Raw genomic sequence first — 205,243 nt, forward strand, 5'->3', positions numbered from 1 at the left:
GGATGTGGTTCACAACTACTGCTCTATTGCACTGCCACGAGGAGTGTGGGAGGGGTAGTTCTAAGTGCCCCTCTTATGAAGATAATTTTATATTTTGGAAACTAAGTCGATATAAAGTGACCATACGATCGTTCCATAAATTTATGACGGGAGTACAAATCTACCAGCGAGTTCTGGGCTCTGCCTCTATGTCTCGCTTATGGCTATCTACCGGTAAAAAGAGTTATAGATCTGTCGTGTCGCTGTATTGAGCTCCCTCTAAATCAGTTTTTTATGCTTAGAAACTTAGCCATATCAGTGACGAGTGTCATTTAGGTGCGATGAAGGGACCAATGACTTATTATATGTCATTGAGAAGAGGGTAATCATCGAGCCACAACGACAGAATCACCTTGACACATCTCGAAGCGTTCTTTATCTAAAACACAAAAGTGTTTGCAGCAACTTAGTTCCGCACCACTATGCTTCCTTCTCCCTTATCCATTTCTCGAAATTTACATGGAGGTTTCTCAAGAGTAGAGTAAGCACTCACTCGCCTAATTTTGCGTTCACTACTCTAAAGATGACAAGTGATCTTTATATTTACACTTTTCAAATTTTGAATCAGGTGTCAATAAATGAATAAAGAATCAGTTTCGAGAGGTTTTATTTCAGTAAGTGCACTGGATATAAAAAGTGTCACTGAAAGTAAACCTATAATTTTAGATTACTGGGCACCGCTTCCGTTTCGTTGAATAAATTCGTAGATTACCTCTAAAAGCAAGCTACTTATTCAAGAAAGCAACCGGAAATTGCCTGTAAGACGGAAGAAAGTAATGGCTAGTAGGAACAATATTTTAATCAAAATTATTGTACTAGCTTTCTCCGATATTTGTAAATGCTTAGAGTAAAGAGCACTCATAAAGGCACATGAGCTCCGAGGTTTCATCATTTACTCCTAAACGCTACCTTGGACTTTCAAAACCTGTTCAAATGAATGCGCCTCAACTTATATTGGATTTGCGTTTGACTTGTTCACGTGTTGAGTGCAGCCATTTGGCCTTACGCATCTTTACATACAAGTACATATGTATGTGTGTATTCCCTAATTACTATTTAAGTGCAACAAATAAAAATTTCAGCTTTTATCAACCAATAAGGGCGTCTTTAAAGCGTTGAGGGGCGGAGTGAGTAGGCATATCCTCCTCGATTTTTCAACTTCAAGCAAGACTGTAATTTATGCTGACAACTGAGTGATTTTAGAAATGCATTTAACCTGACCATTACTTTATTAAGCGGTTTTTGCTTACTTTATTTTATAATTACTAGCTTTGTTTTATAATTTTGACAGATTGCCTAGGTACAGTCGAGTTTTACGATCTTATTTGATGAGATATGGCGCTGATTATGCTTTTTTTCAGCTTTAGGTACTTTTTATTTCTTCATCAAATAATTTGCTATCTAATGAATTATCAATCTTATGACATGCCTTATTTGTAGAGCGTCTTTAGATTTCACTTTATGAAGCAGTCTTGTGTCTAGTGTCTATTGCTTGCCCAAACACGACATTCGTAGATGCAGTAAAAACTGTTTTCTTACAGCCTCCCAGTTTGCAGCTACGACACCGTCTATTGTACAGTACACATAGCCATTTTAGCGACATATTCACTACGTGGCCCATAATTTAATCTGATTTTATTTTGTTTAATTTTTCTTTTATTTCATTCAAATTTTTTAATATAATTATCTATAATTAATATATGGTAACACAATTTAATTTAGGTTTATTTGAATTAGTTTTATTTTATATTTTTTATTTATTGCATCCCAAAAAAGGAGTGATTTACATTAATTGGTGATAGCGTATCTATCGACAATTTTTGGTCGACATATGAGCTCAGCAAACCTTTTGGTAGTATTTTTATTTAACATAATTTATATCACTTAATTTTATTGTAGTTTATTGTAGTTTATTTTAATTTATTGTATTTAATTTTCTAGTAAATTTTTAATTTTTTTTTATATATTACAATTTATTTTACTTTTCTGTTTGATTTAATATATTATTCCTTAATCTATTTCATTTTATTTAAATTAATTTATTTTTTCTTATTTGATTTATTTTACAATTTTTGAATCAATTTATTTTATTTGATTTGTTATTTATATTACTTTATTTAATTTTTTTTTCTTTGTTCACTCCTCTCGTGAGCATAGGGCCTCGACAAGACTCTTAAATCGTGCACGATTCTATGCTGTTGTCCGTCCCCAGCATCGACCTTCTCCACGTGTTTCTTGGTCGACCGCGACCTCTGCTCCCTTCCGGTCCGGTAGCATTCTCATGATGCTATCTGGTGGTTTTCTCAATGTGTGACCTACATTGCCACTTCTGCGTTTGATTTGCCTTATGATGGGTTCCTCGTTCGTTAATCTCCACCGTGCCTCGTTACTTGGCCAGAATATTCTGGAGATGATGCGGAGGCATTTGTTGACGAATGATTGTAGCCTCTGTGTAATGGTGTTAGAGACCAGCTATGTTTCATTTCCGTACATCAATACGGACTTCACGCATGAGCGAATATTCGTAGGTTAGTGCGCCTGGAGATTTGCGAACTCCCCCATACTGTACGCATTCGCCTGAATGCCGCCCTTGCTTTGTTTAGCCCGCAGTTGACATCTTCGTCTGCTCCATCATCTGCCGTGATGATGCAGCCGAGGTAGCAGAAGCTTTCGACAAATTCCACCGGGCATCCGTCAACCAATATTATCTTGGTGATACCGACACCTCCAGTTCGACAGTGTCCGTCTTCGCTTGCATGTTAGAGAGTTTGTGAGAGAGGAAGCAGGTGTCATCGCCGAAGTCCAGGCCCTCAAGATGTCTGATGAAACTCCATACAATGCCATTTTTGTGCCTGGTCAGTTGGCTCATGAAGTCATCAAGGACGATGGCGAAGAGAAGGGGCGACAGGGGACAACCTTGCCTTACGCCTGCGTTGGTAGTGAACGGATCGCTGATATCGTCTTTGTGAAGCACTGTCAGTTCGGAGTTCTCGTAGAGGGCTTTAGTAAGGCGGAATATCTTGGCGGGAACTCCCTTTCTACTCAGTACCTTATTTAAATAACTATATCTTATTGTGTTTTATTTTAATGAAGTTAATATAATTAATTATATATTTTACATAGTTAATGTGCGGGGTCGATTTGAGGGGAGGCAAAAAAATCGCCCATTGCTCTGTGAAAATCATATTCTAGGGATCAAAATAAGAAACTTTTGCCGAAGGAACCATACCTCTAAAACGAATTCTGATGTCCCCCAATTTGGGTCGAACTTTTAGTGTCTTTTGTGGGGAGGCAAAAAAATCGCCCATAGCTCTGTGAAAATCATATTCTAGGAATTAAAATAAGAAACTTTGCCGAAGGAACCATACCTCTAAAACGAATTCTGATGTCCCCCAATTTGGGTCGAACTTTTTATTTTCATCCCTAGAGTACGATTTTCACAGAGCAATGAGCGATTTTTAAATCGACCCGCCCTAATAGTTAATGTATTTGAGTTTTACTTGAGGTCATTTATTTTATTTAGTTCTTTTCTTTATTTTAATTTACGAGGTGTGTTCAAAAAATAAGGTAATTTTTTTAAATTTCGCGTGCTACGTACATTCGACTTTTGATTATTATTTTTTTATGTTGGTACACTGGTAACTGTTTTAGCAATATAGCATCTTTAGTTTGTTTGTGAGAGGCATAAATGTGTGATTTTCTGCTATCGAAAAAAATGGCTCAAATGGAATTAAGTGCTCAAAACCACTTGAAATGTCGACGGTGACATACGGTGAGAGTACTCTGAGTCAAAAAAATGTTTACACATGGTACTGGCTTTTCACAGAAGATCGAGCAGATGTGAATGACGACGCTCGCTCTGGATGCCCCAGCACATCAGAAACCGTTGAAAATGTTGAAAATTGAAGAAAATTGTTATGGAGAATCGTTGAATCACAATTAGAGAAGTTGCTGAGGATGTCGGCATATCGCCATATCAGTTGGCTCATGGCATGTAATCTTTTCGGAAATTTTGGGCATGAAGCGCGTAGCAGAGAAGTTCGTTCCAAAATTGCTGATTTTTGACTAAAAAACAAAGTCGCATAAGCATCGCTCAGGAATCGTTGAATGACGTCAACGACGTTCCAGATTTGCTTATGTGGTTATGACATCGAAACCAAAGCCCAATCGTGCCTTGGACAGGAGTCCAGGAGAGCCAAGACCAAAAACAAGCACGCAAAGTCAGATCAAATTTCAAGGTTTTGCTCACTGTTTTGTTCGATTATCACGGTGTAGTGAATTAGGTGTTCCTACCACAAAGGCCTACGGTAAATAAGGATTATTACCTTGCGCCGTTTGCATGAAGCAATAGGGAAAAATGCTCGGAATTGTGGGGGAAAAATCATGGCTTTTGCATCATGATATTGCACCTGCTCACTCATCTTTGCTTGTGAGAGATCATTTGGGCAAAAACAACATCGTTATAATGTCCCAGTCACCGTATTCACCAGATTTGCCCCCCTGCAACTTTTTCCTGTTCCCTAGATTGAAGACACCCGTGAAAGGACGGCGTTTTGCGACGATTGAGGCGATAACACATGGGCTGACCATAATTTTATTGCATTCACTTTCTTTTTCAGTTAGTACTAAGCTTAAAAATACAGCTGTAAAAATGTCATGATATCCTATTTATTAGTTCGTGAGTTATTGTGGTAAGAGTGACGCTACTTTGTTTATTTTCCAAGACCTAAAAAGTGCTTGCTGGTACGATAAATCGTTCTACAAATTTGAAATGTTAGAGCGGCGCTGGAATGATTGCGTTGTTCTTGATGGGAATTACGTTGATGAATAAAGCTAATTTGGAAAATAAAACCTGTTTGTTTTTTTTTTTGTTAGGCTCGAGACTTTTCAGCCCATATGTTATGTTATTGCATTTTATTTTGTTTTACTGAAGTTTTGTATAACTTTTTTCATATTACTTTATTTTGGTTTATTTTACTTGATTTTAATAGTTAAGTTTTTTCAATATACATGTTTTTTCTCATTGTTTTTACATAAGTACATATTGTGTTTATTTTATTTGCAATAATTGCGTTTCTGTCTATATATTCTTTATATTGTATTTTGTTTATTTTATGTGATTTCGTGATTTATTTTGTCTTATTTTAATTTTTTTTGTTTGTTTTATTTTCTTCCGCTTCTTTTATTTCTACTTTTTTCCTTTTACTTTTCCAAGACTTGTTTTTATACCCGAACTTCAAGCGATGCCCAACATTTGTTTTATGAATATATATATATACACCCGTTTTGGGTGTTTGGCCTTGGGTGTGGTGTGTGTCAGTTTTAAGCTAACTCCGAACGGCAGATATTTTTTATGAGCAGCTCTTTCATAGCAGAAATATACTCGTAGGTTTGCCATTACCTGCCGAGTGGCGACCGCTATTAGAAAAAACTTTTTCTTCATTTTGGTGTTTCACGGAGATTCGAACCTACGTTCTCTCCGAATTCCGAATAGTAGTGACGCACCAACCAATTAGGATACGCCGGCCGAATATTTGTTTCTTATTTTATTAATACTTCCGTAAATTTCAGTTGCAGTTCAATTAAACTGGTGTACGTTGCAAGTGCTCACTTAAAAATGATTCCTGGAGATTACACAGCGGACATGTCAGTGACACCGTCCTACTGTCCAACCGCTGAAAATAATAAAACCGCAAATAGTTCCGTTAGTAAACGCCTAAATCGGCTTAGAACAACGGAGGTGGTAGTAGTTATAGTAGACAGCAAAATATATTTTATAAAAAGGTAAATAAATAAACAATCATATCAAAAATATTCGTGTAAGCCGAAGAAATGAAGAAACGGCGTGAAGAATATCTGTAAACGCGTTCACTACAATTTGTGTTAGCTCATCGTTTAGCTTCTGCGCACTTATATTAGTGCGTATATATGTACATAAGTAAATGTATGTGTGTGTAGCTGGAAGATTACCGTAATGGTCATAACGATGTTACAGCGTAAACCAAAGTTGTGTGTATGCATGTAGTTGTGTGTAGTTGAGGTGTAAACATGCGAAGAACTATTGGATGTAGTCGTGAACGACAGGTTGCTCGCTTATAATTCCCATATGAACTCGTAACATTGCATTTGCTCTGCCCCGCCGTACAACGGTGACAAAGCGTAAACTAGTATAGCAATAAAAATGAAAAAAAAAAACATTTTTTGAAGTATTTTCTTTCTTTTTCTTCTTTCCTTTTTTAATTAACCATAACTGTGGGGTCATTCATTTTTTTACTGTTATCAATGTTTTCATTACCTCATGCCGCTTTATTTAATCGCCGTGACTATTAATGTTGTTGGTGGTGTCATTTTATGTCATTCTTGTTGTTATAATTGTTGCGCTTTTATTTTTACATTCTAGTTATGTGACTTCGAAATATGATTGCTTGATTGCTTGTGCATGGCTTTTTGTTTTTTGGTTTTTTCTTACTACTATTTCCAGCTTGACAGGGCACGGTGCGATTTTTCTTTCTTGTTTTCACTGGGCAACTTAAAAAGAAAGAAAAAACAATAATATGCAACAGAAAATTTTTATTTTTCAGCATTTCTGTTAGTCATGTATTTGTGCCATAATCAAGCAATTTTGAATTGAAGAAGATTATAAATGTTTTTTTGTTGTTCTATTTCAAAATATGTACTCGACTAATGAAGTTCCACACAATTCAGTTAATTATGACCTCATCATTTCCAATCAGAATTCATGCCACTTTAAATACTATTTATTCCTCGAAATACTTCCCATGTTCAGCTACACAACCAGATGCTCCCCTAGCAGCTGCTATTTGCCTTCTAGGCTTTGGTATGCCGTAGGCTGAAATTTATACTTTGAGAAAAGTAAACCACAACCACAGCTTGGAAATAATCATCTCCGTATTACTATCATTTGTTTTTGTTTTACTTGTTGCAGCGCAATCATTGATATATCTGCATTTATATGTGTGCGTTTTTAGTGTAGATTTTGCATCTCACCCGTTGGTAAGTAGGTCAATGGTAGCTTAATTGGCAGGCTGTGAATGTCTGTACCACGGGCCTTTTTCGCCTCTTATTTGATCTGGCTGTATTCTTTAACTGTTATTGCCTGTATACGAAATTGCGTTGCTTATATGTATTTTTGTTCTTCTTCTGTTTGACTTTGATGTTAGAAGTCTGCATTAAACTTGACATTTGATCACAGTGGTAATGGCGCCGGTTAACATATTCCTCGCTTATTAATTTTCAGCTATGACTTACACACATTGTATATGCATATGCGTGTGCACATTCGTGGCGCTTATACTGCGTGAGTTATATACATACATGGCAGCGCAAAATGAATCATCCAAGTTTTGTTTTGAATAACTTTTTGACTAAATAAAGAAAAGATGTTTTTGATCGATGGAAATCTTTACTTTGACCTTTTCGCGTTCCACGCTCGTCTGTTTATAAAATACAGTTGTCTAGTTCAAAAGTTTCAAATATGATTGATGTACTACTGCTACTTGCCAGGCAGTGTTAGGAACTGGAAGTCCTTCTAAATCCTTAGCGGAATTGAAAAAAATATGATTGCAGAGAATGTAAATAATTTAATGAGCAATGCAAGTATTTTTTGGGGTTTTAATTTGAAACTGCAGCTGCCGTAGCCCAATGACAGGGTGACTGCCATTCGGAAGTGCACAGGTTCGACTCTCCGTGCATGAAACACCAAATGTCAGAAAAAGATGTTTCTAATATCAATCACCCTTCGTAGACAATGGAAAACCTCCGAGCTTATTTCTGCCATGAAAAAGTTGCTCTTAGAAAACCTTTTCCAGCTCAGAGATGGTCTAAAACTGTAGGCCTAACTATTTGTGGAACAACATCAAGGCGCACACTACAAATCGGAGGAGGAGCTCGGCCACAGATTTCACCAATATTATAATGCATTTACTTCCTACTGATCTTGATATATAAGTGCTATAATGCCGACCGCATCAGCAAATGCTATGAGACGCCGAAAACGGTGTTTATGGGAGGCAAGCATGAAGGGGCATCACTTTTACCCACCAGAATCAGACAGAGCACTGATAATGCCATGCGACAAAATTCAGTTTTTTATCCAGGAAAGATTTCGTATGTCACATGCAATTATAGATTTCATAAAGTAATGCTGCATACTCAGTTTTTAATTTTCATATCAATTTAATTTTTTAAAGGACCTTAAAATTTAAACAGACTAAATTTTGAAAAACTACTGTAATTTTAAATACTTGTACTCATTCTAGGATATTTATATGGATATTGAAAATTTTGTTTACTTTTCGCCAGGACAAATACAGATTTTTCATACTATCCATGGCGTATACTTTTTCATAAGTAGGAGGAAAATTCAACTCTTTACGTGTTTATAAAACTCTAAAACGAACGAAGTTGAAAAGTAAACAAAAAAATTCTTTTATAGGTGGATATATCCCCTTTATTTTGATATCCATACAAGTTTTTAAAACGATTTATTTAAAATGAAAACTTTGAAACTTACGTCCTTTAAATTTACGAACTCGGTCGAGATCAGAATGAGGCAGGTAGTTTTACATGCCATCAAAATAACCTTAAAAACGAGAATGTTGCTGCAATAGCAAGCGGTGGTTCCTTGATGACCCCAAGTTAGAATCTGATTCTAGATTAAGATTTATAAAATATCCCATTTACCTCCATAATCCTGGCCTGTAATTTACCTATCGGACTTCACGTCAGCAATCTTAGTGTAGCTTACAATGACTACTAGAGAAGGGCTTTGGAGAGAACAAGAAAACTAAGAATCGGTTTCGTAAGGTGTTAGCTTTGCAGATCTTACCTTCACACTAAAACGATTCGAGTTGCACTTCCACTGGTATAAGAAATAAATTCGTAAACACGTATCGGTTTCTTCAGGAGAATTTCACTAAAATGCATATATGATTTTTTTAATTTATATACCTGCCACTCTAACTGTGTTCCGTTTGTTTGCTTGTTAAATTTTTTTAACTTCCTGGGGGCATCTTGAAATTTCTTTCTATGCAAAATGCCTTCGACCACCAGTTCAAAACTGATTATTTCTTTCTTAGAGTTCTTTAGCGAATCATTTTCTTTACTTCTCGGGGATTTGTGTGTTTGGCTGCATTCAACTTTGATTAATAAAGTACTGATCCTGATATCTCATCTCATCAATACAACAACCGCAAATCTAGCAATCAACCATTAAACCATCAAACCATAACCCATTTACTACTGTATACATACATTTTGAATCATTCGCTTTGACTTTATTGAGACGTTCAATGCGGCGTCAACATAACATCCGGCAGCTCATTTTCTGCCTCATCAGCGTATTAGTGATGGCGACGATGTCTATTTGTCTGATGTGCTACTTTTCTAAAACCAAAAATGTCAATAATGTCATTATAACCATCATCTACCTACCCGCCATGATGTGACTTAGTCGGCTTTGCAGCGTGAAATGCAAGGTATTATTTATGTCATTTGCGGTTTAAAAATTTTCCTACACATCTCGACTGGCACCTATACATTTTATTCTTTACAATAAATAAATAGAAAATGTAAAAATATGCTCTTTTACGCACTTGGCTGCTGTAAATTTTAGTATATATTAATTAATGACTATTTGTTACTGGATTTCGGAGAGTAAGTTCCTTCCGGCATGATTAGCAAATGCAAAACTTCGAAGTAGTGCTGGAAGGTCATCATGTATGGCAAAATAGCTGTGCCGGGTTCTTTGTGAACCCAGAATCGTAGAATCAGAAGTTTTGTTTACATCTATGTTTTCTGCGATCACCAATTTTGTGTTCATCCAGCCATCAAACAAAGGGCTAGCGCATTCAGTTTTCACATCACTGTTTCTAGCAAAAATTCAAAAATTGGTAGTAGCGGTCTTCGTTTACTTGGCAAACAATAGTAACAATGTTAACACGGCTAACCTTAAAATCCAGCCTTGCAAGAATTTAACAGTCAAACCTTCTTCCGAACTAATATATTAGAAGGTGAAGACGATTAGACCATGACAACAACCGGCCATTCAGACCAGCCGTTCTCAAACTCTTTTTTTCTCGGTTACCATCTGTGGGCGATATGCATCGAAGGATGACCGGAGTTTGTAAATACTCATTAATGTTAATTGCTTTCATTTCAATCTTTCTACGGATGTAATAAACAAAAATTGTACATCATATTTTTCAGTTTTTAGTTGAATAAGATGTATTAAATATATTTTTTTACACCAGTTCGTCTAAGAAGTACTGAACGAGACGCTACCGATAAAGGATGACATGAAATTGCACGGAATTCTTCTTCTCCTTCTTTTTCTTTATCTTTTATTATAGGCTTTGCCTGTTTTTCTTTACACATACATTAAAGTTTACATATTATATATACATTGATACATCAGTAAATTTTAATATTTAGGGATATTACACATACATTTTTGTACATTCCTGTACAATATAATGCATAAATCTCATATAATTGTTGTGATTGATTTTCTGCTGAGGTAGATATCAAACTTTCTGCCATCGTTTTGGTGGTCTTCCTGGTCGTCTTCTTCCTTCTGGTATCCTATCTCGTGCTATTTTTATCAACCGATTGCTAGGGACTCTTGTCACATGTTCGTTCCATGCTCGTCTTCTGGCTCTTATGAATTTTACAATGTCGGTCACCCCTGTCTGTGTTCTTATCTCCTCGTTTCTTATATGGTCTAGTCTAGTTTTCCCAGCTATGACCCTAAAGGCATGCATTTCAGTAGTCCGCAGCAGTTGCTTCGTTTTCATGTTTTCTGCACGAGCTTCTGCTGCATCAGTCATGTACTTGTTTTTCCACACGATTTCTCGCAGGCACCCTGATATCCGTGCACCGTTTGCGCATCTCTCTCGATTGCTAGATATGTACATCTACACCCAAATATTTAAATTGCATTACTTATTCTATCATATGGCGGTCAATCTCCAACTTGCATCTTTTAGGTTCTTTAGGTGATATTACTAAAGATTTAGTTTTTCAGTTGAAACTTCCATATTGTATTCTTAGCAAGTTATAACAAAGCGATTGAACATTATCCTCGCAATCAGCTACCAAAACAGCGTCGTCTGCATAACATTATGTGTAACATCTGCGTTACATACGTATGCAAGTGAGATTTTATGTGTATGCACAATAATTAAACAAAAATAATGAATGAATTAAATAAATGAATTTCCAGCCTCCTCATTTTATCTCCGTCTTGTTGCAAACTATTGGTTATAGTTTTTTTAGAAGTACTGTTATATTTTTTTTAAATTTATGAGTTATTGATTAAAACTTCAGAACAAAAAAATTAATATGCGTAAGAAAGCCGTAAAGAACTAAAAAAGAAAGAGTTATAAAAACTGAAACGCAGGTACTAAAAGAGCAAATAGAGTCAGCAGTATAAAAGGTACAGCAATTTAGAGATGTGTTAATCGAAATGGGAAATAAAAGGCAAATACAATAAATAAAAACAAAAGAAACCCATCGAATGCTTTGATGTATGTTTGAGCTGTCGCACTTTTGAAATATTCAAATTCATTTTATGACTAAATTGAATGTAAAAGCTCTGGCAATGCACGCGTGACAAGTGCATAACCGTACATTTCTCTACATGCACCTACATACATACCCCCACATAACCTCCACACATGAACATAGAAGTAAATATGTATATACGTATGCGGTTAATAAAAACGTGAATGAAAAAAAAATGTTGACGTATAAATGTGAGCTTTCGAAGGAAATTGAAAGCATAAATTCAATGAGATTGCATACGAGCATTTACTCTAAGGCTAGCAAATCTACCTATAAATACATATGTACGTATGGCGTACAGCTAGAGATGGCAAACAAATGAAAAGAATCGATTAATTAATCATATGATTAATTGCAGAAGTAAAATAATTGATTTGCGATTAATTGCAATTAATAATAATTAATCGATTAATTGCCGATTTATAAAATATAATAATAAAACAATTGAGACCCCTGTTTCAAAAAGCTACGATAATGCATTAAAATAATTAAAAACAATTTACTTGAAAAAATTCTTTTATTAATTCATTTAAACATATAATTTTATAAAGGAAATTTATATGCGTTTACATACACAGTTATATGAATATTTTTTTCAAAAAGTTTAAAAAAATATTTGACAAAAATTGAAAATACTGTTGTGATTATTTTTTTACACATTTTACAAATTATTAATTCATCCCCTTATTTTTTATTTAGCCAAGTTTGTAGAAATAATAATTTTGACAGCCGTTTAGTTGTCAGTCGGTTTCTTTTTAATGTTGCGGTGGATCCGGCCTTGGAGAACAACCGTTCCGCAGGCACTGATGTGCCAATCAAATGGCAATAATTTTTAGAGACTTCATAGAGCTTCGGATAAACTGTTTTCATGTCATCCCAAGCATCTACTACGTTCGATTTAAGTGGCAAAACTTGGGAGTTTAAATAAAAAGAGAGCTCGTCTTGAGGTTGCACATCGTCACAATTTTGCCAATTAATCGATTAAAATTGCAATTAATTGAAAGTAAGTCTACGATACAATTAAATCATTAATTGCTCAAAATTAATCGATTATTTCAATCTTTGCGATTAATCTTGCCATCACTACGTACAGCACACTTTTTAGTCTACTTCCCAAATCCCACTCATTCAAGATCGCGACCAAGTTTGAATGTAAGGAAACGTTGAATTAGGTTAAATTGAACTGGCTGTAGGGAACTGAAGTAGGGATAAGAAACAACTGCTCTCGGGAGAGAAGATTCTGTGATCAACTGATTTCCACCCATTGTAGTGAATATGAATTTAGATTGGTCAAAGATACATCCATATGTCAGTAAGCTTCGGAAAATCTGTTCGCCAAACAAACACAATTTTGACTATAAAATAGTGCAATATAAATGTATGTGTATAAGTGAAAGGGGCCAAAACGATATTTTTATGTGGAAATTGTGTCTGACTCCACAATACTAAAGTGGGGCGCATTGATGCGGTGTGTTGAAGTGTCATGCATTTCAGTGGCATTTGAAGTGTTTAGCGCTTAGTTGAAGTGTTGGCTGTTCAATGACGCTAAGAAAAAATTCATACAAAAGTTGAATAAAAGCGAAATTGAAAAGTGAAAATAAATATTAAAATTAAATTGTTAACAAATATGCGAACAAAGAATGGAAAAGTGCATAATCATTGAACATTTAATTTATCTATATACAAGGGAGGGATGAAAAGTTTCCAAACTGATCTATAAGTCGCACAAGCAGTTGTGGCTTTTTTTGCTGATATCCTCTAACAAGTGAAATTGGAATTACCAGGGAATGATCAAACACCACTTCAAATCAAAATAGAAATGTATTCAAGAATGAAAGTCTTTTCTATCATATTCAATAGTCAAAAAGTGGATTTCTGGAAGATTGCACAAGCACGTATTGGATGTGTCGTTAAGATCACAGTGACCAAGATTATTAGAAATATTGGAAAAACTGGAAGAAGCCGACCTAAAGATCAAAAAAAGGAAAGTGAGTGAGATGGCTAAGATAATAAGGATATTAACTGAACGTACAGAAACGATGTCTTAGGTTGTGTCACAATCAAAAATTTTACCAAAAAATCCGGCCGCATGTAATTGTAGCGATGGTTCATCTAACGCGTGCACTAGATTGGATCTAAATCAGCGGATTTCAGTTGCTTCTTAATATTATTTTTGAGGAACTTGACACTTTGCACCATAAAATTTGTGTTCTTGTACCGCTATGAAAAATATATTAGTGTTGATGGAGACTATGTTAGCAAAAAATTAAAAAAAAAAACAAAAAAAAAATACAAACAAATGTGAACTTTACCAGGTCTAAAACTTTTTACCCCACCCTCGTATACTCAACATTCATACGCACTTATGCGCGTACTGTTGCTGATGTGTCTGTATGCAGATAAATACTCAAAAATATGTTGGCATAATTACAAGAGATGTAAATCAGAAGAAATCGAGTGAAATTCAGTTACAAAAAACACATAATTAAATTAATTAAATAGCGTTATTTTAATCTGAAGGGAAAACGGCTAAATATAAGTAATGCCTTTGCTAGTTTTATTCGAATTTCCTCATAGTTTTAGCTTCATTAAGTTTTGTATTTTATGTGCCGGTAAATATTTTAGCTCATTTTGTTAATAAATCTATAGAGAACCAAAGTGTTGGAAAATGGAAAACTGTGGAGACTTTCTCTGATGATAACTGTTGCAATGCAATAAATCCAACATAAAAACGAATATTTCTTTCAAATACCCTACGATACATTTCACTGCTGACTTTAATAACTCTTCCACTGGAACTTTATGACGGTCAGCTGCGTTGGCAAATATCATTCAAAAGAAAAAAAAGCAGAGTCAAATGGCATCATTTAGGTAAATACCACGCATTTGTTGAAGTAAAACTCGTAATTCATTCAAAGAACTGGATGTTCAGTCAAGTGTTTATTTAATTTTCCAAATAGTTATACGGGGCCGAGTAAGTCTGCGCGTAAGTACCATTAGGTTGGGGCGGTTTCAAAGCCCGCTGTAGACATAAAAGAGGAAAAATAGGAAACGTTTTTCTTATAGCAGTTGCTCCCCGCCCAGTTTTTTGTTTGTTGTAAAAGCTTCTCATAGGAAATCATTTGGAAATCGACGGCGGATAAAAATACAAAACCTTTTGTACGACAACATCAGAAAGTGCACCCTAAATTAATAGAGAAGCGTAGTCAAATTACAATATGAAAGAAAATTGTTAATAAATTAAAGTAAGTCCAATGAATTCTGATCTGGATTTCCAGACGGCAAATCTTCTGCGGCTATGAACTCAAGAATATGATTTTTTACCCACTGCTGGGGGGCTTTTGCCTTATGAGCTGGAGCGGAATCTCGCTGGAAGATCCAATGCTCTCCATTGAAGAGAGTACTGCTCAACTGCTCAACTGCTTCACTACGCCTTCTAAGACATCCTCTTGGTGCACTTTGCTATTTTTCGCAGAAATTAAGAAATCTAAAATACTCCCCACCAAATCATTACGGAGGCTACGCTGCAGTTTTAGCATAGATTTTGTCATTTTGCTTATTAACCCCTTAGCCTACACGATATCTACCAATTGCGCGAGCTATAATACGCAAGAAATTCGTTCGCGCGCCGTGCCATTCAACTGTTCAGCCGTGTACCCGAACTGGCGCAAAGTGTATACTTTTCGTAACATATATATTTCAATGCAACGAAAGGAATTGTGAAATAATAAACAATGTTTAGGTACAAATAGTAATTTTAAGATGTCTAGGAAGTAATCATAATCAATTGATCACAAAGTCTTTACCACGAGTCAGACTCGTTGTTTTCGCTTATGGCACAAATTCTTTACCACGAGTCAGACTCGTGGCTATAGGCTAAAGGGTTAAAAACTGCTTAGACAGTGAACAAAATATTTTCATGGCCGACAAAAATCCAATTTTTTTTAAATTCTGACTACCCTACCCCTGGAAATATAAACATCAAATAAAAGAGAGGAGAGCATACCATCCTAAGATTTTTCTTAATAGTTAGCCTGTGGTGAAACATTCTAAAAATGGTAAAATTTCCTTTAAAGCTTTAACAAAAATGTATTTAATGTACAGATACGGCCATTAAAATAGAGACGCCAAAGAGTTTTCGAAATAGCACATGAAGAAATGGAGCTCCATCTTTTCTGCGCTGTCCTGAGAATTAATTTGTGCAATTCCCCTTTAGCGACTGTCACGTGGATGCCAATGAACGGGTAGGAGGTTCCTGTGCCCAATTCAGTCCCATTCCTGGCAAGCTCCTCAGCAATTTCATTTCCCTCTATATTCCTATGCCCTGGAACCCAGATCAGATAAATGTTACCTGCCCACCCAAGATATTTGATCTCCCCCTTGCACTAGCAGTATTCGACAGTTTAAAGAAGATAGATAAATTGGCTGATTTAGAGAAAACCTGCTCCGACTCCCGATTCCATTTTGGAGCTCGAGTGCCCATTTTTTGCCGAACATAAATTTGCAGAAACAAAAAGCTATAGTGGACCTCTTTACCCGATTTTCAACGTGTGGCTTCCAATGGAGTATGGAGTCAAGTATCACTCCAAGAACCTAACTTCCGATGAAAGCGGGAGAACGTGGTTGTTTAATTAAGCCCCAAAAATCCACAGAACGTGGTGGCAAAAATAAAACAACTAGCACTGCTGATAATTTAATGGTGATTCTTGCCAAGAGGGATCCGTTTAAGTCATCAAAAGCCATTGGAGCTGAAATCAAAAACTTAGGATCAGCGAGAGCTGTACGGGGTAGAACATAAAAAAAGCCAGTCAGAATAGCTCGTAATGCTCCTCTGTTGAAAGAAGCAAGTTTAAGGAAGTGGAAAAGTTTTGCTCAAGAGCACAAGTCATGGTGTAGACCAGAGGGTATGAAAGAATGGTATAACATATTTGGAGTGATGAAAAAAAAATTAATTTATTCGGAAATGTTGCTGGGCGAATTGTTAGAGTTCTCATTGCGGTTCACAAAAAAAAAGTGATTTAAGTCGCTTCTTGGTATGGGATAGGGCCTATTCACCTCATAACAAATAAAATGGCCAAATTTATTCACAAAGACATACTTGAAGAAGTAAGGCTACCATTTACTGAATGTAAAACGTAGCGCACACAGTGGTTATTGATTAATCTTTATAGTTTAAACAGCATTTTAGTAAAATCACTGAGTTGCTTTTTGCATCGTATCTATTTCATACATATTTTAATGACCACATGAATATTTCCTGGTTGTTCCTGTTAGCACTAATTTACGTTTTAAAACATCCTTAAATTATTATTTATATTTTGTTATATAAATCTATGAAATAAAAACCGCATAAAATTCAATATCTGTTATGATTAAATAATTTAAAGAACTTGTATTTTCCATATGAACGGGGGGCGTATATGTATATGTAAATATATTATATCAGCAGCCCAAATATCCTCCCTATATTGCTCATTGCTCCAGGACATTTAGGGATTAAAGATCTCCCCTACAAGTACTCGATATACTCGTATGCGCGAAGCTATAGGCCAAAATAGCAAATTTACTCTTATAAGTTTTTCACAGGATTTCACCATTTTTTAAGTCCTTAAAGCTTCAATAAAGACAGAGGTTTAAAAAAAATGGCACAAAGTGCAGAAATATGGATATTAGAGAAAATAACAAAATGGTTTCGTAGTCATTCTTTTGTAAACCACCACAAAAATATCCTTTAGAATTATTATGCTTAAATATCCCATATTTCTGTGCCTCATCCACATTTTCTTGAAGGAAGTTCTCATCCGAGTCTTTTTATTTATTTTATTTATTTATTTATTTATATAAATAGTACATAGTAATACTAAGGTCTTTTAATATGATAGTACTTCAACAATATTATATCATAGACAACTGGAATATTTTTGACATGAAAGTTTCTTAATCTAAATTTTTACACCAGTTCATTAACAAATCAATCCAATTTATTTAACTTAACTATAATAACAAAAAGAAAAGAAGTAGTAAGAAAAGAAGGATTTAGAAAAAAAAGAACAATAGTAATTACAGAATGTAGAGAGAAATTTAGTGCCCTAATTTAATGCAATCAAACACTTTTAAAGTAATTATAGACTTGTGAGATGAAGTTAAATCTGTTAAGTCCAGCCTTCGCAGTATCAGGTAATGAGTTCCACACTCTAACAGCGTTAATGAAGAATAATCTAGATGATGATAGATAATTAAATGATGGAACGATGAATTTGTTGTGTCTGCGAGACCTTACTGGTATCAACTTCTGTCAGGTAGAGAGGTGATTTGAATAATGTAAGTTTGCACATAAATATGCAATTTCTAGCAGATAAATAACTGTTAAGGCAACAACCCAGTAACCTTGATCGCCAGGCAGAGATATGATCATATCTTTCAATCCCATATATGTACATACCGCTTGGCGTTATTAAATACCGCCACAGAGTAGGTAATGAGAGGCATAATTAGCTGGAGAACTAATTTACGCCTGGTTTTCTCTGGCGTGAATGTTGCAGAGACTCTCAACTTACGCAATGTAGCATAAATATTCCCCACAACCCTATTTATATGGTCAGCACAGGTAAGTTTTGTGCTAAGAATAAACCCCAGATTTTTTACCTTATCCATAAAGGTATTTACACACTATTACATATAGGTAAGGCATATAACTTTGACGCGTTCAAACATAAAGAGTTTTCATTAGTCCATTCAGAAATAACAGACAAATCACTGTTTATTTTGAAACATAAATCTTCAACGAGACCAATACGACTGGACAAATACAATTTCATATCATCAGCATACGCATGGACATTCACATACTGACAAACGGTAAAAACATCATTGACAAAAAGACTAAATAGAAGTGGAGCAAGGATAGACCCTTGCGGAACACCGGTGTGCATATGTTATCTATGCTCAGATGTTACTTTTCTAGTATTAACCTTCTGCGTTCTATATATTATTATTATAAAAACAATAATATAACTAAGTAATTTAGAAAATCTTAAGTAAAGTCAATTTTAAATTTAGTTCTAATTTCACTCTTCATAAAAATAAAGGGAATAAAAATTGTTTTAGCAGTTGCTGTCTCTTATGTTGTTTTAAAATTTTTCGATTCAAATATCCATTTGTAGCTTCCCATTTGGTGCCAGCACGAATTGAATAGCAACCATTGCTAATTTTTTACAGTTTTTTTTCTATTTGTAGTCTTGTAAGTAAACATTTGAACTTTCTCCTCTTCACCAAGTACATGAATGAATAGCTGAATGCCTATCTGACTGACCGGCCAATCTGTCGTTACTTTGACCGCGGCTTGTTTGACTCAAAGCTGTTGATTTTTAGTCTCGGCATAGCTGTAGTTTGTATTATTGTTGCCATTCTTAGCCTCATACCCGCCTGCTTTCAAGCTGATTGGAATTTTTCCGGACCAACTCAACTAACGTACGCTTTTGGCAAAACACCGTGACGGTAAGTGAGTCTTCTGAGATTTGGCGCACGCTTCACCGGTCAAAAGGGGGAGAAAAAAAGTGGTGGAAAAAATGCTTGAAAATGAAAACAAACAAGAGTAGCAAAAACAATAACTAAAGGCAGAAGGTTAGGAAAATTTACTTTTCCCTGCTTGTCTGATTTTATTTTCGTTATTTTTTTTTTTTTTTGTTTTCTTTTTTATTCGTTTTATTGCTTACAAGAGCCTTAATTATTTATTTATTTATTTATTATCGTCATTGTGCGCATTGTGATTAGCTTTCTTTGGTATTTCGATTCTTTTGTTTCCGTTTTTGCCCCTTTCTATGTTTCACTTTTGCATTTTTGTTGTTTTTTCTCGAGATTAAATTTTCCACAAAGAGTCGCGAAAGCGTCCCAACGCCATTGGCATATGCCTAGTAACAGCTTCAGTGATTAACCAGTTGGCTGGCAATAACAATAAAGAAATTCAACAATGTACACAAAAACAAATAATATGAGGTGAGGTTTAACAAATGAGTTTCGCTGCTGCCCCTCCATTTGCCCTGCTATACTGGAATACCAACACCATACCTTTCCTGCACAGCTGGGACCTTAATGCTTTTGATTCCCCCTTAACAAACAATCAACCACAAAACAACAACAATACATGCTATTTTATTAAGCATTAAGAATAGATAGTGGTATAAAATGTCTAAGACTGCAGGTATCAAGTCATGATTGCTTGCATTATTTTATGTATGTATTTATGTATGTACGAGTTTATGTATACTGCATTCATTGCACCTATCCCTCCTTGTAGCCTTAGTTAGGCCTATTAGTAGCTGTCATGCTGGCTTAATTGTGTTATTAGTAGATCTGTAGTGCTAGATTAGACCACAAAATGGCAATCAGCAAGCAACAAATGTTGATTGGTCGGGCAGCCACTGGCCAGCCACCCGTCGTCCACAACTCAGTAGCCTACTATATTTCCGTAGAGTTTACTTTCCATACTGTGTGGTATACCTTTAAGTAAAATTATCCATTTTTATGTGGCTGCTGTTAGCGAAGCATTTAACCGGGCCCCAATTATTCTGGTGGCGCACGGCGCGCATACGTTATGACGCATTTCTTTCATGTGTATTAGATATATTTTATTATACAATACATACAAATGTACTATATATATAATATAATATGTACACCTCTACTATATATATACACTGTCATGCGATGTTAGAAATGCAAGGATCTACAGTTTTGTGTTGGTTCCTAGAAGAAAGAAAGAATGAATTTTATTTTTTTTTTAATTATTGGGCATGGGAATAAGTTTCCGCTCTCGTAAAGAGGTGTCGCTGGTGATACTATTTTTGTGTTCGCTGTAGAAACTTCAAAATGCGATATCTCAGTGAAAAATTAAGGCATTTAAGCAAACTCAACGGCATTTAAAAGAGGAAGACTTGTACTTTATGTTTACTTTTTTATGAAGAGCAAAATCTGCGTAGCTACATAACCTCAAAAATGGGCAAAAACAGCGTTTTTTGCACTTTTAGGTTAGGATATCTCAAAATCCTGACGTGATAGAGCAATTTAAATCCCGGATTCGGATTCTACGCAAAAAATTACTTCGAAAATGACCCTACACTTTCCTAGAACAAAACGTTGTTGACCTGTGTTATTATTATTTAATATTTTATAGCAGAACCAATATTTTTAATGAGATAACTCCAACTCCATAGAAGTTTATAATCATGGACGCTATAAGGTTGTAAATGATTTATGAAGGAATATTTAAATAAGACTGTTTTGTTCATATTGACACCCTCTCTATCTTTCCTTCCTACCTATTTACTATTTCCCAAAAATTAGTTATTGCATTGGCCGGCCATTTGTAGACATTAACTTATTCAGTTGCGATCCGATTTCTTACAAGTTTAGGGCCTGGTTCGGTCGTTATAATGTTGGAACGACCTTTAGTGGCTTATCGTCTGCACATTTCAAATGAAATTCGGATTCATAAGAAAATGGTACAGTTGTCCAGCGCTTCACTGATCAAATGATGTGTTCTGGAAAAATTAAAATCATTTAAACTCAGTTTTTCATGAAATAAATAGCTTTTAGCTGCTCTATTTATTTTCGGTCCATCTGGGCATTCTCCTCTCTGCACAGTCCTGCTGCTTACTTTTAATCTTCGATCCCATTTATTTGGATGATTCTATAATTCTATAAGTACCTGTGAGTCTACTTGTCGTACTGTAGCTTTAGTTTTTTTTTATTGGTTGGCTGTTTGTGCACTGCGACCTAAAGAGATCTATTGTGCAGCCATGTAGCCTACTCAAACAGTTTTAGGCTGTTAATAAGTTCTAAAACTGCTGTAGGCTTAATTTCTACCAGGAGGTTTGGATATATAGCCCCATTTCCCAGGTAATTTACTCTGCGTCGTGCCACTGCTGGGCAGCCGCATAGAATATGTTCTGTTGTTTCGTGTGTCTCTTTGCAGGGTCTACAGGAATCGTTTTCTATCACACATACTTATCTTCTTCACCTATCTTCTTCTATCACACATACTTATCTTCTTCACCTATCTTCTTCTATCACACATACTTATCTTCTTCACCTATCTTCTTCTACCGCACAGTTCTGGATCTATAAGTCTTTGCGACTGCCGCATGTCCTATTGGGCTCTCCAATAGCCGATTAGGCCTCATTGTTCCTACACATGTAGAAAGGCACTTTTGAAGCTGTTATTTACCCCGCAGAAAGGTTCAGAACCTATGAAGGGAGTGTTTGCCCCCTTTTTCGCTAAAGTGTCCGCAATTTCATTCCCTTCGTGTCCCTCATGTTCCGGAACCCACATCAAGGTAACAGAGGTCCTTGATGCTAAGATGTTGAGGATTTTAAAACATTCCCAGACTAACCTTGAGTGGAATGAGAAGCTATCCAGCGATTTTAGAGCTGCTTGACTGTCAGAGAGAATGTTAATATTGGCACCGCGCGTGCCTCTCCATAAACATTATCTGGCACACAGCTCTAAGGCGTGGAGCTCCGTCTGGAAAATGGAAGTGGTTTTTCCCATTGCAATTGCTTTTTTGAAATGTGGTCTGACAATTCTAGCCCCGGCACTACCGTCCTCCATTTTGGACCCATCAGTAAACCACACCTGTGCGCCCTGTCTTAAGGATAAATTGTAGCTTTAAGACGTCCTCCTAGATAATGAGGTTCCATCTACCCTGAACTTGATTTCTGTGAAATCTTCAGCTGAATGTTTTGATAATGTTTTTCTGAAATAACTTGAATTGCATATTTGTTTGTTCATAGCCATATCCACTTTTTCACTGGATTTTTAAGAAAATATTAAACAATTTAAGTACCTCACAACTTTAACACTCACTCGATTTCATTAAATAAAATCTTTCGAAGAATACTGGAAGCATTAGACACAAAATCGTTTACAAACGACGGTATTTTCGTCGCTTACTATGATAAACTTTGACGAGTCCAATAGTCCAATTTGTTTTAAATTTGTAAAAAACATGTTTGATAATTATTCAAATCGTACTCTAATATGAAGAACAATTATTAAACTTATTCTGAAAGGGCTTTGTATAATTTGCTATATTTTCAAGTTATATGATAATGGTAATAAGCTTATCTTAATATTTTAGTTCAACATATTTTGCTGTACCTATTTCGGGACTTTATTTTACATATATGATGTATAAATGCACAGTGCACGTTTTCAAGTTAAACAAAAGTCTTCTCAAAAACCTTTGTCCTCAAAACCTCACTAAGATTTAGCAATAAGTAACAGGAAAAAAATGTGCACAATTTGTTTTTGCCCGCTTCGAAATTTCTGCTGATAGTCTGCACATACCACATACCACATTTATTGATTATTCTTTTTATTTTTTCAGGTATGTACCAGATGTCTACAAAATAAGACTTAAATATCTCCAACGTTTTCTCAAAACTTTTCGAACTGATACTTTAAAAATATGTAAGTAAGGCCATCAAATACTTAACTTTATTTACCTTAGCGTAGAGATCTGGACCTATTGATACAGATTCTGACAAACAATTGATCGTGTTTTTATAGCGTAGATAAATTACCGCAAAAGCAAATAATATTAATGAATACAAGCTATTACAAATTTTTAATAGGATATATGTATTTTAGCAAATATATTTTCCGTATCAATTTAGTGCCACCACTTTCTTCTGGTACAGACATGGTATCGTTTTTTGCTATAGCAAAGACATACACCGTTGATCGCGTTGCAGAAAACGATACGATCGAATTTTTTTATTGCATACTGCTAGGCACTTAAAGAATCACTCGAGTTTAGCAGAGACGCACTTAACTATTCGATTTCGAAAAATAACTTAAATAGTTGAAAAAATTTAATTAATGTGGAAGTTTTAGCTGGCAAATTAGGGGATATGCCCAAATTCGGAAGTCCTTGAGGATTTTTGTTTGATCAGTGTTCGCACGTTAAAGTCAGGGAAAACTTCGAAACTGCGAGCAATTCGAAGAAACGATTCGATCATAATTACGCCTTATTCAAAGTGTGCGTCAGCGCTCTTTCTTCGTACTAATTTAAATAAAAAAAGAAAATAAGCATGGTAAATACTTAATACATTTTTCATATTGCTTAATGAACGTTCAACGCTATGGAATAAGTCCATCTTACAAATTTCAAGAGCTAAAACACTGGGCAAATAAGTGCGTTTTTTACTATCACTTAGTTCGGTATACTAACATCTTGTTTGAACTACTGTTATACCCAAAGGCTTAATGGAACTGTGTTGGAGCCAGAGCGCGTAAGGATGATTGATTACCTGAAAAAGAAATAGCGAAAGGAAAAATGTAACATTGTAAAACTCACTAAAACTCTCGGCGGCTGCCGTAGCCGAATGGGTTGGTGCGTGACTACCATTCGGAACTCACAGAGAGGAAGTATTTTTTAATCTCGGTGAAATACCAAAAATTAAAAAAAAAACATTTTTCTAATAGCGGTCGCCCCTCGGCTGCCAATGGCAAACCTCTGCCATGAAACAGCTCCTCATAAAAATATCTGCCGTTCGGAGTCGGCTTAAAACTGTAGGCCCCTCCATTTGTGGAACAACATCAAGACGCACGCCACAAATAAGAGGAGGAGCTTGGCCAAACAATATATATATAAAACTCTCATCTCGAAACAGCTCATTTTAAAATCAGCTGAATTGACCCCACACACCTACTTCCCACCCTATTTAAAATCGGTTATTTAAGGTTGTAGACGCATTGAATGATTGTGAAATGCAATGCTTATGTCACTGCCCTCGCCAGAACTTTCAGCGTTAACATGAAAAGTGAAAGAGGGTGAGTTTGCTCCGTATTTGCCTATTAGCCTTGACTTCCTTTCAACAGCATTCCACATGTTTGCCAAAGTCGTAGGCACCAGCTAGCCATACGACTCTGAATCTTTCTTCATCTTCATAAATAAAACAACGAAAGGGCCAACCAATCCCTTTTTTTTGTGACAACTACTGAACCAGGCAGTATGCAGACAAATACTAAAGGACATTTATCGGGAGACACTTACCACCTTCCTAAACTCCCGACCTCTGATAGCGTCATCGGCATCTAGAATCGACCCCGACACACCCAATATACAAGGTGAAATCCAAAATAAACAAGACTGAACTAAAATAAAAGCGACAGGAGCTTTGTTCTAATAACTTCGAGTTTATTTAATCCAAATAGTCCCCTCTGGCATCGATACACTGTTTTGAGTGATTGAAAAGCTTTTCGAAAGAGTGCTTTAGGCCATTGACTGGAATGCCCTTCAGGATGTCGATGGATAGATGCCCTCTACGTGCGAAAAACGTTTTCCTTTCATCGCCAAATGCAATTTTCCGAATAGAGAGAAGTCACAGGGAGCCATATCAGGCAAATACGGTGAGTGATTGATGATTGAAATGCGATTTCTAGTGAAAAAATCAATCACAAGAGTGAATCGATGAGATGGTGCATTATCATGCAATAAGCGCCAGCTTCCTCCTTCGCGGTATTCAGGGCGAATTTGACCAATGCGATGCACCAAACGCTTCAAAATACCAAAGTAGAATATTGCATTGATGTTTTGGCCCATTGGTACTAGCTCGTTGTGGACAATTCCCTTGTGAGAGAAAATGAGCATCGATTTGATTTTCGACTTCTCCAAGCGCGATTTTTTGGGTGGTAGCTCGACTGGGGCCTTCCATTCGGAACTTTGGCGCTTAGTTTCAGCTTCATGTTGGAAACACGTTTCATCATCACTTACCATGTTATAAATTAAGTTCTCGTCTTTCATATGTTGAATTCTGATCAATTTCTAGTCCTCAGTTAACTTGTGCGGGATGAAACGTACACAGACCTTTCGTAAGCCCAAAAAGTAATTAAAATCGATAAATCGATGTTTTGGAGATATTCAACTCTGATTTCATGAATTTACACGATGATTTCGGTTCATTTCTGATAAATTTACGAACTATCATATTTCGATGGAGTTTTCGGTGGTTACTAATTTGTCCATTTGTGTCCTCACAACCAACTCTGAAACGTATAAACCACTCATGAACTCTGGCACGAAATAGAAAATCATCGTCATAAACTTTTTTCATCAATTCAAATGTTGCGATAAATGTTTTACCGATTTTGAAACAAAATTTGATATTAACGCTTTGTTCGAAACTCATTTTTGTACCTATGACACAAACATACTGACACTTTAGACGCAATAACTTTGCTTCCACCGAACCGAATGTCACCAAGCTTTCACTGGAAGAAGTCAGCTATGGATGTAACTTCCAACGCACTGACTCATTAAAAAGATGGCGCCATTAAAAATATTTTTATGTCGCCAATCTTGTTTATTTTGGACTTCACCTTACCGAAGACGACGGTAATTATATCGCACTGACAGGGTTTTGTAAGCTGTTACAACAATAACAATAACAACAACAACCAACCAAGCAATTCCCATTGTGCACTGCCTACCTCTGCCGTTCAACGAATGGATTTATTGAATGGTCGATACCACCTGGACATTATATTTCTCTAACACTCCGAAGGTGCACCCATGGCTGTTCTTCACGTTATTTCTTACCTTCCGCGATACTCTACTTTAAATGCATTGCAAATTGCTACACCAAATATTGTCCTTATAAGAACTAATTGTTCTTAAATAATTTTTATTCTTCGATGCATTTTTCTTTTATTTATATTTATTTAATAATAAAATGTATAAGTTAATCATCATGTGGTATATATTTATAAAAAGTAAAATAATTATATAAATAGGTTTTTATACAAAAACAAAAATAGAATGTACACATACTTGTAGTGCATATAAGGGCATTTTAAAGGAAACTCGATCACGCCATAACTTAAAGTGAAGCCTAAAATTATGCTAAATTTAGCTACTAGGTTATCTATGTTTATATCTGTATGCAAAATATAATATTTAAATATTTTAAATTTTACAAATTATTTTCGATTTGACAAAAAACATAATTTTTCATCACTAACTAATTTTGGTGCCAATTGGTGTATTTGTGTGCATGTGAGTATGTTTGTATAGCTTGTGGCATTTAAGCCTTGCGGAAGCAGTTTGTGGCTACGTCAGCGCAGTTTGTGGCTACGTCAGCGCAGTTCGTTCGATTGCTTTTTTAAATATGCACCTACATGTGTATGTGTGTGTTTTTCTGCTTGATAATAATTTACATTTACAAATAGTTGTATGTTTAATAAAAACTAATCAAATAAATTATTATGTGCTAAAGTATATTTATGTAGTAAATTTTGTAGGCTCGTTAGGTGTATTTATATAATAATAATGATTTTTTGTTTTTTTTGATAGCTGAGTGGACAATTTCATGTATCTCGTAATTGCACAGTTCTTTTGCTGTTTTATTAATTTTATTTTTTATACTCATTAGTGTTTTTTTTATTAAGTTTGTTGTTGTTTTTTTTTTTTAATTTAAATTTTTGTTTTTTACAATTCATGCCCAAATAAAAATAAAATAGTTTTGTTGTTGGTTTTTTTATGTTGTTTGCTTGCTAAAATTAGAAAAAAGATTACAATTTTACTTTGACAATCTTTATTTCTGTTTCTATTTTGGTATTTTTAAGATTTTATTGTTCTTTTTCGTAAATAAAAAATATTTTTTGCCTTTTTGCTTTGTATATTTTTTGTCAGTAACAACTTTGCATTTACTTGTTTTTCATCATGTAATGAAATTTTTAATTTTATTGCCGATTTCTGAATAAAAGTAACTAAGAATTTTTACCATTTCTGTATAAAAAATCTATTTTGCTTCTTTGCTTATCGATGTGTGAAATGCAAATATTTAAAAAAATTTTTTTTCAATTAACAATTATTTGTTTATGTATTTTTTATTGTGCTGCATATTTTGATTCATAATAATTACCAATTTGCGTGTTGTTGATAAGTGGTGCAATTTTATTAAAACAAAAAAAAAAAAAATGTTTTCTGTTTTTAATTTTTTATCATTATATGAACTAAATTTATTTTAGTAAATTTTTTGTTTTGATGGTTTTAGCACACGAATTTGAAGATGAGAAGCAAGTGCAGAGTATTCCTAAATAAATGAAGCTGTAATATAAAAAAAAAATATTTTTTTAATAAAATTTTCAATTACGTGCTTTGGGCAATTTTGTAAAAAAAAATTTTTTTTTTTAATAAAACCTTAAATTATGTGCTTTGGGCAATTTTCTAAAAACAGAAAAGAAGAAGTTTTTATTTCTGTTTTGCCACCAAAATTGTTGTATTCCTAACCTGTTTAGTCAAAAGCATGTGCTGGGTTATTTGTTATATTACCAGAAACTATATAAAAATATTTTTGTGCTTGTTGCTATTTTTATTAAATCCTTTTTATCGATAACAGCAAAACTTTGCTTTCTTTTGTCAATAAAAATTAAGCCTGTTTTTTTATTTCACTTTAGTGTAGTTCTAATATATATTGATTTTCATTTCAAAATGAAATTTGTTCAGCTTTAATTTTTCCAAACAAAATTTAATTTTGTATTTTTTTTTATTCATAAAAATGTTCAATGTTTGCGCAATTTTGGAAACAAAAAAACTATTTCTTACTTCTTTGAAATTGTTCTGTCAGAAAAATTGTTGTAATCTTTATCTGCTTAGTCAGAAACATATGCTGGGTTGTTTGTTATAGTACCGAAAACTATATAAACATTTTGCTTGCTTCCTTTACTTTTATTAAATCCTTTTTATCAATAACAATAAAAATTTGGTTTATGAGTCGTTTTTTTGCTCATTAAAAATAATGCCTGCTTTTTAATTTCCCTTCAGTGTAGTTCTAATATTTTTTTTATTTTCTTTAAACCTGTAAACAAAACTATTTCTGCTGTTTTATTATTTTACTTTATACAGTTCTAATATTTTTTTTATTTTCTTTAAAAATGTTAACAAAACTATTTCTGCTGTTTTATTTCACTTTGGTGTTCGGAATATTTCTTTCGCCTTCTAGACTTTTTCACTAGAAATTACTGCTGCTATATTATTTCACTTTAATGTATGATAGTTCTTCATATATGGTATCTGTCGCTATTTGTATTATTTTTTTTGCTCAAAACTAATTCTGCTCTTTTATTTCACTTTAGTGTAATTCGTAATATTTTTTCATCTCCCTAGACTTTTTTACTTGAAATTACTTCTGCTGTATTATTTCACTTTAGTGGAGTTCTTCATAAATGGTATCTTGGTATCTTTCACTACTTGCCCTTTTTTGCTCAAAACTACACTTTACAAACTGCTTTTACTACACTTTAGTGCAGTTCGAAATATTCCTCTCGCTTCTCAGGGTTGAAGGTCGAAGTGAAAACCTCATTAAGTATCTACTTGAAGTTACTTCTGCTATAATATTTCACTTTAGTGTAATTCTTCACATATCTTTCGGCGCTTGACCTTTTTTGCTCAAAACTTTTTCTGCTCCTTTAAATCAGTTTAGTGTAATTCTTAATATTTTTTTCTACGCTTAGACTTCTTTATAACTGCTTTCAGGTACAATTCAGTTTGTCTTTATATGTTGATTATATAGATTGATTGCTTAATATGTTACTGCGTACCTGATTTTCATAACTTATTTAATTAAGACCGCACCTAATAATTGGCACTCTTGGATTATGCTCCAGCTACAAGCAGAGCAACTGGAATAAATATTCTTATATATTGTGTAATATTTTTGTTTTATTTGTATAAAAATATGTTTTCTTTAGCCTTCTATTTGTCGTTTTTCTTTTTTTTTTTAGTTTTTTTTTGAAATTTTATGCTTAATAAAAGTAAAAATATTTACAATTTACAATAGTCCACCTTCGTCATTATCATTATCATACACACTCACTAGACAATATTTAATACACTCTATTAAGTTGCTGGTATGTATCTACCCTATAGAGACTCGCCATTAATATTTCAGCAGACTGCTGCCATTACATTACCAATAAAATAACTTATTTTAATAAAATATAAATACATATTTATATTTGTATGTAAAGATTAGTTACAGTATATCCTAGTCATGTTAAGCAAGCAACAAAAACATTATTTTCGTATGTCTAATTTTCATTTACTTAGTCCGTTACATAAAGTTATTAAAAAGACGAGACTCAATTGGCTCAGTCAACTATGTATTTTTTTTTTTGTTTTTTTACATGTCTCCGTTTTGACTAAATGTCTTGTAGCTGCTGTCAACGCGCTAACTTTTTTTAATATTTATTTTTTAGTTTTTTTTTTTTATCAGCTATGTTTCTTTTGTACCCGTTCCACTGTTGCTTCCACCAAATAATCCACACTTAGCTGTAGTTGGAATGTGGTCAGCTGCCCAGTTTTTCGCCTACCCTGCTGCAGCGGCCTTGCCTGTTTTTGCTTTTCCTTTTTGTGCTTTTTAAATTTTCTATTTCTTTGATGGCGTCTTTTCCCCGTTATGTGCAGCTCAGACCATCAATCGTTGGCCATGCAGTAGCCTGAATAGGTTTGTATATTATCCTCCAAGAAGCTCTCGCCAGGGATGACACCCGATTGGGTATGATGGCTGGGGCAGAGATGTCCTTTCGGGCACTGACAAAGCGCATTGATGTTGACTTCGTCGAGAAATTCTTGTCGTTTACGTACAGTAAATAGCTTACAGGGCTGTTTGCGTTGACATCGAATGCGCTGAAAGAGATGAATTTACTTTAAAATTATTTGATGTTTACTAAGTAATATCATATAAAATAAGGTAAAAAAAAAATAAATTTTGCTAGCTATCTTGAGCAAGAATCTGTTGCATCTGATTTTCAAAGCTTCTGTTCTGGTAAAAAAGCTACATTTAAGTAGAGGGAACCAAACCTTAGCATTTTGAATCTTTACAGAGTTAGTAAGATCTGTTACTGAGTTATTGAACAATTTAACTATTATTAAAGATGAAAATAAATTTATAAGAAAGTTTAGCTTTCTCCTGAGTCATTACGATCGTAGCGATTTTATATAGGCTTTTTGGGTTTTTGCTACCTCAAATTTTCATGGCAGGATTAGATGTTATGTAATCGAAGTATATGAATAATTAGACTATCTCTTTGGGTATGCAAAGCGACGCTGATGAAAGCATTATGGAGTGAACGGAATTCTTCCTCAGATACTTTGGAAGGAATGCCGTATACCAAACAAATACTTTGAAATTTCCTACACACAAAACGACAAATTATAGGTCTTTTGAGTAAATCACATCTCCTGAATTATCAAACAATATTCGCAAAACATAGGAAAAAAGAGAAATGAGGCTCAATACTCATTAGGGGAAGGCCCCAGATCCGCGTCACATTGTTTTTATGAAATTCCGCAAAGGGAAGGTAACTATAAGAAATTAACTAAATGATATGTAACAAGCCCTAATTAAGTGAAACGAAACAAAACGCATCGATATAAACTTCTGCGGACACAAACAATAAGCAAATTAAACGAATAGTTTCATAATAATATAGTTTCGAGAATGCTTTACACCTACAATACTTTTATCTACCTGAAGTACTTGTGTTTGAGTTTCGAATAATTTGTTATAACATAAATTGTTTAGAGAAAAACCTGCGTACCTCATAGGTAAAATGAAATGGTAACAGGTAAAAGCGGACGGCATAGCCGAATGGTTTCATGCGTGACTATTCTTCGAAAGTATAGAGGTTCGAAACCCCGCGCACGAAACACCAATTGATAGAAAAAGTTGTTTCTAATAGCGGTCGCTGCTAGGCAGTGGCAAATCTCCGAGTGTATTTCTGCTATGAAAAAACCATTTTTCCTCAATTCATTAAAAATAGGAGGGCGAAGAACCCGGCCAAATATATATATGTACATATATAAATATGTATTTATGTTATGTATAAGTTACAATATGATAAATGAATTGAAATTAGAAAAAATAAATTTAAACGGAAGGTGGTAAAATATTTTCTGATGTAAAGTGAAACCAATTAAAATGGAGCTAAATTAAATGAAATTAATATAATATAATTTAATTTACATAAAATAAAGTGACATGCAATTTGATGAATAAATATTCATACTCACTGTTATGGGTGAACAAGCAAAGAGGTAGGTGTACCCGCTCGCGCCATCTATAGCGGGCTCCCGTTTTGTCAAATACGTCACCGAATTCTTGGGGCAACGGCAATGAACTATTTGCTCGGTCACATTTAGCTCAGCTGAAGTGGTAAGCGTCCATGTATAGTCGCGAAAATGTCTACAAAATAAACAAATAAAAAATATAACAACACTATTCAACCTCGAAGAATTTCACTCGCATACTCACTTGCACACAGGCAACTTGTGCACCGGCTGGCACATTTTATAGTGACGCGTCTTATCGACAATCGTATGACCATCGTCCACATGCAATCCGCTCGGACAGCCCCCAATGAAGGTGATCATGGACTCCTTAGCATGATGCCCATTATGACCCGAGTGCCGCATATGAGCCGTAGTCGGCTCCACCGAGTAATAATTGCGATGCGATAGTGTATGTGGAAATTCATTATCGCTAAGCTCACTGAGCTCTTCGTCTTCCTGTGAATTGAGTAAGGCGTCATTGGCCTCACTATGCGATGAGGATGCCGCATAGTCAGTTGGTTGCAAGTGTAAATCCTCTTCGTAGACAGCTCCCAAACGTTGCATCAACTTCTTCAAATGTAGCTGTTCGAATTTCTTATCATTGAAGTCGCCTGCTAGCAGTCGCTTGTGTTGCAACATACGCTCTCTTTCATAGTAGCTACGGTATTTGTCGTGTGTGACTTCACCCGAGGAGACGCTGCTGTGTTGGGGATGATGGTGTAGTATAACATGTGGCTGGCGATTCAATTCCGGACAGCGACACTGTCGCTCGATCCAAGGTGTGTCATACAAATCGACTTTCGAGCAAACAGCATTCGGTGCACAAATCGGTAAATCGTCCTCAGAATTCTGTTATGAAAAGAGCAAATAAGAGTGAAGATAAAATAAGAGCTGGTTTCAAAGTGTACAGACTTGATGGTTAGATGTATACATTATTTGCATTTCAGATTTATTTGTGTGCAATAGTTTATAATTAATAGAATGCAGCTACAATACGAGGGCTGTTGAAAGCTATTTATATTTAAACGAGTCAATCCTACACTAACCATTTGCCCTCATATTTTATATAATTTCCTGTACACACTGCTGTCATAAGTTTTAAATATAACTTAGAAAATGCCTCTTTTGGCTATCTAAAATGATTTCCCATTTGAAAATATATGTTGCACTCATTAAAAATGCCAAGTATGAATCTACATATAAGTCCCACGTAAAATTATGAATTAAACAAAAAAGTATTCGGTTACGCAAATGCAAATTATTTCACAGCTTTTTTCTAAAATAAGATTTACATATGTACACGTACTGATGTATACACCTAGAGAAAAACAATTTTGACGCGATTCACTAATACAAAAATCATTGTAAGGCTTAAAATGAGGCATTCGTTTTTAGATAAGTCGAAGCGTTTGTTCTAGCGCCATATGGTTTCTCTTTACTTTTATTTTTAGTCCAATTATAATTTACAAAAGTCATTAGCAACAACTACACTCACTAGCAAGAAATTATAAGCAGTTCAGAAATTTTTAAGCCCAGCACCCTTCTTTGGACTATCATAGAGCGCCGTTAGTAGAAACTATTGCAGGTATATGTATTAGGTGTTTTTAAGAGCTTCAGAACTCAAACCAGAAATATTGATAGAATGAGTTTTTATTTGTATAACGAAAGTACTCGTATTTGAAAAAAAAAAAAAAAAATTGAAACTTATGACTTATTTACAAATGTATTGATTATTTGTGAGTTCCTATGCGTGCTAAATCTTCGTTGAAAAAGGAATTTTAGGCTAGCATATTTGCAATAAGAAAAATAGAAAAAAATGTAAGGGGAAAGGGAAATAGTACTAGGGCGCGCACACCATTTTAATCAGACGATTTCGTTTCGCAGATATTAGCAAAGGTACCTAAAATACACCTCAATCCTACCCGATGACATGTCAAAGTACAATTTACAGTATTAAAGCGCGTGACAAATTTAGTCGCAGATCAGAAGAGTAGAAACTTACAGAACACATAAAGGTTCACAGTGAAGTTTAATCCAGGTTTCCTAGATTCATGGTACCTACAAGCAGGTGATCTTAATGGCATCTCACAAACAAAAACATATCTTGATCAGTGCAAAACTTCAACAAAATGAAGGTTTGTTAGAGCCGATAAATTCCGTTCGCAGTGACTAGATGGTTTGTTTTTTCCTATAAGATTAATCTAATTTTATCTCTACCAAATTACCCCAGCTGTCACAGCTATTTCAGCATCCAAAATAGCATCATTTTATCTCCAAAAGCGGTTTCAGTTACAGTATTCGATTTAAAAGTAGTAGGTTGTTAACCAAGAATGCCTATTCATCTTTGGTATAGTTGATGGGACAAGATATTTGTTTTTAAGCCGCTATTTGTTTTTAAGCCGCTATTTGTTTTGCAACCACCCACTATAGGTCAGAATTTTCTGGTATTCCAGTTTTTGGTCCAGTTAATTTTCCACCTACCCTGCATATCTGCCCAGAATTCCACTATCCGCCACCCGAGGGTACATCCGGGGAACTCCACACGGTACTAGCCGTCCACCAGACAGCTTTATAACAACCAATTATTAATTAATATCTCCAAAGAAGACCTCTTCAACCGCATGGTTACGAAATAGAATAGGGAGTAAGAATAATTTAAGAATAACTCTCCTATACTCACATTTACATATGTGTCCTAAAACTCTACAACTGCTAAGTTTCAGTACCCGTCAAAGTTACGTCCAGTTCATTCAATCTGGTTTGCCATTTTATCATGTATCTTTTCACGCGTGGAAGTCATTCAAAAATATTATAGAAATTCGTCCCAGTTGAATATAACTAACATCGGCCCTTATGACTTCTGAAATAAGAAAATACACCGCTATCGTCAACTTTCTGGATGTAGAGTGACGTTAACCGGCTTTCATTGGCCAGAGCTGTGGTTGAAGTTGTGAAGGAGAGATTTGACAACTGGGTTATATAAAGCACTGTCAGAGAAACAGGGGCGGTAACTTGAAAGGTTGCGCTATTCCATACATAATGGCTTGGCTTTACATATCAAAGTAAAGTTAGAGTGAAATTAATATTTTACTCCCTTATCATGTCGGTCTCCTTGCCGCGGGGATGAGGCTTAAGTGGCGAGTTAACCCCATCCTATGGAGATTAACCTACCACGAACTAAAAGGGCAGCTTCATATAGGAATTGGGTATCCACTCATCCGCGGAACGGCGGAATTGGTGGCCACCCAAGTACTATGTGGAGAGTACCGTACCGACAACCTGGCAGGAGGGATAAAATGCATTTCTTTTATTTAATGTGGAGGCTAAACATGGATATTTCTGCACGAGGTAACCCACTTTTGGGAAATCCTCCCGTCGAGCAATCGACGGCTCGGGCATCGGATGTGCAGGCCCGAACCCCACAGTCCCCTATGACCGGAACTGACACCCAGGGTTCCGGAGGAAGCGCACTACTAGTGGTGAAACATGGCACATTGGCTATGCCAATGGAGAGCCGAGCGAGTGTGAGCGATACACCGCCGTCGAAACGATCGGAAGCAACTGAACAAGTTGCGGAGGATGTGGAGATGGCGGACAATCTCTCAGTAGACTCAGACGGATCTCTGGTACCGAGTAAGTCATTGACAACGGTTAAACCTGGTGCGAATCAGGTAAGTACCGGTAAAAAGACCGAAGTTATTGGAGATTCGAACGCAGGTGTTGGTCTAACCGCAAGGCAGATCAAACGAAGAAGACAGAAGGCGAGGCAAGCCGAAGCACTAGCTAAGGCAAAGACTCAAGCTCCGTCAACTTCGACACCTGTAACGGAAACGGGAAAGCGTGGCAGAACAGAGGACTCCTCTGTAGCGCTGCGCTCTTCCGGAAACGAAACGAGGTCTGTGCCAACGACCGGGAAGAGGAGAAAGGCAAAGAAGAGGAAAGTCGAGAGACGGAATTCGGAAATGCCTGCATCCTCGACCCAATCCAAGGCAGACAAACCTTTGCCTGACAAGGCAGAGGCTAAGGGACCTCAAATGTCGAATGACACTCTTCCGTCAACGTCTGGCGAAACATTCGCGAGAATGGCAGCAAAGGCAATGACGGTGGAGATACACACCGACAAACAAGATGGTCTACTGTCCAAAGGGCAACAAGACTATCTTGACAGCTATCTTTGGAAAGCTATCGGTGAGTCGAAAGACGCGCCGACGTTCGAGGGGAAAAGCGTGGTGGACGGCATCGTAAAGGTGCACTGTTCCAATGCTTTTTCCCGAGAATGGCTAGAAAAAGCTATAGCAAAGATTCCAGCCTGCGAAAACAGCAAGTTTATTCTTGTTGAGAGTAGCAAAGAAAGGCTGGTACGAGCGAGTGTCTGGATTCCGGGTCCTTCCTGTAATTCAGCAGAACTCCTCAAACGCATCCGTGTTCAGAATAAGGATCTTGACACGACTCTCTGGAGAGTATACTCGTGCACCAGGCAGAAATCCGCTACCACTTCGGAGGCGGGTTCCCACCTGGTACTGGGTATCGATCTTGGGTCCCTCAAGGTGCTTAAGTCGAAGTACGGGTGCCGTCCTCACCTACATCTGGGGCGGATCCAGTTCCGCGTCCAGGATAAGGTGGAGGACAAAGCGTAAATATACTCAGTCTCATGACTGAAGTAATATTTACACAGATTAATCTGCAGCATAGCAAAGTGTCTACGGCTCTCTTGTGCCGTAGGCATGCAAAACTGCAAACAAACCCACACATAATACTTATACAAGAACCATGGGTATGTCACAAGCGTATCTGTGGTCTAAGTGCTATGTCGTGGGGACAAATACTTCATTGTGAAGGGAATGTGAGACCGCGAGCATGTATTATCATGCCGAGGTTGATCGAACACACGATGTTAAAAGAGCTATGCTCTGGAGATATCGTTGCTGCAAAAATAAAGTACTTGAAAAGTGGGAACAGTGTCGAAGCTATCATAGTTTCGGCCTACCTACCCTACGACTCTTTACAGCCACCTCCTTCGAGGGAGCTAAGAGAAGTGGTCAAGTACGCAGAATCCAATAATCTGGGGCTAATAGTGGGCTGTGACGCAAATTCACAGAACATTGTGTGGGGAAGCAGCAAATGCAACCCCAGAGGTCTCAAGTTACTGGATTTTATCCTGTCATCCGATTTGGTCATCCAAAACACTGGTAACAAACCAACTTTTGTGACCAGAAGGAGACAAGAGGTGATTGATTTAACACTTACCAATAGGTCAGTTGGAAATCAAATCAACCGATGGCGAGTTTTGGAAGAGGACTCTCTTTCTGATCATCGTCTTATCGAATTCCGACTGGGAATTGACACAATATCAATACCTTCCGGTAGGAATCCTCGAAATGTGGACTGGGACAGGTATGGTGAGCTTGTAACAGAGCGGTTACCAAACCTGAAAAAACTCAAATCAGCAGAAATGATTGAAGATGCTACTAAGAAATTAGAAGGTACTTTAATCAATTGCTTTGAGGAACTGTGTCCACTCAGGCAAAGCAGACAGGGGAAAGCGGTTCCTTGGTGGAACCCTGAACTGTCGAAGCTTCGTGTACGGTCCAGGAAACTTCTTAATAAGGCCTTGAAGACCAAAACAGAAGAGGACTGGGCCAATCATCGACTTACACAGAGAGAATATAAGAAAAAAGTACGGCAAGCCAAACTTGAATCCTATAGAAATTTCTGCAGTAACGTCGAAGAAATGAGGGAAACAGCGAGACTTTGTAAGGTCCTTCATTTAGACCGCTCAGTAAGGCTGGATTCCATTCGAAAACCTGATGGTTCATACACCATTTCCAAATCGGAAACGTTTAATGCCCTACTCGAAACCCATTTTCCGGGTAGCAGAACTCTCTCTGAAGCTGAGAGTGGCATGAACAATGACGGTGGCAACGGTGGAACCTCTAGGTACAGCTGGTATATTGCTAGTCGGATAGTGACAAGGGAATCGATAAGGTTTTCCTTATCTTCCTTTGAGAACTTTAAGTCCCCTGGACCTGACGGAATATATCCAGTAATGCTTAAAAAAGGAGGAGACAGGCTGATTGAGGCCCTGAAAAGGATCTTCACAGCCTGTCTTGCATTTGGTTATATACCATCCCAATGGCGACGCGTAAGAGTAGTATTTATTCCAAAACCAGGAAAAGATGACTATTCCCTAGCAAAAAGTTTCAGACCAATCAGTTTGACATCGTTCATGTTGAAAAGTCTGGAACGAGTGGTGGAGAAACATATTCGAGTGGGGGTATTGCCGAGAAGTCCACTTAGTAGAAACCAACACGCTTACCAGAGTGGAAAATCATGTGAATCAGCCTTACACGATCTTGTTAGCAAGATTGAAGCTGGGCTGGAAGCTGACGAATACACAATGGGCGTGTTCGTGGACATTGAGGGGGCTTTTGATAATGCCACTTTCGGCTCGATATGTTCTTCTGCCGAACGACATGGAGTTAATCAAGCCATTATAAAATGGATATACTCCATGCTCTCTGAGAGGCTGTTAACCGCTGGTGGGAGCGGCGACGAGCAAATCACAGTCAGGGCCAAGCAAGGATGTCCCCAAGGGGGTGTTCTTTCTCCGCTGCTGTGGTGCTTCGTCGTAGACTCCCTATTAGCGGAGATGCAGGAACTCGGATTTCACGTCCAAGCATATGCGGACGACGTCTGTGCGCTAACATCGGATAAATCCTTAAGGAGGCTTTGCACGAAAGTGCAGAGGATCCTTGACAAAATCGATGATTGGTGCATGAGACAAGGTCTTTCCGTTAATCCGAACAAAACAACCATAGTCTTGTTTACGAGAAAACGGAAATTGGATGGACTCAGTCTTCCAACACTGAAAGGTGTGACACTTGGTCTCTCCAACGAAGTTAAATATCTAGGAGTAATCTTGGATAAGAAGCTGACCTGGGAGACACACGTTTCACTGAAGGTGAATCGTGCATTGAAGATTTTTCAGCAATGCCGTAGAGCCTTTGGCAAAACTTGGGGCCTGAAACCTGCTGTGGTCCTATGGATATACACGGCACTTATCAGACCAATCATCACTTACGCTTCTGTGGTCTGGTGGCGACGGAGCATGGTTAAGTCCACAATCCGGGAACTATACAGGCTGCAAAGAAGTGTATGTTTATGCATCACGGGTGCCATGAGTACAACCTCTGGTGATGCCCTAAATGCTATGCTTAATTTGCTCCCCCTGGATCTTAAGATACAACAGGAAGCAATAAAAGCAATGTGTAGACTCCAAAAATATGGTTTCTGGCACGAAGATGGAACTACGGGACACAGAGAAATCTTTAAGTTGCTGTCGGAGCAGTATCCACTGTTTTTGGCACCTAAAGATGACCTGATACCCACAGTTTCATTCGGAAGGAAATTTGATGTCAGATTTCCATTGCGTGAGCAATGGAGCAATCCAGAATGCATGCAGGGAGGTTTGACGGATATTTTCTTTACCGATGGGTCCAAGACTGAAATAGGGTCTGGAGCCGGATGGTACTTAGACGATAGTTATAAGTATCACTATGCTATGGGGGGAATGGCAACTGTTTTTCAAACAGAAGTTTTTGCCATCCTAAAAGTAGCCGAATGGATAATCGAGAGGAGATGGAGCGGGAAACAGATTGGAGTCTCCAGTGACAGTCAGGCTGCATTGAAGGCCCTGGAGAACGCGAAGCAAACCTCAAAGATTGTTCAAGAATGTAAGAAGAAGCTTAATTCTGTCGCAAGACAAAACAGGCTTGTACTTATATGGGTTCCAGGACACTCCGGTGTTCAAGGAAACGAAATCGCCGACGAATTGGCCAACCGTGGATCAGCGGTGCCCCCACAGGGGCCAGAGCCAATAATCGGAATCAGTCCCGCAGGAATCAAGAATTGGATCAACGATTATGTAGGCAATCTACATAAAGAGCGATGGTCCGGTCTAGAACGCTGCAGAACTGCAAAGTGTTTTGTGACAAGTCCGAACAGAAAACTGTCAAACTTTCTACTAAAACTTAGAAGGAAAGACATTCGGTTGATGGTCGGCATCATTACGGGACACAACCCATGGGGTCAGCATATGACCACCATTGGAATCATCGAGGACCCGGTATGCCTGTCCTGCTTGGAGGAGGCGGATAGCACTGAGCACTTTCTCTGTGAGTGTCCTGCCTTTGCTAGAGCGCGACTACGGGTATTGGGTTCAGATGTCATGGGAATGAGTGATATTCGTTCTCTAAAACTGGAGGATATTTACAGATTCGCCAAAGAATCTGGAAAATTCTCACAGGACTAACTATCTCTATCTCTGTCTCTATTCTTTCCTATCTCTTTCTCTGATACTTTTCTCCCTCCCTCCTTGACTATCTACCCCCTTTCCAGAGCTTTAAATACAATGGGCTTTTTAGCCTGAGTGTTTTAGGAGCCACCAAATCTCCTGGTGCTCCTTGGCTCGACCTTTTCAAATTCAAAAAAAAAAAATATTTTACTCTGTTGTTGTTGTATTTAAAATTCTTTTTCTGTTGTTTCTATCTGGTCACCCTAAACAATAACTAACACACTAAGAAAAATTGATAAGTTTAATTTTATTTCATTTTTGTTTGCTTATCTGTTTTTAATTAAATTTGTGTTTTTTTTAATATTAATATATTTTAGCTATCTTTTGTTTTATCAAATTTGTTTTTTTTTTTCTTTTGTTTTTATTTAATTTTATTTATGCTTGTCTGTTTTTGTTTTTACTTATTTTCTTTGATTTTTTTTATTTTTATTTAATTGTTGGCCGATATTTTTATGAACGTTGACGAGCCCACATTGTTTACTTTATGGTTGAGATCATTGAAAATATGTATATGTATAAATTTATAGCACGCATTTTGAAAATCATAACAACAACGTTAGTCATCTGAGCAATTGCCTCACTGCGCACAGAGACAGCGAATGTTGAAGCCAGCCATACAGCCCGCGGCAAATGAAAGCATATCAATATCTTTACCAGTTTTGGCTATTTTTATTTTTGGTTTTGAACCTTCTTTATTTTGTACTAAAGTATGGCTTATTGCCTGACAAAAACTGCATAAATTTAAGTTTCAAATCTTATACAAAATTTTAGAAAAATCCCCCAAATTTATCGCAATTCCAATTTGTATTATACATAATATCTATCTAGAAAGACTTTGGCTAAAGTAAGTATTTTGATAAAGTAAAAATTAATATATAAATTTTGGGTAAATTTTTTAGAAGGTATGCGACAATTTTTTAAATAGTAATTGATGATTGAAATGCTGTAACTGTTATTTTCTCTAACAGCACAGTGCCAATTTGTGGATGACAGCTAGATGTATAAAAAAATTGAAAAAAAGGTTTGTATTTTTTTTTTTAAATTTGAGTATTTCATTAAAATAAATCGATACAATTGTGCTGGTTTTCGTTAGAATTTGAGCACATTGCGAGGCAAATCATACATATCGCTCAATCCTTAATCATTCAAACGATTTCATTTTCAACTCGACGTATGCACATATATATGTGCCACATACATAAGTACATACATACACTGGTATTTCATTCATATAAATATCCGTTCATTCATTCATAGATTCAATTGGCGCAAACACATTCTTGTATTTCTCTCTCTCCTTTACCCTTTCTCATGCGCTGTGGCACCGTATTCAGTCATACAGCAATCAGCGCGCATCCACAACCATTTAAGTCCGTCCACGTTAGTTCCACTTGCCGCTACCCGTCAACACTATCCAGCATTGCAATGATCTGTGATGCTTGGCATTTGCTTCTTTATTACTTTTTATGTTGCTGAGTTGTTGTTGATATTTTCTTACAGCTTGTGTTGTCTTGTCCATTTTATGCTTTGAGTTGCTTTTCCGTTTTACAGCCTTTTTCATTGATGCTTTTTTATGATATTTATTTTATATTGTTGTCGCAATTGTCATTTGTTAAACGAGAAAATGATTTTGTAGTTTTTTTTTCTTCCTCTTAAACCGGAACCAAATCTTAGCGGCTCTTAAACACCAACGCTTCTTCCGTTCTTTCAAAAGTTATCTGTGTTTTATTTATTAATTTCGTTTTAGCTTGTTTTGTGGGTTTTGCTTAATTTATACGGTTGTTATTGTAGGGTTTTTGGTCATTACTTTGCTTGTTAGTTTGCTGCAACGGAAATGGTTTGTCTTGTCTAAGAGTGTCAATCGATTATGGGCGAGTAGTTGGTATAGACAGGTGCGGTCCAAATACGCGCATCTTCATGAAAATATAACAAAATGAACGAAGCTAAACTTCTTTTTATATTTTATGGTTTTACTAGAAATAAGAAAATGCCCTTTCTTTATGGAATAGGAGTTTATGCGCGGCTATGTTTAAATTAGCACATCGTATGACCTCTATTAAGCAAAACTTCCAGCTCTATGTACATCTTTGTTAGCGCGGGCGGTGAATTCTAACTGGATTATGCGCATGATAGAGATCCTCGTTCATTCCACCAGATTTTGTTTTGTTTTGAAAAAATTTGCCTCTTGATGCGATCACTAAGTGCCCATTAAAATGTCGCTCTCTTTATATGCATTATTTTCTCCGGGGGCTTATTTTTGTGTGGGCTTCCCAATCTCCAGACGCGGGTTGTTTCCTCATTATGAAATTTTTGAAATTATAACATTTCTGGATTTCAATATTTTATCTCAACTTACGGATACTTATATAGCTTTTAGAGGACCTCTTAAACTGGTTGAAAGAAGAGTGGATAAAATGTTTAAGAAATGAGGCTGTATTTGTAAGGCTTTTTTGATTTTGTAGTACCTCAACTGGTTGCAAGTTACGAAACTCATAATCATTTATCGTTGATGTTATGAAAACTTAAAACTAACAGTTTAAAAAATAATAACTGTAAATTTTCTTACAAGGTGCAACTCCTTTTTTATACAGGCTGGAAGATTATAATTTTTGGTGTGATACGTTAATCATACTTGACACTTGTGAACTAGACGGCTGCAGTACACAAACAGACAAGCAATAGAGCACGTAAAAGTCCGTCACTCAAAATATTTTTGTATTTTTCATTTAAAAAATAGATAAGTTATTCAAAAACAAAATTGAAAGATTAATTCTGCGCCATCTTATATGTATATGCATAGTTAAAACTAAAATTCAACAATGTGGATAATCAGACACATTAATAAATAGGAAGAATGTAGTTGAAATAAGAGTGAGAGAGGAATGGTAACACTTTAATCAGAACCACATTTATTATACGGAATTCAAGTTATCGTGTATTACCCCTATTGAGTTACTCCTACCCATCACAACCTTGATAGATTCAGGAATTGAACTTCAGAGCTTCACAGCATTAATGCTGAATCTGAATGAAGGCAAGCAGGAATATTTGGGGACAATTTTTGATGAATATTAGGACAAACATTTTTATACTAAGTTTCAAGGGTTAACATTTCCGCCGTTATACGTCTGTTTTGTGTGCGTTTTTCTCTGTTCCATTTCAAAAAATATCCACGGTATGTAGAAAAAAAATTAGCTTCCTCGTAGAATCCCTTTTAATAAATGTTATGACAGAATTTCGAATTTTTATACCAATCGAAAAGTGGTTTGATCGTCCCTACATCAATTTATATGTAAACTTTAAAAATGCTGAATGGCAGATGCTATTCCTTGGCCTCCTTTACCATAAAATGTTGTTAGAACTACAATATTTTGTTGTAGTTTATTGTAATGTAATTCTGGTATGTGGAAACTAGTAAAATTTATTGTACTTTAAGTCAGTCAGTCATCACTGAGCCCTGTAAACCAAGTATATAAAAAAACAACAACACAAAAAGATGAATGGCAAAAATTTTAAAATTATGTCGTTCAACTCGCTCCTCAAGGTACGGTGAATCTAAGCCAGAATAATTTTCACAATGTCAATTACTTGAAAATGCGAATTGGCAGATCGTAAGTTTGTCATTGCCTGTCGAAGGCGACCGCGAGCTAGTAAAAGTCTTTCCTCTCATTTGGTCTTTTATGCCTGGGGTTTTGAACCGGGTCACTACCGAATAATAGTCACGTACAAACTCATTCGGCTACGTCAACCACTTCACATATAATTATATTCATTATTACTACCGAAACAAAAGTTTTATATCAGTGCTGCCAATACAAATGATCTGGATCGTTCTTGGGGGCAATTTATCTTAATACTGGGTTAGATATCCAAAAAAAAAAACAACGTCAATTGCTTTGTTTAGAAAGTTCTGAGCGGGAAAGTGATGAAAATAACCAATGAATTGTTATATTACGGCGAAGGGTTAAGAGTGGTTACCCTTTCTTTGCTTAACCCGCTTTCACATTACAAATTAAAATAACTACCCAGGTAAATGCATCAAAAGGTTTCAGCTCAATAAAACTGAATTTGAGTATGCACTTTGGAACATAAAAGTCCATTGCAATTTAAATGATATTTATTAACATTGTTTTTTGCGTTCGTTAATTTGTGTATGCGAATGGCGGTTTGCAATCGAATGGCATTTACGTCACGAGTGTTGTTATAACGAAACCATTTTTACATGACAAATAACCCGTTAACAGATCACTTAATTCGGCCACAGATTTCGTTTAAAAGAAAGACAGTGAACATAGGTTACAAAGTAATTGAAAAAAAAAAAATCAACACATGTCTGCTGACATCACAAAATCGAAGAATAATTTCAACTCACTCAATCTTAATAACTTCCGGAACGCACTTCCGTTCCACGCACGACCACAATCACTTTTGTATGTATGCATATATAAGAGCATTCACATACATGCATACATATATATGTACACTGGTACGCATCTGGAAGATATTTATTGAATTTAGTTTACATGGTAGTTAGTTAACCAGCGATTGTAATCTGGCATTGTGCTGACCAACATTTTCTAGATACGAATTTGTGATTCAACTATGCATACATACATAAGTAAATACTATACTTGTGTGTATGTGCATGTGCTGTGTTTTCGCTGCAATACTACCAGTTCACTTTTCAACTCAACCAATTCTTATTCTATCTTTTCTCCATGCTACTAAGTGGTATTTATGACAGGGCGCGGCTCTATGAAATGTCAATTGTCCGGCCATGCATCAGCAAAATGCAAGTTCATACTAGCCAAAAAAAAATCCTAGTCCAAGAAGTTTCGAAAAAACGGCCATTCAATTCGATTCTAATGTTCTGAAATATTTGCTGAAACGTGAAGCCTTCTCAACGATTTTGCTAACTTTATTGAGCTCCGATTTTTGCTAATTTGATTGAGCTATTTGTGGTGTTTACATCCTTTTTTGGGTGTTTGGCCGAGCTCCACCTCATTCATAGCGTACGCTTTGAGGTTGTTCCACAAATGGAGGGACCTACACTTTTAAGTCGACTCCGAACAGCAAATATTTTTTGAGGTGTAGAAATGCACTCGGAGAGAAATAACTTTTTCTTTATTTTAGTGTTTCACCGAGGTACGAACGTATTATATATTCTCCCTGAACTCCATTCGTCTACGGCAGCCGTCCCAACCAATAAAGAAATAAAATTTAATGCTAAAAAATTTAATGCACATATTGATTTCTGCCTTTATTTGACAGACTTGAATAGAGTATTGTTCAAGTATTCCGAACTTGCTTAAATATCAGATAAAATCATGATGATTCATGCATTGGCGCGTCAAAAAAAATGTCTTAAATTTTCATATTTAAGAAATCAATTAATAACCAGACTATTTGATTATTTTGGTACTGGTATTTACTAGTCAATGACGAACTAGGACGATAATAGCTTATACTACAACAAAAACCACACAATTCAATGTTTTAAACTTTGTGAAACTCTGAGTATGCAGTTTTCTAGCCAATCCAATTCTGGTGTCAAAATGAGCCAATTTTAAATGGTTTAAGATTCGCGTTGATTTTTTACAATTTTTTTGCTGGCGATCTTGTGGAAATTTTTTTTTGTAGTCATACGATTTGAGAGCCAGTTTAAGTTTGTAATTTATTATATATATATATAATTGGCGCGTACACTCTTTTTGGGTGTTTGACCGATCTCCTATTCCTATTTGTGGTGTGAGTCTTGATGTTGTTCCACAAATGGAGGGACCTACAGTTTTAAGCCGACTCCGAACGACAGATATTTTTATGAGGAGCAATTATTTGTAATTTATTATACTATGTATTATAAAAAACAATTCATTTACTTGAAGTGTTACACCTGACTACCCACATATGTTTTCGTCCATCTCTTATGTAATGATGATGATCTCACATTTCAGGCTTTTCACATTTGTGTTGGCAATGCAATTGAGAGATCTAGTCTAAATCTAAGCTAGCGTTTAGTTTTTTGAACTAAATAAGAAAAAGTATAATTGGTTATCTAAATACAAGGTGGCGCCAAATTAATCATCCAAATGTGTTTGAATAACTTTTTTATTGATTAAAGAAGAAAATGATTTTGCGTTATGGATATTTTTATTTAGATTTTCAAGCGCTTCATGGATTGTCTGTTTGTACACAACAGCTGTCTAGTTCACAAGTGTCAAATATAATTGACGTACGACGCCATTCGCAAAAATTATAAATCTTTGGATAGGATGATTAACTTTGCGCCACCGTGTATGTGTTAAACTCGCGTCATTACGGCCTCACATGCACAATTTAAACCTCCTCTTTCGGATGATATCGTATAGTAACGAAGTTATCTTAGTCCTTAGTCCCTGGCCATAATCGTTGATAGTAACTATTAGTCTCTTTTCTCTCTCATTCAGCAAAATGCTGTACTTCAATTTTATCCTGGACCATAAATGTTTCATCCTGCACACATTCCTCACCACTCTCTCCATTACTCTTCTATGACTCAAATGCATTAAATCTGTTGCGAGCAGTGCAGTTACTACGATTTAAGTAAAAACACCTGTTGCTGTCATAGCATTTCTTAACAAAAGCTATCAATAACAATCGCTGACCTGCTGCTGAATATGAACCTTTATATTTATACGTACATATGTATGCGTGTGTAACAATATACAAATTTCCAACAACAGACATAATGCATCACTATAAAAATCTTACAATTGCAGTGTATCTGAATGCACATACATTTTGTAGATGCATATGCACTTGGGTATGTGTATGTGTGTGTGAGTGCCCGCAAAACAAATGTTGCAGAGCAGAACAGCAACAAACAAACTGATGTATAACACAACAGGAACTGTCAGAACAGCTGTGTACCAGGCAACAAACAGAATGAGGCAAATACAAAAACATAATAATAAGAATAAAAAAATAAAACAATATCGAAAACAAATAAATGCTCGTATACTCGTAGTCAAAGAAAATCGAAAACGAATGGGATTTGTATATATGTATGTACGCATGTAGATGGAGGAGTAGAAGTTATAGGAATGCACTTCCACCAACAGCGATGATAATCTCACAAAATACTTGTACAAAATATAATATTTCTGCTTTCTTTTAAAATAATTAAAAAAATGTTTTAATGCGGAATAAGATTTTTTGTTAAAAAAATGAAAACTTTCCCACGCTTCTTCGCCAACTGGCATAAGAGAATTGATAGCAGATGATTTACTGCGCATGCCTGGCGCACTTTGCTGCTGCGCCCACATGCCATAATTAATATCTTGAGTGCACATTCACGGGTTGGTGCGTGATTACTATTCGGAATTCACAGAGAGGACATAGGTTCGAATCTCGGTGAAACACCAAAATTAAGAAAAACATTTTTCTAATAGCGGTCGTCCCTCGGCAAGCATTGGCAATCCTCCGAGTGTATTTCTGCCATTCAAAAGCCCCTCACAAAAAATATCTGCCGTTCGGAGTCGGCTTGAAACTGTAGGCTCCTCCATTTGTAGAACAACATCAAAACGCACGCCACATATAGGAGGAGGAGCTCGGCCAAATACCCAAAAAGGGTGTGCGTGCCACTTATATATGTATACATATATGTTTACACATTCGAGCACATACATATTTACAGAAATGTACAAATGTTCATGGGTACTTTACAATTCGAATACACGGCTGTTAGAAAACACCTGATTCGTGAGGAGAAATAATTGAAGTGAGATTTTTGGGTAATTTTTCTTTACAAGAACGGAATAAAAAAATCGAGTCAAACTGAATTAAGCTGTGTTGGAATTTATTCCGCCATATATTCAAGTATTTACATGAGGTTGGCCGAAAAACAATTTTTTCTTACCCCTCTTTGTGCTACCCACTAAATTTGTTCTATGGTATAAAAACTCCGACACCTATTTTTTGTTATTTTATATTTACCCATGCCGAATAATGCTAGTGTTTTTCAGTGTAAAATGCTAAGTGAACGAGACAACGGGGGAGAAATTAACATTTTTTCCTATATTCAAGCCGCGATCAAGGCTCTGGCGACGCAATGGTGCAGATCCATACTGGTCAACTTCTGTAAAGAGGAGTTCAGACCTCTTGGGTGTGCAGCTAGCATATCTCTGATCTGGATTCCAGAACATAGGAACATAGAGGGAAATGAAATTGCTGGTAAGCTTGCCAGGAAAGGGTCGGATGAATTCGTCTCACAGGGAAATTGCATAACTTAGTTCTGAGGGAAGCATAGAACATTTCGATTTTTTCATGTACTTCTTCGCAACCCTTTGACCCCAATACAATGGACTGATGATTCAGAAAGTCCTGGGAACTCCAGTCATTCGACGATCGGCACACACCAAACAAATCTAGGTTTACCATTTAATCCCCATTACAAAAGCTGTAGGGACCTTTCAGAGAAGAAGACTCTTGAACACTTTCTCTGTAAATGTCCGAGTAGCTAGACGATTAAGTTCACAGGGTGCCTTTTTTTCGGCAGACTGGAGTAGTGCGCCAACCTAAATTCCATCAACCTTCATCCGTTAGATCAACAGCTCTTGTTGGTTATAGATATCTGCCCGTTCGAGGTCTCATAATGGTATCAGTACGGCGCGTTTATTACCAGAGCGCCAGAGTGACACTTGAACGATTCACCCTACCTACATACCCATACCGGCAACGCTTTGAAAATCACCATTTAATTTTTATGAGAAAAATGCAGTTTGGTAAATTTGGTATACAATTCTGACAGGTCAATACTATTAAATTTCTCCTCTAATTACTCTTTACTTAATGCTACTCATAAGAAAAATAGTTACATTATGTACATACGTACATGTTATGAGATCCGCTTATGCCCCAAGATAAATATGGTTTGAAGTTTTCTTCAAATCTTCAATATTTTTTTCCTGTTAAGGGGTCCTGGTGGAAAGGTCTTAAAAGTCAGATAACATTGTAAAGGGTTTTCTAGGAAGAGGTGTTATTTTGATATTCAAAGAAAAATGCTATTTTTTAATATAAATGATCCGCTGTTTATTTCATTATAAAGAGGAAGGTATGCCGTTAATAGTGGAAAATAACATCAGGCAAATGGCCACCACAACCACGCTTACCGGACAATATCCTTTTCATGAAATTTTCCATAACCGAATAGTAAAGTGGCTGTCCTATGTCCTCGATGGTCTCACGCATTCTTGAATCGACCTTGGGCTGTTGGTGTAGACCATCTCTTTCACGTGGCTGCAAAGAAAAAAGTCACAAGGTGTTCAATCACAAGATCTCGGTGGCCAATTGTGATCACCTCTTCGAGAGATAACACAGTCCGCAAACTTTTCCCACAAAAGATCAATGGTTTCGTTGCTTAGCGCCGTCTTGTTAAAAATAAACGTTGTCCAGATCAATACCATTAAATTCCAGCCATAAAAAATCATTAATCATCTCTCAATAGCGCAATGCATTCACCAATAACACCTGTTGAGCTCATTCGATAACCACACAGGCCCACTGGGACGCACAAAAAATGTGTCTCCAGACTTATCCTCACATATACATATGTGAATAACGAGGATAAGTAGTAGAACGATCAAAGCTAGAATTGTTATATATATAAACTTGTATATAATGGTGCTTACATCTTTTTGGGTGTTTGGCGGAGCTCTTTTTCTTACAGTTTTAAACCGACTCCGAACGGCAATTTCCGAATCACGATAGTCACGCACCTATGCAAATGTCCTATTTAAAGGGACAAAGGGACTTTTCCTAAAAAAGTGTCAAAGTAATCCATAAAAAGGGATCACCACAATTTATCCTCGTGAACCTCTGCTATAGAACACTGCAGTTTGTATAAAAAAATGTAATTATAACACATTTTACATAAGGTATAAACATTTTAATGAACAAAATTTGGAAACTATGGTCTGTTATAAAGAAAGGCCTGCCAGACTATAACTTTGCTTACAATACAAAAATTGTTTGCTCATTTCAGGCTTATATGAATAGTCGTTTTTCTGTTCCAATCAAACAATCTCAATTTGTTGCAGTTTGTTTATATGATACGTTGTACAAAAAAAAATAAATTTCAAACTTTCTGTTTATATCGACGTAAAAATGCCAATGAAAAAAAATTCACTTCCGGCACAGTACATTCCATTCAAATTCCGTATTTCCTCATCAATTAGCATTTCTTTTCTTACACCAACAACAATAGAAATAACTAACAAAAATGAAGATAAAATAAAAATAAAATAAAAACTCAATTACAGCAGCGTTTTCCATATGTAAATAAAAGTTCAGTATGGGTGGAAAGAGCAGCGTGTGTGTAAACAAGCGAAGTTGAAAAAAGTGGAGCAGAACTAAGAAGTTGAAGACGTACTAAATACAGACTGAGCGCTTTTGTGCACACATATACACACACACACATGCGCACCTACGCGAGCCGACCAATAACAAAAAGGCGTCATAGAAGGCGCGTGATAGGTCATTAAAAGAGCGCATACAAAAGCATTCATAGTATTATATATATATATATACATATTTACATTTGTAAATAATTATCTTTAAGTTTGTATGCTTATGCCTCTATGCTTCTTGCATGTTTGTAAGTTTACGTTGTAAGGAAACAATCCACTCGTAAATACACACATCAACTCAACAAAATATACGAATATGCCAACAAGAGCAGTCGCAGACACAGCATTAAACTGCAGCATCAGCAGCGCAGTGGCAGCGGCATCAAATCTTTCTCCATATCATTGCCATACGGCTCGTAAAAACTACCTCTTAATGAATGAGTGAATGCATGAATGAAAGATGGGAACAATAAAGAAGCTCTAATGTGCGGCCTAGTCACTTCACACCACGCACATTCCAGTGAAATTCCGAAGTTGAAGCAACCCAAAGTGGCTGAAGCACAACAAAAAAAAGGAAAAACAAAAAATTTGAAGGGTGTGGAGCTTAGAGCTCGTAAATATTTACTTAGCAAAAAATAATAAAAAAATTTATATTTTAAAACAGCTGCAATGGTAGCTACAACGAAATAATTATACTAATTATGCAGCCTAGAATCTACATACATATGCAGCAGGATAGCCGGTTATGTTGGAATGGGACCAAAAAATACATTGTTTCTTAGCTGTTTGCCGAATTTCCTTTGACGCATTCACGTTTTGGTTGAAGTTCTTAGTTTTCCATTGAAGATGTATGCATATGGGAATATTTTGAAAAGCTCTAACAAGTTTCAAAAAATTCAATAATTTACACATAGAATTGGCTTAAACTGTTAAATTTTGGTAACATTTGAGATTTGCTGTATTTTTACGTAAAAGGGGTCGTGAGCAAGTTTCGGGTGTTTGTTTTGCTATTTAAGTATTTGGTATACACAACAATTTGAAACAAAGGAGATAAAATACAAGGTGGTACAAAATTAATAACCCTTTCGGAATATTTATAATTTTTGCAAATGAGATCGTACGTCAAACATATTTGACACTTGTGAACTATACAGCTGCCATATATAATATAAACAGTCAAGGAGAATGGAGCGCATAAAGGGCAAAGTAAAGATTTCCATCACTTAAAATCTTTGGTTTTATATAATAAAACAGTTATTCAAAAAGTGGGAAATAATGTGTTTCTACGATATGTCATTCGTTCTCTCATTCGTAATTTACTTAGAATTTACGCTTCGATTTGCGTATATAATCCGCCACACAAAATTTTGAAAGTGAGTTAGATAATTTGCAAGTAATTCAGTCTAAATTAACAAACAAGTCGTGGTATCTCCTAATTTTTATCGGTGAGCTGTGGAAATTAGCTGTTAACCGAAAACGTAAGAGTAAATCAAACAAAATCAACAAATGTTGAGTGATGATCACAGAAAAATAGCAGAAGCATATTTTGAAAAAAATAAAAAAATAAATATTATGTCGAGAAGGTGGCTAAACACGTAAAGAATTATGGAGAAAGGCAAATTGTTTTCTAGTTTTTGTAAATTATTTACTATTTCTATAGTATATGGTTGTTTTTTCCGGCAGCCAATAACTCATTTATCTTCTCGTCTCATATTTCTATTAGAACGCTTTCGCCGAACAGTTGCTGGCACTTTTTCTTATAGTTGGGAAATGGCAGCCATAATACAATCTTCGCTATAAAATAAAGTTTGAACTTAGTTGTGAACTACGTCTTTTCTTGATCATCAATATATTAATCTTTTTTTATTGCAATATGTTTTAAATTTAAACATTAATCAATGTATATAACTTAGGCTAATGGTACGGTCTTCAAGAGCGCGAAATATAGTGGGTGAAGTTCAAGTTGACCTAAAGAATTTTCTCACCACATGCTCTTGATAGAAATAACTTACTGAACATGAAGTGAGAGCCCTAACATTTTGAGGCTGGTTTCATAATTTTTTTTATTTTGCTATTATTTATTATTGTAATTCAATTTTTAAAAATTTTTTTTTTTAATACTTTTTATTTTTTATTTTATATTTTTGTTTGTTTTATTTGTTTCATATGGTTTGAAGAGTTTTACCCTGGATTATGCCCATTATATGCAAAGCATAATAATAATAAAAGAAAAATAACAGGAGCAAAGAGAAGAGCTGTCAAAGTGCATTGCGAATGCGTCGTGGAAACAGGATAATACGTGAATTACTTAGAGAGCAAATTACGTGCCGGGAAAACATAGCATAAAGTTTAATTATGTAACTCGATTCTAATAGCGAGTTTACAAACTTTGATATTTGCCATTCAAATGTGGTAGCTATCTGTAGTTTAGAAAATGCTGTATTTAAGGCTCTGTGGAAAAAGGCTTTAAGCAAGAATAAAGAAGAGCATCGCTACCTCCGGTTGCGCTACAAACCAAACATCTATCATTACAACCGTAGTAATGCATTACTACGAACCGAGAAGAGCACTTTTAGTGTTTTGATCGAGCTAATGGCCCTCCGCAACCCCTTTTTCAAGAATATCTTAATGCATCGGCAGATAAGCATATCGGAAGAGGGTTTAAAGTTAATAAAAAGGTTTTAAAGTTGATAAAAGGTTTCCAGGGCTTTTTTGAATATTTATGGCATCCCGGAAATCTGACCAATGATAGATTTGAAAAGTCTGAAGCCACTCTTACAAAATTGAATTCTTTAACAAAAAGAAAAAAATAAACAAAAATAAATTGTCACATGAAAATATATCTATTTCTTTCAACGAGCGATAAGCTGTTGCCATACTAAGATCCTAAAGTTCGTTTATAAAGTCAATTCAGGTGGCGAGCATCTAATAAAAATTTAAAGATAAAATTACTTATTGTGCCCGAACATGAAGTACTTACACCAAACAATCAGTTAATTAGGACAGGAATTTTTTTAATGAAAATTTCAGCGAAAACTTTTTTTCAAGGAAGTTGTAAAATTACCTTTAAGTGAATAACTTTTATCAACCGCCTTTATTGAGTCTCAAGAAAAGTAGCCTTATATGTAAGACAAAATCAGGACACCACAAATTAGAAGGAAATATATGTATACAGGGTGTACCATATAACGTTTTAAATTTGTGATAGTTTCAAGTAAGAAACGAATGATTTTAAGAGTGAAAAAGACGCAATGCCAGAAATACACCATTTTCATGTGGCGCCATCTATATCTGAAATTGTATGCCCAGAAAGGGCATTCCTTTCCGATTTGCAGTAAAAGTTGCATGGCGTTGTGCGACTTAAAGAAGAGTTATTACATTTAAAGTGAAAGCATGAGTGTGTCATCGGTCATCAGTTTTCGTAAATTTTTTTCATTTATTTTTTTTAACTGTTCTAGTAAACGAATAACGAGAGCGAGGCTTATCATTAGCATCGAAATTTTCAGAACTCAAACTAGCGAACCATTACGAGCGTACGAACGCATTATGGCAATAAACTTCAGCCAAAAGTAAATTTCGGTTTTTTAACAGCTAAAATATTAAATAAACAAAAAATTATAAAAAAAATATGTACTCATCTTCAATTCAAATAAATATAAAATATTATTGTAAAAATTATTAAAAAATATCTACTCATCTTCAAATCAAATAATTCTTCACTAAATAATGCGATTATCCAATTTTTTGTTAAATTTATTTAAATTAATAAAAATTAAGTTTTTTTAAATTTAAATCTACTAAATAACACTTTTCTTTAGTGTTGGCAGAAGTTGCCAGAAGAAGAAGTCTTAATTCTCTACAGTGCAATGTACCTTACAGACTAGAAAAAGTAGGAGATAAAGAAATTAACAATGCCATTTAAAATTAAACTAACCAATTAAATTAAGAGTCTTAAGAAAAACCGATGTAGGCAAAGAAAAGTCTAGCTCATATAAAACATATTTGATACATATTTAAAAATATTTAACGCCGATATTCGACCTTATACCCATTAGTAGCAATTTACTCAACATTTTTTGGTATCCAATACCAAACATACCCAATAGAAGCATACTTGCCCTTAACAAGTATCAGCAGCTTCCGCAAGTTGCTGTACTGATAAAAATGTTTCGCTGGTAGAAAACAAAAAAAAACCTTTCTTAAAGCCGGAAGCTAAGCTCGCTTTGTTAATATTTACGCTATAAAAAAGCGCAGCGTATTAGCAACAATGCGAGTGTGTGAATGCAAAAGAAGCGAAACGTGCCACCACAAAAGATTTTCAACTCAACTTTTAACTTTTACCCAGCCAAGCATAGAAACGTGTGAAAAAAATTACTTTACGTAAAGGGGCGGCTGTGGCATAATTGCATAACTGCGTGTGTTTTGTGAGTGTATGTGTGTGTTTTAAGGATTGTTGCTAGAACGGAAGTTGCAAAGCTTCCCAGCACACACACATACCTATGTATATGTATATCCGACTTACATTTTCCAACTGATTGACTGTGTGAACGCTTAACAACAAAGCAATACTGACAATGAAAAGCCGCTCTCTTGAATGTACTTGTGTGCTTTTTGCTTTTTTGACCATTGAAAATAATTATGCTAATTTAACCCCACAACCACATTACACAGATAGGATAGTCCCTTTTGCCGCTGACTCTTATTGTCATAGAACGCACAGTGCTTGTATTTACGTACATATATATATAAGCATGTATATATGAGTATATGTATGTAGGCTCATATGTTTGTAGTAGCTTAAAAAAGCAGAGATAACAGGCAGTTGAAGAGTGAAGGAATTTTTTGTCAGCCAACCACACATGCACACACATTCACGGCCAGCTACAACAACACCCAACAAAAACACTCCATTCAAGCATCATAAAATTCCACTTTTGCTACTTGCAATACACACCGGAAGTGTTCATCGTACATGCATACATATGTATCTTGAAAAGTGTAAGGAAAACCACGTACCTACATACCAACATTTGTATGTGTGCTTCTCTTAGCCCGCATTTTGCGGTTAATTTTAGTGACACAACTAACTAAGCTTGCGCTTAACTAAACACTTTCAGACACACATACCTTTACTTACATACTACATACACACATAGTTACGTGTATTGCCAACAGCAATGCTTTTAACCTCTCTAAATATGTCACAAATGCAGATTACACATATACTTACATACTCGTACATGAATGAACATCCCAGCTGGAAGTTGTATTCTCTAGTCGGGACGCTTAATTGTCACACAGGAAGCCAAAAAGCGGCCAGAAAAGTTAGCTTTAGGTTCGCTTTTAGGAGCAGAAAATTAGTCTTAGGCTTAGTTTTCTAGTCCTTGGCCAATATCCAATACCTAGTTTGCCTAGAAATTGCATATTATTTATCGTTCATATCGTTTGAAATTGATAGCTCGACCCCTGTCGGCGTCACGTTACGAGCTTGTAGAAGTAGTGAATACTGATCAGATTCCTAAGTACTCTCAATTCCATAGCATATTATAATAGCAAACCATTGGGATGAGCAAACCCATATCCTTGTTAGAAGATTCATAAATCTGTTAAGGTTTGCGAAAATTCGTAGTATATTTTTTACGTTAAATAAAAAAATATTGTTTAAAGGAACTCCCTTGATTTTAAAAATGTCATATATTTAAATTATAAGTACCTTCTTAACAATAATAGCGCTGCTAATAAATAATTAATATTTTTCATCGAAAAGTGGGTGTCAACTCTGTGAGTATTAGTAATATTTGAGAATTTTTTACTTAAGCTTTTTGTACGAAAAAGTATTCATAAATTAGATTTTATATTAGAAATGGACTGCCAACCATTAGAAAAAGTAAAGAGTTTATATCAACATTACTGAATGATTTAAAAAGTTTTACGAACATTTTAATTAACACTTATGAAACATATATGGCAACCATGTTTCAGAATTAAAACATTTTTATTTTGATATTTTTAACTGAATGCACAATTGTTAAAATATTATGTTCTCATCCACTTATTCTTTATTTTATTTATTTATTCTAAGGATTCTGTGACTACACTGTTCACCTTCAGTAATCAGCAAGCATAAAAAGGCGTTCCAATCTTATGAAAAATCAAATTAGCACTTTTTCAGTTTCTCTTATCACAACTTCGAGGTCGTTATTTACATTGCGCCTGAAATAGCTTACACTTTATATGCCTCTGGAGTATAATGATAACAATAATAAGGCCAATGGCTACCCTACTTCCACCTAACACCGTGAATAGCAGCGAGGACCACAGTCTGCAATCCACATTATGCGCGGCATTTTTTTTTTTCACTGAGTCATGAAGCGAAATTTAAGCTTAAACGTTGAATTGAGTCCTGAGTTAAAGGCAGTCATTTATTGAGAAAAGACTGTATAGTAAGCTTAGCTTTGTAGAGCGAGTACGATATAGCATAGATGCTGAGTTATCAAGCAAGATACGAGTTTATCAATGAGCAGAGATGAACGTTGGGGAAATTTTCAAATTATTATTTGACTTCTCTACAAAAATTGCGTAGCGCCCACATGAATACAAACCACGTCAGGATACACTCTGTCTGATATGTAACATCGTTAGCTGAGATATTTAGCTGCGCTCTAATTTTCTCATATTAGCAGTTGGTGCAGTGCTGTCATAGCCAAAACCACAGTCTAAACTTTATAATATCATAAATTGCTCCTGCTGCCACTGCTGTTACTCGTACTTCTTCTCTCACGCGTTAGTGTCAAACTTAACTAAGATATGTCAGTGATTCACTTACCAGCAGGAACTCGGCTAACAAGCAGCTAAAGCGATCGACTCAGTAGCTAAGTGACTGACTGGCTGACTAGCAGGCATGTATTCCATTCATTTTACTCAACTCCACTGTTGGTTAATTTGAGGCACTTACACACAGACATACGATTACTTAGTTCTAGACACTGTCAGTTTGTTGGAAGTGCTGGTTTTAGTGGGAAATTGTAATATGAGCTTCATTATGGATAAACATTCCAACAAACAAAGGTTTGTACTTAAAATACCATATATAGATGCAAACCCTTACGTATATATTTGTGCATGTTTGTTGGCTTATAGGAAGAAGTTTAACCAACTTAACCAAAACCAATATCAGCCTCAGCGTCACTTTGTTGCCCTCTAGTACATAATTGTACTGTGTTTCTCTACCGGCATAGCCGCAAACTTGAAGCAGTGCTTCCTTCCATTCTACATACGTCACTTTTTCTTCTGTGTGATGTACTTGCACATGTGGGGAGTTCAAGGCATTCTTGGAATGTCGCCGAGATTATAAAACTTCTGTAGATAAATTTTGCGAATAAGAGTTTGACACTTCAATTGAAATCGTTACTTCCTTTGGGCATATTAATGCTATAACATAAAGTAAAGTTAGTAATGCTAAAAACCAATTAGAGCTGCTCTCATGTTGCGATGGTACTTCTACTAGGTGCTCCCTCGCTAGACTGAGCGTATCCAAGATTTATATAAATACAAGATAAATTAGATCGAAGTGGAATTTCAGGCGTGACATTATCTTAGATGAGTTATGCCAAAATAGTAAGCTTTGGTAAGCAAAAATTGAAAAATGGAAAGTTAGGTTAAGTTAAGAGAAACATGTGAAATAAAAGAAGGGAGACGTTTGTAAACAAAAAAGGCCAATAAACTTCTAAATTACTCCAGTTTAGCAGCAGATTCTGTCAAATTTACTGAGAATCGAATAGGCGGTACCAAGGTATGTGCAACGTTCTTGAAGGCAAATTGAGTTGACTTACTCACAAAAAAAAATCGGAAAGTACTTTAGTCTTCTCCTTCTCTCTACGTTCTCCCACCTCCTACCTAATGCTCTTTTTTCTTGGCCCCTGCTTTACTTCAGCTAATAGTAAGTGGCTTTGATCACATCCCACAATTTTCTCTCCTCAACGCGCAACATTAAAAATGTGTGTGCACTTTTTGAACTCCCCTTGCAGGTACGGTACATGTATATGTGCCTTATTTAAAGTCACAGTGACATGCTAGTTAATTATTCATTTAAAACTCCCCAAGTATCTACTACATATTTTATACATACATACATGCATAAGTATTTGCATATATAGGTGGTTTCGTATGAATGAATTAACCAGTTAGTTAGCATATCAAATTCCTTTTTACGGTCTCGGTCAGACCAAAAGAATGCAACTAAAATTCCACAAGAATTTTGCTTTCAATTGCAATGAGCATCACAAGTTGTGTTCATTTTCACACACACATAAACACATACAATTGTAGACACTTTTATACCACATAAGTAAATATTTGTGGCGGATTAAAGTGATTTCTTTAGTGCGACAGGCGAGGATAAATATATAAAAATAAACGGAATTTCTACAATTTCTTTATTTTTTTCCTACATCGCATGTCATCAAAGTGACTAATGGAATGCCATCATTTAGTTAATTTATGCTTGGAAATATTTATAGTATTTGTTAGGGATATTTTTTTTTGAAATGTAATAAGTGATTGTTTTCTAATACTTGTCTTCTTTGGATGTACAAGGTGGCACAAAATTAATCACCTTATTTATAACTTTTGCAAAAAGCGTCACACGTCGATCATATTTGACACTTCTAAAGAGACCTGCAATATTGAAACAGACACGCAATGGAGGGCGTATGGGTCAAAATAAAGTTGATGACTTTTTTGCATATTTTCGGTAATACATAGAAAGAATATGAAAGTTTATAGTCAAAAGTAAACTGTTAAGTTAAATAACCGTACCAAAATAGCACGTACTTTTATTTTAACCCCGTTTGATACCACAGCGTATATACAAATTCTTTATTTCCTTTTAGCCTGTATACATTTCGTCAGTTCTTAATTTCCATCCAGCTCGGTCCAACAAGCTTTCTAAAAAAATCCCGCAAGTTCTCGTGCTCTTTATTTAAAAAGTGTCGGCGGTGATAGAAAAAGTTGTTCTATAGAATGCAGGACTTTGATGAAACAACAGGCTTGTTCTGGTTTCAAACGGCCACTTGAGGATAGTGGGTTATCACAACGTCCATGAAAAAATATTCAATTAAAAGCGAACTCTCACACACAAATTTTCACATTCGAAATTCAAAATTCGATTATTTTTCTAAAGCGAGGCGGCTGTGGTCTACAGCTTTACGTTTGTCCATGCAAAAGGACAAGCCAACGTAACTTTTGCTCAAATTTTAAATGTCTGAATGATCAATAATTATTTGGCGAAAGCAATTCTGAACTCTTGCGAATCCGAGCAATTTCAATACCACATCGAATAATGTATAGGGGTTGCAATAGGAACATTACTTAACTTTTGGGGAGGCAATTTAAAGAAGCTTCGGCACTTCAAATGATCTAAAGACTTCGCAGGAGGACGGAAATCGCTACAATGTGGACTGTGAGTTTATCAATTCATTTGGATATTATGCAATATGAATAAAAGAATTTAGCTAATTTTCAAACGAAACTAAATTATATTTTTATTATTTCGAGCAGTGGGACAAATGACTTACAGTTGTTACAACCGTTTGCATTTAAATACAAAGTGGTTCTTCTGCTCCTATTTATAAACTCGTTGATTTTTTTTTGTCAAGTAAAAGTTTGCTAAAGAAAATTTTGATAATTCATTAATTAATTAATTAATTATTTTAAAATATTATTTTTTTGATTTTTTTAACGAAATACTCTATTAGGTATCTTCCAGGTGTATATGTATGTGCGCATGAATATTTTACAAACATCCTTCAGCTCACCGCCTTACCCACTTGAGTATTTCTGAAATTTTAAATCTAATTTGTGGACTCACTTCCTGTCAGGAATTCTCATTAAATATAATTCCCAGTAACATAAATCCTGCACCCTCGATGGCAGTGCACAATTAGAAAATCACACACAAACAGGTCTATGCGCAAGTATTTCTGTTTTTGTTTGGTATGTAAATGGGAATACGGAAAACTTTACACATCTTCTTCTTCTTCTTCTTGAAGAAAATACTAGACATATATTCTCACGCTTCTTGAGTGCACAACATACACCCCTTAAGTTTTTTGATAAATAGTGCTTGCTTTAATACTTCGCTGCGTTGTGAAGTTTTAAATTCATGCGAATAACCCTTACATGCGTATGCTTTTTGGGTTGAAAGCAAAAAAAAAATCCAAATCACAATCTTTCTCTCCTTCTGTTAGTTACTTACATATATTGTTATATATTACGTATGTACCAATGTTATTCAAGGAATTCTTTATCGACATACTTATATCTACATAAGGGGTGCTCACGTTTGCATAAATTTTCATATATATTTATGGGTTTCTTCTTATTTTTATTTTAATTTTTCTGGTTTTATTCTTTCTGATATTTTTTTATAAAATTACGTCGAAAGCCACACAACAAAATAACAATCTTGAATTGATATAATCGATAAGGTTAATAGTGCTGTGAAAGTGGGACTATTGGACCTCTGAAAAGTACTAAATTTTTGAATAAACGTCGAACTGCTGGACACATAAATAAACGAAAGAAAAAGCAATAACTAAGTAACATCGCGTTGCTAAGTTTTTTTTATAATAATATCGAATAGAATATGATCTAATATAAATAAATATAAATATATAATTAATATATTGACCAAAGACATTCCGGAATTACTTATTTCGTTTTATTTTGAACAGATAACACCATATAGCGGCTTTGGTTCGAATGCAAAGAATACGCCTGCTATCCCTACAACTAAACCTGTACAAAATACATGGAACGTTAATCATTTAATTTTGATTTTGAAAGACTTTTATACTATATAAATAAATAAAAAACACGGAAATCTTTATTTTGACTTCCATACGACTGAGGCTCGGATATTCTAAACTAGCACACGAACATCTTTTCCTCAACTTCCTCGCCCGACTTATCAGTTTTGTGGAGAGGATCCCTCAACCCAACACATCCTAGGACTCTGGCTAACCCTAACCATTAAACAGACTACCGGATTTGAAACTACGGTAGCATCCACGCAGTTAAATAATGTTACCTATGGCAAGTTGATTAACGTATGCAATTATATGCTATGTTAATATATCATAGCATATTTAAAAATGTACAGTTAGAAATAAGTCATTTTGAAATAAGAACAATTAGCACCGAAGGACCCAGTAGCCATTGTGCTAATTAAGTTGATGTACGACTGACGTACGACGCCATTTGCAATAGATATAAATCTTCCGATAGGGAGATTACTTTTGCGCCACCTTGTACAGCACATATCAAAATAAGTATATACATATATGTACATATGTTTAATCGAATCTTCCGCGTAAGTTGGAAGAAAACCACGCCATTGAAAACTTGTCAAATACTTGCGGAAAAGGGAGTGTAAAAAGTTCTTAAACTGTTGTCATGATTCAATTCGTATTCTTCAACGAATCTGTGGTAACTATAGAGTACAGGGAATACTATATAATAGCTTATTCAAAAGAGGTTGATGGCAGGTGTTCACTACTACATACAAACACATATGTGCACCCCATTTATGTATGTATGTAGGTCAGAAAATTTTAAATGCGAGAATATAAGCAACAAGGGTTAATTGGGATTGCAGGTTAGGGATGCTGTGGAGATACACACTATAAAATATACGAATGTAAATTTGTATACATAAGTATGTACGCGTGTATATAGATATGTACACTGCTGTTTGTTTATTCCGATACATAACTTTCCTATAGCTAAAATCAAAAATTGCATTTGCTGTCGTGCCAAGCGGAAAATTATTCATTAATATAATGAAAGAGCTACATATATTATTTATGTATGTAAATGTATGTAGGTATGGATGAACATAAAGTATGCGCGAGACAATATATATACATACAAAAAGCCACTTGGAAAATTGGCCGATGTTGAACTTGTAAAGTTTGCTTGATATAGTAAATATTACAATCATTCTATTGGCAACTACCTATGTACAGAAGGTTATGAAAGTGAAGCAAAATGCATCCCACGCTTTTAACTCTAATTTGAATTACTCTATTTGTATCTTAATTTTTGTTATAATTCTGTTCTGAGGTAGTTGACTATCACTGATCGTTCGATTTGCTATTACTTCATTATAGGTCTCTTTGTCATTAAAATTTATTTTCTACTTTTTAGTTCGATTAGCAAAAAAGCGTGTTTTTTAGTTTCTTTAAACTATTTTTTATTTTCTACTTTTTAGTTCGATTAGCAATAAAAGCGTGTTTTTCAGTTTTTTTTTAACTATTTTTTATTTTTAGTATATGTAGGTGTTTACGAGTAATACAGTAGGTTCTGTTTTTATGCGGTAGATACGTTCCGCAAGAAACAGCATAAAAAAAAACAGCATAAAAAAAGCTACTAGTTCTATAGTAAAACTATAGATACGTTTCAAATGCTAAAACCGCATAAATCTGAAATAATATAATAAAATCGCATAAAAAAGGGCACTAGTCCCATATTATAACTATAGATACGTTCCATAGACCGCATGAATCTGAAATAATTAAATAAAATCGCATAAACAAAATATTGTATTTTTGAAAATTATATCTTTATTTAAGAAACGTCAGAATCGAAAAATAAATTTAAGTCAGAAATAGAATCAGACAATACCCACATGTTGCGCGTTCGTTTAAGATTTGGCTAAAATCACTTTCGTCACTTTAGGAAATGTACACGTCTGATCTAGATAGTTATGCAGGCGGTTCCACACTTGTAGGGTTAGCATTTCTGATGTAATCTGTGATGAGTTTTTGCTTAGCTGGTTTAGAATCTTGTTTATATGTACAATTCTCGATAGGTCGACATGCATTTTGTAATTTAAAAAAAAAACCGCACTATTTCAAAACCGCATAAAAAAAAGCCGCATAAAAACAGAACCTACTGTATACTATTACACAACCGCACACTAAATATTATACTAACCTCAATGGTGGTGTGGAAACTAAAAATTCCCAACTTTTGTTTAAAAAAATACTCAATGCATGGTTCTACCGGTGTGGCAATATTGGCAAATGTTATAAAAAATGCACATTTTTCAGCGCTCTCACGAAAAAAAGAGTTTCCCATCTAGTCATCTATGTTGTGTGTTCCGAGTCGATCAGATTTTTAGAACCCAGTAAAAATTAAGCTCAAAGATTCCGTTACATTCATTCATACATACAACCCGAGCTAATAAAAGTGGTTTAAAAAAAGAAAATATTAATCCTGGCAATCCTAATAAGGATAATGGAAAACTTTTATCAAATTATTGCATTGTCATCGGTCCTTGATAGGTGTGCAAAATTTCAAGTCGATCAGATTCTTAGAAGCCAGTGAAAATTAAGCTCAAAGATTCCGTTACATACATACATACATACAACCCGACCTAATAAAAGTGTGTTAAAAACGCACGAACTTATGGACTGACCTGATAATAAAAATATTATATAATAGTAATAATACCAGATATAAAGCGGTGAACTTAGTGAACAAGTCTAAGTCCACTTTGCGCTAAGGGATTTAAGTTTCGACGAAACACCCAAGAAAGAGCTGCCTAACACTGTCTGTCGCCATGTGCCACATATCTTTAGAGCCGTAAGAAAATCAGAGCATCAGCTTTGATTGACCTTTGATATACACTTGGGCTCACATAATTCAGTCACTTAAGTTTTTTTACAATATCCGCAATATTTTCCATGCCAAATTTGTAGCCTTAAATTTTTTATAAAAGTCTTATACAAAATCTTCTAAATAAAAATTCCAAACTATGTAAAAATTCACAAATTTAAAAAATTGTCATCAACATTTTCAACTTTTTAATGAAAATCTTTAGAAATCTGGGAAAACGGTGTATGCTTGTATATGTGCTGTTATTTGTCTATTCAAATTTAGTATGAAAAGAGTAAAAATTTGAATTCGCTCCAAAATCGTGTTGGTTTTCGGAAGTCTTTTATATGGAATAAAATTGTAAAGGTCCATGTAACACCTTATAACGCAGTATCAGGCATATTATGCTGCCAGTAATGTTGGCAACTAATTATTCCGAGACTTTTTGTGAAATTTTATCACTATTTTTAAATGCATTTTTCCTCATGCACGCACAACTTTGTATTTTTTTGAAAATTTAAGGCTCTGCTCTAATAATGTCATTTGGCGCTATATTTTCCCAGCTTTCGGGTAGTACACGAATCTCGCATCATCGATTATCATCATCTATTGCGGCGATCCATGAATCCGATTAATTTGATGACTTCTTTATTAGCGTGAAAGTGTCAGATCATTTGCAATCGAGCGAAACTAATGGTAAGCGGAAGTAGTAACGTCTTCGGTTACAATGAGACAATTTTGCGACATAAGGCCGAGTGGTGTCCTGCTGTGTTATCATGCTTCTCTTGATACTGTGAACATTTTTCCTTCAGTTGGACTCAAATGTATTAATTGAGATCGAATCCAGTATCCTGTAATGATTTCACAAGGTTATAGTTCATAATAATACATCACAGCTTGTTGGTCCCACCAAATATGGGTCATAACCTTGGCGCCCTGAACATGTAGTTTGTCCGTCGATGTCCGGGCTTTCCGCATACTTATCTGCATTTCGAATTATCGTAGTTACCCCATTTTTCTTTGCCAGTAACGAAGCGATACAGAAATCTTTTCGTTTTTGCAGCAACTTTTACATCACTGTTAACTAGCAAAGTATCGTCTTACTATATATGTATGTGCATACACTCATATGCATTTCGGCTTAAAATCTTTGCCTTTACTTCTGAATCGTTCACTTTTTTTACTTATTTTTTACTTTTTTTCTGCTGAAAATTGACCTTTCCCGCATCTCACTGCGCAACTTAAGTGGAGATTCATGAATATCAATCGATGTTTGCTTAAAATTAAAAAAAAAAAATTGTAATTATTTTCTGGAAAACATTTCACAACCATTTTACCAAACTAAAAACATGTTTATAATTCACAAAGTTATTAATCAATTCATTGACATTTACACTAATCAACGTAATAAAACTAGTAATAGAAGCAAAGCTTCTTTTACAACCAAATTTTTCCGCAGGGTGCATAAAAATGTACTAATGTATGCCGGTATATATGTTTTTATGCAAATAAATAAATCTTGTACTTTTACCGGCTGTTGTTTGCTTAGCAATTCCTGTAGCTAAAGAGCATAAATCCGGAAGTAATCGTCAAAGGTGAATATCAAAAACTAAATTCAAGAGTACAAAAAACAAAGAACCAAACATAGAAGAAAATAGCACACAAGAAAAGCAATTAAAACCGGAACTACAGTTGTGGCTGCTTCTGAAAATCCCAACAACAATAAACGGTCATAAAATCTTTAAGGTGAAGCCAAGAGCATTTGACATTAAGATCGGAAGTGAATAAAAACTAATGCATGTTAAACCAAAATTAAATGGAAAAAAGGAGCAGTGCAAGCGGAAGTAAGAAGAAGCAGCAGCAGCAGCAGGTCGGAATCTACAGGTTACATGCGAACATATTCACATACTCGTACAACCATTTGAAATGCCATAGAATGTGAGCTAAGCACTTTCGTGCTGTAAATGATGCTCGCTTATGCCACGCAATCCGCAAGTGTGACGCTGCTAAGTAGAGAAAGACCAACAATAGCCAACAATAGAGAACAGCTAGCAGCATTACGGCAACAGCATATACACATACATACCTACATTTGGATGCACATTTAACAAAAATCTCATAGCAGCAGACCCGAATATGGAAGTAAAGAAGATAAAGTATGCTTGCCCATGTACAAAAAAAGCAATAACAACAAATACATAACGATATATAAACAAGCAGAGTTTACCAACCGGACGGACGGACGGACGTACGCAGTTCAATCCACTTCCGCACTTCCGGATTCCCGTTCCGTTGTAAGTTGTTTGCTGTTGTTGTTGTCTTCTTATTTTTCTGACACATTCCCGGCATACTTATTTGTTCTATTTGTTCCACCTTTTTTGGTCGCGTTGATTTTTTTGTTTTTGTTTTAAAGAAACCTGTTTGGTACAGTAAAATACACGCATTTGCTAATCGTCTCTGTTGTTGCTGTTGTTGTTGTTTCATATGTTCTTCCTACTCCGTCTTGTTGTCCTTCCGGATACTGTTGATTTGTTTTATTTTCATTTGTTTCTTGTTGTTGTACATCGTTGTTCCGGATGCCTTTGTTGTAAGCAAGTGTTCTAAGTTGTTGTTGTTGTTGGTGTGTCGTTTTGTTGCTTTGCCCTCCACTGAGGAATGCATTAAATCACTTCCGGACTTCCGGTTTAACCCAGAAAACCTTTCACTTTGCCAACAAGGATATGTGTGTGTACATCCATATGTACACACGTATGTATGTGTGCACGCGCGTATGTACTTATGTATATATGTATGTAATTACTGGCACTGAGTATGACGCCGTCTGCCACAGCCAATTCGGTAAGTGGCAGGTGGCTGCAGATTTATAGAGACAAGCGCGCACACATGCATACGTACATACATACACATATGTACATACATAGATACTAGTTCTAAACCATATTAACGCGATGACAAAAATAGGTATAACTCGCTGCAGTGAAAATAAAAATGCTGTCGGGAGAAACAATACTCGTAAAAAGTAACAAACATTTTGTTAATTAAAATATTTTGCCTCAGATGCACATGAGATTTTTAGACTTTTATGGCGTTCACACTACTTTAAATTATTTTTTAATACGCGGAACTCATTTTTAAAAACAACGTACACTTTCTAAACTTCTCACAAGACTAACAAATTACACAACGCGTATTGTGAAAAGGATATGCCTATTTAGCAGCATTTAAAGGGTGGTTAAATTTCAAGGGCCGATGTTGAATGTGAACCACACCTCAACGTCAACGACACCGTTGGACTTCTTTCTTTGAGGTTATTTGAAAGAAAAGGTGTACGTCGATAAGCCAGCAACAATTCAATAGCTAAAGGATGAGATAATTCGGCACATTAACGGCATAGAACGTTATTATGTCTTAGCGTCATCGAAAATGTGGACCATCGGAAGGAGGTGTGCCACCGAGGCCGCGGCGGCCATTTGACCGATATTTTGTTCCATGCGTAATTGAGCCATACCAATATTATAATAATAAAGAGAATCGACAATAATTTCCTAAAAAAAATGTATTTTATTAAAAATCAACACCGGCCCTTAAAACTTAACCACCCTTTACATTTGTTTTATAACGGAGCTCTAAGTGTGATTTTTTTTCGCTTCCATTACACGACTGTACTTTCATTCCAGAAGTTTTAAATTTGTTTTAATTCTTGGTTTAAGCCCTGGTATAGAATCCTCTATTCTATTTTTCTTTTGTCTTTTTTCCCAGATGTAATCAAACCCCATATTTTCTACTCAATTTACTCTGTTCCCTGCTCTTCCCTTTTGTCGCATTAAATACTTATGAATTCATAAAACCCATGCGTTTTTATTGCTACTAAATATTTATTATAAAATTACAATAACACTTTACATAAATACCAATAACAGCAGGATACCTGCTATTAAGTGCCCTTTTTCTCATAAAACTTAAGTGGTCACAATGAAAGTGTATGACTTTAGAAATGAGACAAGAGGTAATGCGATATTCGAAGCATTTTAATCTTTTAAAAACAGGTGAAGGAAGCAAAACGATTTTACACATTTTAAATTGAATTCTACAAAAATAATTTTTAGAGAGTTTGTATGAATTCTGAAAATACATTTGCTTTATGCCACGTATACATACACATATGTAAGTCTTTTCATATATTTTCATGTCTTTAGTAGTCAACAAAACCATAACAAAAAACTGATAAATTCGGTCAGAGTTTTTGGAATAAAACAAACTCATTGACAATGACAGTTAAACATAGCTTGTAACATCAGAGGCACGGGTAGAGGGACGAGCGGAAATTTAGTTTTAGTATAAAAAAGTGGGCGTGATTTTTATCTTTTATGTCGGAACTAAATGAGTTTATTAACTCATTTCGACTAGTAATCAAAGGACATTAGATAAAATAATATTTTGAGGGGCTTTTTCCGACATTCTTAGGTTTCTATAAACATTAAGTAAGGTAGAGCTTATACAGTCCTGACTCAAGAGCCGCATCTAAGCAGTAATGGCATTTCGGTAATTAGGACGAAAATCCATAAACTGATGCTGTATGGCGGTGTTTACCTGCTTCCCAAGATTCTGCATACTCATTAAGAATGAGCTATAAGTATTTATTTTAATTAATTTCAACTATGACGATTTTGCTACTGTGAGCCTGGAAGGTCTTTTTAGGAAAATGCTGACTGGTGTCGGCGCACGAAGGTGAGGCGACGGCACCTGCTTTCTTGCTAAGGGGAGCCGTGACTGAAGCGAGACGCAAGAAACCCGGTGTATTCATTTGCACCAAGTCTTATCACATTTGCTGTGGAAGTACAACCATAAATGCATGAGGAGAGTCACTTCTTGATTTCATTGTAATCGAATACATGATTATCTGTAGAAGGGGTAAGGAACCCACTTTATTACTGCGGTCAGGAAAAAAAAACGTTTGACCTTACTCCTGCCTCTTTTTCACTGTTGAAGTGAATCTCCGATCTGGGGTTACTAACCGCATTTCGGGCTACAGTTATATTCAGATCTCTTTGCCTTAAAGTACGTACCGGGATCTATACTGTAGAAATCTGTAAGATCTGCTCCTGGATGCACAGGTTAGATAATTTCAGGGATCCATCGACGAGTTGAAGGTAGAGTTACTCACCACTCCGTGTAACAACACTTTTGACAGCTCTTTTCCGTTAAGACCGCCCCCTAAGAAGGAAAAATCGCCTTGATGGATAAGGAAATTCTCTGAATAAATAGAGAAAAGAGTGTTAAGTCGCCCCAGGATGGGAGCTTCACAAGTTAAGTTTAGGAATAAGTCGGAAATTAGGAAAACTAAACGGGACTCATGGAGAGGATTATGTGAAAGTGTAGTAGGTTGCTATGAGTTCGCAAAAGGCAGACACATTATTTGTAGTAATCCCACGCCCATAGGGTACTTGGGCGAATCGGCAACTGGGTTCCTGGGTCCGATGTTGGTGCTCTCGAAACTAGTCGAGGAAAATGCCTGGTTTCCATTTCGACAACATCTAAATACTTCGATGGTAGGCTCATTTGGGTACCTGATCACAAGGGCAATGCGGAAAACAGCTAGGTGAATGAGATAGTTAGTCAAGGTACCTTGCGAAACGAGATGATTAGGGCTTACAAGAAAACCCTGGCCTGCTACTGAAGAGGTGAGATTCGCGTTAACTCAGCGAGCACTGGGCAAGTACATCAACATGCAAAGCAGCGAGATCAATGGCCACGGGTGGAATTTAGCTGCCGAAGGGAACTTCTAAGACTGCCCGTAGGCAACAACGCGGTTAGACGTTGACTCCTTCCTATACCAGCTTTTTGAAAAGGAATCACATCAGCACCTTCACCCTCACTCTCTGCACCTGCGGATGTAGCAGGTTTTGATAAGATAGATTTCATCAATGATACATATGTATTTATGAAGCCATTAACGCAACCGTAAGTAGTCCCCGCTCGGTGTTCTTGAGGTCGATCAAAAATAGTCCCCAACTTCCCTTATATAGGGTGGGCCATGTAAAATTTGCTTTTTGAATCGGCTATAAAAAAAACTAATCAATATTTTTTCAAACTTTGTTTTTTATTTTGAAGATTGAACATTGTCATTTATGAATGAAAAATAATATCGTTCAAATGACTGCTACGACTGGCTTTACAGTAGACCATTCGATCAACCCAATTTTTAAGCACATTTTCGATTGTTTGGGCTCCAATTTCATGAATGGCAACTTCGATTTCGTGTTTTAAAGCATCAATCGTCTCTGGATGGTTCGCATAGCATTTTTCCTTAACGGCTCCCCACAAAAAATAGTACAACGAGCTTAAATCACAGCTCCGAGGTGGCCAATTGATATCGGAATTCAAAAACGGTAGCCAGAAGTTCGAGTGTAACTTTGGCAGTGTGACAAGTTGCAACATCCTGTTGAAACCAAATGTCGTCCATGTTATCCTCTTCAATTTTTGGAAAGAAAAACTCGATGAGCATGTCACGGTAATGCTCGCCATCTACTGTAACTGCGACTCCTCGCTCATTTTCGAAAAAAAAGGCCCGATGATGCCGCCAGACCAAAAACCGCACCAAACAGTGACTAGTTGTGGCTGCATTTGCTTCTCTGCAGTAACGTGTGGATTTTCTGAGCCCCAAATCCGACAATTTCGCTTATTGACGTAGCCACCGATGTGAAAATCAGAAAAGAAGAAGAAGACTCACCATTTTGGAAATAGGTTTTCAATATTTCCCAATTTTGTTCAAGCGTATAGCGTCCCATTTCGTAAATGTCAAACCTTTAAGTAAATTATGAACACATTTGACATGTCAATTGTGTTACCATTCTCGAAAGAATAGGTGGTTCAAAAAGCAAACGCTATATGGCCCACCCTGCACTATCTTGTCTGTCTTTCTTCCTTTTATACCTGCAATGGAATCACAAGGAACATATTTTGATTTCTTGTCCAAATGGGCACTCTTATGTGCACGCCTAAGCTAGGTTCGATATGTTTTTAATACTTTTGTTTTTGATTTTTTTCTTTGAAACTTTGGTATTCGGTATTTTTAGGTATCGATGTTTCAGTTTTCAAATTAACTTAGCAGAAGACAAATTATAACAATTTAGTATTTTGCGTGGTGAAATTTCATACCCGAATAACGGACGAGTTTACAGCATTTGCTTTTTTATATTATTCGACCAAATACCTAATCATAACCTAACCTAACCAAAATTTCCAGGCCATGAACCGAAGAAAGGTAGATGCCATTGTATGGAGCCGGAATGATATCTCGATTGAAAAGAATATGCAAAGAAAATGTTTGATAATTAAATATCAAGATGTTATTTCGATTCGCTATTAAAAAGAAGAAATAAATCAAAATGGTGTGTGATAAGAGTTCATGTGACCCTGAGCGGAACTTGGTGAATAATTATCCGAATCCGAACGAAATATTCACCCTGGACTTTGTGCACTTAAACTGAGCTCACGCTCGTTTGTGTCTCGCTGATGCGGATAGAGCCCACCTCCTTCGTCCCATATAGTCATTGAATAACACTACGTTCAGAGTTCTCAAAATATTGTAGTATCTTAATAGAGGTGAAATCTCAAATGTTCTCAAAAATTCTCTGATTTTTACATAAAAGAATAACACGAAATTTGCAGGCGCTTTAAGAGAATTTCGAGTATTTTCTTAGCCTCCATTCGTTGCCTAACAGTACAATGAATGAAAGAACAAACTAAATGACCGGCTAATGTTTGCAGCCAAGCCAACCGGCCTTCATGTAGTAACAGTCACAGAATAGCTTCTAGCAACCACACGTGCACATGTAACCACACTTGGCCTTAAAACTAAATCAGAAACGGCTGTTGCTGCATTTGAATGGGTCTCGTTTGTTTATTTGACGCTGTTCATTTGTTCGTTGATTTTAGCCATCGTTCCAACTGAAGCGAATTTCGTTTGCTTTTGATATTTTCTTCTGTTTGTTGGATTTATTTTTTTCATTTGGCCACAATGATGCTGTGGCGAACGCTGCTGAGTAGTATGGTGGACGGGAAGAGATTTTTCGTATGGCTTGTTTTGTTTTTTGTAAACTTTTTCATTCAATTTTTTCATTGACTCGCATATTTATCAGTTTTTGGTACCCCTTTTTCTTTATTTTTTTTTTTTTTGATGAATAGCGTTTGTTGTTATTGTTACTCTTACTGCGTTTGTCCGGCATATGTTAATGATCGTAATTAAATTGAGAGCCCGTAACACCGGTAGCTGTTTTTCTTTGAAACTTCAAGTATCTCTCGAATAGTATACATGTATGTGTGTGTGTGAGCAGTTAGCCACGAATTCATTGGTAAATATTTGATTTTGGCTGTATGTACAGAGGATGTGCATACATAGAACTGGTTAAATATACCTTCATGCAAATACATGTACCTACGCCTCTACGAAAATACGCATGCATACTATACTTACATGTACGAGCACTGCATGCGTGTGTGTTTGCTTGGGAGCGCTTTTAGCCATGTGGCTCTGTTTACTTAAATTCCATGAATGGCTCATAAGTGTCTCGAGTTTCTTAACACACACACACACATACATGCAAACCGTAGAACTGGCAGTCAGGCACCTGGTATGTGTGTATTTACATAAAAGGTAAATACATGACTATATATAAGTATGTATACATATGTTTGTGGGCTTAGGAGTAAGCACGGCGGTCAAGAATTTCATTCAAATTAAATTATTTCATTTCTACTACAGAAGAAGATTCCATTTGCCGTGACAAGTACCCACATTCTTTCTTATTTTTATAATAGCTTCTTTAATGGCGATGCTTTTTTTATTGTTAACCCTGTTAGCCTTTGAGGAACACATAAATGTGCACTTTAGGAGCAGATTTATTTGTGTAGTAGTTGTTGGTAAACTGAATATTTTTTAACTGCTTAATTTCACCTATTTTGAAAAAGATCTCTTTCTTTTGCTGCTGTAATTAAATATATTAATGTTTCTTTTTGAGGTATTAAGTTGCAACTGCCGAACCTGCGTGGGAGGAAGCTGATAGTGCTTTGCGCAGCTAAATGTAAAAATTAAATTTTTTTATTGAGTAAAACTATAATATTATTTTCAATTTGGCACAAAATAAACAGAAGGAACAAAAGAAAACTCCCACTAACAATGATAATAAGGATTCTTGATAACGATACGGATACTTGAGCACCTCCCATTACCCTCTCTCATGCAGCATCAACATTCTCCAGTATGGCAAAGCCGACACTGTAGTACCACCGTAGTCAAAGCCAAAACACACAGCCAAATTTTGACCTAAATCAATCCCGTTTTTTTAAAAGCTCAGTAATGCAGGAGTTGTTGAAAAGAAATTATAAACGAATTTTATGAAATAGTACAAGTTTTGAGCTCCAAGATTACTTAGCACAACTAATATGAAAGAAAAAGTTCGCCCGTTAAATTTCTACATATCAAATGATCCCAATGACGCATTATGATTATAAGAATATAATATAGTAAATCAATTGGTTAAAGATAGAAGTTCAGATTTAGTTATATGGTCAACAATGACGTAAACTTTTATACAAAAGAAACAGAACAGACCAGCTTTTACCGACAAATTGTTATGGCGGCGTTATCGTTTTGTCGCGAGCTATATGTATCGTTTTTTTTTTTACTCGATGGGAACTATCGATATCCATAACTATGGTTTGACAATTGAAAATGGCAAACTGTGTTGATATTTCTGTTCAGTAAGGTTTGGCATATCATTATGAATCGCTTAACGCCAGAAGAACGCCTCCAAATTGTGTAAATTTACTTCATAAAAATAATAATACATAAATCTGTTTGCGAAGTTCATAGATCACTATCGTCAAGCGGTTTACATGCTGGCGGCATCTTCGGTACTTATTTCTTTCGAAAGGAGGAAGGAACTGCCGTTACGGAACTGGAGTCCGCTATCGATGCATGCCTTCTGAATGTTTGTTTGCAAATATTAATCAACAAATCGGCGCAACTTGCGATTAATTGCCATATCTAACGATTGACGCCATACGGCCAAATTTATTGGAAATTGTAGTCAAAAATCGGGCTGATCGAATGTACCATTTAACTCGTAGCTCCGGCGGACATACGCCGGATATCATATTCAAAAAATAAATGCCTTGAAATTATCTACCAGATCATAATCCAAAAAAAAAAAAAAATAAAAAATTCAGTTTTGTATTATCATTTTAAGTTATCAAGCTCTTTAAAATCACCCGTTACAAGTAGCCATGACTTTGACCGAGATTCGAGGTACCTCGCTATTAGTGCTTTATAATATTTATAACCCTTTAATATTTGATCTTTCGCATTTCTAAAATGCGCTGTTAATATTAAAAGTTATTATTATTTTCACATTTAAAAAAATTCTATTGTTATATTCTAAAAAAAAAAATTCTAAGTCACAACAATAACTGGTCTTAAATGAGTTCATTTTACGTCTTGCACAAGAATTATTAGAAAAAAAACGAACTGTCACAATAATTCACTTTAGAAAATCGCAACTTCCGTAACAACTTTTTAAGTTTTCCGGCTCACTTTAGTACGCGAACCCATTGCAAGCGTTCCCAATAATTGGAGCATATGTATGGTATGTATGGTAAAAGACAAAAGGAAAGAAATAAAAGGAAAATAGAAAAAAAGCAAACAACATAACAGGCACGGCAATGCATTTATGAATGAAATATCAATGATCCATTTCTTTGTCGCCAATTGCCACATGAATTAACTGGCGACCGACCGCCACTGTGTACATACATACTATTGGACGTGCACATAGGTACAGTAAGGCAGTTGGGCCAGACTATGTTTTGTTGCATGATTGGAATTGGTGTTGGCGACACTAACCACCAGCGGCAGCGGCAACAGTTGTTGGACATCACCATGGTTTTGAACTGCTAAGCTGGCAAACTTTTGTTATTGTTTCATTGTATTGACGCTATTTGTTTTGCTTTTACATTTATGTTTGGCGTCGTCGTGCGTCACTTGACTTCCTTTACTTTTTTTCTTACTTCACTTACTATGTTGAATATTTTCCATTGCCGGAGTGGAAGTTGCAACAACGCAAAGCACTTTTGCAATTTTTCATATTACATTCATACTAACCATGTATTTGTGTGAAATAGTGGCAACAACAACAAAAATGCATTAGTATAATTTCCATTCATTTGACCACTTAAGTGGCGCATTCGTTTCCGCTCATTGATCGGTTAGTTGGTTGCGAAAAAATGTATAGAAAAACTCAAGAAAAGTGCATACTCATACTACACACGCATTGGAGTATAAGTATAGAAAATAACACAAGGATAATGATGATAGTCGCTAAAAATAACAATTGTATAAGAGTGATAAAAAAAAAAAGAAAACAACAGTCAGTGCCACTTACAAATATGAAGGAAAGATTTCTAACCATACTTATATGACATTCAAGTCTTTCGGATGGAGAAACACGTTGCCCGTTCGATTACATCGTGATAAAAGGGAGGGATGTTTATAGCTTTTTAAATCCGAACCTACTTGTCAGCAACTCCGATTACTGCTGTGTCGCTCGGATTTTGCCTCTATTCTATTCTACGCTCAGAGACAACTTTCAACATGATGATATATCTACGTGAGCAATGAAATAATTGGTACACCCTTTTCGTGTCGTGTTTAAAGGATTTTTTTTATTTTATCTAATTTTTTTTTTTGTCGCTCCTCGTCTGGCAATGGTAGACCTCTGAGTGTATTTCTACCATGAAAAAGCGCCTTTAAAAACCATTTGCCGTTCCGAGACGGCTTAAAACTATAGGTGCCTCCATTTGTGGAACAATACAACAAAGACGCACACCACAAATAGGAGGAGGAGCACGACCAAACACATAACAGAAGTGTACGCGCCAATTTTCTTTTTTTTTAACTTATCCAATGAAATAACTAGAACGTGAAAGTGTGAAGCGATGCTGAAGCAAAACATTATACTTTAGTTTCAAGGTCACTTGCTAAGAGCATTACAAAGGGTTTGCTCTTAGCTGCCAGAGGTGGCCGCTATTGGAAAATAATATTTTATTATCAGCTCTAAGTTTCCTTTAAAAACTACCTTCCACCAACTTTTCGATTACTTGTCACACAGGTGCACTTGACCACAACAAAGGGGATGATTTATTCTCAAGTGCCGCTTCTTCAATTAAGCTGAACTATGTTTAAAAGTCTGAACACTCAGAGGTAAACTTTGTTTAAATTTTCTGCTTACTCAAAGGCTTAACATCAATCAAACGCAGGCGTTTTTACTAATGGCAGCACACGAAAAATTCTTCAACAAAATAGTGGAAAATGAAAACAGTGCGAATCTTAAGATACACCTGCTTTCACGTACACATGCATAAATATATACATACACCAGTATATATGTAGGAGTCATATCGTCAATGCACCAGCAACAATTTTTGTATCTACATACATATGTACGAAGTTGGTTGGTTAACTTACTGGCTGATTGGTTGACTGCCTGACTGACTGAAAAAATCAAACGTGGTATCTTTGGGCTTGGCGGCGAAATTTATGTGTGTGTGCCTGTGTTTGTTTGTTTGTATTTTAGCCAGCATCAGCGGCAGAGACAACTTACTACATATTTCTGCGATATTACTACTACTGTTATTGGCTGTCGATTATTGGCTGTCTGCTGCTGGTAATTGTCCGTCGTCGGTCGTCGGCGTTGTGTCAGCCCACGCTCGCTGAGTGTTAAATACCGTAAACAGCTAGCAATGGAATGTTGTCTAAATAAATCATGAAATAAAACATGATATGGGCACATATTTATATTGTATGTAGATATTTTGTTCAAATGCAACATATATCTACTCATGTAAAATATGCACATATCCAGCTATTCACATACATGCATGTGTGTAAGTATATGATATTTATAAAGTATGAATACCTACATACATATATGAGTAGGTATTTGCATTTTTTTAAATATTTTGTAAATTTTGTTCGAGTTTTGGATGCTTTATAAATATAAATTATTACATAACATTCAAGTTTTTTTCGAAAGCTTATTGCAATATACGAGTATGTGCATAGTAGCTAACTAATTACACAACCAAATCACCAATTGAATTTTCTTCATTTACCATAATTTGCTTATTTTTTATTACAAACTAAAGCTTGCAAGCAGAAATTACAAGCCAAGTTAAAGCTATGGCTGCCACAGCATTCGGCGTGTTCTTAAGTTAAAAAGTTAATTACTTGCATACGTATGTATATTGATGTAACTAGTAATTGGGGTACAATAGATTTTTCAGGTCCCAATGCTAAATCCTCTCGTACTAAACTATTTTGTGTATATTACCGGTTTTAGGGTTGTGAATGCATTGAATAGGATTAGGGATTGAAACAGACTTGTAAAGATTAGTGGAGTTGCAGTCCATGAAGTGGGCATATGAGTACGTCCGTTCTGAGTGACCTAGAGGGACTCGTGTAATTTTAGCCACATCCAATCTAAATAGTGAAGTATCTGCCTACACTGGGCTTCAATAAATGGCTTAGTGGTAGTTTTTGTCAACTCAAAATGTGTTGTACCACATAAAACATTTTTCCCAAGTTACTTATTTATATCGCGTACCATTGTTTTCTTGTTTAGAAATTCGACCATGTAATTTACGGAGTCAGTAAGCTCCTTACCATTTTTGTGTGCATGACCCGCAGACGAAATAAGTAAAATTATACAAGGTGGCGCAAATTAATTAAAGCTAGAAGGTTACCTTCTCGTACTTATCAGATACAAGGGTGTGCAAAATAAAGATTTATAATTCTTGCTAAAAGCGTCGTACCTCAGTCATATTTAACTCTTGTTGACTAGACAGCTGCATTATTTAAACAGACAAGTAATGGAGCACTTAAAAGTCAATATAAAGATTTTCATCAGTAAAAATTATTATTTTTTATTTATTAGAAAAGTCATTCAAAAATTTGATGATTAATTTTGCGCCACCGTTTTTTACAATTAAGGTTTTTCGAATTGTACTCGGCTAATGGCCATTATTCTTAATTGGATCAACTGATGGCAACTAATTTCGCGAAGAAAACCGTGCCTATATAAAGGCAGGTTCAATATTTTTACATCTTCAATTTCGGTTGCCATGCTGAACCCAGTCATATTATCTATTTGGAAGCCGGCTATGAACAGGAAAGGGTATCCTCTGTGTTCATTTTTTATATGTTCATTTTTATGAACCAATTGCGGTTTGAGGCTGGGAATAGCGGTCTGTTTTAAAAGGGAAAATTGGCAATTGAATTTTGAAAATATTAGTGACAGCTTTGCTCAAGAATGATATATTACCCACTTACTGCACATCGGACTCGGCAGCAGAATTCTGCACGCCTATTTCACACGTATTCCCACACTCGTCCAAACTGTCGTTAGTCAGACGGCAACGAAGCAATATGAGCGGACACTGTGTTGAGTTTTTTCGTATATCACAAATACTATCTCACCGCTGGCATGACCCATGTGACGTCAGTCAATCAGCTGATTATTGCGAATACACTGCGAGGCGGTTAACGGTCTAATCTTTGCCACACCTGTATAAAGCTTCTCTCCATGGTTCTACTCACTACCGAAGATATTATTTTAACTAACTTTTTTAAGTGCATTATGACTATTGATAAATGGAAGTGATTTGAGGAACAGCATCAAGACGCACGCCACAGAGAGGAACAGGAGCTCGGCGAAACACTCAAAAAGGGTGTAAGCGCCAATTATACATATAAATAATAGAAGAGGTCCCTATGCTCCCGAGAGGGGAAACCATAGTAGCATCTATTTAATTCATTGGTAATTGACTATATGGACATATGTGTGCATATATGCATTTATGAATATACTTATATATAATATATATATATATATCTATATACCATATTTATATAGTCAGGGATATAGAGAGTGCAATATTTTAAATCGATTTAATTTGTATCTATATCTATGTATATATGTGTGTGTATTTTGTGCATGTAGGTCATTAAGCTACAAATTAAATCGATTTAAAATATTGCGATCTCTATATCCCTCTCCATATGTGCATATGTGTATGTCTTTATTTTCCTATCTTTCTTCAAGCCACGCTTTGGCCTTGAGTTCATTTCAACTGCGTCATCAGAAGGAATGTCACCCGAAAAGTTGAATACATACTTATGCATCTGTAATATTACTCACTGAATTACCGTAAATATTAATCCAACTCTGTCTCATATTGACCCTTCATTGACCTCACTCAATTTTCTTATGAACGTATAGTACATATGTACTTGCATCTATGTGTAAATTTGTACTTCCTAACACTCTCTTACATTTAGGCATGAATACAGTACACAGTTATTACTCTTGTTTTAGTGGCGCCTTAGTCCCTTGGCTCTAAAAGAAAAAATAATAAAATTATGTGTGTTCGTGAGTTTCTGCGTGCATATGTATGTATGTATGTAGATTTGTCTGTAGTACTTAACAAGTGTTTGTTATTATGCTCGCTTAATTGCTATAATTTTATTGTTAATGTTGCTGTTTTAATCGCTTTTCTTCTGTTGCCTAATAACTTGTTCCCAATTGTTGATCTTCAGAGTGTTCGAAGTGGGTGCCACAGTTCCTCGTTGCATTTGAACTCTCTATACATCCAAATAATCTACGCATTCAATGTAGACATTCGCCACCACTTAGCTTTAGCGAGAAAATGAATACTTAGTTATTTTTAGCCTCTGTCGATATAGGGTGTTTAATTTTTTAAATGAAAAAAAAAAAAATTAGCTTTAATTTTTTTTATTAATTTAAAATTTTTTTTATTAATTTTTAAATTTTTTGTTTTCATTTAACTAATTTAGGCTTATATTCAACCGCTAGTAATTTTTTTCCATCAATGTATTTTAGTTTTTTACACATACATAATGGATACATACATACATACACATCTACATGTGCTAAAGCATTCGCATGCATGTATAGTATATTTTTTGTCTTCTTATTCAATTAAATGCTGTCAATTAATATTATGACGATGTAGATAGAGCTTGGGCAACAACAACACAACTTATCATCGTAGGCACCTTTAGTCAATTATAGCAGGGGTTGAAAGTTCAAGTTTTACATATTTATTTCTATGCATTACACAATTCGTCTACGACTCTTTAATAATAATTCTATGATCCACATGCATGCTGCCGTGGGGTTTCTCGAAAATGCTCGCTGACGAATGCAATTACAGATGACACTGATATCGACTTACAACTGCTTTTGTTAGAAAATAAAAGGAGAAAAAACAACTGCAACAACATATGTACATATCTAAGAGTTTTATGTTGCTACTAAATATAAGGCACTAGCCAACTTTTCCAATGAAATGATACATATACTGTTTAAATCGTCGAAGCTCATTCTTGCACACATTTTTATATGTTCATAGGAATGCCGGATCTACACTCTGTTCCTCTTGTTATTATTCTTATTTCATGACCATTTGACCAAGGGCGCAGCCTCATTAGTTCTTCCTCGCCTCAATTGTACATTAAACTTCAGAAAATTCCCTTTTTTGTGTATCGCATCGCTGAACAAACTGAATGCATTACCCTGCAGGAATCAGGGTAAGCTTTTCTGCTGTTAGTACCTATTATTTATTATATTATGCGAGTACATTCCGTTGGAAAATTATAACATAAAACTTATTTATTACACTACATTGGGAAAAACTGCGTAGCTACGTAGCCACTTTTATACTGAATACTGAAAATTTGTAGAATTTTTATAAATCTTGTATAAAGTTTAAAACTTGGATGAATATGATATTTGTTACAAAATCAACACACATACCTAGAGAGTAGAAAACTTCTTGTGAAAATTAAGTTGTTTTTGAAGTTTTTGTTCATGAAATTGAAGCAGGCGTGCCTTGATAGTGTTCTTGGACTGGTCCTATACATCTATCCTTGGCAAAAAGTACACCCACAGCGACATATGCGGACTATATGGTTGTAATCGCCAAAAATGCTCTTGCCTCCACCGCTTCATCGCGACTGCAGCACAACCGTGACAAAGTCAATACCAGATTGAACAAGTGGCGTATAAAAGCCAACCAAACCAAATCAGTATAGATAACTTTCACAATCCACAAAGACGCCCTCCAGTAACTTAAAATCACTGCCAAATACCTAAATCTGATCAGGCAAAATACCTGGGTATTCAACTCGATAGAAGGCTAACATGGCTTCCACATATATTCTTGAAGCGTAAGCAACTGGATTTAAAACTTCGTGCACATTACTGGCTACTCAGTCGAAAATCTGCACAATATATTTACATATATATACATATTTTTTTAAGTTAAGATTAGTGAATAAATAAAATCGATGTTAAACCTTAATTTATTTCCTACAATTCTTGCTAACAAATTTGTTTTCTAGAATAAATAGTTTTCGAAATTAAAATCCCTGAAAAACATTACTCAAAAGGTTAATAAGCCATAACTGGCAAAAAAGTTACATTTTGTAAAACCACACACTTCAAATTCATCCTAAAAACAATCAAATTTCCAACTAGCAACAGAATCTGAAATTCAAAGATCACGGGCGTATGTAATGCCCCCAATGCGAAAAATCTAACAACTATTATCGGACTTAATTAATTAAAAAAAAAAGGTAAAATAATTGGCTCGTACACTTCTGTTAGGTGTTTGGCCGAGCTCCGCCTCCTATTTGTGGTGTGCGTCTTGGATATTGTTCCACAAAATGGAGGGACCTACAGTTTCAAGCCGACTCCGAACGGCAGATATTTTTATGAGAAGCTTTTTCATGGCAGAAATACACTCGGAGGTTTGCCATTGCCTGGCGAGGGGCGACCGCTATTAGAAAAATGTTTTTATTAATTTTGCTTTCACCGAGATTCGAACCAACGACCTCTCTGTGAATTCCGAATAGTAATCACGCACCAACCCATTCGGGTACGGCGGCCGCCGGCCTATATTTTATCCTCGAAAAAAAGCTATTGATCTCTAATGGAATGTTGAACAATAAAAATCCGTAACTGACAAAATGATCTGCGATCAGCAATTGAGATTCATTCACAACCTGATTTTTTATCAATATAACCTGTATTCTTTTTGCATGCGACCTCCAAAAGAAGATTGGGAATTTATCTGGTAAGCAACACCTCAAAATATCTTACTTGAGTTGATACAACGGATTTTAGTTGAAAGCGCTTAACTTTATGTGACTTGATTAAAAAAAAGATCCTATTGGGCATGAGCCACTGGGAAGTACTTGAGAAACGTCCAACTAAGGAATACACATATAAAACCGCGCCGCATTCATACTACCTAAATTTTTGTTGTTCTTTTGCTTGTTTGCTTATATTTTGATTGAGTTTTTGTGTACAGAAACCAACAAATTGCAAGAACAAAGTACGTGCAAACAAAAAAACAAAACTTGCAAATTTTGTTCTTGTACCACTGCTATCACCTTGTATGGATTCGCCTTGAGTAAAACGAAACTTTCAACTGCCGGATACACAAATAAAATGAAACAAAATGGAGCAACTGTGAGTAAATGCAAAATATAACCGATTTCGGGAATTCGTTTTGCAGGTTGGCTGCAGGAGAAAATTGTAAATATATAAAAATTTTCGTGGCGAATGAGCAACACACCTTTAAATGAATTTATTTACCTTTCAATTGTCACGCAATTACTCATCACCCAATAGATCAATCCAAGGACATTCAACGCGCGCATATTTCCTTGAAGATATGAGCGACAGAGCAAAGCGACAATTCAATTTTTTACTATGTATTCCAGCCTAAACAGTAAAGGCTAAAGATTTTTTTATTTTCAATAGCAAACCATGGGAATAGATTTTTGTTTATTATCCTGCTTAAACTTACCCCAACTTGATAGAGTATGCGGACGCTCTGAGCTGTAATATGTGCCCCACTATGTCGCTGCCTATTATAGCTGTTGTCGTCCTTCTCATATACTGCATAAGGGCTTGTGAATTTTGAAAGCTTTAACAGTTGTTGTTGCTGCAGCAGAGATTCCCGATGATATTTGTGTTGCTGGTGTTCACGTTGTTGTTGTTGCTGTTCGATAATCTGCAACATCTGGCGTGAACGGCGATGATCCGCATTATGTTCATGTTGTTGATGCTGTTGCGGCACACCTGCTGCCGTATAATGCAAATCTGTTGCAATCGGTTGTATAGTTGATGCGGTTTTTGTTGTTGCCGCTTGTTGCACATACGCTTTTGCATTCGCTGTGGAATATTCCAAGCTTCTAAGTCGGGTATTATTATTTATGCTGCTATCATCGGCCGCGCTGTTTGCTGCGGCTGCTGTTGCTGTTGCCGTCAGCTCGTACACTTCAAGCGGTAGACGTGTCGACCAAGCGGTACATAGTTGTTGGGAGCACAACAACACTGCCAGGATGGTGTGTGGCCACATTTTGTTTTTTTTCCCTTTATTTATTTAATATATTATATTTTTATTTTTATTTTTTAAGTTTCGGAACGAAAATTGATTTTATTCCAATATAGTTTTTTTATATTTTCTTATTTCATTCACTGGTTAGTGACTTATTGCTGATTTCTTATTTTATAATTATAGAAGTTGTTGTTGTTGCAGTATATTAGCTTTTTTTTTGGCGCAACTTTTGCAATTTTTGTTGTTAGTTTGTTTTATTTGTAATTTGTTTGTATGTGTGTTTTTGGTTGCTTGCAACTGCAGTGTTATTCGTTTCGTCAGCACAATTTTATATACAAATATAGGCACCTCTATGCAATCGCAAACTGCACTCGATTCGCATCAATACAATTTTTAAACGATTTTTGTTTGGCTGAAAACGGTTGGGTTTACTGTGTGGTTGTTGCTGCCTGCATACATAAATATATGTTTACAATGGAAGCTTATGATTGCATTCATTCAAATGTATGCATGTAGGTATGTATGTATAAATGAGCTATGTAAAAATGTGCTTATGTGAAACAACTTTTCAGCAAATCTGTAATTTTGCTTCTGCACAGTTTACAATTTCCTGAAAGTTTCCTCGGCAACGGGTTCGCCCATTATTAAATAATTTTTTTTTTATATAATATTCGTAAAATAAGTTTGTGCAAAATCTTTGACACTTCTAAAATTATTTTACTATCTAAATACATATACGAGTATGTGTATGCATACGTTTTTAAGTATTTGTTATAAAATTTTTTATAAAACTCAAATTAAATTTTTTTCTCCATTAAGAAAAAAAAAACGTTTAGAACTATTTTCTAAATTAGTTTTTACCATTAAAATTATAGTTATTGTATTTTCAATTTTGTTATTATTGTTTTTGGAATTTTTATTCCCAAATTTTATTCTCAAACGCTTTGTTTTTCGGCTTGAACTCCTATAGTAAACAATTTTGTTTATGATGTTTTTTTTCGAGTTTCCTTATTTTAAACTACACTTTTTTATATTATTACTTGCTTTCTTTGGTCTTCATTTTTGTTTTGTATGTGGATTGTTGAATTATTTACAAAGAAGTAAAATAATATCTGAGTTTCCTTTTCTTTATTAAGTAGTTTTCTTCCACAATTTCGTAAAAAGGAAAAATATTTTGTTCAAAAATTGTTTACTCCTGTTTCTGTTGACTTTTTTAATTACCTATAGATTTTAAGTCGCAATTTACTTTGTTTTTTCGTTTTGCAACGGTTATTATACCTATATACTTTTATGAAAATTTTTTGTTTTGATAATTTATTTGCAACTACTTTTATAATTTTTTCTTTATTTGTTTCTAAAGTATTCTCTGTAAACAGTTGTTAGTCTTTCGGCATTTTATTTGGGTTTTTTTTGTAAACAAAATTTATTGACTGTCTCTTACTAAAAACTATTATGCAGAACCCAAAGTTCTTTATTTGTTTTAATTATGTATTCTATTTTTAATAGTTTTGTGTTTTTCCGATATTTCTTGTTTTTGTTGTTGTTGCCTTTCTTCTGTGTTTTTAGAGATTAAAATCTGCTGTGGTGTTTTGGTTTTTTTTTTTTGTTTTGTTTTCTGAGGCTTGATCGTTTAATTACCGCGCCAGTTAAATTATTTTCCGCCTGATTGCAATCGAAAATTAGTTAAACATTATGTCATTCAGTCAACCAGTGAATTGTTGTTGTCTCGATATTTCTTTAGTATGGCTGGTTTTTAGAATTTGAGTAAATACTCTATCAAAGTCGTTCAAAATCTATTTTTCTTGCGCACAAAAATGTCCTTTCTTCGAAAAGAAAAACCAAAAGTTTGTTCAAAAATTTTGCTTCGATTGTACATAAACACATCCATACATACACTTGTTCCTATTCACATACCCATGAATTCGATAGATCGAAATCACGTCCGTTGTCGTCGTCGTTGGCGCATTTGGTCGCGAGCCGCGTAACTCGAAAAACTAGTCGTTGAAAAAATAACTACTATAGATAGGTACTACATACATAGATACACACATATGTACACACAGGCATGCATTCAAACACATGTGTAGCATAGGTAGAGTCGTCACCAAGTATTTATTGAATGAAGTAGGTACGCGCGCACATTTACAACTTGTTTTCATTCATTCATGAAAAACTTCATTGATCGCACACGATAGCAGCAATAACAACTACTCATTCCAACAACGACGCTGGTAGAGCTTTGACTCCCTCGCCGGCGCGAAAATCAACTTCACTTCGCCACTGAGAATGTCGTTGAATGAGATTTTCGTGAAAAAAAAATCTCAATATCCAATTTTCTTTCAATAGAAGTCTTTGTTTTCAAAGTCCTTAGAAATTATGCGTGTATATACAGTTAGTTCCTTAATACCAATCGGATTTATATTTAATTTATTTCGTATTCGTTAGTGTTGTAATTTGTAACGTTTCATTAAAACACAAATATTTCGCTTGCCACTTCGACTTCACTTTTCGAACTGATCAAACAAACTGAAAGATACAAAAACCAGCAATGTTCGCATTTGCTTATCGTTCGTCGCAAAGTACGTACATACATGCATATGCTTATAGTGTCTTACGTCGATGATGACGTTGACAGCGACGACGACGCAACCAGCGCTTAAGCAACGAATGCCTTACTGTCGTCGTGGTAGTAGCCGTTGTCAATGGGCGATCATTCGTCGCAATGGTGGTCGTGCTGTTCGTGCTTGCGGTTAACGTATACACGACTATGAAAAACTTGAATGAAAACTAATACAAGCGCACAACGTGGCCACAGCCACACCAGCGCACTCTCGCATGCACACACATTTTGTTGCTGTTGTTTACCTGATCAATGCAATTCCAATTTATGTCTGCCATATACATATACCCTTCACCGTATTGCTTAAACGGGCAGCACTCGGAGCAGAGTCGTAGCCGCAGCTGCACGTCTGCCGTCTGTTCACTACTGCATACAAACACATGCATACGTTTCCGCTCCCCTCTGCCACTTGTTTAAGAAACATTTCATGAATGAGCGCTCGAATATATGAATGAATTGTAAGCAATTGGATGTTTGCATATATGTATATATGTATGAATATTACATTGGTGTAAGAGTCTGTCGTTGCTGCTGCTTCTGCTGTCGCCGCTGTTGGCTCACAGCATCCACCACAACATCAGTACCATTCTTATTCACTTCTGAACGAAGTAGAGGTAGAGCGTTTTATTTTTTTTTCTCCGCAGTGCTTGCGGTTAAATTATTTTTATTACTGTTTTTAGCTAGCTAGTGGCTGGTTGTTATAGCTCACTTTTGCGCAGCCGTAAAGTGTCCGTTTGTAGGGTTGCCAGTTGTTTATGGAAATCTGTTGGAAAAACGTATGAAGAAATTTTCATTCGAGGTCATCAAGTTCTTTATAGTAAACGCACAGTTTTAGATATGAATAAAACAGACTAAAACTAGGATGCCTTGGCACAAGTTTAACTGTCTAGAATACCTCCACAGAAATAAGTAGGATATACGTATGTATGAGTAGTAGTAGAATGGTTAATATACAGGATGGTATATATATATCCGCCATATAACTTTACGGAATTAAAAATGCTATAAAAAAGAAACTACTCAATAGTTTTCCAAACTGTTTTTTTTTAATTTGAAGTACAATCCTTCCGGTTAATGATGGAACACAACTTCATTCATATGGCTGCCTCGGCTAGCCATGCACCATCCCATACGATCGGTCCAATTTTTCAACACATTTTCGTCTCAATGATGTCTCCGAAATGTCCAATAGTTGAGAACGACGGTGAACTGATGTTCCTGGTGATTCACGAACACTCTCGGCCACAGCAGCAATATTTTCGGGTGTACGCACGGTTTTTCGTCGGTCACGCGTTGGTTTGTCAATAAGCAACCCAGTTTCTCTTACTTTTTTCGCAAAGTAACGCACCTACGCTTCATTCGGTGCTTTTCTTCTTCCCATTGCCGTACGTAATTTTCGTACACATTCTGCCATATTACCATGATTTTCAAAGTAATGTCGCAATATATTCCAGCATTCTTTGAGCGCATACACAAACAAATCAAATCAGATGACAGCTAAGTGTTACCATTCTTCAAATAACTAGGTATTATTTCAAATCCGTAACGATAGATGGCGGGCCCTTTACATATATGGTCGACCAAAGATTCGGGGACATAGGAACTCGGGATTAATGGAAATAACATTCACATTGGAATGATATAGAAATTTCGGTAACAGATTTAAAATCGTCGCTAAAAATTAGGCTATTGTGAGTTGTAATATTGGTTCCTATAGGTATTGTTACATTAGGATTCCACTAGGTCTATTGTTCTCCTAGTTTTCCTCAAGTAAACTATACCATCTAAATATATAAAAAAGGTGCTTGGGGAAAACATTAAATTATTCCACGTGATAATTGCTCATTTATAGCCTTGAAGTTTGCGCTAAACTGTAGTTAAACATTTCAATTATATATACTTATATATATATATAATATCGGGAATTGTTCATATGTCTTAATTTTTTTTTTTTGCTGGAATGTTGGTACAACTGTCCTCTATAGTGTCGCAGAGTTTGAGCGTGATCTGTCAACTAGCTTGTTTTTGGCATTTAATTATATCAGTCATCCGCAGGTGTACTCTGCGATTTTCACTATGGATAAAAATATCAAACAAAGAATTTGTGTTAAAATTTGTGTTTTGAATGGGATTTTGTGTGTCGCATCGTTGAAAATATTGCAGGAAGCGTATAGTGAGTGCGCTTTATCAAAAACACGGGTCTATGAGTGGTATAAGGCTTTTGCAGAGGGCCGAGAACTAGTTCATGATCTGGTGGCCCACCAACGTCTTCAACGGACGAAAACGTCGACAAAGTCAAGGAAATGGCTGGAAAACCATCATTTAAGTTTGGCTCGTTCCAAGAGAGTTGAATTTCTTTCAAAAAATTCAACGGAAGAAGGTGGCTAAAGACATGCTTGACCAAGTGAATCAGACCCAACGTTTATCCAGCGCATCATAACAGGTGATGAGACGTGGGTATATGAGTTTGACAGGCAAACCAGTCATCAGGCAACTCGATGGCGCTATCTACATGAGCCGAAACCCTAAAAACCACGTCAAAGTGGGTCAAAGTGAAAGTCATGCTACTCGTTTTTTGTGATTATCATGATGTTGTGCAATCGGAATTCGTTCCAAATGGTTCTACGGTAAATAAAGAATATTATTTGGAAGTAATACGACGTTTGAGAGAGAAGGTGCGAAGGAAACAGCTCAATTTGTGGAAAGAAAACTCACACAGGGCTCATATTATGAACACTTTTTTCACCAAAAACTCAAACAAATATTGTAATTTTTGGCTTAACCCTCTATCCAGTAAGACCGTCTACAGAAGGTCATCATAAAACCCTCCTTGGTTTTATATGGAATTTTCTTTTTCGTGTGAGACGGCATGGCTGCCTTGAAACGGCTATGACGGAACCATTCCAAATCATTTATACTGTTCATTTGTTTCATTTTGATGTTTATCGTCAGTTTAGTAATGGCCGTCGTTGAAATCAGTCGAAAAAAATATACTTGTACAAAATTTCATCTTTTAGTTTGTGAAAAAGTGACCAAACATTGCAGAAATTTCTTCAAAAATTTAAAACAGGTATGTTTCTTCATCACAGTGAAATAATCATTCACATTCAATTTTAGATGTTACCTAGCATTATACGGTGAAATGAACGATAAAAACTTCGTCTTATTGTATTGAATTTAAAATTTCTTTGCTTTAATTTTTACGCTTAATCCAGAAAGACCGTTTGTAGATGATCTATCTTTTTTGTTATCTGGCGAGTGGACAAACACAGGTAATGTAAAATAGACTAAAAATTCGTTTTTAGCGTACCAAAATTAACGTTATATGAATTAATATATATGATTACATGATTTTTTGACGATTATTTATAGTTTGCTCGATAGAGGGTTAATGACTACGTCATCAAACAAATTTACGTATTTGGGCTGTAGAGTAATCGGAAACCATTCAAGAACACCACTACATCCGTTGAAAACAGTGTAACGGTAAATGCTATCACACTATGATAAACAATGTTTGATGCTGGAAAATGAAACCCGTGCTGCGTCATCGTTCCGGTGAGCTATTTATCTTTCGTCTCGGATCAGTGGTTTGGCCAGCAAGATAGTGGGATATCACACCTTTGGTCTTTTATTTGTGAGTGTATGTAAACTCTAAATGCTTTGAGAATAAACCAACTTCGATTGAGGCATTGAAATCCAACTTTACTAAAGTTATTCACGAGATACCAACCGAAGTCCTCCAGCGAGTCACTCAAAATTGGTGTTTCCGGATGGTCGTACTACGGCGAAGTTGCGACTAACATAGGAAAGGGATTATAGATATATATTGGCACTTACACCCTTTTTGGGTGTTTGGCCAAGCTCCTCGTTCTTATTTGTGCCGTGCGTCTTGATATTCTTTCACAAATGGAAGGACCTACAGATTTAAACCGACTCCGAACGGCAAATGGCTTTTATGAGGAGCTTTTCATGGTAGAAATACATTCGGAGATTTGCCATTCTCTGCCGACGAGCGACGGCTATTAGAAAAAATCTACGGCAGCCGAAAAGGGATTATCTTTAAAAAATAAATGTCATGATTGGTTCTACACAAAAAAAAATAAAGATTACCCAATAAATTTGAATTTTGGTTGTTTTATTTCAATTAAAAATCCGATACCTCTAAATTGATCACCCTTTAGAAAGGGTTCTCCCATAAAAGGGGTTATCTATTGTTATCGAGAGATGATGAACGATTTTTTATGGCCGGAATTGGATGGTATTGATCTGGACAACATCTATTTTCAACAAGACGGCGCTGCGAGCCACACAAGCAAAAAACCGTGTTATCTCTCGAAGAGGTGATCACAATTGGCCAACGAGAACTTTTGATTTAACAACTTGTGACTTTTTTCTCGTGAAAGAGAACTTCTACGCCAACAGCCCAGTGTCGATTCAAGACCTCAAAGATGTAATTCGAGAAGCTATCGAGGGCATAGGGCAGCCACTTTGCTATTCGGTTATGGAAAATTTCATGAAAAGGATATTGTCCTGTAAGTGTGGTCGTGGTGCGTGATGTTATTTTCCACTATTAGCGGCATACCTTCCTCTTTATAATGAAATAAACATCCGATCATTTACATTAAAAGATAGCATTATTCTTTGAATATCAAAATAACACTTCTTATTGAAAAACCCTTTACGTCACTGCGTATGAACAACGACTGATTGGAAGAGCATAAGAATACGTATGAAGTGAGTTGGTACAATTTTGCTATCAAGTTGGTTGACACCAGATCTGCCTCTGGACTGATTTTTCTAATATTATATATATTTCATGGCTATACAAAGTTTTAGCCGATCTTCAAGTCAAGTTGGTTACGAAACAACATCCGTCATACAAATTATGTGTATTTTACGAGGCCATGCCTGATGAGTTGATCCAACTCATTCAAACTTGTTTAAGCTCAAAGCTCCTACCATACCGCCATAGCCTTAGCCATAGCAATATTTATGTCATCAATTATCGGTGCCATTGCCATGAACAGCTGATATTTAGATATAGTATCACATTTGTGCAGTTCGAAGTGCAGAGAAAATAACTTCAAGTCTCTATGGTTATGACGGAATTATAGTATGGCAACTCTAATCGATTACAGTGTTGCCCATATGTTGGTTCGATCAGCAAATTTATAGCGTACTGGTTCTGGCACCTCTACTTTGGGCTTTAATCAACGTCATCGTCAACGTCCATGCTTCGAGTAAAATAGGCTACACATTAGTGGGATACAGAGTCCTACTCATTTATGTTATTAGGTTGTGTCATTAATTCATTATCCGCTGGAACGGTCGCATTTAGATAAATATTCTTTAACCGACATTATCGACCGATCTCCGATAATCATTCGAGTATACTTGGGTCATTCTACGTCCGCAGTTCGATCGCGTGTACGTACCGAGCCAAATTTGGTAGTGCTGTTTTCTGTACACCCACTTTTCTACAGCGGATGTCCAACCAGCGAATTTGATGGCAATGCTTCTTCCATTGTGGCCGTTGCTGCTGCTATTGCTGTTGTTGATGATCTTTTGTTGCCTTTAGCTTCCACTTTATTGAATCGTCTTCTCTGTAATCTGCTAAAACTTCTACTTCAATGTTGTTCTTGTAGTTTTTGTGACTTGTTTATTTATCAGCCTGTCCATTCATGCGGCGAGTGTTTGTCCGTCCAACAACGTTCCGACCCGGTTCGCTTCGACCAGAGTGCGTTTGTCGCTTATTACTACGCGTTTCCCCGCCTTATTTGCTGATGCAACTGTTGTTGCTATTTTTCTTCCTTTACGGAGTGGCTTTCATTTTAGTTGTTGTTATTGTTTTTGCACATTCTTGGTTTGTCATTTTTACTACGACCGGAAACTAGTTCCTTTTGTTGTTGTTCATTTAGTTTCATCTTTGGCTGGTTTGGTCCGTTCGTCGTCATGTTATTTACGCGCTTTGTTTTTGTTGCCGATGTTTTGATTTTCTTCTTCTATCACTTTTTAACATACTTTTTTCGCTTCTCTTGCTGTTTCTGCGTCGCGTGGTCGTTGCCACAGTCACTGCCACCACTGTCCGTTCTGTACGCCGTGACGTGTTGTTATTTGGTATTCTCCATTTCAAATTATTTACCGTCGATTCGAATGGTCTGTTTACCTGCTGCGCCGCACTGCCGCTATCGTCGGCTTTACCCGTTTACCCAACCATGGCCAAGATGAGAGGAGTTAGCGCGTCTGCCAATCGACCAACGAACGTCCGGTCCAGCGCCGGTCAACTTGCTTCAACACTTTCAAGAATATTCTGGCCGCTGGCTCTTTCTCGAAGACTTCGTATATTGCTGTTTTTTGTTGCTTTATCATGCATACATAAGTATGTGTGTGCCCATGTGTCTACAGATATCATGACGAGCATCTATTGTTGTTGTTATTTTCAGCGCGCTCCATTAGCTCATTTGGAGCTTGGCAAAATAACCAAACCCCACGGCTGTGCCCATCACTGTGGATTGATTCTCTCCAGCTGCGACTGTTGGCTGGTTGTTTGTATCTGCGTTTGCATTTGTTTTAAATGTGCGCATGCCAAACCGGTCACAATAATAACAATAACCACATTGGATGCTGTATAATGAATGAATGAATGAAAAACAGGAATAGTTTGGTCGTCAAGAGCTTCCTGTCCGCGTGCTTAGACAGTCTCCGACGTTTTTGTCGGTTGCAACATATTTTTATTTGTAAGTAAAAAAAAAATACCGGCCTTGTTTTGTATTGTAACAGTATTCTTAGGTTTGTAAGTTTTTGTATAAATTAGCTTTAGCTCACTTCATTTCCAAGGCTCCTTAAAAAATTTTTATTGGTTTTAGTTATAAAATTCATGTGCAAGTGGGCAAATTCGTTACAAGCGTGGGTAGTTTATAAGGGCACGTTTTAATTGCTGACGGAGAAGAAACAGAGCTTTAAGCCTGACGATAATGACGAAATATTTTAAACCATGGAGCGAGAATTCTCCAATATAAAGAACCTGATCTCGAGGTCATGGATGTTGGATTACATTAATTATAATACGAAGAGCTGCATCACTTTTGTAGAGGCGAGGTTGGGATGCATTTTGTCTGAAGGACGTGGCAACACTGATTATAATTATAATAGAACAGCGAAGATGTTGTTGTTGTTGTAGCAGTCCGGTTGGGACCAGAGGGAGAGGGGTGTAAGATGAGTGAGTTTGATTGGGCATGTAAAAAGATGGTTGGTGTATTGCGGGGTACTTTCACATACCGGACATATGTATGTTTAGTATGTCGAGGTCAATTCTGGATAGGTAGGAGTTTAACCTACTACAGTATCCAGAACGTAATTGTGCCAAGGTTACGCAGGACTCTCGAGGACGCTGAAGCTCTTCGTCTGCAATGGGTGGTGCTTGGAAGAAGATGACCTTGAATGGTGTTTAAGCTGAACTTCTTCAATCTGAAGTTTAAGGTTTAAGTTTTTAGCCGCCTCTAAACACTCAGTGGGCTTTCGTTAGAAAGCCTTTACATCTTCAAAGCAAAAATATACCTAGAAATTTGCTATTCTTTACTGAGAAAACATGTTTTACTGACCGCTATTAAATTTCTTATAACAGGTCAAGCAAATATATCTGACAAGCTACCTTGGCAGTGCTATCTGAAGTGACTTTTGTTTGCTGATACTATAGTGCGCATGAGTTCCTTGACTATCTGCGGTCTGCTCTTAGATAGGTGGGCTGACATCGGAAACGAACGAAAAGAGATAACAGAACCACAACTACTAATAATGGGTTTCTTAGCCGGACCCATTTTGGATGGGCGTTTATGTGGTAAGATTCAAAATAACTTCGATCCTCTTTTGCTATTTGGATAATGATGAAGTGGAATCATCTCATCATCTTCTGCACAGTTTGGCTACTTCTTACTATATCTCAGGAGGTATGAGCCTTGTGGAATTTTTATTGATCTTCATCCTGAGTATGTACTCAGCACAATCCACTAGAAAATTGGTCCTTTAAATATGGGGACTGCGGAATTGATTATCTTAATATCAGACAAAGTTTTATCTAGTGTATTCTGTGAGGCACAGAAAATCATCTGTCACTGATATTAACATTAGCATCGACTGAAAATTTACAACTCTCGTTAAAGGAAAAACACGAAGCTCGATTAGTGAGGCTCGAAATGAAAAATAAACATATGACTTCTCATAAAAACTAACTTAATTAATTGTATTGACATAGCGATTTCTGTCGGAGCAGTAGGAATGAAGAAAATGCAGAATTCTAGTTCCTTTCTTCCAAATTTCTTCTTGCTCGGTGTTCCTGGAAACGCTGATTGAGATTTAGCATAAGATATGTAAGAATAGGGCTGGCCATCACAATGAATATCTGTACTGCTGAATGAACTTCATCACTGAGCATCTTGTCTATCCTCACCCAACCTACAAACGAATAGAATATAAGAGAACAGAAAAAGGAACTCTCAGAATCTTTTGTATTATAAATTTTATACGAAATGACTCCTTATTGTTATTTATATATTTTCTTTGATGCTGAAGAAGAAAGTTCGATCTTCAGAAATGGTTAAGTTGAACCACCTTTATAGAAGCATACAACTGCTGGCGATCTCAATAGCTGCGACAAATAACCGGGCCTTCTGATGTAATAATGTTGCATTTATTCCGCCCTGCACCAAGACTGTCAAATTTTCATGTTCTACCATTTGCAAAACGTGAGGATGAGCCTCGTCCAGCTGATTTTAATTTGTATATGTACACAAATTGATCAAAATCTTTATGCGAGAATTTTAATTTTTACAGAAAAATTTAATAAATAATACGAAAATTTCATTATTTCAATACATAATTCATGGAAGTGTTGTTATTGAAATCTGCAACGTTTGCAACTATTCGCCTAAAAGAAAGATTCAATTCAATTGTTCAATTCCCTTCTGAATTTGCCTTAGCGCATGGAAGCTTTTTTTCAATGTGCGATAATGGAAGCAAGGATTTGAGGTTTTCTATACGTAAACGACCTTGGCTTTGAATACATTTAACACCACCTCTCCTTAAAACTGCTTCAGCTTCGGCTTTGTCACCGAAAAATCATTGATCTTCTGATCTTACTCTGGAGAGATATTTTTTTGGCTTGTCCAGAGAATCCGTCAACGTTTTTAACTTCGGTATAAATTGCACCCATTTATTCATAAACGTCTTTGAGTTTTGAAAATAGTTTGCTGCAAATGTACGTTACATTTTAGGACCTTTAGGGTGTGTACATGGGAGGAGCACTGCTACAAATCGCATTCTAAATTTCTTACAAGACTAACAAATTGCATAACGCGAAAAACAGCAAGTACATTTTTTTATAACGGAACTCTTTTACCGATCTCGCTTCTTTAGAGAGATGTTAGGGGTAAGCTTATGTTTAAGCCTAAGAAAATTTGGTTTTTGGTTCAGATTTTGATAATCAGAATAATCAGCTTTTTTTACTTGACTAAACCTCAGAAAAAATACATAATTATATAGGTAGTGTAAGGTCTCGTTTTATGCGGATTATTTTTATGCGATTTTGAAGTTGTGCGGTTTGCATTTCATCCAAAAATTTATTGGAGCATTATCGCGAAGTTTAATTACTGATTACATTTTCAGAAAAGAAAGAGCTACACCGAACGAAAACGAAGTCTGTGAAAAACCATCACCTTTACCGCAAATCCTAATTCTCGTATATATTACAGAGTCATATGGATATTGATGTTCTTCATTTCTTTAGAAATAGTCAAAATTCAAAATATAGGGGCTCGAAATCCAGCTTTGCTTCCATGAAGTTTTTGTTTAGAATTGCCATTGGCATACTTCAATCACCAAAAAAAAAAAAAGTCGGTGAAAAACAAATTGACTCACCCCAATATCATTAATAGAAGTTATAGACTCGCTCTCTCTGCAGTTTTCAGCACTAATATCTTAGCAGAATTTGTTCATTTGTTTTTATTTGTTTTAATGTAAGCTTATTTCAAATACTTATGCATGTACTAATGCGTGTTTTATAATCGAATCTTGTTTTCTATTCGCAGGAAAAATGTACGCTGTAATTGGCCGACGCCATGGAAAAATTCTATCTGGTGATCTGACTCAGGGCAGTGGTAATTTTTCAGTAATGGCTATATTACCAGTCATTGAGTCGTTCAATTTCGCACAAGAGATACGCAAGCAAACCTCGGGCTTAGCTAGTCCACAATTGGTGTTCAGTCATTGGGAGGTAAGACAAGATGAAAATGGTTTAAGCAAATAAATCTGCATTTAATTTTTTTTTGTTGCAAATTTGACACCAAAAATAAATCTTTATTAAATCGGTAGACCTCTCATCATATGAGCCCTTGATTTTGAAAGTCGACTAAGTCAAAATTTTTAAAAATCGAGTTTATCAGCTACTTGTTTTCTAATCCTAATGAACTAACATAATCTGAAGAGATTAGCAGTATCCCATGAAAATTAACTCGTAAAATTGAGTGTATTTTTTGGTTGTTAAACAAAATACGGAAACTGTTCATTTTGATAGTCGACTAAGTCAGTTCGTTGAGAAATTTTGGAAAATAAATAATAATTTTGTAATGCCTTCAGATAACGATTCAGGTATGATCAAGTAATCATTTAAATGTAGAAACGTACTATTTATAGTTAATTGTAGACATTGTACTGCGAAGAAGTTTAAGTAATGCTCAAAAGAAATGTAAACGAATAAGAGCAATATCGTCTTCAGATGAATCAACTGATACTGTGAAAGTGAATTCGGAACCCCTACAAATGGAAGAAATCAACATGAAATCAAGAAAGAGGAGCCGAAATCAACTTAATTATGCACAAAATATAAGAAAAATGAAGAGAAATAGTGGAGAGGAATATGAAACAAAAAAGTCTAAGCTTGTGAGTGGTAAACTTTTCGAACATAAAGATTGCCGTTGTTCCAAACAATGTATAAATGCAATTGGATATGAAGATAGGAAAGCAAATTTTGATTTTTTTTGGAAATTAGCAAGTTTTGAAAAACAGAATTTGTTTCTGCACGGTTTGGTTCGAAAACTATCAATAAAGCAAAGACGACCCAGAAATGAAGAAGGATATATGAGAGAATGTAGTTATAAGTATCATATAAATTTACGGAATTCAGAAGTTTCCATTTGTAGAATTTTTTTTTTGGATACTTTTAAAATATCTTACGGAAGATTAAACGGTGCCTTAAATGCCAAATCACCTGGAATGGATTTACGTGGCAAAATGCTTGGTTCATCTAGAAAAACAGATGAAGATAAAATTAAAGTGGTACGAGAACATATTCTGAGTTTTCCAGCATGTGAGAGCCATTACACGAGATCACATCACACTTCAGGTCGAAAGTATTTAAGTGCTGACTTAGATATCCGAAAAATGTATGAGCTGTATGTGAAAAAATGTGATGAAAATAATATATCACGTGTGAAGGAGTGGACTTACAGGAAAATTTTCAATACGGAGTTCAACTTAAATTTTCATACTCCTCGTAAAGACACTTGCCAAAAGTGTGATTCACTAAAACTAAAAATAGAAGCATCCAGTAACGAAGACGAGAAGTTGCATCTTATGGAAATTCGTGATTCACATCTTATCAGTGCCGAACAGGCCAGAAAAAGTTTAACAGATGACATACAAAAAGCAAAAGATAACCCGAGTGAATATTACGGTTTCCCATTTGATCTACAGAAAGCACTTGCGTATCCAAAACTTTCTGTTTCGGTAGCTTATTATAAGCGCAACATATATATATACAATTTGGGGTTTTATAATTTCCACAATGAAAATGCTAAAATGTATGTATAGGATGAAACAATCGCTTCAAGTGGATCACAGGAAGTTGCGTCCTGCATCTTAAAGCACATTCAGGACATTACCACTCAAAAGCACGTCATAGCTTACAGTGATGCCTGCACAGGACAAAATCGTAACATCAATATAGCTTTAGTTTGGTTAAAAATTGTACAGTCATTTGATAACAATGTTGAAACTGTTGATCATAAATCTATGGTATCCGGCCATTCTTTTTTGCCAAATGATCGCGATTTTGGTATGATAGAAACTAAAATTAAAAAATCGAATTATTTATACATACCTGAGCATTATTATAATTTAATAGAAGTATGTAAAAAAAAACCCATTTTTGGTGGTACAAATGGCTCAAAAAAAATTCATTTCGACAAAACAACTAAAAGATTCAACGAATAATAGAAAGAAAAACACCAATGGAGAAGCTGTGTCTTGGCTAAAAATTCAATGGATCAGATTTCTAAAAAATTCTTCATATAAGATGTTTTATAAAACTTCCTTAGATGACAATTCCGAATTCAAAATATTAGACCTCTCACCTAAAATAGGAAGACCTAAAATATACAAAAATATTGATTTGCTTCCATTGTACACAACTATTAGACCAATAACAAAAGAAAAACATAAAGATATGATGGATTTACTACCCTATATCCCACCAATTTTTCACAAACACTTTACTTCCCTAAATATGTATTAACAAATAATTTACTTTGTTACAATGAAATGAGTTTGAATAAAATGTTAATTACTATAATAAAAATGTTTCCTTGGAATAAGTCATTTATAAAGTCATTCTGTTAATTTTGAAAGTCGACTAAGTCATTTGCAACCTTTCAAAAGCACATATCCAGTTAAAAGTGGTTATAAATTTCACAACCATAATAAATTCTTGTTTGTTGGCACTACTTTACTGTCGAAAAATCATTTTCCATAGTGCAAAAATATTTTTTAATCCTTTAAAACGCAAAACTCTAATTATCTCGAAACAAGGAAAATATAACTTAGTCGACTTTCAAAATCAAGGGCTCATATCAATTCAATAAAATAAACTGTTGTGTAAAGAGCATTTAATCTTAGTTTTAGCGCAACTACAAATGGATTTGCATGTGAAAATTAGAATTCGTTCTAATTTTCTGTGGTTTTTGCGAATCACTATAATTTGCATTTAGTATTGGTTTAGTAGCGCAACTAATCATCTATTACAGATTGTCATAACGTATTCCTGCGCTTGAAGCTAAGCTAACTTCCATTTAGCTGATCAGCTAAACTGTTGTTATCTAATATCCATTTAATTTTTCGCTTCTTATTTATCGTCGTTGACACATTCGGTCACAGTTGATCGATCCAAAGCCAATGACTCCTTCCCTACTAATTAAATCAGTTGCTGAATAAAGTTGGTCTTACGAGCCATCAATCGCTGTAGTTATGAAAAAGTGAGCTTTTATCTTGCAAAGTCTGGAAGACACCGTAAAAATTATTAATACCGTGTCGTAATACCATTTACCTTATTTCCTACTAATTATGAAAGGGGCTAAAATTGAAAGCATAACCAATATACTAAATCACCGTTTGTCACAGTGCGGTGGCACAATTCTGCTAGCTGACCGGCTGATTGGTTGGCTGGCTGGCTGGCCGGTGTTCGAAAGGCAGCTGTTTTAATTGCCTTCCAAATGATTAACCAATGTTTCTGTTCTTTTAGCCTTCATTCTTTCAGTATTCTTTCGCTGTTGCCAAGCAAATTCGTATTGCAAATTAATGGCGCGTTGCTAATATTATGTGGTTTTTTATGATAAACTTCTCAGTTGGACGTCTGTAAGCAGCTTGGAAAGTTCTTTATTTGTTGTCTCGCCCAGAGCTCGATAATAATGAGGATAATGTTGCCGCTTTACGTTTTTGCTAGCCTCTTTTTTTGTATTGGTTTTTCTCCGTATTTGATTTTGTTTTCATGGTTTGTCGTAGCTGTATGATGCAAACCCAGCAACAGCTGTGAAATTTTAAATTTATTGACTATTACGCTTTGCCAGATTTAAGTATGTAAATATACATTCATGATAGAAATACAAAAAATAATGGATATTAAATATTTGCATATTGTGGGTATCAGAATATCATCTGTCAAAAACAGTGACACTACCATTCAGAACCAAAATATTGAGCTTCGATTGTGTAACTAAATAACGCCTTGAACCCGTCCAGTTCCTAAGTAAACTGTGCTTATACTTATATAGGACCAAAGTTTTCGGATTATAACCGCCCTAAAGATCTAAATAATTCTTGGATTGTTTATAAAATATAGATCTTTCGGACTCTCTCTTCTTTACCTCACCAAGATGCTTTATAATACTATTACAGAATAAAGCGCGCAAAATGATGTTTTTATAATGGCTCTCCTGATGCTTTTCGTATCTACTGGAACTAAATATGGCCACATTTTCCATTTGAACTAATAACAGACCAGCAATTTTAACCTTGTGACGTTAATTGTTCACAAAAATAGCATTTTAGTAACATTTCCGAAAATTTCCACACAATTTTACTCAGGGAACGCTCTGAATCCTGTGTGAGCATTCTCATCCAGAGATGCGGTAATTTTTTATTAGGGGAATTAAGGAATTGTGCGCAAACTTTTACTATGACTCAAAACTTTGCAAAACTAAATAATTATAGTTTTCAAAAGTCGCAACGATAGAAAGGACACAATTCTAGTTTTTAGAAAATAACAACCAGCGATTGTTCGTGAGCTCGAGCACCTTAAAGTAAATAAAGTTTTTATTTATCGGACCATTACTCATTACAATGATACTGATACCGAAACGTCATGGAGGTGGTAATCGAAAGTCTGTAACGACACGTAAAATGGTTCAAAAAATAAATAAGCGACTTGACCGAAAGTGGTCAATTTCCGAATATTGTGTTTTCTGTAAAGGTAGGCGCTCTCCAATCCTTTTCATCGAGCATGGCGTCAAAGTAAATGCGAAATATTATCGGAAAAGTATTCTGGAGGTTGCTTTGAAGCTGTGGGCAAACAAACACTTCGGTGGCAGACCATAGACGTTTCAACAGGACTCGTCACCGTCTCACAAAGCTCGAGTGAACCGAAAGGCTCTAAAATTCACCAGATTCGAATACGATGGATTATTCTCTTTGGGCCATTTGGAAGAGTAAGGTCCGACCTATAAGATTCCCAGTCTCGAGGCGCTGAAAAAAGCCATTGTCCACGAGTGGGCCAAAGAGAATTATCCATCGGATTCGTGTCTGGTGAATTTGGGAGCCTTTTTGTGGTCGTTATGAATTTCGAAATGTTGTTTTATAGCCATTCTTATATTAAAATGGAAATCTAATGCATTTATGTGGCACATTTATTTTCGAAGAACATAAACAAGCTTTAACTCATTCGTGCATAGAAAATACAAACATAAAAACTTAGCAAAATACATGACAAAAATGAACTCGGATTTATATAAAGTAGAGTTAGGCAAATCATATTTAAGAAAAAGCAATATAACTAATGTTTAGTGGGCAAGACTTTATTTTTTCTCACAGCATTCATTCTTCTTGGCATGGACTCGAGCAGCTTCTTGCATGTTGAAGGATCTATTTTCCCCCGCTCTTCTTTAATAGTATTTTCTAGGTCTTTCTTGTCTCTAATAACGTGCTTTTCAGTTGTGTTTTCAAATGTGCCCACAGATGTTCAATTAAGTTGATGTCTGGAGATTGTTGAGGTGTTTCAAGTACTTTAGGGCAGTTTTAAATAAGCCATTGACGGACATCAAGTGCCTTTTGCTTGAAATCGTTGTCTTGATAGTACTGGAAATTATCCTTATTTCCTAACTTTTCAGCACTTTGGACCAAATTTTCTTTCATAATTGTTAGCTATTGTTTGTGGTCCATATTGCCGTTAATGAAGCACGAATATCTAGTACCAGCAGCGGATGTACAACCCCATACCATTACCGACCCACCCCCATGTTTAACTGTCGGGCGTCATTTTTCCCCCGCAACTCTTCATTAGGTCTTCTTCACATATATGATTGTCCATGCGACCTAAATATGTTAAAATTGCTTTCGTCTGCAAATGAAACGTGCTTCCGGAATTCGAAATCCTTATCACCACCGAAAAATCGATTTCCTATTCGAAATCCTTATTATTTTCCCATAACGCTTTGCGAATTTTATTCGCTTGTGTTGGTTAACCTCGTTGATGAAAGGGTTTTTTCGTGCAGCTCTTCCATTATAACTATCCTTTCGCAACACTATATGTATATTTTCGAGTTTGCTGTTAATGTTAAGGTGTTGGGCGACTACTTTTGTGAACTTAGGAGCGCTCAAATTTGTATTTTTCTCAATTTCTTGCACTGCCCACCGTTCATCTTCATCCGAAAACAGTTTTGGTCGCCCCGATTTCTTCTCATTTTCCACGGCTTTTGTTTCTTTGAAACGTTTTACCACGCCGTATACAGTCGAACGGGGTCTATCCAGTATTTCTGCGATTTCCCGAATGGTTTTACACTTTTCATAATGACTAATAATCAAATTTCTGACTTCAATTGAGCTTTGTCCACGCGTCTACCCATGTTTATAATTTTACTTTAATTTATTACGTTTGGTTCTTTCTTTGCACTGTTCCACAGAGGTAAAATTAATTGTGGGATTCCCCGTTTTAAATGCCAGATGTTCGACTTTTTTTTTACATCAATTGAGAATGAGAACGCTGCATGATAAAGTTTTTATAACAAGGAAGAAATGGATACGTAAATTATTTAAACTATTTTTTAAATCCTATTTGAATACCCAATAAAATTAATTAATTAATTAAAAATAAAAATATTTAACTTGCATTTTTTACAAAAATTTTGAATTTGAAGCATCTAGAAAGGTTGTACATACCAATTATATATTTGCGTACGAATATAATTTTAATCGTACATTAATTACATGCAAGTATGTAGGTGTGTATCTTTATGCAAAATTGAATCCGCCAAATGTCCCATCCTATAAGTAGATATTATACGACTAAGTCATACATATGTATGAACGCATTCGTTTCTCTTCGTTTGCTTATCCATTGTTTGCAATAAAAATGTCACTTGACAGTGTGACAATCAGCTTGACAATTAAAACCGTTAACCAAGAGCGTTTTGTATGCGCTGCTAGTTCATATCATTATTACCGCTGATCTCGTGTGCTTGTTATTGTTCGTGTTTTTGTTGACTTGTTAAGTTGTCGAGAGTATGTGGCAGTTCTGCTGCTCGCGCGTGGGTGGAGTTGTCACGTGCGGCGGCTACGATAATTGCATTACCTTGCAAACATAGTGTTGCTAGAATATTTTGTATCTTATCTCCTATGTAAATCTCAATTAATCAGAAATGAGAAGAAAGATGGAGTATAAATAAATCTTCATTTGTGTTAGGTCCTTTACATTAATTAAAACAATAGAGTTAAGCATAGAAATATGAGTGGAAATCGTTACCACAATTAGAACTCTTGTCGAATTTCACGAAAACCCGTTTAAAATTTAATACAAAAGGATAGATTGAAAAAACAGTAAGTGAAGCAACAGTACGGCGCAGTTAAAAAACACAAAAATCACAATTTATGTTGTACGAAAAGTGGTAGACATAAGTCCAGCGCACAAATCCAAGGGCCTGGCCTTTGCTAAGGAATACATAAAAAAGCCAATTGCGTTCTGACATAAGGTGTTGTAGACAGATGAGTCCTCATTTAAATTTTAGTTGAAAGAAAATTTATGCGTTTGCCACAAAACCTACGTAGTTGGGGTGCGTGCCCTTATACGTGTATGGAGAATTCGTACCCATTGACGGTGCTCTAAAAAAAGTCGCTTATATTGGTATACTTAATAATCACAAGCAACGGCAGAATTTGAGTGCAGTAAATGAAACTGTTCTATCTTACCCACCCCAAAGTCCAGATCTAAGCATTATTGAAAATGCATAGAACAATCGACGAAAGGATTGGGATAAGCTTTCGGGATAAGGACATTTGGGATAAGCTGAAAATTCCATTTCTACACAAATTAATTGACTCCATTCCCTCCACGCTGCAAACAGTATTTAAGCGATGTCAAAGGTAATGAAACGGAATATCAATCAATATTCTTACAAAATATTAATATATAATAACAGCTTAAAATGGCATTTAATTCCACAAACAAATTAGTTTGGGGAAAAAGAATTCCATTATTTTCTCGGTAGATGGCTATCTCGTAAAGTATCAATCAAACAATTTAAAGTTTTTTTTTGTTTGTTCCATACCGGTGTGAGTTACAGGGTATTAATAATGGAAGTCAACAAAGAGAAAGTTCTTTACATTTTACAGTTTTTTTTGATGCAGGCGAAAATGCAAGCAAGGCCTATGAAATTGTGAATGGTGTTTATGGTGCCGATACTGTAACAGCTAATTACATGCAATTTTGGTTTCGTCGATTCCGGGCTGGCATTTTTGATGTTAAAGATGCAACTCGCACAGGCAGACCCATCGTCAAAAATGTCGATAAAATCGCAGAAATAATCGAAGTTGACCAGCATGTTAATAGCCGTAGCATCGCCCCGGAGCTAAAGATCGACCATAAAACAATTTTACGGCATTTGATCAAATTAATAACTTTTTAATGCTGTGTAAATACTTTTGACGCCGGGAGCATTTATTCAAGCGCTTGTTTTAATGTGAAATATGCGGTTGTCTTCTTTGAATTTGCACTAGTTATGTTTGCATACTCAAAGTATTTCAACAACAACAACATTTATCAATATAGTTCTTTAACAGCAACAGACAAAAGCTTTCTCGTAAACAGTGTCAACAATTTCTACTTTGTGTAAATACTTTTTGCTATGACTGTATGTACGATATGATTTTGTTATTAATGTAGCGTATACATATCTATGTATGCAGTTCCTATTCATCTTTTTCGTCCATTTTGGTTGAATACAATTTTGAAATTTGTACTATTGAACAGTGGTTGACTGAAAGGCTGCGCAACAAAATTCAAAAGCCTCATATTGAATATGAATGGGCTTTAATGCCTCTAACAAATCCATAAAAAATACGTTAAAAACCTTAAAGTTCCATAAGTACGTGCAAACAAAATCTTTATGCGAGTAATTTTTAAGAGTAACCAGCAAAATAAATGCATACGTTGTATATGCATATGCATTTCAATTTCAGTATGGAAATCCTTACAATCGCCAAATGGTTTTAAAAATCCCAAAAATGGCGCATGTCCCTACATCTGGCAGCACTTGGCTAATAAGCCGCTGGGCATGCGCAATTGCCAGGAGACATCGTTGTTGAGGCGGAGCTGACACATGACGTTGCATGATGCTTTTATTATTAATGTTGTTGATTGTTTGCCAACACGGTTTGTTTATTTTTTACCATACATACATACATGTATAATATTTATTTAGTATATTGTCCACGATGTTAAAGCGATAGCGACGCTCCGATGTTGACAATGAATCTTTTTGTAGTTGCATTTGTTTTTGTGGCTTATGTTGTTTGTATTATTGCTGTTGCTGTTGGCACATGTTGCACAAGAAAACGACCTGAGTTCGTGCCATATTGCTTGGCAGCACGCTATTGTTGTTGCCTCATTATGCCTTCGTCGTCTGCATTTGCTTACACAGAGACGAACGAACAAGCTTAAATTGCAAACCACCAACTAAACCGAGTACGTTTGCCATTTGGCTGTTTGCAGGCGAAAAAAATACCACTTTTGGCCATACTTTTTCACTAAGTAAGCCAACTGTCGTTTGGTGCGCGCACATTGCATAATCATGAGCAGCAACGAGAATGTAAATCTGAAAAAATTTACAAATCACTGTCTATCACTACCCCGGACTGCCAGCTGTGTGAGTGACATCTGCTGCCTCAGCGACTGCTGCTTGTGGGCCAGCTCTATAGCCGGCTGAGGTCACTGCTAAGGTGCATAATTATAAAAAGTTTTGAAATTTCTTTAAGCAAACAGGTGAATATCTTAGCTCATTAACCCAAGCACGCTCTTATGCAATGCATATGCATGTATAACTATTTATACATCATTAACGGTAAAGAAGGCACATTGCTAGGACCAAAATATACAACGTAAAAAATATTAATTCAAACCTTTTCTTGCTGTTGTTTTTTGCAAAGTCATCAGGAGGAGGAGTTCGCCGGCGACTGTCAACTGTTTAGCGAAAAGCCTTTGCTTTTCCAAGGCAGTACCTCTCAATTCTGTAAACAAATTAGTATAGACATCAGTGTTGCCAGAAAACATATTCATTTAGAGCTCGAAGCTAAAGAAATAGGGGAAGTAGGGGCTAAATAAAAAGGTTTAGATTAAAAAAGCTAGTTCTATAATTTATTAAACGTTTTGTTGGTAGCCTAAGCAGTATGGACTATTTAAGCTTTAAGATATCTACACGAAGTAGCATCAAGAACCTCACATGAATATGTATGAAAATATGCGATAGTCTTTTGTAATAATCGCTAAGTTTTTTTTTTTTTTTTTTTGTTTTTATCAAAGGTGCCGTCGCACCAGTGGTATGTGGGGCATGCTCCCACTAAGACTATAACAACCCTCCTTATCGGCTGAATTCCTCCCTGAGATCGTGGTAACATTTCGTCAAGGTGCAGCCGCGTTTATGTCTATTGGCACAGCAGGTACCTTCGTCCATGTTGCCATTGATAATAATAATTCTAGATGACAGCAAAAGTGGCTAATATCCAATTGCTATATAGAATCGCTCCCTGATTCCGAAAACGAGTAAACTATTTTTTTTGTAGACACATTTTCCATTACTTGTAATTTATCGGTACCCAGCCAAAAAAATTCTCGCTTCACAAAGTCATTTGTACCTTAAGTTAAACAATTTTAATATAAATTGTAGTAAATAAAAGATAATGAAATTTCAATAAACTGTATATGTATATATAGCACTATTCGATAAGCTTAATAAATTAATTTCTGTTAAATTGATTAATTATTTCAAATATATTTTTTTAAGAAAAATTTAAAAACTTCAAATGTAACGGCGAAATCATTTAAAAAAAAATAATCAATAACAATTTTTTGTTCTACATATACATATAAGTTAGTTACATATATTAGTTGGGGGAAAAATAAATCCATTATTTTTGCGTACAATTTTTGCGAAAATGGTTGAAAACTGTTTTATGGTCGATCTTTAGCTCCTGGGCAATGCTACAACTACTAACACGCCGGTCAACTTCGATTATTTCTGTGAACTCATGACATATTCGACATATTCTTAAACATCAAAAATGCCTGAACAGAAGCCAAAATTGCTCGTCATTAGCTGCTACAGTATCGGCACCATAAACACCATTCACAATTTCAGCCGTCTCGCTTGCATTTTCGCCATTACGAGATATCTATCACTACAGGCATCTACCGAGAAAATGGATTTATTTTTCCCCAAACAATATTAAAGATATGTATTAGAGAAAAAACGAGCTACTGATGAAGAAAATGGATGTAATGGAAATGCCATATGCCGCAACGGTGAGCGTTACAGGGGCATAATAAGCGCGTTTTGTTGCCGGATATTGAAGATATGGACTTGAACAATTTTCGATTTCAGCACGATGGCGCGTCACGCCACAATCGAGCTTTTGTGCGCCAAGTTCGGTTATATCAGCCGTTTCGGTGATGCCAATTGGAAACAACTCACAGTAGGGATTCAGGCCCACAGTGCGAATCACGAGAAATCCAATTATGAGATAAAGCCGGAAACCGCCAACCGTCAAAGTCTTGGAGAATGGAGTTAACAAGATGTGCTACTGCGAAGCCAGCCAAAGCAGCCACATGCAGGAAATCGGCTTCCATAAATAACGGAAATATTTGATCCTTCAAATATAGCAATAATGTTTTAAGAAAGAATCTACTAACGGACCACCCTGTATGATTCTTTGTTAGAACTATGCAATTTTTAAAATTTAGTTTAGATTTTTGGAGTTGAAAATGGCTATGAGAGGAGCTTGGGGATAAAAGCAAGTGTATGAAGCAAGTTAAAAAGAAAGAACTAAATCTGCCCCGTATTGAAAACGCTTTGGCAACGTGAAGTAAATTGACTTCGGATGAAAGCAGGAAGCTTTTCAACATGCTCGCTAATCGTTTAGATAAAATGTCTTCCAAGACCGAGGGCCATTGGGGCTATTAATGTTAGTGGAAACTAACTTTTGCAACGGTTTTTTACATGCCCGCTGGTTTTATGTATAAGATTTACCCATATATTTGGAGGTAAATTCCGCTTTGTTACACTTTTGTATTCAATAATGTTTATGCTATTTATGAAAAAAAGATTCAATGCTTTCATTTATAAAAAATTTACTACTTTGAACATAATTTTGCTAGGTGAAATCTTATTTATGTGATATACTGTATTTATCTTTGTTCGCATTTGAGTTAATTTTTTGTCGCCGGAAGAGTTTTAAGTGTAGGAATAGAGCAACGACTTCTGTAAAATTTCACACGAAACTTCGAAAAACAGTCGTGATTAGGATTTATTGGGAGAAGTGTAGAGAAGTAGGTTTGATAAGGCACTTTCAACGGAATTTCTAAGTTCAAATTATTAGAAACATTACTACGTTCACGTTCTTGCTGGACACAGTAAAAATAAGGAAAATATAGCGTTTTTCAATAGGTGCGCTTCAACTTTTTTCTGATAGGGAGGGCGAACGACGCAATATTTTTTATTTTTCGCTTGTCATTTGTAAACTTCATTAGTATACATTTCATCATGGAACGCTACACATTTGAGCAACGATTGCAAATCGTGCAAATTTTTTATGCAAATAATCGTGCAAATTTTTTATGAAAATTTACAAATTTTCCAAAAAATCATCTTCAGTGATGAAGCTCACTTTTGGCTCAATGGCTTTGTCAACAAGCAAAATATGCGTTACTGGACAGAAAGCAATCCACACGTGATTCATGAGGCACCGTTGCATCCCGAAAAACTCACTGTTTGGTGCGGTTTACATGCCGGCGGCGTAATTGGCCCATATTTTTTCGTTGACGAGAACGATCGCCACGTTACTGTGAATGAAAATCGATACCGCAACATGATAAACGATTATTTTTGGCCGCAATTGAATGGTATGGACTTAGACGACATGTGGTTTCAACAGGACGGGGCCACAAGCCACACAGCACACGCTACAATTGATTTGTTGAAGAGTAAGTTCGATGAGCGCATTATTTCCAGAAATGGACCGGTCGAATGGCCGCCGCGCTCGTGTGATTTGACGCCTGTAGACTATTTTCTTTGGGGTTATGTGAAGTCATTGGTCTACAGTAAAAAGCCGGCGACGATTTGTGAGCTCAGAGTCAATATTGAACGCGAAATTGCTGGAATTTCGGCCGATTTATGCAAAAGAGTGGTCGAAAATTGGGTTCAACGATTGGACTTCGTAAAACGTACACGCGGTGGTCATGCAAAAAAATCGAGTTTCATACTTAAATGTATATGTTCAAACTCGATAATAAAAAGAAATTAGTTAAAAAAGTCAAACCGTTTGTGTTTTATTAAAAAAAAAAAGTTGAAGCGCTCTTACTGAAAAACGCTTTATTATCAGAATTTCGATATTACGCTTCTTGCGTTTTCCACAAAGACTCCCATTTTCTGTCCAAAGGCTTCTGACCGAGAACAACATGGCATTGTGAGGCAAACCGCCTTATCAACAAAATTATGGTACCGTAGGACTTCTATTTGTACCTGTTTACTGAGGTTAAATTCATACTAAAAAGAACAAGATTTGAGTATATTGAAACTTTAAAAGAAAATGCGGAACGTGGTGCAGAGTGTATGCCTTGCTATTGCCCTTGAAAGACCCAAGAGTTTTATGGCACCTACAAATCACAAGAATGATATAGTATAATATTTTCTCATTCACGCAAAATTGTGGGAGTAGGAGTTGACAGCACAATTGTACCCGCTAATTTCACACGTATTCACACACTCGTCCAATAAATCGTTCTTCAGACGTCAACACAGTTGCATGAGTAGTTGCGGTATTGAGTTTTTCATCTGACCAATACAAGTTTTGCCGACGAGAACGATCCGAACCTCAGAACAGATCCCATTTTAGGGGGAAAAACATTCATATACTCGCATGTACGTATCTCATAAAAAGTCCCAAAGAAGTTTTTTTTTCAAAAGAAAAAGTATAAATAAATACAAATTTTCAGGCTGGAAAAACGTGTTTCCCTAAATGAAAACAAATATAGGAGTTAAATTTTTTCGCTTTTCCATAAAATTTTACTTGATGAAGTCTACCAGTCGGTTTTGCACAAAGTTTTCATTTACCATGAACAATTTTGCATGTTGCAGGAATTGAAGACCTCGAAAAATTTCAATGAATTTCGCATATTATTCAGTTTCATTTCCCTGTTTCAATACAAATTTACCTTAAAATAAGTTTGTACGCATTTGCATACATATGTACATAAATGCTATGCACGTACGCGTATTCAAAGCGTGAGGGTATCTTCAAGCCCATCTCCTTTGGTACGCGCGTTAAAACGCAACACTTGGATCTGTTGACGTCTTTTACTCCTATTTGTCCCTGCTGTCTAATGTTGTAGTTTCATGGCAGTGCTGTCAATTTGTTCTTCTCGTTTGTAGGAGGCACGGCCTTAAAGACCAAATTGAAAACAAAAATAAAAATACCAATGTCCACGTAGCAGTAGACAAGCCGGCCAAGAAAATAAACAAAACAGATTTTTACTGCGCATGCGCTTTATTGTTACTATTATTATTATGGTTTGTTCCAACTACTTGTGGCCATGCTTGATGACTTGTAGTGTTACTGGCTGCGCACGTTGATTTTTTTTTTTTGAATTGTTTTTATTTATGTCTTTTTGGTTGTTTGGTTGTTTAGCCACGGCTGCCGGTCTTGCCGCTATTGACTGCTACTGGGATACGCGCATGCGCAACACACGTACGACTGCTCTTGGAGTCACTTCATTCCATTCAAACATGTATATGTGTGTATACACCAGCATTGATATTTCTATAGGTACATATATGGAAACTACAGAGTTGCTGCAGTGAGCGCTTGACATAACCCTGCAGTACGGTAGGTAGTGATCACTAAATTTTCATTGCTGAAATCCAATATGAATTGGTCATGAATTCAGACATGAATGGTAAGCGGATGGGTTGGCGATCACGATATGGTAAAATAGAAAAGTGTATTAATAGAGCGCTCTTTATTTATCTCGCCTCCTAAATATTTACAACAAAAAAATGCTACTAGCAGAGCAAAATAGACGAAAACACAAAACATGCGGGTCTTTAACTAAGCAAAAACAAAAAAACATATGTAGCCTGATTCTTAATAGAAACTTCCCAGGCACTTATACTATTTTCCCTTTATTTTTCTTTGAAATAGAACCACTTAAAATATACCTACATATGTATATCTATTTTTGGTCAAAAACTGCAAATGATTGAACTACGCGATTTCCATAAGAAAATAGAGAAGAAGTTGCCTCGTTCTGGTGGTATGCTGTGAGGGAACTGAAATTGAATAACGAAAACTTTCGCTGAGTGGAAGAAGGTTCGATAACTATCAAAAACGTAATTATACTATAAATTAAGCAAGATAACTACTGATACTAAACAAGGAACCAATGATTTCATCTGTGACTCAGTGGTGGCGCGTACTGAAGGGTAGGAAACCTGTGTGCGCGCGCTTTATTTGCTTTTTAGTTACTGCTTTTAGTCCGTTTCTTAAGTTTATTGCTGTTGCAACTGAGATTACTTATTTAAGCATTTATTGTTAGTGTAATTTCGTTGGTTTTGACGATGTTGCTAGCGACGATGACCGATTGCTCGTTTTGTTTTGTGCTCAATGCGATTTTCTGCTTCGCCAATTGCTGTTTGAGTTCTACCTCATCTGCTTTTCGACAATGCTGGTTGTTGTTGCTGTTCTTTAATTTTCTGTTGCTAATGATACTTCTCGGTTTTGTTATGATTTAACTGCCAACATTCACCATGCACCAACCACCAGCTACCAGTGTTACTTGCCGGCTCGTGCGCAACACGGGATGCCTACATGCATACGTGTGTATGTATGTGTGTAATATTGCCTGGCTTTCTGGCAATTGTGCGAGGTTCACGTATGTATGCGTCTGTTCATATCACATCAAACATAATTCTACCACGCACACGTACAGTAAGTACAATTTTGCACATCGCATACCGGAACTGCTGAGCGATCTTGACGATTTCGTAAAACAAAACATGCGGTAGTGGTTTACAAGTCAAAAATCGTCTATTTTAAAAGAAATCAAAGTTTTTCTCTGCTTTAAATATTCAAATCTCATTGGCATTGACGGCAGGCTAGAGTGAAGTGTATTTTCGCAAAGCCCAGCTGTAAGTCTTTCTTTTATTTCATATTTACTAAATATAAAATGGGGTATAAATGTACTTCACTGTACGCATTTACAGTCTATGAGAGTTGGTCAATAAGTCCCTGAAGTCAAGTATAGAGGTCATCAAGCAAATTAAACGTCTGCCACTGGTCTACTCGATTTGACATCAAACGCAATCATTTGATAACTTCAGAGAATAATTTTGCGATGCCCAATCGGAATCCGAAATAAGTTTTGCGCCATGGATTCATCACAACGCGTCAGAGATCACGAAACCGTCGAAACAATGGCTTCCTCGTGGTGAATTAAAACCGAAAAAATCGAAATGGGTATGTTACCCTACTAGGCCATGACAATCGTTATTTCAAATGAATGCGGTGTCATTCATCTTGATTATCTTGAAAAGGGTGAGCCTGCAAATTTGTTTAATCGATTTAGACACGCAGCTTAATCGGAATGACAAAATTGCATGAATGGAGTTACGAGTTCTTCTCTCGTCTAGCATTTTCCAGAGTTAGCCCTATGCGACCACCTTTTCTTTCCAAATATGAGTAAATGGCTAAGCAGTAAGAGATTTTGGTGAAATAGGGAGGTGCTGATAATATAAAAATTTAAGAAACTTTGCATCAAGTGTATCGAGTTAAAAAATAAAGCGTGGTTTCTTAACATATACATAGAGTATTATTATTTCACAGCCAAAATATTAAACCCAGTTGGAGCACAAAAAAATATACTTTATTGAAAAGTTTTAAAAATCATATTTGCCGTATCATTTGATTCCTGTTCAAAATATACAGGATACGTCATCTTTATCTGGTCAATGGAAATATTCAATAACTTTGACTCAAAATATTCATCTCAACGAGTATCAAAAAACAATATCGGCTAAGTGGTCACCGTGTTTCTTTTTTAGCATTTTCCAACACTTTCGGTTTATTAGCATAAATTTTACTCTTTAAACAATACCATAAGAAGTCAGCTGATGTAAAATCCGGAGATATTTGTGGTCAATCAATACTATTGGCGCTTAAAAAATGTAATTGACAACAAAATCAGTTGCATATGGGCCCCAACGTGGCCGCCGATCCTTCAGTATGAATTTCATGAAGACCGTCCAAAACGGTTGTTATCAATTGATAACGTAAGATCGTCGTGTGAAATATCGCGAGATAGAGGCACCCATATCCTTGGGCATTAGCGGGACTAGTATACATTCAGCATTGCGTTAACATTTAGTTGTCAAGAAGATTTGTTCTCGATGGATACCGCATAATTTGACAATTGTCCAAAAAAGGTGCGTGTCGATTTGCGTATAGAAATGTTGAAGAAATTCAACCGCGAGGGTTCAAAGCACGTCTATGATATCGTAACAGGCGACCAATCTTGGATTAATGCTTAAGAACCCGAAATAAAACAGCAATGGACAACCTGGGTGTTCCAATACGAGCTTAATCCAACAAAATTTGTTCACGGAAGAAGCACCTAAATCAAGTGACCGGCTGTTTTTTTTTTTCGAAAAATCTGGTCATGTTACAATTGTGAGCAGAGAAGCTTAAAAAAGTGAATACACAACCATTTGTTTGCCAGAAGTTTTCGGAGAAGTTAAAAAAACGGTAGACGAGTATGTCACCAGGGAGATTCCCCCAGTGTCTGGGGAAGTTTCGAGATGTGTCAGAGGGAGTCTCCCTGGTCACATACGCTGACGGCTGCACGATAATGACGTCGAGCAATGACATCGATGGCAAAGTGAACAACTACCTCACCGACCTTTGTCGCTTTTTCACTGCGAGGAATCTCCAACTTTCCCCCACTATGTCCACGGCGACGCTCTTTACCATCTGGACAAAGGAAGTCAAACTGTCAAGATAAAAGTCGATGACACACCAATTCCGACGGTAAACAATCCCAAAATTTTGCGTGTAACCCTCGACAGTTTGCTCTCCTTCTCTGCGCACACACCCGCAATTGCCATTTAGGTCCAAAATCGCAACAAGGTCCTCAAATCGCTTGCCGGCAGCACTTGGGGCAGAAACCTGCTTGAGCTAGAGCCGTCTTACAGACATGTCAGGAGACACCTACTACACTACGCCGACGAGATGCAGAACAAAACAAACAGAGACCTACTGGACCGGACAGTGTTTAGACAGACATTAAGCGACCACCAATGTTACCACCTTCATAAGCTCCCGTCTAGTGAATGCCGTAATCGGAGCCCAACCACCACCCATTGCAGATGAAGAGCTCTAGCTTCCTCGTGAGACCCGGGTAATACTGGCACTATTACGTTCTGGTTATTGTAGCAGGTTAAACTCCTATTTACCCAGAATTGACCCCGACATACCTAACTTATATCCGGCATGTGAAGGCACCCCGCACCACACTAACCACCTTTTCACATGCCCTTTAAAACCAACTCATCTAACACCCCTCTCGCTTTGAACCCAACCTGTCGAAACAGCATGTTTCCTGGGCCTACCTTTAGATGAGCCTGACGAAGACAACGGATGATATGCTCTACACTGACGGGGCTTCTTTTACTGCTACAACAACAATAACCGAAGACGAGTCATCCTTTACCAAAACAATGTGAGTTTCCACGTAGCGGCTCACACAGAAGAGTTTTTCAGCACTCAAAAGATCGAATTAATGGGTCATCTGCCCTAAAGTCCTAATTTGGTACCTAATAATTTCTTTTTGTTCCAAAATATCAAAAATAAATTGCGCGGTCAACGTTTTTCTACGCCTCAAGGAGCTTATGAATAGCTCTTTTTGGAGGTAGCCGTTTCTGAGCAGCAAAAGTGTTTTCGAAATTGGCTCAAGCGAATGCAAAAGTGTATTGACTTCGAAGGAGAATATTTTGAAAAACAGTAACGCCATTTTCATTATTATTATATATATATATGTATATATAATTGGCGCGTACACCCTTTTTGGGTGTTTGGCCGAGCTCCTCCTCCTATTTGTGGTGTGCGCCTTGATGTTGTTCCACAAATGGAGGGACCTACAGTTTCAGGCCGACTCCGAACGGCAGATATTTTTATGAGGAGCTTTTTCATGGCAGAAATACACTCGGAGGATTGCCATTGCCTGCCGAGGGGCGACCGCTATTAGAAAAATGTTTTTTTTTATTATTATTTTACTGTAAAGTATTTCCGTTATTGGGTGCAAAATATAAAAGGCAACCCTTGTATAAAATTCAAAGTGTTTTGTATAAAAAATCTTAATTCTAAGCTTAAAATAATCGATTATTCTAAGTATTTAAACCTAAAATTAATAAAATTTGCTGGGCTCTCCAATAAGTCTCGCTGCCCTCGCAGAGGTTTCTTTTTTAATTTTTTCCCGCATCACGTTCCAATTTCGGTAGCTGCTACACTTCAGTTGGCGGTTGGATTGCAAATGCTTAAGGCTTAATCTCGATTCGAGTCAACAAAAACCGAATAAGACAATCATAAAAAAATACTACAACAAACATGTAGAAAAAACTGAAGAATAAAGAATAAATAATCTGATAAGAAATTATTTGTGTACCAGCATGTGTTCGACGCAAGACAGGTATGAAAGCGACTGCTGGTGAATGCCTACCTGCTGACTATGCCCAGAAGCGTTCTTTCTCCTTTGGAGCATTCCTTTAAAAAAAGAAAACAACAAGATGTATGCATACACAATACACTTGGTTCGACTGCTTGTATCTGAGAGAGATATGCTTTCCATTGTAAGCAGCGCACTAACGCGTTCTACAATCATTTATTATGCTGTTGTAACGGCTTTTATTTAGTTAACAAAAAGCGAAAGCAGCAAAAAACAAAAAAAACATATGGTAGCTATACTTAAATGAAAAGTAATAAAACCTTTCAATACAATTATAAGTGAGATTTGATTTTGTTTTCGTTTTTCCTGTCCATTTGACTGCCATCGAACCGAGCTTCTAGGCATACAGCTATATTGAACACCACTTTGTCCAGGTAATGCGCCATAATCTTTGTATGCATCTATGCACACATATTTGTATGTACATAGAAACAGACAAGTATTTAGATCACTGCGTCCAAAAGCAGCACATGCAGAGTGATCGCCACTTGAGCGCTGCTTAACACCTGCATGTGTAAATATCACACATATCTCTATGGCTCTACGTGTGTATGTGTGCACATATACTCATGCAAGTACGTATAAATGCCCTGCAAGGAAATATACTAGTAGCGAGCTGCCCCAGTTCTCGACCCTTTCCGGAATGGTCCGGTATAATAGCCGACCATGGATTGTCGCTTCAGCTTTTCCCACAAATGGATGGATAATATTTGGGGTATGCAGTATTAACTCGTTCGTATTATACTCAAAATTCTATGTTTGCACTGTTTGAATTTGTTCTTAATAAACATAACTGACTGAAGTATTCTACTGGCAATTCTGGACAAAAAGTTCTAAGGTTCTAAGATGTTTTTCGAACCTTTATATTTTTAATGTTAGCTTTTAATCTGCAATAATTATTGTTTTTGTTTATTGCTTTTAGAAGAAAATGTTCGTATGGTGCTTTTGGGTACAAAAAATCAAATTTTTGATGTTTATTTTGCTAAAGGCTCTGCATAAAAAAAATCTATTTGATTCAATTATTTTATTTAAATTTACTAAAAGGATATATCAACAAGCATAAAAGTAATAAAAAAACTATAGCAATAAATGTTCTAAAAATATTTCTAGTCACTATAATTCACTAAATTTTTCATTACAATATTACACTGTACGACAAGATATTTAGCTTAATATATTTTGCGGAATGCTGGAGCATGAACGTACAACATGCAAAAAATTAAATTTTTTTTTACATTGTATTAAAATCCACAAAGCTCGACGAAGACATTTATTATTATTACTATTCATCATAACTGTGATTTAATGGATTGAAGAGTAACGCAAAAATGTTTTCCACAAAATCCTGCCTCACCAATGATTAATCTAAACGCCAGAGATAAGTCAAAACGGAAAATGTTTTTAAGGGATAATTTCGTTAGAGGCAAAAGGGCCCATCTTTTGTCAGAAACTTTCTTATTTTTATTGTACAATGTAATTAGACGATTCGAAACACAGTTAAAACATACCATTGCATTGCTTTTTTGTCTTATGCAGTTTATTGAGCCTATAATTTGATATGATATGATAAAATCCAAAGAAGTGGGACACGAACCTCAACTCTTGCATCCAAAAATCAAATACAAAATCGAAACAAATAAAAGTGGTTGGGGATTAATAACTTAGATTCAAAATAAAGAGGCTAGAACTTCATTGTCAGTAGAATAATTCGACAAAAAATTTAACCCGCCTTAATGTACATATCGATCTGTCAATATTTTCGAAACGAATTACGAGTTTTCAAAAAAGGGCCTTAGCAACTTGAAAAAAAAGAATATGTGATGTATTTGGTGGATATTGGAAGACTACTAAAAAGTACAACAAATGTATCCATGAATGTAACAAATATACATAATTTTTACAAGGAGTTCTTAATACGCTTAGGGGAAACGAATTCAGTAAGATCGAAAATGAAGGGAAGTTGGCATCACTGTAAAATGAGCATGACGAACTTATCAAACTTATCAGGAAATATCATTCTACTGGCATCAATTTAATTAATTATAGTAATTTCTGAACTATAAATTTATTTCACTACTTTAAATTTTCTCTGCAGGGTATATATGTATATATATACAAATCCATTTATGCATGTGTGTGTGATTGTCAAAAGTTGTGCCTGTCAAAACGGCATTCACATTGCTCTGATGCGCGCGTGATCATTTCCTTCCAATTCGTGCATTTGCCTTCAACATTTTCAAATCATAGACCCATGTTGTATGTTCATACATATGTGTATATACACAAATACATACATACATATGTTCATTTAGTGCTGCTGAACGATTATAATCTCCACGCTCTTGACCGTGCGTAGTTCGGTAGCTGACCGCGTAAATTGAGCCTGAAAGCCGGCGGCGGTGGCAGGCATAGCCCATCAACCCGATGCCGGCGATTTTGGTCTTATTGCAAATGCATATCTTTTACGGTCGCGGTAGTTACACATATACATGTGTGTATGTGTGTGTATGCAATCCTCTTATGTTATTTTATTCTTTAGGTTAATACTGTTGTTGTTGTACTCGTGAAGGACACACTCACCTCATCCTCTTAAGACAGCACATCTACACATATCTACTTACAAATGTACGAGTTTTATTTGCTTCTCTTTTTTGTAATTCAGCCTGTTGCTCCTCTTCACATAATCTCTTTAAGTCACGTCGTTTATTTGTTGCTTCAATTGTTAGTGGCTTGTTGGTGTTTTTACATTTTTTGGCTTGGCACTTTTTTAGTATGCAGACATCCTCTAATTCATGTTGAATGCTTGCTTCCTACGTCTGCTGTGTCATGTGTCCAGCGCGTGTGCCCTTTATGCATATTTATGCTTCTGAGTGAAATTAAATTGTTAATATATAAAATTTTTCACACCCTACATTAATTGTTTTCTAGCTGAAATTGTACATGCACATATTACTTTTAAATCGGTATACTAAGGTGCCTAATACGGGTCTACTGTCTACTATATGCTGGAGATAATAAAGCTTCATTGGCCGACTTCGAAAATGCTCGTCAGTCGTTTTTTCGTTCTCGTCTTTAAACTACTTGCAAGAACTTCCCTCGATGCACACTCGACATCCTTACTGAATAGGTAAATTTCTCACCGCTACACATCCTATTATTATCGATCGTAGATGTGTGAGCGGGATATCGGCGTTCCGGTACCGCGAATTATAGTAAGGCCTAAGATTGGTTGATATGAAACCAGGGAATACGTATATATTTTTTCATGTGGCATTGTGGGAAGAATTTAGAAATATTAGAAAATTTCAATATTAGAAAATATTACCGTTTTGATCTGCAAATTCGGTAACAAATGCGACTTTTACCTACAAATTAGGGTTTTCTATAGGTACACATAGCACAGGGACTTATTGGCAAGTTTTATATAAAAAAATAGAGTTGTCGTTCCACAAATGGAGGGACCCACAGTTTTAAGCCGACTCCGAATGGCAAATGGCTTTTATAAGAAGCTTTTTCATGGCAGAAATACACTCGATGGTTTGCCATTGTCTGCAGAGGGGCGATCGGTATTAGAAAAAACTGTTTCTATTATTTGATTTTCATGCACGGAGAATCGAACATATCCGCTCGCGAATGGTAGTCACGCACCAACCCATTCGGCTACGGTGACCGGGGATAAAACAACATACAAATAATTTTGCTCAAAAAATTTTTTTCTGAAAAATTATTGAGTTTTTTTTTAATTTCCACAAAGTTTGAAACTTGGTTTGGTTTCTTAAAGTAAATTATAAAAAAAATAAGAAACAAATAAATTCACTCAGTTGGGCAAAATCCCACATATGTTACGTTTATTAGGGTGGGTCAATTTGCGTGGAACGAGAGCGCAACTGTAAAGTCGATTTTAAGCCCTCCAAATTAAAAAAAAAACTGTCTAATTAATGCGAGGAGGGAGTTATGGCAATGATAATTGAAAGCAGAAAATACACTTTCTATTGGAAGTAAATTCTAAAGTAAATCTAGAACCAGAAAAATTTTAAATATATTGTTAATTGTAAAAAAAACCATTATTACAAAATAATGTTTTGAAATATTATACAATTTAATTCATTTTTGACCTTTGCTGCAAGTTTTAGTTTGATTTATATATAAACACGGAATTTATATGCAGTAACGCATACTTTTACATATGATTTGCTTTGATCTCATGTTTAATGTATATAGTGGTACCACCGAATGGTAGTCACGCATAAACCCATTCGGCTACGGCGGTCGCCGTAACCAGAAATTGACGATTTTTTAGACTCGTATTAGTGTTTTCAGCTCAAAGAAATTTTATAGAACATTCCAAAGCCTGAACTCAAATAAATACGATTTAAAAAATGTATTAGGTCTGATTTCTCAGAGCTCTAATTTCTTAGGTTGCTTTCTCGTTGCAGTAAACACATTTCTGATCCCTCATACTCTTATTAAACTATCGGGCCTAAATACTTAAAGGCCCATGTATATTGCCTTTAAACTTTGAGTTTGAGTTCAGATTGGAATTTTCAAATAGACGACTTGTGCTTTGCCATAGTTTCGTAATTGGCAAATGTTTATTTGATTAATTGTTGAGAAAAGCCAAATAATCAGAGCGCACTTTAAAGTGAAGAGCAATTTAGCGTTTGGGTTTGTAAAGCCTATTCTATTGGTAAAATGAAGAAACGGCATTTAATCTATTAACTAGTCTCTGCAGCTCAATATACCTCTCCATGCTTTTCAACCGATTTCCAACATTTTCTTGTACTAATCGAAGTGAGCCTTTTGGCTTTTGCCTCAATATCATGGGATGCCATATGATGATTTTGCAATATCAGTTCATTCACAGCACCGATTTTTTTAGAAGAGCATAGACCTTTACGAAATTCGTCCTGTAGGGAAATCACGATTGAGTTTGGTCGCGTCGAATGTCAAAGAAAACCATAGCATGATAATGTTCACGATTTATTTAATTCCATTTTTTGACCCCGATAAATATTTTAAGTACTTGCAAGCAGCTCAAATGACACTCTTAGGGCAAAACGTTCTGAATATAATTACCATTAAAAACTCAAACGTTTACTATAAAATTGCCAGATTTTGTCATATTTGAAAACTTATGTAGCAACCTACGTATGAAATTATACGCGAACATTTTTTATTTCTTATAGATGACCCCAGCCTAAAGTATGCTCGTTTGGTATATCCAACCTACTACTACATACAAATGTATAAGTATTTTACATGCCCAGCTAAAGTAAATATGTATGCATGTGTTATGTATTAGACATACATACCTCGTTGCTGTTATTGTTGTTGCTGTTACGGTATAATATAATGAAATCTCATGCATAAACAACTACAACTTGTCGAAATTTATGAATATTTACGAGCCACTGGATGATCACCTCTCGATTCATTTAAATTCTACCCTTTTGAATATCCTATATGCCAGCACACTTAAACACATGCATATGGGCAATTCCCAAACAAAATGTGCATGACTCGTAAATTTAATTTTTTTTTTGTAAGTACTAAATTTATCTATAAAATATTTTATTTACGTGAAAACCTATGTCAAACATGAAATTGCTTTTACTCTGTTAAAAAAATGTTTTTTTCTAATTTTTGATTTTTTGCAAAATATTTTCTAAACTCACTAAAAAAAATATCTCAAGTTTTCCAGATATAATTAGTATAGTTCTTTTTATTTGCCTTATATTCATTGACCCGATTTAGACAAGGGAAATTTCCTTTTTCTCGGTAGCTTTTTGCTTTTTCAGCTCCCTTTTGATTTGCTTCTGCTATTGCATCCTTTGATATTGGGGGGGGGGGAAAATAAAATTATTTTAAAAAAGTAATATAAAAAATTGTCCTTATAAACGATCATATTAGCATTCATATCTATCATACTTTTCGAGAAGTTTCGAAAGTTCTTATTCCTAGAGATGACAGTGAAGAGATTTGTCGACGGATTTGCTTTTTATGGACATGAATTCGAACTACGAAAATACCGGAATTATTTTAGCTTCAAGTCCAAGTGCAGGACGTCCTTGTACAGGGAAAAGCTCTGTATTATAGGGCTGGTAAACAAAGGTGGGAAGATAACTACTCAAAAAAGAATGATAAAATAAGCTGTAAGATTCGAAAATATATCATTTTACTGCTTCAACTGCCAGATGAATCTTGAGAAAAATAGGGTATCATAGAAGAGTTGCTAGGAAGAAGCCATTTATTTTCTTAATAAATAGGTAAAACGCACTACTTTCACAAATGACCACATGCACAGGAAAAAGGTTAATTTTCAACTGAAAGCAATTTTTGTATTTTTAGTATCAAAGAGAGAAAACTTGTATGGAGGAAATTTGGTGCAGCGCTGCATAAAAAAAATGTATTACCTACAGTGAAACATGGTAGTGGTGGAGAGACAGTGTAGGGGAGATGCAGGGTGATGGGAAAAATTTTTGGAAAAATAAAAGCAAGGTGCTGAAATGCTGGGATTATCAAATTAATACTGCTTTCAACAATACAACATTTTTCTACAATGTAACCAAGCTATTGGCAACACCTCCATAATCGCTAGATTTAAAACCTATTGAACACTTATGATCGCTCTTGAAATATAAGGAAACACCAAATTGCAAGCAAAGCGGTCTTGAAAAATATTTTGTAGGAGGAATGGGAGAAGATTTCTGTCGACGAGTCCACAAAATTAGTAAAACCAAAAGATTTACGGAATTATTGAAACATCGTGGGCACACAACGAGCTACGAAAAACGCACATATTTTTGAGAGTTTTTTGAATATTTTAAATTTTTTATAAATGTGCATAGTCTTTTGGAGTATGTAATTTTTACGTTTCAAATAAAATCTATTATTTATTTCTTAAATGGTGTGATCTAAAATGAATTATGCAATTTATTTATTAAGTTTAATGTCGTTATGGGTAAAAAATAAAATTTAATTAAAAATGCCCGTATTGCAACTACCAACAAAGGAGCGTAGACTTATGGTACTAAGTGTTTTTTATTTACTTTTTGCTGTTAATGCTTTTTTCGTGAAATACCGTGTGGCAGTGTGAAAATATTTAGCTGTGCGGTCCTAAATTCACTAAAAACCACCAAGTACGAGGGGTGCCTTTTATATGTCGGGATTAGAGAACAAAAACAAATTTTAATCATCGAAAATCACTTTATTGTTTTCCAAAATATTCTCCATGAAGATCTATACATTTTTGCATGCGTTTGAACCAATTGTCGAAGCACTTTTGCCACTCTGAATGAGGTACCTCCAAAACATGCATTCTGAATGCCGCAACCGCTTCTTCAGGTGTCGAAAAACGTTGACCTCTCCGTTTGTTTTTTACGTACGGGAATAAAAAGAAGTCATTCGGTGCCAAGTCAGGACTATACGGCGGATGACCCATTAATTCGATGTTTTGGGTGCTCAAAAATGCAGTTGTTTGAGCCGATGTGTGAGAGCTCGCATTGTCCTGGTGAAGGATGATTCGTCTTCGGCGGTTGCTTTTCCTTAATTCTTTTTCCGCAAATAACTTTTGTTACATTAAGCTCTTCTTAGAACACCCATACTGTCGATTGTTGTTTTATTTCGGGATATATGCATAAATCAAATATTCATCACCAATTGCAAGTTACGTTGCTAAACTAAACCATCCGCATACAATAAAACATAAGCAGTGACTGAAAAAGGGTCCCAATCTATTTAGTAAAAAGGGAAAATAAAATAAGATTAAGAATACTGTGGTATAATCCCTAGGAGGGTACATAGGTATGGAGTTTAGTGTTTTCAATTTTTAGAGAATTGAATTAATATAGTGTCAACTTGCCAACTAAAATGCTAAGATAAGTACTGAGAAAACACCACAAGATTTGTAACTGTGGAACTTTCACGGATAAATTCACGATCACAGGGGTTTATAATTTTTTTCATGACAGTAGTTTATTATTGACAACCTTTTCGAAAGGTTTAGAACACTGTTGAACTGAAGAATAATTGGAAAGTTCATGAAGCCTTGCCAGTGCGGTATAGTCACCGATTATCATCGTGTAGCTCATTTGACGGTTGGACCAGAAAAAAATGCTGTTCCGGATTTTTAGGCCCTGAAGGAGAGGGGTGTTAGTTGTGTGGGTTGAAGAGGGCATGTGAATAGGTGGCTACATGGCGGACATATCTCGGGCATATCGGGGCCGATTCTGGATAGGTAGGAGTTTAACCTGCTACAATATCCAGACGCTGAAGCTCTTCGTCTACGATGGATGGTGATTGGACTCCGATGGCAGCATTCAGTGGTCGGGAGTTTAATAATGCTCTTTTTAAACATTTTACTGTTCTCGACGTTGAACCTCCTTCGTCCAGGTGTTAAAAAAACGTCGTCATGGCAGCCGGTTCTACGTACCGGAATGACTCGGGGTTTACCCACCAAGAGCTGCCACTCTAGTAAACTAGCCCTGTCTATTGTGCTGAGTTACAGATTGGAGTGACAGACGCAAGCTTCCAGCGGTTGGTGAATACCCTCTTAGCTGCATTTTTTAAGAAAAAAATAGGAAATCTCGTCCAAATCATTTTTCAATGGCGAACAATTTGGAAAGACATGCCAGAGCCATCAGGATCAGAAATAAAGTTCGATTTGAAAAAGTCTGCGAACAAAGTTACAGAGTCGCATAAGCTCTCTGAGCAGTTCTTATTTGTAGGTCATGCGCCGTAAATACATAGTTTTAAACGAGGAAACAACAAATAAGCATTTTGTTTGGAAATTACCCTTGTATGGAATGTAAATATGTGTGTAAAATATACTTTTTTGCTTAAATTGCGTTACTCCAACGTCATTGTTCGCTGTCACGGTTCATCATATGCTTGTACACTAAATTGGCTGTTATTTGTAGTTGTTGTTGTTGCTGTTGCTTCTTTCTTTTCGTATGCCATCTTCTACCTTCAAGTGATTTTTGGTGTGATAAACAAGCAAAAGTGTTGGCAGATAATGATCAGTCGTTGTATGTTACGCCAGCTGGTGCCTGCAGGCAGGCAAGTGGCCTTTTGTATAATACCCTGTTTCTGAAGATGTGTTCGAACTTCGAAGAAATTGCGCATCAGCAAAACTGTTCACTCTATTTCACTTGAATTTAATAGGATTCCTTTTTGAGGGTTTCTTCTGCTTTACCTCTTACTGATAGGCATGTGCTTGTGTGTGTGTGCGTGTATGTAGTAGCTGATTAGGCTAAATCGTTGGTGATGTCATTGATTTTTCTTTTTCTTTTTCGTTTCACACTATTAAAATGAAGGTGCAAGTGATATTATCATATAAATAATCGCATAAAATTAAACGACATGCTTGACGTCCCTTGATTAGGCTAACATTTTTTATTACAAACATACGATTTTTGTTTTATAATTCTAAATGCTCTGGAATAATCCCTATTGCGATATTTCCGCTCTCAAGACATCTAACAGGCATTAAGTGAATCTGCGAGAATTGAAATCCATTTTATATATAATATTTGTAACTGGCGTTTATAACAGGTGGCGCTAAAGTAATCCTCCTATCAGGAAATGCTATAAGTTTTGCGATTGGCCCCTAATGTCAGTTCTGTTTTGACATTTGTGTAGTAAACACATGCGAAATACACGTTAATAAACAATGTTACGCTACACTGCTCCAGAACGCGGAATATTGCTGACTATTTATTTGACCAATAATCGGTCGGTGACTTTGGCACAACGTGAATTTCGTCGCAGATTTCCTCGTCGTCCAACGCCTACTGGTGAAACACTGCGACGTTTAGCCGCTCGCCTCGAAGAGACTGGCACAACACGAGATGCTGCCAGGCGTGGCAGACCCCGGAGTAGCCGTTCTGCAGAGAATATTGCTGCTGTAGCCGAGGATGTCATGGAAGCGCCGTCGACATCGACCAGACGACGCACACTGGGGATTTTTGTACAGAGATGCGGAAAAAAGTATACATCCCAAAAAATATTTACATTTTTACTACTAACGAAGTTGTATATATTTGTGTATGAAAAGAACATGTTTAAAAACTATTTTTTAAAAAAATTTTAAAAAACAATGTTTTTTAAAATTCATAAATTTTAATTTTTTTTTATTAATATAAGCCAGCAAATATTATATTTACACACAGGATATATGTAAGTTCATAATTCTGAATTACCCTCAAAATGTCAAAACAAAATTAAAAGTGTTTCGTTATCATTATGCACACACTAGAAAGCGTTTAGTTATTATCATTGCCAAAAAATAATCAGTGGCGCCTGGTGGCACCTGGTGGCACCTGCAATTGATTAAAACTGAAAGAGACGCTATTAAGCAACACGTTGATACTAGTTTCTGACCGTAGGTAAATGTAGCTCAACTTGCAGATCCAAGAATATGAAGGAATATGATTTTTTTTTTTCGTAAAATTAATTATAAATAGATAATCAAATGCTTCACAGCCTTTGTTCTTCTGGCTAAAATATATAAAAATATTGTACCCTAAATGAAAAATAAAAAATTGGAAGTCGGCTCAAGCAAAAGGAAAAAAACCACCTTGGGCTTTGAAGTTTTTTCTTAGTCAGTTCAATACTATAAAAACATTATACTTTTGACATATCTATAAAAAAAAAACTGTAAGTCGGAGTTTAGTAATTCTTTTTGATTTTATTGTTGGTTCTATTCTGGAATTTAGAAATACCATTAAACGTTGCGTAGGTGGTGTGTTGCAAATTTGACTTTCTTCCGCTAAATCCCCAGTGTGCGACGTGCCACGCAAATGCGTATCAGTCGGCGGTCTTTACAGCGAATTTTGGTACAAGATTTGAAGATGTTTCCGTACAAAGTCCAGACGGTGCATCAGCTGTTAGCTGCTGACCGCCAATCGCGTCTAACATACGCTCAAGCCATCCTTAATCACCACCAAGAGAAGGATGATTTTTCATCAAAAATAATCATGAGTGATGAGGCCCATTTCCATCTTAGTGGGTACGTAAATACGCAAAATTTACGCTTCTGGGGCACTGCAAATCCGCGTGTAACCCACGAAGAGCGATTACACCCGCTCAAAGTCACTGTATGGTGTGCTGTTTTCGCTGGAGGAGTCATCGGAACTTTTTTTCTCGAAGACGTCGCGGGCCAAACGGTTACTGTGAATGGTGAGCGCTACAGAGCAATGATCAACGAGTTCTTTTTGCCGCAACTTGATGAATTGGGATTGGAAAACATGTGGTTCCAACAGGACGGTGCAACGGCACACACTGCACGTGCCACAACCGATATGCTGAAGGATGCATTTTCCGGGCGCCTAATCTCCCGTTTTGGCGATTTGCACTGGCCAGCAAGATTGCCTGATTTGAAAGTTTTGGCCAAAGTGATGGAAAATGCCATAAAAAGGGCTCAAATGGCAATCAATTGTGGCGGCGGCCATTTACATGACATCATATTCTCGACTTGATGTAAAAAAAATTAAAAGACCAAATAAAAATAATCCACAAGATGGTTTTTTATGAGGAAGTTTGCCATTGGCTGCCAAGGAGCGACCACCATTAAAAAAAGTTTTCCATATATTGGGGTCTCGAACCTGTGCCTTCCAAATGGTAGTCATGCACCAAAGCATTCGGCTACGGCGGCTTACTCCATTATTTTGTGCCCTACTTTGAGCTATTTAAAGTTTTTCTTAGCGCGATTCGGCCCTGAGTCATCTGTAGAAATAAATGCATGCTTACAGTTCTATTAGTATAATTACAGTTTAATCGAAAATATATTCTCGTAACGGGTGATCAATTAAGAGGAGTTTTTTTCATTTGCGTTTTTTTTTTACAGATCGCGCGCGAGTTGTGGCAAACTGTCATCGTGGATTTGTTGAACAGCGTTTGGCATTTCATCATGGAAAGACTCACACCGCAGCAACGTCTACAAATTGTTCAACTGTATTATGATACTGTATACAACATAATCGGCCTGCCTTAAACACTATTCGACATGCCATCAACAAATTTGAGTCCGAATATTCATTGGTGGATAATTCTCGACCGAATAGACCACGTCCAGCAAGAAGCATTGAGAATATAGCGGCAGTAGCAGAGAGTGTACGTGAAAACCGCGATGAATCGATTCGGCACCGTTCTCAGCAACTTGGGCTGTCGTATGGAACAACTTGGTCAATTTTACGGAAGGATCTTCATTTAAAAGCATATAAAATACAGCTCGTACAAGAACTAAAGCCAAATGACCTTCCTGCACGTCACCGTTTTGCTGATTGGGCTCTTGAAAAGATTGAAGAAGATCCGCTGTTTTCGAGCAAAATTTTGTTCAGCGATGAGGCGCATTTCTGGCTCAATGGTTACGTCAATAAGCAAAATTGCCGTATTTGGGATGAAGAGCAACCAGAACAGGTTCAAGAGCTACCTTTACACCCAGAGAAAACAACGGTCTGGTGTGCTTTATGGGCTGGTGGAATCATCGGTCCATATTTTTTTCAAAAATGATGATGGCCGCAACGTAACTGTGAATGGTGCTCGCTACCGTACCATGATATCGGACTTTTTGCTACCTGAAATTGAATCTAATGATCTCTACGACATTTGGTTTCAACAAGACGGAGCCACTTGCCATACAGCTCGTGAAACAATGACTTTATTGAGAAGTCATTTCGGAGAGGAGCTGATTTCACAACATTTGAATGAAGTCATATTCAAAAAGTAAATGTCAAAGAATGTCCTTTCAAATGATAAATAAAGGTTTTGAACATAATTTACATTTTTGTTTTTTTTTTTTTAACTATTGAAAAAAGCACCTCATGATTGATCACCCGTTATAACAATTTTATTAGAATGAGAAAACATTAAAATCTCCCATGTAAAGCAATTCGAGCAAAGCATTTTGGTTAGCCTTTTGGTAATAAGAGCGGAACCCGCTTGGCTGTTTTATCTTCGCATCGGATAGGTTTATTTAATGGTATAGAATATACATATATATTCGGCCGCCGTAGCCGAATGGGTTGGTGCGTGATTACCATTCGGAATTCACAGAGAGGTCGTTGGTTCGAATCTCGGTGAAAGCAAAAATTAATAAAAACATTTTTCTAATAGCGGTCGCCCCTCGGCAGGCAATGGCAAACCTCCGAGTGTATATCTGCCATGAAAAAGCTCCTCATAAAAATATCTGCCGTTCGGAGTCGGCTTGAAACTGTAGGTCCCTCCATTTGTGGAACAACATCAAGACGCACACCACAAATAGGAGGAGGAGCTCGGCCAAACACCTAACAGAAGTGTACGCGCCAATTATTTATTTTTTATTATTATAGAATATACAATTTATATTCCATGGAACTGGAATTAGATTAATTTATTGAAGGAATTTATAGCTGATTCTATTGCTGTTAAGAATGTTTTTAGTTTTCAACCAATTAAGCAGTTTGAAAGTGGCTTGGCTCGTCCTCACTATCTGAAAGCCTAGAGTCTTTTGACCGCTTAAGCTCCATTTCAAATAGCAATACACAATATTTAAATAAGATTCAGTTTAAAAGAGTCTAGTTGTAGTTTAGCTATGGCTAATTGAGATAGCTGAGAAGAGCACTAGCAGGATTTACGAATTTAGCTCTTAGTCACCAATTGATCGATCGCTTTGTAGATACTATGATTGTGTGGTTATCAAAAAATTAACGCAATAAATTGGCTTCTCTCCCTTCATCTACGCCAATGAGTGATTTCTATCCACCACTGCCGCAATATCACTACATAATACTTATATACTGAGTCTGTATTTACTGGATCTACTTATTTACAAAGACGAGGGTAGTTAACATAACAGCTACTCAGTAAAAGTAAAATACGAAGTTTAAAAAAGGTTCACGACACATAATTTTTTATACGTAGTTCGAATTTCAGCAATCATACAGAAGACCTCAATCTATAGTATTTTCAACCTCAGCCTACAGCTAAATAAACCACTCCTTTTTTGACCGACGGTCCTATCTTCGTCTTCTTCAATTTTGATCCACTACAAGAAGCTCGAAGGTTCCGTGGTTGTACAGTATTATGATAAGTCCATATTTCATCGCAAGACGCTGATTTTAGATTGCCACACCGAAATTTGGTAATCCAAAGCATTTGTAGCTTCAATCCCCATAATACTTTTCAAGCGTTTGTTTGGTTTGAGTAATTGGAGTTTCCCCACAAAAAACTAAATTATTATGAGTACACGAAATGTTTTAGAAAAAACATCGTTTTGTTTAATTATAAAAAAAATTAACTATTTTACGAATCAGTTAGAAAATTATGAAAGAGTCAAATATTAAGGTGGCAGAGCCGTTTGCCTTAATTTTAGTCACTCATTGACCTATCGTCGGAGATTGTCTTACATAATTACATGCAGTTAAGTTGAAACTAGTGCAACTCTCAGTCATTGCCCTGGATTCTATAGACTGCAAAGCATTCATCATGTGTAGGTCCCCATACATGGTCTGTAGAGCGATTCCATGCGAAGTGTTCCAAGTATTTCGGACATTGCTTTGTAGGCTTTAGTGTAGTAAGAAAAAAACTAGAAAAATTTTGAAAAACCTAATAAGAAATAATAAATCCGAAATTATAAATTTTTTTTAAGTTTATTGAAGTTTATACTCAGGCCTACATATAAATAAATTTTTGGAAGAATTGATCACTATGTCCAAAATACTTGGTTTATTCGACATGGAATCGCTCCATTAAATGTTGTTGTCATAGCAGCTTAAACATGTCTCATACATATAGACATATGTATCGACAACACTGGCGGTCAGTTCTGTGATCTGTGCGAATTCTTTGTTGGCAGTTTCAAGTTACGCTGAAAAATACTTAAGAACGATACCCAGTTCTCGTCTATTGAAACTTTTTTCAATAGAATCACTTCAATCTTGGGCATACTCGTATTAGGTTTTATTTTATAAATTTTAAATGTTTTCAATCTGTATCAGTATTTTTATCTAAGTAAAACATTGTTTTTACTTCGTGTTAATGCAATTAAAAAATTCTTCAGAAAAATATTTAAGAATGAAGCCAAATTATAATCAAATCTCAAAATTCCATGCGGAAGGGAAAAATGTACACTAACGTTTTGCAGAAATCCTTCTTGCTTTATTACTGTTGCTGACTATCTTTGCATTGACATTATTCAATCTCTACAACCAACGTTCAACAGAAATGAATTCCCATGTTGCCTTGTCCTTTTTAAACAACTTATCCAAATTTGTGATATTCTGCGTGCATTTTTTATGTAGTTTCAGAGATGTTCTATGTTTGGTACTCAAAGGTGCTCAATTCAGAGAATTGATCGAATTGTATTCGAAAAACTTTTTTCGCCACACGAGAAGTGTGCTTTGGACTATTATTGTCTTGTTGAAATTTCAAAATCCCCGATAGATTCTCTTCCGCATAAAGTAGCATTACATTTTTGAAGTATCTCAACGTACGTGACCGCATCCAAATTACCTTCAATACGAGGAATTGGCCTTATATTGTTCCAGGAAAAGTAGCCCAACACCATTATTGAGCCTATCCCGTGCTCATGATTGGTGAGACGGACTTGAAGTCAAATGCTTCATCTAACGAACTCTATTTATTTTCGTTTCCTCGCTGAATAAAATATACCGCCACTGATTTTGAGTCCGGGCTTTCGAACAAACTCAATTCGGCGTTGTCGTTGCGATGCCGGTGCCAATGGCTTCTTCGTGCCAGTCGACCGTGAAGCCCTGCCAATCGAAGCGCAACTGTTCTTTTCATTATTGGCTTTTCCAAGTGAACAATAATATCTCGATGGATGTCAGTAGCACCCTTCCTGGGATGCTGTTTTAAGAATCTAACGATCGATCCTATCAATGTCGCGCTCTATTTCTTCTGGAAACATTTTCTGCTATTTTATACTCAGAAAAATATTTCGAAGCATCAAAAGCCGTCGTTTTTGAAACGTTTAATTGTGTTTAAATAGGTAGGATAATCCGTTTTTTGCAACTCTATAAATGTTTTTTGAATAGTTGTGGTGCAATTTTCCCCTTTCGGTATCATTGAATCGTTTCAACTAGAGTAAAGTGCTGTAGGAATTCGCCAGAAACTATATTTTTTACATATTTACCAGTTAAAATATAAAACAGAAACCAATTCACAAAATTTTGGACGAAGACCAAAGTATATTTCTTACAAAAATATCAGTGTTATTACTAAAGTTATAGTAAAAATAGATAAATGAACACATTTTAATGATTGAGATCACAACAAATATATTTAAGTTCCGAAGTACCCTACTCGATAAAATATGCGCATATAGGGTTGCCAACGCATCGTTCTGAAGTATTTTTCAACGGTTGTGTGTCCTTTTCTAATGTTGTTTAGAAAAGCCTGAATGGCTTCCATCGATTTATGATGCCCTCCTTTCATCGCTAAAAGCACTTTTAGGAGTAAGATAATAGTCGCAGGGTGACGGGCCGAAGTATTCTGGGGATAGTCCGCTCTGTGGATGGCCCAGTCTTTTTATTGACACTCGTCTTTTGTTCACCTGTTTCGTGCGCATACAAAATCACCTCCATATGTTTTTTTTAGTATTTGATGCGTTCCGGTAAATTCTTTATTTACAGCGAAATGTCATACTGGATGGCAGTGCTGGATTTTTATATCCAATACGAAAATTGTCAAAGAAATAATGTCACAAGTTCTTTTTATTTATAAAAATATCAATTTTTTGTTTTATTTTTTTAATAGAGGGTGTTTAAAATTATTTTGTTTTAGATAGACGGGTCATTCGAGAAGTTAAAAAAGATTCTTGTAATCATGATTTTTTACGACTTGTTGTTTATATGTATTTAAATTCACATTTTGTCCATTAAGTGAATGACACGCTATTTTCTATGAATATCCGCTTAACATCTTTGCACTCTTTTATATTTCCTATATAGGCTCTAATGAACTCAGAAGAGTTCATCAATCAATGGCAAATCACACCTTTGCTCCATTCAAACAGATCCTGTTCTGTCGGGTCACAAAAGTGCCAGTTCACCTGCTTTCATAGTTTTTTTTACATTTTACTCACACTTCAAATACTTACATATGTATGTAGATATGTGTGTAGGCGCGTGATATGCTGCCTCTTCTACCTTAGCTTATCGGCCACAAAACTGCGAAAAATCGGTCACCGCCAGTCCATTCTAGAATTCCATAAAAAATCCTAGAACGCCCATATCCTTTTAACCAACTCACACCATGCATTGGGCTGTTTGCCGTTTGCAATTTTTTTTTAAGAAACAAATTCGTTTCGGCGTCATTGCAAAGCATTTCCCTGCCCAGAACACTTCAAATACACAAAGGACCATGACGCCACACACAGGCACCGAAAGTAATAGAACCAACAAAGGGCGACAATGCAATGTGCCGAAAACAAACGAACATGTTGAATTTGCGAACACAGCTGGAAAGGTGTCGCTCAAGGTGGTGTAGTATCCAGGAAATTTTCGAAAATCACGTAAATTTAATAAACAATTGAATACCGGCACTTGAGCACATAACAAGCGATGTAGTAGTGACACGCAAATTCACGCGCGCACACATAAACCTTCATTCATACGTATGTATGCATATATGTACATGAGTGTTTGTGCATTTATAAGTAGCTACAAGGAAATTCATAAAAGGACACTTGAACGTTGAGAGCCTTGGTCAAAGCATTTCAATGAAGCGTGAAGAATTCGTAAATGAAAATGTGAAAAGAATACTTGAGTGTTCAATAGAATGGCTGCAGCCAAAGAAAAGTAAAGCAAAAACAAGTCGCTTAGTAACAAGCAAACGCCACAACTGGTTGCATTTACGCTTTCGTAATGTCTTTGTAATATATATATATTTTTTTTTTTTGGTAACGTCATGACCATATTCTATCACCTAAGCGTTACCCCATACATCTACTCTGCCCCATGTCATACGATTATCGTTGCAGATTTTCACTTATTCTTATTGTATCTTACTACAAGAATTTAATCCACACACTCATCTACAAATTTACATTCAACTCTCGTTCCAGATAATCGATATTGATCCATTTTGGGTACCAACAACCGAGGAGGAGATTACGCATTTTGGCGAGAAGGCCGACTCGGCTAATCGTGCCAAGGTGTATATGGATAGCGTGCGCCGACGCAAAGGGCTCTATGTAGACGAGAAAGTCGTGGAGCATGCGGAGAAGCAGCGTACTCTTTCGAAAAATAAATAAACAAAAATGTCGAGTTTATATTGTCATTTCGATAATATGTGAGTTTTTACATGTGAAGAATTTAGACAATTTTATAATAAATGCGAAATCTGCAAGTTGAAAATTCCTTTTGAAATACATGCAGTTCGATATAAAAAAACGAAAATCAATGTAAAAAGACAATATATTAACTTAATGCACTTTTTCGTAAATTTGGTAAAAAAATCTACAGGTCGATATTAATTAATCTCTTCTTTAAATTTTCTTCAAAAATGTTCAAAAAAATTTAACAAAACATACAAAATTTTTCTAATTTTTTTGTTAAAGTTTTCTTGATTATAAAATTTTTTTAATATTAAAACTTTCCTAATTTTTAAAATTTTTGTAACTTTGAAAGAAAGAAAGAAGTTTTGAATATTTAATTTTTCAAAAGTTTTTTTAATTTTTTCTTAATTGTTAAAATTTTTTTAATTTTAAATTTGTTTTAATTTTAAAATGTTTCAAATTTTATAAATTTTCTCAATATAATATACAATTTGTTTAATTTCTCGAAATTTTCTTAATTTTTAAAATTTTCTTGGTTTTCAAACTTTTTTTTTGATTTTTAAATGTGTTTTTTAAAATTAATTTTGGAGGGTTTTTGACAGTTTATTTGTAAAAATCTTTTTAATTTTTTTTAATTTTCTTTATTTTTTTTTGTAATTTTGTAGTTTTTAAAGATTTCCAAAGTATGTTTTTTTTAGTTTCAAAGTTTCCTAATTTTAAAATTTTTTTTTTAATTTTCTTAATATAAACATAAATATTTTCAAATTTCTTGAAATTTTCTTAATTTTTAAAATTTTTTAACTTTTCAGTTATAAATTAACTTTAATTTAAAATAATATAATATACAATTTGTTTAAATTCTGGAAATTTTCTTAATTTAAAAAAATTTTTTAGTTTCCAAATGTTTAAATGACTTTTTTGAAATTAATTTGTTTTTTTTTTTTTTTAATATTGGGGGTTTCAGTTTATTTTTAAAGAATCTTATTTTTTTAATTTTCTTCCTTCTTAATTTTTTTTGCTTTTTAATTTTCTCAATTTTTAAAGTTTTCTTAATTTAATTTTTTTTTTTGTAATTTCAAAGTTATTAACATAAAATTTTTTTAATTTCTTGGAATTCTCTTAATTTTTAAAATAAATTTTCAATATTTTTTTTTAATTTTGGAGGGTTTTAGAGTTTATAAAAAAGTTAAATTTCCTTTGTTGAAGGGGAACTGAAAGAGGAGATTGAACAATATCGATCTGTAGACAATACTAAATTTACGAAAAACTGCATTTTCCATGGGAAATCAGTGATAATTTTCGAAGCGAGGGTAAATATTAAATAAAAATAAAAAACAAAGCAAAAATAAAAAAATAAAAAACAATAATTAAAAAAATAATTAAAACAATTAAACTAATTAAAAAGGTGTCTCAGTTTTTTGACAAAAGAACACCCAGAAAAATAACTTTTTGCCTATTATTGACACTATAATTTCTTGCACTGACAATTATTATTCTGAATATAATAAAATTATTTAATAATAAAGAAGAAATAGCAAGACGCATTTATTGCGTGGCGGTGGCACTAGACCAACAACAATGTATTGGACGTTTGATTGTCAAAGCAAAACATTGGCAAAGTACTTATAGAAAACAAAGAATGAATTCGCCTTGTTTCATTTTGGGCTGACGGCACATGGACACGATGAAAAAGAAAAAAGAAATCAGCTGATTTACGGATACCACCCAAGGCGAATAGAGTATATACGGTGACGCCATTAAAAAACAGTTACTTAATTACAGATCGGAACTGGATTTTGGCTGGGTACCAGCTGGATTCTCCATTTCTTCGCTTGATTCTAGAATAGACACCGGCCAGTCCGTAGTTCTACGATGAATGCCTACTTTAGGGAGGTATTGTTAGGGAATTCCAAGCAGGCACTGACTTGGAAAACCCACTACAAAAAAGAGACAAAAATGTATTACGCATTTTGACAACATATACAATAACCTATTTATTTACCTTTCTCTGCATTGAGCATTTCTGTAATTTCTGTGTATTTCATTATAAATATCGATTAAGGTCCTAATCATAATTTCTACTTTGTTCTCAGTCAGTTATTACAGACAAAATCCAGTCTCGTGTTTTTCTTGATCTTGATGTTTGAGTAAACAGTTGTTATATAATCTAAACCGTTCCTGAAATTGCATCTGCGAATTGCGAGAAAATTAAATAGATAATAAATCTTACTAGGCCGCAGCTAGGCAATTCAACTCAGCAAGTGTCTATCCAGTGCCAGTAACATGGCAAAAATAACCGAGAGAATATAACTATCGCTCTCAGATACGTGAAGGAAGGAAAAGCTCGAGAATCATTACTCGATATTATCACAACTAAGGGATTGGACGCTAAAACATTCACCGAAAAAACAATTGAAACATTGCGTGAGAATAGTATCAATTTGTCGTGTCTTTTGAGCCTATGCTATGATGGAGCTAATGTGATGAGTGGTAAAAGAGGAGGTGTTTCTGGTCTCCTGGAACAACACATAAATCGTAAAACTCCTTACATACACTGCTTCAACCATCGCCTCCATCTCGTTGCTGTAAAAGCGGTGTCTGACAATGATTCGCTGAAGAACTTTTTCGATATGTGTGTGATGTTACATGCATTTTTTCACCATCCCAAAAATTCTTGTTTATATGAAGGTAATACCAGAGGGCGATTGCTACCGCAACTATGGTCCGGTCACTTTGCAATTACACAGATTGTGTCATCTAATTACCCTGAAATAAATCGAGTGCTTGATGAAGTAGTTACCCAGTCTAAATTGTTCAATGGAGAAGAAAGAGCAAAAAGTATTGGAATCAAAACAGTCATAAAAACGGAAGAATTTCGACTTTGTTTAATTTTTACTAAAAAGTTTCTGGGGATTTTACATCCAGCGGACGCTGCAAAGCAGTCACGAACAGCGAGCTTGAAAGACGGACTAGACGTCATAGAGTCAGTTCTTCAACAACTTCAAGTTATGAGATCAAGCCGGAAGGAATTTGAATTAATTTTGGAAAATGCATATAAGCTCATACCCATGACTGAACCCATGAACGAAACAATGTCCAAACGAAAAATTAAAACAACTGAGCATCCAACCTACATAACTGAGACAAGATTACCTTCATACTCTGCGAATCGCGCAACTGATGGGAACTTACAATGAGAAGCTGAAAGGAATTTATAATGAATGCCTTGATCTTATAATAAGCGAAATCAAGCGACGCTTCTTAGAGAATCAAGAGCTAGTTACTGCGATTTCCAACATTAGCAAATTCAAAATGGGTGATTTGAATAGCTTTAGAGAAGTAGTTAATTCGAAACACTAACCATCAACACAAAATCTGTCCCTTCCATTTTACTAGCACTTATAAATTTACATGTTTACAGGCTTGAAAGCTCCCAACGAAGAAGAATTGACAGCCGTAAAAAACTTTTTTAAGAATCGAAAGGAACTGGCTGGCGATAGAACAAAGTTGGAGGTACTTTTCAGATTTCGTGAAGCTTTCAATGATACGTTCGAGCTGATGGCAGCTGTTGAGACATTTGGGTGCAGTACAGCAACTTGCGAATCAACGTTTTCGGCATTGACCGCAATTAATAGGCCGCAACGCCTGTCCATGACCCATGCCCGTTTGGCTGATCTCGTCTACTTAGCTTTTGAAAGACATCGCACACGTGCAATTAATATCGATATGATTCTCCGAAAATTTCATAATAACAAATATCGTAAAATGCCATTGTACTAAGTATCTATTCTTAACAATATTTTTTGTAGGTTTCTTTTAAGCATTAATTGAAAATTAAATTTTCTTATTTCTTTTATTTATAACTATTTTATTATATAATAAAATAATATATTACAATATAAAAAAATGTATTACACAAATAATTTTAACCAATTATTCACTTAATTATTTGTTTTTGCAAACGTTTAATCCTGCCCGCCCTTCGATGTCTGCCCGTACAGTTGGTTAGGTCTAGCTACTGACTATTTGACTGACTATTTTTATTGAAAATACGGCTCATAAAAATTATATGTGAGGAATTATATCACTTAAATGTCCATCAAGAGCACGTCTATAGATGAAATCCGCCAAACGATCGAGATATCGAGGTTGAAGGTTGTGCAGCAACAATTTGCGCTACAGCAGCGATATTCTCTACAGAATGTACAGTTTTTTGGACTGTCAATCCTTTTGCTGCCCTCGACTAAACCAGTCTCTTGAACTTTTATCATCAACCTTTGACTTGCCGAGTCATTCGGACGATTGTTTCGACCAAAAAAATGACAAACTTTTTAGAATTCTTTCAAAGTTCAACCGTTTCCATAATAAGGTGCAATAATTTTAAAGCATCTACCTTCAGAGGCATATTCCACTCTCAAGCATTACAGCTTCAAAGATATTTTTGAAATAAATCGATCCATTATGCTTTTTATTTGGTGCAGTGCCTCAATGCCAAATCCAGGAAAAAGATTCCTACATCATTTTGCCTCTCCGCCATGCTTAACTGTTTGCCTTGACAATGTGGCGGATCTCAGCGCTTATTTCGGTTTTTTTCTCATTCCGTCTGCATATTTCGAATTTAATTTGGATTCATATGAAAGGAGCACAGTTGTCCAGCACTTCACCGACCATATGATGTGTTCTGGAGAAAATTGAAAACGTTTTAATTAGATTTTTCGTGCAATAAATGGCTTTTTAGATGCTGTATTAATTTTAGTCCACTCTTTGCTGCAGCCCTGCTGCTTACTCTTAAGTTTAGAGCTTTAACTATGATGGGTACCGATTCATCTGCGTGCTTCTATAATTCTATAAGTATCTCTGAGTCTACTTGTCGTGTTGTAACTTTAGGACGACCTCCTCGATAATGAGATTCCACGACATGAGATAATGAGATTCTACTCTGAGCTTGACTGCTGTGAAAAATTCTGCTGATTTTTTTAATGAACACTTTTTGTTAATGCCTTGCTGAAGTTAGTATTCCTTCTAGCCGTTCATCATTATTTTTTTTTCAATTGCACTGAATGTTTGTTTGCTTATAGCCATAACCACTTCATTTTCTTCACTAAATTTTTAAGGAAATATTCAAAAATATAAATGTGTCACAACTTTAACATTCAATCGAGTTTCATCAGTTAAAAAAAAAAAGCAGGAATGCTTAAACTACGCAATATACGCACAATCGTGCACAAATAACGGTATTTTCGTTGTTGTTGTTGTTGTTGTTGTTGTAGCAGCAAAAAATTCCCTATATATGTACGGGAGTGCTGCTGGAGTGACAGTCCTTGGCCGGATATATATGGGGCATTCTTTCTGAACGTGAGACCCCCTGCCCCCAGAATAGATTTTGACGAAAAGAGGTCTATGAGGGCTTAAAATGTAGGTAATTATGTTTACTTTCGAAAGCAAAGTGGCACTTCTTGAAATTCAAAATGGCGGATCCAATATGGCGGATTCAATATGGCGCAATTTTGCAGTTCGTGCATCAGATTTATGCTATTTCGTGTTTTCTTTATTTATTTTTAAGTAAAATTGTTGCATTGGATTTAATTTTACATATTTCCAAGTTAATTATTTATTTTTATTGGTCACTGATTATTCATCACATTTTTTATCATCAGTTCATAGCATAAATCTGATGCACGAACTGCAAAATTGCGCCATATTGAATCCGCCATATTGGATCCGCCATTTTGAATTTCAAGAAGTGCCACTTTGCTTTTGAAAGTAAACATAATTACCTACATTTTAAGCCCTCATAGACCTCTTTTCGTCAAAATCTATTCTGGGGGCAGGGGGTCTCACGTTCAGAAAGAATGCCCCATATATGTATAGTAAATCCGGGTCGTTCCGGTAACATGCATCAAAATGTTATTCCATTTAACAGTATTCCTCAGCAGTAAAACTTCAGCAGTTATAATATTGCGCTTGATTGATTGGTTCACTTGAATAGAGGCGCTCAGTTTGCCTACATTATTTGCGCATTAAAGCTATGAAAAGGGATCGTTTTTTTAAACATTCATTGGGTTTGGTCGAAAACTTTTTAATTCTAATAAAATGGGAAAGCAGAAAAGTTTGACAGATGCCGAAAAAAAAACAAATCGATATTTTGACCTCAGAGGAGCTTTCGAATCGACATATTTCACAAAAGATTGGTCGAGGTCCAAATTTTGTGGATTGTTTCGTAAAACAGGTTACTCCTTTAATAAGAACTACAAAGGCAGAGCTGTGATGGCTTTGACACCGAAGGAAATCCGCAAAATCCTTATGATTTCATCGAATTCCGCTCTTTCAACAGAAAAATTAAATAAATGGCAAATGTTGCAGCCAACAACTCCACCGGTCGAATGGCTATTCTAAAAGCGCCACATCTGAAGATAAAAAATGACCAGAAAAACCACCACAATTTCGCCTCTATTTTGCAAGACACCATATGACTTGGAGTTCTGTTCCAAGTAACGCTCCCGGTGAATGGAAAAAAGTAGTATTTAGTGACGAAAAGAAGTTCAATTTGGATGGGCCGGATGGATACAATTACTATTTTCATGTTATTAGAAAGTAGAAAAGGTACTTGAGTCAACGTCAAGCCGTGAAGATGGTGTTATGGTATGGGTGGCAAAAGCATTGAAACTTTAGCATGGCCAACAAGCGTATTCGTCAAATGTGAACATTGTTGAAAATCTATGGGGATGGCCTGGTAATAAGGTTTTCGAGAATAGGTAACAATTTGAAGACAAAAATGCTTTAATTCGAATCATTAAAACTGCCTGGTCTGAAATTTTGTTAGGCTGGGTTGAGAATTTGTGCAAATTTATTCATCAACGTATTTACAAGGTAATTTATAAAAAACAGGGGCAGCACAAACTGTTAAGTTTTAAATAATAAATGAAAAAAAAAAAATCCCTAAATTTATTGATATTTTTTCTTACTTGGTTCAAGTGAATTCAAGTGAACCAATAAATTAAGTATAGTATTACAATGCTGAAGTTTTAGTGCTGCAAAATACCATTAGATTGGATATTTTGATGCATGTTTATTTTCGAGCAAAGCACAGTCTTTACTTGATTTATCAAAAAACCTTGGCTTACTAGATGAAATACGGTTACTTTGATAGCCATTTTCTTCCATATTCTGCCTCTAATAATGTTAACTGGACTGTACTTATCTGTACTAAAAATAATTATACATATTTACACGCATATTGGTGCACGTTTCAGAGTTAAGGCTTTGTTGTTATTGCGGCAGTAACTTTGCTCAGTCAGTGTGGTGTAAACACCGGTCGGTTCGTCTAGCTCATCTAACGGTAGGCCCAGGAAACTTGGTGTTTCGACAAGTTGGGTCCAGAGGGAGAGGGGTGTTAGATGAGTGGGTTTGATGGGGCATGTGAAAAGGTGGCTAGTATCGTGCGCAGTGTCTTCACATTGCGGACATATGTTTAGAATGTCGGGGTCAATTCTGGATAGGTAGAAGTTTAACCTGCTACAGTATCCAGAACGTAATTGTGCCAAGCTTACGCAGTGCTCTCGGGGAAGTTGGAGCTCTTCGTCTGCAATGGGTGGTGGTTGGATTCCGATGACGGTATTCGGGGGTCGGGAGCTCAAGATGGTGGTAAGAGTATCCCGCTGAATGTCCTTAATTGTCTGTCTGTACACTGTCCGATCCAGTAATTGTTGGTCTGTTTTGTTCTGGATCTCGTCCCCATAGTTAAAGAGGTGCTTCCTGATATGCCTCGGAGATGGCTCAGACTCAAGCAGGTGTCTAGATGAGTGGCACCTGCGGCAACACCCTAACAGGAACTGATTGTTGATAAGTTTATTATGCTCAATTTCAGGGAGCATATGGGTCTCTCTCTAGCTTCGTCCACTGCGAATCACTGGTTCCAGGCGACCATACAGGCGCAGCATACTTTAAAACCGGCATGCCTATTGCCTTAAATGTCGATAGCAACATTTCTTTGCCTTGCCCCAAGTGCTGCTCGTGCTTTGCCAGGTCGTGTCAAATCGGGTGATCAGATGCTTTATTACCATTTGAGTCAACATCGAAATTTCTGAAAATGTAAGTGTTGAAAATACTGTCACAGTTGTAAACAACCAGAGGAACCAGGAAACGATTTTCCATTGCTTCCGTGAGTGCTCTGCCTTATGGAAGGAGAGAATGTTAACCCTTGGCAAACCACTATTCGAGAGTCTCGAACAACTGTCTGGCTTAGACGTCAAAAACCCAATAAGGTTCTTCAGCCGCACAGACTGGATATAGTCATGCTGTAAATAACTATTAAACAAGGCGGTAGCCAGGATGTGGCAACAAAAGGGCGTGAAAGCGCCAGTTGGATTCTGGACGAATCACCACTTTAACCAAGCAATCAACAACACTTGCATTAATTTTCTTAAACTGTCAATACTCAAAAAATGATTTGTATAATAATAAACAAGTATGTATGTAAAGCGTTTTTCAGTAAGAGCGTTTCAACTTTTGAACTTTTTTGAATAAAACACAAACGGTTTGACTTTTTTAACTAATTTTTTTTTTATTATCGAGTTTGAACATATACATTTAAGTATGAAATTCGATTTCTTTTGCATGACCACCGCGTGCACGTTTTACGAAGTCCAATCGTTGAACCCAATTTTCGACCGCTCTTTTGCATAAATCGGCCGAAATTCCAGCAATTTCGCGTTCAATATTGGCTCTGAGCTCACAAATCGGCGCCGGCTTGTCACATAATTCCAAAGAAAATAGTCTAGAGGCGTCAAATCACACGAGCGCGGCGGCCATTCGACCGGTCCATTTCTGGAAATAATGCACTCATCGATCTTACTCTTCAACAAATCAATTGTAGCGTGTGCTGTGTGGCTTGTGGCCCCGTCCTGTTGAAACCACATGTCGTCTAAGTCCATACCATTCAATTGCGGCCAAAAATAATCGTTTATCATGTCGCGGTATCGATTTCCATTCACAGTAACATGGCGATCGTTCTCGTCAACGAAAAAATATGGGCCAATTACGCCGCCGGCATGTAAACCGCACCAAACAGTGAGTTTTTCGGGATGCAACGGTGCCTCATGAATCACGTGTGGATTGCTTTCTGCCCAGTAACGCATATTTTGCTTGTTGACAAAGCCATTGAGCCAAAAGTGAGCTTCATCACTGAAGATGATTTTTTGGAAAATTTATAAATTTTCATAAAAAATTTGCACGATTATTTTCATAAAAAACTTGCACGATTTGCAATCGTTGCTCAAGTGTGTAGCGTTCCATGATGAAATATATACTAATGAAGTTTACAAATGACAAGCGAAAAATAAAAAATATTGCGTCGTTCGCCCTCCCCATCGGAAAAAAGTTGAAGCGCACCTATTGAAAAACGCTATATATGTATGTACATAACTGTGCAATAAAAGAATTGTATATCCCGTTAGATACAAGGTTTATAAATGCTTGTATATTTTATTTACAAGGCAACTTTATTTTGTTTATTTAGACCTTCTGTCAAAACACACTCCGACAGTCTTTTTTCAAACTTCTACTTTCAAGCAGGTACTCCGGATCTATTTGTGTTCATTCTTATATGTAAATAGAAATAAAAACTTCCAATTCTACGCGGCGTTATTTTCCGTAACATTTCCGCTTATAACAGCGATTTGAGCTTTTTCAACAACACCATCGTTGTTAACATCTTGGGGAGGAACAGCTTCAGTCTCGTTGCTGGGATGTATAAGTTGAGACTCGTTTTCGGTGACTTCTGGAACAGTCAATGAATTTTCGCCGAGAATAATATGAACAGCACTAAAAATGAGAGGAAAGGCTGAATGTGAGAAAGAGCTATGATTAATTTTAAGCATACTCACAGTAACAAAACGAAGACGGTTAATTGCGTAGCGATGGTTAGCAGGAAAATACCCTGTCCGCCCTTGCCATCATCATTCAAGGTTGCACGATAAACTTGCGAATAACAAACCCCGCTAATAAACGGTACAGCATTATCACAAACCGACAGCAGAGCAAACACTTTGCCACGCTCTGATAGAGGCACAATCTTCGAGGCCATTGCGCGTATAATTGGACCCACAATCGGACCCAAACTGCAGACCAAAGCACCTACATAAAATAGTTCGCCAGTATTGGCGAGGTAGTAAAAAATTCGGGCAATAGTGTGTGACCAAGCGCCGATAAAGATAATAGTCTGGCAGAAAAATTAAAAAAAAGAAACTATAAGATAAGAATTAAGAAAATTTTGTATTGACAGAGTACTTACTGTATCCTTCCAATGAAAACCTTTATTCATTAATGGCACTGCCAACAGCATTGCTATCACATAGGCGGACGACTTAAATGTCTTGAATGTGCTGTACACATCGACGTTCCAATTGAATTTGAATGTTGTGTAAAGGAACAAATACTGACTCTCATCGCGCTGAAATGTGTACAGAGCCATGGAAATCAGTAGTATGATGAGAAATGGGCGGCGATGGCCTGGCCGCTGCTTAATCAAAACGTTGACGGAGTCCTTTACATGCTCCTTATCGAAGAAGTCCGGGAAGAAACCACAACAGCCGAGTTCGCGTAGGGAACGTTGCTTAGGCGTCGTTTGCCACTAAAATGAATAGAGAAACCAAATCCTTGTATGTTAATCCATCGCATTTATTAATTTATTTGAATTTACTTTCAGCACGAAAATTGTGTAAATTATGGAAAGTGCCAACAGTGTGGCATTCACGGTGAACATATCAGCATACGACTGATTAAACGCATAGTAAAAAAGGTAGGAACCTGAAATTTTATTTGGTTTTAGTATTCTTCTTTTCATTTATGACTTCGCGAAGTAAGCCTCACCTAAAGCAACTCCCGTGGGCATAGCGCTCAGATAACATACATCAAGGATGGTTACACGTAGCGTTCGATTATTTACCGTTGAAATATCCGCGATGTAGGCAAAGCATGAAGCCATTATGGCCACGTCTGCTCCAGTTAGTGCCGCAGGCAGCGTAGCTGTGTAAATTACATACTCCAGTGGCCATGTTTTCATTCGTGCATTCACAACGATCATAACCGAATAGATGAATTTACCAGTCAGGCCCATTAAGAGCGGAAATTTTCGCCCACGACGGTCAGAGAAAGAACCGAGAAAGAGAGCTAATATAATGGGAAATATGTGCGCTGAGATAGCCTCTATTTGGTAGAATTTTGCGGTTGTGATCTGGAAAGAAAAGAGGGCAGATTATGCAGATTAGTCCTTCTTATAAGAAATAGTCAGTGGTACGAATCACATGCAAATAGCCTTTGCCACTCAATCAAATACTAAATGTAAATAAATTTTCTCTATTGTAATCATATCGTTGGTTGCATTCATGTGAAGAAATCCAATCAGGTCAATAAACTGCACACTGATTTACGCTACTGGGTAAACGATAGCAAAAGGGGTTATATACCTTGTGTTGGACTAAAAAATCGAAAATTTTTTTATGGCATATTCTAAAATTACATCATCTTAAAAATATAAATTCAAAAAATCATAAAGATCGGAGCACTAGGCCGAAAGTTACAGGCCGTGGAAGCGCGCGACCTTTCTTGGAGCGAGCAGTGCACGCAAAACTTTAGATGCGATTATCTGGAAGTCATGTTTTTTTTAAGGGGTAACACCACTGTAGAAATTTCAAAAAATTGATTTTTTTTTTATAAGCTTAAAAAATTCTTTGAACCTTTTAAAATACAGAACAAAAAGTTTCATACGTTACCGAAGTCTATTTCATAAATATTTTAAGCTTTTAACCAAGCGTAAGTGACTGCTACCTAACGACTTCTCCAAATTTCCAAACTTAAAACGCGTTTTTCTCAAAACACGTTTTCTGAAATTAGCACGCAGCATAACTCAAACAATTTTAAATATTTTTAATCAGGTTTTTCACTACGTCTGTATAATAACCTTCTTAAGAGAAGAGCGTAGGGGATTTTCGATAGTTTAATTTAAACGATTGTTATAATTATTTAAGTGCCGTTTTTTAGTCCAAAATAGAGTTTTTTCCTTCAAATGCTTGCTAATTCCACAAAAATAAATATTTTTTAAATCCCCTTCGTGTTTCTCTAGCTATTCTTATCTAGATTAAGAAAAAAAATGTTTCTTTGTTCCAGATTAAAATTTGCAGACTCTGTGCTGCGTGCCGCGGAGCTCCTTCAAGAGAAACCACATTACAAAAATGTCTCCAATGCCGCCATTTTGTAAAATTTTTCGATCAAACTTTGTAGTTTTGTATTTTAGTATATAAGTAATAACTTCCCAAATCAGAGTGATTGTTTCCCCTTTCCTTCTATACAAAAAAATTCTTTAAAAATCGTGTTTATTTTACGCGTGTACAGTGGTGTTACCCCTTAAATTACCGTCGCGATGATCATTATTTATCAAAAACTATTTTACAGATTTGCATAAACTTTTTTTTTAATTATTCGAAGTTACAATCTCGTGAATCTGAACGGTTCACTTTTTATAAATATTTGCATAGTTCGATGGAATTAATTTTGTTTTAATTCTTCAACCCCTCAAAAATCGTTTTTTTTTTTTTTGGTGCAAAGCGGTTTTCATATCGAGACAAAATTTTTTTGGGTAAATAAACCGCTCAGATTCACTAGAAAACATTTTTCTACAATAATCATTTAATTTTTTTGATTTCAGTTGAGCTGCTCATGCGCTACCGTGATCACCGCAAGCTTCTTCTAAAAAACGGCGTTTCGGGGGGAGGGGCGATATCAACAATAAATAATAACATTTTTTAAAATAAAAACACCAAAATGTATTCTTCGAGAGTTACCCTTCAGTATGATTATGCCTCATTTGAATAAAATTTCTAAAACATATTTAAAAATTATGACAGTCATCCATTTTTTCGGGCTCACAAGGTATATAATATAACCCTTTAATAGATTTGCAATTAAAATTAAATTTAATATGCCTTGATAAAATTTCAAGACCCAATTTTAATCTATAAACAAAATTATGGTATATAAAATTGTAAGTTAGAAATTTCCAGTGAGAAGATAAACAAATTGCAAGCTATAAATAAGAAATTTTGGAAATAAAGTGCTGTTTTAGTCGTGGAAAAATAAAATTTTAAAACGTGAGCGTTCACCCTTACAGCTATTTTCCACATCCAAGCCCATCGAGCTTGCTTGACCCGTTCCACCGACAGTCGGTTCCACGTTACCGGAACGACCCGGATTTATATTCGGCCAAGGACTGTCACTCCAGCAGCATTCCCATTGCATTTATGGAGAATTTTTATGCTGTTACAACAACAACAGCTTGCTTGACCATCATTCATTTAAGCCTAGATGCTCGTACAAACTCCGTGTTAAATAATTATAGGCCAGGAACTTATTGAAAGGTTTTGACGATTTATTTGTTTCTTAATAAATTTTAAAATCGGGTATGCAAATCTTATCGCTTACAGAAGCCATAAATATATCAAATTCTGAAGCTTTATACAAATTAAAGATTCATCAAAACTTCAAATTTTTAATAAATTTTTAGAAAAATGTCGAGCATACAATTTTATAGCCCTTTGAACTTTAAGTTTCAAGTAGTTCAAAAATTGCTTTGAGTTTTGATTTTTTTTATTGCGATGGTATTGGATTTTTCTTCCATATGCAAAACAAAGGTTAAGAATTCGTACATTCAAACTTTTTATGCAACCTTGTCTTTCAATTTTTTATGCAATAAAATATATTTGCTTTAATTCAATCACTCATCAATTCTCATTTTCTATTATCAAGATATACCCGAGTTTAAGTATTACTCCAGCAAGAAAATCTACTCTAAATAAACCACTTCTACAAAGGAGTGACTTTTAAAATTTTGGTAGGTAATTAATAGATAAATTATTTCCTCGAACCATCTCAGTAACCATCTCGTTCGCTCACAGGCATGTCGTAAGTCATGTCTTCCACGATGTGCAGAGGTGCGGACATTATCAGACAGGTAATCTGTTCTACGTGTGGAATCAGCCGATTTGCTGACGTAATTGAAGTTTTTTTTAACTGGACGGGTGTTTTACGAAAAAACTGGGATTCTGTTGATGATATACGAAAAAATCAATGCAGCCTCATTCATATTACTTCGTTGCCATCTGAACAATGACAGATTGGAAAGGAATACGTCTGAAATAGTGGACAAACGTGGCAGCCGAAGTTACTCTTACAGTTTTGATAATCTGGCAATCTATCATCTTTATGACTGGACGAGACGGGATATAGAAAGGCTTTAAATCAAAGCGAATTCAATACAGAAGATGTCGTCTTCCCAAAAAAGTTACGTTATTTTTCGCGATATTGACAAGTGTGATGTCGCGGGCACCTCGATAATACAAAACAGACAAAAAGAACAAACAAAAAAAGGAGACAATTCATTTTTGTAAAAATTCAGTGAGTGGCCTGGTAATATTTCCCTTCCTTGGGTTTGTTTATTCATGGGCCTGACGTCACAGCGGATTTGCAAGCCGCAATCTCTTATTCTATCATTCTTGGCTTTAAACAACACCTCCGTTCGCATATTACCACCTTCGTTTACCCCTTAAATTTACTCAATCTAAAACTCCCTCTGATCGCATCCCGTTGTTGTTGTTGTTGTAGCAGCATAAACATCCACGCATATACGAGGAATGCTGCTGCAGTGGCAGTCCTTGGCCGGATATAAATCCGGGTGGTTCCGGTTACGTAGAACCGACTGTCCCATCCCGTTGCATTTCGGGCATTCGAAGTGAAACCAACTTCAGACCGCTCGCGCAGCTGATGCACGGGCATCAGCTGTCTGTTTGTTGGCTAAATGACAGTCCAGAGTATTGTTTACAAGCGCGTGGAAGTATTTTGTCGAGAGTAAACATGAAAAAAGAAAAAAAGTAATGGATTTCAAACGTAATAATGTGATTGAACTGAAAAATGATTTCAAAGTCAAGCCTTACAAAATCCAAAAGGCGCATGATCTCACACCAAAGCAGCAACAGGTCAGACTAGCGAGAGCGAAGGAGTTGCTTCGCTTGACCGAAAGCGGTCAATTTCTGAACATTGTGTTTTCTGACGAGAAAATTTTTTAAATTGAGCAATTCGTAAACTTCCAAAACAATAGGGTTTATTTGACCGACCGTTCATACGAGAATTTGAGTCATCGATTGGCCACCAGGAGACAGCACCCGTCACAGGTAATGGTTTGGGCCGCTGTAACCGCAGATGAGCGCTCTCCAATCGTTTTCATCGAGCCTAACGTCAAAGTAAATGCGAAATATTATAGGGAAAGTATTCTGGAGGTTACTTTGAAGCCATGGGCAAACAAACATTTCAGTGGCAGACCATGGGCGATTCAACAGGACTCAGTACAGTCTCACAAAGCTCGAGCGAACCAAGAATGGCTAGAAAAAAACGCTCCGTTCTTCATAGCTTCCACACGATGGCCCTCCAATTCACCAGACGCGAATACGATAGATTATTCTTTTTTTCGCCATTTTGGGGAGCAAGTCCAGTTCACCAGTCTCGAGGCGCTCAAAAAATCCATTGTCCGCGAGTGGGCCAAAATACCTGCAAGTCACATTCGGGCAGCTTGCGATTCGTTTCTGGATCGTCTCAAGGCCATAGTCCAGGCAATTGGTGGACATATCGAGCAAAAGCAAATTGATTCATAATTTTGTATTATGTCCACACATTTTTTACTTTGAATTGAATGAAAGCAATTTTCCAAACTATGGTAAATGTATGGCCTTTTTAATTGGTTACACTTCGAGTGCCCTGTATAAGTAAATAATGACGGCGATTGATAGTTTCACGGCTCAAAGCAGGAATTTTTAAGCTCCCACCATACAATAACAAAGTATGTATGTATGTATGTATAAGTAAATGCACTCACCTGTACTTGCTTTTTATAGTAAGCATTCTCATCAGCTTGAATATTTGAGCATATTTCATCAGTGAAATTATTATTCACTCGACATGCTTTCTGTACGAAAAAATCCTGTTCCACCACTGAGGTAATCATGAAAGCAAACATGTACAGGAACATAGAGGGCTCCACTGAGATCTGTTAAAAATTCCAGAAAAAGAAAGCGTAAATAAAAAAATGTATCGCTCGTTTGCTCCAGGAGTGTCATAATCCAAAACATGAAAATATTGAATAAAACGGATCCAAAGTTTTGAATTTACAACGCCTTCCTCAGTAAAAGTAGAGGCACATTTTCATTTATTGAGCTACTGTTCGTTATGAATTTTTTACAAAGCAATTCGGTATTTTTTGCATATCTAAAAAAAAAATATTTCTTGATTACGACTCTCTTGCCGCAAATGTGCGAGATATATATATTATATGTTCACATGATGTTAAATAGGTATTGCAAGGGTTAATTTTATGACGGCAAATAAAATGTTACATATACATACACACACATGTAGCTTACATTTTTATACCATGGGGACATGCAATTCCTCTTGAATTTCTCCCAATGGTTGCGCTGTTGTTGCTGCTGTGTGCACTCATTTTGCACTCGTTCATCCTAAAAATATACAATCATTTATACTGTTGCGTTAGAAATAAGTACTGGCAGAGCAATTTTAAGCAGCTCTCTGGTAACAGCTGTTAGTGTTTTTAGCAGACTATCCGTGCATGCGCAGTATCAAATCGGTACAGAATTGCCATCAAAAATTGCAAAAGTGCTTTCGGTGATTTTTTGGGTTTTTAGGTTAAACAATTAATAACAGATACTATTTATGAAAAAAACCAAGCAAATATAGAGGCAAAGTTATGATATTATATATAATTAATACCGACATTTTATTATCGGTAATTATGCGTAAAGAAGCGAAAGCAAATGTATCATCACAGAAAGCAGAAATCCATTCTGTAATGCGATGCGAAAGGAAATTGTATTAAAAAAAAATTATTTGTTGTCTGTCTTCGAACAGGACGCTAACTATGATAAATATATATATGTATGTAGTGAAACTTCTTTTAAACTATATTTCTATAAAAATTTGTAATTAAATGCAATAAAATACTAAATTTTCTTTCACATTGGAATTAGGTAGTACACTCAACGTACAGAGTAAACCTCCAAATGATATGGAACGCCTGCAGCTTTCACACATCTCGTCAGTCAAAAACTTTGCCGCAATGAGGGAGATATATAAATTCTTTCTGGCAGGTCTATACATGCATGCACGTATTGGACAGCGCAAATTTCAAAAATTGATTAAGACGTTTCCAGGTGTATAAGAGAATTTCACGGGTTTCCGTTAGGTGACCTATGGTAATGGTGCTCACACTCAGCTCCGTAAATGTACGCCCGTGTCAGCTGACACGATGAAACAACGATATACGGATACTACGGAACGGAATGGTGGTGAGAATTCATTTACATGGGCTCTCATTAGTTACGTTGGTGAGTCTAATGCTGCAAACAGTGACTCACGTATTGTAGCCCCTTACCGCAGCCCCTAACGAGCACAAAATGGAGCAAAACTCATCCCGTAGAGAACAACTGCATTCTTTTAGTTACATATTTACACAATACATCGGTTTGTGTGCGTATGTTTTTGGTTGTATCTACACAATGTTGCCATTGATATTTTTGCTTACACATTTTTTCACACCTCCGCGTTATGAGTTACAATTTTTCATAGTTTAATAAACCAAAACCAAAAACGAACAAATGCAAATAGTTCATATATCTATAATTAATATTATTCAATATTATTTTTAACAAAAATTTAAATTTGCTAGTGCAAATTGCAAAAATTAAAAATTGCAAGTTTATTTTGTAAATCCTGAGAGGAATTTTCAAAAATCCTGCGACAAAACTACGATGCTACGATACGAAAGGGAAGTAATATTTCATGTACATGGGGTACTCATTAGTTTGATCGTAACAGCTGACAGGGGACTGCGTTTACGTCGGTGAATGTTTGCAGCATAAGCACTGTAATAATTATGAACTCACACAGTCTGTATTTGTGGGGCTATATTTAACTTGTGGCCTGTTTGCCATTGGAAATTAGTTTCTGATACTTGGCAACCCTACTGCTGCTACATGAAACAAAAAACTAGGCCGGCGCTCCACGTTGTTTGGTAAAACGCAACGAGTTGTATCGCGCACAATTTTTTAACTCACAGTAAACGATTTTATGCTTTGTTTATTTACTATTGATTTATTTCGTAGTGATGCTCGAAAATACAAATTTCACCATGCCGCAGCCAGCATTAATCATTACTTTCACACTAACTGACTTGCGATTCTTGCGAATTATAACAGCTTGCAAGCTAATTGCACATATTTCTTGTTGACGTATTTCACTATCATTTATCGTATCTTTCCAATAATCTTCTGTAGTCTCGCACGTTTCATAACAATAAGTGTTTGCAATAATACTATAATAACACTACAATTGCCCCTACACTTATTTAGAATGCCCGAAAGAGTTTGCGAATATCGAAAATTATACACGGCATGCCAGAGAACGCTCTGAGCTGCCATACAGAGAACATATTTTAACAGAAACAGTTCTTTGCTTTTATACGTTCTCTGTTGCTTCATAGGTCATAGTTGCTTCTCTTTTTTTACATACCTCAATTTTAGAATCCATTAGACGAATGGTGAGCAGCCGCTGCTATGTATATGTATGTAGATTCTCTTTAATAAATGCCGGTTTATTCAGCTACACGTGCGTTTGCTTTTTGCGGTATCTCCACTGGTCTCTTTCATTTGTTGTTTACAATTACTCTGACTCTCTGAGTGTTGTACTTTGTTAATATTATATTTCTTTGGTATATTAATTTCAAATGTCACTTAAGGCATTAAGATACAATTAAGTACAATAAATACGCTACAATTGATTAAACACTTCGAAAAGTCTTTAACCTTATAAATTCTAACTTTACAGTTGGTTGGACTTGCAACTTTACAGAGGTTTGGATATGTAAAATTAAAAACATAAATATTTAGCAGGATGTGGAAACTAACATGATGTTTATTTATGTTATTTACGAGGCAACATAAAATAAAGTCTCAGCTGTGGATGTTATGAGCATATGCAGAATATTTTTCCCATTCTTAACAGTTGTGCGTCAATGTTAAGAAAATTATTGGATAGTAAGAGATATGCTAGCCATGACTTAGACCTAACTTGGCTTCCATTTAGTTCTACATTTGCTTGAGAAACTATTTTTTTATGGCTCATTTGAAGGAATTTTATAAAAAATAGATGAACAATTCCCTCACAGCTCCCTTTAACTTAGGAATTTAAAACCTACAGCTATCTAAGCCTTCTAAGTTAAGTTTAGTTTTGGCTAATAAAAAACAAGTGCTGCTGGTATGGTAGATTGACCTAAATTAAGTAAAATTATGTCTTAAGTCTTCGCTAGTACAGCTTTAAAGCATAAATATATCTTAAGGGGTAACACCACTGTAGAAATTTCAAAAAATTGATTTTTTTTTTATAAGCTTAAAAAATTCTTTGAACCTTTTAAAATACAGAACAAAAAGTTTTATACGTTACCGAAGTCTAGTTCATAAATATTTTAAGCTTTTAACCAAGCGTTAGTGACTGCTACCTAACGACTTCTCCAAATTTCCAAACTTAAAACGCGTTTTTCTCAAAACACGTTTTCTGAAATTGGCACGCAGTATAACTCAAACAATTTTAAATATTTTTAATCAGGTTTTTCACTACGTCTGTACAATAACCTTCTTAAGAGAAGAGCGTAGGGGATTTCCGATAGTTTAATTTAAACGATTGTTATAATTATTTAAGTGCCGTTTTTTTAGTCCAAAATAGAGTTTTTTTCTTCAAATGCTTGCTAATTCCACAAAAATAAATATTTTTTAAATCCCCTACGTGTTTCTCTAGCTATTCTTATCTAGATTAAGAAAAAAAATGTTTCTTTGTTCCAGATTAAAATTTGCAGACTCTGTGCTGCGTGCCGCGGAGCTCCTTCAAGAGAAACCACATTACAAAAATGTCTCCAATGCCGCCATTTTGTAAAATTTTTCGATCAATCTTTGTAGTTTTGTATTTTAGTATACAAGTAATAACTTCCCAAATCAGAGTGATTGTTTCCCCTTTCCTTCTATACAAAAAAATTCTTTAAAAATCGTGTTTATTTTACGCGTGTACAGTGGTGTTACCCCTTAAATAAAACTCGTATCAGCATATTTTTTTCGTGATGAAGTAATGGCAAATGTTTAGTTGTGTAATGAATCTTACCAAAATATTGTATATACATATGAACTTTTCCTATAGTGGGTGATAAAGCACTGTTTTATACAAGAATGTAATAAATTATTTTTTTTTTTACTCGTTAAGTCCTCGATAGTAAGGGAATAGAGTACATAATAATAAAAAAGTATCCGAATTTAAATGGACACCAGGGGGTTAATAAAAAACTTCAGTCAACTTGGGCTTTTAAATATATTATAACAAAAATTAATTCCGAAAACCTTTACAGGTTTGAATTCATTTCAGTTGAATTCCTAGTTTTTCTTTTGCCAATTTTTGTTTTAACTCACACCACCGGCAACTTGAGATAATCTGGAAACAGAGTGGCGTATCGGTTAGTTTTGTTTTAAATACCTTGAGCTTAGTATACTAAACAATTTCCCCAATAATTGCATTTGTAAAATACTTATATACATATACGTATAGATACATATATAATAGGGGCGTACACCCTTTTTGGGTGTTTGGCCAAGCTCCTCCTCCTATTTCTGTGTCTTGATGTTGTTCCACAAATAGAGTGACCTAGAGTTTCAAGCCGACTCCGAACGGCAGATATTTTTTATGAGGAACTTTTTCATGGCAGAAATACATTCGTAGGTTTGCTGTTGCCTGCCGAGCGGCAACCACTATTAGGAAAACTTTTTCTTGATTTTTGGACTTTCACCAAGATTCGAACCTAAGTTCTCTCTGAATTCCGAATGGTAGTCACGCACCAACCCATTCGGCTACAGCGGCCGAATGTTCTTCGAACAATCAGTCAGGAAAGGAAATTCAGCTTTCCATGAATAACAAAAAAAAAAAAATTAGCAAAACCTAAATGGCGGGAGTCCTGACAGCGAATATCAACATTTTTATACACACTTAAATTTTTTCTAATTTACTAATAGGGATTAAGTTTTTTATTCAATGTCAATTTAGAACAACTTCAATTAAATTTGTTGGCCAGGCACCTAACAAAAAATTGACGTGCCAATTATATGTACACATAACGAGCGTAATTAGTTTGGAGAATCAACTAGTGCTAGAAAATTATATGGTAACTCAACAAATAGCAAAGGTGAAAAAGTGAGCTGCGAAGCACTCATAAATTGTAATTTTCATAGCTAACAGTAATTTTGAAATAATTATTTTAGGTAAACACTCAGTTTTTTGTCTGACTGTTTGTGTATACCGAAAGAAAAAATAAATAACATTACAAACATATAAATGTACATACATGAATATGCATAATTTTTCTATTAAAAGTAATTTAATCAGCGCTAAGTAGCTAGTAAATAAATTATAATATTTAATTTTGAATCAACTGCCGATCAATCAGCAATTCTTCCTCACTTGTGGAATGCACACATGTAAGGTTTGTATTGGTGGGATTTATATTTAAATCATTAATAATTTCGAAAAGATTATTTTCATAAACAAACGCAAAGCTGCATTGCGCCTAAACGCTTGTTGTGACGATTCTCTGGTATCAACGAGTATCGACTGCCGGATCATGACATTTGCAGCGTCGCACTATCGGAACTACAGGGTTACCCTTTTCGGGTTTCCGAAACTATTAACTCTGTATCATATTTAATGAAACGCACCAAATTATTAGTTGAATATTTGGCATTTAACAATACTTTATACATATATATGTATAGATCGTTTTACTATGGCACATTAAGTAGTGAATTTCATTGTTATAATTGCCCAACAAAGCATTCAATTGGCAATGAAGTGTGTACATTTGTAGTGACTGGATGCGCAGTCGGACCACTCCAAATGCTATAAAAGCGTTCAAAAATGGCGATATTGCGATGAAAATTTAAAGCACTGCTCCGCTTTTTGGTACGAAATCTATTCATTTGAAGGATAAAGTCCGTGGACATATTGTGGAGGTGCAATCTCATACCTGCTGAAAATGTATCTAAGATTGCTAGTTTAGAATCATGGTCTGTAAAAATGTCACTAGCGAGCTCTTGGAATGACTTTGCATTCCACTCTTAACGGCGTAGTCCAAATAATTTTTCGAATAAAGTTTTCATTAAAGTAATAGTAAAATTTAAAGCGCATTTTTTAAACTACTTCTAGAATTTTAAATTAGATAAGCCTGCACGAGTATTTTTCGACTGTTCACTAAACAGGACAGGCTCATCTAGCACCCATCTCCCTCTGGACCCAACTTGTCGAAACAGCTTGTTTCCTGGGCCGGCCTACCTTTAATAAGCCAAAGGAAGATGACTGGTGATATACCCTACACTGACGGGGCTGGTATTACTGCAACAATAGCAACAGTATTTTTTGACATTGATGACTTTTGTGATTAGATTACTTTTGAATTCGAATTGTTTGGTGATTACCGATGTGCTAACAGGGGATTGCGGAAACAACTTTTTAGAGAGCTCCGTCACTTATACTGAACGCATATTGCATAAATACATTCATACAAACATAAAGAGTAATGATGCAGAGCGGTAAAATGTGACTGAAACCATTCTGTTAACTCAGCATTTCTCCACGTATACTAAAAACGGTTAATGTTAAATAGGCTTGCTCATTTAACAATTATCCAGTAAGTTGGTGGTAACTGAATTATCGAGAATTCGCTCTCAAAAAGAGAAATATGAGAAAGACCAGTAGCAATTTGCAAGTTTTACGTACAGCTGATTAAATTGTTGGCGGGAAAAATGTATTCAGTAAAAACTTGCAACTTCCCCTCAAAATGAAATGTCACTTTGCTCACTCTCTTTTCCCTAGCAAGATTTATGGATACATGAACATGCACTTGATAATATTACAGAACTTGAATCTTGATAATAGTCTGTAACAATTGTTTAAAATTTTGTGCTTCATGAACGCGCCTATTGTAATCTGTGCACTAATAATTTCAATTCACAGAGTCTATGGGAATTAGGAAAAATGTTTTGCCAATTTAAGATAAAAAATTTCGTGTTTGAAAGAAACCTGGCCAACAATTAAAAAAGTCTTGAAGTAACTCTGTATTTTACTTTTTATAACTAGGAAAAAAAAAATGAATAATTTGTCAAAATAAAATGGATTTAACGATTTCATTTTTAGAATCTTGAACCTTAAACTAAATTAAAATTTCATTTTGAAATTATATATATTTACTTATTGACATTCACTGGAAGTCATCTTCTGCCAGCTCATTTAGTACGCGTGCAGTTTGATGCAGATTTCACCTCAAGGAACAGATACAAGACGCTTGATTTGAGATCTATTGAATAAGGCGGATGGTTTAACTCTGCGTTACTGCACCTGGGCTACAAACCTCTTGATAGGTACTGTGGAATGAACGTGTTTCCGCAAAAAACAGAAAAAAAAAGACGACACTGTGGCTCAAAATTAATCATCCAATTTTGTTTTTGAATAACTTTTAACGTTTTTACTAAATAAATAAAATGATTTTGACTGATGGAAATCTTTATTGACCATTAAGCGCTCCATTGCTTGTCTGTTTGTACAATGCAGCTGTCTAGTTCACAAGTGTCAAATTATAAATCTTCCGATAGAGTCATTAATGATGGTGCTAATCTGGTATAATGCAAACAAGGATTTGTATGTTGCGTTCTTTATCAATCGTGGCAAATAACCATCCTTTCATGGGTGTTTTCAGTGTTAAGAACAGAAAAAGTTCGAGGGGGACAAGCCTGGTAATTGATTGCGGTATTGTTTTCCAGCAAAAACTCACGAACAAACGATGGCGTGGGGGCTGGAGCATTATAGTGATGCAATATCTGACTTGTGGCTTCTCAATTCCGGGCGCAGTACTTTATACAAATGGCGTATAATGGCGATTTGGTTCAAGCTTTACTGATTCATACATTCGAAAGTAGCTATCTATCTTGCTTATACGATCTAGCCCCTGTCTAGAGGTCTAGAGTCTAGAGGTTTTGCAATTAAACTCCCTCATTTAGACAGCTAAAACCGTGAAATTTTCTGGACTTTATACCCAATAAGCAAACAACAAGAAATAGTCGATATCGGTATGCAGTGACAGCTCCCTGCGTTCTTTCGGCTGATTGATCAGATATATGATCAGATATAATGGTATAAATTATAAAGCACTGGACAGGGTAATTTTTTCTCGGCCAAGTCATTCTTACTAGCACTCAACTCAACTAATTGGTGTAACGTGATGTACTATCTTTAGGCATGTTAAACGTTGCGCTCCTTGTTAAGCTTTCAGAATAGTAGAAGTAACTTTGGTAGGAGGTTGAGAGAGTTGTCTGTTCTTCATAATTCTCGAACACTAATACTGGATTGATTCTCCAAACTCACGCGTCGATTATAATATTTTCATGGGAAATATTGTATTGTATTTCTGCCGTGTAGAATTTTTTTAATTATCCATTAAATATTTTTCTTTAATTTCGCTGAGTTATCGCGGGTATTTATGTCTCCTCTTATGGAGCCATTTATGCACAAACAGCAATAAAAACACTCAAGGGAGGAAAAAACAAAAATTAAAAAAAAATTTAGTAGTTGTTGTTCACGTGCGCATATTTGTATTACTCGTATCTCACGTATTACTTAGTTATTACTTGATATAGCTTTATTGCTCTATGAAACAATAACATATTATATTTGCGGAATTCGCTAAATCCAATAAAATTTCTTTTCAATTTCAATTCAATTTTAATTTTCATAAAAACCACCTGCGTTCTCATTGAATTGATAAACATATTTTTTTGTAGTTTTTGTATGCAAGTATCTTATTTCAATTTTTATAATGTATTGATATACAGGCTTTTGTAAAGGTGTGTAAGTAAACGATAAACGAGTAAAATAGCATAACAAATTATAGAAAACGACACCACTAAGCACCACACACAGCTTGTTATTCTCTGCTAGAAATTGCCTTTAATTGACAGCTACTGCATTCTACAATATTTTGAGTCGAGCCGCCTCGATCACCGATCACTACAATGATCGTAGTCGAACTGAATTCTAAATTTTTATTGAAGACTTCAAAACATGTTCAATACAAACATTTGGGAGTGCTCTCATATGCAGAGTAGTTAATAATGTAAAGGGTGACTGTTAAGTGTAACTTTGAATTCATTATGGCTTTTGTAATGTATTTCTCGGTTGTATTTCTCAACAATAGCGACTATTGGAAATCGAGTAAATTTCGTGTTGAACTAATAACCAGTTTGGCGGTAAATTTGTATGTAAGGTAATATCTACGTATTGGTATAAAAGTAAGAAATCAAAATTATCGCGTCAGCAAATTAGCTGATTCTTCATTGAGAGCGGCCACCTCCTGTATTCTTTTCATCGAGTGCATTCATGCTGTCCTACAAATGAAGGAACCTGCTCTACTATATTATGACACCTCCGAATGGATGGTGGTTTTTGTCATTAAGAGACTTGTCATTGGATGGTGAGGGGCGACCGCTTTTAGAAACCAATTCTTGTATAATTTTAATATGTTATGTCGAGAGTGCGCTTCTAGCCAATTTCAATAGCTGGGAAAGGTTTTAGGGCTCCCGATCGAAGCGCCAACGCTATGTAATAATAATTTTAAGCGTATGTTCTGGTAATAAAGAAAAATGTTTAGCCGCATCAGAGTTGAAAGGAATCTCGCTGCTGAAAACCTCCCTAAACTAGCTGGGGACAGAAAATTATATGGAGAGGGTTGATGGTAAATCACAGTCGTAATAAAACCTCCCGTATATAAAGCTTATGTACCCGCCAGCTGGAACGCAGTAAAAAAATACATCGAGAACGTACTACGAAAAAAAGATTGACCTCGGCACAGTGCAACAAAGCCACACAGATAGAGACACAAGAAGACGAGCCTATAGCATGAAAGCTGGCTACAGATATGGTGGATCCAGACGTGGGTGAATAGAATTGGTCTTTTTGGATGCCGTTCTGGGCCCTTCTAGAGTAATATAGAAAACAGTTCCGGGGAGCATGTCTCCCCAGAACCCAGAAGGGGAGGAGGGATCGTTTTAGTGGCCACACCACACCACGCAGTAGACGACGGTCGCTGTAAGTGAGAAGGCAGTTTGAACCCTACTTCACCCACCAAAAAAAAAAAATGTACCCGCCACTGCCCAATAATCTGTCAATTTATGTTATCTTTTAATTTATTTATGTCATGTTATCAATTTATGCATTAAAAAGTTTCTCATGACAACTATCTGCCAATAAGAGGCGAAATTAAACTATAGCTTAATTAAATAGCTCGATTGAAAGGCAAAAGAAAATTTGTATGCTTAGGACACCCTTTATACACAAGTTTTACACGGCATTGATAAGAGAGCATATTTATGGTACTTGATTTCGTTTGTTGCTAATTCGTTAATAAATTTGACTCTTATTGTTCTCTTGCCATGGGCACTAGCTCGCTATTCAATAGTTTCACTGTGCCAAGTAAGAAGAAGAAAGATACATTTTTCGGATGCATTCAAAGAAATCCATCTCTGGCTTTCCTCAATAGCTTTATTCATATTTTGAATATAACTGGCAAAGTTATAAGCATTAATTTATGAAAACTGTAGCGATTACAGAGCATAGTCTCAGCTAATAATAAAAAAATACGGTAAAATCTGAGGGGAGTCCTTTCAAAAATGACAGAAAAAATTTCCCAAAAATTTCTAACAAGTAAATATACGTAATCTTTTCTCCAAACGAATAAACTTATTTTTAGAACGATCGAGGTCTATGCCCAAAATACTTGGATCACTTGACACTTTTTGTTAGATGTACAAGGCGGCGCAAAATTAATAATCATATCGAATGCCGGAAGATTATAATTTTTGTAAATGGCGTCGTGCATCAAAGATATTACATTTGACATTTGTGGACTAGACAGCTATAAAATAAATAGACAAGCAATGGAGCACGCATAGGTCAAAATAAAAAATTATACCACTCAAAATCATTTTTTTGTTTGCTTTATTTCAAGCGTCATGCAGCGTTTTAAACTCAGTTCTAAAAATCTTTTCGGCAGCATTAAGTCCCATGCATTTGACGGGTCTTTAAGCATACCCGCAATCGCATCACGGATAACGCATCACATTAAAATTATTTAAATGGGTATATTCTCTTAACATTACTTACAACTAAAAACTTTATTACAACTGGAACTGATAATAATCCGTGTAATTATGTGTGCATATGCCTAATTAGTATTTGCTATTCAAACAAATAAAAATCAGCGTCAAATACAAATGCAGATTTGGTATCTATCATATTTGTCTACAAATAATGGGCAATTGCCGATTAGACGGCTAAAATTAGGCGTTATAAGCTGTGCATGTGCAGGGGCGGTCGCCCCTCGACAGGCAATGGCAAACTTCTGAGTGTATTTCTGCGGAGATGGCGTAAAACTGCAAGTTCCTCCATTTGTGGATAAACATCAACACGCACACCGCAAATAGGAGGAGCCATTGGAAAAGGTTGTAAGAGCCAATCATAAACACTTATATGTATATATATAATCAATTTGAGTTACAAAACTACATATTAATAAAATGTTATTGAACTTTAAATACGGGCTAGCAGAAATGCATGAGGTTTTCAACAATAGGTTCTTTTACGCGGTCAAAAAAAATGTCTTATTGATGACTCCGCTTAAATTTGTTTTTGACCAATCCCTTTTTTTAATTTTTATTTATTTAGTGTTTACGGATCGATATTATATAAGAGCCTCTTTTAATTTATCTTCACAAATGTTCATAAAATTATACCGAAAATAAAAAAAGGCAGATTAATATTTTGTTATAATTATTTTGTTTTTAATCAGGGTCAATATAAAAAACTGCATTTATTTTTTAATAAAGCGTAGGGTATTTTTGTTTTTGGCCCATCACAAACATTGATGAAGCTTTTTGTGAAGAATGCATACCAAGTTCGCATAACAAGTATGCAACGAAATCTATTTCTCAGTAACCCGATTTTGCGATATGTATGACGTTGTTGAAAACGTGTTTAGGAATTTTTTCCTAAGGTGAACGAAATGGTGTAATCAGTCACTGTTGAAGTGGGTAACCTGCATCACCTATTTGCTTTAAAATATAAGTTACTATTTTATTATTTATTGCTAAGGTGCATTTAATTACTTAAAATCTAGGTATTTCGTTCTCTTTCCCTGTAGATTTCCTTAAAGAACTCATTCGGATTGCTCATATTCCATACAAGCGGGTCGAGATTAATGCCAGATATCTGCATTAAAAATTATAGAACGCAAGATTGCGCATTTCCAAGGGCCATAACATCAGTATAAACATAAACAAACGAAAGCGCCAACTTCTGTATTATATAATATACATCTAATAATACGTTCATATATATATTAATCACCTATAAAACCACCAAATTAATCTACCCGTTCACATATGACAGATTACCTGCTAAATTGACAATCAGCTGTCAATACGGCTTTGAGAGGTTTTTTTCATATATTTCGGTATTTTTGGTTTCCTTAATTATAATATTACTAACGATATGAAGAATATACAAGGAGAAGGAATAGCTAATATAATTACGCAATTGGCTGCTAATAATAAACAGTTGGAGGAAATCCGTATGCGACGATTACTGAGGTTGCAATAATTATGGGAGCAATATGCATGGGATATGCTATATTACATTTTATAATAAGTAATAAGAGGACAAAACGTTTATGGGCACACGCTTTTTTCTGTAAAATGAATCCATAATTAATAATATTTAAAGACATTTTTTTTAGAATTATGTTTACAGACCTATTTTCTTTGCCGGCGTCCATTTCATTTAGTTTTTATTTTAATGTTTCTTCTTACATTTGTAATAATAATTATCGATATTTTGGGAGAGAAATTTTGTATGGGAAATCGCGCTTTTTATAACAGATTTTGAGTTAAGCGCGAAAAAGTAGATCATCTACTTATATGTGAACGTATTATAATCCGCATATCAAGAAAACGTTTTCTAATAGCGGCAGGCAATGGCAAACCTCCGAGTGTATTTCTGCCGTGAAAAAGCTGAAACTTGTTATGAAAATAGGCAATATATCGCAAAACTGATGATTTTTATGGAGCAAATAATCGTTCGAATGAGCCGACGAAAAGGACGACGATAAAAAGGAACTGGCAGACAAAAAACTATGAATTCTGTTGAGAATATCGCTGCTGTAGCGCAAAATGTTGCTGAACAAACTTCAACTTCGATATCTCGACGTTCTCAATAATTAGGTATTCATGAAACGACTGTTTGGCGGATTTTACTTGCAGACGTACTCATGATGGTTGGTTGGTTGGTTAGAGTGGTGATTCATCCTGAATCCAACTAGCGCTTCCGCACCATTTTGTTGCCACATCCTCGTTACCAAATTGTTTAACAGTTATTTACAGCAGGACTATATCCAGTCTGTGCGGTTTAGGAACCTTATTAGGTTGTTGACGTCTACGCCAGACAGTTGCTCAAGACTCTCGAACAGCGGTTTGCCCAGGGTTAACATTCTGTCCTTCCATAGGGCAGGGCATTCACAGAGGAAATGGAAGATTGTTTCTTTTTCCTCCGGTTGTTTACAACTATGACAGTATGTGTTGTGAGGGATGCCCATTTTGGCGGCTTGTTCTCCGATAGACCAGAAGCCAGTTATGACTGCCGTAAGTCTACAGGTGTCCCGTCGTATCATGTTTATTAATGTCGACGATTGCTTGAGGTTGTAGGTGGGCCATAACGTTCTGCTGATTTTGCATTTCGTCTGTTCTCTCCATCTACACTCTGCAATTCGAAGGTATTTTAGGGAAATTGCATTCTTGACCGCACCTAGTGGAGTGAGTACTGGTACTGCAAGAGCGCTATTCATGGCAGATCCCCCTCTTGCCAGTTCATCAGCTTTTTCGTTACCTTCTATGTTCCGGTGTCCCGGGATCCAAATTAAGGTTACTCTATGGTTTTCACTCAAGTTGGTGAGGCTATTCCTACTTTGTTCCACCACTTTAGAGGTTGTTATAGTCGCATCCAGCGCCTGGATTGCAGCTTGGCTATCCGAAAGAATAGCGATATTGCCCTTAAAAGAGCAATCTGCGATTAGTAACCTACAGGCTTCCCCAATTGCTAGTACTTCCGCTTGGAAGACGCTACTGGTATTAGGGAGACGCACAGATTTTTCAATTCCAAGTCTCTGAGAATATATACCAGCTCCGACACCACAATCCATTTTACTGCCATCTGTATAGACTGTGGTATCGAAGTTGTTTAGAGAGAATCCCTTATTCCATTCTTTTTTAACTCATGATGGACACCTAAGTTATATAATTTTTCACATATAATTGTTAAGCGTTAACACGTTAATGGAGAATCTCTTGTCCTAATGCATGGCGCAGAACCGTGGAGGATGACAACATCCGATAAGGGGTCAGTTGGAGTGTTAGAGAAAAAGATTCTGCACAAGATTGTTGGACCTTTGTCCGTTGGTGGCGGCGAGTATCGTACGCGATGGATCAATGAGCTGTATAAGCTTTACGACGACATAGACATAGCGCAGCGAATAAAGACCAGCGGCTACGTTGGCGGGGTCATGTCGTCGAATACTGTGAAAGTATTCGATGCGGTACTATGTAGTTGGTGATAGCAGAGGAAGAGGAAGGCCTCCTCTACGTTGGAAAGATCAGGCGGAGAAGGACTTGGTGTTTCCAACTGGCACCGGTTAGCACGAGAAAAAAACTATTAGTAAGCTTTGTTGAACTCGACCAAAATCGCGTAAGCGGTTATCGGGCCAATCAAGCAGAAGAAGAAGAAGAATTGTTAAGAACCGTATTTTCAGTACAAATAGTGAAACCTGAAACAATCTAATTTTTTACATGTTTTTTTTTAAACAACATTTGGGTGCGACGTTTGAAAGATCCTTTATTAATAACTCATATCTTATAATTTAATCATATTCATAGAGTTTTGATAAAAAATGGAAATGAAAATAATTAATTTATATTTTGAGATTTACTTTACCAGTATTGCGTTCATGCTGAACTTGCCTTTATGGTTGTGAAAAATAATTTTTTGTTCAGTGGATGGAATTATTGTAAAATGTGTGCCACGATGCACGTAATATTGCCAAGAAATCGCATTCACGAAAACAAGCCTTTTAGCTTCTTTTTTTTTCTTTCTTACTTATCTGGAGTTTAATCCGATGTGATTCCTATCTCAAAATCAAATAAGGATAGAATACTTATGACCTCATATATAACAATACCTCTTGACCTTTCTTACGCAAAACTACTTGACAAGATCTTCGCACAAAGACTATGGTGGTTTATCTCACAAGATGAACTTGTGAATAGCCATCAAATTGCTTCAAAAAAGTGAAGTCTGTGTCGGATTGTCTATTTTGTCTAGATTGGTTGATTTCAGACAAAATAGGAATCCATGTTGTCACTGACCAGCTTGCTAAATGAAACTTAGGTTCGAAAATTATCAATTATGTTTACAATTTCATGCTTAATGGTAAAATTCATTCCGCCATCTTTCCATTGTTATTTTCCTTATTGCTTTTAACAAAGTTAGTGAAATTATTTCTGCTCCCAAAAGCTGACGATTTCAATTTCATTAAAAAACTTGATAAAAATGAAAATGTCTCAATCGAACTTCGAAATTTATTTAGTCGGAGTGGAGTTAATACTCTGGAGTTCAACTTTCTTTTGACAAATGCAAACACTTCCATACATGAGTGCCGAAAATATGACTGCACTTGCAATATCATCACAGGAAACTTACCAGTCACTTTTGCTACTCAAATAAGAGTAGTCGGAGTTATACTCAATCAAAAATATAACTGGAATTACCATATACATATGTGTGCTATTTGCGGAATTCATTAATAGTCAAGTTAAATGTCTTAATTATCTCTTGAATCAAATACAATTGTATTATTTCATCCCTCCTACAATTCTTTACGGCTTTGCACCAAAAACTCAACTTTCCAAAATAAAAGTAATAACAAATTCTTCTCTGCGCTTATCTTTTGGCGCCTTGCAATCCACTCTATTAGCAACTTACTATTTGAGGCCAATATTAAATCCATAGGGATACAACGAGACATTGCTCTCCAAAAACCTTCTAAAATAATTCTTAACAGCCGCGATACTCAAATACAAATTTAACAACCCATTTACTCCTCCAGTTGCCATCCGAAACCTATTTAGAGATTTGACCAAAAGATTTGCTGAATATTCATTTACTTACATAGATGGATCCAAAACTAATCTTATAACGTCTTACAGCGTAACAACTATAGACACCATAATTTCAACTTCACAATTAGTATCAGTATTAAAGAATCGGCGTGGTAAAAATTTGATCTGCACTGCCTCACTTTCTGCTCTTAACGCCATACAAAATTTAAACAAGAATAGATATTATGTTACTGCCATTAGAAATCAATTGATAAATTATAAAATAGTGAAACTTTGGGCACCAGAACATATTCCAATTCTTGGGAGTTAATTTGCAGGTATCGCTGCTAAATCTGCCATCTCTTCGCCGCTCATTTCTTCCCAGAATTACAATTACGGCGACATGCATAAACACATCAAAAAGCAATACGCATGCAACCAACAAAATGCATTCACATATACATCAGCCTGGTGTCAACAAGTTAACATACAAACTGGCCATACAAATATACATATATCTGTCATTCGAGTGCAGCAATAAACTCTATTTGTGGAGCAACATCAATACTCCAATTACATTAGATATGCAATATATAGTACTTACATATATATGCATACAAGTATGTTAATTCATGAAAATTCTGATTAAAACTTGAACCCAGCCCTAATTTTTAAAAATGGCTGCTTGATAACGTTTTGAATTTACGATTTTTCCTTAAATACTCGTATTGTCTACTTCATCCATCCCCGCGGGACGGACAGGCAACTCCATACGGCCTATTGACGCCCTTAAGAAGTAGATCGTAGGCAGATTGGGAGCTCCGCTAGTGGTTGGAAAGTTTCATAAGAAGAAAACAATTTTTAACATTTTTTTTCTCAAATTATTTTTTATTACGCTTATTTTAAGATTCTTAGATTTAGATTACAACATCCACATTATCAAATTTTATACGAAGTGTTTCATTTGACCCGCCACGTGCAAATACATCGGTGTTAAGTCCGGGTTTCTTGTTGTTTGTTGGAGCAGCATAAACGATCCACATTCCATGGAGCATGCGGAAGTGACTGTCCTTGGCCGGATGTAAATCTGGGTCGTTCCAGTAACGTCAAAGCGACTGTTGTGGGAACGTGCCCGTCTACTCGTCTGTCTTGGTATTGGATTACCCCTTCTAGGACTCATCTAATATTTGCCGTAGCTCTGCATTGCTCGCAATACGCTGAAAGTACTATTAATTTTCACGATGTCACTAAAAAAGTGACTAACGTCACTAAAAAGAGTACGCTTAGAAAAGGTTGTAGGCCCTTCTTTCAAGACATATGTAAACAAACGACGCAGTGCTCCGGAGATAAAACTAAATTTCCTTAACTATTCTGCACAAAATTGTCTGTTTTTTAAATAACTTTTCAATATTCCAATTTAATACATAAACCATTTGTGAGTCAATTTGACCACCCAGTTTTTTGAGATTTTTTGGTGAACTGTTTAAAATGTTTGAAACTCCTCACAAAAAAAGAATGCCCTTGGACTATCAGCAGGTGATACAAAAAATCCAGGGCCATTACAAACCAATATTTGGAAAGAGACAAAGATGTCTTTTTGTACTTCGAACACAAAAAATTCTGACAAGAACTCAACATTTTGTGATAAATGTAAAAATGCCGTTAACTACATATATTTTTTTACTGGACAATTTGACCCACAACTTCTTCATATGGGATTAGTTTTGTGCCGCGCTTCATAACTATATTAACATAAGTCAAAATACACACGAATTGAAAAAGTAGGTACGGATGGATCTCACATTGATTGCACTTTTAAAACGTTTAATTGCGTTAATGGGGAATTAACCTGCCGAAAAAAATGCTTAAGCTAATGACATTACCTTATTATCATTCCACAATAATATGAGCGCACTTCTCAACCATCTCTCTATTAACTAAGTATTAACTAAGTTAGGTAAAAATACTTTTTAATATATCGGGATTTTTGCTGATCGGAAGGTGACCGGCGACCGCTTTTACGTAGTTTTAGTACTAATATAAATACCCTCTCTATGTTAATGCGTGCATTCTTGTCGGTATTTTTAGAGGTATTCAAATTGTTACTTCAGATATCCGGCATCCGTCCCTTGGATGGGCGAACCAAGTGAGAGCCATGACTAAATTGATTTATCTCATCACATAGCGGCCATTACATTTTGGCCATCCGAAGAAAATATGTGGGAGTAGAAGAGTTGATAAAACAATTGTGCCTCCTCATTTCACACTTATCTTCCAATCAGTGGTTATTCAGACGGCAAAACAGTCACAGGAATTGTTACTGCATTCACTTTTTTCTTATATGACCAATCCAAACTCGGGTTTTGCCAACCTCTGTTGTAGACAAACTTCTGTCATTTCACATATTACCACAACAAGTCAGTTAATTCCTTCAAATGCGAAGAGAGCCGTTTAGCGGTTTCATGTGGATGACATCTTTGCATACTGCACATAATTTCTGTAGCTGGCTTCCGCTGTGATACAAATTCGGTAAAGGTCGTGCTTCAAGAATAAACGCTCAGATCAGCTATTCTCTCCTGTCAGCATATGTGTATGTATGCTTGTAGGTAAATTTGTCATACAATATTCGTATAAAAGCGGTAGCAAGATGGAAGCACAAAATATTGAAATTGATATGTTATGAAATTTATGCGAAATGTGAAATACTTGTGTTTCGAAGTGAATTTCTTTTAATACAATACAATAAGTTTGGTACAGTTGTGGTGGTGAGTTGTCGTTTACATGGGACTTCCATATTTGATCGTTTCAACTGACACATTCAGCAGTTTTACGGCGGTAGGTAATTGAAGCTTAGCAAAAAACCGGTATTTAGTCGAGTAACATACAATAAAAAAATAATTCCCACAGACTACAGGCTATATACTTGCATGCGTGCTGTAGGCACTGTTAAGAAATCCATGTGGTTTTACATTAATGGCTTCTCAACATAACGGTTTTAACTGCAGTTTGAAAGTATTTATTAAAGTTGTGTCTGAACTATAGGGTGATTCAGATCTTTGACTGCAATTAATTGTGATCTGGTAATTTTTTTTTTGTTTTACATCCACTCCGAACCATACTTCTTCGAAAAAGAAGCCAGTAATGCTGTTTTGGTAAACACTGAACGTTGATACCACAAATTTGTATGGTCTGATACAGACGACCTAGCCTTTTAAATATGTTGTTTCAAAAGGATGATGGCACCAGCCACACCGCACATGAAATAGCTCTAATGCGAATGAAGTTTTTAGGACGCATTATCTCATGAAAGAATGTGGCCAAATGGCCGCCAAGATCTAGCGATTTGATAGCATTGGGATTCTTTCCCTGGAGCAACGTGAAAATTATCATCTATAGTATAGATAGATTCTATACCAATAATACCGATACGATCCGAGAGCTAAATAATGAAATCGTACATGTTATAAATTATATACAACCCGAACTATGCCAAAAGGAGGGGTCATGGTTTTAGTTTAACTTATATTGTGTTTCATACATAAATGAAATATACTAGAAAATATCATTTATGGTTTGTGTTTTACTTATAAAGGAACATCTGCACTCTTATGTAGTCACCTTGTACATGTACCGGTATGTTGCATATGAATGTATATGAACGCTCTGTAAGCAAATTTAAATAAGAGAGTGATGTATTTTCTTCAATACGTTGCAATGTGGTGGCTTGCCACTCAGTAAAGCTGCTTGGAAGGGAACAGCCGTAGGAATGAATGAAATAGTGCAACCGGTTCGTGTTGTTTGTGTAACGCGATATCTGAATCCAAGTGTTGGTTATTTTAGAAGTAGTAAATGATTTATCTTAAGCAGAGTTAATCTGTAGATTACCTATTGTGAATGTATATAATTGTGTATATAACAAAAGTTACTAAGAACTTTTGTTTAACTTTTCATATTTATTAATTCAGAGAGCGTAAGGCGGCCGCCGTAGACGAATGGGTTGGTGCGTGACTACCTTTCAGAGAGAACGTAGGTTCGAATCTCGGTGGAAGATCAAAATAAAGAAAAACAATTTTCTAATAGCGGTCGCCCCTCGGCAGGCAATGGCAAACTTCCGAGTGTATTTCAGCCATGAAAAAGCTCCTCATAAAAATATCTGCCGTTCGGAGTCGGCTTCAAACTGTAGGTCCCCCTATTTGTGGAACCACATGAAGACGCACACCACAAATAGGATTAGAAGCTCCGCCTAACATCCAAAATGGGTGTATGCGCCAATTATATATACCATATATGTAAGGTAAGTTCATATATTTTTGTGATCTCCATGGGTGTTTCCAACAAGACGGCGCTACTTTCCATACAGCCCGTGGATCGTCGTTTCGGTGAACAATTTATCTCGGACCAGTGGATTGGCCACCATAATCAGGAGAGACCAAACTGTTGGTCTTTTATTTATAAGGATATAAAGTTTAAATGCTCTGCAGATAAACCAGCTACGATTGAGACATTGGAAGGGAGCATTACTAAAATTATTCGCGAGATACCGACCAAAGTCCTCCAGCGAGTCATTCAAAATTGGTGTTTACGGATGGCCGAATTACGGCGCAGTTGCAGCTAATACTTGAAAGGGGTAGGTAGGTAGGTAAGATGGCAAGAGTACCCCAGGTACGCTACAAGTAGCACTTACGTGCCGTTTTGAAAGGGGTAATCTTTAAACAATTAATGTTATGAGTGGTTCTACACAAAAATAATAAATATTGCCCAATCAAATTGAATTTTCGTTGTTTTATTTCATTCCGATTAGTCTGAATTGATCTCCCTTTACAAATATAATTAACCCAGTCATTTTTTTATTTTCATTTGCATCATATTATAATATTCTTGTCGAGGGGCGACTGCTATTACAAAATTTGGTGTTTCATGGCTGGAGATTCGAATTTGTGCACTTCCGGCGCTTACTGGCGCTTACACTCTTTTTGGGTGCTGGGCCGAGCTCTTCCTCCAAGTTGTGGCGTGCGTCTTGATGTTGTTTCACAAATGGAGGAACCTATAGATTTAAGCCGACTCCGAACAGCTGATATTGTTTTATGAGGAGATTTGCCATTGCCTGCCGAGGGGCGACCGCAATTAGAAAAACCTTTTTCTTCATTTCGGTATTCGCACGCACCAACCTATTCGGCTACGGCGACCGTTAAATTATAATAGTTTAGTGAAAAAGAAATCCCTTATTATTGAATACAATTTTTTGTGCAAATGGTTTAAAACCGTTTTATGGTTGATCTTTAGTTCCTGTGGGATGCTACGACTACTAACACGCCGATACACTTCGATTATTTCTGTGACATCAAAAATGCCTCAACGGAATCGATGACAAAAATTGCACGTAATTAGCTATTACAACTTCGGCACAACAAACACCATTTCGCCTTTATCAAAGAAAACCTGTAAAATGTACGGAATGTTCTTTTTGTGGACTTCTGTTGTTAACACCCTGTAACTCCCAACTGAATGGAACAAGCAAAAAACAGCACAATCATTTTTTTAGTGTGAGCGAGCATAAACTTTAAATTGTTTTGTCGATGCTTTACGAGGTATCGATCACTACAGACATTAACTGAGAAAATAATGGATTTATTTTTCCCCAAAGCGGGTAGTTTATATTATATATTTATAAAGCAAAAATAAATGAGCGTAATTATAGTAAATATAATGCAAATGGTACCAATAGATGTCAATGTTTTTATCAACATTTTAAAGGATTGAGCTGACAAAGCAAAATTATTGGAATCACCGCTTCGCTGTTGCATTCGATACTGCTTTAATTTCTTGTAAAGTATGTCCAAGCTGTCGAATGTCGAAGTACTCCGCAGTCTTACAGTGGTCGTTTTCTGCTTTTTTTTCGACTGCGACTGATAAATTCTCAAAATCATATCGTGTGAACAACAGTTCGTATTCTATTTATGAAAATTGCTGCTGTGCAGTTATTTAGTAACTTTGTGACTTTTTCTCCTTTAAATGCAGCTATTTAATAATTGCTCCTGACCTTAGCTTCATTTCAAATATTTTAGCCACTTACCTATAGTTTACCAGACCAAACCATCCATACCATGAAGTTTCTTACCTTCATTAGTTTGGGGAATAAGTAGGTATATTATTTTTAGATTGTTTACTGGCCAAGTTTGTGAGCTTAACGCAAATGTAGCATACTTCAAATTTTGCTCATTTATCTTTATACCCCAATTTGCAAGTCATTCTTTAAGTTCTTGTGGATCACTTGTCTCGGCTTGTTACAATTAATCATCCAATTTTGTTTTTGAAAAACTCTTTCACTAAATAGAACAAAAACTATTTTGAGTAGTGGAAATCTTTGTTTTACCCTTATGTGCTCCATTGTTTGTAGGTTTCTATACCGCAGCTGTTTAATTCACAAGTGTCAAATATGATTGACGTACGATGCCACTTACAAAAATTATAAATCTTCCGACGGGGTAGTGGGGTGTACAAATGTCAATTATACACAACATTTACCCTAATACGACAGCTATTACTGGAAAGCCTGGATACTTGAAAAAACTTGTAAAATATATTTTAGTAAAATAACGCTAAAATTAGCTAAATGAAAGATGATAATTAAAAATTGTTGATGCAAATAAATGCTAACACATTTTAATATTGTAATTTCTATAAAACAACATTTATCCGCTACGATCTTTTCGCTTAGTATATCAAATTTTCGTGCAATGACTGAGTTATATTTTACTTATCAGTACTCAACTGCGTAACTTTCTCTTATCAATTTGGCGAAACAATTTCGTTATTAATTCGTTGGTACAGGAAATTACTTAGCAGATGAGTTGGCTAGGCAGCGGATCAGAGATGTGGTTGCACCGGGGAAAGATATGATTCAAGTTATCTTAGCTACTTGTAGTCTACACCTGGAAAGGTAGTCTACGCATTAACGCAAGGGCAAGAATACTGACGAGTAAAGTTATGAGAGGTTTTTATTCATGCGTGGATCGGAGGCGCTTCACGGAACTCCTAGGACTAACAAAGCCTCAATTCTCGTACATATATTAGTAGGTGCTTGAACTGGGGAGACTTAGCTTTGCTGCAAGTCTCTTTTGTGACAGCTGTCTGGTGGATGTAATGGAATCATCTCAGTACCTATTCATGATCAGCTTAGCTTTTGCGACGTTGAAATTTTAATTTATGCTTTTTATTTCTCATTTTTTAGCCATTCGTGAGGAGTTATCAGGCTTGGGTATTACAATGACTACGCATTGCTCAGTTATTTGCCCTTACATCTCGCTCTTTCTTGTTTTCCTTCCAGTTTCACAATGAATGAATTTAGGATTCACGGACAAGTCATTATCATTGAAAGCAATCATCCAACCTGACCTAACTAATTAGTTAATATCTTCACATTTTCATTATTTATGTCAGTAAATCATCAAACATTTTCTAATATACACTGAGTAGGGGTTTTTGTAATTTCAAATTAGAAGGTATTAATGAGACACCCTGTGTAAGTAGCACTTCACCTCTTTTACACTGCAATTCGGGGTGTACTTGAACCTTTAATTTAAATTTAATAATTTACCTCACTTTAGCTTTGCTCTAAACTTTTATCTGGGCAGCTTTGTGAGCCGGCCGGCATCTACCTATATACTAAGTATGTAGAGGCCCTTTCAAGCGCAGGGGATAAGTTTGTGACAGTTAGAATGCCACTCATGCATATCTTTCAACGACGGCAGTGGGATTAGAGGACAGACAATTTGTGTTTACTGTTTCCGTCTTGGACTAAACACAAGTAACTTAGAAATAAAATATATAGAGTAGCGCACACATCTCCACTGAGATCTGCTTATGTACAATACATATGTGCAAGTGGTACCAGTTTGTATGTAGATCCATTTAAAAGATCCGTATGTTTGTTGCCCAAGGTTCATAGTCAATTTCGCAGAAACCTAACAATCAGTTGCTCGCCGCGCGCGGTACGTAGCGAATACGTGAACGCTTTTCATTTCAGATTCAAGTATACAGAAACACAAACATTTTGTGAGAATTGTCAAGAGCGAAGGAGGCGTAATAAAATAGCGAAAAATCCTTTAAGGAAACAATAAAAATGTTAAGGGATAATCTCATCATGATAGACCAAGCGGGAAGTGTTAATCCGCCACACGCCGACTTCACCGACACTGTAAAGCACGTGGATGCTGGTGAGCAAATTGAGATGCAGGATGTCGTTGGAGCACCGAACAATAACAATAACAAGTACAACAATAATAATGGGCATAGAGGCCGCAGCGTTAATGGCGACAGTGGGGCTGGTGCTAGTACTGGCGTAAATGGTGCTGACAGCCGCCTGGCTATCACCGATATTTCCAGCACACCACCACACACCACATCGACGCGTAATAGCTCGGAACGTAGTCTGCCACTGCGTAGCTATAGCAAATGGTCGCCCACCGAGCAGGGTGCTACATTGGTTTGGCGGGATTTGTGCGTCTATACGACGGGTGATCCGAATGATGCAAGTGGTGGTGGTGGCTTGCACAAAATGAAGCGCATCATTAACAATTCGACAGGTGCGGTGCAGCCGGGCAATCTGATGGCTTTAATGGGCTCCAGGTGGGTGCTTGTGTGTGTGCTAAAAAGGAGTTAATGTGTGTTTCTGTGTATGCGTGATCTCGCATGGTAGGACCTTTATCTTATCACCGTCAACACCTTTGCCAATATTGCTTTTCGTGGCTTTTGCACAGCCCTGGCGCATTTCTGTAAAATATTGATTGCTTGTTCGTTGAACGTACGTCGGTGGAAAGTAAAAGATGGTATATTTGTGGTTGTATGGAAAAATTCTGACTTCTCATGATTTTTAAGATAAAAATACTTACCTCTTTACGTTGCGTGCCTTTATGTTCTTGCAAAAAAATTGCAGAAAAAATGTAATTGATAATGCCGTCAGCAGTTTTTGCTGCTTGTTTGTCTTGCAATAAATTCAACACCGTCTAGATTTTAGCGAATCGTTTAAGAGAAAAGATAAGTGGATGAGCCTAAATGGGCAATTTGTATGTATTTGCGGAAATATACATACTTATATACGTATAGTGCAAAGGAGAAAGTGAAAATTAAAATTAAAACATCAACGTAATAAACCAGTTTAGGAGATTTTATCTACAAAATTATTCGAGTCTAAAACAGCGACAGCACTACGCTGATAAGATTCGAAAAATAAGAAATTTTTAAAAATAAGACCAATAAGTGTCTTTTTTTATTCCTCCAACAAAGCGAATTAATTGTGTTCAAAATAGTCTTCTGCTGACTCAAACAACACTTTGCATGATCTTAATGAATGTTGAATGAGTTTTTTGGTGATGGTTTTCGAGTGTTCGTAGACCAGAATGTCGTTCAGAGTATCGGCCCTATAAAACGCTTTTCTTTTCTTATTGTAGTAGGTGCATTTTTCCGAAAAGAAAAGACCACGCGGCTTTTAATCAGATGAAGGCAGAAATTCATTTATAGTTAAAATGGAAAAAAGTAAACTTAACCCATTCGCGGCCAAAAAATTAATATTTCATACATGTTTAAAAATTTTCTCAAATTTGCGTTTCTTTGTGCCTTCTCTCAGTCATATTTGACACTGTGGTTACGTATAAAAGGCTGCATAAATCACAAGATATCTGACTTGAAATAAATGAAATGAAGCTGGTTTAAAAGATAAGGATGAACTGTGTTTAAAAGAAAGAAAAGAAAAGTATAAGAAGCAGTAAGAGAACTAGTGAGAGTGACGGTGGAATTTCGATAAGATATTTAAACTTTTTCGTTAGACTAAGTGGTGTATAGAACCTGTAATTTCATAATACCGTTAGAAATAATAGTGCAAGGAACAAATACTACTTTACACCTAAAGAATGAACAGTAAGACCGCGTGAGGGTCATAATAAAAAAAAACATGTGAAGAAAAACGGCTTCGAAGTTTGCAATTTACTGTGTCTCTCTATTAATACACATTTTTATGTAATGAGATAATGTCGCTATCCTTTTTTTACGAAGCATAAAAGAAAAGCTGGTGGTCATTTCTGCATATTTAACTACAAACAATTACTTTTTTGATAATGACACTCTAGCAGCAAATGAGCGATATGTGGTTAGGAGTGTGCATGAAATATAACAACATTTTTTTTGTTTCCTACTTTCGTTTTAAGTGCTAGATAAGAAAAAATCTATATAACAAGTTTTGGGTTTTAATGTCAGATGAAGCCTAAATAATGTTATTTTATTTCCATGAAAGTATTTGCTAAAAATGGAAACTCAGACTTCAAACAAATATTTATTTATTTTATTTGTTTATAAAACACACAACCAAAAAGTTATTTTACAGTGTTTGAACTTATGGCTTTATTGCGAAAATTTGTCAAGTAATTCCGAAATGGAGTCACATAAATATTACCAATACCAAGTTTATCATCAAACTGTGAGATGTATTTTGAAAAACTTTAGTGGGAATCTAAATATTGATCGAAAGGTAGGGATCTGGCAGAAAATGTGAATCAGAGGACCCACACAATGCGATGATCAAGCGATATATTTAGAAAGTAAAAGTGGCTCCTAAATGTTGTTTTAAAATAAAGCATTTAAAAATTTAGAGCCCCTCAGGTTTCACTATTTTTATTCAAAATACAGCTCTTAATAAGTATATGTGAAATGTAGCATTATTTAAAGGATAGGAGCACGCCTACATGTAAAATCCGCCAAGCAGTCGATTTATGAGCGCCTCATCGGTTAGAACGTCAAGATATCGATGTTGTAGCTCATCAGCACTGTGCACTACAGTAACAATATTCTCATTAGAAGGTACAGTTTTTGGTCTACCAGTTCTTTTTCTAGCCTCAAGGGAACCAGTTTCTTGAAGTTTTTTCACCAAGCTTTGTCAACTCATTCGGACGATTATTTCCATATTTTCATTAAAAAATAACGAATTTCGAGATATGTTGTTCCTAAAGATCGATCTTTTTCATAATAAGTTTCAATAATCTTAACGCGTTGTTCTATCGTGTAAAATTATATAAATATCAAAGATGACATAAAATTGTACAGGGTAGGAATTATTCACTACTGACATCTAGGCGACACTCTTGAAAGACTCGCTGAAAGAAATATAAATATCTACTTATCATATTAAAATTTCTGTATTTACAGCTCAGATTTCACGCTTAATTTTCTTAACCTTGCCACAAACACGATTGACATACCATTTCCCTTACTGTTCCACATTTTGCCGATTAATGCATATAAAAGCACTTTTTCACTATTAATAAAGCGATTTGCATCAACTTGTCACAGAAACGAGCTATTATAATTTCCTTACTGCGTTAAGCAATGAAAAAGCTGATTTGTCAAAATAATTTTAATTTTGTGCGAACCGTATACTACCAGGTATATAGTATACTGTGGTGGTAACGTAAATTTTGCTATCGACAAAATTTTTTAATTTTACACCTATTTTGTAATCCCCACATAATAGTTAGTATTTACGATACAACTTATTATAGGCCTTAAACACAGCACTTCAAACTTTGTTTATAGCCAACATGTGTACGAAACATTTTACATAATACAGATATGAAGCATCAGCATTTCGACATGAGTAAGCTGTAAATATAGGGTTTTCAAATAGGGCCATAAATCGTACGCATTCAAAGACAAAGTCATTCTAATTTTTTTATGATATGACATGTTAATTTTATATTATTTTTTATTATGGTGAATTTTGTTAAGTAAATAGGTACACCGGTAGAAGTACTGAAATAATAAAATTGCAATAAAACGATTATTTCCCATATGAAGTGTATAAAAAATCTCATGGGCATTGCTACAACATTAAATATTAACCGAATTCATATTAAATAAAAACGCATCTTTTCAAAGAACAAATCTATGAGATGGTAACAAATATTTTATATTTCGACTTTTTTCTGAGCCACCCTAATGTATGTAAATATTCATATGTATATACCTTTTTAATTCACAATGACTCAAATAACTGCTCCCGAATGCTCTCCATTTCTTGCCGAGGAGCAAATGTTTTTCCAACTAATCGCCAATACCGCAAAGCAATCACACTCGACTACCGTCGCGGCATACGGCTGTTAAATACTACCTTAACTACCCCTTCAATTCGCTTTCTGCCTGTCGCTTATTTAAATATTTCTAATTATACAGCGATGTAGCAACCCATTTAGAAATTTTTTAAGGTATGACTTTTAGGACGTACGTATGTAAAGTAACTTCTAAATACGTGTACGTAGCTATGCATCCTTAAACAATTATAGTGTGGCTTGAGCGCTTCGTTTTGTAGCTGTCCGCTAAAAAAAAATTAACGCAGTGAACGGATGATGTTCGCGTTTTGTTTAGAACGTGCGAATAGCGGCATTATTCAGGGTCCGGCACTCGAAGTGTAACCCATTAAAATGACCATAAATTTAGTTTGGAAAATTACTTTTATTCAATTCCAAGTAAAAAATGTTTGAAAATAATACAAAATTAAGAACCAATTTACTTTTGCTCGAGTTTTGTGCCGAGTATTGTTGAAACGTCCAAGATTTGTTGTTGGTCTGCCACCGAAATGTTTGTCTGCCCACGGCTTCAAAGCAACCTCCAGAAGACTTTCCCGATAATATTTCGCATTTACCTTGACACCAGGCTCGATGAAAACGATCGGATCCCATCTGCGGTTACAGCGGCCCAAACCATGTTGCGGATGCTGCCTCCTGGTGGCCAATCGATGACTCGAATTTTCATATGGACGGTCGGTTCCTATAGTTTTGGGAGTTTACGAAATGCTCAATTCGAAAAATTTTCTCGTCAGAAAACACAATGTTCGGAAATTGACCACTTTCGGCCAAGCGAAGCAACTCCTTCGCTCTCTCAAGTGTGACATGTTGCTGCTTTGGTGTGAGATTATGCACCTTTTGGACCTTGTAAGGCTTGACTTTAAGATAATAATTCATGCTATGGTCAGATATCTTCAGTTATTTCGCCATTTGATTGGCACTTCGTCGGGAATTTCGCTTAATTCCCATCTCCACCTTTTTAACCATTTCACGCGACTTTGCAGTCTTTTGATGACCACCTCCATGACGGTTCGCGATGTTACCAGTATCATTGTAAAGAATAATGGTATGATAAATAAAAAGTTAAATATATTTTTAGGTGCCCGAGCTCACGAACAATCGCTAGTTGTGATTTTCCTGCCAAATATAATGCAACGTAATAGTGTACGTTTGAAATCCATTACTGATTTTCTTTTATCGCGTTTACTCTTGGCAAAATGCTTCCGCGCGCTTGTAGACAATACTCTGTCACTTAGTTAACTAACATATTCGCACTAAGAACCTTTTCCATCCTAATAAGAGAAAATTTCTTTCTCTAATTTCAATACTGATGGGTTTTTGCTTAATCCGCTTCATAAGCTCTTCGTTGGAATTCCAATTTTCCGGTCACGAGATTCGCAATATTGTACGCAGGCTTTTTTTGCAGTTTGTTCGGTTTTTCTTTGGACGCCAACCAGCCGTAGGGCAGCACATTGGAGTTTAACTGCCGTAATTTGGTATTTGTGATCAATTGTTTCGAATACCAAATGTCGTTCTTTGCTCCTCCATCGCTACCCAGATACGTAAGCTCGTCCACCTCTACAATTAGTTTGCCGTAAGCTTTGAAAGATGCAGAAGAAATGTTGATGGTTATAGCTCTCATTTTATCAATATATATTTTTAGGCCAACGCCATCAATTAGATCAATTTCATCAATTTTGATTGAAAATAATTTTATTTTATATCCTTTTTACAACAACAAAGAAATCGATAAAATAAATTGTAGGGAAGAAAACTAAATTTTATTTTATTTATTTATTTATTCAGATACATGAAATACGAGGTGAGTTCAAAAAGTATTGCGAATTTTGAATTTTCGCAGGTTACGTTTATTCGAATTTCGAATTTTTTTGTGGCGATATGATCGTACACATGTCTCTCACTCATGCCGACGAGTTCGGCTATTTTAAATGTTCAGTTAATTGTTGACAGCTGCTTTGCTTGCACGTGTTTCGTGCGGTATCATACGGAGAAGCTACTTTGGACCAAAGCAACGTTTATCGGTGGTACAAAATGTTCTCAGTAGGCCGAGAAGATGTGAACGACGAGAAGCGTGCCGGAAGCCCGAGCACTTCAACAACAGATGAAAAAATTGATGAAGTGAAGAAAATGGTATTGGCCAATCGTCGAACCACCGTTAGAGAAATTGCTGAGGACCTAGACATATCGATTGGCTTGTGCCATTCGATTTTTTTTTCAATGATTTAGGCATGAGACGGGTCGCCGCAAAATTCGTACCAAAACTGCTCAATTTCGACCAAAAGCAGCATCGCATGAACATTGCTAATGAGATGTTGGCCCCTGTCCGCGACGACCCAAATTTTCTCCAGAGGGTCATAACTGGTGACGAATCGTGGGTTTATGGTTATAACGTGGAAACGAACGCTCAATCATCTCAATGAAAGCTGCCTCACGAACCAAGACCGAAAAAGCGCGCCAAGTTCGGTCGAATGTAAAAGTTTTGCTTACAGTTTTCTTCGATTGCAGGAGCGTTGTGCATCATGAGTTCTTGCCACAGGGTAGAATGGTCAATTAGGAATATAACCTGCAAGTATGTGCAATTTGCGAGAAGCAATCCGCCAGAAACGTCCGAATTTGTGGAAGAACAAAAATTGGCTCTTTTATCACGATAACGCCCCCGTTGCTTGTGCGAGACTTTTTGGCCAAAACCAACACACTAATGATGCCACAGCCACCGTATTCCCCAGATCTGGCCCCCTGTGACTTTTTTTCCCCCGAAACTGAAGAGGCCTATGAAAGGACGTCACTACGCTACGATTGACGAGATAAAGACAGCATCGAAGGAGGCGCTGAACAAGATAAAAAAATGTTTTTTTGAATTGCTTTCAAGACTGGAAAAAAGTTGGCACAAGTAGTACTTTGAAGGGGACAAAATAGATATTAATGAATAAGTAAACAATTAAAAAACACACAAAATTCGCGATACTTTTTGAGCACACCTAGTATAATTATAAATGACCATGTAACACAATTAAGGCAACTAGCAGCAGATACTTGAAAATAAAATGGTAATTTATATAATTTAAGTTCGCTTATTTTGCATTCTTAGTTGTTAATTGTTATTGTCCCCATATGGGTGTTTTGCTATTTTCACTGTAATGCTGCGGTGCCGATGATCAACTGCATAGGACAAGGAGATATATGTACATACATACATATGCTAAAACTGTGTATCGAAAGTATTGCGAGTAAATTTATCTCGGACTACTAGTTTATACTAAGTGGTTGGCGATTCAGCAGTTCGTGACCGGTAACTGATACTGGAAGGGATTATAAATTAGCGAACGAAGCAAATGCCCGTGTAACCTTCCGTTAAGTGCAGCTGATCTAGTTGATAAAAGCGACGATTTTTTGCTGTAATGATGTGCTATATCAAACCTTTCTATGAGTCGCTTTTTGGTACTTAAATATATTCCATCGATTTTTTAATATGAAAAATGATAATTTAATTTAATAATAATTTTGTTTAAAAATAAAAGTACTCACATATATTTTTTTTATTTCAACATAACTTTAACTTTAAATTTATGTGTACTTATTTCACTTACTGCGCCTATTCTTATTGCATAAGGCATTGCACCCAACGGCAGGGTAATCTTAATTTCTTACCTCACTCTGGCATGTGTAAACGAACATCGCTGTGCGGAAAAAGATGCATCCTAGAATATTTAGCGCCCAAAGTCGACACATTTTCAGGTATATGACTAGACATGACCATTTCCGACAGGGTATTTACGTAAATCTGCTTACACTCCCACTTACATACTTTATTACCCGTTACTGGATTTCTGTGAATGTGTTGCTTTCGTTGCAAAAACCGGGTCAAGTTTCAGATTACGTTTATTTTTATGGCTTCTGGTGGTTAAAGAGCAAAATATGAAATGAATAAATGGAATGCCATTGCCCCTATACCGGAAGAGGTTCAAGCTAGTAAAGTTAGAAAGTAATGACTTATAAGCAGAAAACAATGAAATAGCCAAATGAAAATCATTTTTCATTTCATTAACAGAAAGTCGTATTAAATTAAAACACACTCTATGCCATATAAATAGTTTTTGTGTGGTAGATTTATGAATAGTTAAATGCATGCAATATTAGTAATCAAATATTGAAGAGCTCAGCTCCCCACTTTTTTTACTAGAAGTCTCAAATCAAGCCCTGCCTTGTGGAAGGAGAGAATGTCAACCGTGGGTAAACAACAATTCAAGAGTCCCGAACAACTGTCTGGCTTAGATGTCAATAACCTAATAAGCTTCTTAAACCGCACAGGCTGGATGTAGTCATGCTGTAATTAACCGTTAAACAAGTTGGTAGCCAGGATGTGGCAACAAAATGGTGCAGAAGCGCTAGTTGGATTCTGGATGAGTCGCCACTTTAACCAACTAACTAACCCAACCAAATATGTACCTGAGCACATTAGTAGTATTTACACATGTACTCAGCAACATGAAGTAATTTCATTCAGAAGAACATATTCACATTCGTACAAATTCCAAATAAATTATATGCATGGCCATGTTGGCCATATTAAACTGACCCATGTGATTATTAAAAAAATATGGAAAAAGAAACATTTTTTTGTGTTTCATTGTGAAAAATATTTAATTTAGTTCAAGAAGATTCGTTTACATCACTTTTTGAATATGATATCGCGCAAGTGGTCGCCCTTAGCTCGTATAGCGTAATGTGCCCGTTTTTCGGCGTTTTCCATAGTTTTGGCCAGCGTCTTGGCCGATATGGCGGCTATTTCCCGTCGGATATTGGCCTTAAGTGCGCCTAGTGTCTTTGGCTTGTTGACGTAAACCTTAGATTTCAAATAGCCCCAAAGAAAAAAGTCCGGTGGCGTCAAATCCGGTGATCGTGGCGGCCAGTCAAAATCGCCGCTTTTTGATATCAAACGGCCAGGGAACAAAGTCTTCAATAAGTTGACGGTGGCTCGTGCTGTGTGTGGTGGTGCGCCATCTTGCTGAAACCAGAAGTGCTCCATACCATTTTCATGAACAATCGGCATCACAAAATCGGTTATCATAGATCGTCTTGGCCGCTTTTTATTTGGACGTCGGGTATTAGCCACAGTGCCGGAAGACAAAAATCTTTTGTGCATTTGCTTGATTGCGTTCTTTGACGGCGCACTTTTCACTTTATTTTTTTTTCTCCATGCACGTTGCGTTTTTACAATCGAGAAGGAATTTTGAATGTACAGCTGAACAATTTCAGCGCGTTCTATTGGGGTGTACAGTTTCATGGTATAAATCTCCTTCGACTGACGCTTCCAACGCGGTATGTCATTAGCTGATCTGAAATTACAGTAAAAAGTAATAGGGTTACTCAATGGGTCAGTTTAATATGGCCAACCCTGTACATAAAAAGTGGAGCAAAATTAATAATCCAATTTGGTTTTGAGAAATTATTTTACTAAAAAAAATTATTTTAATTGATGGAAATCTCTATTTTGACCTTTGCGCGCTCCATTGCTTGTCTGTTGGTATACTTTAGTCACCTATTTTGCAAGTATCAAATATGATTGATGTACGACGCCATTTACAAAAATTATAAATCTTCCGATAGGACGATTAATTTTGCGCAACCTTATACTTAGCCGTTTTGTTGTTTTCTATTGGTTACCAGCAGTGTTCATAAGTTAGGTTAAGTTGTAGCCGTTGTCCACCATGAATCCCACTCAGGCTCTTGGCGCATTGTGATAGCGCATGGTGACAATGTCCTAGCGCACTTAAAATCTATGTGAGCTTTTCAGAGACTTGGGAAGATCCCTTATTTCCACAGTACTTCCAACTCATAAAAGAATCGACTCACTAAAGTGGTGAATCTTCGTCTGAATAGGGCAGGACAGTGGCACAGAAGTGCGAAATCTAGACAGCTCTGCAGAAATTAGCTGTGACCTAAAATTATATGTTTGGGAATAATCCAATGAAAAAGGAGTAATGTGTGGTACAGCTGTTAAATGACATTTAGTTAGAGAATCAAGATTGTACCGTTAATGCTGATTTTTTTATGTAAAATAGAAAGTGTTCTCAGAAGAGATTATATTTTATTTTTAAATTTGTTTGTGTATTAGAAATAATTTCTGTAATAGTACGCTTTTGTTCAAGTTATAATTATTCAATAATTATAATTATGTACTACACTTCACATAGGAAGTTAAAATAGTCATTCACCCATACTTTAGAAAGTATAAAGAAATGAAAAGCCAAAGAAAGAAAAACATTATAAAGGCTCACCAGAAAATTGTACTTTATCTGCAGGAGAATACCATGAAAAAAAGTATAATAAGAGTTATGAAACAAAGGACACCAATGCACTCTCGGCAACCGAACTATAAAATAAAGCTTATGAAAATATAGTAGAAAAATAAGTGAAGGCAGTACAGTTGAGAAAGTTTGGGAAGAAACTTGTTGTCTGGAACGCTCGCTTTTCTTTATAGCATGCTAAAGCCAAAGACTTCTTCTAATTGTATCAAACTAATACCTTTCTACTATCTCTTAAAATACTTTATATGAGTCGAAAAATTTCGCACGACTTCCGGCAGGACTCTACACTTTGGTGGCACACCCATTTAATTACGCCTCAAAAGGAAAAGCGAGCTTTAAAAAGAAAGCTTTGTGTGTAACCAGCCCTCGGCAGGCTTTTAGGCTCAGACCTTTCAACCTATTTTTATATTGTATTTATGTGTATATTCATGTACATATTAAATAAAACAACAAATGGGTAAAAATGCAGGTTAGCCTCCATTTTCGTCAAACCATATGCGTGAACATACATACATGTATACATATACACTTAGTTCTGCCATAAGTTCTGTTACATGTTATGTCCGTTATAGATATGAAATTATAATACTTTTTAATGTAGTCATTAATTTCAAATTAGCATTCGATTGCCACCATTTGTTTATACACAAGCCTTCAAACGCTTAGGCATTTCAGCAATTGCAGCACGCACGGTTTCCATGCATATTGCGTCGCTGCTCGAACCACAAATAGTTTGATACTCTCCAAATTTTTGTGAGGTCTTCGACAGGCCATAACCTTCAAGTTTGACTACAAACTTTAGTCCAATGTATTCACTTCGGGACGTCCAATTTTCTGCGGCTATGAACCCAGATTTTTTTTCTTATCCACTGCTGGGTGGTTTTTGTCTTTTGGGCCATAGCGGAATCTTGCTGGAAGATCCAACGCTCTCCATTGAAGACAGTACCACTCAACTGCTTCACCACGTTTTCGAAGACATAATTCTAGTACACTTTTTCCCCGGTCTTAGCCCCTTTTCGGCAGAATTGAAGAAATGTAACGCTTTTAAAAGACACTCCTCACCAAACCATTACGGAGGTAGGATGGTGGCCACGCTAAACCTTTCCAACATTTTTTTGCTTTTTTAGAAGTTTTAGCATAGATTTTGTCGTTTTGCTTGTTAAAAACTTCTTTAAAAATGAACATTTTTTCATATGTATATGAAAAGAATATTTTTATGACCGTTAAGCGCGTGCCACCGATGAAGCTATTTGCATTTGTCGAGTATAATTTTCTTGTAGCGCGTTGTCGAAAGATGACCAGCTGAAGGATGGAATGTGGAGCTCATATCTAATTAGTCTTGACGTGGATCTGGTCGAGACATGATTTCCTGCTTTTTAAGGGGATTTCTGCGAATTCTTTCTCGAACGGCTTTTATATCTGCACTGGTGGATAGGGATCATATGATATAAAAGAACTAATACCTACTCTTTAAATTCTTAAAAATAAAAGTAAGTCAACTAGACGGCAACTGTCGAGTTCACAAGAGTTAAGTATGACGACGCTATTTGTAAAAATTATAAATCTTAATTTTGCCCCACCTTGTACCTTATACTGTACTAGGCAGACGCTGCTTCTGCAGTTTAAAATATCTTAAATTCAAAAGTCAAACTTCTTATAAAACTCTCAATGCAGCTCAAAGCAATTCATTGAGCAGTACGGACATCCTATACCAGAGTAGAAAACAGCGCTAAAGTTACCTTCCTGAAGAAAGAGAAAATCAAATTTATTTTTTCACCGAAATAAAAATCCACATAAGTATATCAAAGCGTGCATGTCTGTACAAACAGAAGTTGTGTCTATGAAAAAGCTTTAGATAAACTCTGAAAGCATTTAAAAACATCATAAAAATTAATTACTCAAAAACATGAGTGTTGCAATAGAAAAGAAGGAAAACAAAATGAACAATAAAATAAAAGCACAACATTTGCCCAAATATGCAACGCTATAGTGCACTGTAGTGATCTGAAGCAAGATATCTATAAACTATAGGCGTGTGTGTGAGTGTGTGCCAAGCACGCTCCTATGTCGAGCAGCTCTCAGTGGAGGCAGATATTTATAGACGGAGAGCTCATGACCAAAAAACCCAACATATTTTATACTTCTTGAAATTTTGTGTGAGATTAGTTTTTTAATACTAGAATCGATATCCCGCGGGCTGGCTGCTCAATAGCGGTCTTAACTATGGATTTTTATTTTTTAAAACTGTTAATAAAAAACATTTTCCCAACATATTTTATACCACTTGAAATTTTAACAGAATTTCATTTACGGTCTGTATAAAATGAAACGATGGTTGCCAGCCCATTCTCATGGTCCCAAAGTACTGCCAGCCCATGTTGAAAGTGCGTTGATGGAAGCACAAGTCAACATATTTTATACCGGCTGTCTTTTTTACACGACATTGGCAATACAATAAATTGATGAAATCTGTAGAGCCAGCCCATTCTGACGGTCCCATCACATGGAAAATTTGGAAAATTTCATTCATTTCATTCATTCATGAGTGCGAGCGAGACCGACTTACGTGAATGTGGGCGCGCGAGAGAGAGCGTATATCGTTTATATACTGTCTGTCGCACGCGCTGGCTACTTTTTTACTAGGAATTTTGAATGGTGATTCATAATAGTCTAAGAGCTCATGACCCAAAAACCCAACATATTATTTAAGACCGCTATTGAGCAGCCAGCCCCCGGATATCGATTCGAGTATTAAAAAACTAATCCCACACAAAATTTCAAGAAGTATAAAATATGTTGGGTTTTTTAGTCATGAGCTCTCCGTCTATAAGTCGCCATCTGCCTGCAATACAATACGGGCGGTATTCAAGGACAACAGTGTCCGGACCCAAAGTACGACGTCATGTATAGTTAGTTCTTTCCACAGTGTTGGCTAGTAAAGACGTAAATTTTAACTCTTCGTTCGATTTTCTTACTTATTATTTAAAATGGAATCTTCCATCAAGTGCGTTTTTTGTAACAGTAAAAGAACAAATGATAAACTCGTTGCTTTTACCGTGCATACGTTAAAAAAGTGCCGGGAAGTGTTGGACATTCGGAAAAAATTTAATTTAAAATATAAAAATGTTATTTTACCAGCATCAGAATATAATGACGGCTATCATATAAAATGCCATAAAATGTTCTTAGCAGTCATGAAAAAGCATTATGAAAAAAAGGCACTTACATCATCGGATATTTCAGTTCAAACAGGTATGAAAATATTTATTTTACTGTAATAAGGGAAGGAATATAATACTAGTTCCGATTATAATTTTTTTTGTATTCAAATATATTTTCACAGATGAACCGACACCAAGCACTTCATCTGCTCACGAAATAGAACAAACACATCAGGAAGGTCAATCTGCCATACAAGAACCTTCAGGTGAAAAATTAACAGAGGCAGCATTAAGTGTGGAGCAGGATATTTGTGCATTTTGTAATAAAAAATATAAAAAATCCAAAGGACGTCAGACACCACTTGTCAGAGGAGAAAAAAAAATTCTCATTGAAGCCTTGGCAGAATATTTGGATGTTGTGAAAGATAGTGAATTTTTTAAGTCACTTTCTAACGAGCCTCCGCACTTATTTTATCACAAAATCGGTCGGGTTGAATATTTTAATAAATTTAAAAGCAATCCAACTGCAGACACAAAATTAAATCTGAATCGGGAACTACACAAGGAAGCTGATGATGAAATTGATCAGTTCATCCAAAAAAACATCATTGCTCGTGGCAATTGTTTCTTTTTAATATCTCTGGGTGAAATATACGATGATATATTGAAGAAATTGTACGAAGACCGTGGCTATAGTTATGATGGTTCATGCAACCTTCAACATTTGCTGAATAAAATTCTTGATAAATTCAGTGATGAAATTAAAATCTCAGCTTTCAGAAATAAAAACGTAATTTTACCGAAAAATAAATTCATAGATGATGGCCTTTTTTCGCTGTTACAAGAAGATGAAATACTCCAAAAAGCAGCATTCATTTTACGAAGAAGAATTTTAAATATTGAAAATAAGCCTTTATCCTCGAATGTAAAGTTGAATGAATTGCTGGCTGGAGAATGTATGATCAACCGTGATTTGATAAATTTTTACGTGATGTTGTTGAGCGGTGCCCGAAATCGACGTAAGAACACCCCAGACTTATATAGAAAAGTCAATTCAATTGCAGCCGACACAATCTACGCGGTTACGAATGGAAATATGAAGCCTGGAAAGCATATTACCTTGGGAATGGCTATGAAAAGTTTAACCAGCAGCCGTAAAGTTATCGATATTCTCAACAAATACGGTCACTGCTGCAGCTATCATGTTCTCGAAGAAGTGGAAACCGAAGCTACATTTTCTTCTATAGAAAGGACTCAGGAATGTCCTGAAGGTATTACGTTGGCATCAAATTTAAATACTGGGGTGGCTTTCGATAATTTCGACAGATTTGTCGAAACAACCAGCGGGAAAGATACCCTACATGATACGGTTGGTCTCTGTATCGAAAATCGTCGATGAGGAAATGTCATGCGAACTTCAGGAGGAAGCAGATACAAAAGTTGTGTATCATGTGTGTAAAGCGGTCTGCGAGAATGTTTTAATAAAATGTTCCGATACTGACATACTGATCATCATGCTGGGTAACATGGACACTCTTTTGCATGACGAATTGCACATATTTATGGAATTAGGAACTGGCAATAACAAACGTTGCATTGATATCAATGATCTCAGTGAACAACTCGGCCCATCCCTATGCCAGAGTTTACCAGGATTCCATGCCCTGACCGGTTGTGATTACAGTCCGGCCTTTTACAGAAAAGGCAAGAAAAGACCTTTCCAGATATTAAAAAAATCACCGGAATATCAAAATGCTTTTATTGAACTGGGGAATATAAACTCCATCGCAACAAAAACTCATATATTTAAAATGCTGGAAAAATTTGTATGCGAAATGTACAATTTAAGAAACATAAATGACGTTAACAGCGGTCGCTTTTCTAAATTCTGGGAGACATAATATATAAAGCGTCAAATGTAAACGAAGCATTCCAGAAACAGCTGAAAAATTTCGACGCATCGTCTTTACCACCATGTAAAACCGAGTTACATCAGCAACTTCTCCGAGCTCAATATATTGGAAATACATGGCGCAACGCTTATTTGAAATCTCCAACTTGTTATATCCCCGAATCGAATGGCTGGGTGAGAAATGGAGAATTTCTTTCTTTTAATTGGTTTGATGGCGACCAATTCCCTCAATCAGTTCTTGGAGCTGTCATAGAAACTCCTTCAACGAATGACAACATTGAATCAGGTATAGTATTTTACGCCTTCATTCATAGTCCGAAATATTGCAACTATCAGGTATTTTGATTGACGGTATGGTTTTCTTTCAGATGCTGAAGCTGAAGAAATAGAAAATGACTATTTCAGTTCAGACTCGGAATCTATTTCTGACATCGAAAATTAAAAATTTAATTTTGTTTTTTTTTTCTATTCATGTAATAAATTAAATAAATAAATAAAGGAATAATAAATTAGAAATAAAAACTTTTTTAAGAAAAAGAAAAAAAAATCCATTCCCTAATTTTTTGATGAACAAACCTTTCATCCTTCCCATTTTTGCAAGACTGTACGGAGAGACAGAATATGGACAATATACGCTCTCTCTCGCGTGCCCACATTCACGTAAGTCGGTCTCGCTCGCACTCATGAATGAATGAAATGAATGAAATTTTCCAAATTTTCCATGTGATGGGACCATCAGAATGGGCTGGCTCTACAGATTTCATCAATTTATTGTATTGCCAATGTCGTGTAAAAAAGACAGCCGGTATAAAATATGTTGATTTGTGCTTCCATCAACGCACTTTCAACATGGGCTGGCAGTACTTTGGGACCATGAGAATGGGCTGGCAACCATCGTTTCATTTTATACAGACCGTAAATGAAATTCTGTTAAAATTTCAAGTGGTATAAAATATGTTGGGAAAATGTTTTTTATTAACAATTTTAAAAAATAAAAATCCATAGTTAAGACCGCTATTGAGCAGCCAGCCCGCGGGATATCGATTCTAGTATTAAAAAACTAATCTCACACAAAATTTCAAGAAGTATAAAATATGTTGGGTTTTTTGGTCATGAGCTCTTAGACTATTACGCAAACAACTAAAATGCTGTTGCTTGCTTGGTGAATTAAAATGTTTGTGTTCCTTAGTGCGTGCATGTGTAAATGTTCGTATGTATATTAGTAGATTTACGAAGCAAGCCAACGTGTTCTAAGTTACTATTTTTGAAAAATTTATTTAAATAAAATGCATGTTTTACATTGACAGTGGCTCAGGCAAAACCACACTGATGTCTACACTCGCTTTCCGTCAACCAGGTTAGTAACTAAGCAAATATGTGCAAGTAAATAAATTTTGAAATACTTGTTTTTATGAATTCATGCGTATTAGGGGTGTCCTTGTTTTTGTAGGTATTTATTTGGTTCATTAAAATTCGAGTGTGTTTGTTTGAAATTCCTCCTTTGTGTAGGTGGGCGAGGTGGGAAAATTGTATGGTAGTGCAGTGAGTTCAAAGTTTAGCAATGATGCAATTAGTCAATTATTCAAGGTGGCACAAAATGAATCATCCTATCGGCAATCATATTCGACACTTGTGAACTAGACAGTTGTCGTATACATACAGAAAAGCAAAGGGCCGAAATAGAGATTTCCATTACTCAAAATAGTGTTCTTTTTTATAAAGTAAAAAAGTTATTCAATCACAAAATTGGATGATTAATTTTGCGCAACCTTGTCCAACGCTTAAATCAAAGGCTTTTACATAAAAGATCTTTAGGTAACTTTTTAAGCCGGTACCTCTTGCCATATTAAAATTTATAACTAAATATGTTGTAGTAAATAAATACGGAAATTGTAGTGGCAACAATTAAATTCTAAAAAGAGACTATTAAACTAAAAAAGTAAAAAGTAAAATTTTCGCATAAAATGGTATAAAAGTAGTAATTATTAATTATTTCTAAGAATTGAGGTATACAGGTTGATTTACTCAAAATATTTGCTTATTTGTATCAAAAAATGCATAATTAGAGAAATATTTAAAAATTATGTTGCTCAAAAAATTACTTGTAGTAGTAATTACTTTTATAAAAAAAACTAAGAAATTAAGTAAATGTTCTATATCCTACATGCCTCCTTTGTTCTAATATTTTTATTATTTCAAATAGTATTGGGCTGAAGTAAAATATAAGTAGAGTCAGCGAAGTGCCTGCAACGATTTGCAAGAATTTGAGCCTATACCCCTTTAATCACTTGCCAAAGCTTAATTGACTGAAGTTGTTTTATATTAAATTTTCGATAATTATTTATATTGGTGTTCGAGGGGCGTTTTAGGGGAAACTTCCCAAGTAGGCAGAACTGGAATAAGGAGAAATTTTGAATTGATGCTTGTACTTCTGCCTTCACTGAAGGTTCCAAGTTGGAATCGGGTATTGGAGCAGTGGTTTTCTCTAAATCAGCCAATATATTTCCTTCAAACTGCCGAATATTGCTAATGTTTTTCAAGCGGATATACTAAAATTGTGTGCGCTGCGATCAAGGCACTGAGGACGCCTTGGTGCAGATCCAAACTGGTAAACTCCTATAAGGAGGAGATTAAATCTCTTGGGTGTGCAGATAACATTTCTCTGATCTGGATTACAGGACATAGGGAAATAGAGGGAAATAAAATAGCTGATGGGCTTGCTAGGAAGAAGTCGACTGAATTGGTGTCAGAGGTCTTCTACCCAGATTATTTTTAAAGGGGAATTGCATAACTTGTTTATCAGAAAAGCGCAGGAAACATGGATATCCATTTCTTGCTGTGCTATTTCGAAAACTCTTTGATCCCAGTCCAAAAGACACTGGACGCAGATAGTTCCGGGGGCCCTCGCCATTCAATTTACAAACTCGTAGTTGTGTTTACTGGTCAATGAACGATCGGCACATACGCAGGAAAGCTAGGTTTACCATTTAATCCACATTGCAGAAGCTGTGAGGACCTTTCAGAGGAGAAGACTGTTAGCGCATTCTCTGTAATTGTTCGGGTTTCGCAGCTAGGCGATTAAGGTCAACCTAACTATATTTTCTGCATATCATGCTTCATCATATCACTTCTTAACTACTTCGCTAGTATATTTTGTAACGATGTCTTGTTGAAACATCCACTTGAGTTGACATATAGTAGCATACCTCCTCTCAATATGTTCATGTACACTGTTTGATTCAGATTGTCACTTTTTTTTACTTTTCTCGACTCACAATATGTTGCGCCATTTTTCAGCGAGCCAATTAAATTGATCTTTTGCAAATTTTATCTTGAAATCGGCGTGCTTCTTCGTCAAAGGGGATATCTTCCTGGGTATACTCGATCTAAAGTTTTTTTCAATTAGTCTACCATGAACTGTTACAGCCCTAACTGATAAATCTAGGTAATTTTTGATCATTTCTATTCATGAAGCAATGCACTTTGTTGTGGAATAGATGGATATGTCAGTAGACATAACATCCTGATGGTAACACGGGACACGAGATACGTGGGTATCGTCTTTGGCTAGGATGGGCTCTGGGGTCAACTTCTTTGGCCCAGAACCCGCTCTGCCACTCCCTTCTGCAAACATGAAAGCCACGGTTAGCTAACGGGTTACTTCAACCCACAAGCGAGCTTGGTAGGTTGAGAGAGACAGCAAATGGATAAAACTGATATTACCTGTCATGCCTGACCCACTGTCGCAGATCCTTCTGCCATTAAGCAAAATGGACTGTAGTCAGCTGGATGGGCTGATGACGGACCACTTTCTATGGGCGAAGTACATGGAAAAGGTAGACATTTCATACAGTGCACTCTGCTCATCATATGGAGAGGAGAATAAAATGATGGACCACTTTTCATCTTCCCGGTCTTCGTTTGCGTGCAGTACTTGTTAGTTTGTCCCGACAAAAAAAAAAGATCATTTCGAGAAGCCGTCCAAGAATATAGTTTTATAGTTTTCCACCATGCATTTTCGTTTTATTGCTATATTTACTAGTATGAAAAAGCTTTTCATAAAACTCATCTGCCACTCGGAGGAGGCATACAATTATAGATACCTCCATTCGTGGAAAAAAATCCGGACGCACACCACAAATAGAAGGAGGAGCTCTAATTATGGTACACATCAGAAATCAAATAGATTCACGAAACCAACGCAAGACGAGTCTTATCGAGGCCCCATGCTCCCGAGAGGAGTGAACAAGGAAAAAGGGAATGGTGCATATAAATGCTTGCATAATAGCATTATATATCATTGAGGCGACCCAATAGCCCATTGTTAAATTTTGTTTTTGGCCTTGCCCCAATTCCTCAGTGTAACTATCAGTACGAGTTTCTTCTATGCGGCAGTTCAAAAATCTTCAGTTCAATTCAATCAATTCAATTTCAACATAAGTCTCGTTCCACAGCTTTTCAGTGAGAAGTAAGGGCTGTGAGCGTGAGCTGATGAACCCAAAGCGTTGATGCTCTCTGCACAAAACCAATCCTTGACTTACATATATGGAGGAGCATTTGGGACTATTATTTCATTTTTTAAGCTTAAATTCCCAAAATCCCCAAATACTGAAGTGCAGTTACATATAAAGGTGGAAAGCTGACTAATATTGATCTAGATATTGTCATAAATATTTCTACAATTGTAAAGATACAAATGTTCGGATCCACAATTTAAAATGCGAATATTATTGATAAGGACACCCCTAATATTGACTAACAATCTCTTCCAAATGTTTAAATACTCACGTTTCTAAGATTATCAAGGTTTAGATAAGACAAGCAACATTTAACATACATATGTATGTACTCGTAGTCATGTATGTATTTCCGCACGTACTTAAACTTATCCATGTACATATATTATCTTTAGCCGGTACCATTGTTCAGGGCGATATTTTAATAAACGGCCGTCGCATTGGTCCATTTATGCATCGCATTAGCGGATACGTATATCAAGATGATTTATTCATCGACACATTAACAGTGCTGGAGCACTTGACATTCATGGTGAGCAAATGATTTCCAAAGCTTTTAAATTTATATCAATTTCTCCTCCTCCCCCAAGGCACATCTCCGCTTGGATCGACGAGTAAGTCGTAGCGAACGTAAGGCAATCATAAGTGACCTCTTGGAACGCACCGGTCTAATGTCGGCGGCGCATACCCGCATCGGTTCGGGAGATGATAAGAAGATGTTGTCGGGTGGTGAACGTAAGCGACTCGCTTTTGCCGTCGAGTTGCTAAATGATCCGGTCATCTTGTTTTGCGATGAACCCACCACCGGTTTGGACTCGTTTAGCGCTCAACAACTAGTACAGACTCTTTACGATTTGGCTAAGAAGGGTACTACCATACTGTGTACCATACATCAGCCTTCCAGTCAGCTCTTCGATATGTTCAACAATGTTTTACTGCTGGCCGATGGACGCGTCGCTTTCACTGGTTCACCGCAAAATGCGCTTAACTTTTTCGCCGAGAATGGCTATCACTGCCCGGAGGCTTATAATCCGGCTGATTTTTTGATTGGTGTGTTAGCCACAGATCCTGGCTACGAGCAAGCTTCACAGCGTTCGGCGCAATATTTGTGTGACATGTTTGCTGTTAGTGGTGCGGCTAAACAGCGCGACATGTTGGTCAATCTGGAGATTCATATGGCGCAGACGGGTGATTATCCCTTCGATACAGAAGTAGATTCCTTTCAATCGGCTGCATGGTACAAGAAATTCCATGTCATTTGGTATCGTGCCTCGCTTTCAATGTTACGAGATCCGACTATTCAGCGTATGCGTTTCTTCCAGAAAATGGCTATGGCTATCATAATTGGCGCTTGTTTTGCCGGCACTACAACGGTCTCGCAGCTTGGAGTGCAGGCGGTGCAGGGTGCGCTTTTTGTAATGATTTCAGAAAACACCTATCACCCGATGTACTCGGTTTTGAATGTATTTCCACAAGGATTCCCGCTATTCTTACGTGAAACACGCTCTGGGATGTATTCAACGGCACAGTATTATGTTGCTTATATATTGGCCATGGTAAGTGATGAATTTAGAGTTTATGGGCATACCTCTGCTTCTTGCCTGAAGCCCTCATATATATATTTCGGGAGGAAACGTGAAATGAGCAATCGAAAGTTTCAACTGCCCTCTACTCTTCACAATACCTCATCAATACCCAATTATTTTAAGTAAACTAAGATGCTACTAGGCTGGAGATAACTGCGCAACCTCCCGTAGCCAGAGAACGTTCTCTGGTTATTCTTATGGAGCCAGTTTGCTATTGTGAGTTGTAAGATCAGTAAGGACCTTATTTGGCTAGAATTAGCGTCATCAGCTGTTTGGAGGAAAGGCTTTGGAACAATGACGTCACTTAGTCGAAATTCGCACAAAGCTCAGGATAATTTAACAGCTAAAGGGTATAATGAGGATTGTTATTTTGTTAACTTTTCAAAACTTTCTATTCTTTGTATATTCATTCTGAAAGCATTTCCATGCACTGAATTCAAATCTCCTGATAGAAGTTCAAATAGTCTCGGAATTTGAAAGCGTTTCCTTATTCATTGAATATATTTTATTCCCTTTGAAGTAATCTCCATTAGTATCAGTAGACACACCCCAAAGCTTCCTCTAGTCTTTTTAGAACATTTTATATGCCGAGTGTGGCTCTTTTTGTGAATTTTTAAATATCGCCTCGGAGAAATCACGACTTCTTCTACTGCTGTCGAAGAAATGGTTATTTTCTGATACTCGTATGCACAGGAAGTCCGGTGGAAGAATCAGGAATTAAAATCTAAATTTAAAGAAAGTTACTAATGAAAAAGTTTATTTCAATAACTGTTACGAAGAAGACACAGAAATAAGTCCTTAGGGCTTAGGTCGAGCGACCTTGGTGGCCATAAAACAGCTTAACAGTTTGTTCGGGAAGAAATCACGCAATATCGCTTCGTCACTCTGGTCGTGTGCGGCTTCCTGCTAAAACCATGTGTGTGGACAGAAGGAAGAATGTTCTACCATTATTGGCATCAAACAATCGTTCAGCATGCGCCGATAAAAATATGGTCCTTGACAATGCGCACCAAGCCGTCACTTTGACACTGTGAGGTGGTTGTAGATGTTCTAATAGTAGGCTCTGTCCTTTAGGCGACCAATAACGCCAATTTTGCTTATTTAAACTTTTATATGCATCAGAATAGGCTTCATCCCTCCAAAAGATAGAGTTTACGGTACAAATCGTAATCTTTAGACTTAAGCACTTATACGATTTGAATGTTGAAGAGGTGAAATCAAAAACCGTGCATCAATATTTTATGCCTAATAGTTTTTGGAATTGTAGCGACGAGTTTAATGATCTTATTTATGCTCGATGTTCGGCTAGGCTTCGACCGTTTGTCACCGCACTTGTTGCCCGGAATCTTCGGTCCCATGAACGAATCAAATGTTCACTTGGAGCATCACGAAAACATAAACTTTTGTAACTTGAACAAAATCAATGAGAGCAGTTGCACACGAAACATTTGTCTTGAAATACGCTTCTAGTGCGAACGCACGCTGTTAACCCATCCTCAGCAAGAAAAACGAGGGCTCGTTATAGTCTCATACGTTCGACTTGTCTCCCGCGGGACGACCGTTAGGTAATACTTCACGGGGCACCCTGTACCTACATATATGTATATCCATATGTGCTTAACTATTCAAATACATTTTTGATTGAACTGATTATCTGTTTTCCAGTTGCCCGGCATGATTATTGAACCATTACTTTTCGTTATAATCAGTTATTGGATAAGTGGTTTACGCCCAACATTCTTTGCCTTCAGCATAACGGCCATATCTATCGTTTTGGTTATGAATGTGGCTACCGCTTGCGGTTGCTTCTTTTCCACAGCATTCAATTCAGTGCCATTAGCTATGGCATATTTGGTACCTGTTGATTACATTTTCATGATAACATCGGGAATTTTCATTAAAATTAGGTGAGTTGGCTACTTGTTTCTGCGCAAATCAAACACTATAGTTATTATGGACGCAAATATGTATTCGCATAATTTACCTGCAGCACTTTGCCTATGGCCTTTTACTGGACGCAATTTCTTTCGTGGATGCTGTATGCAAATGAGGCAATGACGATTGCACAGTGGTCTGGTGTCCAAAATATAAGTGAGTATATTTTTATCAGGTATTTTCATATATTTTATATGCTACCCTTTTTATCTAAAATTTTGCAAGATTATTCGTAAAAATAGTTGCATTTTCTGCGTAGCTCGTCGACAAAGAGGACCAGGCTTTCCGGCCAGATGCATTTTCATAATTCCCCACAAATTTTCAATGGGGTTACCGTCTGGGGACTGGGAAGGCCAGTTCATTACTGTAACGCCATTTTCTTGTTTTGTTGTTTCTCAGTATGTTTTTCTGAGAGCAGTGGTTTTGATGATGTGAGACGGTAGGATATGTTCGCCTGCTTCAGTCATCGTGCGATGGTGTTGATGCTCACATCTATTTTTTTTAGCATAAACTGATCGTGCTTGGCGTAGTCTCAAAGAAGGGTCCCGCCAATTTCGCCGTGTCACTCAGAGATTCAACCCTGACTCGAGCCTTATTTGCTCGTATATGCACAAATGGCGATTGCATAAAACTTCAATTTAGAGATCCTTCGCCGAAAAATCCTTAGTATTATCACCCCATTTTAAGGAATTATGACTTCAAGTAAAAAGAATGTCTGAATAAGATCAAACCTTAATATTAAATTGGCTTTATTTTAAAATTTGGATTTCGAAGGCAAAAAACGCAAACATATTATATATATTTTATAATTGTTTCTAATATTTTTTGATAAAATTTTCTCAGATATCAAAGTTAAATATTTGCCTAATGCCTTCGGAAGTTTTTGTTCTAAATTTTGAAAACTCGGCCAATGGTAAAAACTCATATCCGGTGACCACTCAGAATAAATTGATCAAATAATAAAAACTACTAAAAATTATATGCACATATGTACAAGGTGGCTCAAAAGTAATCACCCTATCGGAAGATTTATAGTTTTTACAAATGACATCGTACGTCAATCACATTAGACAGCTACAGTATATAAACAGACAAGCAATGGAGCGTGCAAAAGTTAAAATAAAGATTTCCATCACTCGACATAATTTTTGTTCTATTTAGTAAAAAAGTTATCTAAAAACAAAATAGATGACTAATATTGCGCCACCTTTTATATCTGTCGCCTGGACGAAAGGAATTTAATTAAAATTTTTTTTGTTGTACACCAAGTATTGTCTTGTAAAATTAACTGTTATAAAAAAATTCTTTCTTCAAATTCTAATCAATCTTATGTTGAAGAAGGATGAAAAATTAAAACGAAATTGGTGCATTATTTTTTTAAGAAATCATAGTAGACCACTTTACATGTAGAGTTTTGCGAGAGAGACGATGCACCAGGACGACCTGGTCTGATGAGTAGAGCTTCTCAAAGCTCTATCACCCAAACTTTTGTTATACGACTTTAAACTTTGGGAATATAGTTTTTAATTATTCTAAAAGCAATGTCTTTAAAAAGATAATAGAAAAAATCGTCTTTTCTTTAATTAAGATTTATTTCTTTGCATCATCCCTAAATTTCCGTGTCGTTCACTGTCCTACTTGACTTGAACAGAGGTTGTGGTGTCTTTACCAATTTAAATTCTACGTTAGCTACTACTCTACTTTATGTGCATACACCTTACATACATACATAGGTAGACACATACCACCATTAGGCGAGTATGCAATACAATTTCCCCTCCCTCTGCCACTCTTTCTTACATTGTTTAATTGTAATTAAGTTTCTGTTTTAATTTATTTATTATTTTCTTCGTGTTCCTTTTATATTTATTCACTGTAGCCTGCTTTGAGGAGAGTGAGGACTTGCCGTGCTTCCATACCGGTCAGGACGTGCTGGATAAATACAGTTTTAACGAGTCGAATTTATACAGAAATTTGCTTGCGATTTTAGCTATTTACTTTATATTTCACATTTTGGGCTATTACTGTCTGTGGCGTCGCGCTAAGAAGATTTAATGGACCATTCTGACATAATGCGCTGGAAGGCAAAGTTGAATGCTTGTTGATGTCGGTGCGCTGGAGTTGTTTGGTTTTTTAATATAGCATTGCTTGCTAAATGAATTTTACCTTTATTCGTTTAGCAAACTTATGGTTTTTTATATTTACTTATTTTGTGAAAACTGCCACTTATGTATATTAATGAGATTTATTGTTATTCAAGACGTAGGCACGAACCAACTGTTCTGCTATTTTATTTACATTTATGTAATTGTAAGTGCGTTAAGATTATTGAATAAAAATTAAACTTTGCAAGTTAAATAAATATTCAATCTACTTCTCATTTATGCTATTTAGATTCTGGGCTGTTGCTCTGGAAATAAAGGTGAAATAATAAATTTTATGCAACTGACTGCTAAAACAACCGCATCTCCCACGCTGGGTTGTAGTGGTGAAGTGGGGTATCTAAACAAATCATGTTAAGTTTTTTGTTATGACAGCCGCAGAAGGCTGGGAGAGAGAAAAAGAAAATAAATCGACAAGATGAGGATGATGGTTTGGTCTGCTTTCTAGATCACTGGCTGAGACATGGAAATCGTAGGTAATATAGTTTCATTTTTAATCGTATAGTAAACTCAGATTGCTCGCAAACATAATAAATAACTAAATGTGTTGCCTTTTCCCTTTGCACTCGGATGACGCTAAGGAGACATCTGTAAGTCCGATTTCATTAAAAAAACTGCTTTAAAAATTGATTTGTAGGTATGTAAAAAATTTATCTGAATAAATAAAAAATTGATTTTGAAGAAAGCGCGCCTTTTCTTGTTTGTTTGTATTCTGCCGCTGGATAGTTCACCAATATCAGATATGCTTAAATAAACATACAATTTTTGCCATTTGCAAAAACTATAAATCTTCCGATAGGGTGATTAATTTAAAATATTGGTTTTGCAAAAAAAAAAAAAAACTTGTTATAATATTTGATTTAAAAAGGAACAGAAACTTTTTGTGAAACAAGATTCGTAACCTGATTACCGATATTCGGAGCAGAGTAGAAAGAATACCTGTAGGTAATCTAAAAGCAACAAAGCAAATGTGGCTGAGAGACTATCAACTGAGTTATTCAAAAAAAAGGGTCACTCAATTTTTCAAGGCTTTCCGAGTTTAATTTATTTATTGTATGGGAATGGGAGCTCATTATCTGTTTAATGGCATACACATATACACAGATATCCCTCAGATAATTGAACTAATAAAAGAAAAATCATGAAAATATGCTATCACTACGATAATGAGGTCTCCATATCTTGAAACCGAATTAAAAAGGTTGCCTAGAGTGATGAAATGCAAAATACAAAAGAACCAAAATAAACCATAAAATATAACACTGCAAAACCTATCTGCGCAACTAACTTCGGATAACTCACTCGGGAAAAGTATGGTTTGCATGATGCACAATCACCCAATCAAACACGGTAATGGTAACCAAGTATGGGCAAAAAGTATTCTGGATACGGCCAGGTTATTCGTACAACACCTACAAAATGTCTTTGAATCATATGAAAAGACAAGCAGTTTCTTACCTCCTCCCACTGTCCAAGAATTGAAAATTTTACCACTCATGATGCTGCCATGGAAAATTCAAATTAAAATTTAAGAAAAGTCCAGAACAAGACTTAATCACAGCCGATCAGCTAAAAAATAGATCACCTGAAGTAATAATAAAACTCACTTCATTAATGAACTGCTTGAAATTAAAATATATACTAGTGCTTTGGAATATTTCTGAAATTAAAATGATTCCAAAGCCGAGAAAAAACCCAATGTGGTCACATCCTATCGCCCCAATATTTATTACTTCCAGTAATCGGAAAGCTATTTGAAAAATAATTTTTCTAACGCCTAAAGCAAATAATAGAATACAAATAACTAATGCCATCTCAGGAATTTGATTTTTCGAACAAATACATGGCTTAGTATACACGATTGAAAAAAAATCAGGCTTACTTAAATATTAAAAACAGCATTCTTGGACCAGTACTATATTTACTCTGCATGGCAGACTACCAGCTTTTACAATAAGCAGAGTAGCTATATTTCCTGATGATACATGTACCCTATTATCAGAAAGTAAGAATGTTTAAATAAAACAAAACAGAGTTAAATTTCAGGCAAATTTATTTTATCTCCATCAAAATATGATCCGTCTGAAGCAACACACATGTGCCAACGTTTAACCCAGACGTCCATGCACCTCTGGTAGGCCGACGAAGGGATGGCCTTCAGCTCCTTCGAGTCATTCTCTTTGATCTTCTCTATCTCTATATTGGGAAACAAAACGATGTCGTACGGGGCCATATCAGGTGAATACTTTGCTTGCACGATAGTATGTATTTTCTTGATGTTTGGTCGAATAATCCAGCACAATTTGGGTTCGGTGCGATGGCGCGTTATCATCGTGCAAAATCCAAGAATTGTTTGCCCACATTTCCGGCCGTTTGCGACGTACAGCATCTCGCGGACGCTTCAAAACGGATAAATAATATTCTTTATTGACTGTCTGGTCCGATGGAGGGTACTCATGGTGAACTACGCCTTGGCAATCGAAGAAAACAGTCAACATCACCTCCACTTTTGAGCGGCTTTGGCGCAATTTTTTCGATTTTGGCTCGTCTTCGAAGCGCCATGTATCGTCGCCAGTAATTATACGTTTCATTAATGTTGGATGATTTTGGGCTTCAGAAATAATTTCCTCAGCAACTGCCTTTCGGTGGTGTTTTTGCATGAAATTCAGGTCTTCGGAACGAGCCTGGCTGTAGTGCGGCTCATACCCAAAACATCAACCACAATGTGTTGTGCCGAACCAATATATCCAAATGCCGAGTTCCCTAGAAATCTCTCTTAAGCTGGTATGACGATTTTCAAGCACGATTTCCTTCAATTTCTTCACGTTTTCATCGGTGTTCAACGTCGATGGGCGTCCGGAACGAGGCAAATCTTCCTCCACTTTAAGTCTTTATACCAATCGTATGCTCTTGTTCTTGACAGAAATTCGCCAAATGTTTCTTGCAACATTTTCAGTGCATCGGAATACGAAACACAAAATTAAAGAAAAAAATCTTTGTTCAACAAAATGATCCATGGTAAAATGCGAAAAATTGAAAAAAGTTGACCGATATAAACAAACGCCAGGCAGATACTAATGATCCGAGGGCGCTAAAAAATGGCAGATGTGTGTCTTACAGTCCTACCAACATAAAAAAAAATGGACCGGTTTCCACGTGCGCGGTTCGTTTAAATTAAACATTCCTGGTATTTTTTTATCAAAGGGTATACTAGCTGTTGGCGACAACGAGCACGATTCAAAGAGAAAGTTGCAAACATCGGTAAATGAAATTATAATGTGGAGTAAAAACTGGAATATTAAACTAAAAAGAGCAAATCGGTACTCGTTGGCTTCACAAGCAAGAAGATTACTTCTACCCCGGCGAAAATATTATATTAACCATTACAGTGCCCTATAGTAATATTGCTAAATACTCCTACTTGATTGGCAGAAACTGTAAACTGTCAATACGAAACAAATTACTTCTTTACAATCAAGTTCTAAAGCCGGGATGCATATATATATATATATATACATAATTGGCGCTTACACCTGTTTTGGGTGTTTGGCCGAGCTCCTCCTCCTATTTGTGGTGTGCGTCTTGATGTTGTTCCACAAATGGAGGGATCTACAGTTTCAAGCCCACTCCGAACGGCGGATATTTTTCATGGCAGAAATACACTCGGAGGTTTGCCATTGCCTGTCGAGGGGCGACCGCTATTAGAAAAATCTTTTTCTTATATCTTAATTTTGGTGTTTTCACCGAGATTCGAACCAACGTTCTCTCTGTGAATTCCGAATGGTAGTCACGCACCAACCCATTCGGCTACGGCGGCCGCCGGTATGCACATACGGTGTCCAATTATGGGGATTAACCGCTGCGTCAAACATCGAAATAATAGAACGCCAACAAAATAAGGTGTTCAGAGGCATGGTCAATGCGCCTTGGTCTATAAGGAATACCGATCTGCGTAACGATGTGTCGGTGGAAAAGGTTGCCGACAAAAAGGTTGTTACAAACCATAAAAAACGGCTGGAAGAGCATATAAACCCGGAAGCTTCAGCACATAGAGACTACGAAGAACCGAGCTTAGTGGCCAAATTGTCATAGATATGTTGTAAAATTGTAATTGTTTGTAATACAATACTACGTTTGTATACTACTATGACGGACGCCTGCTAATTGCGCTTTGAACTACGCCGAAACCCTCCTGCTTTGACTTCCTGAACTCTACCCTCAAAGAAAATGAAAATGTCGTAAAATGAACGGAAGTGCCGGAGTTTCCTTAAGAGCAAATCATCATAATTTAGGCTTTTAATCATAGCTGTGATGCAATATGGTTAAATCTAAAGTTAGGCTGTCATTAAAGCCTTATATACTTTCGAAAATAGTAGTACAATAATAATTGGTATATGAAAGAAACAGAAGCAAGTGCTTCTTTGGAACAGGCAAGATAATTGCTTTTGGTTATTCGAATGACATTAAGACATAAATTGGACATGATACCTTTCAATGATTTTTGGTTTACTCACATAAATTTCTGTCTTTGAGATGGCCCTTCAGAAAATACTATAAAAGCATTAAATCATTAAATCTTGCTGGTCTCATTGCTGCAGAACATAAAATTATTCCTTCCTTGTTGCATGATGTTGATTGTTTCTTTAGCTGCACGGCATGGCGCACCACCTCGTTGAAGTCACATATCTTTCATGCCTGTGGCATCCTGTACTATACTTAAGGCTCCATTTAATAATTTTGTTAGCATAGCTTTTTGTTACCTTTGA

At 36.0% G+C, this 205,243-nt stretch overlaps 4 protein-coding genes across 10 annotated transcripts; 2 read left to right on the plus strand and 2 right to left on the minus strand.

Moving 5' to 3' along the window:
* Positions 1 to 13,497: 13,497 nt before the first annotated feature.
* LOC129240348 (elongation factor-like GTPase 1) lies at positions 13,498 to 134,451 on the plus strand. The gene is made up of 3 exons (XM_054876102.1): positions 13,498 to 13,610; positions 96,327 to 96,511; positions 134,160 to 134,451. The coding sequence occupies exons 2-3, from the start codon at positions 96,332 to 96,334 to the stop codon at positions 134,346 to 134,348; spliced, it is 369 nt and encodes a 122-aa protein (XP_054732077.1). The 5' UTR covers positions 13,498 to 13,610; positions 96,327 to 96,331; the 3' UTR covers positions 134,349 to 134,451.
* LOC129240347 (protein giant-lens) lies at positions 28,186 to 83,642 on the minus strand. The gene is made up of 4 exons (XM_054876100.1): positions 83,088 to 83,642; positions 31,942 to 32,588; positions 31,701 to 31,872; positions 28,186 to 30,314 (listed from the first exon to the last, which is right to left on the minus strand). The coding sequence occupies exons 1-4, from the start codon at positions 83,640 to 83,642 to the stop codon at positions 30,102 to 30,104; spliced, it is 1,587 nt and encodes a 528-aa protein (XP_054732075.1). The 3' UTR covers positions 28,186 to 30,101.
* A 9,367-nt stretch (positions 134,452 to 143,818) lies between the features above and the next one.
* On the minus strand, positions 143,819 to 159,590 carry LOC129240516 (proton-coupled folate transporter). 7 transcript variants are annotated; one of them, XM_054876368.1, is made up of 9 exons: positions 159,487 to 159,590; positions 153,000 to 153,162; positions 150,836 to 150,931; positions 150,292 to 150,462; positions 145,242 to 145,605; positions 145,072 to 145,178; positions 144,664 to 145,002; positions 144,257 to 144,591; positions 143,819 to 144,194 (listed from the first exon to the last, which is right to left on the minus strand). In XM_054876368.1, the coding sequence occupies exons 2-9, from the start codon at positions 153,015 to 153,017 to the stop codon at positions 144,005 to 144,007; spliced, it is 1,620 nt and encodes a 539-aa protein (XP_054732343.1). In that variant the 5' UTR covers positions 153,018 to 153,162; positions 159,487 to 159,590; the 3' UTR covers positions 143,819 to 144,004. The 7 variants fall into 7 exon arrangements, with proteins under 7 accessions (XP_054732343.1, XP_054732345.1, XP_054732344.1 ...); XM_054876370.1 differs by having other exon boundaries at positions 153,000 to 153,174; positions 159,487 to 159,581; XM_054876369.1 differs by having other exon boundaries at positions 153,000 to 153,193; positions 159,487 to 159,581.
* A 15,170-nt stretch (positions 159,591 to 174,760) lies between these two features.
* Positions 174,761 to 200,628, plus strand: LOC129242580 (protein scarlet). The gene is made up of 7 exons (XM_054879307.1): positions 174,761 to 175,393; positions 191,585 to 191,634; positions 195,190 to 195,326; positions 195,385 to 196,350; positions 198,046 to 198,287; positions 198,371 to 198,471; positions 200,195 to 200,628. The coding sequence occupies exons 1-7, from the start codon at positions 174,888 to 174,890 to the stop codon at positions 200,368 to 200,370; spliced, it is 2,178 nt and encodes a 725-aa protein (XP_054735282.1). The 5' UTR covers positions 174,761 to 174,887; the 3' UTR covers positions 200,371 to 200,628.
* The last annotated feature ends 4,615 nt before the right edge of the window (positions 200,629 to 205,243 follow it).

This window comes from Anastrepha obliqua, chromosome 3 (assembly GCF_027943255.1).
Source record: "Anastrepha obliqua isolate idAnaObli1 chromosome 3, idAnaObli1_1.0, whole genome shotgun sequence".
In the NCBI taxonomy this organism is placed as follows: domain Eukaryota; kingdom Metazoa; phylum Arthropoda; class Insecta; order Diptera; family Tephritidae; genus Anastrepha; species Anastrepha obliqua.

What these genes read in the sequence shown, in the direction of transcription:
- LOC129240516 (XM_054876366.1), bottom strand. Translation starts at nt 152,422, where the DNA reads ATGGCAAACAGGCCACAAGTTAAATATAGCCCCACAAATACAGACTGT. An exon ending in GCCCCACAAATACAGACTGT is followed by an intron (nt 150,932 to 152,374) that starts GTGAGTTCATAA and finishes GTATATTTTTAG; the next exon opens with GATGAACGAGTGCAAAATGA. An exon ending in GCCCACGGGAGTTGCTTTAG is followed by an intron (nt 145,179 to 145,241) that starts GTGAGGCTTACT and finishes ATAAAATTTCAG; the next exon opens with GTTCCTACCTTTTTTACTAT.
- LOC129240348 (XM_054876102.1), top strand. Translation starts at nt 96,332, where the DNA reads ATGTACGCTGTAATTGGCCGACGCCATGGAAAAATTCTATCTGGTGAT. An exon ending in TGGTGTTCAGTCATTGGGAG is followed by an intron (nt 96,512 to 134,159) that starts GTAAGACAAGAT and finishes CTCTCGTTCCAG; the next exon opens with ATAATCGATATTGATCCATT.
- LOC129242580 (XM_054879307.1), top strand. Translation starts at nt 174,888, where the DNA reads ATGTTAAGGGATAATCTCATCATGATAGACCAAGCGGGAAGTGTTAAT. An exon ending in ATGGCTTTAATGGGCTCCAG is followed by an intron (nt 175,394 to 191,584) that starts GTGGGTGCTTGT and finishes TTACATTGACAG; the next exon opens with TGGCTCAGGCAAAACCACAC. An exon ending in GGAATTTTCATTAAAATTAG is followed by an intron (nt 198,288 to 198,370) that starts GTGAGTTGGCTA and finishes ATTTACCTGCAG; the next exon opens with CACTTTGCCTATGGCCTTTT.
- LOC129240347 (XM_054876100.1), bottom strand. Translation starts at nt 83,642, where the DNA reads ATGTGGCCACACACCATCCTGGCAGTGTTGTTGTGCTCCCAACAACTA. An exon ending in CACAAGTTGCCTGTGTGCAA is followed by an intron (nt 31,873 to 31,941) that starts GTGAGTATGCGA and finishes TTTATTTTGTAG; the next exon opens with ACATTTTCGCGACTATACAT. An exon ending in TTGCTTGTTCACCCATAACA is followed by an intron (nt 30,315 to 31,700) that starts GTGAGTATGAAT and finishes CATCTCTTTCAG; the next exon opens with CGCATTCGATGTCAACGCAA.